The sequence below is a fragment of the Oryctolagus cuniculus genome, chromosome 11, assembly GCF_964237555.1.
Source record: "Oryctolagus cuniculus chromosome 11, mOryCun1.1, whole genome shotgun sequence".
NCBI lineage: Eukaryota > Metazoa > Chordata > Mammalia > Lagomorpha > Leporidae > Oryctolagus > Oryctolagus cuniculus.
The window spans coordinates 82,560,837-82,849,194 of record NC_091442.1 but is presented as its reverse complement, the minus strand read 5'-3'; the positions used below and the strand labels follow the sequence as shown (position 1 = coordinate 82,849,194).

At 38.1% G+C, this 288,358-nt stretch overlaps 1 protein-coding gene and 1 pseudogene across 7 annotated transcripts; both read left to right on the top strand.

Annotated features, from left to right (window-relative positions):
• The first annotated feature begins 56,136 nt into the window (after positions 1-56,136).
• LOC100358601 (large ribosomal subunit protein eL42-like) lies at positions 56,137-56,483 on the top strand (annotated as a pseudogene).
• Positions 56,484-131,640: 75,157 nt separating this feature from the next.
• Positions 131,641-283,156, top strand: PPP1R12A (protein phosphatase 1 regulatory subunit 12A). 7 transcript variants are annotated; one of them, XM_017341997.3, is made up of 26 exons: positions 131,641-132,791; positions 189,215-189,345; positions 210,108-210,226; positions 217,527-217,686; positions 223,039-223,183; positions 228,465-228,539; positions 230,004-230,092; positions 230,227-230,384; positions 235,301-235,425; positions 244,018-244,233; positions 245,802-245,896; positions 246,699-246,803; positions 247,714-247,881; positions 248,277-248,453; positions 254,924-255,014; positions 256,071-256,271; positions 256,537-256,705; positions 258,534-258,655; positions 263,750-263,815; positions 267,268-267,284; positions 268,322-268,457; positions 270,137-270,241; positions 275,386-275,433; positions 277,503-277,533; positions 278,251-278,301; positions 280,992-283,156. In XM_017341997.3, exons 1-25 carry the CDS (start codon positions 132,555-132,557, stop codon positions 278,280-278,282), a joined length of 3,018 nt encoding a protein of 1,005 aa, XP_017197486.1. In that variant the 5' UTR covers positions 131,641-132,554; the 3' UTR covers positions 278,283-278,301; positions 280,992-283,156. The 7 variants fall into 7 exon arrangements, with proteins under 7 accessions (XP_017197486.1, XP_002711406.1, XP_002711407.1 ...); XM_070052661.1 differs by lacking the exon at positions 277,503-277,533 and adding an exon at positions 222,092-222,203 and having other exon boundaries at positions 132,375-132,791; XM_002711360.5 differs by lacking the exon at positions 277,503-277,533.
• Positions 283,157-288,358: the final 5,202 nt, after the last annotated feature.

Below are 288,358 nucleotides of genomic sequence, written 5' to 3'. Positions count from 1 at the left end.
TTTGGTAGTAACTGTTACACAGCTAACTTATCATACTAGAAGGAAGCTTTCAAAATGTTAGCATATCTAAATTAGCTTCCAAGTTCTTAGCTTATTCTGAGTGTAATATACAAACACTAAACACTTCTGTTCTCTATCATTTCTTTTTTTGTACTTCAGATGTACTTCATTTGTACTTCATATCAAAGGTTAAAGAACTGGAATAATTCAGACTCTTAGAGATACAGAAAACCCATTCCATATATATGTGCAAATTAAAGCCACATCAAGAAATTCTAACAGGCACACCCTTTAAATCACAAGACTGTTCTTCTAAATTCTGGCTTTTTCTAGGGTCCACTTTTCTGGATAATTCAAATAATTTCCATACTCAAGCCCTAGGATAAACTACCATTCTTCATTCTAATTTTGGAGTCTAGATAATTAGTTTCCTTCCTGTTTAGGCCTGGTTTTTTAAATGGGAATTCTGTGTGTGTCTCTCTCTCTGTCTCCCTCAGTGTGTAATGCACACACACACACACGCACAAGTACATATGCACAAACAAGAAACCTTGCTGTATTCTAAACTGCTTCTTAGAAACTATGCTCTAGTTCAAAACCATAGTGGATGGACCAGCATTGTGGTGTATGTAGCAGGTGAAGCAGCCGTCTGAAACACTGGCATCTTATATGGGCACCAGTTAGACTCCCGGCTGCTCTGCTTCTGATCTGGCTCCCTACTAATGTGCCTGGGAAGGCAGTGGAGAATGGCTCAAGTACTTGGCCATTGAACCCACATGGAGACTGGAAAGAAGCTCCTGGCTTAGGACCAGCCCAGCTCCAGCTGTTACAGGCATTTGGGGAGTGAACCAGCAGATGGAAGATGGATCTTTCTTTCTGCCCGCCCCCCCTGTGTAGCTCTGCCTTTCACATAAATAAATAAATCACTTATTTTTTTTTTAAATCATCATAGGGGGCCGGTGCTGTGGCGTAGCAGGTGGGGCCTCCGCCTGCAATGCCAGCATCCCATATAGGCACCAGTTCATATCCCAGCTACTCCACTTCTGATCCAGCTCTCTGCTATGGCCTGGGAAAGCAGTAGAAGATGGCCCAAGTCCTTGGGCCCCTGCACCTACGTGGGAGACCTGGAAGATGCTCCTGGCTTCCGATCGGCACAGCTCCGGCCGTAGAGGCCATCTGGGGCGTGAACCAGCAGATGGAAGAGCTCCCTTTCTGCCTCTCCTTCTCTCTGTGTAACTCTGAATTTCAAGTAAATATATAAATCTTTAAAAAAAATCCTCATGGGTGTTTGGCTTATTGCTTGTCATCATCGCCTGTTTGACTCATGTCCTCTTTTCTGAGAGCCGCCTCTTGTAGCTACAGTCCTGGCTGCTTTCATCCCATGATTCATTCCTCCAAGATTAAGAGCAGAGTCGTCAGAGGTGGACATCTGTCTCTTGTACTGGTGGCATCGCATCCTCTCATTAGAAAACTCCAACTGAGAGTTCAAGAACTGAAGTCAGCAAGAAGCAAAAACATACTGTTGTGTCAGAAATAAGGGCGTAATTGTATTGATGAGGAAATAGAGACAATCGGACTTCAGAGAGAAGCAGCGAGTTAACAGATATTTAGAAATAAGCAGAGACATGAAGCCATGTGACAGCACAGTAAGCAACAACATAAAGAGAAGAAATCTTTCTTAATTGCTGACAACTTTCCATTTTTTCATGAAGCAAATTTTCTGACCCTGAATCCTCTAAGATATGTCAGAATCTCATAATGAAATCATTTTGTTTTAAGCTAGTTGGCTGGGATATGTCTTACAATGGAAATTTTTTTATCACGATGATTTCCTTTATTCTGCTATCTTCTTATTTTTTTTCTTGGTTTTCCCTGAACCAAATGTTAATGTCATTTAGATATTGTTCCATAACTGCTGAATCATGTCCAGAAATTTTAGTGCATATAGTGAATAAATGTTGATAGACTTTCATTGCATCAACACACAAACAATAGGATAAATTGCACAGTAAAAAATGTTTCCCTTTTTTAATGTGAAATTTGAGGTATTACACTAGGAGCTTTACAGTCTTTGCTTTTTCATATGGCAACCATTCAAATGAGAGTGGTTGATGCCTTTTATAAATGAGGGAACAGTAGTCACAACTGTATAGAGCAATGTAACTCAAAGGCACCTGGATAATAAGCTGAAGAGTCAGGACTGTAACTCTGGCTTATCTGGTTCTCAGGTAAACACTCTTCTAGACATGTTTCTAATCCTCTCATTGTCATGGATGATTTTACATCATTTTTAATTCATGCTTACTATAAACTTTCTAGGCTCATGGATTTTCAGAGATAAATATATGGATAGATAACAACCTGTCTACTTTTTGGTCATCTTATTCACTCTAGCATCTGGACTTTGGCTAATGGACCTGAGTTAGTTAAGTTTCAATTCTATGTATTTATCTCAATTTTCTGTAATCAGTAAGTTTGTGTGTTATGATTTGGTTTGGTTTTATTTTTCTTTACTTACTAGTTACATGTAACCCATTATCCCACTTGGGCAGAAGGCCAGGCAGTTTAGAAGAAAAAATAGCTCGAAATATTTGACTTCGGGACCAGCACTGGGGTGTAGTGGGTTAAACCACTGCCTACAAAGCTTGCATCCCATATGAGTGCCGGTTCAAATCCCTGCAGCTCCACTTCTGATGTAGTTCCCTGTTAAAGTACCTGGGAAGGCAGTAGAAGATGGCCCAAGTCATGGAACATCTATATCCATGTCACAGACACAGATGACTCTCCTGGCTTCGGCCTGGCCCAGCCCTGGCTATTGCAGCCATTTGAGGAGTGAACCAGCAGATGGAAGATCTGTGTGTGTGTTGCCTTCTCTCTCTCTATAACTCTGACTTTGAATTAAGTAAATAAGTCTTTAAATATATATATATTTTACATATATATATGGCTTTTGTGTACATATATAGACTAGGCAAATTTTTAAAAGCATTCAAATAAACAGCTGAGGCAGGATATCAGTAGAATGGTGGAATAGGAGGTCCCCTGCTCATGTCCCCCAACAGCAATAGTAATTTGGCAGCCATCTATGGATAGAAGTGCTTCTATGATATCTTTGAACTTCAGATTATCAATTGCAGAACACTGACAGTGCCGAAGACCAAGGAAAGTTATTTTGATAATATAGGTGCATGCCCAAAATAGGCTTGCAGACCATGATCCCAGCTACAGAAAAGGAAACAGCCACATCTCCCTATGGACTCAGTTCTAGCCCTACTAGGTCAAGTCCTCCAATCATCCCCATCTTTCCAGGGGTACAGGAATAGCCATGCCTATTCATGACCCCATTAACAGGCTTGTGGACTGTAGACCCAATTGTAGATCCTGAAGTAGCCCTATGATCCAACCCATCTCCTAGCCCTGTTCCACCACAAGTCTACAATCAGTCCTGTACGCATAAGAAACCACAAGAATACATGTCTGTACATGCCTCCAATAAAAACCCTGTGAACCTTGTACCCAATGGGAAATCTTAAAGCAGCTTTGTGACACACCCCCTTCCTGCTCTCAGTACTGTCTGCCCAGGGACCCAGTAATGCCTATCTGTGCCCCTGGTGATGGGTCCACTGAGTTCAGTTCCAGCTGTAGACTCTAAAGCAGCCCTGACACTCAGATCCAGATTCATTTTGCCATAGTCTAGGCAAGGTTCTTCCTACCCAGAGAATCAGGATTAGCCATGCTCATCTGAGCGCCCCTTGACAGGCAAAATGACCAACTACAGCTCTCTGACCTAATTCCATCTTCATACTACTATAGTCCCTGAGGAATTCTGCCTACTTAGATATTCACTTAGGGACCCAGAGGGAGCCAAACATGTTCACAGACAAAATTATAGGCCCACTGTGCACAGACTGAACTGTAGATCCAAAGTGGCCCTCTGACCTGGCTCTAGGCTTGTATTTGGGAGAAATCACATCCACCTGAACCCCTAGTATCAGGCAGGCCAACAATGGACCCAACTGCAGCCCCAGCTATAGCATATGTCCTGACTTCAGCCCTAATCCATTGCGATACTGAGGGTAGTCCTAGTAATCTTAGGACCAGGCAAGATATGGCCCTTCCTTACAAAAACTGATCTTTAAATGAGATTTTCCCTTCTTTAAATGCACAGACTTTAATGCAAGAACACACAGATCATAAAGAATCAGGCAAACAAGATACCAAAGGAAAACCAATAGAGCTCCAATAACTAATAGCCAAGAAATAGAACTCTAAAAATTTCCTAGAAAAGAATGAGATAACTGTCTTAAGGAAGCTCAATAAACTACAAAAGAACACAGGGAGACAATGTCAGGGAACAAAACATGAACAAAATAAAGAATTAAACAAAGGGATAGAAACCATTTTTTAGAAAAAGAACAAAACACCGGCGCCACAGCTCACTAGGCTAATCCTCCGCCTGCAGCACCAGTACCCCAGGTTCTAGTCCCGGTCAGGGCACCAGATTCTGTCCCGGTTGCTCCTCTTCTTGTCCAGCTCTCTGCTGTGGCCCGGGAAGGCAGTGGAGGATGGCCCAAGTGCTTGGGCCCTGTACCCGCATGGGAGACCAGGAGGAAGCACCTGGCTCCTGGCTTTGGATTGGCGCAGTGCACCAGCCTTAATGGATATTTGGGGGGTGAACCAATGGAAGGAAGACCTTTCTCTCTGTCTCTCTCTTTCTCACTGTCTAACTCTGCCTGTCAAAAAAATAAAGAAAGAAAGAACAAAACAGCAGAAATTTAGGAAAGGAGAGATTCAGAAGATACATTCAAAGTGCTGAAAGGAACAAAAAATCCTTTACCCAGAAAAATTGTCCTTCAAAAATGAGAGACGTGGACCCAGTGTTGTAGCACAGTGTGTTAAGCCACTGCCTGTGATGACTGCATCCCATATTGGAGTATCAATTTGCATACAAGCTGCTCTATTTCCAATCCAGCCCTCTGGTAATGCACCCGAGAAGCAGCTTAAGAGGGCCCAAATGCTTAGATCCTGGCCACTTGTGGGAGACCAGAATAGCGTTCCATGCTCCTGGCTTCAACCTGGCCTACCCTTGGCCATTGCAACTATTTGGGGAGTGAATCAGTGGATGAAAGACCTCTTTACCTGTTTCTTCCTTTGTGCCTTTCATGTAAATATAAAGAAATCTTTTAAAACAGAGAGAGAAAGACTTCCTCAGGGGGAAAAAAAAAAACAAAACAGAATCTTGGTGAGTTATTCACCTCTAGAATTGCCTTATAAGAAATGCTAATGAGAGCTCTTCATGCTGAAACAAAAGGACACTAATTAGTAACAGGACAATTAATACAAGTATAAAACATGAAAACTTACTAAACGATAAAACTCACTGGTAATGATAAGTGATAAATTCACAATATAGTAATACTGTGATGTAGCATGTAAATCACTTTTAACTACAGTTTACTGATTAAAAGATCATAGTATAAAAATATACCTATAATTAAAGAACACAGCACAAAATGATGTAAATTATTACATCAAACTCATAAAATGCAGGAAGTGAAAGTAAAAGTGGAATTGTATATGTGGTCAAAATTAAATGGTTAGCTTAAAATACATTGCTATGGAGGCCTCCACATGCAATGCCAGCCTCCCATATGAGCATCAGTTCATGTCCTAGACGCTCCACTTCTGGTACAGTTCCCTGCTAATAGCCAGAGAAAAGCAACAAAAGATGACCCAAGTATTTGGGCCCTGCCACCTGCATGGGTGACCCAGAAAAGCTCCTGGCTCCTCGCTTCAGCCTGGCAAAGTCCTAACCATTGCAGCCATCTGGGGAGTAAACCAGCAGATAAAGGAAATCGTTCTCTCCCTCTCTTGCTTTCTCTCTCTCTCCTTTAAAGATTTATTTATTTATTTATTTATTTATTTATTTATTTATTTGAAAGTCAGAGTTACAAGGCCGGCGCCACGGCTCACTAGGCTAATCCTCCGCCTAGCGGCGCCGGCACACCGGGTTCTAGTCCTGGTCGGGGCGCCGGATTCTGTCCTGGTTGCCCCTCTTCCAGGCCAGCCCTCTGCTGTGGCCAGGGAGTGCAGTGGAGGATGGCCCAGGTGCTTGGGCCCTGCACCCCATGGGAGACCAGGAAAAGCACCTGGCTCCTGGCTCCTGCCATCGGATCAGCGCGGTGTGCTGGCTGCAGCGCGCCGGCCGCGGCAGCCATTGGAGGGTGAACCAATGGCAAAGGAAGACCTTTCTCTCTGTCTCTCTCTCTCACTGTCCACTCTGCCTGTCAAAAAAATAAATAAATAAAAATATTTTAAAAAATAAAAAAAAAAGAAAGTCAGAGTTACAGAGAGAGAGGCAAAGAGAGAGAAGACTTCCATATGCTGGTTCTCCCCTTAAATGGCCAAAGACATGAGCCAGGAGCTTCTTCCAGGTCTCCCATGTGGATGCAGGTGCCTATGGACTTGGGCCATCCTCTATGGCTTTCCCAGGCCATAGCACAGGGCTGGATTGGAAGTGGAGCAGATGAGACTCAAACAAGCACCCATATGAGATGCCAGCACTGTAGGCAGCAGCTTTACCTGCTATGCCAGAGCACCAGCCCCCCTCTCTCTCTTTTAAATAAATGAATAAAGTATTAATAAATATACTATAGTAACTGATTTATGCCAGAATCATACTAACCAGAAAGCAAAATCCTAAAGCATATAAGAAAGAGAGGAAATAATCAAAGTACATCACTACAAAAAAAAATCACCACAAAGAAGAAAAACAAGAGAGAAAGAAATCAACCAGTCAGAAAATAATCATCAAAGCATCAATAATTAGGACCAGCATTGTGGTACAGTGGGTGGAGCTGCCACTTGTGATGTTGGCATCCCATATGGCTGCCAGTTTGAGTCCCGGCTGTGTCACTTCCAATCCAGCTCCCTGTTAATATGCCTAGGAACAGCAGTAGAGGAGGACCCAAGTTTTGGGGTCCCTGCACCAACATGGGAGAACTGGAAGAAGCTCCTAGCTCAAGGCTTCAGTCTGGCCCAGCCCTGGCCATTGCGGCCATTTGGGGAATGCACAGTGGATGGAAGTGCACTCTTTCTGTCTCTGTCTCTTTCTCTCTTCTTTCTCTCTGTTACTCTTTCAAATAAATAAATGAATAATTTTTTTTAAAAAAGTCAGTAGTACCACATTGATTGATTGGCAAACATTAAACCATCCCTGCATACCAGGGATAAATCCCACTTCGTCTGGGTGGATGATCTTTCTGATGTGTTGTTGCATTCTGTTGAGGATTTTTGCATCTATGTTCATCAGGGATATTGGTCTGTAATTTTCTTTAATGCCGCATCTTTTTCTGGCTTGGGGATTAAGGTGATGCTAGGTAGAAAGAATTTGGGAGGATTCCATCTTTTTCGATTGTTCTGAATTGTTTGAGAAGAATTGGAGTGAGTTCTTCTTTAAATGTCTGGTAGAGTTCAGCAGTGAATCCATCTGGTCCTGGGCTTTTCTTTGTTGGGAGGGCCTTTATTACTGTTTCAACTTCTGTCTCAGTTATGGGTCTGTTTAGGTTTTCTATGTCTTCCTGGTTCAATTTAGGTAGGTTGCATGTGTCCAGGAATCTATCCATTTCTGATAGATTTCCCTGTTTGCTGGCATACAAGTCCTTGTAGTAATTTCTGATGCTTCTTTTTGTTTCTGTGGTGTCTGTTGTTACATTTCCTTTTTCATCTCTAATTTTATTGATTTGGGTCTTTTCTCTTCTTTTTTTAGTTAGTTGGGCCAATGGGGTGTCAATTTTGTTGATTTTTTCAAAAAACCAGCTCCTCATTTGGCTGATTTTTTGTAATGTTTTTTTGGATTCAATCCTGTTGATTTCTTCTCTGATTTTAATTAAATCTCTTCTCCTACTTGATTTGGGTCTGGTTTGCTGCAGATTTTCTAGATCCTTGAGATGCATTAAAAGCTCATTTACTTGGTGCCTTTCCAATTTCTTGATGTAGGCACCTATTGCTGTAAACTTTCCTGTTAACACTGCTTTTGTTGTATCCCATAAGTTTTGATATGTTATGCTGTTATCCTCATTTACTTCTAGAAAGTTTTTGATTTCTCTTTTGATTTCTTCTATGACCCATTGTTCATTCAGGAGCATGTTGTTCAATCTCCATGTGTTTGCATATGCTCTAGAATGGCAGATGTCCTAAACAGCACTCTGGCCTCAGAATCAGCCCTTAAGGCATTCAGATCTGGCTGAAGAGCCCATGAAAGTATTTTAGGCATGGAAAGCCAAGATACTCTAGGAAAAAAAAAAAAAAAAAAAACCTAAATGAAAAATCTCTGCAAGTGAGATCCCAGTAGAAAGAAGGAGGTACATTTCTCTGAAGGGAGGAGAAATCTTCCATTCTGACTATGACCTTGTCTAAATAAGATTGAAGTCGGTGAACTCAAAAGGCTTCCATAGCCTTGACAACTCATGACAAGAGTCTAGGGTGATTACTGACGCCATAAACAAGAGTGTCAATTTGTTAAGTCAACAACAGGAGTCACTCCTCATGTAGGATCTCTGTCCTTAATGTGGTGTTCAATGTGAATTAATGCTATAACTAGTACTCAAACAGTATTTTATACTTTATGTTCTGTGTGGGTGAAAACTGTTGAAATCTTTACTTAATATACACTAAATTGATCTTCTGTATATAAAGATAGTTGAAAATGAATCTTGATGTGAATGGAATGGGAGAGGGAGCAGGAGTTGGGAGGATTGTGGGTGGGAAAGAATTTATGGGGTAGGGAGCCATTGTAATCCATAAGCTGTACTTTGGAAATTTATATTTGCTAAATAAAAGTTAAAAAAAAGTCAGTAGTACATGTTTAGGTATCAATAATTGCTTTAAATGGAAATGAATTAAATTCTCCAATTAAAAGACTGACTGGATAAAAAAAAGATTCAACAAATATATAATGCCTGCAGGGGTCTCATTTCAACTTTAAGGACACACATATACTGAAAGGCAAGAGGTGTAATAAAAAATATTATACACAAATGGAAATGAAACAAGAACTGGTACCTATATTATCTCAGATAAAATGGACTTTAAGTTAAAAAGAAAGACAAAGAATGTATTTATATGAAAGTTTCAAGTAATCAAGAGTTTAACAATGATAGATATATAAGCAACAAAGGTCAGAGGCCCTAAATACATAAGTCAAAAATTAACAGATTTGAAGGGAGAAATAGACGGTAATATCCCACAATTACCAAAGGGGCAGACCAGCCAGCCAGAAAATCAAAAAGGAAACATTACACTTTAATAGACAGACATGGAACATTCCATTCAACAGCAGCAAAATATCCTTCTCAACCACACAATGGAATACTCTCTGACAGACAATAATTTAGGTCATAAAACAGGTGTTCACATATTTTAAAAGATTAAAACATGTGAAGTATCTTCTGTGAAATGATGGTATAAAACTAGATACCAATAGAAGGAAGAAAATTGGAAAATGCAGAAATATGTGGAAAATAATACACAAATATATGGAAATTAAACATGCTGCAGACCAACCAATGGGTAAGAGATAAAAAATTATCTTTAGAAAAATGAAAACAGAAGTACAGCATAACAAGTCTTATGGGATGCAGCAAACTCAGCTCTAAGAAAGGAGTTTATAGTAATGAGGCATTGCATTCAGAAAAAAATAAAATCACAACTAAATAATTCAATATTGTTCCTCAGGATATTAACAAAAGAAGAACAAACAAAACCCAAATTTAGAGAAAGAAAGTAAAATACAAAATCCAGGGAAATAAATAAATGAAAAGCAAAACTAGAAAAGTGTGGGGAAAAATTGACAAAACTTAGATATTTTTTAAAAATAAACTCAAACTTTTAGCTACACTATGAAAAAAGAAGACAATAAAATCAGAAATAAAAGAGCTATTACAATTGATACCGCAGAAATACAAACGATTGTAAAAGATGACTGTGAACAAATACATCAACAAACTGGATAACCAGAAGAAATTGGTAAATTCTTAAACATATACAATCTGAATTATGAAGAAATAGGAAATCTTAACAGTCTAATAAGTAGTAAGATTTAATTAGTAATAAAATTTTTTTTGAAACAAACAAAAATTTAAGACCACCAAATACTTAAAGAACAAACATTAATCTTTTTCAAATTCCTTTCAAGAAACTGAAGAAGACAGGATATTTCCTATCTCATTTTATGAGTCCAGCATTACCCTGATACCAAAGTGAGACAAGTATACTAGAAGAAAAGATAATCACGAGGTTAAAATCTGTGAAGTATATAAATACAAAGTCATCAACAAAATGCTAGCACATCAAATTCAACAGCACATTAAAAGGATCATATAACAAAATCAAATGAGAGTACTCTTAGAATGCAAAGATGGTTCACTAATCAATGAGATTAGTGCCATTATCAAAGAGTCCCAAGGCAGACCCTTCACCCTTTCTACCATGTAACAACACACTGAGAACATACCATCTACAAACCAGAAAGTAGACCCTTACTGTAAACCAAATCTGCCAGCGCCTTGATCTTAGACTTTCCAGCCTCAACAACTGTGAGAAATAAATTTACATTATTTACTCAGCTTATGATATTTTATTACAATAGCCCAAGAGTACTGAGGTGATGTGGAAGGAATATTTCAACATAACAAGGGCCATAAAGCACAAGCCACAGCCAACAATATACTCAGTAGGGAAAAGCTAAAGGTTTTCCTTTAAGGTTAGGAACAAGACAATGATGCCTATTCTCATCCTACTCAACACATTGATGGAAGGCTGAGACAAAGCAAGTGGGCAAGAAAAAGAAATAAAAGGCACCCAAATCAGAAAGCAAGATGTAAAGTTGACTGTTTACAGATTGTATTCTCTACCTACTGAATTGAAATGATTGGATTTGCTTAGTTCTCACAGAAAAGCCTAAACTTCTGACAAAAAAAAAGAAACCTGTTAGAATTCAAAAATGGATTTAGTAATACAGGATACCGAACACATAAAAATCAGCATCATCTCTGTACACTGACAATAAACTATCTGAAAAAATTAAGAAACAATATCATATATAATAGCAGAAGAAAATTAAATACTTAGGAATAAATGTAACCAAAGAAATGAAAAAATCTGTATACCAGAAACTAAATGGTATTGAGAAAATAAACATAAAAAATGAAATTGGACCCTAATAAAAAGTCAACTCAGAATGGATTAAGACCTAAATGTAAGACCTGAAGCCATAAAACTATTAGATGAAAACATAAGCAAATGTCCCTGAGATTGGTTTTAGCAATGTTTTTGTGGATGGGATACCAAAAGCACAGGTAACAAAACCAAAAATAACCAAATGGGACTATATCAGACTAGAAAGTTTCTGGGCCAGCACCATGGCTCACTTGGTTAATCCTCCGCCTGTGGCTCACTTGGTTAATCCTCCACCTGTGGCACCGTCATCCCATATGGGTGCTGGATTCTAGTCCTGGTTGTTCCTCTTCCAGTCCAGCTCTCTGCTGTGGCCCAGGAAGGCAGTGGAGGATGGCCCAAGTCCTTGGGCCCTTGCACCCACATGGGAGACCAGGAGGAAGCACCTGGCTCCTGACTTTGGATCAACGCAGCACTGGCTGTAGCTGCCATTTGGCGAGTGAACCAAATGGAAGGAAGACCTTTCTCTCTGCCTCTTTCTCTGTCTATAACTCTACTTGTCAAATAAAAAAAAAAGTAAGTTTCTACATAGTAAAGAAAATAAGCAAAATGAAAATCCAATGAACATAATGGGAGAAAATATTTGAAAATCTTATATTTGATAAGAAATTAGTATCCAAAATATATAAGAAAATCATTTTCCATAGTGAAAAAGCAATAATCAAATTTTAAAATGGGTAAATGACCTAAATGGACATTTTCCAGAGATGATATACAAATGAGGAACAGATATATAAAAAGATGCTCCATATCTCTGTTCTTGAAGGAAATGCAAATCAAAACTGCAATGAGATATCACCTCACACCTATTAAGATGGCTATTATCAAAAAGACAAATGGTAACAAGTGTGGCAGGGATATGGGAAAAAAAGAATCACATATGCTGTTGGTGGCAACATAAATTGGTAGAGTCTTTATTGAAAATAGATAGGGAGTCAGCATTATAGCGTAGCAGGTAAAGCCACTGTATACAATGCAGGCATCCCATACAGGCACCAGTTTGTGTCCCAGATGTTCCATTTCCAATCCAGCTCCTTGCTAATGGCCTGGGGAAAGCAGCAGACAATGGCCCAAGTGTTTGGGCCCCTGTAACGCATGTTGGATATCTGAATGAGCTCTGGACCGGGTCATTGTGGCCATCTGAGGAGTAAATCAGCCAAAGGAAGAATCTCTCTATGGCACTCCCTCTTTCTTCTCTCTCTCTCTCTCTCTCTCTCTCTCTCTAATTATGACTTTCAAATAAGTAAATAAAAGCTTTAAAAAAAGGAAGGAGCTGGCATTGTGGCGTAGCAAGTAAAGCTGTGACACCACCTGTGGCACCAGCATCCCATATGGAGACCAGTTTTAGTCTCAGCTATTCCACTTCCAGTACAGCTCCTTTCTAACGCACCAGAGAAAGGAGCAGAAGATGGCACAAGTGTTTGGGCCCCTGCCACCCACATAGGACATCTGGAAGAAACTCCTGGCTCTTGGCTTCTGTCTGGTACAGCCCCAACCATTGTGGTCACTGTGGAGTGAACCAGCAGATGAAAGACATCTCTCTCTCTCTCTCTCTCTTGCTTTCTCTCCCTCCCTCCTCCCCCTCTTCTACTCCCTCTCTATAACTCTGCCTTAAAATAAATAAATCTTACAAAAAAGAAAAATTAAAAATAGAATTCCATAATATCCAGCAATTCCACTTCTGGTTATGCATCCAAAGGAAATAAAATCACTATGTCTGAGAGATTACCTGTACTCCCATATTAACTGCAGCATTATCCACAATAGCCAAGATAGGGAAACAACCTAATTGTCCATTAACAATGGATGAATAGATAAATATGAATGGATAAATTAAGATTTATTTTATTTATATGAAAGACAGAGTTACAGAGAGAGGTGGAGACAGAGAGAGCAGTCTTCCATCTGCTGGTTCACTCTCCAGATGGCCGCAACAGCCAGAGCTGTGTCAATCCAAAACCAGGAGCCAGGAGCTTCTTCCAGGTATCCCATGTGGGTGCAGGGGCCCAAGGACTTGGGCCATCTTCTACTGCTTTCCCAGGCCATACCAGGGAGCTGGATCTGAAGAGGAGCAGCCAGGACTCCAACCGGTGCCCAAATGGGATGCCAGCACTTCAGCCCAGGGCTTTAACCCGCTGCACCACAGCACCGGCCCCCTTTATTTAATTTATTTTATTTATTCGAAAGAGTTACACAGAGAGATAGAGACAGAGAGTATTCAACTTTTTAAAAGAAGGAATTCTTGTCATTGATAACAGTATGGATAAACCTGGAGGACATTATACAAAATGAAATAAGGCAGACATAATAAGAGAAATATTGCATGATTCAGTTATATGTGGAATCTAAAAGAGCAAAACTTATAGAAAGGAGAAAAAGGGTAGAGGAAATACAGAAATGTTGGTCAAAGGTACAAATCTTCATAAGATGAATTTGTTGTAAAGACCTACTATTCAGCATGATGATAGTCAATAATAATATATTGTATCTTCAAAATATGCTAAGTAGATTGTGAGTGTTCTAAAAAATAACAATTTGAGGTAATGAATATGTTAATTAACTTGATTGTGATAATCATTTTACAATATAAACATACAGTTTTCATCTGACAATCATACATTAAACTGGGAGAAGAACTCAGGCAGAAAGATATGCTATTAATAACATGTTTGTGAGCTCATATTATCAGAGGCAATGTTTATACCTCTCACTAGAACTTTTATCTGAGAATGACAATGTCTAAGACAAAAGAAAAGACTCAGAAAATGCATGAGGGGCTGGCGCTGTGGTGTAGCGGGTAAAACCACTGCCTGCAGTGCCAGCATCCCACATAGGCGCTGGTTCAACTCCTGCCGCTCCACTTCCTGATCCAGCTCTCTGCCATGGCCTGGGAAAGCAGCAGAAGATGACCCAAGTCCTTGGGCCCCTCCACACACATGGGAAACCTGGAGGAAGCTCCTGGCTCCTGGCTTCAAATCGATGCAGCACTGGCCGTTGCAGCCAATTGGAGAGTGAACCAGCGGATGGAAGACATCTCCTCCACCCCCATCCCGCTTCTCCTGATCTCTGTGTAGCTCTAATTTTCAAATAAATAAGTAAATCTCTAAAAAATACATGAAACAGACTTGGACTCTGGGTCTCTAAAGTAGTCTTGTGTCCTGAAATTACCCCAAAACTAATTCAGAGTTGGGGTTAGAAACTAGAAGAGATGGAGAGTGACAGAAGTGGAGCTACCTTTCTCAGAAAAAAATTCAAGAAAACAAGGAGATTCTGAACTTCCAGGGCTCAGTAGCGTGCAGGACCAGTGGTGCAATGTTGGCTGCCAAGAAAGTATAGATAGAGGGCAGGACAGCTCAGTGAGATCCTACTACCCCTTTTGGGGAACACTAGCAACCAAACATTTCTCTTTCTCCCAAGACAAAGAGAACAGTTCACCAGTAACCCTAAAAGACTGATAAACAAGGAACAGTGCTGGCATTTCATATGGGCGCTGGTTCGAGTCCTGGCAGCTCCACTTCCAATCCCGCTCTCCGTAATGGCCTGGGAAAGCAGTAGAAGATGGCCCAAGTCCTTGAGTCCCTGCACGTGCATGGGAGACCCAGAAGAAGCTCCTGGCTCCTGGCTTAGATCTGCCCAGCTCGGGCCATTGCAACCATCTGGGGAGTGAACCAGTGCATGGAAGACCTCTCTCTCTGCTTCTGCTTCTGCCTCTCTGTAACTCTGCCTTTCAAATAAATAAATCTTTAAACAAACAAACAAAAAAGATTGACAAACAAGATCAAATAGATAATGTCCATCTCAGCACATTCTTGGATGAACCAGTGAAACAACCTACACTAGATGTAAAATCTCAGATCCTCTCCACATCATTGCACTAAAATTGTATTAACAATGGTTGAAATTAGCCATGAGCTAACATCCTGAATCGACTAAGATAATATTTCAAGCACTCTGTAACATGGGCTGAAAATGGATATTAATTTCAAATGAAGGAAATTTGTGCAAGTTCACATGCGTTTCTGAACTGATAGTACAAATCTTCTACAAATCAGCTTTTCAATTCATGCCTTTATGAACTATGATGACCTTGGGGTACTGTTTCTTCCATCCAACTTTTGGGTTTAAAAGCTGGGATGATGTGGCAACTTGTCTTATTGTAGGATCACTCCAGTGATCCACAGACTTTTGGGGGTGTGGATTAGAATCATGGATTTTACATTTATGTTTGACTTTAATTCTAACTTTAGACAGTCCTGTGGCTATTGGTAATCAGTCCTCCTTCACAGCTTTGAACAAGACATCCTAACCCACCACGACCTGCTTCAGGTATGGCCCATGTTCTGATTCCACTTCATGGGTGATGAGATGAGATAATCTTTTCCAGAAAATTGCCTTAATCTGGCTTCCTTCAGCTGCACATTTGAAGAACTACATCTTTAAAAAAAAAAAAAACTATATTTTGTTAAAAAAAAACACACACAGTAAACTTTCTTAACCTCTGCATTATCTTCCCTACCTTCTTTCCCTACATTTAAAATGCAAATAAAGGTTTTAACTCCTTGGTGCAAAATTTTCAATGTTTTGTAGTTAAACAAAAGCACATTTCCCCTGTTTTTTTCTTTAAAGTAGATTTTTTATATTAAAATTGACACAGGATGAGTGGACATTTTTGGATAACAGATTATCCGAAAGACTCAAATATTTAAGATTAGAAGTGATTGGTTTCTTTTGAATTTGTGGTAAAGCACTAGAAGCTCTTTCTTTCCTCCAAGACCTTAAAACTCAATTTCCTGATCTCTTCATCCAAACATTTTCAATGAAGACTACACTGGGATTTGTAAACAGGTAAAACTAAGCAAAAAGCCCATTTACTAAATCCTCAATTTCCTCGATGATCAGTTCTCTCCCTTTCCAATAGCGATCTCCCACCATTATAGTGTCATATTAATTTGCTAGGGCTGCCATAACCAAACAGACTGAGTGGCTTAAACAACAAGTCCAACATCTTGGACTTCTTCTGGTTCTACAGGTTACAAGTCTGAGATCAAGGTGTCAGCAGGGTTTATTTCTTCTGAGGCCACTCTCCTTGACTTGCAGGGGGCTTCCTTCTTATTGTGCCCTGACATGGTCTTTCCTCTATGTACACACACATCCAGGTGTCTCTTCTTGCATTTACATGTCCTTTTCTTATATGGACACCAGACAGACTGGATTAGGATCCACCCTAGAAGCCTCATTCTGAGGTATTGGAGGTTAGGTTTTCAGCATATAACTTGGGGGTGGGAGGTGACACACTCAGTCTAACACTTACCTTCTCTAAAATTAGATTAAGGGAAGTTATCAAAACAAAGCAAAAAAAATCATCTTTTAAGAAATAGATACAAGGCCAGCACAGCCAGTTAAGCCTCCTCCTGTGACTTCGCCATTCTAGAGGAACATCCTGGCTGCTCCACTTCTGATCTAGCTTCCTGCCAATGGCCTAGGAAAGAAGCAGAAGATGGCCCTACTGCTTAGGCCCCTGCCACCCATGTGGGAGACTGGGATGGAGTTCCAGGCAGACTTCTGGCTTCTGTCTGGCCCAGACAGGGCCAACTGCAGCTATAAGAGTAGAGAACCAGCAGATGGAAGATCTCTGTTTCTGTCTCTCCCTCCCTCTATAACTCTGCCTTTTAAATAAAAATGTTTTTAAAAATAAATAGTGATGCTTCTAGAGTTGATAAATAATTTTAAGAAGCTCTGCAGAACCTTTTGGATTAATCATATCCTACAGAACACACAGAATTATATTATTTGAAGTGTAAGAATCTATGCCATTTCCTAAAGCTCCTAAAACCACAAAATGCTTTATATCTTGAGAACATCTGTATAATTTAAAATCATGTTTACTTTGAAAATTGTACATTATAGAACCCAATATATGTTTTATATTATAAAGTATCCTTCGCTTTCTTTTGTCCTTCAGGTTGTACTTTCCTGTTATTTCATTAACTTCTGCCCTGAGCTCCAGTTCCCAGGAATGGGGACTACTTTTTCTAAAGTTCATGCATTCTTCCTAGGAATTAATAAAAGTTGATGGCAGAAAATCTGTCTTTTCAGATTCTCTGCTTGCTTGTTAATTTATGATTCCTTGAAGGCCAAATTCTTATTGCTGATCTCATTGCCGTGAAACTCTGCCTCAGGGAGAGAGGTTCCATGTATTCAGCAAGGTCATGACCAGATCATGGCATCCACTTTCACTTATCTACATTACAGACCACTGTATTGGAGCCACAGGGCACCAGTATAACCAACCTTTGTTAGACAACTCATTCATTTCTGTCTAAAACCACCTGCTGGACTAACATTTCACTATTTTTCTTCAAAATTTTTCTCATCGTTTCTGATATAAAAACAGCTAATATTTTTAAATTGTTAGTGCCCTGCTCTACATTTCAAGCTATCAAATGACTGATATTCTATCAGATTATATATACTGCCATTGAACAAAGAAGTCATATACGAAGGCAAAATGGCTTAAAATATAAATAAATTAAAAGGTTACCAGATATCTTAATTTCCACACAGTGAAAAGAAATTTTACTTTGTAATTCACTGAAGTTCCAGCATTATCGATAAGCTACTTAATAGATTTAATTTACTTTTCTCCTTGTTAATCATGTGTCAGCAAAGTAGACTATGAAGGTGCAATATTAATATATTTGGGCATTGTCAACACCACTGCAAAGAAATAATACTGTGCATATTTTTAAGGCCAGTATCCAAATATTCTGGAAAGCTGAACCACATAAATATAGAACAGGCTCACACTTTTCACCAGTCACTACATAGTTGGGAAACTATGCATCAGTTAAACAAAGAAATTAAACACATAGGGCCTGTTACATTTAAATATTTAAGTGCCATATTTTAAACAGATCATATTGTAGCCCAGAGGATTTCCAAGGCAAAAAGTAAAGTCTGAGCCTTTTATAGAATACCTTTTTTTTTTCCCCTTGAGAGTTTGAACTTCACACAATAATGCTTTTCATTTCTGTACTTTCTCCAAATGTTTTGCCTTCTTAGAGGCTACATTGTTCTGTAAGAATAAACTGTAGATTTTCAAAAGAGCCTCTTTCTCCCACTCAGCTGCCCTGAGGGAGTTCGAGCCTCTCCGCACAACTTATTTTCATTTCCCTCACCCAAAAAAATGATCAAATAAGGACTGCTTCCCCACTAACATTTCTAGGGAAAGAAGCTCTGACATGTGCAACTTTTATCACCACAAGCATCTCTTCTCTTTCCTGCTCTGGCATGTCCAAAGAAAAAGATGACTTAACATACACCAGCCGTATTTGAATCTGGGCTTTCGGGATTGCAAAGATGCATGAGGTGAATATGCAGTTATAAGCCACTGGAAAGTGGAGATACTGAATATCTCTGGAATTCTGCCACTAATAATTGGGAAAGCTTAACAAATGCTGCAGAATCAGAACAATCTCTTTTCAGAATCTGCCCCTTCTTGCCACCAAAATAGACATCTGTTGGCTGCATGATTCTCAGCATCCTGGTTCAAATAAGGATACTGCATGTTACATATTCTTTACTATTTTGGAGTTGCCATGGCAGAGAAGAGATATTTTTGTTGATGGAATGTCTTTTAACAGAGCTCCTTATTTTGGCCTTCCTGACTTTCTGACGCAGTTTTCAGATCTACTTTAAAATACTGCCATGACTTTGCTATTTCTTAAAATTATTTGAAACAATCCACATTCCAACATCCAAGAAAGAGTAGAAGATACTTTATTAAATTCGTAAATAAACAGATCATCAAGATTTTAAATTACGGAGTTCAGATGAGGGAAAAATGGATGCTCTGTTGGAATTTTAATGAGCGCTTTGACCTTCAGTTCTAAATCCTCTTGGTCGTTTCTCAGCTTCCCTTTCTCTCTTTCTTTCCACTAATCTCTTCTTCCAGTTATTCACTGCTGTCTTACTTAAAAACAGAATCGGTGTATTTGATTGGTCTAGGATATGCTGTAATTTGGGAAAGAATTTTAGTAGGTTTAAATAACAATTTTTTTTTCACATACTGGATATCCTTTTGGGTCAGCAGGGGCTTTGTTCTGTGTTACTCTCCCAATGGGAATGAAGAAGACTCATCTAAGAAAGGGGCTGATGAACTATGGCCTAAGATCAAATCTGGCTGGCTAACTGATTTTGTATGAGCCAGAAGCTAAGGATGGTTTTCATATTTTTCTTTCTTTAAAAAAAGAAAAAAGAACAAAGAACTTGTTCATTATTTGAGAGACAGAGAGAGAGAGAATCTCATTCACTGGTTCTCTCTCCACAGCCAGCAACAGCAGGGATTGGGCCAGTCCAAAGCTGGTAGACAGGAACTCAATCCACCTCTTCCACATGGGTTGTGGCTGGAATCTAATTACTTGAGTCATCATTCCCACCTCTTAGGAAACTGGAATTGGGAGCCAGAGCACTCAAGGAATCGAGGCTCTCTGATATGGGATAAAAATATGTTAACTAGCATCTAAGCTTAATATCTGATCTTTTACTTGTTTAAAGAGTTGAGATCATTTTTTAAAAAGAATAGTATTCACGACATGTGAAATTTATATGAAATTCAAATTTAAATGTCTATAAAAGAAGTATTATTGGAGCATGGCCTTTCTTACTCATTAATGTATTGTCTATGGCTGTTTTTGTGCTGTGACAAAGCAGAGTTGAGAAGTTGCAACCCTAAAATATCTTATCTGACCCTTTTCAGAGAAATTTGCCAACCTTTCAACTAGAGCATAAGTAGTTACCATGGCAGAGAGTTCAAGAGAACATGATAAAATCAAGCACTGACTCAGAGCTTCCACGAGTAAAACACGTAGACTTCTGCTCACCATCAATTACCCAAAGTGAATCACATATGGCCACACTGAATTTTAGCAAGAGCATAGTGAAGTGTAATTCTACCAAGTGTCCAGAAAAAGCAATAAAACTTTTCTGGTAGCAGCACTGATGTCTATAATGAGTTTTCAATAAAGATTAGAAAATAATTAGTGATATGATAAATAAATTCTATATTTTACAAGTAATGTACTTGTTGTTTTAGGAAAGACAGCAAATATAAAAGGTACATCTCTTGAAACCAAATTCTAAAGATGCCATAGAAATGAGATAGAAGTTGAACTTCGCACCAGAAGTATGAGAAGCTCTTGGGAAAGTCAAGGCAAGGGTCCAGCTTAACCGGACAAAGGGTGTTGAAAGTAAAATCTAATGCAGAGGAAGACTGAGATAGAATGCCGAGGCAAAGCTACCAAAGAACTTTCTTATGTTGCCCATTTATTGCCACAGCATTACCCCAAAATGTCATTGCCCATTTCTTTGCCAAAGAAAGACAGCAACTTAGAACCAGCAGAATGGGGAAGAACAACATCAGGGTAGCCCAGGAGTCCATTGGGGGTTAGGACTATGACCAACAAGCACAGTAGGATGAATGCTCCCTGGACATTCTCATCCCTCATTTCATCCCCTTTTTTCTACCCCCTCTAATGCTTCTCCCATTCCTTATATTTATCATTTCAGCTGATGGGGATAGTTCCTTAGAAAAATATGTGTGCAGGAAAGAACCCCTGGAATGGGACACTTGAGGGGAGATGGGAAGGTAGGGAGGACCATATGAGTAAAAGTAACACAGTCCTGAGGTTCTTCATTCTGGGGACTCTCTGCATCCTCACTGGGAGGAGTATAACCTAGGCCCTTTAAAATCACACAAAACAGAAATAAATACAAACAACTACAAATACAGGAGAGGTTGAAAAAATATTATGAAAAATTGCATATCAATAAATATGAAAAGCTAGAAGAAAATAAGTTTAATTTAAAATTAAAATGTATATAGAAACATGAATAAATTATACCACTAAATAAATTAGTAACTATTAAATAAATTGAAATATTACTCAAAGACCTCCTCAAATAATGTCAAAATAAGCAAACAAAAAACCCCAGATACAAATAATTCTACATGAGTATGTTCCCAAAATTTCATGCAAAAGGTTAGTTCTTCCTTATACAAATCATTTCAAAGAATTAACAGAACTAACTTATTTTGTACTTCAATTCCAAGTAAGAAAGATTACTGAGGCAAAACTGTTATTTCAGTAGATTTTTTAAAAGCATTACATAAATGTGTTACAAATTTGCAGAAAAAGTAAGAACATTAGGAGTAGTATTTCACTAATCTTATAAAGATGTAAAGGCTGTTTACAAAATAACTGATACAAACAGTACAATTCATGATAAGAAATCATATACATTACCTTAGGATCCAGATCATGATGAAAAATAGTGCTGGTACTGTTGGTGTTCAATTTAGTACTGGGAAGTCCTACCAACAAAATTAGTACAGACATTACAATTACAAAAGAATGAAGAAATGTTTAGAATAGTTAAAAGCAGTATCTAACTATATACTGCCTACAAAAGACAACTTGAAATATAAAAATATAGGAAGAAAGTAATCAGATAAAAAGGGCCGGCGCCGCGGCTCACTAGGCTAATCCTCCGCCTTGAAGTGCTGGCACACCGGGTTCTAGTCCAGGTCGGGGCACCAGATTCTGTCCAGGTTGCCCCTCTTCCAAACCAGCTCTCTGCTGTGGCCAGGGAATGCAGTGGAGGATGGCCCAAGTGCTTGGGCCCTGCACCCCATGGGAGACCAGGATAAGTACCCGGCTCCTGCCTTCGGATCAGCGCAGTACGCCGGCTACAGCACGCCGGCCGCGGTGGCCATTGGAGGGTGAACCAATGGCAAAGGAAGACCTTTGTCTCTGTCTCTCTCTCTCACTGTCCACTCTGCCTGTCAAAGAAGAAAAAATAATCAGATAAAAAATATACACCATGTAAATAGTAAACATAGGAAGACTAGAGGATCATATTATCATCTATTCAAATAGACTTCAAGAAAAAGATCATCATGAGAAATAATAATTACTGAAAGTTTAATACATGAACAATACATTATAATCACAAAGGTACATGAACACAGCTTCAAAAATTATGAAAAAAATTGAATAAGTGGAAATGTAAATAAAGTCATAATCAGAGATTGTAATTTTCCCCTATCGACAACTAGATAAATTTACCAAAAACAGAAATAAACAACAGTATCAACATATTTGATCTGAAAATATTTATAGAACACTGTACCCAATCAGAGCAGGAAATTATTTGGCTGAAGTATACATAGAACACTGATAAAATGTATATTTTATGTTTTAAAATATGTCTTAAGAAATAATAAATAGGGGCCAGCATTTTGGCATAGCGGGTAATGCTGCCCTCAGTGGACAGAAGACCTCTCTCTGTGTCTGTATTTCTCTCTCTCTAACTCTTTCAAATAAATAAATAAATCTTTAAAAATAAAACTAAATTTAAAGACCTGAAATCCTAAACAGTGTCTCTCTCTCACCACAATAAAAGTAATATAGAAATAAACAACTAAATAGTTCAAAAAAATAACAAAAATATTTTAAAATTAAGTGGCATATTTTTATTTATTTAATATTTATGTGTTCTCATCTACTTGAAAGGCAGAGGGACAGAGACAGAGAGAGATGTTCAATTCACTGGTTCCCACCCCACAACACCCATAGCAGCCGGGGCTGGACCCAAAAGTCCATCGGATCTCCCACAAGGGTGTCAAGGGTCTAAGCACCTGAACTATCATCTGGTGCCCCTCAGGATCATTATCAGGAAGCTGTATTGGAAGCAGAGGAACTGACACTCTGATATGGAACATGGACGTTGCAAGTGGCAGCTTTATGCCACTGCACTCAACACCAACCTCTAAATAGTATCTTTTTAAACAACTTTATATGTCAATGAAGATACCATGAGTGAAATTAGGAAATATATAAAACATAATGACAATGAAAATTAAGCATTTCAAACTAAAAACAATAACAACAATTTTTACTTGGATTAAAAACTTAAAGCTATAAATGCTTATGTTAGATAAGAAAGAAGGGATAATATCTCCTTGGGACATTATGAAAAGAAGAGAAAACAAAATCCAAAGACACTGCTCTGGGGTAGAACAAAGGAAAGACTATGTTTCCAGAGGCCTGACTGATGGGAATTTTCAGCAAAGAAGTGAAAAAGCAGTGAAGACAACATTGGATAAGAGGATAGAAGACAGAGACACTGCTGCAGCCTAACAGCTGCTGGCTGTGCGCCTCCATCTTAACACACCAAGGTAGGAAGAAATCTCTGTGTACTCTGCCACTTGCTGTGTTAGCTGAGAAGGAATTCCACAGTCACCTGCTGACTTTTTTTAAGAGTTATTTTATTTATTTATAAATATAATATTATAATATTATATAAAGACAGAGTTACAGAGAGAGGTAGAGACAGAGAGAGAAGTCTTCCATCCGATGGTTCACTCCCCAGATGGCCGCAATGGCTGGAGCTGCACCGATCCGAAGCCAGGAGACAGGATCTTCTTCTGGGTCTTCCATGTGGGTGCAGGGGCCCAAGGACTTGGGCCATCTTCTACTGCTTTCCCAGGCCATAGCAGAGAGCTGGATCAGAAGAGAAACAGCTGGGACTAGAACCGGCACCCATATGGGATGCCAGCGCTTCAAGCCAAGGCATTAACCCTCTGCACCACAGCACTAGCCCCCACCTGCCGACTTTTACTTCAACCTGGAGACCTAACTGGAATCTGAGCAACTGCCAGGCTTGGAGCAGGAAAACCATCTTGGTTCCTTCCTCCCCTCTCACTCCTGCAGAGTGCCATGCTCAGCAGCTAAAAGTCACACAGCATGTCTCTGTTCTCCTAGCAGCATCATAGTCAGAATCATGGGAACGTATGGGGAAAAGGACAGATACCCTGCATCCTGCAACTGTGTGAGTTTTGGGGCATTAGCCCCAGAGCAATACTCATGCACTCTAAGCTAAGGGATTTACCTTAGCTTCTGGGGACTAAAACCAGAAGTATCCCATAAAAAATTTGCTCCTACCATGGGAGATTTGGGTAATGACCTCACTATACCCTTTAACACCAGTATTGTAATAGTTCATTCTAAATTTCTCAGTGCCACCAGAATCTACTTGGCGGCTATAGGGAAGAAGCTACCTGAATTCCACCTCTCTGGACTCACACCCCACAGTATAATCCTGTATACATTCCAGCCACCCTGTAGGACTGGAACAGGGTCCAGTTCATTCCCCTGGTCCTAAGACTGGGGCTATTGATATTTTAAGCCACATCACCAGCTGGATTTATCTAGCAGGACCCGAGGAAGAGACCTTCTGTATCTCACAGTCCTAGAGCCACAGCAATTGATACCACAAGCCCTGGCATCATTTAGGCTTGACAGTAGGACTAGGGAAAAACCACCCTTCTCCCCTTCATCTCCAAGAACAAGACCCTGGCTATCATATTTGCCAGGGAGAATGACACTGAACTCTCTTTGGGTCAATGACACACACCCCTTATTCATCTCAAAGCCACTCTTCTATCCCTTTATCTGTAGCAGACTAGTCCACTGTGTCACAGACATAGCTGATATTGATAGAGACAAAAGAAATCTGCCTGGACCAAGGAAAGTCTCTTTAACAAATGGTGCTGGAGAAACTGGATCTCCACATCAGAAGTTTGAAACCAGACCCATACCTAATACCTTACACAAAAATCCACTTGAAATGGATCAAAAACCTAAATCTATCAAATTACTAGAGAAGAACGTTTGGGGAAATTTTGCAAGACACTAGCATAAGCAAAGACTTCTTGGAAAAGACCCCAGAATTATAGGCAATCAAAGCCAAAATTGTCAAATGGGATCACATCAAGATGAGAAGCTTCTGCACTGAAAAAGAAACACCCAGCAAAGTTAAGAGAAAACTGAGAGAGTGGGAGAAAATTTTTACAAACTATGTAACTAATAAAGGGTTAACATCCAGAATTTATAAAGAGCTCAAGAAATTCAACAACAACAAAATAAACAACAAAGTTATGAAATGGGCAAATGATTGAACAAATATTTTTTAAGAGAGGAAATTCGGGGGCGGAGCCAAGATGGTGGAATAGTGAGGGCGTGCACTGATAGTCCGGGAAAAGATAGTTTAATAAAAGTGAAGTTACTGTAGCCTCAGGAAAAGGCTCAGGAAAAAATTGCAGAGGAAACTCTTCTGGATTTAGTGGATGTGACACGGAGGACCTACGGGGAGAGCAAGGTTGCCCACCGTGTGGAAGCCGAGCCACGGGAGCGGGAGCCGAGCCGCAGAATCTGCACGTCAGCACTGCAAGGGGAGGTGAGACAAAAACCTCGGTAACCCGAGACATTGGCAGGGAAAGGCAGAAAGAGCCTACAGAGAACGAGGCCTGAAGCCCCACTGGGGAAAGTTCACCAGGCTGGCTGGAGGAGAGAAAAAAATGAAGAAATAAGGGGAACCGGCACAGACATTAGCCTCTCTCTCCACTCACCTTACAAAGCCGAGCAAAACAAAGAGCAGGCACCATTTTATGTATGTAAAGTGGCGCGCGCCATTTTGTGTATGTATAGCGGCACCTGTCATTAGCCAAGCAGAAAAACCTGACTCTGGTGGGGAGAAATAACAGGAGGTTAAGAACTAGTGAAAGTGTGGAGCTAACGAACTGAGACTGAAAATCTGAGGGGGGGGGGGGTTTGAGAGAACTCACCAAGTACACAAACTCGGTAACCTGGGCAACCTGTTAAGAGACTGTGGAGAAATTTGAGACCACACTGAGGGCCGCACAAACTCTTTGTGTGGTCCCAGGGGTACGCAGATGAATACACACAGGGACCAGATTACATACATCAACTACCCTCAATTCCACTCAGCTGTGTGGAATTACTTCCCAACTGAGTCAAAAAAAAAAAAAGAGAGAGAGAGAGAGAGAGAGAGAGTGAGCGAGTGAGCGAGAGAACAATCTGGGTGACTCACCTTTGGCACACCCTTAACCCTGAAGAACCAAACAGAGCTCTCTGGCCATACCCATAACAGCCTCTAAGGATCCATCAAAAGCAGACAGTCCACTTAATCTAGAGTCACAGTATAATGAGAAAAAACACCACACCGAAGAAACCAAAGAATATCTCCAATATGCCAAACAACAAATGCAGAAACTGAGGTAACAAGAACAAGGAAGACACTATGATGCCTCCAAATGAAATAGACACCCCAGTTCAAGATTATGAAGATGATGAGATAGAAGAAATGCAAGAAGCGGATCTCAAAAAATTGATAAGAACATTAAGAAGTTCTCAAAAACAAATTCTAGAACTACAGAAATCCTTAACTGACAAGATAGAAAATCTCTCTCGTGAAAATGAAATATTAAGGAGGAATCAAAATGAAATGAAACAACTAGTAGAACATGAAACTGTGATAGTGATGAGAAATCATAATGAAACAAAGAATTCAATAGATCAAATGACACATTAGAGAGCCTTAAAAACAGAATGGGTGAAGCAGAAGAGAGAATATCGGACTTAGAAGACAGAGAACAGGAAAATATACAGTCAAACCAAAGAAAAGAAGAGGAAATTAGAAATCTAAAAAATATTGTCAGGAATCTTCAGGATACTATTAAAAAAACCAACATTCAGGTTCTAGGAGTTCCTGAAGGCATGGAGAGGGAGAAAGGATTAGAAGGCCTTTTTAGTGAGATAACTATCAGAAAATTGCCCAGGTTTGGAGGACAGAGACATCCTAGTACAAGAAGCTCATAGAACCCCTAATAAACATGACCAAAAGAGATCCTCACCATGACACATTGTAATTAAACTCACTGCAGTGAAACTTAAAGAAAAGATCCTAAAATGTGCAAGAGAGAAACGTCAGATTACTCTCAGAGGATCTCCAATCAGACTCACAGCTGACTTCTCACCAGAAACCTTACAAGCTAGGAGGGAATGGCGAGATATAGCCCAGGTACTAAGAGAGGAAAACTGCCAGCCCAGAATATTATATCCTGCAAAGCTCTCATTTGTAAATGAAGGTGAAATAAAGACCTTTTACAGCAAACAGAAATTGAAAGAATTTGTTGCCAATCGTCCAGCCCTGCAAAAGATGCTTAAAGATGTGTTACACACAGAAACACAAAAACACGGTCGTCAATATGAAAGAAGTTAAATGAAGGAAACCTCACACCAAAAGATTACAGGAAGTTCAAAACATATATTAGAAAATATCTTTGGCAAATGGCAGGGCAAAGTTACTACTTATCAATAGTCACAATGAACGTTAATGGCCTGAACTGTCCAGCTAAAAGACACCGATTGGCTGATTGTGTTAAGGAAGAAAACCCATCTATTTGCTGCTTACAAGAAACACATCTTTCCAACGAAGATGCATACAGACTGAAAGTGAAAGGCTGGAAAAAGATATACCATGCCAACAAAAATGAAAAAAGAGTGGGTGTAGCCATCTTAATATGGGACAACATAAACTTTACCACAAAAACTGTTAGGAGAGACAAAGAGGGGCACTATATAATGATTAAGGGATCAATTCAACAGGAAGATATAATGATTATCAATGTATATGCACCTAATTACAGGGCACCACTTTATTTAAAAGATTTGTTAAGGGACTTAAAGGGAGACTTAGACCCCAATACAATAGTACTGGGGGACTTCAATACTCCAACCTCAGAAATAGACAGATCAGCAGGACAGAAGATCAACAAGGATACAGTAGATTTAAACAACACTATAGCCCAAATGGATCTAACAGATATCTACAGAACTTTCAATCCTACATTTAAAGATTTTACATTCTTCTCAGCAGTACATGGAACCTTCTCTAGGATTGACCACATACTAGGCCATAAAGCAAGTCTCAGCAAATTTAAAAGAATTAGAATCATACCATGCAGCTTCTCAGACCATAAAGGAGTGAAGTTGGAAATTAGCAACTCAGGAATCCCTAGAGCATATGCAAACATATGGAGATTGAACAACATGCTCCTGAATGAACAATGTGTCATAGAAGAAATTAAAAGAGAAATCAAAAATTTTCTGGAAGTAAATGAGGATAACAGCACAATATACCAAAACGTATGGGATACAGCAAAAGCAGTGTTAAGAGGAAAGTTTACAGCAATAGGTGCCTACATCAAGAAATTGGAAAGGCACCAAATAGATGAGCTTTCAATTCACCTCAAGGATCTAGAAAAACTGCAGCAAACCAGACCCAAATCAAGTAGGAGAAGAAAAATAATTAAAATCAGAGAAGAAATCAACAGGATTGAATCCAAAAAAAACATTGCAAAAAATCAGCCAAATGAGGAGCTGGTTTTTTGAAAAAATAAACAAAATTGACACCCCATTGGCCCAACTAACTAAAAAAAGAAGAGAAAAGACCCAAATCAATAAAATCAGAGATGAAAAAGGAAATGTAACAATAGACACCACAGAAATAAAAAGAATCATCAGAAATTACTACAAGGACTTGTATGCCAGCAAACAGGGAAATCTATCAGAAATGGATAGATTCCTGGACACATGCAACCTATCTAAATTGAACCAGGAAGACATGGAAAACCTAAACAGACCCATAACTGAGACAGAAGTTGAAACAGTAATAAAGGCCCTCCCAACAAAGAAAAGCCCAGGACCAGATGGATTCACTGCTGAATTCTACCAGACATTTAAAGAAGAACTCACTCCAATTCTTCTCAAACAATTCAGAACAATCAAAAAAGAAGGAATCCTCCCAAATTCTTTCTATGAAGCCAGCATCACCTTAATCCCTAAGCTGGAAAAAGATGCAGCATTGAAAGAGAATTACAGACCAATATCCCTGATGAACATAGATGCAAAAATCCTCAATAAAATTCTGGCCAATAGAATGCAACAACATATCAGAAAGATCATCCACTCAGACCAAGTGGGATTTATCCCTGGTATGCAGGGATGGTTCAATGTGCACAAAACAATCAATGTGATACACCACATTAACAGACTGCAAAAGAAAAACCATAGGATTATCTCAATAGACGCCGAGAAAGCATTTGATAAAATACAACACCCTTTCATGATGAAAACTCTAATAAACTGGGTATGGAAGGAACATTCCTCAATACAATCAAAGCAATTTATGAAAAACCCATGGCCAACATCCTATTGAATGGGGAAAAGTTGGAAGCATTTCCAGTGAGATCTGGTACCAGACAGGGATTCCCACTCTCACCACTGCTATTCAATATAGTTCTGGAAGTTACAGCCAGAGCTATTAGGCAAGAAAAAGAAATTAAAGGGATACAAATTGGGAAGGAAGAACTCAAACTATCCCTCTTTGCAGATGATATGATTCTTGATTTAGGGAACCCAAAGAACTCTACTAAGAGACTATTGGAACTCATAGAAGAATTTGGCAAAGTAGCAGGATATAAAATCAATGCACAAAAATCAACAGCCTTTGTATACACAGGCAATGCCACAGCTGAGGAAGAACTTCTAAGATCAATCCCATTCACAATAGCTACAAAAACAATCAAATACCTTGGAATAAACTTAACCAAGGATGTTAAAGATCTCTACGATGAAAATTACAAAACCTTAAAAAAAAAACAGAAGAGGATACCAAAAAATGGAAAAATCTTCCATGCTCATGGATTGGAAGAATCAATATCATCAAAATGTCCATTCTCCCAAAAGCAATTTATACATTCAATGCAATACCAATCAAGATACCGAAGATGAAGATCCACTAAGGGAAGGTTCAAAGAGGGGTGAGAATTTGTAGTTTTTAAGGACCGAGAAATCCTTCCTGAAACTGGGGAGACAAGGTGGACGTGCGAGGAGGACATGGACGCCTGAGACTCAGGACACTAGCAGGAGTGTGTACGCACCAGCGCTGGAAGCTGAAGTGAGACGGGGAGCTCGCCCAGCACCACGGCACAGCCGCCACCCCTCCCCCAACCCACCCTGGGACGGACACTGAGACACACATGACTGAGAGGGAGGAAATAGAAATAGAAAACGGAACAGAGTGAGTGGCGCCTGCGGAAAGAGTGCGTGATTCAGGGATACTAATTGAGAGACTGAGTAAGCCAGTATCTCTTGGCACCTCCTCGGAGCTCCAGCAGGCAGGAAGCAGCCATTTTGTCTGTTTACATTCAGGTTTAAAGGAGAACTGTCTTTGCCTCCACACTAACCTTCGGAGGCGGAGCCCAAAGGTGGAGCGGAGCAACAGGACACTTCTTGCTCAAGGAAGGGCAGCTCAAAGCCCTGACACCCAACTACTCAAGTTACAAGAAAAAAAAAAACAACTGAATAGCGCCTGCCAGTGGGGAAAAAGGGCAGGATCCAGAGCTGCAGTGGGCAGAGAGCAGCCATCCTGTCTGTTTACATGCGGGCTGTGTAGAGCAGCCTGCTTACACTGGATATTGGTAGAAACTCACAGCAGCCAGTAATAGAGGGAAATCAACCTGAAAAATAACCCAGACGGTATGCCAAAAAAACAAAACAAAAACCCAAAAGGATATAGAAGAACATATAAACTTGCCAATGGAGAAGGCTAAACCAACCATAACAGAGGCAGAAGAAGAAGAAGTTGAAAACATGCCAGAAAAAGAATTCAGAAAATTAATAATCAGAATACTTATAAATAATGAGAAACAGTGTCAGGAGCTGAATGAAAAACAAGCCCAAGGATTAGAGATCCTAAAGAGAAGCCAGAATGAGATACTAGAACTGAAAAACTCAATTGACCATATAAAAAACACCGTGGAATCCCTCGGAAATCGAACAGATGAAATAGAAGACCGAATATCAGAATTCAAAGACAAACTTCCAGAAATAATACAGTCAGTTCAAACGCAGGAAGAAGAAATTAAAAAATGAAAAAATATGGTTGGAGACCTACAAGATTCAATCAAACGGTGTAATGTTCGGATAATAGGAGTCCCTGAGGGGGTGGAAAGAGAGAATGGATTAGAAGGTGTCTTCAACGAAATAATATCAGAAAACTTTAAACAAAGGCAGCTGGATAACAACACACAAATACAACAGATAGCCAGGACTCCGAACAGAGTAGACCAGAAGAGAAATTCACCACGACACATTGTGGCAACACTCAGTTCAGTGACACACAAAGAACAAATCCTAAAATGTGCCAGAGAAAAGCAACAAATCACATTCAGGGGTAAGTCAATCAGACTCACCCCAGACTTCTCATCGCAAACACTACAGGCAAGGAGACAATGGCATGATATATTTCAAGTTTTAAAAGACAAACAATGCCAACCTAGAATACTATATCCTGCAAAGCTATCATTTATGAATGAAGGGGAAATAAAGATCTTCCACGACAAACAGAAACTGAAAGAATTTGTATCCACACGTCCAACCCTACAACACTTGCTCAAAGACGTGCTGCACACAGAAATACAAAAACAAGAACTTCACTGCAAAAAAAAGCGAATGTAGAGTAACCCACAAACAAAGTTCAAAATACATAAACAGCTCGTTTCAGGAAACATGAAGGGGAAAAGACAGTACTTAACAGTAATCACTTTGAATGTGAATGGTCTTAATTCCACGACAAAGAGTCATAGACTAGCTAATTGGATCAAAAAAGAGAATCCATCTATATGCTGCCTTCAGGAGACACACCTCATCAGCAAAGATGCACGCAGACTGAAAGTGAAAGGATGGAAAAAGATACTCCAAGCTAATGGAAATCAAAAAAGAGCTGGTGTGGCCATCCTAATATCAGACAAAATAGACTTTAACATGAAAACTATTAAAAGAGACAGAGAAGGGCACTATGTAATGATTAAAGGATCTATCCAACAGGAAGACATTACTATTATAAATGTATACGCACCTAATTACAGGGCGCCTGGCTACCTGAAAGAATTACTAAAGGATTTAAAGGGAGATATAGACTCAAATACAATAGTAACAGGGGACTTCAACACCCCACTCTCACCAATGGACAGAACAACCAGACAGAAATTCAACAAGGAAACAACTGAGCTAATTGACGCCATAGACCAAATAGACTTAATAGATACCTTCAGAACCCTCCACCCCACAGACACAGAGTTCACGTATTTCTCCCCAGTACATGGAACATTCTCTAGGATTGACCATATACTAGGCCATAAAGGGAGCCTCAACAAATTCAAAAAATTTGAAACTATACCATGCAGCTTCTCAGACCATAGCTCAGTGAAACTTGAAATCAACAACCCAAGAATCTCTACACCATATGCAAATATATGGAGAATGGACAACATGATCCTAAATGAACAGTGGGTCATTGAAGAAATTAAAAGAGAAATCAAAAGATTTCTAGAAACAAATGAAAATGATAACACAACCTATCAAAACCTGTGGGACACAGCAAAAGCAGTGCTAAGAGGAAAGTTTATAGCAATTAGTGCCTACATCAAGAAGCTGGAAAGGAACCAAACAAATGAACTCTCCATGCACCTCAAGGATCTAGAAAAACAGCAGCAAATCAAGCCCAAATCCAAAAGGAGGAAAGAAATACTAAAGATCAGAGAAGAAATAAACAGAATTGAAACCAAAAAAACAATACAAAATATCAACAAAACCAGGAGCTTGTTCTTTGAAAAAATAAACAAAATTGACACACCATTGGCCCAACTAACCAAAAAAAGGAGAGAGAAGACCCAAATCTGTAAAATCAAAGATAGTAATGGAAATGTAACAACAGACACAACAGAAATAAAAAGAATCATCAGAAACTACTACAAAGAGATGTATACTAACAAATTGGGGAACCTGGAAGAAATGGATAGATTTCTGGACAAATACAACCTTCCTAAACTGAGCCATGAAGATATAGAAAATCTAAACAGACCCATAACCATGGAAGAAATTGAATCAGTAATAAACGCACTACCGAAAAAGAAGAGCCCAGGACCGGATGGCTTCACTGCCAAATTTTACCAGACATTTAGAGAACAACTAACCCCAGTTCTTCTCAAATTATTCCAAAAGATTGAAAGAGAGGGAATCCTTCCAAATTCCTTCTACGAAGCCAATATCATCTTAATTCCTAAGCCCAGAAAAGACACAACAGAGAAAGAAAACTACCGACCTATCTCCCCGATGAACATAGATGCAAAAATACTCAATAAAATTCTGGCAAACCGAATCCAACTACACATCAGAAAGATTATTCACCCAGACCAAGTGGGATTTATCCCTGGTATGCAGGGATGGTTCAATATTCGAAAGTCAATCAATGTAATACATCACATTAATAAATTGAGAAACAAAAATCATATGGTTATCTCAATAGATGCAGAGAAAGCATTTGACAAAATACAACACCCTTTCATGATGAAAACCCTAAGCAAATTGGGGTTAGAAGGAATATTCCTCAACACAATTAAGGCAGTCTATGATAAACCAAAGGCCAGCATCATATTGAATGGGGAAAAGCTGGAGGCATTTCCATTGAAAACTGGCACCAGACAGGGATGCCCACTCTCACCATTGCTATTCAATATAGTCCTAGAAGTGTTAGCCAGAGCCATCAGGCAAGAAAAAGAAATTAAAGGGATACAAATGGGAAAGGAGGAAGTTAAACTATCCCTGCTTGCAGATGACATGATTCTATATATAGGGGACCCAATACACTCCTATAAGAGACTACTGGAACTCATAGAAGAGTTTGGTAAAGTAGCAGGATACAAAGTCAACGCTCAGAAATCAACAGCCTTTGTATACACAGACAATGCCAGGGCCGAGGAAGAACTACTAAGATCAATCCCATTCACGATAGCCACAAAAACAATTAAGTACCTTGGAATAAATTTAACCAAGGAGGTCAAAGACCTCTATGATGAAAATTACAAAACACTAAAGAAAGAAATAGAAGACAACACAAAAAAATGGAAAAACCTGCCATGCTCATGGATTGGAAGAATCAATATCAACAAAATGTCCATTCTCCCAAAAGCTATTTACAAGTTCAATGCAATACCAATAAAAATACCAAAGTCATTCTTCAAAGACCTAGAAAAAACGATGCTGAAATTCATATGGAGAAACAGGAGACCCAGAATAGCTAAAGCAATCCTTAACAATAAAAACAAGGCCGGAGGCATCACAATTCCAGACTTCAAGGCATACTACAGGGCAGTTATAATCAAAACAGCCTGGTACTGGTACAAAAACAGATGGATAGACCAATGGAACAGAATAGAAACACCGGAGATCAATCCAAACATCTATAACCAACTCATATTCGACAAAGGACCTAAAACCAACCCCTGGAACAAGGACAGCCTCTTCAACAAATGGTGATGGGAAAACTGGATGTCCAGATATTGCAGTATGAAGCAAGACCCCTACCTTACACTTTATACAAAAATCCACTCAACATGGATCAAAGAACTAGAGATGCACCACGACACCATGAAACTAATTGAGAGCATAGGGGAAACCCTTCAAGATATCGGAATAGGTGAAGAATTCCTGGAGAAGACCCCACAGGCACGGGTAATCAAAGATAAAATAAACAAATGGGATTACCTCAAATTGAAGAGTTTCTTAACAGCAAAGGAAACAGTCAGGAAAGCAAAGAGGAAACCAACAGAATGGGAGACGTTATTCGCAAACCACACAACAGATAAAGGATTAACAACTAGAACCTACACAATGATCAAAAAAACACCACAGAATCAAAACAAACAACCCAATAAAAAAATGGGCCAAGGACCTTAACAAACATTTTTCAAAAGAGGAAATCCAAATGGCCAACAGACACATGAAAAAATGCTCAGGATCCCTAGCCATCAGGGAAATGCAGATCAAAACCACAATGAGATACCACCTCACTCCGGTTAGATTGGCTTACATACAGAAATCAACCAACAACAGATGCTGGCGAGGATGTGGAGAAAAAGGGACACTAATCCACTGTTGGTGGGAATGCAAACTGGTAAAGCCACTATGGAAGACAGTCTGGAGAATCCTCAGAAACCTGAATATAGCACTACCACAGGACCCAGCCATCCCACTCGTTGGAATATACCCAAATGGAATTAAAGGGGTGAAAAAAGCCATTTGCACCTCAATATTTGTTGCAGCTCAATTCACAATAGCTAAGACATGGAATCAACCTAAATGTCCATCAACGGATGACTGGGTAAAGAAACTATGGGATATGTACTCTATGGAACACTATACAGCAGTAAAAAAAAAAAAAAAACCATTTACAACAAAATGGAGGAAGCTGGAAAACATCATGCTGAGTGAAATAAGCCAGTCCAAAAGGGACAAATATCACGTGTTCTCCCTGATCGATGGCAACTAAACGAGCACCTAAAATGATACCCATTGAAGTGAAATGGACACTATGAGAGACAATGACATGAGCAGCCCTTGGCTAGACTGTTGAGGAAAAACTTACTATTTTGTTCCTTTAGTATTTTTGTTGTTGTTGTTGTTGCTCGGTTTGCTCTACACAAGACCACTGGTTGAACTTTGCAATCAATGCACAACCATTCTCAAGCGTTTAAAAATTAACAGAAAATTGATCTCTATGAAACATAGGAGTGGGAATAAGAGAGGGTGGAGATATATAGGACGGCACATACTCACTCAGACCTACCTCCAATGGTGGAACTAGAAATGTGCCAGGGGATTTCAACTCAACCTTACCAAGGAGGCAGGTACCAATGCCAGCACACTTGGTAAAGTGACAAATATAAATACACAACTGATCAAAAAGATAGGGTAAGTGTCGAAGAGATTACACAAATAAGACCAGTGTAAGCAAATAATGAAAGATAGAATCAAAAGGGAGAGAATGATCCTGCGGGGGAAGCAGGACACACAGTAGACTCATAGAATGGCAAATGCCCAAAACAGCACTCCTGCCTCAGAATCACCCTTGGGACATTCGGATCTTACTAAAAGGTCCATGAGAGTCTCGCAGGCATGGGAAGCCATGACACGGTGGCAAAAAACAATCTAAATGAAGGATCCTGGTGAACAACACCCCAGCAGAAGGATCAGGCCATCAAAGAGAGAGGCACCTTTCTCTGAAGGGAGGAAGGAACCTCCACTGTGATATGGCCTTGACTAAACAAATTCAGAGTTGGTGAACACAAGGGGCTTCCATAGCCTAGACAGCTCATAGCAAGAGTCTCGGTTGATTGCTGACATCATAAATAAGAGTGCCAATTGTTAAATCAACAACAGAGTCACTGGGTTCATGCTCCCCACGCAGGATCTCTGTCCTTAATATGTTTAACTATGAAACTCAAAAATAACACTACTAATCGAACAATACCCTATACCTGGTTCGGTTGTGTGAGTGCAACCTGTTGAAATCCCTGCTTAGTATATACTAAGTTGATCTTCAGTATATGAAGGTAATTGAAAATGAAATGTGATGAAGAGCAGGATGGGAGAGGGAGTGGGTGAGGGGAGGGCCACGGGAGGGAGGGAGGTCGGGGGGGAAGCCACAACAATACAAAAGACGCATTTTATATTCTACTTAAAACTATTGGTTGAACTCTGTAATTAATACACAATTACTCTTAGGTGTTTAATTAATGCTATAACTAGTACTCAAACAGTATTTTACACTTCGTGTTTCTGTGTGGGAGCAAAATGTGGAAATCTTTACTTAACATACGCTAAATTGATCTTCTGTATATAAAGATAATTGAAAATTAATCATGATGTGAAGGAGAAGGGGAGAGGGAGTGGGAGAGGGGGGCGTTGTGGGAGGGAGGGAAGTTACGGGGGGGGGGGAGGAAGCTATTGTAATCCATAAGCTGTACTTTGGAAATTTATGCTCATTAAATAAAAAAAAAAAAGATACCGAAGACCTTCTTCTCAGATCTGGAAAAAATGATGCTGAAATTCATATGGAGACACAGGAGACCTCGAAGAGCTAAAGCAATCTTGTACAACAAAAACAAAGCTGGAGGCATCACAATACCAGATTTCAGGACATACTGCAGGGCAGTTGTTATCAAAATGGCATGGTACTGGTACAGAAACAGATGGATAGACCAATGGAACAGAATTGAAACACCAGAAATCAACCCAAACATCTACAGCCAACTTATATTTGATCAAGGATCCAAAACCAATCCCTGGAATAAGGACAGTCTATTCAATAAATGGTGCTGGGAAAATTGGATTTCCATGTGCAAAATCATGAAGCAAGACCCCTACCTTTCACCTTAAACAAAAATTCACTCAACATGGATTAAAGACTTAAATCTACGACCCGGCACCATCAAATTCTTAGAAAGCATTGGAAAAACGCTGCAAGATATAGGTACTGGCAAAGACTTCTTGGAAAATACCCCAGAAGCACAGGCAGTCAAAGCCAAAATTAACATTTGGGATTGCATCAAATTGAGAAGTTTCTGTACTTCAAAAGAAACAGTCAGGAAAGTGAAGAGGCAACCTACAGAATGGGAAAAAATATTCGCAAACTATGCAACAGATAAAGGGTTGATAACCAGAATCTACAAAGAAATCAAGAAACTCCACAACATCAAAACAAACAACCCCCTTAAGAGATGGGCCAAGGACCTCAATAGACATTGTTCAAAAGATGAAATCCAAATGGCCAACAGACACATGAAAAAATGTTCAGGAACACTAGCAATCAGGGAAATGCAAATCAAAACCACAATGAGGTTCCACATCACCCAGGTTAGAATGGCTCACATTCAGAAATCTTCCAACAATAGATGCTGGAGAGGATGTGGGGAAAAAGGGACACTAACCCACTGTTGGTGGGAATGCAAACTGGTTAAGCTACTGTGGAAGTCAGTCTGGAGATTACTCAGAAACCTGAATATAACCCTACCATAAAACCCAGCCATCCCACTCCGTGGAATTTACCCAAAGGAAATGAATTTGGCAAACAAAAAAGCTGTCTGCACATTAATGTTTATTGCAGCTCAATTCACAATAGCTAAGACCTGGAACCAACCCAAATGCCCATCAACAGTAGACTGGATAAAGAAATTGTGGGACATGTACTCTATTGAATACTATACAGCAGTCAAAAACAATGAAACCCGGTCATTTGCAACAAGATGGAGGAATCTGGAAAACATCATGTTGAGTGAACTAAGCCAGTCCCAAAGGGACAAATATCATATGTTCTCCCTGATCGGCGACAACTAACTGAGCACCAAAGGGGAAACTTGTTGAAGTGAAATGGACACTATGAGAAACAGTGACTTGATCAGCTCTTGTCCTGACTGTATAGGACTAAGAACCATAGGGATCACATAAACAAGACTAGTGTCTGCTAATACTAGCTGATAGAATAAAAAAGGGAGAGAACGATCCAACATGGGAAGCGGGATACACAGCAGACCCATAGAATGGCAGATGTCCTAAACAGCACTCTGGCCTCAGAATCAGCCCTTAAGGCATGTGGATCTGGCTGAAAAGCCCATGAGAGTATTTCAGGCATGAAAAGCCAAGACACTCTGGGAAAAAAAAAATGACCTAAATGAAAGATCTCCATGAGTGAGATCCCAGTGGAAAGAACAGGTCATCAAAGAAGGAGGTACCTTTCTCTGAAGGGAGGAGAGATCTTCCATTCTGACTATGACCTTGTCTAAATATATGATCAGAGTCGGTGAACTCAAAAGGCTTCCATAGCCTTGGCAACTCATGAACAAGAGCCTAGGGTGATTATTGATGCCATAAACAAGAGTGTCAATTTGTTAAGTCAACAACAGGAGTCACTGTGCACTTACTCCTCATGTAGGATCTCTGTCCTCAATGTGCTGTACATTGTGATTTAATGCTATAACTAGTACTCAAACAGTATTTTTCACTTTGTGTTTCTATGTGGTTGCAAACTGTTGAAATCTTTACTTAATATATGCTAAACTGATCTTCTGTATATAAAGAGAATTGAAAATGAATCTTGGCCAGTGCCACGGCTCACTAGGCTAATCCTCCACCTAGCGGCACCGGCACACCGGGTTCTAGTCCTGGTCGGGGCGCCGGATTCTGTCCCGGTTGCCCCTCTTCCAGGCCAGCTCTCTGCTATGGCCCCGGAGGGCAGTGGAGGATGGCCCAAGTGCTTGGGCCCTGCACCTGCATGGGAGACCAGGAGGAAGCACCTGGCTCCTGGCTTCAGATAGGTGCAGCGCCAGCCATAGCGGCCATTTGCGGGTGAACCAACAGAAGGAAGACCTTTCTCTCTGTCTCTCTCTCTCATTGTCTAACTCTGACTGTCAAAAAAAAAATTGTGAAAGTTAAAGACAAGGAGAGAACCCTAAAGACAGCAAAAGTGTCAAGTTACATATAAAGGAAAATCAATAAGATTAATATCAGACTTCTCAGTGGAAACCCTACAGGCCAGAAGAGAATGGGATGATATATTCAAGGTTTTTTTTAAAAAAAAAAAAAAAACAACTTCCAACCAGGAATATTATTTCCAGTGAAGCTATCCTTTTAAAGTAAAGGAGAAATGAAGTGTTTTCCAGCTAAGCAAAACAGAGAATTCCCAACCACCAGATCAGCCTTACAAGAAATTCTGAAGGGCATCCTGCTTCAGAAGTAAACATCATGACACCAACAAATTCACTAAAAGAGCAGGTAGAATCATTATCCAATCAACAAAATTACAGGTCTTAGTTTTTAATCTATTAGTACTAACCTTGAATGCAAATGGATAAAATTCACTAACCAAAAGACTTAGGTTGGCTAAATAGGTAAAAAACTACAACCCCATGGGGCTGGCCTTGGGGCATAGCAGGTTAAGCTTCTGCTGTAATGCCAACATCCATATGGGTATCAGTTTGTGTCCTGCCTGGCTGCTCCACTTCCAATTCAGCTCCCTGCTTATACATCAGGGAAAGAAGTGGAAGATGGCCCAAGTACTTGGGCCCCTGTACCCACATGGGAGACTGGAAAGAAGGTGGGGGTTCCTGGCATCAGGCTGGTCCAGCCCTGGCCATTGTGGCTATTTGGGGAGTGAACTAGCAAATGGAAGAATGGAAGATCTCTCGATCTCTCTCTCTCTCTCTCTCTCTCTCTCTCTCTCCCCCCTCTCTATCTCTGTCTTTCAATTAAATAAAAAAAAAAATCTTAAAAAAACCCACAACCTCACTATATGCTGCCTACAAAAACTCACTTAACAAACATATACACAGATTGATGGTAGAGAATTAGAAAACCATATAGTAGACAAATGAAAACCAAAAGTGAGCTGGCACAGCTATCCTGATATTACACAAAACACTCTTTAAATCAAAAACTGAAAAAAAAAAAGGTAAAGAAGGACATTATATTTTTAGTAAAAGGTTCAATTGAGCAAAAAGACTTAACAATCCTAAATATATATGTACCCAACACAAGAATTCCCAAATATATACAGAAAATACTATTAGACCTAAAGGGATAGACTCCAATATAATAATAGTAGGTAACTTCAACACTACACTCTCATCAATGGATAGATCATCTATCAAAAATCAATAAAGACACATCAGAGCTAACACATACTATCAAGCAAATAGACCTCACAGACATTTACAGGACATTTCACCCAACAACTGTAGAATACACATTCTCCTCATCAGCACATGGAACATTTTCTTGGATAGACAACATATTAGGCCATAAATCAAGTCTCAGCAAATTTAAAAAGATTGAAATCAACCATCTCTCTTCTCAGACCATAATAGAATAAAACTAGAAATCAACAAGAAGAACAAAAGAACACTTGGAAATTAAACAACATGCTACTTAAAGATCATTAGGTTTTGAAGAAATTAAAAAGGACATCAAAAACTTTCTTTAAATAAATGAAAATAAAAGCACAATATATCAAAACCTGTGGGATATATCAAAAGCCATATTAAGTGCTTGCATTAAAAGAAGATCTAATGATGCATCTTGAAGACTTAGAAAAACAATAACCAAACGCAAAATCAGCAGAAAGCAAGAAATAATAAGAATCACAGCAGAAATAAATGAAACTGAAACTAAAATACAAAAGATCAACAAGCAAAAAGTTGAGTTTTTAAGAAGAGAAACAAACTAGGTAAACCTCTAGCCAGACTAACAAAGAGAAAAAATATTCAAAATTGGAGATGAAAAAGAAGACATTACAACTGACATCACTGAAATACAAGGTAAGGAAACAACAATGAAGAACTATATGTTAATAAACCAAAATCTTTGAAGAAACAGATAAATTCCTAGAATCACATAGCCTTTCAATATTAAGTCAAAAAGATACAGAAAATCTAAACAGATCTATAAGAAGCAATGAGATTGAACCATTATTCAAGTCTTCCATCAAGGAAAAATCCAGGACCTGAATTTTACAAAGCATTCAAAGAGGAAGTAACTCTAATACTCTTCAAACTATTGAAAAACATTGAACAAGATGGAATTCTGCCAAACTCTTTTTATGAGGCCAGCATTACCTTGATATCAAAACCAAAGACATGATAACACAAAAAGAAAATTACAGACCTATACCCTTAATAAACATAGATGCAAAGATTCTCAGTACAAGATGGCCCAAATGCTTGGGCCCCTGAACCTCTGTGGGAGACCGGGAAGAAGCTCCTGGCTCCTGGCTTCGGATTGGCGCAGCTCTGGCCATTGCAGCCAATGGGGGAGTGAACCATCGGATGGAAGACCTCTCTCTCTCTCTCTCTCTGCCTCTCCTCTGTGTAACTCTGATTTTCAAATGAATAAATAAATATTTTAAAAAATAGCCACCAAAACAATCAAAAACTTAGGGATAAATTTAACCAAAAGTAAAAGATCTTTACATGAAAATTATCAAACATGATAAAAGAAAACATCAAAGAAACAAAAAAATGGAAAGATATGCCTTGCTTATGGATTGGAATAATCAATATGATTAAAATGTCTATACTACCTACAGCAATCCACATATTCAATGCAATCCCTACCAAAAAACCAGTGGCATTCTTTACAGAGTTAGAAAAATAAACCTAAAATTCATATGGAATTACAAAAGACCCAGAATAGCCAAAGCAATCCTGAGCAAAAAAAAATCAAGCTAGAGGCATCACAATAACTGATTTCAAAGACACTACAAAGATATAGTAATTAAAATAGCATAGTAAAGGCTTAAAAACTAATACATAGATCAATGGAATAAGATAGAGAGCCCAGAAATTAATCCACAAACGTGACAGCCAACTGATTTTTTATAGTTTTGTTTGATTGTTTTTAGAAAGCTTTTATTTAATAAATATAAATTTAATAGGTACAGCTTTGAGAATATGCAATTCTTCTCTCCATACCCACCTTCCCACCCCCACTCCGATCCCACCTCCTACTCCTTCTCCCATTCCATTCTTTGTTAAGATTCCTTTTTGATTATATATATATATATATTATATATATATACAGAAGACTAACTCTATACTAAGATTTCAACAGTTTGCACCCACACAGACACACAAAGTATAAAGTACTGTTTGAAGACAAGTTTTACCATTAATTCTCATTGTACAGCTCATTAAGGACAGAGGTCTTGCTTGGGGAACAAGTGCACAGGGATGCCTGTTGTTGATTTAACAATTGACACTCTTATTTATGATGTCAGTGATCACCTGACATGATGGAGTACACAAAATTCATCAGTATTTAGGCAGGTCCACAAGCAAAGTGGAAGTTCTCTCCTCCCTTCAGAGAAAGGTACCTCCTTCTTTGATCGACCAACTGATTTTTGACAAAAGTGCTCAGACCATAGAGTGGAGTAATGATAATCTCTTCAACAAATGGTGTTGGCAAAACTGGATGAATATATGCAGAAGAATGAAATTAGATCCATATCTCTCACCATATACAAAAATCATCTCAAGATAGACCTGAGACTATGAAGTTGCTGGAAAAAAAATGTAGGGGAAATGCTCCAAGACATTGGTGCAGGAAACAACTTCTTGAAAAGACCCCCAAAAAAGAACAGGCAACAAAAGCAAAACTAAACAAATGGGAATATATCAACCTCAGAAACTTCTGCACATCAAAGAGAAAAGAGACATCCAACATAATGGGGGAACATATTTTCAAACCACCTATCTGATAAAGGATTAATATTCGAATATATCAGCAACTTAAAAACTCAACAACAACAACAAAAAAAATAAATTCAGTTGAGAAGTGGGCAAAGGACTGCAACAGACAGTACTCAAAAGAAGAAATACAAATAGCCAACAAATATATTTAAAATTCTCAGCATCAATATCCATCAGAAAATGCAAATCAAAACTACAATTAGGGGCCGGTGCTGTGACATAGTAGGCTAAGCCCCTGCCTGTGGCAACTGATTCCCATAGGGGCACAAGTTCATGGTCCTGGCTGCTCCTCTTCCAGTCCAGCTCTCTGCTTATGGGCCTGGGAAAGCAGTAGAAGATGGCCCAAGTACTTGGGAGGTTGCACCCATGTGGGAGACCCGGAAGAAGCTCCAGGCTCTTGGCTTCAGATAGGCTCAGCTCTGGCCATTATGGCCATTTGGGGAGTGAGCCAATGGTTGAGGGCCTTTCTCTCTTACTCTCCTTCTCTCTCTCTATAGCTCTGACTCTCAAATAAATAAACAAAATCTTTTAGGCTAATCCTCCGCGGCGTTGGCACATACCAGGTTCTAGTCCCGGTCGGGGTTCCGGATTCTGTCCCAGTTGCTCCTCTTCCAGTCCAGCTCTCTGCTGTGGCCCGGGAGTGCACTGTCCACTCTGCCTGTCAAAAAAAAAAAAAAAAAAAAAAACACAATGAGATACCATGCCATCACTGTCAGGATGGCTAAAATACAGAGAATAAAAATGTTCTAGAAGATGTGTAGAAAGTGGAACCATTATGCAAATTAGTGCAGTCATTGTGGAAAACAGTGTGGATATTTCTTAAAACTCTACAAATAGACTTGTCACATGATCTAGCAATCTCACCACTGGGTATATACACAAAAAACATGAACACAATATATGAAAAAGATACCTGTACCACCATGTGTATAGCAGGACTGTTCACAAAAGCCAAAATTTGGAACCAACCAAGGTGTCCATCATCTGATGAACAGTTATAGAAAATATGATATATATATACACAATTGAATATTATTCGGCTATTCAAAAAAGAATGAAATTCTACCATTTGTGGCAAAATGGACACAACTGGAGTATACCATATTGAGTTAAATAATCCAGACCCATACAGACAAATACCATGTTATCTCTTATACTTGGAAGGTAAAATTTAAACTCCAGCAAAAAAGAATGTCTGTGTATATCAGTATGCTGCAAACTATACAGCATTAAAGAAACAAATAGATGAAAACAACAAAAAATGGAAAAATTTTCCATGTTCATGGATTGGAAGAATTAATATCATCAAAATGTCCATATTGTCAAATACAATTTACAGATTTAATGTGATACCAATCAAAATACCAAGGGCAGTCTTCTCAGATCCAGTGAAAATGATGTCAAAATTCACATTGAAATACAAGAGAACCAGCATAGCTAAAGCAATTTTATACAACAAAAACAAAGCCAGAGACATCACAATTCCAGATTTCAAGACATACTGCAGTTATAATCAAAACAGCTTGGTATTAGCAAAAAAAAAAAAAATGTAAACCAATGGAAAAGAATAGAAACTCCAGAAATTAATCCATGTATCTCCAGTCAGATAATCTTTGACAAAGGAACTAAAAGCAATCCATGGAGCAAGGACAATCTCTTTAACAAATGGTGCTAAGAAAACTAGATCTCAACATGCAGAAGTATGAAACAAGACCCCTACCTTATACCTAACACAAAAATTCACTCAAAATGGATCAAAGACCTAAATCTATGACCTGATACCATCAAATTACTAGAGGAGAACCTGGAGGAAACTCTGCAACACACTGGCAAAGGCAAAGATGTCTTGAAAAATACCCCAGAAGCACAGGCAATCAAAGCCAAAATTGACATATGGGACTACAGCAAGCTAAGAAGCTTCTACACTGTAAAAGAAACACTCAGCAAAGTGAAGAGTCAGATGGGAGAAAATATTTGCAACCTATGTAACTGATAAGGATTAATATCCAGAACTGACAAAGAGCTCAAGAAATTCAACAACAAAACAAACAACCCAGTTAAGAAATGGCCAAAGACTTGAACAGGCATTTTTGAAAAGAAGGAATCCAAATGGCCAATAGATACATGAAGAAATGCTCTGGATGAGTAGCCATAATGAAAGTGCAAATTAAAACCACAAAGTGGTTTTACCTCACCCCAGTTAGAATGGCTTTAATACAGAAATCAACAAATAAGAAATGCTGGCAAAGATGTGGGGGTTTTGATTGTTGGTAGGAATGCAAACTAGTACGGATTTTGTGGAAGACGATATAGAAATATCTCAGAAACCTGAATATGGATATACCATATGACCCAGCCATCCCACTCCTGGGAATTTTCCCAGGGGAAATGAAATCAATATATGAAATAGTTATCCATATTCCCATGTTCATTGCAGCTCAATTCACAATAGCTAAGATATGGAATCAACACAGATATCCATCAATTGATGACTGGATAAAGAAATTATGGTGTATATATACACTATGGAATGCTACTCAGCCATAAAATAGAATGAAATCCTGTCTTTTGCAACAAAATGGATGCAACTTGGAACCATTATGCTTAGTAAAATAAGCCATTCCCAAAAAGACAAATACTATATGTTTTCCCTGATATGTGGTAACTAAGAGAGTACCTAAACGATACTGTACAGGAGTGAAATTGACATTTGGAACTCCACGATTGTTTATAGCCCTTGTCTCAACAGTTAAGGAACAGTGTTTTTTTCTTCATACTATTTGTTAAACTCTTTACTTAGTATAGGGTTAATCTTATGAGTATAAAGTAAATTGAAAACAGATCTTTGTAAAAATTAAGAATGGGACTAGAAGAGGGAGGAGGAAGAAGGGTATGAGCATGGGCTGGAGGACAGGTGGGGTTGGAGCTATCACTGTGTTCCTGAATCTCCATATAGGAAAAACATGAAATTTGTATATGTGGGGAGCAACCCGGACTGGACTGAGTTACTGGAATTAAGACTTATTCTATGCATCTGCTCTCCCACAATATGGCGCTGGGAGAGGAGAAAACAGCTTCTACGCAGCTGCCTCCAGTTCAACCAATAAACTGTAGGACCTACTCCTGATTGGAGGAGAGCAGCGTACTCGGCGTGTGGGCAGCCAAGTTAGGATTGGCGGAGGAGGACTATAAAGGAGGAGAGGGAGAACATGCACCAGGAACATCTAAGAGGAACATCTAAGGGGAACATCTAAGGGGAACACCTGTGCAGCCCCCGAGAGAGCCCGCCGGCGGAGTGCCGCTCCCCTGCGGAAGTGGGGAATGTGGCAGGGGGAACCGCCCTTCCACGGAGGTGGAAGGGACAGTAGCCAACCCGGGAAGAACCAGCAGCAAACCCGGGGAGGGCCGAGCAGACGAAAGAACAGCGCAGGGTCCTGTGTCGCTCCTCCATGAAGAGGGGGAGCGACATAATGGTGCCATGACTCGGATGTGAAGCCTAGGCAGGGCTTGGTGTCATTCCTCCACGAAGAGGGGGAGCGACATAATGGTGCCGTGACTCGGATAGGAAACCTAGGACGGATAGGAAACCTAAGAGGGAAGAAACAGGAAGAAGTGTAAAATGCCAGAGAGAGAGACTAGCAAACAGCCTAGGGAAAAGCCGGACGAAAAAGGTGCCAGAAGAAGCTATTGAAAGCCTAGGCATAGACTCGGATACGGACTGTGGGAAAGAAGTTAGGATTTAAAGTGAAAGTAAGAAGAAACTTAGACTCAGATACGGACTGCAGGTTGAAAGTGAAAGTGAAACCTATAAGAAACTTAGACTTGGATACTGACTGTGGGGAGAGGCCAGGAGAAATGAGGAATATTGTTGGAAGAAAACTTAGGGAAACATACCGGGTAGAGAAAAATGTTAGGGAGGATGAAGCCGCGAGTGCAGGCCAAGCCATCTTGGAATTCTTCAAGTCAGCCCGGGGAGCAAGAGGCGAAGATCTGGAACCAGAGGCAGAGACGTGGGCCGCCAGGTTGGAATTCGCCAGGTTAGTCCGGGGAACTTGGACTGAATGCCGGTGGTGGCGGAAACATTCGCGGAAGCCGCCGCGTGCAGAGAGAGCACGGGGCGTGAATAGATAGGGAACGCGGGGCTGGCGCGAGGCCGTGGTGCGGGCGCGAAGTGCGTGGAGACCGCGGAGCGTGCGCGCAGAGCCGGGAACCCACCGGCGGGACGAGGCGCCGGGAAGCCGCGCAGAGCCGTGAAGCTGCCACGGGGCGAGGTGCCGAGAAGCAGCCTCGGGGCGGGCGCCGCCGGGAAGCCGCAGGGATAAGAGAAACAGAAGTTTAGAAGTAAAATGAGAGAAATAGGAATGCTGGAAGATAGAAGCAAAATGGGAGAAATAGGAATGCCCGGAGATAGAGAAATAGAGAAATAGAAAGGCCTCCCCACAATACTGCAATGAGAAGGCTTGGATTCGGTCTGCCTGATTAGTGAGGCGATGAGCACCTGCGGGCGGCTAGCAGCTTATGCACCGCAGGTCACCGAAGACAGGCACGAATTAACATCAATAAGGCCTCCCCACAACACAGCAATGAGAGAGCTTGGATTCGGTCTGCCTGATTAGTAAGGCGGTAAGCACCAGCAGGCAGCTCGACCAGAGTATGAGCTGCAGGTCACCGAAGATAGGCACGAACCAACACTATAAGTCTCCCCCACGATACAACAATGTGAAGGCTTGGATTCGGTTTGCCTGATTGTTAGAGCTTGTAAGCCCCTGCGGGCAGAGCAGAGCATGCGCTGCAGGGCACCGAACACAGGCACGCATCAGCGCCTAAAAACCTCCTCACAACATGGCGAAGAGAGGACCCGGATTCGGTTTGCCTGATTGATAGGACTTGTAAGAACCTGTGGCAACTCTAGCAAGTAGAGCAGAGTGTGTGCCGCGGGACACCGAAGACAGGCGCGTATCAATGCCAAAAAATAAAAAGAAAGGGGGATCTGTGGGGAGCAACCCGGACTGGACTGAGTTACTGGAATTAAGACTTATTCTATGCATCTGCTCTCCCACAATATGGCGCTGGGAGAGAAGAAAACAGCTTCTACGCAGCTGCCTCCAGTTCAACCAATAAACTGTAGGACCTACTCCTGATTGGAGGAGAGCAGCGTACTCGGCGTGTGGGCAGGCAAGTTAGGATTGGCGGAGGAGGACTATAAAGGAGGAGAGGGAGAACATGCACCAGGAACATCTAAGAGGAACATCTAAGGGGAACATCTAAGGGGAACACCTGTGCAGCCCCCGAGAGAGCCCGCCGGCGGAGTGCCGCTCCCCTGCGGAAGTGGGGAATGTGGCAGGGGGAACCGCCCTTCCACGGAGGTGGAAGGGACAGTAACCAACCCGGGAAGAACCAGCAGCAAACCCGGGGAGGGCCGAGCAGACGAAAGAACAGCGCAGGGTCCTGTGTCGCTCCTCCATGAAGAGGGGGAGCGACAGTATACCTTAAATAAAATTTTATAAAAAGTATTTTTAAAAGAAGATTAAAAACCTTGACATGGGCAGAATGGGTGTATGAATAAAGAGTGTTTGGGAATCACTGCTTTCTACCTCAACATTGTACATATCCCCAGTAACTTCCAAGAAATCAGTGGAGAAAATAAAGAGGTTAGCTGATGTTTAATGAAATTGCTATCTTCGTGAGTGATCAGCTGCAGTAGACAAAATATATAATGATTGATTGCTTTGTGTAAATCTAGAAATGATTCATTTTGTGGTTTCTGATAAGGATATATTTGTACATTTCTGTTACTGTATGTAAAAGATGTGTACTGGTATTTTACTTTCAATTAAATCAGCTTTGGCATCTTCACTGTTATCTGTTAAAAATGAGTATTTTAATACCTAATACCACTAAATGAGAAATGCCTTGAGTAGAAAGTCAAATTGATTACAGAAAATTATGTGATGACTTTATATAATTTTTAAAATATATATATTTCCTATTTCTATACATCAAAAACACTTAAAAGCAATGACATCCTTGTACTTGATCTCTTTGTACCATTTCCCACCAAAAGAACAGAATTCCTCCAAGAAATGGTTGGTTGCATATTTAAGGCAGACAACACACAACATGAGTCAGGGATATCTTGTTATACCAGAAAGCAAAATAAGTCATCAATGAGTTATCACGTCATGACTAAAATACACAGGGACATGCTTAGAGGGGTTTCTCCTAACCAAATATGGAATAAATTAAGCATCAGGGGGAAAAATATTAATTTAGCAAAACACATGAATATATAAAAATCCATAATGAGTTCATAATGAAACTTTAGAAAGTGAAGGGGATAGAGACTACAAAACAACTCTTACGATGCTATGGAAAGTTACTAAGGCCCCAAACGAACACTGTCAAAATTAGCAGTAATTAGCAGTAATAATGAAACACTTAGCTTCCTTTTCTTGTATGAGCTATATTTTAGAGTGATCAAACATCCTTGATTGATGAAAGCAGGTCATTATATTCACAAAACAAACCAGTTAATAAATGCATATAAAATTATGGAATTACAAAATTGTCATTTTCAAACCCTAATGAACTAACTCACCACTGAAAGCCACAGAGCACTCTTAACAACACTAAAAATAAAATAAGTTGGCATTACACATCTCCTGAGACAATGTCATAGGAAATAGCACTGTGGAGGAATACACACCCTCCTCTATGATATATTCTTGCCAAAATAATTTAAATTGAATCCTAATTATCCACATCTAAATTACAGACTATAGAAGATACTGAAGATAGAGAAATAAGTTAAATGGCACCACAAAAAGAATTCTGCCAAATCCAGAAGTCCTCAGGACTCCAGATCAGTTTCTTCAATCAATGGCTTAAAAACCCAAGTGGAGAGAGGACTGCTATAAATTAAAAGTAACCTAGAAGACATAATCAAATACAATGAGAGTCCCTTTCTCTGGATCCTGATCAAGCCAATTACAGAAAGACAGTTTTGGACAAATGGGGAAATCTGCATATAAACTAGATATTAGATTCTATCACCCCCTCTGAAATATAAATATTTAAAATTTTATAATTATATCATGTGATAATGGCACTATGGTTGTTAAGAAAACATCTCTCCCTTTTTTGTGATGCACACTGATATTTTTAAGGGTCAGAATAATGGGACTTGGAGATTTGCTTTGAAATAGTACAGTGAAAATAATTGGAGGATAGATGAAGCAAGTGTGATGAAATGTTAAGGGTTGTTAATGTTGGGTGTGGGTAATATTTCACAATGAAAACTTAAAATGAAAAAAGAAAGACCTAGTATAATAAAAGTGTCAACTTCTACAAATTGGTTTATAAAGTCAAAGTTACTGTGATCAGAATCTCAAGTGGCTTCATGATGATATTTAACAGGATTACTCTAAAATTTAAATGGAAGCACAAAGTATCACCTAGAGCTAAAATAGATTTTAAAAAATAATATCTACCAAATTTGGAAATTAGAATAATGCTGTAGTAGTGAAGACTTTAGGTTATTGGCACAGGGAGAGACAAGCACACCAGAGTCAAGGGACTAGAATCAATCTCATAAATATGGATTCTTAATATGTCAGAGTAGACTTCACAGAAGGAGTTTAAGAGTAAACTACTCAGTAAATGCCACTAGGAATTTATCCGGTAATCTAGCAATACACAAAATTTAATAAAATGCAAGTAGATTAGAAACTTAAAGCTAAAGGACAAAACTATAAGACATAAGTAGGGGCCTGTTTTGTGGCAAAGCTTGTTAAGCCACTGCTGTGAGGCCAGCATCCCATATGGGTGATGGTGCTTGTCCTGGCTGCTCCTCTTCTTTTTTTTTTTTTTTTTTTCTCTTTGACAGGTAGAGTTAGACAGCAAGGGAGAGAGACAGAGAGCAAGGTCTTCCTTCTGTTGGTTCACCCCCAAAAGGCCGCTACAGTAGGCGCACTGCACCGATCTAAAGCCAGGAGCCAGGCACCTCCTCCTGGTCTCCCATGTGGGTACAGGGCCCAAGCACTTGGGCCATCCTCCACTGCCTTCCCAGGCCACAGCAGAGAGCTGGACTGGAAGAGGAGCAACCGTGACAGAATCTGGCTCCCCAACTGGGACTAGAACCCAGGGTGCCGGCGCCGCAGACAGAGGATTAGCCTAGTGAGCCACTCCTCTTCTGATCCAGTTCTCTGCTGATGGCCTGGAAAAGCACTGAAAGGTGGCCAAGGTGGTTATGTCCCCACCCCTCCATGAGAGACCCAGAGGAAGCTTCTGGCCCAGCCCTGGACTTTGCAGCCTTTTGGGGAGGCAACAAGGGGATGGAAGATTTCTCTCTGTGTAACTGTGCCTTTCAAATACACTAATCAATCTTAAAGACAAAGACATATATAATAATGTAATTATAAATCATAATTATCTGTTTTATTATGAAACTCCAAGTATTTCCTAATTCCTGAACAACTGGTTATTTCTCTTTACAAATGAAACATCTCTTTCTGGGCTTAAGATGTGGGCTTCAACTCTGAGGTCATAATTGTAAGTCTATTTTTATATGTCATGCAGTTATTCCTTCAGTGATCATAGAGTGAATTGCAGTGTGTTCTTATCTCCTACTTAACCCAGTACCATCGTCTTTGGTGATGACCTTGCCTCTGCTGTCCACTTTCTCTGCTCAGGGATTCTTCTTCAGGTTCCATCTTTCTTCCTATCTGGTTCACTGTCAATATATAAAGTTAAAACTTAACAAGAATATTAGGTAGTCTATTAGTGAAATTTTAGAAATGAAATATTATTTTAAAATGGTGGGTTCTGGTTCTAGGATGGCTTCAGACTCTTGTTTAAAATAAAGTATCTATGGGGCCAGCACTGTGGCATAGCAGGTAGAGCCACCACCTACAGTGTCAGCATCCTATATGAGCACTGGTTTGAGTCCTGGCTGCTCCACTTTTCGATCCAGCACCCTGCTATGGCCTGGGAAAGCAGTAGAAGATGGCCCAAGTCCTGGCTCCCAGATTCAGATCGCCACAGCTCCAGCCATTGTGGCTATCTGGGGAGTGAACCAGTGGATGGGAGACCTCTCTCTCTCTCTTTCTCTCTCTCTCCCTCTCTTTCCCTCCCTCCCTCTGCCTCTCTGTAATTCTGCCTTTCAAATAAATAAATAAATATTTTTAAAATATAAAAATAAATAAATAAATAATATAAAGTATCTGGGCTCACTAACAATACCATTCCTCCCAATTGGATAACATGTTGGTTTGTGATTGTTAGGTTTCTAATTTACTTCTTTTTTTTGGGGGGGGGGATATTCTTTATTACAATTTTCATACATTGATATTTGATTTTTTCTTTTTTCTTATTAAGAGCACAACATAAAATGCTTGAAAATTGGCTTTATTTACCGGGCAAGGTTTTTGTTTTCACTTCTTTGAAGGTTGCTGTTGTTAGTTTTCTGCCATGAAATAATTGCTCCATTCTTTTTTAAAAGACATAGCCAATATGTAATTTTTTAAGAAAACTTTTATTTAATAAATATAAATTTCGGAAGTAAACTTTTGCATTATAGCGATTTTTCCCCCATAACCACCCTCCCACCCTCAAACCATCCCATTTCCTACTCCCTCTCCCATCCCATTCTTCATTAAGATTCATTTTTAATTATCTTTATATACAGAAGATCAACTTAGTATATACTAAGCAAAGATTTCAACAGACTGAACACACACAGACACACAAAGTATAGAGTACTGTTTGAGTAGTAGTTTTACTGTTAATTCGAATAGTATAACAGATTAAGGACAGAGGTCCTACATGGGGAGCAGGTGCACAGTGACTCCCATTGTTGATTTAACAATTGACACTCTTATTTATGACATCAGTAATCACCTGAGGCTCTTGTCATGAGCTGCCAAGGCTATGGAAGCCTCGAGTTCACAAACTCCAACCTTATTTAGACAAGGCCATAATCAAAGTGGAAGTTCTCTTTCTAATTTACTTCTGAATTTTCAAGATAGCTTCTAAATTAGTAAAGGTATTATAAAAAGAATATGATAAATTCTGGGTGTTTATGTATATAAATATGCATATTAAATATGTAACATAGACCCTATATTCTCTTCTCCCTGTACCTAACTCATACTTCTCAATACTATAGGATAAGTAATATGTGGAAAATCTTAACATCTACTTGATGGTTCTTCATGTTTATTTCATGGAATAATGATTTGGAACAATTTGATAAAGGTGCAGATTCCCAGTTTTCACTCCTAGAAATAAAGATTCAGTAGATTTCTGGTAGACCCCAAACACTTCATATGAATCTACTGCAAGTAACATTAAAGCATAATATGAGAAATAGATTTAGGTTGTACAGTACAATGGAGAGGAGCAATTCTGGCCCACAGTGACAGTACTGAGGCGAAAGAGGCCCAAATCATCTTTCATCACAACTCAAAATCTTGTTTGGAAGTTTGGGTAAGTTAGTTGAGCTGCCATTTTCACATCTGCAAAATAAGAATCATGATTTTATGACCTGTAGGGATTGTAATATAAATGGGAAATTGCTTTGTATACTAAAAACATTGTAAACATTTCAGCTCATATGACAAAATTTTAGTTGGACTGGCAACTTGGAATCTCCTAGTTGGTTGCCCTGTTTTTCTTAGGAATCATTGATCACAAGTAATACAAGTCACATAAAACTGTGTTAGAGAAATGTATCATAAGAAAGCTATGATGTCTTTAAAAAGGAAAAAGAACAACAACCAACTAGAGTGAGAAAACAGCAGAGCTTTGGAATAAGGCCTTCAGAGTCCCATATGAGGCAAGTAGTCCATAGAGTAAAGAAGATGTGCCCTTTCAGAGTCCACATCATCCCTTATGGAAAGTGGTCTGGCACCTGAGGTCCCAGAATTCTCTGGCCCCAGTGCCTCTGAGCTTGTCTCTAAGGCTGCCCAAGCCTCTTTCCTAGGTCTGCCTTCCTTGGGGCAGGTTGTTTCACAGCTGCGCCTCTGTACTCGGAAAGCCTGGTGATGGAAACTTCAAGTTCCCCTGATTGTGGGTGGTGCTGAGATAGGATCCTGAGGTGTGAATACATGCAACATGTTGGACCTTAGAGATACTTGGTGGAATAGGGAAAAGGTTACATACCACTTCTCCCCCAAAAGTCATGTTTGTAGAATTCTGAGCAGTCCCAAAGTTTTAAACTTTCCTACCTCACCTCCAAGGTTGTTATAAATTATACTTGTCAAGTTAGGAAGACAAAAAATGTTTAGCAGTTTTTTTTAATTTATATCTTTTAAATATTTAAATGTATTGCAAGGTCCACCATTATACTGTTGTATCTGGTCTCATTAGATTAGAATAAGCTAGCTCTTCTTTCTCAAAGACAGGTTGTATACTTCACTCCAAGCTAACAAACAATAGGCCCAATCACAGGTCAAGAACAATTTCCAGTCTCCCAGTGATGAGTCTAAATTACCGGGACAGAGTATGATTGGCTCAGGACATGTCAGAAGGAGCGAAGGGCCCAATCTTAGGACCAATCAACTGAGTGCTTTGGGGGTGGGTCTTTCCACAGAAGTAAGATTGTTAAAGAAGGGCGATACCCTTTTATTGGCAGTTCCCAGAGAATTTTTGTCTAAGTGGATTCCATACTAAATATATAACTTCAATGGAAAAATTCATGTGTGTTTTATTCCTCTTGTTTCAATAGGAAACATTGGTGGGAAAATAGAAAATCAATATATTCCAGTTAGAACAAGTCATACCATGTTTTGTTGGTGCTTTTCGTAGTTGGCTTTAATAGAAACAATCAATTTGAATTCATACTAATTGCGGAGAGGAATTACTTGTTAAGGACAAATTAAAGCTACATTAACATGATACTCACTTCCCATCTTCATATATTTTAATAAGTAAACAGTGTGATGACACACTGATATAATAGTTTTATCCCCATTAGAAAATAAAGCTAAAGAAAGTGTTTTTAAAGCATTCCATTGATCTGTTTTTCCAAGTCTTTTTCTGTTTTAACAAACCTAATAAGGTATACAATGTTTCATTAGAAAACACTTGCCAAGCCTTCTAGCTATAGCAGAATGAATACAGTTCATAACTGAGAACTCTAACAGTACTATTTGAAAAAATACAAAAGGACTGGAAACTAGTATTTGCTTTGGATACAAGAAAAACATGTAGAGTAACATTGTTTCAGCAAGGTTATCTCCATGTGAAAGTATCAACTATGGAAGGAATGAGAAAGTATATTTTCAGCTTTTTTTCTGAAAGAAAAGAAACATCTCTTCAGAAAAAGAAAGGCATACATTGTTCTGTTTCCATGTATGTTTCTTCACCTCAAATAACCTAATGTTACCGTTTACACTTAAACTGAAAGGCCCATCCATTATACCCAAGTGTAAAGCTTAACTGTCCCTACACTTTATGCAGACAAAACTTCTGCTGATTTTGTTTGGCTTCCTAGACAATATACAACTAACCAGGAGTCATCAGCAATTCTAAATAAAAAAGGGCATTCTTTGCCCCGTAGCAAGGGGGTCCATGATATTGCATATATGAAGAGCTTATGGGAAGTAATCTAGCAGTAACGGGGAACAGAGATATGTTGTTAAAACATTTTTGCTTGAATATGCAGCTAAAGAACAATTTTAATACTACAAATTCACCTAAAGATGTTTAAATCTAAATATAAAAGTTTTCTCCTCTTATGTTTAAATAAGAGCAAAAGAAACCATTCCAACATATTGTATATTTTGACATTTAAAAATAAAATTGGCTTTTTCTGTGCCAATATTGCTGCTGCAAACATGGTAGATATGCCTAAAATCCACCAAACTTTCTGTAAGAACTGTAGCAAGTACCAACCCCCTCAAAGTAACACAGTACAAGAAAGGCAAAGATTCTCTGTATGCCCATGAAAAGTGACATAAGAGGAAGCAGAGTGTCTATGGTGGGCAGACTAAGTCAATTTTCTGGAAAAAGGCTAAAACTACAAAGAAGATGGTGCTGAGGTTTGAGTGAGTTGTGCCCAACTGTAGATCTAAAAGAATTTTGGCTATTAAGAAATTCAAACATCTTGAACCGGGGGGCGAGGGGAAGAAGATAATGGGGCCAAGTAATCCACTTCCAAGCTTCATCTTCTGTTTTACTATGAAGACAATAACATCTTAAAGTCACTTTCAAAATAGATAAATAAATAAATAAAATGGTTATGAGGGGGTCTTAAAAAATCAGTGGAAATACACATTCTCTTTTAATTCCATTTTTCTGTGAACATTTGAAGCACCCTCATATATCATTCTAAATATATCAAAAAGAATGTAAATAATATAGTGATTTAACAACATCCCTGTTTTCTTAAAAGATGTGAACAATTAGTTTCTTCAATTGTTCCTTTTGCTCCTCAAATTCATATTTCCTTTTCACTTCCCTTGGATAACAATATGTTAACATGATATATTTTGTGTTTTTGACCTCATATTCATCACCTCCACCATGTTTCTTTACAATGAAAATATGTACATACATGTAAATTAAATGGCTTTTTTCTCATAGCCACAATGATCTAGGTGTTTTATTAAAAGTCATCTGTATATTATCAGACTATTGCAAACATCATCAAGTGTTGCACATTTACAGTATAGTAAGATTGCAGATAGGAGAAAAGTAGTAGACCTTCAGCATTCAAGTGAGAGAACAGCAATTGTGAGAGGAAAGGCAGTCAAGGACAAGTACAATGACTCTTAGCCATGGGGAAATTCTTAGGTAGAACGATTTTTAGAAAGAGTCAACATGAAAGTTTAATATTGATTCCCCCCTCCCTTAAAGTTACATCTGTTCAAATTTCCCCTGGAAAGTATATACTTTGGCTTGAGATATTTGATCTATACAAATTTACTTAAGGCTACACTTCTTTACTAAGAACTTTTTTTACTTAGATTATATCTTTCAATAAAAAAGTTAAGGTTTTCTAAAGATGGTCTTATTGAACACTGAATAAAATTATTTTGAAAACACATTTTTTTTTTGGTTTGGACTTGCTTGAGAGGGATTTGGTAGAGATTAAGTAGGGAAAAAAAAACTGTCTTCTTGCCACCTCTTGTAGCAACCTATCTGCATTGTTTTTGTTGCGCTATCAGAAACAATTGGTCTTATCAACTAAAGTCATGTATTACTAAGTGATAAATAGGAACTAGACTGCTGGCAAGTGATAGAAAAAAACTTCTTAGGAAAGCTGTATTCTCTTTGATCTTTGCAAATAGACTCAATCCAGTGCCTATCTTCCCTGCAAACCTTACTGAAACAATGAAGCAGCCAATATATTTCCAACATCTTGAATTTTTAACCCTTTATTTAAAATCTATGTCCTCCAAGAGCATTTGATCTACTTTCCAAGTTGTCACAGATACCAGGATTTCAAATACTTCTTCACTGTATAGTGATGTAGACTGCTTTCCAGAGGGTAAGGACTGTGTGTTTGTACACACTCCCTGACCACTCAACCAATGCTCACCTTTAAGTACCAAAATCTGTGGGTGCTTTTTAAGGATACAGGCTCAGTAACTATAATAAAAGTCAAAATAATAGTGATTTAAACAAAATAGTCTCTTTTTCTGTAACAGTCCAAGTGTAAGCAGAACTGTCCAGTATAATAGCTCTACAATACTGGGGATCAAGTTTCCTTCTATCTTATTGTTCTGCCATCATAACTAGATACTTTCACCAAAGAAGTTCACATTGTATCCACATCCCATGTAGCTGGAAGGAGAAAAGAGATGTAGGGGAAGAAATACTTTTTCTTTTTAAAAATATGGCCAGAATTTTCAGATGCTATTTATGCTTGTACCTATTGACCAATAGAAGACATAAAGCCACATTTAGCTACAAGAAAGCTGAGAAATGTCATCAAGCACACAAGCTAAGAATTCAGGAAAAGAGGGAGGTTTGATATTAGATGACAGAGGAGACAATTTGCCTACAACATCTGTCAGAAAAGCTGTATACATTACCTACAAAATACCAAAGGAGTTATTTGACCTGCTTTTGTAGAGTTTTTTTTTTTTTCAGTGAACATGTCCGTTTTATTAATGATCAGACACACCTCTTAAAGGGCAGACAGAAGGGGCATAGCTAACTCAGGGCAACACTAATTCTATAAGAGCCAATATTGGCCCTGCTAGGCTCCTCAATAAACTTGAAGCTCACATAGACTAGAGCCTTCCTGTTGTACCTGGGCCACACCTGGGAGTAGTTTCCCTGATGGGCAATTACAGGGCCCTATAACAGGGAGCAGGGGTGGGGGAAAGTTGCTGGCAGCTTCTGCTGCCTGCCAGCAGTCAGGCTAATCTCCTGCATGGGCTGGGCAGGCAATCCTCCAGCTAGGGGCAGAATCACTCACATAACCCAATAACAATAGCTGGTACTTCTTCAGGTCATGTGACATTATCTATTCAAAGAATGTTTTCTGATTAGATTGCCTGAGAATCATCTCTCAAGTAATAAATCAAATTATATATCACATTAAAAAAATGAATATTTTCTAAAAAGATTTATTACTTGTTTAAAAGGGCACAAGAAATACTCATTTTTCTCAAGATTTTTCCTTGAACTAGACTGCTACATCTAGAAATCCATTTTTCTCTCCCTCCTTCTCCTTCCTAAATTCATTTTTAACAAACAGCTATAAAGTACCTTATTTGTGCAGAAACTCTCACATACTATTGTAGTTAAGACATACCACAATCATATGAGCTAGATATTATTGTCTCCAATATGAAAATGAGGAAATACAAACTTAAGGAAGTTTACCAAGTAGTTCAAGGTCATAGTAATAAGTTAGACAACCCCAATCTGATTCCAGTTACAGAACCTCCCCACTACACTATATTAATCACTTGTTTGAAACTGCTAAAAAGGCTTGTATCTCAGCCCTAACCTCAAATAGGTGTTGTGCCTAGTTGCTTAGCTTTCTGCAAGATTGTCGAACATTACAGTCCAATAGATCTGAAAAACTGGTAAGTGTAACCCATTTAAAGAGAAACTGTAGCTCACATGTTTGTTAGGTACTGCTTGCTATCACCCAACACGGATGCATTCCTTGTTCTTTAGAAACAGATTCTCCAGTTTGACTGGGCACAAGCTGACCAACCTCTCTTGCACCTAGGTATGGCTAGTATAAGCAGAATTTTTCTGAATACTACATAGAAAATAACCTCAATGCAAAGAGGCAGGATCTCCTCCTTCTTTTATTATTTTTGCAGATTGGAATGTAAACATTATGTTGGAACTTAGTATGTGTTAAACTGTTACAACCCCCCCCCCTTTAAAAGTTATGTTGAATTCCTAACCCCCCTGCTACATGTAAATATGACCTTGTTTGGAAAAAGAGTCTGTATAGATTCAATCAAGTTACAATGAGGTCATTAGGGTGGGCTTTAATCCAATATGAATGGAAATATAAGGAGAGGAAAATGCAAGCCTTCACACAGGGAGAATATCGTGTGAAGACACAGAGGCAGACATACTGTAGAGTCACACTGGGAGAAGATGATCATGTAATTAGACAGGCATACATCAAAGTATTGCATCTACAAACCAATAAACACAACAGAATGCTAGCAAGTAGCAGAACTGGAAAAATGCAAGAAAGAATTCTTGCTTTACATCCATTAGAGAGAGCATGACCATGCCAAAACCTTGATATTAGAGTTTTAGCCTCCAGAACTGGAAGACAAGGCATTTCTGTTGTAGGATAATTATTTGTATTATCATGTGCTTGATTTTTTTTTCTTATTATTTGACAGAGTTATAGACAGCAAGAGAGAGAGACAGAGAGAAATTCTTCCTTCCGTTGGTTCACTCCCCAAATAGCCATTATGGCCAGCGTTGCACCAATCGAAAGCCAGGAGCAAGATGCTCCTTCCTGGTCTCCCATGCGGGTGCAGGGCCCAAGAACTTGGGCCATCCTCCACTTCCCTCCCGGTCCACAGCAGAGAGCTGGACTGGAAGAGGTGCAACCAGGACTAGAACTCGGAGCCCATGTGGGATGCCGGCACCACAGGCAGAGGATTAACCAAGTGAGCCACGGTGCCGGCCTCAGTGCTTGGTTTTTTTATTTACTTGAGAGTCAGAGTTATAGAGAGAGGGGAAAACAGACAGAGGTCTCCCATCCATCAGTTCACTCCCCAGATGGCCACAATGGCCAGAGCTGGGCCCATCCAAAGCCAGGAGCCAGGAGCTTCTTCCAGGTCTCCCACACAGGTACAGGGGCTCAAGTATTTGGGCCATCTTCTGCTGCTTTTCCAGGCCATCAGCAGAGAGCTGGGTTGGAAGTTGAGCAGCTGGGACTCAAACCAGCACCCATATGAGATGCCAGTGGCATAGGCAGATGCTTAACCTACTACACTACAGCATTAGCCCCCATATGCTTTATTTCTGTATGTACATTATTAAAACAGACCTAGGAAACTAATATAGACCCCAAATAGCCATCTTGGATCATGAGATGACTTTGCTGTTGGTGTAACAACAGAAAATAGAAGGAACCTAGGGCTTTCATGATTTTTCCTAACATATCTGTGGAGATTTATATGAGAGAGAAAATGTTTGAATCTTTAAGTAACTGATATTTGGAATTTCTATTATTCACAGGTAAACCTAATTCTTATAAGCCATATACTTCTCCTTATGCAAAGTACTACAAGTGCTCAACACTAGCCTGCATTTAATATTCTAGTTCTCAACTCATTTTCTTAGTGGAAATGTTGGAAAGGTAAGAAAGATAATGTATTTCCTAGTATTGTGAAGGAAGTCATTGAAATTAAGGTGGTTCTTTAGGATTGCTGAGAACTGGACACGTGTCTCCAGGTTGAAAGCATGGGTTATTGGGATTAAAAATAATGAAAGTATAGCATGCTAGGTAAAAGAACAGACCTGGAAGAATAGTAAAAGAATATTCCTGGAAGCCAATTTCAAAACTACTTCTTAGTAGCTGTGTGATTTTGGATATTATTTTATCTCTCTGTCTCAGGCTTCTCATCTACAAAAAATGATTTTAAAAATAGCATGTTATCAAACTGCTTAAATTAGGATGAGAAGATGAGTTAGAAGATGATAATAACTTAGTGGGATTGTTGAGGGGATTAAAAGAGAAATACACATAAAGTGATCGATACAACTTCAGGCGCATAGAAACTCCTTCCCACTTCAGGGCTTTTGCACATGCAGCACTATCTCCATGCATGCTCTCTTAACTTCATCAGATGCCAACAAAAATGTTCCCTTTGTCTGATTAATTCACAAAGTTCATCTCCACTACAACTAGGCCTCACATGATTTTTTTTTTTTTTTTTTGGACAGGCAGAGTTAGACAGTGAGAGAGAGAGAAAGAGAGGGAGGGAGAGAGAGAGAGAGAGAAAGGTCTTCCTTTTTCCATTGGTTCACCCCTCAAATGGCTGCTACGGCCAGTGCGCTGTGGCCAGCGTGCTGCGGCCAGCGTGCTGCGCTGATCCGAAGCCAGGAGCCAGGTGCTTCCTCCTGGTCTCCCCCATGGGTTCAGGGCCCAAGTACTTGGGCCATCCTCCACTGCCCTCCTGGGCCACAGCAGAGAGCTAGACTGGAAGAGAAGCAACTGGGACTAGAACCTGGTGCCCCAACTGGGACTAGAACTTGGGGTGCCGGCGCCGCAGGCAGAGGATTAGTCAAGTGAGCCACGGCGTCAACCAGGCCTCACATGATTTTGTGACTTTTAATTATAGTTCAGTAAAATTTGATTTAGGATAACTATTGGTGTTATTATATGCTTGATTTCTGTCATCTCTTTTAAATTATCACTACTCAAAAGTAGTCTACTAACCTTTACTGTTATGCAAACTATTACTCATCCTCCAGGAGATAAATACAAAAACTAAGATTAAATAAATACAAACTTTTATATCAATTTGACATAGTAATCTGGGCTTGTATTTAACATGCTTTCTGTTTTTATTTTACTTTCCTAGTAACTCATTTTTATCATAACCTATAAAAATATCTGTCTACAATGGAAATATTTTATTAATTTTTAACTAATTTTTATTACAGATAGTTCAAGCATGGCTCTGGACCAGAATGAAGTAGTAAATATTTGGGGGCTTTTCAAATCACATAATCTCTGTTACAACTATATCACTCTGCCATCATAGCATAAAAACATTTATAGACAATACATAAATGAATCATTGTGGCTCTGTCCCACTAAAACTTAATATTCAAAAACAGATAACAGGACAGAGTTGACCCACAGATTATGGTTTATAATTTGCCTGTTATAGACCATAAACTGCCAGGGAGATGTCTCATTTGTCTAATTCTCCCTTGTTGCCCCAGTGCCCTTACATAACACATACTCCATAAATTTTTGTTAAAAGATGAATAGTCTACTTTCAGATACAAGTACTGATCTTGCATGAGTTGACGTGGAGGTCATCTGTTCAGGAGTACCACAACCATGAATGACTATGAGAAGGGTGTTAGCTGCCTGGTTAGCAAGAAAAAAAAAAGGGGGGGGGGTGTTCCAGGGATCAAATATAATCTGGGAAACAAAGGTTAATTGCCACTTGCTTGAAAGCAGAAAGGAAGAGGGTGTTGGTAATTGGTATGGTTTTAAGAAAGCTGTGATAACTTGGAAGGGAGGATAATAAGAGATAAAAGGGGCATATCATAGGTTGCTTAGCTAAGGTTAGAGACCATGAGTGAGAAGTAGCAATGACCCAGATGGTGACAGTTCCCTCAGTTTAAAAACTTTTGAAGATACTGTGAGAGTGTGAGGAAAACTGTGGATTTCCTTTCAATGCACATCAGAACCTGCTAAGTAAACACCATGAGCAAAGCTCAGTCCTTTGAATAACAAAAAATTCATGGACAAAGTTATCACTGAAATTAAGTGGTGGCAGACATGTCCAAGGAATATTGTGGGATTTTGATCTCCCTATGACTCTTCTGATACTACAACTAGTTGGATCTGTGGAACAATATTTTCATGGTGGTAATTCAAAGAAATAGTAACATGTTAGAAGCCTTGGAAAATATATAAATAATAGCTTTGGCTGACGCTGTGGTTCAGCAGGTTAAAACCCCGGCCTGCAGCGCCGGCATCCTATGTGGGTGCCAGGTGAGTTCTGGTTGCTCCACTTCCAGACTGGCTCTCTGCTACGGCCTTGAGAAAGTGGTGGAAGATGGCCCAAGTCTTTGGGCCCCTGGGAGTCTCCCACATGGGAGACTCAGAGGAGACTCCTGGCTCCTGGCTTCCAATCAGCTCAGCTCTGGCCATTGCGGCCATTTGGGGAGTGGACAAGCAGATGGAAGACCTATTTCTCTCTCTCTGGCTCTAACTCTATCTGTAACTCTGTCTTTCAAATAAATAAAATAAATCTTAAAATAAATAAACAAACAAATAAATAAATAAAGGCTGTGTTTAGCAGGCAAAAATCTCAATGATTCCCACATGTCCACTCCTCAAAGTAATTATTTCACAATGATGTAAAAGTCAGGTCAAGCACAATCTTCACAATAAGCATTTTGAAGAAATTAAAAGCAAAATAAGAAAACCTCTGATGACTCTTAAGACCAGGTCCAAATTCCTTGGCCCTACATATAAAATCTTTTGCCATTTGCTTCCAATCTACCTTTCTAGCAACTTCACTCCAAGAACTCCTTTCCCAAAGGTATTATTTCTAGAGCAACACTGGGCTATTCACTATTCTCCTCAATGTGCCCTGTGCTTTTGAGGCTCAGTGACTTGGCTCTAGCTATTACCTGTGCTACAATGCCTTCCTTCTCTTATGCATCCAGCACATTCTTATCATCCTTTGAAACATTCAGTTCAAATATAACTTGAAAGAAGAAAGCAAGCCTTAATTACTCACTTATCCAAAGAAATAGTTTGTGCCTCATTCCAATGTGTTGTGCCATACATTATATTCCAATTAATTGTTTGCATACTTCCATTGGAGCAGACATAGGAAGATTTCTGTAAACAAGGGACACTCCTTGAAGGCTACTTTTAATATTCTGGGGCCTAAGTCAAATTAGCAAAAATACAAAGGGCACACAATGCTGCATTTAAAGCCTTACAACAGTATTTTGTCCTGCAATCTATCTAGCTATACTAATGTTTTCCTTCTGTATTTATCCTTTCATAGCTAAATTTTCAGGTTTGCTATTCAGTGACCCAGACACAAGAGAAAACATCCAAACCAAGGTTGACAGGCTTTTCTGTAAGAAAAACCCTAATATTGTATATCCCCACCTGCAAAGTACCGTTTCAAGATCTTTTCAATCCCATGAGCATTCTCAGGAAATTATGACCAATAACTTTTTTAGTTAACTCACATTTAACTTACCAACATCATATATTTTCAGTCATCACACTCCAAATCTAATACACTTCCTTAGGAAACAAAACAATTTAAAATTCTCCCCGGGGCTCACTTGGTTGATCCTCCACCTGCAGCACTGGCATCCCATTTGGGCGCCAGTTCTAGTCCTGGTTGCTCCTCTTCCAGTCCAGCTCTCTGCTGTGGCCCAGGAGGGCAGTGGAGGATGGCCAAGAGCTTGGGCCCCTGCTCCCACATGGGAAACCTGGAAGGGACAACTGGCTCCTGGCTTTGGATCAGCATAGCGCCGGCCATAGTGGCCATTTGGGGAGTGAACCAACAGAAGGAGGACTTTCTCTCTCTCTCTCTCTCTCTCTCTCTCTCTCTAAATCTACCTGTCCAAAAAAAAAATCCCTCCATTAGTAGGGTGATTTTGCTAATTGAAACTACATAAAATAAAGTTAGATAAAATCAATTTCTAGTTCCTTTAAATAAAGCTCTCGTGAACACAATAGTGTTCAGTATCTCTGAGTAGAGAATTTATCAGGGAACTAGAATGGAATTTGATTGAACTGTCTTTCTCTCTCTCTCCACCTTCCTTCCTTCTTTTGTTTCCTCCATCTCTACCTCATGATTTCTATGAAAGTTTTATAGCATAATGAAAAATATATTTTTAAAAGATATACATGATTGCATGAAACATACCCAAAGGTTATTGCAGTAAAATGAAACAGTTTCAATGTTTTGGTTAAATAAACATCCTTCCAAACTTGAATTTTGGACACTTCATTTCATAATAAATTTTTCAACTAGGCTCATTCTTCTCAAGTTTTTCTCACTTAAAACAGTTGCCAAGATGAAAGTTTTCATGTTATAATTAAATCTGACCTCTCAAACGAAATGACAACTGCAATAACTGATGCTAATTTTCAAATTGACATGCAAATTAAACAACTATTTCTCAAACAACAAAAATGATAGGCATGGAGAAAGATAACAAAAAGTTAATTTCATGGATATTGATAATCTATCAGATATTTTTCCAATTAACATTGGGGGAAAAGGAGGAGACAGATGAGTCTCTGATGACAAACTCATTAATAGAAATAAGGCAGACATTCAGATTCTACACAGTCAACAGATGTTATTTGGCCATTTGGATATCCTCTTTTGAAAAATGCCTGTTCAAGGCCAGCACTGCAGTTCACTTGGCTAATCCTCCGCCTGTGACACCGGCACCCCGGGTTCTAGTCCCATTTGGGGCATCAGATTCTGTCCCGGTTGCTCTTCTTCCAGTCCAGCTCTATGCTGTGGCCCACATTCTTGGGCCCTGCACCCATATGGGAGAGCAGGGGGAGGTGCCTGGCTCCTGGCTTCAGATCGTTGCAGGGCACCAGCCATAGCAGCCATTTGAGGGGTGAACCAACAAAGGGAAGACCTTTCTCTCTGTCTCTGTCTCTCTCTCTAACTCTGCCTGTCGATAAATAAATAAATAAAAAGAAAAATGCCTGTTCAAGTCCTTTGCCCATTTCTTCACTCAATTGTTTTGTGATTGTCGAATTTCTTGAGCTCTTTGCAGGTTCTGGATGTTAATCCTTTATCAGTTACATAGTTTGCAACTATTTTTTCCCATTCTGTCAATTGCCTCTTCATTTTGCTGAGGGTTTCTTTTGCAATGCAGAAGTTTCTCAGCTTGACATAATCCCATTTGTCAAATTTGATTTTCATTGCCTGTGCTTCTGTGGTCTTCTCGAAAAAGTCTTTGCCTATGCCAATGTCAATGTCTTGCAGAATTTCCCCAAATAAGCTCATCTAATAATTTGAGTATCAGGTCATAGATGCAGATTCTTGATCCATTTTAGTTGATTTCTGCATAATGTGTACGGCAGTGGTTGTTTTTGTTTATGTTTTTGCTTTTGTTTTTACAGGCAGAGTGGACAGTGAGAGAGAGAGACAGAGAGAAAGGTCTTCCTTTGCCATTGGTTCACCCTCCAATGGCCACCCTGGCTGGAGTGCTGCAGCTGGTGCACCGCGCTGATCCGATGTCAGGGGCCAGGTGCTTATCCTGGTCTCCCATGGGGTGCAGGGCCCAAGTATTTGGGCCATCCTCCACTGCCTTCCCGGGCCACAGCAGAGAGCTGGCCTGGAAGAGGGGCAACCGGGACAGAATCTGGCGCCCCGACCGGGACTAGAACCTGGTGTGCCAGCGCCGCAAGGCGGAGGATTAGCCTATTGAGCCGCGGCGTCGGCTAAGGCAGTGGTTTTGTTTCTAACTTCTGCATAAAAAGATCCAATTTTCCCAGTATCATTTTTTGAAGAGACTATCCTTTCTCCACAGGTAGATTTTAGATCCTTTGCCAAAGATTAATTGGTTGGAGATGTGTGAACTGATTTCTGGAGTTTCTCTTTTGTTCCATTGGTCTACACATCTATTTTTGTGCCAGTACCAGGCTGTTTTGATTATAATTGCATGTAGGATGTCTCAAATGTGGTATTGTGATGCCTTCAGCTTTGTTTTCTTGCCTAATGGCTCTGGTTCAAAATTCTAGAATTATATTGAATAGCAATAGTGAGAGTAGTCCTCCTTTTCTGGTTCCAGATCTTAGGGAGAATGCTTCCAACTATTCCTCACTCAATAAGATGCTTATTATGGGTTTGTCATATATTGCCTTGATTGTGTTGAGGAATGTTCTTCTAACCCTAATTTGCTTAAGATATTCATGACAAAAGGATGTGTATTTTATCAATGATTTGCAAATGTTGAACCATCCGTGCATACCAGGGATAAATTCCACTTAGTCTGAGTGTATGATCTTTCAGATGTATTGTTGAATTTGATTAGCTAGTCTGTTGTTGAGGACTTTTACATCTATGTTCATCAGAGATATTGGTCTATAGTTCCTTTTCTATGTTTTATATTTTCTGGTTTAGGAATTCAGGTGATGTTACCCTCATAAAAAGAGTTTTGGAGGATTCCCTCACCTTTCATTTGTTTAGAATTGCTTCAAAAGAATTGGAATTACTTCTTCTTTAAATGTCTGGTAGAAGTCAGTTTGTCTGGTCCTGGACTTCATTTGTTGGGAAGACCTTTATTACTAATTCAATCTCTGCCTTGGTTACTGGTCTGCTTAGGTTTTCTATGTCTTCATGACTCAGTTTTGGTATGTCCAGGAATCTATCCATTTATTTTAGATTTTCCAATTTGTTGGCATACAGCTTTTCATATTAATTTCTGATGATTCTTATTATTTCTGTGGTATATATTGTTTGATTTCCTCTTTCATGTTTGATTTTTATTAATTGGGTCTTTTTTGTGACTAGAGAAACAATATGGTGTATAAATTTTGTTTTCAAAAAAGCAGCTCTTCATTTTACTGATATTTTATATTTTTGCTTGTTTTGTTTATTGCTTCTCTAATTTTAATTATTTCTTTCCTCCTACAAATTTGCAGTTTGGTTTGTTGTTGTTTTCCTAAGTTCTTGAAATGGATTGATAGCTCATTTATTTGTGCCTTTCCAATTTCTTAATGTGAGTACCAATTTTTATGAGCTTCCCTCTTAATATTGCTTTGGTAGTATCCCATAAGTTTTTATATGTTGTATCATCTTCATTCATTTCTAGAAATTTTTTTATTTCCCTTTTGATTTCTTCTATTACCCACTGTTCATTCAGGAACGTGTTGTTCAGTCTCCATGTTTTTACATATATTCTAGAGATTCTTGAGTTCTTAATTTCCAGTTTCACTGCACTGTGGTCAGAGAAGATGCATGCTTGGAAAGCCTAGACATTCTGGCAAAAAAATGACCTAAATGAAAGATCTCTGTGAGTGAGATCCCAGTGGAAAGAACAGGCCATCAAAGAAGGAGGTACCTTTCTCTGAAGGGAGGAGAGAACTTCCACTTTGATTATGACCTTTTCTAAATTAGATCGGAGTTGGCGAACTCAAGGGGCTTCCATAGCCTTGGCAACTCAAGACAAGAGCCTCAGGTGATTAATGATGTCATAAATAAGAGTGTCAGTTGTTAAATCAACAACAGGAGTCACTGTGCACTAAGTCCCCATGTAGGATCTTTGTCCTTAATGTGTTGTACTATGTGAATTAATGGTATAACTATTACTCAATGGTACTTTATACTTTGTGTTTCTGTGTGGGTGCAAACTGTTGAAAGCTTTACTTAGTATAAATAAATTGATCTTCTGTATATAAAGATAATTGAAAATGAATCGATGTGAATGGAATGGGAGAGGGAGTGGGAGATGTGAGGGTTGTGGGTGGGAGGGAGGTTATGGGGGGAAAAAGCCACTATAATCCAAAAGTTGTACTTTGGAAATTTATATTTATTAAATAAAAGTTGATAAAGAAAAAAAAGAGAAGATGCATGCTATGATTTTGATGTTTTTGAATTTGCTGAGACTTGCTTTATGGCCTAGCATATAGTCTATCCTAGAGAAAGTTCCATGCACTGATGAAAAGAATGTGTTTTCTGCAACTGTGGGTTGAAAGTTTCTGTACTTATCAGTTAGGTCCATTTCATCCACAGCACCATTTAGCTCTGTTTATTTGTTGATTTTCTAATCTAGCTAATCTGTCCATTGATGAAAGTGGGGTGTTGAATTCCCCCATTACTATTGTATTGGAGTCTGTGTCTCCCTTTAGATTCATTAATATTTGTTTTAAATAGCCAGGTACGCTGGCACTGGGTGCATATACACTTATTATAGTCACATCTTCCTGTTGAATTGATCCCTTAATCATGAGATAGTGCCCTTCTTTGTGTCTTTTCACTGTTTTTGTGTTAAAGTCTATTTGGTCAGATATTCAGATTGCTACATTTGCTCATTTCTATTTTACATTAGCATAGAATATCTTTTTCCATCCTTTCACTTTCAGTCTGCATGTATCTTGATTACTAAAGTGTGTTTCTTGTAGGCAGCAAAGAGGTGGGTCTTGTTTTTTTTAATCCATTCAGCCATCTTGTATATTTTAATTGGAGAATTAAGGACATTTATGTCGCTCCCCCTCTTCGTGGAGGAACGACACTAAACCCTGCCTAGGCTTCATATCCGAGTCACGGCACCATTATGTCGCTCCCCCTCTTCATGGAGGAACGACACAGGACCCTGCGCTGTACTTTCTGTCTGCTCGGCCCTCCCCGGGTTTGCTGCTGGTTCTTCCCGGGTTGGCTACTATCCCTTCCACCTCCGTGGAAGGGCAGTTCCCCCTGGCCACATTCCCCACTTCCGCAGGGGAGCGGCACACCGCCGGCCGGCTTTCTTGGGGGCTGCACAGGTGTTCCCTTAGATGTTCCCCATAGATGTTCCTCTTAGATGTTCCTGGTGCATGCCGTCTCTCTCCTCCTTTATAGTCCTCCTCTGCCAATCCCAACTCGGCTGCCCACACGCCGAGTACGCTGCTCTCCTCCAATCAGGAGCAAGTCCTACAGTTTATTGGCTGAACTGGAGGCAGCTGCGTAGAAGCTGTTTTCTCCTCTCCCAGCGCCATATTGTGGGAGAGCAGATGCATAGAATAAGTCTTAATTCCAGTAACTCAGTCCAGTCCAGGTTGCTCCCCACAGATCCCCCTTTCTTTTTATTTTTGGCGTTGATACGCGCCTGTCTTCGGTGCCCCGTGGCACACACTCTGCTCTACTTGCTAGAGTTGCCACAGGTTCTTACAAGTCCTATCAATCAGGCAAATCGAATCCGGGTCCTCTCTTCGCCATGTTGTGAGGAGGTTTTTAGGCGCTGATGCGTGCCTGTGTTCGGTGCCCTGCAGCGCATGCTCTGCTCTGCCTGCAGGGGCTTACAAGCCCTAACAATCAGGCAAACCGAATCCAAGCCTTCTCATTGCCGTATTGTGGGGGAGACTTATTAGTGTTGATTCGTGCCTATCTTCGGTGACCTGCAGCTCATACTCTGGTCGAGCTGCTTGCTGGTGCTTACCGCCTTAATCAGGCAGACCGAATCCAAGCCTCCTAATTGCTGTATTGTGGGGAGGCCTTACTGATGTTAATTCGTGCCTGTCTTCGGTGGCCTGCGGCTCATAAGCTGCTAGCCGCCGCAGGTGCTCATCGCCTCACTTAATCAGGCAGACCGAATCCAAGCTTTCTCATTGCCATGTTGAGGGGAGGCCTTTCTATTTCTCTATTTCTCTATCTCCGGGCATTCCTATTTCTCCCATTTTACTTCTATCTTCCAGCATTCCTATTTCTCTCACTTTACTTCTAAACTTCTGTTTCTCTTATCCCCGCGGCTTCCCGGCGCCTCGCCCTGCCGGCAGGCTCCCGGCTCTGCGCCGCTTCAGCCCGCGCCTCTCTCATCTGCGCGGCTAGGCTTTGCGCGCGCACACTCCGCGGTCTCGCACTTAACCCTTTCGCGTCTGAACCACGGCCTCGCGCCAACCCCGCGTTCCCTATGTACTTGAGCCCCGCACGCTCTGTCTGCGCGCGGCAGCCTCCGCGAGTCACACAGCGTAGCTTATGTGTCCGCCACTAGCATTCAATCTAAGTTCCCCGGGCTAGCCTGGCGAATTCAACCCAGCTTACGTCTCCGCCCCACGGTTTGGCTTCCCGTCCTTTGCTCCCCGGGCTAATCAGACGGATCCCAACCAGGCTTATGTTTCAGCTTCTGGTTTCAACTTTTCGCCCCCTATTCCCGGGCTAACTTGAGAATCCCAAAGTGGCTTTCGTTTCAGCCTCGGCCTGCCCCCCGCGGCTTCAATTTCCCTAACACTTTTCTCTACCCGGTATGTTTCCCTAAGTTTTCTTCCAACAATATTCCTCCCTCATTTTTCCTGGCCTCTCCCCACAGTCCACGTCCGAGTCTGTTTGTTGTAGCTTTCACTTTCGCTTTCGACCTTAGAGATTTCTCCCAGCTTCCCCCCGTAGTCCGTATCTGAGTCTATTCCTAGGCTTTCAATAACTTCTTCCGGCACATTTTTCGTCCGGCTTTTCCCTAGGCTGTTTGCTAGTCTCTCTCTCCGATATTTTCCACTTCTTCCCGTTTCTTCCCTCCTAAGTTTCATATCCGTCCTAGGTTTCCTATCCGAGTCACGGCACCATTATGTAGCTCCCCCTCTTCGTGGAGGAACGACACTAAACCCTGCCTAGGCTTCATATCCGAGTCACGGCACCATTATGTCACTCCCCCTCTTCATGGAGGAATGACACAGGACCCTGCGCTGTTCTTTCTGTCTGCTCGGCCCTCCCCGGGTTTGCTGCTGGTTCTTCCCGGGTTGGCTACTATCCCTTCCACCTCCGTGGAAGGGCAGTTCCCCCTGGCCACATTCCCCACTTCCGCAGGGGAGCGGCACACCGCCGGCCGGCTTTCTCGGGGGCTGCACAGGTGTTCCCTTAGATGTTCCCCATAGATGTTCTTCTTAGATGTTCCTGGTGCATGCCGTCTCTCTCCTCCTTTATAGTCCTCCTCTGCCAATCCCAACTCGGCTGCCCACACGCCGAGTACGCTGCTCTCCTCCAATCAGGAGCAAGTCCTACAGTTTATTGGCTGAACTGGAGGCAGCTGCGTAGAAGCTGTTTTCTCCTCTCCCAGCGCCATATTGTGGGAGAGCAGATGCATAGAATAAGTCTTAATTCCAGTAACTCAGTCCAGTCCAGGTTGCTCCCCACAATTTACATTCAAGGTTCCTATTAATAACTAATGACTTGCGCCATGGCTCAATAGGCTAATCCTCCACCTGTGGTGCCAGCACACCAGGTTCTAGTCCTGGTCGGGGCGCCAGATACTGTCCCAGTTGCCCCTCTTCCAGGCCAGCTCTCTGTTGTGGCCCGGGAGGGCAGTGGAGGATGGCCCAAGTGCTTGGGCCCTGCACCCCATGGGAGACCAGGAGAAGCACCTGGCTCCTGCCTTCAGATCAGCGTGGTGCGCTGGCCTCAGTGCACCAGCCACAGCGGCCATTGGAGGGTGAACCAACAGCAAAAGAAAGATCTTTCTCTCTGTCTCTCTCTCTCAGTGTCCACTCTGCCTGTCAAAAAATAAATAAATAATGACTTGGCCCTGCCATTTTTTTTTTTTATTTTTTTGACAGGCAGAGTGGACAGTGAGAGAGAGAGACAGAGAGAAAGGTCTTCCTTTGCCGTTGGTTCACCCTCCAATGGCCGCCGCGGCCGGCGTGCTGCGGCCGGCGCACCGCGCTGATCCGATGGCAGGAGCCAGGAGCCAGGTGCTTTTCCTGGTCTCCCATGGGGTGCAGGGCCCAAGCACCTGGGCCATCCTCCACTGCACTCCCTGGCCACAGCAGAGGGCTGGCCTGGAAGAGGGGCAACCGGGACAGTATCCGGCGCCCCGACCGGGACTAGAACCCGGTGTGCCGGCGCCGCTAGGCGGAGGATTAGCCTAGTGAGCCGCGGCGCCGGCCCGGCCCTGCCATTTTTCCATAAATATTTCTATTGTTTGCTTTGGGTTTCCTTTGTACTTTTACTGGGAGATTCTCTACCTTCACATTGTTTCATAATGATGACTATCTGTGTTTCTGTGTGTTGTATAATCTTAAGCATATTTTGTAAAGCTAGACAAGCGGTGACAAATTCTTTCAATTTATGTTTGTTATTAAAGGTCTTTATTTCACCTTCATTCATAAATGAGAGATTTGCAGGGTACAGTATTCTGGATTGACAGTTTTTTTCTCTTAAGTCTTGGACTATGTCTCTCCATTCTCTCCTAGCCTGTAGGGTTTCTGATGAGAAGTCAGCTGTGAGTCTAATTGGAGATCCTCTGAAAGTAATCTGGTGTTTCTCTTGTGTGCATTTTAGAATCTTTTTTTTATGTTTTACTATTGAAAGTTTGAGTACAATGTGTCATTATGAAGATCTTTTCTGGTCATGTCTATTAGGAGTAATATGGGCCTCGTGTACTTGGAGGTCCCTTTATTTCTCCAAATCAAGGAACTTTTCTGTAATTATTTCACTAAATAGGCCTTCTAATCCATTCTCTGTTTCCATACCCTCAGGAAGGCATAAGATCAATTTGTTAGCTTGTTTGATAGTATCCCATAAATCTCCAACACTATTTTTAAGTTTTCTAATTTCTCCTTTTTATTTTGTTCTGAGAAAATTTCAAAGATTTGTCTTCTAGCTTAGATACTATGCCTCATCAAAGTCTATTATTAATGCTTTCCACTGTATTTTATTTGAGATATTTAATTCTACATTTCTTTCTTTCTTTTTTTCTTGACAGGCAGAGTGGAAAGTGAGAGAGAAACAGAGAGAAAGGTCTTCCTTTGCCATTGGTTCACCCTCCAATGGCCGCTGCGGCCGGCGCGTTGCGGCTGGCGCACCGCGCTGATCTGATGGCAGGAGCCAGGTACTCATCCTGGTTTCCCATGGGGTGCAGGGCCCAAGTACTTGGGCCATCCTCCACTGTACTCCCTGGCCACAGCAGAGAGCTGGCCTGGAAGAGGGGCAACCAGGACAGAATCCGGTGCCCCGACCAGGACTAGAACCCGGCGTGCCAGCGCCACAAGGCGGAGGATTAGCCTAGTGAGCCGCGGCACCGGCCGTAATTCTACATTTCTAATATTTGTTTGATTTCTCTTCAAAATCTCAATTTTATGGCAGAATTTTTCTTTCATGTCTTGTATGGATTTCTTTAATTTGTGCATTTATTTCTCATCACTTCTCAGTAATCCTATGATTAATCTTTTGAATTCCTTTTAAGGCATTTCATCAATATAATTATCATCACATTCTAAAAATGAAGCGAGATACTCAGCAGACTCATAGAATGGCGGATGTCCTAAACAGCACTCTGGCCTCAGAATCAGCCCTAAAGGCATTCCGATCTGGCTGAAAAGCCCATGAGAGTATTTCAGGCATGGAAAGCCAAGACACTCTGGCAAAAAAAAAAAAAAAAAAAAAAAAAAAAAAGAAAGAAAGATCTCTGTGAGTGAGATCCCAGTGGAAAGAACAGGTCTTCAAAGAAGGAGGTACCTTTCTCTGAAGGGAGGAGAGAACCTCCACTTTGACTATGACCTTGTCTAAACAAGATAAGAGTCGGAGAACTCAAGGGGCTTCCATAGCCTTGGAAACTCATGACTGGTGCATAGGGAGATTATTGATGCCATAAACAGGAGTGTCAATTTGTAAAGTCAACAACAGGAGTCACTGTGCACTTACTCCTCATGTAGGATCTCTGTCCTTAATGTGCTGTACATTGAGGCTTAATGCTATAACGAGTACTCAAACAGTATATTTCACTTTGTGTTTCTATGGGGGTGCAAACTGTTGAAATCTTTACTTAATGTATACTAAACTGATCTTCTGTTAAAAAAAAAAAAGAAGAAATTAGCAATTCCCAACTTGACTCTCGCTGGGATTAAACATGACAATAGGTCTGATCTGATTTCATCATCATTCAAAAAATCATCTATTATTTTTCACTTTATGTTTCTGTGTGAGAGCAAACTGTTGAAATCTTTACTTAATGTATGCTAAACTGATCTTCTGTATATAAAGAGAATTGAAAATGAATCCTCATGTGAATGGAAGGGGAGAGGGAATGGGAAAGGGGAGGGTTGCGGGTGGGAGGGATGTTATGGGGGGGGAGCCATTGTAATCTATAAGCCGTACTTTGGAAATTTATATTCATTAAATAAAAGTTTAAAAAAAATGAAGTGTTGTTGTGTTCCTTTGGGGGAATCATGTTGGCTTTCTTATTCTTTTTTCTTGAATTTCTGTATTTTAGGCATTTGTGGAGATATTATTGGTTTGTTCCTGTGATGGTTTTATCTTTTAACTATTTCTCTGTGGCTTAGTGGAGTGTCTGCTCTTTCAGTGAATACCCAGAAGCTTGTTCTGGGTGTAGGTAGGGAACTCTGGTCAGTGCACTAGGGTGGAACAAGGATCTAAGTTTACAACCTAGTTGGGTGTGGTAGATCTCCTCTTGTCAGCAGGAAGGAGGGTATGTTCACCTCTGTTGGCATAATCATACTCTCACCTCCTTTCTTCCAAAGTGTTAAGTTCCCAGGATTATCCCACAGTGGGTGCAACACTCATCCCTGCTGTCACATAAACCACACAAAGGATCTGTGCAGTCCTCAGTGTGAGCCTGGATCCTTCTATAATGATCCATCCCAGGCAATCAAGGAGCTCTGAGCATATGGCACCACACATAGTGATTAACCAGATAACCAGGCACACCCTGTGTACTATCATGCAGGCATAGGTTTCATACAGTCTCAGCACACAAGGCTCCCACAGTCATAAGGTGAAGACGATCCATTCCAGCCTGCTAGCCTGTCCCATCCACAGAGAGGCAGAAATTTTTCCAGAGCCAGCTGCCTGTAGGTGCTCCACCTTGACAGTTTGAGCCTTGGAGCCTATAATACGTTGAGAGGCTGGGGGTACCTTACAGTACAGTCATATGTGGGTGCCTAGTCCCCTGTCAATCCTCCCAGCCAACCTCAAACTCAGTGAGGAACATGGATTCCACCCCCCCGCTTTTTTTTTTTTTTTTTTTTTTTGCTGGGTTATGCAGGTACTATGTCCCCTTAGGGTTCCAAGCTGGATTCAAAAAGTGTAGTTTGTCAGGCTATCTCTCAAGCTGTATCACCAATGGCACAGGCTGCTGCAGTATGCTCTCCCCTTGTTCTCCAAAGCTGGTGGTTCCTCTGGCTCTCAGCTGCAGGTATCATCTATTGTGTCCATGCTCAAAGCTGCACATTCACAGTTTCCTTGCTGATCTACAATGTCCCTCTTTTTTTATTTGACAGGTAAAGTTATAGGCAGTGAGAGAGAGAGACTGAGAGAATGGTCTTCCTTCTGTTGGTTCACTCCCCAAATGGCCGCTATGGCCGGCGCTGTACCTATCCAAAGCCAGGAGCCAGGTGCTTCCTCCTGGTTTCCCATGCGGGTGCAGGGGCCCAAGCACTTGGGCCATCCTCCACTGCCCTCCAGGGCCACAGCAGAGAACTGGACTGGAAGAGGAGCAACCAGGACTAGAACCAGTGGCCATATGGGATGCTGGCACCACAGGTGGAGGATCAACCAATTGAGCCATGGTGCCGGGCCCAGTGTCCCTCTTTCTTCTTTGGAATTACCACTGCAGATTTCTCTGCAATCTCCCCCTGGGAATGTACTTCCTACACTTTTTTGCTACTTTTTTTCTTCTATCCTAAAGCAGTGCATTCTTTCCCTATTCTGCCATCTTGGATCCTCAAAATATGAACACTCTAAACATGAGATACTTAATAACTAGTCAACCCCCCTACCATGAGCTTGCAGAAATCAGAGACTATAAATCAGGTCAGTAGTACCAGCAATATCAGACAATGATGCAGTCATGGACTAAGTCTCCACTACCAGAAAGAGTAAGGCAAAGTACCAGATTTTCAGGGACCAATAGACAAGTTAAAAACCATTTATCAAGCCCAAGTATCAAGATGAAAGGCCCATTATCAAAGCAGAGGGACAAAATAAGAAGCCAATAAAGGAGCAAAATTCGTAAGACTATATCACAGAATTCTTCAGATTACTCTTGCCTCTCCTCAACATTGGTTGTGACAACTAAGGTGAAGCTGAGAATGCTTTAGGGTTCAAGTACACTGAGTAGTGAGAAGTCCTGGAAAATCCAACAAATGATTCTGAGGATTGGTCTCTATCCTTGTGAATTACACTGTAAGATACAGAGGAGAGAAAATGATATGATTTCTCAAGAGGAATGGTACTTATTGTCCTATCAGAGGAAGATTTCGTGGATACTGACTTAGCAAAAATGAAGCTACCCACTGGAGCAAGTTTTGATACATTGCTATTGCCTGATGAATAAAGAATAAGAAAATAATGGTACATATTCTGAGGAATGCTTTAGTTCCATTTGAAATCATTAACTTCTGTGGGACTCATGAACTTTAACATATCGGATGGGATTAAATCCTTCACCATTTGCTGAAATGTCCAAGTGAACTTTATACTGATGATTGAATCTCATGTGTAAATGCCATAATGAACTTTGTACCTACTCTCTCTCCAGTGAAACCTAAATTATAAGCTGTAATCATAAATTTATAGCACAAATTATAGAGCAAGTGCTTCAAGAACTAATGATGATTTTTTTCAGTACCACATGGTCAATTAAGCTAATTAATTAGTAAAACCAAGGATAAAGACATAAAGAGAAAATAAATGCTATTTATGGTCAAACATATGACTATTAGCCATCTAGTCCAAGAGTAGAGAATGGATTCATTCTCTGATACCAACTAGCATAGCCTAGAAACCTGATCTTGAAATTATTCACGGCTTCCCTTCATAGCCATTTTGGATTTTCTTATTGGGAATTAATGACTTGTCTTTATTCAAAGAGATTTATTTATTTGTAGTTTTAAAGGCAGAATGACAGAGAGACAGGGAGAGAGACAGACAGAAATAGAGAGGCAGAGAGATCTTTCATCTGCTGGTTCACTCCCCAAATAATCACAATAGCCAGGGTTTGCATGGCTAACTCCGAGAGTCTTAACTCTGTGTCTCCCAGATGGGTAGAAAGGGCCCAGGTACTTGGGCCATCCTCCACTGCTTTCTTAGGAACATTACCAAGGATCTAGATTGGAATCAGAGCTGCCAGGACTTGGCACTCAATCTAGCACTCCGATATAGGATGCCAATGTAAAAAGCAGTAGCTTAACCTGTTGTACTACTACAACCCAATTCCCAGCCAAAGTTTTAGTTGTCAATCAAGAAAATTTTTTTCAAAATCATGTTTTCCAACTCTGAGTTAAAGTTCATAAATGGGTTATAAGATTACATCAGTGAAGTAAAACTGGAATGTTTAATGAGACAGAATGAAAGGGAACTAAAAAGTAAAGAAGATATGCAAAGAAAAGAAAAAATCTTTTGATCTTTCGTGGTGTGTATGCATGTGTGAGAGAATGTGTGCCGAGCTCAATATTTCTTTCTGTAGATTAAAGTCTAAAAGACTGATAATTCATAAACATAGCCATAGACAAAATAAATGGCTAGCTAAATCTCCTCAAAGTACTATCACCAGGATGACACCCTCAATAGGCATCTAAAAAATGAAGTCATGACAGAAATGACTGCCTTTATAGGGATAACTAAAAGCTACAACACAGAGCAAGTTGCCTAAATTTTCATGCAAAATTTGAAGACAAGTTTCAAACTTAAACTGAATTTCTCCAAGCTTAGTTTTTATGTTAGAAAAAAGGGATCATTTAGGACTCTCAAAGTTCTCAAAATACTTGATTCTGCTCTATTCTATTCCATGCTTTCTTTCTGCTCTGTCAACTCCAAATATGGGATAGTCACTTTCATTCAATCTTAATATCAGATGTTTTCATACAGAATATTCACAGTGTCTTTATCTAAGAATGTTTCATTCCAGCCGGCGCCGTGACTCACTAGGCTAATCCTCCACCTAGCGGCGCCAGCACACCGGGTTCTAGTCCCAGTCAGGGCGCCGGATTCTGTCCTGGTTGCCCCTCTTCCAGGCCAGCTCTCTGCTGTGGCCAGGGAGTGCAGTGGAGGATGGCCCAAGTGCTTGGGCCCTGCACCCCATGGGAGACCAGGAGAAGCACCTGGCTCCTGCCATTGGATCAGCACGGTGCGCTAGCCTCAGCGCACCAGCTGTGGCAGCCATTGGAGGGTGAACCCATGGCAAAGGAAGACCTTTCTCTCTGTCTCTCTCTCTCACTTTCCACTCTGCCTGTCAAAAAGAAAGAAAGAAAGAAAGAAAGAAAGAAAGAAAGAAAGAAAGAAAGAAGGAAGGAAGGAAGGAAGGAAGGAAGGAAGGAAGGAAGGAAGGAAGGAAGGAAGGAAGGAAGGAAGGAAGGAAGGAAGGAAGGAAGAAAGTTTCATTCCATTATATACTCTGCTACAGGATGTGAATATATATATAAAATACATACATATATATATATATATGAAAGAAAAATCATTCTTAGGCCCACCATTTAAAGCAAATAGTGAATATTTTTGTAAGCAGGATAAATTATCCAATACTTTCAGAAAAATTTACTTTAACTCATAAGGACAAGTTTCAAAATACCATTAAGTAGGGTCTTCTGTTTGACATTTTTATATCTTCTGAATTATACAAATGTACATCCTGTCAAAATAAAGGTCCAATCAGTATAACATTGTAGCATCAGTCTTTGTGTTGGCAGAAATATATACTGACATTTTGGAGTTGGGGAGGGGGTAGCAAAAGTTGGAATTCCTTTTAATAGAGTATCAGATGCATAATTCCCTTCTGATCTCACACCTACTTGTGCCAATCTTCCATTTTCTCTGCCCAGGCACAGAGTGGAAAGAGATCAGAGAAGAATTCTGACAGGGAGGCAGTTTGACCCTCCACTCCCATTCTTCTCAAACTCTAGTTTAAAGATAGAAATGAAATCCAAGCAGGGTGTGGTTGCACTGTGGGATGCGAGCTTGGCCAGAACTAGAGCATTGTTATCTCTGTTTTACCCACTCCCTGAGCTCTCAAAGTCCTATCTCTGATTCATTCCTTCCGAACTCTCTGAACCTTGACAGAAAGAGTTGGCATTTTAGAACTAGATCAGACTGACAAGCATGGTGTCTATCTAGAGTCCTTTCTATGGCCCATAGGACCTTCATCATCAAACCTCTGTCTGTTCCTCTGACTTCCTCTCCTGCAAACCTCCCCTTCCTTGCATTGCTTTCCTTGTGGGCAACGTTTAGAAAAAGAAAATATAAAAATAAATTAGAATAAACCAGAAAAACTTGACATTATTGGAATTTTCTGCTGACACCACATGTTTGTGCTTTTATCAGCAGTTTATAGCTGCAATGGCCTCAGGTTCTGTAATATGCATATTATATTTGTGAAGGTGAAAGAAAAAATTCCAAACTTGGGCTGTCTCCCTTAATTACAATTATAGATAGTTCATTTGGTACCATCATTCTGTAGAAGTCCAGTCAGTTTGAAAAATGGCCCCAATAGTCTATCCTCACACAAGTCAAAAATTCCAAGTAGACACAGAGGCATTCTTACCATGAGCAATGAACCACCTTCTGAATTTATGGGTTAATAGGCCTACTTATATGCAATCATTTTGGCTCACCTACTTAAATGTTGCTTTGATTATGTAAGATAATGAAATTTTTAATCATGTTTCTAGGCTACCACTTGTGTTTATCATTGTTTTGATTGTAATATGTGATCTGCTTTAGCTACTCAGACAAGAGACATTACATAATATATTTATAGGTACAGGCTTTATGGTAAAAGTACTTAGATGAATTATGATGGGCTCTAATTTTAATACTATAGTGAGATTTTTTGAATGTGCCACCTTCTTATTCTTCTCTGAAAGAAAGTTAATTTTAACACAAAAACTTTGTCATCTTAAAAGGGCCAAAGTACCAGTATTATATACACATTTTTAGATACCATGACTAACACCCCTTTAAAGTGGTATTTTTGTACTTCTTTTGAAAAAATAAGTGACTTATTAGAGAATGTTTATCACGTTACTGCACTGAATAACTTAGAAGTGAGACTAATGAATTTGCTCAAGACACAACTTGGTGCTGTGTGATGAAAAGACTCTAGGTGACAGACATTTTACAAAAACAAGTGATCTTGAGTTTTATCAAAAGGCAGGAGAAAAATGATAAAAAAACAAAATCATGTTAGAGATAATGTTATTTTCAACAGTATATTTTGCAAACAACCAACTATACAAAAATGCACTCTCAAGTAATTTCAAAAGATTTAAAGCTTTGTTTTTTTGAAAATAGCATAGTATTGTGTTTACTTTGTAAAAATCACTAAGCCATATAATGATGTATGCACTGTTCTGTATGTACCCTATACTTAATTTTTAAAGCTTACTTGAAAAATATATATCCATTAAATAGGTACCTGAGATGATGACAATTCTAAACTATCAATACAGAAAGAAAGAAAGAAAGAAAGAAAGAAAGAAAGAAAGAAAGAAAGAAAGAAAGAAAGAAAGAAAGAAAGAAAGAAAGAAAGAAAAGGGGGGAGGAAGGAAGGAAGGGAGGGAGGGAGGGAGGAAAGAAAAGAAAGAAACTCACCATTCTTTATCTTTTCCTCAACATGCATCCCTTTATTTATTTATTTATTTGACAGATAGTCAGACAGTATGAGAGAGAGAGAGAAAGGTCTTCCTTCCACTGGTTCACCCCCCAAATGGCCACTACAGTTGGAGCTACGCTGATCTGAAGCCAGGAGCCAGGTGCTTCTTCCTGGTCTCCCCCATGGGTTCAGGGGCCCAGGCACTTGGGCCATCCTCCACTGCCCTCCTGGGCCACAGCAGAGAGCTGTACTGGAAGAGGAGCAACTGGGTCTAGAACCTGGTGCCCATATGGATGCCCGTGCTGCAGGCGGAGGATTAACCAAGTGAGCCACAGCGCCAGCCCCAACATGTATCTTGATATTTCATAAAACAAATTCATTCATACACAGTAAGGACGACCAATTTCTATTGGTGACCTAAACTATATCTTTATGCATCTGAAGTTAAATAAAGATTAGAATCATAAAGATAGGGGCTGGCACTGTTGTGTAGCAAGTAAAGCCACCCCCTGCAGTGCTGACATCCCATATGGGTGCTGGTTCAAGTCCCGGCTGCTCCACTTCTGGTCCTGCTCTCTGCTATGGCCTGGGAAAGCAGTGGAAGATGGTCCAAGCCCTTGGGCCCCTGCATCCACGTGGGAGATGTGGAAGAAGCTCCTGGCTCCTGGCTCCAGCCGTTGCAGCCAACTGGGTAGTGAACCACCAGATGGAGGATCTCTCTCTCTCTCTCTCTCGCCTCTCCTCTTTCTGTGTAACTCTGACTTCCAAGTAAATAAATAAATATTAAAAAAAAAAAGAATCATAAAGATCACTGTTACTTCCAAACAGCATGTTCTAGTAAGTCCTGGACACCAAGTATATAGTGGTTACACATACTTTGTTAGACAACATGCAGCACTAGGCTGATGATACATAAGAAATTTAGTCTATTTTTTTCCTCAGCTCCTTCTATCTTTGTTTCAAGGAGGATGGTATTGAAGCTTTAAGAGAAATACAACTCTTTGATATTTATTCTGGAGATTTAAAATTATTTACTCTTGGAGATTTCTGATTTTCTTGTGTATCTTGTCCATATACAGAAAGTATAAATGCTAAACAACTTCAGTTTTTTTGACAAAAAAAAAAAAGGAAAGAACTATAAAGACAGTCAGGCAGTGCCTTTCAGATATGCAATTTTCCAGTGTTGAATACAACATTACACAGTATGCCTGTGTGTGTGTGTGTGAAAGAGAGACAGAGAGAGGTAGAAAGAAAGAGAGACACAAAGAGAAAGACCAGCTTTTTTACCCTAGTGAATCAGTGGTGTTTGGTGTTGAGTCAGTAAAATTAACATTCTTATTTCCTATTTTATTCTGTGCAAACAAGTTCACATACCAATGGGTGTGGGTGCTGATACCTGCAAAGCCTTACCCCAAAAATACAAATTTTATTAGTTTTCTCAATAAATATTCAACAAATATTGAATGATGGTGAGTCTTTTTTCTCTTTTGTGTTTTACAATAACATGTGATTATCTATCTCTAACACTTGGTGTTTTATGTGTCAGAAAAAGATACACTAAAACATTGCAATCTGGGGTTAAAAATGAAGGGTCACAAACTGGTTGTTCAGAAGGTAAATCACATACAGCAGGTTTATTCTATTTGACAAACAGAATGTTAACTGTACTTGAATCTCAGCATTAGATGATCAAAAGGTTTTGTGAAAAAAAATTTGATTTAGAGTTTCCCTTGACAACCAGATGATCTGGAGCTACCCGACTCACGTCCACACATCTACATTGAGTACTGGTGTGAATTTTTAAGTCCAAGAATTGTCTCCATGCCATACACAGTGTGCTTCATCATTTGCATTACCTACCTGGTTCCTTATAAATTTCAGCCTGCAATCACTAGTTTTAATGGTGAGTGTAATTTAATTCTCTGGTAAATTGATTAATAGAAATTTTATTTTCAATGCTTTCTTCCCTGCTAATTGTGGAGGATATTGACACATTAACTAAGGAATGCTGTTTATTGCTTTCAAACAAATTCTTACTATGTGCCTTATGATTTCTTAAACAAAAAGAAAACAAAGTCCTTCTCATTGACTATTTTTAAAATTATAAAATCAAGGTTTTCTATTCAATGCGTTACCAACTTTTAAAAAAATATATTCTTTGTAAATTCAGATTTCCATGTAATTATTTATGCCTATACTATAAAAGCAATCTTGATAATAGATGACAAATATACATACATACAAAGCATGATATATTTCCACAGAGAAAGCCTAATATCAAAGCACTCAGCCATCAAACTACACAAGTATTTATATGTGTATGGATAGCCTACCTTTTATTTCTTCAAAAGTATTTTAAGCAGTCTTTGGGATTCTTCCTTGAAACTTGTAAGAGAAATTCTAGATTTTAAGTTTTGGGGAAATACAAAGAAAACTTTATTTTTGGTCACTGACAGTACCATTTTTACATCCACCATAAGCTTTCCCTGTTTAGTCAAACATTAGATGCAGGTGAAAACCAGGTATATAAATATTCCCCCTAAGGACCCATCTTCATTGGTAATTTGACTTTCAGAAACTTTATATTTAAAAATCTACTGAAAGACAGATACCTTGTTCAATTTTTACTCCAGGCAATTCTCTAAGGCTGGGTAAGGAAAAAGATTTTGCATGGAAACATTGAGGCAAGTTTTGCTAGTGGATGTAGCCTGCTATATTTAAAAGCAAGGCTTTTAATTTTTGTCTCCTTATAAGGATGCAAGAGATTAACCTCCAATCTTTAAAGTATCTTCAAAATCTATTTCATGTGGATAAAAGGAAAACTACATGTTTATATGCTGGTACAAATATTTAAATAAACTTATCTTACCATAGGATATACTTTACTTAGTGTACCACAAAATTATCATATATGTGAACGTTATATTTTACTAACTTCTTCAAAAGATAAATTTGCTTTATTATTAAAAAAAAATCTTCTTGTACCTACCAGTGAATGCTTTGGGAAAGAATTTGAGAAACTTATCTACTAATTCTTACAGAGCTGGTACTAGCACCAACCTTTAGTAGCCTTCAGTCACTCACCCAAGACTGTGAGGTGGGACGTAGACTATAACTAGAGAACAGGAATAGCTTATCCCTTTTCTGTAGGGAACTATATCTGTGATGTAGAACTCTAAACAGGTGAGTCAATAGGCTAGGAACAGATAATGCTGTTTAGACTGTGTATAATTCAAATTTTCCCTGCAAACTAAACCATCCCAATTCTACTATCCCTCCCACCATTTTCAATACTCATTTTATTAGCTATTTATTCTTAATATAAAATGGAATGAGGTCTTCTTTATATACAGAGTCTGAAAACTCATTGTCTTAAGCCACATCAGAACTTGTTCTTTTCTACAAATGGAAGACAAATACATGCAAGTACATATAAATGTCAAATTAGCCTCCTCACCATTGCTTAACATGGTTCACCTGCTCTCTCCTTCAGACCCTCACCTGGAGGGAGACCCACACATAAAGAAACTACCCAGATTATAAGAAACTCCAGTTATAACTTATTCTGTAAACTCTATTCTCCCTGTGTGCTATATTACCTCCCTAAAAATATAAAATTATATATTATTTTCTATGGATCATAGTACATACAGGGTGCTTAAACATGCTTGCTGACTTAAAGGAACTTAAAGAGAATCTTGTGGCTTAGAGTGGTTTCCCAATTTTAGTGAAAGAAATCACCCAGAGTGTATTTTGAACAGATCTGGGTTCTACTTCCTAGTCTCAAATTCAGAAAGTTAATTGCTGCCAAAAAAAATATGCATTTTAACCAGTTCCCAGGAGATTGTGATGCTACAAATCTAGGAACTACACTCTGAGAACTCCTAGTTTTAGACCAAAAGGGTGAATTATTGTAGGACTAAAAAGCCCTCTATTCATGTAAAAAGTAATCATTTTTCTCTACCTTTAACCTATTTGTTATACACATAAAATATAGAAATGCTATCTGAAATATATGCAGCATAGATGCAACAAGACTATAAAATAAATTGGTTGCTTCAAACTATATAAGAAAATGTATTTAATTATTATTTAAAAGTAATGACTGTGCTAACAGTAAATGAAAAAAAGAAACTGATGTAGTCTTAAGAGAAGAAACTGGAGGTTGTTTCTGGGAGTAGCAAGGGTGGAATTTCCAGTGGCAAAAATGGCAGATCTGCTGAGAAGCTACACTGCCTGGCAGCTCCTAAATTATGAGCCTCAACTTTCTCCCCTCTCAAAAACAGGACACAGCTGCTCTGCCATCTCTCCAGTTTTCCTCCAAACCGAAGAAGTCCTCAGTTTAAGTTCTCGCCATTCTGTGGGGGGAAGGAATAAATCCTAAACATCTCTGCCATTTCACCGTAACTTAAATATAATTTAAGAAAGTTGATTTTAATGCCATTTGGGAAGTCCAAAATATCCTAGCAATGTAATGATATCAATAAGAAATGAGTTAGAAGTCTAAAGAAGGGGCCAGCGCCGCAGCTCACTAGGCTAATCCTCCACCTAGAGGCACCGGCACATGGGGTTCTAGTCCCAGTCCGGGCGCCGGATTCTGTCCTGGTTGCCCCTCTTCCAGGCCAGCTCTCTGCTGTGGCCAGGGAGTGCAGTGGAGGATGGCCCAAGTGCTTGGGCCCTGCACCCCATGGGAGACCAGGATAAGCACCTGGCTCCTGCCATCAAATCAGTGCGGTGCGCCGGCTGCGGCGGCCATTGGAGGGTGAACCAACGGCGAAAGGAAGACCTTTCTCTCTGTCTCTCTCTCTCTCTCACTGTCCACTCTGCCTGTCAAAAAAAAAAAAAAAAAAAAAAAAAAAAGTCTAAAGAAGGGCATGTTAAAAATCCATGTGAGAGATTAATCTACTTTCACTGTGAAGAAGGCAAGTGCACATTCATTGCGAATTTAATGTAGCGAGCGGCAAAAGGGATCAGTGGAATCAAGCAATAAAAATGCCCGTATTTAGGCAAGAACTGTTTCCTCTTTAATCTAGAAGGTCTCTAATTCTAGGTAGAGCTCCACATTGCTCAAATTTAAATTGCTTTTCCGTGTTGAAATTGGAGTTCGTCTTCTGTCTAACCTAAGACTATTCCTTAAAAACAAAAAAGCAAAACAAAACAAAAAATACCTCCTGCATTTTGGCAATTTGACCTATCTCTTCCTGGTATCAATTAGCCTATTCTTTTTTTAAAATATTTATTTATTTATTTATTTATTTGAAAGGCAGAGTGACAGAGAGAAGGAGAGAAGGAGAGAGGGAGAGAGAGACTGGGGCAGGTAGAGGGGGAGAGAGAGAGAGAATCCTCCATCCACTGATTCACTTCTCAAAATGGACACAACAGCCGGGACTGGCCAGGCTGAAGCCAGGAGTCTCCAGCTTCCTCTGGGTCTCCAATGTGGGTGAAGGGGTCTAAGCAGTTGGGCTGTGTTCTGCTGCTTTCCCAGAAGAGTTGGTAGGGAGCTGGATCACAAGTGGAGCAGCCAGAACCATATGGGACGCCGGCACTGCATGCCAAGGCTTTAACACACTGAGCCACAGCACCGGCCTTGAATCTGTACTTTCATATTCTCCTTTTTCCTGTGAACTTGGAATTGGGTTTAAGGGCTTGATTAGATTTAGTTTTAAATCTGTGGGCACAAATTTTGACTGTTTTACTTCATTTTAACACCACACTTGAGAAATCATACTAAGAGCCAAATACTTAAAACTTGTCTCCATTGTAAATATAAGGATTTTTTTTCCCTTTTGCAACTAATCACATGTGGGCTGATACTCAGACACACTATGTGAATATTCTCTGCATCAACTTCTCATCTAAAGATTTTGTCTTCTATTGTTTTTGCCTACATCAATTATTTCATTACAGGTTCCAAAATGATGATTTTGCTAACTCTATTCTTTCTTGTATATTAATGAGTTGACATTCCTTTGTAAAAATGAGAGCTTTAACATATTAACTAGTTTCCACAGTTCTTTGCAAAAATGCTGTGAAAAACACTTTCTTACCCACTTCCAGAATAAGATACTAATATAAATGTCACATCTACTGGTAGCAAATGACTCCCCCCCCATACACCTCAGAACTAACACATTTTGTTGATTCAGTAGTTTATGATCATTTAGTTCTTCTTTTGAGATAGTTAATTTGTTTCAATTTTGGTCAATCAGTGGAAGCTGCTTCAAGCTGGTCCCTGTGCTTGAGGACTTTCTTGCTTTCTGGCAAAGATATTACAGGTCGTATTTTTACCTAACTGCCTCAGACTTTGAATCAGTCATTTTTATAAGGAAACATGGCTCCTTTAGAGAACAATGTAATCAAAATCTGGGCACTAAAGGAGTGTCCCTATTTCTGTACTTGTTCAATAGAGTCAGATATTTATGTATATCATGAGTTCATATAGGTATTTTCTATTCAAATTTAATATTACATAGATTTTTTTTCTTGAATTCTTCAATTTACTATTCATTCAGCCTTTTTTCTTAAGCTGAAAGATTTGTCTCCTAAAACATTTACTTATTTTTCCCAAAAAATGTAATAGTAGTTTAAAATTAGAATACCAATATTACTATTAATAATAAAAATCACTGAGTGTTGGTTTTCTTTGTAGTTTTTTTTGAAATTTACTGTTGGGGCAGTGGTTGGCCTAGCAGTTTTGACAGTGCTTAGGACACCCACATTCCTTATCAGAGTGCCTAGGTGTGAGTCCCTGCTCTGCTTGTGGTTCCACCTTTCTGTTCATGTCCACCCCGGAAAGCTGCAGGTGATGGCTCAATAGTTGCCATCCATTTGGAAGATCCAGACTGAGTTCCCAATTCCCAGCTTTGGGGGCATTTGGGGAGTGAACCAGTGAATGAAAGATCTCTCTCTCTCTCTAGTAAAATGTTAACAATTTTTTTTAATTCTCTGCCAATAAGCTTTTTCTCTGTGTGATTATGTTTGTAATTTCATAAACAGTAAGGCTCTTTGTTACTTTTTTCAATTTTAGTTTACGTTTCTTCAATTTTAGTTCCTTCTTTTTAACTAGTTTGTGTTGTTGCATATGTGAAATAATTACATGAATCAAAACTAAAACTATAAAATGCATACTTAGATCTTTAAGTCTCACATCACTCCCTTTCCCTTCCACCCCCTTCCAAAATCATTCCATGGATAACAGTTTTTTATGATTTCTTGTTTATCCTTCCAGCGTTTCTTTTTCAAAAACAGAATATATGCACTTCGGCTTCTTTTTCATGTAGCCCATATATCACAATCTTCCTCATTCTTTTTACAACTGTGAGCCAATATCACACAATTTATCCAATCAGTACCCAAATCCGACTCCCAGAAAGGACAAATACATTTTTCCTAAATGAGGTTTTGTATTTTTTTAATTTTCCCAGAAAATTGAATTCTAATAATCAGCAAGGTTTGACAACAATGCGCCTACATTTCAATAGCCATAGTATACTGTTTTAAGCAAAGCAACAAGTTTTCATTAAACCAGTAGGTTGAGCTAGGAATTACAAGAGAATACAAAAAGGTTGTATTCTCTTTCTGTCCTCAATGTGTTACAAAAAGTTCTCCTGCCTTAATCTTCTTAGGGGGACAAGAGTAACCTGCAAAGAAAGCAGATCACACTTAAGTGTAGACATTTCTCTTACTAGCAAAGTTTTCATAATAGGCATTGGACATGCAGTACTTGATTGTTTTTATAGTTTATATAAACAGAAGTACTAAGAGTTGCAATGCACTTATGATCCTGAAATCACCCTGTCCTTATGGAGGAAAAAGGATCTTCTACAACAAGTTTTCAATGTGAACATGACCATTAATAGGTGGTATAATCAGTTTGGTGTGTAGTAAACAAAAGGAAATCAATTAAATAAAAAGTATCAGGTTGAATAAAAAGTATCACAGATAGTAACTTATTTCTTGGAAATACTTTTATATATAAACACACGCATTTCTGAGAACGGTTAAATTTGATATACGATTATTTTCTTAAGACAAATTAATGAAAAAGTTTGAGAGACACTAGGGAAGGAATAGCTGTTTTCTCTGAGTACCACTATTTGATTTTCATGTTAGCCATATATCATTATAGATGACTACGATTTAGTCTTAAGTTCTAAAATTGTGTTTATTTGGATCTGGTATTACATAATGGGATTTTCTCAGTGTTTTTTGGTTTCAATTTTAAAATTTCCTCTTTTTAGCTTGTAATAATGACATAGACTTAAAGCAAAAATGACAAACTGAGCAAAAAAATTTTTTTTCTTTATTTTATTTAGCCAGTAGGGTACTTTAAATACAGTTTTCAACACTCAAGAATGAATAAATTCTGCTTAAAGTTTTGGATTTCTAGCTCCTCTTGAAAAAAAAAAAACACAACAACAAAGGATTATCTGGCAATTCTGAACCATCCAGAAAGTGCCAAAGACAGGTCATAGGCTTCCCAGTTTGTCACAGTCACCTTTTCTTCCCAAGTTGAAGGATGTTACCCACATGTATTGTCTTGCTCTTGATCTGTTTCCCTCATTTATATTACCTATGTGACATGATAGGAATTTGGGTTTACCACTCCTGATTTGCCACAGCTATAAAATGGAAACAATGGCTATACTCATCTTGTAGAATTGTTGTAAGACATAAATAATTTAATGCATGTATGGGATTTAAAATATTGCCTCCATAACTGTTATCCCTTCTTACTGGAGTTTGGTTGCAAAACCATATTGAATCTCCAAAATTGATAATTTAGGCAGAGGTTCTTAGACTGACATAATGAGACTCTTAAGTTAGAATACAGAGTCAAACAAGCTGTGTAATTACCTGGGAGGGTCTTTTTCACATGTAATCCTGAAAACTACCCATAAAACAGCCTAGAGATCTTATGTAGAAAATTATTAATATCTGCTGCTACATATTTAAAAAGTGGTATGCCGACCTGTTTACATGTTTTACATCATTTTTAAAAAAGTTATTTATTTATTTGAATGATACAGTGACAGAGAAAGAAATGAGGGGCAAATGGAGGGAGAGAGAGAGAGGTCGTCCATCATTAGTTCACTCACAAATGACTGCAACCACTATGACTACACCTGGCAAAAACCAGGAGCCAGGGGCTGGTGCTATGGAATAGTAGGCTAAGACTCTGCCTGTGGTGCCGGCATCCCATACGGGTAGCGCTTCATGTCTCAGCTACTCCTCTTTTGATCCAGCTCTCTGCTTATGGCCTGGAAAAACAGTGGAGGATGACTCGAGTGCCTGGGCCCCTGCACTCATATGTAAGAATCGGAAGAAGCTCCTGGCACCTGGCTTCAAATTGGCCCAACTCCAGCTGTGGCAGTCATTTGGGGAGTGAACCAGCAGATGGAAGACCTTTCTTTCTATCTCTTCCTCTCTCTGTAAACTTTCAAATAAACCAATACAAATGTTTTTTAAAAAATTAAAAATAAAAAAACAGGAGCCAGAAATTATATCCGGGTCTCCCATATGGATATTAAGAGCATAGTTATTTTGGCCATCTTCTGCTGCCTTCCCAGGTGTATTAGCAGGAAGCCGAATCATAAGCAGAGCAACTAGGATTCAAACTGGCACTCCAATATGGGATGCCAGTGTTGCACGAGACTGAACCTGCTGCACCATAATACCAGCCCCATTGTTTCTTACATCATTTTGTCTACCCAGCTCTTCCCTCATAGTCACATTTGCTTAAATCTCCACTTGTTCAATGAGCACATTTACGCTTTCTATTTGTCACATGAAATTTCTCCTCCAATAGACCTGAAACCTTCTTCATTTCAGTTCTAAGAATCTTGAGAAGCATTGTTCATCTCTATATCTAGCATCAAGGTCTCTGGACTTAGGAAGTACTTTATAAATGCAGCACAAATTAAATTGGTTTATAGGAAATTAACTTAGCTAACTGGAATTTGGTAGCAAATTCTTTCCAATCTCAGCTTCCACAAATATAGAACTTCTGACCATTTTCCTTGTCTCCCTGTGAGAATTTAAGTTACCATACAATCATAGCTGAGTTCCCAGATATAGCAAATAAAAACACAGGACATTCAGTTAAATTAGAATTTCAGATAAATAACAAATATTTTTAGTATAACCATGCCCCATAAAATACTTTGGAAATATTTACACTAAAAATGTTATTTATTTTTGTCTGAAATTCAGTTTTATGGAGCATCCTGTATTACATCTGGCAACCCTCCACAAGAGGTGCTTTGTCTCTGCTTACACTTATTGTTTACCAATTTATGTCATCTGTACATGTTCACTATTTTTTTAAGTGTCTGTCTACAGAAAGTTTCAATAAATGTCTTTTCTAGTGATAATCACCAGGCTTTCTTCTTTGACTTACATACTATCTAAGCAGAATTAACTATATCTATAAAAATGGAGTTAATAAATCCTTATAGTCTAGTCTTTTGTATTTATAGGAAGTTTACAAGCACTTTAGCAATTTGTTTTGCCTCAGCATTTCTAATAAAGATTGTTCATTGACTGTGAAAGTTATTGTTCTCAGACAGTATCCTGTATTTTTTAATGTAGGATTTCAATTCCTATTTATATAGAGAGACAATTCTACTCTGTGACACAATACTATATTAACAGCGTCAAATAAGATCAATCAGATCAAGAGCCTCAAACCTTCAGTAGAACAAGAAAGGGCAGATGACAGTGGTAACATGCTCCTGTCCTAATCCAGAAACACAATCCCATCTTTTTCATCCAAATGACTTGGTCCCTATCTGCTTCATAAAGTAGCACTGTATAAATGGGTACTCAGCCTTTTGAGAAAGGAATGTATTTGTTTAAAAAAGAGAGAGAGAGAGAGAGAGAGAGAGAGATTTGTAATCATAATAGAGAATTCACAGAATTAGACATTTTCACATATTTCCTAGAAATTGAATAAAATTTAATATGCTCTCTATTAAATGTAAAATACTACTTCACTCTTTATGATGAATTCCATACTTGGCATAGTAAATGTGAATCACTTGATGTCATTCTGATAATTTGGAAAACAGCAAATTTAAAACTCAGTATCATCCTGAGTACAGGTTAGGCTTCCATCAAACTATACATATAGGCTTTGTTTACATTATATAATGAACATCCTAGTTTTGTCCCCACAGTCTTTTGTGTTTTAGTAATGGTGCTTTAACTATCCTTAGGAAATCACTTTTCCTGCTTTCAGTCCATATAGCTCTGTGCAGCTATCAGTTTCAGGGACAGAAAAATGACCTAGAATTGGCCAGAACATGGCATCCTCCAATTCCATGATCTATTTAGCAGTGAGCACATGCCCTGACTCAGACCAGTGAGACTGAAAATATTCATTAAGTACTCAGTTTAATGAATGAAAATAGATGGGGCCCAGCACTGTGGCGTAGCAGGTAAAGCCACCACCTGAAGTGCCAACATCCCACATGGTGCCAGTTCGAGACCTGGCTGCTCCACTTCCAATCAAGCTCTCTGCTATGGCCTGGGAAAGCAATGGATGATGGCCCAGGCATTTAGGCCCCTGTACCCTCGTGGGAGACCCAGAAGAAGCTCCTGGATCCTGGCTTTGGATCAGTCCAGCTCCGGCCAGTGCAGCCATTGTGCAGTGAGCCAGCAGATGGAAGACCTCTCTCTCTCTGCCTCTCCTCTCTCTGTGTAACTCTTTCAAGTAAATAATTAAATCTTTTTAAAAAAAAAAATGAATAAAAATAGACACTCATCAAGGCACAACACCATCAAATTCCAGAACAGTAGAAAAATGAAAAGTTTCTAAAGAGAAAAGTATCTCATCAGAAACAAATTATCAGCAAACACAAAGCATTGGACTTCACCACAGCAAACTGGTATCAAGAAGTTGAAAATAGGGCTGGTGTGGCATAGCAGGTTAGGCCACCTCCTGCATTGCCAGCAACTCATTAGGGCACTGGTTTGAATCCCAGCTGCTCCACTTCTGATCCAGCTCCATGCTAAAGTGTCTGAGAAAGCAGTGGAAGATGACCCCAGCCCTGAGGGCCCTGTACCCACAAGGGAGACCTAGATCAAGCTCCTGGCTCCTGGCTTTGGCTTTGGCTTTGCCCAGCCCTGGCCATTGTGGCCATTTGGGGAGTGAACCAGCTGATGGAAGACATCTCTTTCTGTCTCTCTCTTTCTCCTTCTCTCTCTGTAACTCTGCCTTTCAAATAAATAAATACATTAAAAAAAAAAAAAAAAAAGCAATCCACCACCTGCAGCACCGGCACCCCGGGTTCTAGTCCCGGTCGGATTCTGTCCTGGTTGCTTCTCTTCCAGTCCAGCTCTCTGCTGTGGCCTGGGAAGGCAGTGGAGGATGGCCCAAGTGCTTGGGCCCTGCACCCACATGAGAGACCAGGAGGAAGCACCTGGCTCCTGGCTTTGGATCAGTGCTGTGCGCCAGCCGTAGCAGCCATTGGGGGGTGAACCAATGGAAAAGGAAGACCTTTCTCTCTCTCTGTCTCTCTCACTGTCCACTCTGCCTATCAAAAAAAAAAAAAAAAAGCAGTTGAAAATGATAGAACATTCATTCATTCAAAAGTACTGAGATACGAGCCGGCGCCGTGGCTCAATAGGCTAATCCTCCACCTTGCGGCGCCGGCACACCGGGTTCTAGTCCCGGTCGGGGCTCCGGATTCTGTCCCGGTTGCCCCTCTTCCAGGCCAGCTCTCTGCTATGGCCAGGGAGTGCAGTGGAGGATGGCCCAGGTGCTTGGGCCCTGCACCCCATGGGAGACCAGGAAAAGCACCTGGATCCTGGCTCCTGCCATCGGATCAGCGCGGTGCGCCGGCTGCAGCGGCGGCCATTGGAGGGTGAACCAACGGCAAAGGAAGACCTTTCTCTCTCTCTCTCTCTCTCTCTCTCACTGTCCACTCTGCCTGTCAAAAAAAAAAAAAAAAAAAAGTACTGAGATACTTAGGTAACTAGGAAATAGTGTTTTGAATTAGTAAATAAAAAATGCAAGTTTGTATCACATAATGCCAATATTCAATAATTCTGTCCTACAAAAGTATCTATTTTCTATTTTCTAATATATTAATCAAATAATAGAAAAAAATCATAAAAATTCATCTTCACAGGAAAAAAAAACTGTGCACAAAAGGAATTATAATAATAGATACTATGCATGGCTCAGTTGTGATTCATATTTTGTCATAAAAAGTAAAACCTGAATATCTAATCAGAATGAATGATAGAGATGTTGCCAGACTGATAATTCAGAAGGGATCCCTATGTATATTAAATGTAGGCAAGATTTAAAAACTAGCCAAATTTTCATCTTTAAAAGTGACCTTGATGCTTCTTCAACTCTGCCAACCACTGGCTTCATTTCCCTGAAAAACCAGGGAGTAGCAACATAAGTTGCTACTTTGAAGCTCTGAAGCCCAAGAAATTAGCTGAAAGAATTTTAAATAGTTGCCTTCATGTTGGTAACTGCGATAATTTAAGCAAATGACAATGAAAACTGTCCTAAAACACTAGCAAAGGGAGGAGGAGAAAAGAGAATAAGATACATTAAGAAAATTTCTGATAGGTGTTGCTGACTAATTAGAATTCCAGATTTATGGCTTAGGTCATTAGATAAATGATGCTGTTACTTTTCCAAGTCAGGTAAAATAAGAGAAAGAACAAATGTGAGAATAAGTTGATACAATATTGAACATATGACACAAGTATGGGGACGACAAAAAGATTAAAATATCAAAGAAGCAGAAGAACGTGCAGGTTTAGAGCTCATGAATTTGAAGCAACAAGTGTTGCTCCACTTCACAGTGACTAGCATGAAGATAGGAGGAATAAATCTTATTAGCTTATGTATTTCCAGCATCTACCATAAACAGTGCTTGGCATACTCATGCATACATGCACTTACCTAAATAAAAACATGTATCAAGCACCAATATATTCCAGATATAGCTCCAGGCACTAGTAAATGATAGATGATCAACAAATGTTTGCCACATAAATGATAAAAGTTACAGGCCTAGATTAAATTGCCTAGCCTAGGATTGTAGTGAAGAAAAGAGCTGGCACTGTGGCATAGCAGGTTAAGTCTCCACCTGCAGTGCCAACATCCCACATGGGTGCCAGTTTGAGTCTCAGCTGCTGCACTTTAGACCCAGTTTCCTACTAAAGTGCCTGGGAAAGCAGTGGAGGATAGCCCAAGTACTTGGGCCCCTGCAACCATGTGGGAGATATGGCTCCTGGTTTTAGCCTGGCTCAACCTGACCATTGTGGCCATTTTGGGGATGAACCAGCAGAGGGATGATCTCTCTCTCTCTCTCCCCTTCAAATAAATAAATATTAAAAAAAAAACCTAAGATCACAACTCTGTTATCTTTGATAATATTGCTTTCCTACCTGGTCAGTGTGGTTAGGTGGGTATAAAAAGACAACCCATATATCTGTCTTCATTACTTGAGTTTATGATCACTCATAAAAATCTGTGAAGAAGAAAAAGGAAACAACAAAGGAGATAAAACAAAAAAAGGAAAAGAAAAATCTAGACAGAAAGAAGTCTTGGAAGTTAAAGGAAAACATATTTCAAGAAAAAAAGCGGTATTCGGTAATAAAAAGGTATAGGGAGGATAAGTGGGAGCAATACTGAAAGAGAATATTGAATGAGAGAATGAGCATTTTAGAGAGTAGGAAATCACTGATGAACTTGGTCAAAGAAGTTTCAGTGGAGGATGAAAGTAGTATCCAAATAATAGTCACAATGGAAATAAATAGTAGTACAGATTCTTCTGTCATAGGAGAAAACAGGGTGACTGAAAAAAAATGGGTGAGTTATTTTGGTTCTTCTTTAAGACAAGAGACAAATAAGGATAACTGAGTGCAGATGCCAAAGGCACAGATTGGAATTACAGCACAGCAAAAAGAGAAAATTCGTTTCCTTCAGCACTATATTTATATTGTTCTTATAGTGTTTGTTTAATATTTTATTAGATAGTCTAGCTATACTTACACACTGGGAATTTCTGGAGAGTAGTACACGTGACTTCTACTTATATTCCCAATCCCTGGCATATGGCATATAGTAGGAACAAAAATAGTGTATTTTGAATTGAACTGAGTACCTAAATTCAGTGATGAAAATTCTTGTAGGTCATAATCTGAAAACAAGTGAATTAATTGTATACTTTCATAGGAGAATGAATATATAGGGTGTTTTAGAAGCATTGAGATTTGACATGCCAACACTGATGATCTCAATGTCATTAAAAGTGACAAGTTTAAGAAAGCAAACACTTTGCCTTGTATTATGTATTTCTTAGATCATATTTATGAAAGACAAGATTAAAAGCAATCTTTTAAGAATGCAGTTACCATGTCATCAAATTCTGTCACACTGTCCATTTCCTGTTTAATACCAATATAAACTGGGCAAATGCATTTTTTATTTTATTTATTTTTTAAATATTTATTTATGTATTTATTTGAAAGGCAGAGTTACAGAGAAGCAGAGGCAGAGAGAGAAAGAGAGAGGTCTTCCATGCACTGGTTCACTCCCCAGATAGCCATAATGGCTGGAGCTTCACTGATCTGAAGCCAGGAACTAGGAGCTTCTTCTGGGTCTCCTACATAGGTGCAGGAGCCTAAGCACTTGGGCCATCTTCTACTGCTTTGCCAGGCCATAGTAGAGAGCTGGATCTGAAGTGGAGCAGCCTGGTCTTGAGATGACACCCATATGGGATGCTGGCACTACAGGTGGCAGCTTCACCTGCTAAGGCACAGCATCAGCCCCACAAGTGTATTTTTAAAATAAAATTTTAGAATTGTAGCATTATAATCATTCAAAATGTTCATTTCACTTTTCATGCCCATCTAAAAGTACTTAAATCTCTATGTGGAAGGTCAGCTCCTTTATTAAAATTTTCAGAAAATTAAAAATAGACATTGTGGAGCCAGTGCTCTGGAGTAGTAGGTAAAGTCACCACCTGCAGCACTGGCATCCCATATGGGCATTGATTCGAGTTCCAGCTGCTCTACTTTCAATCAAGCTCCAATGTGCCTGGGAAGGCAGTGGAGGATGGCCCAGTGCTTGAGCCCCTGCACCTACATAAGAGACCCACAGGAAGCTCCTGGCTTCTCAATTCAGACAGGCCCAGCTCTGGCTATAGAAGCCATTTGGGGAGTGAACCAGCATTTGGAAGATCTATCTCTTCCTCTCTGTGTGTGTGTAACTCTGTCTTTCAAATAAATAAAGCAATCTTTAAAAAAAAAAAGAATTGACTTTTTAAAATTAATTTATGTATTTGAAAAGCAAAGTGACAGAGAGGCAGAGAGAGAGAAATCTTCCATCCTCGGGTTCACCCCACAAACAGCTGCAACAGCCAGAGATGGGCCTGTCCAAAGTGAGGAGTCGGGAGCTTCTATTGGCCTTCCATGTAGGTGCAGAGACCCAAGCACTTGGGCCATCCTCCACTGCTTTACAAGGCCATAGCAGAGAGTTGGATTGGAAGTGGAGCAGCCAGAGGTCAAACTGGTGCCATACAGGATGCTGGCACTGCAGGCAGAGGCTTTAACCACTAAGCTATAGTGCCAGCCCCAACATTGTTTTTAACTGTACCTCACAGGTTGCTCACTAATGCTTAGGCTGTGTATAAAGATGACAGAATTTATGTATAAATTAATAATTTATATCATTATTGAAAAGAATTGGTCCAAATCTGCTAACATTTAAAAAGAAATACTTTCATAAACAAAGCTTACGTAGGGTTTTCAAAGACATTATCTGACACTATGAAAGAAAAAAATATCCCTCTAGGGAGGAAATTAAATCATATGCAAGGGCACCAAACTGTAGGAGGGGACGATTAGACTTAAATTCATTGATTAGGTCATCTTCCATAGTGTGTCAGATTACTAAGTTTTAAAGAGCAGAGTTAGGTATTCTCTCTGATTTCCTTCTAGCCTATGAGAACATTATGAATGGAGTTAGCCCAGAATGGCAGAAGCCAAATCAGCTAGCTCACCCTCTCATTTACTCTTATATTAGTTTTATGTGACCAGATGCAAAGATCTAAAGCATAGACTTGAGTGTTAATTAGATGGTGCTTTGGTCTAGAGTCATCTGAATCCAACTAGATTGGAGAAACGGCTGCTTCTCTAAAACTACAGTTCCGTCTCACTTATACCTCTGCACTGAGATCTGCAAAGTGCTAAAGTTCATTTGCTTTGTGATTGTCTCTTCTGCATAGTCCAACCACAGGAACTTCTTTTATGGGTGTTGAAGTAAGATAAGTGGGTATTTGTACTCTGGCCAAAGCACTCATAATGTAAAAAAAAAAAATTTTCAACATTCAACAAGTAATGATGAAAAAAAGAACACAAAATTGGAATTCATTTTTCTAAGTATCTGTTTGCTCCAAGCAATCTTACTGAAATTATCTTTTTACAAGTTTATTTCCTCGATTAGACTATTAGTTTCTTAAGGAAAGAGACTGTTTTGGGTCTACTTTATATTCCTGGGGTATAACACACAGCCAGGCACACAGTAAGCACTCAAGTGTTTGTTGAGAGGGACTATTTGTCCAGTGCCAGTTGTATAATTAGAATTTCTTTTATTCTTCTAGAGTTAGGAACAAAGCTCCAGTGAACGGCTGCTATTTTGAGATGCTGACTATCAACGGAAATTTTCCCGACCTGCTTTGTTGGTATAGGCCAGCCACAAGAGCTCTAGCCAATGTAAAAACTGTATCTTTTGTAAAACCTTGGAGCAGTGAGTGTGAAGCTATGAAAGGAATATCAAATTGGAAGTGTTCTGACTCTACTACTTATCCACTAACTGTGGGAAAGCCACTTCCTTTCTCAGGAGTTTTAATTTCCTTCTCTGTTCATTCAGGGGTTTAAATTATCCCTAAATTCCCTCTCAGCATGAACATCCACATGAAATTCATTTTGGTATTCTCAACACAATACTGGACTCATAATAAGTGCTTAATATTTATCAGCTAAAGTAGATTGAAGTTGTCCTGAAATCTCTAAAATATTGTCTTATAGTGTTTTAATTCAAGCCTAATGTTGCATTCAGTGTTAAGTTTAAAATTAAAATTTAAGTGATCTCAGGGAAAAGATATTTTTACGTTTTCCCTTTATCCAGCTTATATAAAAACATTTACACAGCGAGAAGAAAAGCGTAAGTCAAATTCTTCTCCAAAAAATCTGTTTTGACAAACTTTGCCTTTAATTGTGAGTAAACTGTTTAAGAAAATGTGGGAAAATGTTTTAAATTGCTTTTGCAAGTTGTATAGGGATCTCAATAAGCTTTTGGTATGTACAAGAACATAGAAGTGATTACAAGGTGAAAAAACATCATTGCTACTTAAATAACAAAACTTATTCCCTCGAAGAACTTACTGAAAATTCTCTTTTCAGTTCACTTATGGTGATTAAATTGATTGTTAAAAGATACAACTATATATTCTATTAAAAACCCTATAATTCATATTTTTCAATAATTCAGTCTTTCTCCCAACAACCAGTAAAATCAGCATGGTTTTAAATATTTATATAATTACATGTAAAAATAACACTGTAGTCAATTAAGGAATCAAGTTTAATGGTCAGTGTTGACATGTTTAGTTTGAACACTCTAGTATTTTTATATTAATGAGTACCTACTAAAAGCAGAGCACTATTATGATTACTAGGAAGTACTAATATTTTTGACTGCTTATCATTGACATACACCTTTCATTGACTTGTTTGACCTTCTTAATAATGCTGAGATTATTATCATCTACATTATTTAAAAAAAAAAGTATTTATTTACTTATTTGAAAGTCAGAGTACAGAGAGAGGGAGAGACAGAGAAAGAAATCATCCAGCCATTGGTTCACTCCCCAGATGGCCATAATGGCCACGGCTGAGCCAGGAGCTTCATCCAGTTCTCAAATGCGGGTGGCAGGGGCCCAAGTATATGAGCCATCTTCTGTTGTTTTTCTCAGGCCATTAGCAAGGAGCTGGATCAGAAGAGGAGCAGCTGGGATACAAACCAACACCCATAAGTGATGTCACAGGTGGTAGCCTAACTTGCTATACCACGACACCAACCCCCTTATCATCTCTGTAGCAAAAACAAACAAACAAACAAAGAGAGGAAGGAAGGAAGGAGGGAAGGAAGGAAGGAAGGGAGGGAGGGGAGGGGGAGGGGGAGGAGAGGGGAGAAAGGAAAAAGAAAAGAAAAAAAAAGTTATTACTTAACCCCAGAGAAAACATTGGAATCCCACTCCAACACGTTAATTATAAAGACCATATATTCCAAACCACTATAGTGTACTTGTTACATTAACTGCCTCACATAATAATTCCTAGAATTCATGAATTTGACCATAATTTTATCAAACTGTTTTCTCTGAAACTCAGCAAACTAGACAGCCCTTAAGGGCAAATGGTCAATATCTGCCTAAGATCCTTCAGTTCCAAAAAAAGTTTTCATGTCTCTAGTATGAATTTACCACTTCTCCTGGTTTATTATAACCAAACTATGGTTATAGATTTTCATCCTATCATTGGTAAGAAATATTACTAATGTTTAACGTTGCTGTTCATATCAACTGCAAAAATCATGTGAGTTGGTATTTCCTTATGGCAGATATTGAGAGCAAGACTTTGATAGTTAACAGTGTATTTGAGTTTATCTAGAACTTTATACCACAAAGATTCTCAGAAATTTCTTCACTGAATAACCACTTCTAAATACTCATCAGTGAGAAGACTTCAGAGATTGCTCTATACTTGCATATGACTAAAATATTGGTCATTGCAAATTAGCTAAACAATAATTGTATCCCTATTATCAGTCACATCAGATATTCAATGAATATTAACTGATTTCATGCTTACATCTTGAACTTCCATTATATAATTCCATTTTTAAGCATTTTTATCAAACCAATGTGATTCAAAGACATTCAACTATGCATCAATTATTTAACAAAATTTGAAAAAGTCTTTGAAAACAAAAAAAGAGAGTTCATTAAGTAAAATAAAATACATGGAATGATACTCATGTACTATCAGCTTACACAGAGGGCTTTCAAAAAGTTTACAGAAATGTGTATTGTGAAGATACTATACATAGATTTCAATTTTTTTCCACTTTTCCATGAACATTTTAAAGTACCCTCACACTCTGGTATGGAAAAATGTCCAGGATCCAAGACCAAATGAAAAAGGCATTATGAAACTCTAAGTATAAAGTGATCCCCTTTTTTGTCATTCAAAAAAGTAAACCTACAGCAAGATGACAGAAAAAGAAGACTCACAGCTAGTCACGCTGCTACAGAAACAATTATTTGGAAGGCATCTAGGAGAAAACTGCCTTTTTAGAAATTTCAGGACCCAAGTAGGACACAGCAAAATTTCTAGTGGCGCCCAAGACCAAGGAGGGCTGCTTTGAGAAGGCTGACCCACACCCCAGTGGCAGACTTGCTTACCATGCTCTAAACTTCAAACCAGAAGGATCCTTGATCCTGTGGATTTGGTTCCAGCCCACCTTGGCTACTATAGTCCTGCCACCATCCCCATCTGCTAAATGGAGGAGAATGCCTGTTTAGGCTCACAGTAACAAGCCAGAAAACCTCAGACCCAATGGAAAAATATGAAGCAGCTCTGTGACCCAGCACCAATTCTACTGTATTGCATTCCTAGAAGCAGTCCTGCCCACTCAGGGACCTATCCAGGGACCTGGAAGGAGCCTCCCCTAGAATCTGGCAGGAACCATACCAATCCATGCCCCTGATGTAACCTCTGCATAATTGGCCCAACTAGGACCCCAGAAGTAGCCCCTTGACTTGGATCCAGCTCTTCGTAATCACAGTCACAGAGGCAGTCCCATCACTGCAGGGACCCAGCCCAAATTGTCCTCTACCTTCCAAACCAGCCTGTAAAGTCTATAAGAGTAAATACCTCCAACTATAGATTCCAACCCAAGTCTCACAGATTCCAATCCAAAGCATTCAGATTATGAATAATCAAGCAAACAAGACACTAACAAATGAAACTTGCATAAAACTGACTCCTAAAGAAATGGAAATTTGTGAACTGCTAGATAATGAATTCAATATAATTGTCTTCAAGAAGCTCAATGGGGCTACAAGCAAATACAGACAAAGAAATCAGGATAACAATGTATGAACAAATTGAGAGGCCTAATGAAAAAAATAGAAAACATAAAAGAAGAACAAAATAGAAATGCAGAAGATGAAAAATACAATGACCAGGCCAGCGCCATGCCTCACTAGGCTAATCCACTGCCTGCGGCACCAGCAACCTGGGTTCTAGTCCTGGTTGGGGCGCTGGTTCTGTCCTGGTTGCTCCTCTTCCAGTCCAGTTCTCTGCTGTGGCCCGGGAAGGCAGTGGAGGATGGCCCAAGTGCTTGGGCCCTGCACCCTCATGGGAGACTAGGAGGAAGCACCTGGCTCCTGACTTCGAATCAGCACAGTGCGCCGGCCATAACAGTCACTTGGAGGGTGAACCAGCGGAAAAAGGAAGACCTTTCTGTCTCTCTCTCTCTCGCTCTCGCGCGCTCTCTCTCTCTCTCTCTCACTGTCTAACTCTGCCTGTCAAAGAAAAAGAAAGAAAAATACAATTACAAAACTAAAACCTTCAATAAAGCTTCAAAAACAGATAAGCATATAGAAAGAATCCACAAATCCACAGATACCTTTTTTTAAAAAAGATTTATTTATTTGTTTGATAATCAGAGTTACACAGAGAGAAGGGGGGGGGGGCGAGAGAGAGAGAGGTCTTCCATCTGATGGTTCACTCCCCAATTGGCCGCAAAGGCCAGGTCTGTGCCAATCTGAAGCCAGGAGCCAGGAGCTTCTTCCAGGTCTCCCACACAGGCTATAGCAGAGAGCATATTTGGAAGTGGAACAGCCAGGACTTGAACCAGCGCCCATATAGGATGCTGGCGCTGCAGGTGGCGGCTTTACCCGCTGCACCACAGTACTGGCCCCCAATCCCTTATTTCAAATTAACCAGTTATAGAACTGGCACCATGGCACAGCAGATAAAGCCCTTGCCTGCATGCCAGCATTCCATATGGGCACTGGTTCCACTGGTGCTGGTTCAATTCCTGACTGCTCCACTTCTGATTCAGCTCCCTGCTAATACACCTGGGAAAGCAGTGGAAGACGGCCCAAGTACTTGGGACCCTGCACTCATGTGGGAGACCCAGAAGAAGCTGCTGGATCCTGGCTTGAGACCAGCCCAACTCCGCTATTGCAGCCATTTAGGGAGTGAACCAGCCAATGGAAGAGCTCTCTCCCTGTCTCTTCCTCTCTCTCTCTCTGTAACTCTGCCTTTCACATAAATAAATAAATCTTAAAAAGAAAAGAAATTAACCAGTTAGAAAAACAAAGGGAAAAAAGAATTTTTAAAAAAGCATATGGAATGTATGGGACACCATCAAGAAAATCATTATACATGTTAAGGAAGTATTAGAAGGAGCGGTAAAGCAGAAACCATAAAGAAATACTTGCTGAAAGCTTATCAAATCTAAGGAATGAAAAGGATCTCTTGATTCATGAAGCCCAAATGTCCTCAGATAGACTGAAGCCAAACAGGTCTGCAGTGAGACAACATTATAATTAAATCAAAGTCAAACAGTGATGGGTGGTGTGGGGCAACAAGTTAAGCTGCCACTTGGGATGCTTGTATCCCTAATGAAAGCCTGAGATCAAGTTCTGGTAACTTTATTTTCAATCCAGCTTCCTGCTAATGTGCACGTGGAAGGCAACAGATGATGGCCCAAGTACTTGTATCCTAGCTACCCATGTGGGAGACACAGATGGAGATCCTTGCTTCTGGCTTCAACCTGGCCCAGCCCTAGCTTTTGTGGGCATTTGGGAAGTAAATCAGCAGGTGGAATATTTCTCCCTTTCTCTGTTACTCTGCCTTTGAAATACATAAAAATAAAAGTTTTTGTTAAAATGCAAAGAAAAAGAGTTTTTAAAATAGCAAAAGAAAAGTGATTTGTCAAATACAAGAGTCTCTTTAAGACTATCACAAGAATTTTCTTCAGAAATCTTTCAGGCCAAGACATACTGGTATTATATAGTAAACTAAAAACCACTACCAACAAAGAATAATTTACTTTACAAAACTGTCCTTCATAATGAAAGAATGAAGGAGTTTGGACGATTCTCTCACCTTTAAATTGTTTTGAATAGCTTCACAAGAATTGGAATTAGTTCTTTAAATGTCTGGTAGAATTCAGCAGTGAAGCCATCCAGTCCTGGGCTTTTCTTTGTTGGGAGGGTTTTTATTACTGATTCAATCTCCATCATGGTAATGGGTCTGTTTAGGTTTTCTGTGTCTTCATGACTCAATTTAGGTAGGTTGTATGTGTCCAGGAATCTATTTCTTCTAGGTTTCACAATTTGTTAACATACAGCTCTTTGTATTAATTCCTGATGATTCTTTTTATTTCTGTGGTATCTGTTTAACATTTCCTTTTTCACCCCTGATTTTATTGAGTCTTCTCCCTCTTTTTTTGTTAGTTTGGCCAATAGTGTATCAATTTTGCTTACTTTTTTAAAAAAAACAGCTCTTCATTTCACTGATACTTTGTATTATTATTTGTTTCGGTTTTGTTCATTTCTTCTCTAATTTTAATTATTTCTTTCCTCCTGCTAATTTTGGGTTTGGTTTGTTATTGTTTCTCTAGGTCCTTCAGATGCAATGATAGCTCATTTATTTCGTACATTTCCAATTTCTTGATGTAGACACCAACTGCTATAAACTTCCTCTTAACACTGCTTTGATTGTATAAGCTTTTATGTGTTATTTTGTCATCTTCATTTGTTTCCAAATTTTCTTAATTTCTCTTTTGATTTCTTCTATGACTCACTGTTCATTCAGTCTCCATGTATTTCATATGTTCTAGAGATTCTTTTCTTTAAGACTTATTTATTTATTTGAGAGGCTGAGTTACAAATAAAGGGAGAGAGAGAGACAGAGGCCCTCCATCTGCTGGTTCACTCTACAAATGACCACAATGGCCAGAGCCAGGAACCAGGAGCTTCCTCTGGGTCCCCCTTTTGGGTGCAGAGGTTCAAGCACTTGGACTATCTTCCACTGCTTTCTCAGGCCATAGCAAAAAACTGGGTAAGAAGTGGAGCAGTAGGACCCAAAACAGCACCCATACAGGATGCCAGTGCCACAAGCAGAGACTTGGCCCACTATGCCACAGCATCGGCCCCTCTAGAGATTCTTGAGTTGTTAATTTCCAGATTCATTCCATTGTGGTTGGAGAAGATGTATGGTATGATTTCAGTTTCTTTTAAATTTGCTGAGACTTGCTTTATGGCCTAGCATATGGTCTATCCTAGAGAAGGTTCCATGCAGTGATGAAAAGAATTTGTATTCTGCTACTGTGGGATGAAAAATTCTGTAAATATCAATATAGGTCCATTTGGTCCATACAATCAATTACTTCTGTTGTTTGTTTTCTATCTAGTTAATCTTCACTGATGAAAGTGGTATATAGGTCCCCAGTACTATTGTATTGGCATCTACATCTCCCTTTAGATTCCTCAATGTTTCTTTTAAGTCAGGCACCCTGGCATTGGGTGCATATACATTTATTGTCGTCACATCTTCCTGTTGAATTGATCCATTAATCCTTACATAGTACCCTTCTTTGTGTCTTTTAACTGTTTTTGTGTTAAAATCTGTTTTGTCTGATATTAGGATGGCTACCTCTGCTTATTTCTGTTTTCTGTTAGCATGATATATCTTTTTCCATCCCTTAACTTTCAGTCTGCATGTATCTTTGTTGGTGATATGTGTTTCTTGTAGGCAGAAAATAGTGGGGTCTTGTTTTTTAATCCACTCAGCCAGTCTGCATATTTTAATTGGAGAATTTAGGACATTTACATTCAATGTTATGATTGATAAGTAACAACTTGGCCCTGCCATTTTTCCATAAATATTCCTCTTGTTTACTTTGGATTTCTTTGTACTTTGCCTTTACATTCTTTCACAGTAATGACTATCTTTCTGTTTCTGCGTATAGTACATCCTTAAGCTTCATTTGTAAGGCTGAACAAATGGTGACAAATTCTTTCAATTTCTGTTATGGAAAGTTTTTATTTCACCTTCATCATGAATGAGAGCTTTTCAGGGTATTCTAGGTTGACAGTTGTTTTCTTTTAAGACTTGGAATATGTCTCTCCTTTTTCTCCTAGACTGTAGAGTTTCTGATGGAAAGTTAGCTGTGAGTCTAATTGAAGATCCTCCAAAAGTAATCTGGTGTTTCTCTTGCGTGCATTTTAGAATCTTTTCTTTATGTTTTACTATTGAAAGTTTGAGTACAATGTGTCATGATGAAGATCTTTTCTGGTCATGTCTATTAGGAGTTCTATGTGCTTCCTGTATTTGAATGTCCCTTTCTTTCTCCAAGTTAGGGAAGTTTTCTGTGATTATTTCACTAAATAGGCCTTCTAATCCATTCTCTCTTTCCATACCTTCAGGAACTCCTACAACCTGTATGTTGGGTCATTTGATAGTATGCTATAAATCTCCAACATTGTTTTTAAATTTTCTAATTTCTTATTCTTTTTTTATTTTTTTGCTCTGACTGAAAAATTTCCAAAGATTTGTCTTCTAGCTTGGGTATATTCTTTATTCTGCTCACCAAGTCTGTTGTTATGGCTTTATACCATATTTTAAATTTTCATTTCTAATATTTCATTTTAATTTCTCTTCAAACATTTCAGTTTCATTGGGGAATTTTTCATTCATGTCATGCATGGATTTCTTTAATTTGTGAATTTGTTTCTCATTGCTTCTGAGTAATCCTATGATTAACCTTTTGAATTCCATTTTAGGCATTTCAACAATCTCTTCATTTCCACATTCTAATATTGAAGTGTTGTTTTGTTCTTTTTTTTGGGGGGGGGAGGGTCATGTTGTCCTCTTTATTCTTGTTTCTTGAATTTCTGTGTTTATTTTTAGGCATTTGTAGAGATACTTGTTGATTTACTTCTGATGGCTTTTATCTTTGAACTATACCTCTGTAGATTAGTGGAGTGCTCTAGGGTGGAGCGAGTACCCAGGGTGGCACTCAGGTGTGATCGATCTCCTCTTATTAACAGAAAGGGGGTGTATGGACACCTCTGTTGGCATAATCACCCCCTCACCTACTTTCTTCCTAAGTGATAAATCACCAGGTGTTAATCCTCAGTGGGTGCAATACTCATCCCTGCTTCCACATGAACTGCACAAAGGATCTGTGCAGTCCACAGTGTGAGCACAGATCCCTCTGCGATGACCCACTCCAGCTGAAAGATAATGACTCTCAGACAAGTAAAAATGAAGGAGATTTCACAACTAGACTTGCCTTACAAGAAGTGCTAAAATATGTTCCTAAGGACTAACTTTTTTTTTAGATTTTATTTATTTATATGAGAGACAGTGAGAGGGAGAGACAGAGAGAAAGGTCTTTCTTACATTGGTTCACTCCCCAAATTGCCCCAACAGCCAGAGCTGCACCGATCCAAAGCCAGGAGCCAGGAACTTCTTCCAGTCTCCCACATAGGTGCAGGGGCCCAAGGACTTGGGCCATCTTCTACTGCTTTCCCAGACCATAGCAAAGAGCTGGATGGGAAGAGGAGCAGCCAGGACTAGAACCAGTGCCCATATGGGATGCCGACACTGCAGGCAGAGGATTAATCTACTGTGCCACTGTGCCAGTCCCAGGACTAACTTATAAGGGTACAGTTGAAAAACTTTCCATGGGACCCTAAATTCCATTAAGCTGGGTGATAAAAAAAAGTCATCCTAAGTGTTAAGGTGATCATATTAAGTGTTAAAGTGAACATATAGATAGGACCAAGTGTTAAAATGACCATACAAATAGGATCAAGTGTGAGGTAATTATAGTAGATTGAATTAAAAAGGAGAGAATGTTCCAACATGGGAAGGAGTCCACACAGCAAACTCATAGAATGACAATTCATTTAAGTAATACTCTGACCTCACAATGAGCCTTTAAGGCTTCCTAGTCTGGCTGAAAAGCACATGAGAGCATTTCAGGCATGGAAAGCCAGAACACTATGGTAAAAAAATATTCTACATGAAGGATCTCTGTGAGTGAGATCCCAATGGAAACAAGTGGCCATCAAAGAAGGATGTACTTTTCTCTAAAGGGATGAGAGAACTTCCACTTTGCTTATGGCCTTGTCTAAATACTAATGGAGTTTGTGGATTCAAAATGCTTCCATAGCCTAGGCAGCTCATGTCAAGAGCCTCGGGTGGTCACTGACATCATACATATGAGTGTCAACTGTTAAATAACAATAGGAGTCACTGTCCACTAACTCTCCAAGCAGGATCTCTGTCCTCAATGAGTTGTATTATGAGAGTCAATTGTGATACTTGTTTTCAAACAGTTTTGTGTGTGTGTGTATGTGCATGTGTGTGCCAACTGCTGAAATCTTTACTTATAGAGTTGGTATAGATTTGGTCTTCTGCATACAAAGTTAATTGAAAATGAATCTTAATGGAGAATGGGACTGGGAAGGGGGGAGGGAGGAGGAGGTGGAGTGGGAGTGGGAGTGGGAGAGCAAGTATGGTGGAAAGAATAACTATATTCCTAAAGTTGTACATATGAAATTTGTATTCCCTAAAAATTAATTAATTCATTTATTTTTTTAAAAAAGTACTAAAGAAGGTCATTCAAGCTCAAATTTTAAAACAATTAACTTCACTGATAAACATAAACATATATACATAAAGACCAACAAATTCTCATAAAAACATAGTAAAGACCATAATTACCAATATAGACCAAATAAATTTAGAATATACATAAATATTCTACGCAATAGCAGAAAAATACACATTCTTCTCAATTATACAAAAAATTTTCTACAATATATCAAATGTTAGACTGCAAAATCATTCTTAACAAATTTAGGAAGACTGAAATCATTTCAAGTATGTTTTCCAGCCACAATGGAATAAAACTAGAAATCAATAACAGAACAAAAACAGAAAAATTCATGAAGATAGAAACTAAACAACACACTCTAGAACAACCATAGGTTCAAAGAAGTAATGAAAAGGGAATTTAAGAATTATCTTAGCTGGCGCTACAGCTCACTAGGCTAATCCTCTGCCTGCGGCACTGGCACCTTGGGTTCTAGTCCCGGATGGGGTGCTGGATTCTGTCCTGGTTGCTCCTCTTCCAGTCCAGTTCTCTGCTGTGGCCCAGGAGGGCAGTGGAGGATGGCCCAAGTGCTTGGGTCCTGCACCCGCATGGGAGACCAGGAGGAAGTACCTGGCTCTTGGCTTCAGATTGGCACAGCACGCTGGCTGTAGTGGCCATTTGTGGAGTAAACCAACGGAAAAGGAAGACCTTTCTCTCTGTCTCTCCCTCTCTCTCACTGTCTAACTCTGCCTGTCAAAAAAAAAAAAAAGAAAAGAAAAAAAAAGCTCCAGGTTGTGTTGCATCAACCTTTGAGTTTAAAAAAAAAAAAAAAAGAATTATCTTGATAGGAAAAAAAAAAAGAGAGAGAGAAAAAGAAAGGAAAGCAGAGGGAGGGAAAAAAGAGAAGGAAGGAAGGGAGTATCATTATATTCTTAAAACTGTATCTGTGGCCGGTGCTGTGGCTTATTAGGTAAAGCTGCTGCCTGCGTTGCTGGCATCCCATGTGGGTGCCGATTCGGGTCCCCTTCCAATACAGCTCTCTGCTATGGCCTGGGAGAGCAGTGGAAGATGGCCCAAGTGCTTGTGTCCCTGCACCAGCATGGGAGACTCAGAAGAAGCTCCTGGTTCCTGGCTTTGAATTAGTGGCGCTCCAGCTGTTGCAGCCATTTGGGGAGTGAACCAGCAGATGGAAGACCTCTCTCTCTCTCTCTCTCTCTCTCTCTCTCTCTCCCCTTCTCTCTCTGTGTAACTCTGATTTTCAAATAAATAAATAAATCTTAAAAAAAAGAACTGTATCTATAAGCTACATGAAATCTGTTCTCTTTATATCAATAATAAAAACGTGGAGAAAAAGAAGTATCTTGAGACAAATGAAAACAAAAACACAACATACCAAAACTTGAGGGATACAGCAAAAGTACATAGAGGTAATTTTATAGCATTAAAGCCTACATTTTAAAAGAAAAAGATCTCAAAGAAACAAAATAAAAGCAAACTAAGTCCAAAGTTAGCGTAAAGAAAAATCTTTAGTTAGATTAATCAAGAAAAAGAGAGAAAGACTCAAGTAAATACAACAAATGAAGCAAGAGACATTGTAACAGATAGCTCAGGAATAAAAAGGATCACAAAGTATCAGAATGAAAAATTACATGCAAACAAGTTGGCTAATCTAGAAATTAATAAATTCCTAGAAGCATACAATCTATGAGGCCAGCTTCATCTTTATATTAAAACCAAAAGCTCCACAGGAAAATTACAGGCTGATGTCCCTGATGAACACAGATTAAAAAATTCTCAACAAAATATTACCAGACTCAACTGAAGAGCTATTAAATGGATTATAATTTAATTCATGATAAAGAAGAATTTATCCTTTGATGCAAGGATGGTTTAACACATGGAAGATAACCAATGTGAATCACCACATTAACAGAATGAAGGATAAAAAATATTATCATCTCAACAGATGCAGAAAAAGCTTTTGACAAAGTTCAACACAGATTTATGATAAAATCTCTAAATAAAATAGGTAAAGAAGGGAGTTGGCATTGTGGATTTTCAGGTTTCTGACTTCAGCACATGAACCCAATTGCGGCTATAGCAGCCATTTATTGAGCAACCCAGCAAATGAAAGTGTGCACTTGCTCACTCTCTCTCTCTCTTTAAAAACTTTTTAAAATTTTGGGATAGATCGAATTTACCTCTACATAAAAATGATTGTATATGAAAACTTCAGAGGTAATACCATAATGAATAAGGAAAACTGAAAACTTTCCCTCTAAGATCCAAGGTTAGTATGCCCACTCTCACCATTTCCATTCAACATAATAGAAGTCCCAGAGGCCGGCGCCGTGGCTCACTAGGCTAATCCTCCACCTTGCGGTGCCGGCACACCGGGTTCTAGTCCCGGTCGGGGCGCCGGATTCTGTCCCGGTTGCCCCTCTTCCAGGTCTGCTGTGGCTAGGGAGTGCAGTGGAGGATGGCCCAAGTCCTTGGGCCCTGCACCCCATGGGAGACCAGGAGAAGTACCTGGCTCCTGCCATCGGATCAGCGCGGTGCCCCGGCCGTGGCGGCCATTGGAGGGTGAACCAACGGCAAAGGAAGACCTTTCTCTCTGTCTCTCTCTCTCACTGTCCACTCTGCCCGTCGAAAAAAAAAAAATAGAAGTCCCAGACAGAGCAATTAGGAAAGACAAATAAAAGGCACTCAAATCAGAAAGGAAGAATAAAAATTATTTCTGTTTGCATGTGATATGATTACATAAACAGAAAATCCTAAAGACTTGAAAATATTTTAGAGTAAACAACTACAATGAAGTCACAGGATATACAATTAAAATGCAAAAATCAGTGGCATTTCTATACAAAATAATTAACTATCGAAAAGTAAATTAAGAAAATAATATCTTTATAATGGCAACAAAAATAATAAAATATCTTCAAAGCAAATATGTGATAAGGAATTAATACCTAAAATATATACTATCCAAAATATATAAGAAACTCAAATAACTCAACAGAAAAAAAATTACCCCATTAAAACAAGGAGTAAGTATTCAGACAGACATTCCTCAAAAGAGGACATACCAATGGCCAACAGATATAGGGAAGGGTGCTCAGCATCACTACTTATCAAAGAAATGGAAATCAAAACCACAGTGAGGTACCATGAGGATGACTAGTATCAGAAAGACAAAAGATAATATGTTGGCAAGGATAGGGAGAAATAAAGAACCCTTGTACATTATTGGTGGGAAGATAAATTGGTACAACCATTATGAAAAATAGCATGAAGTTTCCCCCAAAAATTAAAAATGGAACTACCATTTACCTAAAAATCCCACTTCTGAGAATATATACAAAGTAAATGAAATCATTATCTCAAGAGATAACTGCAGGGGCCAGCAAAGGCATAGTGGGTAAAGCTGCCACCTGAAGTGCCAGCATCCCATATGGGCACCAGTTTGAGTTCCAGGTGCTTCACTTCTGTTCCAGCTCTCTGCTAAGGCCTGAGAAAGCAGTAGAAGATGGCCCAAGTGCTTGGGCCCCTGCGCCCATGTGGGAGACCCAGAAGAAGCTCCTGGCTCCAGGCTTTGGATCGTCACACCTCCAGCCCTTCTGGCCATTTGGGGAGTAAACCAGCAGGAGGAAGACTTCTCTTTCTCTGCCTCTGCATCTGCCTCTCTGTAACTCTGCCTTTCAAATGAACAAACAAATCTTTAAAAAAAAGAAAAGAAAAGAAAAGAAAAAGTAATGTATATAGAATGGAATATTAGTCAGCTTTAAAAAGAACAAAATCCTGACACGGAAGTTGGAATAAGTGTGTTAAGTGAAATAAGCTGGCTGGTGCCACAGCTCAATAGGCTAATCCTCTGCCTGCGGCGCCAGCACCCCGGGTTCTAGTGCCAGTCGGGGCACCGGATTCTGTCCTGGTTGCTCCTCTTCCAGTCCAGCTCTCTGCTGTGGTCTGGGATTGCAGTGGAGGATGGCCCAATTCCTTGGGCCCTGCACCCGCATGGGAGACCAGGAGCCAGACTTGGCTCCTGGCTTCGGATCAGCACAGTGCGTTGCAGGTTGAACCAACGGAAGGAAGACCTTTCTCTCTGTCTCTCTCTCTCACTGTCCACTCTGCCAGTCAAAAAAAAAAAAAAAAAAAAAGTGAAATAAGCTAACACAGAAGGAAAAATACTGCATGATATCACTTATGTTTAATCTAAAATAGTCGAACTTATAGAAGCACAGAATAGAATGGTGTTTTGGGTGGGCCATTATGGGAGAAGGGAGGGTTGGGCAAAAGGATTAAAGCTTCAGTTATGTGAGATGAGTAGTTTCTGGAGATCTAATGTGTTGCATGATGACTACAGCTGGTGATACTGCACTGTGTTCTTTTTTTATGATTTTTTATTTTATGATCACTTTTCTTTCTTTCTTTTTTTTTTTTTTAGTAAATATAAATTTCCAAAGTACAGTTTATGGATTGCACTGTGTTCTTGAAATTTACTAAGAGGTTAGTGTTCACACCACAAAAAGAAGACAAATGATAGCTATGTGAAGTGATGGATATGTTAAACTAATTTGATTTCATCAAACGTATCTCTTAAAATGTTTACACAAAATGAAATTTAAATATGTTTTCTTTGATGTAAAAAAAATTGAAAATCATGCAGTTTTTATATAATGTGCATTTTTACAAGTTTCCTGAAGTACACTCATGTATCAAAACAAGTTGTACACCTTAAATATAATTAATTTTAAATTTATTTATTTATTTGAGACACAGAGATTTCCCAAATGCCCAAAACAGTTAGTGATGGGCCAGACCAAAGCCAGAAGCCAGGAACTCAATCCAGGCCTGACACATGGATGACAAGGTCCCAACTAGTTGGATCATCACTTGCTGCCTCCAGGGGTGAAGAATATCAGGAAGCTGGAATTGGAGTAGAGCCAGAATTTGAATTCAGGTACGCGATATGAGATACAGGTATCCCAAGTAGTGCCTTAACTCCTAGGCCAAATGTTTGCTCCTATATACAATTTTTAGTTGTCAATTATATTTCAGTAAATATGAAAGAAATAAAAATAACAGGGACAGAGCTGTGGTGTGGTAGGCTAAGCCTCTGCCTGTGATGCGGGCATCCCATATGGGCGCCATTTCATGTCTTGGCTGCTCCTCTTCCAAACCAGCTCTCTTCTAATGTCCTAGGGAAGCAGTGGAAGATGGCCCAAGTGTTTGGGCTCCTGCATCCATGTGGGAGAGCCAGAGGAAGCTCCTGGCTCCTGGCTCCTGTCATTGGATCTGCCTAGCTCTGGCCATTCCAGCCATCTAGGGAGTGAACCAGCAGATGGAAGACCTTTCTCTCTGTCTCTTTCTCTTTCTGTCTGTAACTCTACCTCTCAAATAAATAAATAAAATCTTCAAATATATATATATATATATATATATATAGTGTACAGAGTGGTAGCAAATCTCTGGGCAATGCTAGTTTTCTTTCTGTTTTTATTATTTCAAGAAAACCTTGCAATTATAGTAAACTAGCTTTATAACCAGAAAGCAAAAAAATTTTAAAGGTGCCTATGGCAGGCATTTGGGGGTATCTTAATTGATAGTCCCTTCTCTAAGAAATGATTGCACTGGACTTATACATGGCATACTTGAAAATAATCTGCTGTGTTTGATAGTGTCCCAGTAGCATATCACAGAATCAGTCAGTTAGTTAAGTCACAAGCATTTTTCAAGCATGCGTGAGGAATACAATGTTTCACAATACTTAAGTAGGAGAGCAGAAGTTGATCTGCTTTAAATGATCTTAAGTTTAACTGGAGAATGAAAACACACTCACGTTATCTATTTTTACTTTTAACTAGTAAGGAATGTAAAAATGTGCTAACTTTATGTACAGGGACAGAAGGAAGCCTATCTTTTAGCTACTTATTAAACCAGCTTCATGCTTGTGCATAGGATGATGTTGATGCAGATCTTAAATGATTTTTGTACAATTTAAAAATAATTTTAAGGTCATGAGAGTCATAAGATCTACTGTACTCTATTATACCAAAAGCTAAAAAATTTCATATTTACAAAATTGTCTTCTAAAATAATGAAAAAAGCTAAGATTTCTACCTTATTTGATATAATTAACATTTTATAAAAATCATCTGAAATGTGATATTCCTCATATCCAAATTTTTTGAATGTCCAGAGCTGATATTTCAAGTATTTGTTTTTTATAGATTTCACCAAAATACTTAAAAAACTACTGTACTGTTTTGATAAGTATGTAATACTTTATATTTTGTTAATAAATTAACAGTGAATATCCACTATGAGACTAATCTATTATATACAAAGATACATTCCAAATTACCAAAGAGTAAAAGAATATTTTACTTGAGCCAATCTATGCTCATTTATGGTGTTTTTTAAAGATTTATTTATTTACTTTGAAAAAGTTACAGAGACACAGAAAGAGAGAGAGAGAGAAATCTTCCATTGTTGGTTCACTCCTTAGATACCTGCAATGGCCAGGGCTGGGCAAGCCAAAGCCAGAAGCCAGTAGCTTCATCTGGGTCTCCCCAAGTGGGTTGCAAGGGCCCAAACCCTTGGGCTATTCTTCATTGCTTTTTTTAGGCCATTAGTAGGGAGCTAGATTGGAAATGGAGCAGCTGGGACATAAACCATCATCCGCTAGGGATGCTGGTGTCACAAGCAGTAGTTTTACATGCTACACCACAACACCAGTCCCTTGTATATGTTTCAAATTTATGACTAACAATTAAAGTTCAGAGAAGAGATTGGGTCCAAAAAAACCACACATTTGTAAGTAAAATTCAGCTACAGATAGCCAATTTTGCAATCTCTATTATAATCAAAAATAGTAATTCTGAAACTGTGAGGTCACTTAGAAGTACGCCAGAGCTAATACCAAACCAAGAATGAAAGTAGGGAGAGGAGCAGACAGCCTTTAAGAAAGAAGGTAAAGAAAACAGAAATAATAAGTGACAATAAATGTTGGAGAAATAGAAAAAGGAAAGAGAAACAGGGAGAGATAAAGGGAAAGAGGGAAAGGCAAAAGTGCGGGAAGGAGAGATGAGGGGATGAGGGACACAAGAGAAGAAGCATAAATAAATGTAGAAGGGGAGGGAGGGATCAAGGGAAAGAGTGATGGAGAGAGGAGTGGGCAAAAATTAAAGTGGGTAAGGGGAGATATGGAGAGAACAAGAGAGACAGAAAGATATAGCAAAAAGGAGATAGAGGAAGAGAAGTGTATCCTGCTAAAGTGCCTGGTAGAGCAGTGGAAGATGGTCCAAGCCCTGTCAACCATTTGGGAGACCAGGTTGGAGTTTCTGGCTTCCATCTTTAGCCTGACCAAGACCTGGCTACGTGGCTGTTGAGACTATATGGGAAAGAACCAGTAGATGGAAGATGTTTCTCTCTCTCTCTCTCTCTCTCTCTCTCATCTCTCATCTTGTCCTCTCTCTATGTGTAACTCTGCCTTGCAAATAAATAAGTATTTTTAAAAATAAAACAAAAAGCTTGGTGAGAGAAGGTAATAGAGAAAAGAAAGAGGCAGGTAGACACCATTTTACATTTTAATTACCAAGAACCCAGCTATTCCGCTTGAATATAATTTGTATGAGACTTTATCTTTTCAATATATCATGTTTTTACAGTTGCTTTGATTAGCTTTTTGTTCCTTGCAAATAAATACACTTCTATTTGTAAAAATTTTTCCTACCCATCAATTATTGACCTCTTCTTTATACTAGAAATCAGACTTTATTCATTTACATCATTAAGTTTAAACTTTCTGTAGATGGTATTATACAAAAATGAAGTCTGGTATACAATGTCAAGTTTGAATCTAGATCAGAACAATAGGACATTAGTACATTCATTCTCTGTTGTTACATAATAAATTAACCTCCCAAAATTTAACTTGAAACAATAATAATGAGTTATCTCACCTATGTCTTTGGGTCAAATATTTAGGAATAGCTAGATGATTCTGGCTCTCATGAAATTATATGCAAAACAAAGTCATATGAAGGTTTCACTTTGGCTGGAGAATCCCCTAGCAGGATGGCCTCTCACATGAAACAATTCCTTGCTATGTAGGTGTCTCCACAGACAGGGTAGAACTGTGATATAAATTTGAGATAAGGCAAAGCAGAGGAAATGCCAAATAAAAATACAACAATGGCTATAAAAGTACAAAAAACAATGCTACAGCTTTCATTTCATTATCTGAATTAATTGATGTCTTATCAACATTTTGCACTCCTAAGAGATTAGAACATGGCAGTGTTTTAGGTGGAAAGGGGATGAGGAAAAAAATGATCTTGCCTTTGTTACTTTTCCAGATTGAAATATCTTGGTGTTTATTTGGATGTAATGTTTTTAAAAGATGTATTTATTTATTTGAAAGGCAGAGAGAGAGAGAGAGGCAGGGAGAGAGAGATGGAGAGACAAAGAGATCTTTATCTACTGATTCACTCCCCAGATGGCTGCAATGGCCAGAGCTGGGTTGATCCAAAGCCAGGAGCCAGGAGCTTTTTACAGTCCTCCCATGTGGGTGCACGGGCCCAAGGACTTGGGTCATCTTCCACTGTTTCTCAGGCACATTAGCAAGGAGCTGGATTAGAAGTGGAGAAGCTGGGACTCGAACCAACACCCATGTGGATGCTGTTGTTTACCTGTTATGCCACAGTGCTGATGCCTTGGATGTAACTTAAAAGAAATCAATCTAGTCATAATTTCAGTTTACTTTTGTCTTACATATCTCTGTGTATATGGAAAATATAAACCTCATCTTTTTCAATGAGTCTTTCATATCTTCTTTTGCCAACATAAATGTAAATGAAGCATATACAGGCTTCTTTATCCTTATTACTCCAGGATCTACTTAATGGGTAGAAAAAAGATCATAGTTATAAAATTTTATTTTTAATAATGAGTATAAGTAAAAATAAAATTGGAAAGAATGAGTCTGGAAGTAATGAAAAATCAAAGAAAGAAAAAATCAAAGAAGTTACATACAGTATACATATAGAAGACAAATAAATATATATATTCTGTGTGTGTACATATATCAGAAGTGAGAGGGATTATGAGTCAGAGAGATAAAGATATATACAATGGATGTAACAATATTGGTGACTTAAGTAAAAGTTACATAATTTGGGAAACTAGAAGTATGCAATTTTCAATAAGCAAAAGAAGAAAACATTAAGTCATCTACTGATCACCAAACCCAATTCACACTATTAAAGACACAGAATCAACCTATATATCCATCAATGGATGAATGGATAAAGAACATGATGTGACAACATCATTCAGTTATAAAAATATGTAATCCTTATATGTGTAATGAAATTGATGGAACTGGACATCATTATGTTAAGTGAAGTAAGTAGACACAAAAAAGATAAATTTCCTATTTTCTCTGATATGTCAAAGTCAATATTATATGTATAGTATAAAATGTGTGGGTTCCACATTATTTGGTATACAGATATATATAAATGTGTCTTTAATGAATTAGACTCCTTATGTTAAAAAATACCCTTCTGTCCTCACTTGGTTTTTGTTATTAATTTCATGTTTTGTGATATTACCATTACCACCTATGCTTTCAAAAATGGTATCTATGTGTATATATGTTTACATATGAAGTGTGTATGCAAAAATGTTAAAAATTATTTATGTGTGTTCATTTAACTCTTCATTATACTTTGTTATATTATTTGAAATAATTTAAAATAAATTGAGAGTGGAGAAAGCAAACTAGATATTAGGGAGGCTTAAAAAAATAGAAAGCTAATACAGTTTGAGAAATAATGTGTTCAGGATAAGAAACCCTATCATGTATTTATCGAGATAAGCCAACTTAGACAAATTTTATGAATTATGCCTACTCTGAGTGTAGCTCTCCATAATCTTGACTTAGCCCAGCATTCCTACAAAACCAATAAGCAAGAAACCAATTAGGGAGTATGGGTCATTTTTCAAGAATTTTTAATAGTTCCTAGTGATCATCAAGTTCATTGTAAAACTTCCTTTCTCTTTAATTCTTTCCTAGAGCTTAACTCATGAATGATATATAATTCACTGATTTATAGTTATTATGGATATGTGAAAGTATATCCATTTGAACTGATCACCATGAAAAGCAAACTGCTCAATTAATGCAAACTTATTTTTAATAGGCAATGTGGTAAATGAGGGTTTCAACAAAATTAGACCCTGTCATCCACTAGATTTATACCTGGATATACCACATTTACACCCTACATACACTCAGTCTTAAGCTTTCTTGATTTCTGGCCTGCTCTCTTTAACAGTCATGCTGTATATCAATCTTCAATTGTTATTTCTCTACTGTCACTGGCTTGCCTCCTCTGCTCTATCTGGTGGTTTAAGAGGGTAAATGGTGTATGGATTAATAAGATATGTTTGTTCTCTCTTCCCTAAACACTATTGCCCCAGATTTTTCAGTTCATTCTTTTTGGTACCCTTTGCCCTATACCTCTATTTTTCTTCCAAAATCCAAATATCTGACAATAATATTCCCCTGTTAACAGTTCTTCAATGACTCGCTGTCATCTGAAGTGGAAGCAGCAATTTCCCAAAGCTCACAATGGGTGGGTAGTTCACATCAGTCACAGTTGAATAAAGCAGATCAGATGGATAACTATTACAGAGAGGTGACGAGACAGCCTGTTCAATGTGGAAAAATGTGACCAGAACTGACAATTCTTCAGAAGATGCTGGAAATTCAGATTTTGATATGAAATTTTGAAATTTTGACAACATATTTGACAGATTTTTAAAGCCCACATGAGCCAAACAAACCACTTCTGTTGCCTGTGGGCAATCAGTCTGTAAACTCTGACCTGATAGGATAAGATCCAAACTTCTTAGCATGGTATAAAAGGTTCTTCATGACATATTTCCTGCCTACCTTTCCAACTATATATTTTGCCAGTTCCTTCTGCCAAAAACCCATGTATGCTTTGAATCTGAATTAGTTTTGCTTTTAGTAGCATGGTTTTTGTTTGCCTTTGGGCTTTGGTTTTCCAACCTCTGTTTCTCTGCATTATGTCCTCCCTAATTCACACTGCATCACTCTCAAACATCTCACCCAATTCCTCCTAGCTAACTTATCTAGGTTAAGTGTCACCTCCTCCAGGAAGGCATTGCTTTCTTTGCTCTTCCTTTCCCCTGCCACCTGGAATAAGTTTCTCTTCAATAGATTCCCAAAGTATTAAGTACATCAAGGTCACTGGCCAAAATGAAGACTACAGAAGAAGCAAGTATATGTGGGAAGATATCAAGTTCCATTTCATGTGTATTAGGCTTGAATAGTGTATAAATGAGTCTGAAGTTTAAATGAAATACTTAGCTTTGAGGTGAGGGTCTGAGAAAAACTAGGTAGAGAGAGTGAAAAAAATGAGCAAAAAAGAATCCTGTGAAATAAGATGAAGGCAGACAAAGGGGACGGGCAGCTATAAAAGAGTTTTGAAAAGTAATTAGAGATTTATAAGGAAAAACAAGGAGTTCATAGTTTGGGCCTTGTGGAATAATGAGTTAAGCCTACATCCTAGATCAGAAAGCTTTTGAGTCCCAGCTACTCTGCTTTTGATACAGTTCCCTGCTAATGTGCCTAGGAAACAGGTTATGGCCCAAGTATTTGAGTCTCTGCCACTCATATGAAAGATCAGGATGGAGTTTCTGACTCCTGGCTTCAGCCTAGCCTAGCCCAGACCCTGCTGTTGCAGCCATTTGGGGAATGAACCAATGGATAAAAGATCTCTCTCTTTCTCTCTCTCTCACTACCATCCCCCCCCCCATATGTGTTACTCTGCCTTTTAAATAAGTATTTTCAAAAAGGAGGACATATTTAATATGATACAAATAGTTTCAATTTGACAAAAATATGAGTGCCCATCTTGATGATACCAGTTTCTAGGAAATGATGGCTGTGGAGAAAAATTATTAGATTCAGGAATAACTAGAAAATGGGAAATATGAATATATAGTAATCTATCAATATTATTTTGTGGACTGAAGAGCAGACATTAGAATTAAGTGTGGCATCAAGATCAATTTTTGGTATGAGCTATTTGTCATTTTATTTTCAGTATTTCTCAACAGTAGAGCAATTTTGAGAAGGACATTTCATTTTTGTTTTATCATTCCGGTGCATTGCAACTTATTTAGCATTCCTGCTACCCTCCCCAAATTGTTCCAAGATAGTTTTAGAAATAAAATGTTATTATCAAGCTTGACATCCTTTCTGATGATCTCTGCAAAACAGCAATAACATTGTTGCCAGGGAAAACTTCTTTGTTACCAGCATAGAAACTAACTGACTTTAAGCACAATTGAATGTGTTGAAAGAATATGGGGCTGCTCTCAAAACTGAAAGAAAAGGGAGAAATCAAGCAGCACAGGAACCAAAGTAGATGATGACTAGAATACTAAACAGTCTCTGTAGAACACTATTATCTGGACAAATTGACTTTGTCTGTTAATACTAAGAACTAATTTGATTGGTTTCAACAGAGTTATGTCAGATTTTGTTACTGGCATCTGAACACTCTATTTTGGAGAAAATTCTCATTTTTCAGTCCTGGTGGGAGGAAACACCATGCTGCCTTTCATAATCCTTCAACAGGATGTACACCTAGTCTTGATCAACTGTGCATTTACACCAAGGACTTTGAATTGGAGAAAATGTTGAAAAGCTGTGGGAAAAGTTCATGACTGTTCTCCGTAGTAGCAGTGGAAAGGTCAGCAAACTTCATCTGTAAATTAGTAAATAGTTTAGATACTGCATGCCATATCTGGCCTCTGTTTCATAGTCATCTTTGTTTTTCTAAAAAATCATTAGCGATATAAAAAAAAATAAACATTCTCAGCTACTACCAGCCAGATCTGTGGTCATTTATCTGAAGGCTTGATTGGAGTTGGAGGATCTGCTTCCAAGAAGGTCACTCACTTCGCTGGAGGCTTCAGTTACTCTTGGGATGGGCCTCTCCATAAAGTTGCCTAAGTGTCTTCAGGCTTGGCTGTTTGATTCCTCAGGGCAAGTGATTCAAGAGAGTGATACAGCAACCAACCTTAAAGCTGTGGGGAGCAACTCAGATTAGACTGTTACTGGAATTAAGACTTATTCTATGCATCTGCTCTCCCACAATATGGCGCTGAGAAGGGAGAAGCAGCTTCTACACAGCTGCCTCCAGTTCAACCAATAAACTGTAGGACCTGCTCCTGATTGGAGGAGAGCAGCGTACTCAGCTTGTGGGTAGCAGAGTTGGGATTGGTGGAAGAGGACTATAAAGGAGGAGAGAGACAATATGCACCAGGAACATCTAAGGGGAACATCTATCTGAAGGAACACCTGTGCAGCCCCCGAGAGAGCCGGCCGGCGGTGTGCTGCTCCCCCGCGGAAGTGGGGAAAAGTGGCCAGGGGGAACCGCCCTTCCACGGAGGTGGAAGGGACCGCAGCCAACCCGGGAAGAACCAGCAGCAAACCCGGGAAGGGCCGAGCAGACGAAAGAACAGCGCAGGGTCCTGTGTCGTTCCTCCACGAAGAGGGGGAGCGACAAAAGCCACAGTGTCTTTTATTCCCTAATCTTGAGAGTGACAGATTATTACTTGTGCTTACTTGTGGTCCACAGAGCAAAATAATAACAATACACAAAGCTGTGAATATCAGGAGGTTGGGATCACTGGAGGCCCTCTTGGAGGCTAGCTATCATACCTTCCATTTTTGCCCTGCTCATTGTTAAGGGTCATTCTTCAGCCTTCTCACTGATTCTGAAAGCAATGTCATCATTTTCAATAAATGTCTTTTCTGTTTATGAAAGTGTGGTATGTGCAACACTAAGCTGGCCCCCAAGATTGTTGTCCCTGCAGTACACAGAATATACTTGCCAATCCTCTCCTTCTCAGTGTTGGAACAATTCTGAATATGATAAATTTCACCTCCATGATTATATTACATGCCAAAGATGAAGGAATTTTGCAGATATAATTAATGTCCCAAACCAGTTGGCTTGAGTTAATCAAAAGCAGATTTTTTTTTTCTGATGGTGAGACTGTCAAATAACACTGATTCTGTAGAAAATGGCATAGTGGTTCCCTAAGAAATTAAAACATGAAGAATTTACATATGATCTGGAAATCCCACTCTTGGGTATGTAACCAAAAGAGGTAAAAGCAGGGATTCAAATAGATATGTGTATTTGTATACACATATTTATAGCAACACTATTTGCAATGGCTTAAAGGTGGAAGAAATTCTCCACTTACGGATGAAAAGGATAAACAAAATATGGTGCATACCCACATATAAAGTTCTTCAAAACATTTATGAGAATGTGAAATTAAAAGATAAAGTATAAGCAAATATTTGGCCTAGTGGCTAAGATGTCATTTGAGGCCGGTGCCATGGCTCACTTGGCTTATCCTCCGCCTGTGGTGCCGGCACCCCAGGTTCTAGTCCTGGTTGGAGCGCCAGGTACTAGTCCCAGTTGTTCCTCTTCCAGTCCAGCTCTCTACTATGGCCCGGGAAGGCAGTGGAGGATGGCCCAAGTGCTTGGGCCCTGCACCCGCATGAGAGACCAGGAGGAAGCACTTGGCTCCTGGCTTCAGATCGGTGCAGCGCAACGGCCGCAGCGCACCAACTGTAGCAGCCATTTGGGGGGTGAACTAATGGAAGGAAGACCTTTCTCTCTCTCTCTCTCTCTCACTGTCTAACTCTGTAAAAAAAAAAAAAAAAAAAAAAAAAAAGAAAGAAAAGAAAATATAATGGTGGTTGTCTAACTAGAGTGGACCGAAATAGAGAGTGACTATCTAAGTGGTTACAGTTTCAGAAGATGAAAAAACTCTGTGGATGGATATTAGCAACGGTAGTGGAAAAAATGAATGTACCTAATGCCACTGAACTATACAGTTACAAATAGTTAGAATGATAAATCTTATTCCATGTATATCTTACCATGATTTTAAAAACAAATGATTTAAAGAAAGAAAGCAGATTATCCTTGGTAGACTTCAGTTAGGTACAGCTCCTATAAAAAGGACCAGCCTCTTCCTAAAGGCAGAGACTCCTGATGGCCTAGAAAAATGAGCACCATGGAGCAGGCATTTGGTGCAGAATCTCTGGGTTCAAGTACCACCTCCCCTTCCAATCTAGCCTCCAGCTAATGCACATTCTAGGAGATGGCAAACCATGGCCCAGTTACTTGGGTCTGTGCCACCCATGAAGGAGATCCAGGCTGAGCTCCCTGCTTTGACCTGACCCGGCCTTGGCTTTTGCCAGCATTTGGGAGAGTGAACCAGTGGATGAAAGATATCTTTTTCAAAGAAAATAAACAGACTTTAAAAAGAACACACACCATATTGTGAACTCCCCATAAGGGACCAAATGACAAGGATCTGACAGCAGCTTCTAGGAGCCAAGAGCAATTACTGGCTACCTCCAGTCAGAAAATCGGACGTCAGTTCTTTAACTATAAAAAACTTAGAGCTGCTTTGTAAATTTTAAACCTAAAGGACAATCTCTTATTTGTTGTTAAAAATCCATTCTTGTATTATATAGGTGATTAAAGAATGATGAAATTAAAATAGAAACCATTAGTTACTGAAAAATTACTTATGGAGTCCAATGTCATGCAAGATTTCTAAAACAGTCCTTCAAAGATGACCTGATTTAATCCCTAAACCTATAAATATGATGAAATATCCTTCCTGTGATCTTCTGTTATACATCCAGTTGAATTTTAGATAGGAAGATGATCAACATTCTTTAGCTTTTTGTTGTTGTTGTTGTTGTTGTAGTGTTGAATTTAGGACAGTTTTGATCTTTTAAAGTAATTTAGGAAGTGTTGCTGCCTCTTTTTCTTTTTTTTCTTTCAGAGTTTATTTATTTATTTGAGAGATAGAATTACAGACAGTGAGAGGGAGAGACAGAGAGGTCTTCCTTCTGTTGGTTCACTCCTCAAATGGTCGCAACAGCTGGAGCTGTGCCGATCTGAAGCCAGGAGCCAGGTGCTTCTTCCCGGTCTCCCATGCGGGTACAGGGACCCAAGCACTTGAGCCATCCTCTACTATGTCCCAGGCCACAGCAGAGAGCTGGATTGGAAGAGGAACAGCCAGGTTTAGAACCAGTGCTCATATGGAATGCTGGCGCAGCAGGCGGAGGATTAACCTATTGTGCCACTGCACCACGGCACTGGCCCCAACATTCTTTATCTTTTAAAAGCAAACACCTTTCTCAAATTGGTGAAAGAGAGAAAGTAAGACAGACTGGAAACAAAGCAGGAGAAAGATTTAACGTATCTGACTTTAAGGATGGAGAGAGCTATGTAAGAAACAGCCAGATGCTTTTAGTTTGAGAGTGATGATCAGCTGACAACCAGCAAGAAAACAAAGACTTGAACCTTGCCAGGACAAGGAACTGAATTTTGTCAATAACCAGAATGGGACCAGAAGTACATTCTTCTTCAGATCCTCCAGATAAGAGCCCAGCCAACCTGACACCTTGCATTTGGCCTTGTGAGATCCTGAGCTAAGAACTCATGGTTCAAGAGACCTAGAAACTTCTCTGTTATCCAGTAAAGCCTAAGCATCCCATTTTATGCTCCATGAAATCCTTCTTTACACAGCAGCACCCAAGGTTGAACCACTCAGTTATATTCCCCTTCTCCACTCTACGATATTATAAAAAAGTGACAATTGCCGGCACTGTGTAGCCGGTAAAGCTGCCGCCTGCAGTGCCGGCACCTGATATGGGCGCCAGATCAAGTCCTGGCTACTCCACTTCTGATCCAGCTCTTTGCTGTGGCCTGAGAAAGCAATAGATGATGGTCCAAGTCCCTGGGCCCCTGCACCTGCATGGGAGACCCGGAAGAAGCTCCTGGCTCCTGGTTTTGGATTGGCGCAGCTCCGACTACTGGAACCAATTGGTGAGTGAACCTGTGGATGGAAGACCTCTCTTTCTGTCTTTCCTTCTCTATTTGTGTAACTCTTTTAAATAAATAAATAAATCTTTTAAAAAAGTGACAATAAAACCAATTTTTAAAAGAGTTATATTTATTGATCAAGAATACTATGCAAATATATCTTTGTTATGTTCCCAGCCACCTCATACACTAGTTATAACCAGATTACTAGCCCTAACTCTTATTAAATAGAAATTTGGGGCATTTCAAGCTAGGAAGGAAAGTATTTTGAAAGCAACTTCTGCTTTCTTCTCTGCCACAAACATGCTCCAAGGCAAGGAAGTAGAATTGCTATCAGCTTAAAAGAGCAAAGAGGTAAATACAAATATAAAAAAGAAAATCTAAAAATTTTCTCACATGCATTATCATTTAATGCTTAAGACAACATCCAAAGCTGATATTCCCTCTAGCCAAAGCTGAGCACAGTCGGTACCATTATAGGGATGATATGTCTGTTATCACTGCACATTTTGTTCTGATTATTATCTTACTCTGCCCATGTTTGCACTCTGGTCTATAGAGGGATTTAGAAGCATGACTCTTAGTTCCCAAGCTTCTTTTAGGTTTTATCCCAGAATATATAGACACCATCATATAAATTGGCCTTCCAATGGCTTGCCTTGATACCTTGAGATGGATGTGCTACTCAGGCCTTTCTGTAACTTTTACTAAATAAATCATAACAATTTATTATACATGGTAATTAAAATCAGCTGGTTTCCCAAAGTATGGAAACATGTATACTAGTCAGAAATGAGGTAATTTTAGGCAGATAGAACAATAACAGTGAAGCACTTAGCAAAAAAAGTTATTCTGTTTTCAATATCCTTTAATCTTTCTGATTATAGTAAACAGAAAACTCTTGGGTTCATGATAGTATGTCCAACTCTTGCCAATCTTCCTTTTTAATAAATTGAGAGCAGGTTTTGGGCTTAGATCTTTGATAGGCAACTAGAATAATATTGTTTTCATAGTCTTCTTTATGTGTTTATTGGATGTATTTCCTTTAAAATAAATGTATTTACAATGTTTTTAAAAGGTTATGTAAAACATTAATAATGGCATTTGTGGTCATGTATCTGGTAACAAATATAGTGATAATATCTGGGAAACACTAAAGTAGATCATATGAATGACCATGTGATATTCTGACACTGAACATGATGGTGGGTGGGGGGAATCAAGTGCAAAGGAGGCACATTATCATCTCTTCAGCACTGTGCTGTACTTTGGATTGTTGGCCGATACTCATCTGATTCCCACTTTGAGACACCAGAAATGCTTTTTGGGAAAATCAGATACTATTTGTACTGTGCTAGGCTTAGCTTCTTGAGATGAAGCCAGATGTAGCAAACAATTTATCCTGAATTTACAAGCAAGCTAACTACCAGAGTAGTGGAAGAAACCCTATGGTCAGGGAGTAACCAGAGCCAAGGCAAAGGGTTAGAAGCTATGGTCCAGAAATCAGGATTGATCCAGAAATGGAGTCTGATGCAAGTGAGAGTTATTCAGTGTTGGTATGGGTCAATTCTTGGGTGGGACTACACATTTTACAATGCTAGCAAACTATAAACTTTTCTTCAGGTTCTTAAATAAAACATTGGAAAGAAATTATTATACAATAGAAGAGTTTAATCCAGGTGCAGAGTACAGGAGGAAAGACCAAAGTGTTTTGTTGACCATTCCATTCTCAAATACATAAATGTAAATGAGAATCTCAGGTCTGAATTAGGTATGAGGAAAATATAGGACTGAAAATACTCATATTTATCAATATCTTACATACATACATTTTTGTAATGAAATAGTTCTGATTGAATAATAAAAGTTAATGAGTAAAAGACTGAACAGAAAGTTAGTTTATAGAAAATTTTAGTATGTTACATTGTAGCAAAGACTGGCAAAGCAGTGACCTATAAATTAAACAAGCAAAGAAACAACTTAGATCCCAAGGGTTCTCAAGTATTTTCTTTATAACCAAGACTAACCCTTTTTACATGTAAAGAAGTTTCTTATTAAATGGTAATTAAATAATCTTTTACTGAAGAAAAGACAACTTCTGAGATTTTAAGTTTTTAGTTTGAGTTGATTTATAATCCAAACACAATTTACTTTCCCTGTGTTCATGTATTGCATAGAGATTCTAAACTCTATTTAAAAATACTTATTTATGTGAAAGGCAGAGAGAAAGAACTCTGCCATCCACTGGTTCACTTCCCAAATGCCTGTACCAGCCAGGGTTTGGGAGCTTGGAACTCAATCCAGTTCTCTCATGTGGGTGGCAGGGACTCAAGTAAGTAAATAATTACCTGCTGCCTCCTAGGGGATGTATTAGCAGGAATGCTAGAATCCAGAGCAGAGGTGGAACTCAAACCCAGGCATTCTGATAAGGCAGGAGGGCATACTTTTTTTTTTTTTTTTTTTAAGATTTATTTATTTGAAATGCAGAGTGACAGAGAGAAAGGGAATGGCAAAGAGATCTTCCATTTGCTAGTTCACTCCCCAGATGGCTCTTAACCAGGGCTAGGCCAGGCCAAAGCCTGAAGCCTGGTCTCCCATGTGGGTAGCAGGGGGCCAAGGACATGGGCAATTTTCTGCTGCTTTTCCATTCACATTATCATGGTTGGAAGTAGAGCAGCTGGGATTCCAATTGATATTCCAATACAGGGTGCTGGCACTGCAAGCAGCAACTTAACCTGCAGCACCACAACACAGGCCCCAGATGTGGGCATCTTAACTACCTTGCCAAACTGTTGGCCCCTAAGTTCCACTTGATAGTAGTAAGTCTCCATTCTGTATAACTTGATACTAAGCTAAAGTCCTGCACTCACACATGTCTACACACACACAGTTTTCTGCATATGTTATTGCATGCTCCTGTTTTGCTAATAATAACATGACTGCAGTGAATACTATAAATGTAATCTCTTATTACAGTAGACTCAGGTGATACTACATCAGAGAGAGAGCATGCACAGGAGGAAAATCTAAGTGGTATGTGAAAGCATTTAAAATAAATTTATGTTCTGATTAAAATTTTCTATATTTATCCTAATTTACAAGTAAATTCATGGTTAGTAAGGTATATCTGTAGTGTGAACATTGAAAAAGGTATGTATAGACCCTATCATGATAACCTCACACACACAGTAAAGTCCTCCAAAAGAAAATAAATAGTAAAATGAATAATTTAGTTGCATTTGCACTTCCATCTTTAAGGCCTAATATGTCTTGAAGGAGAGGAAATTTACCTATAGAATATTAGGAAATGAAAATGTTTGCATTTCTTCAACTTCTTCTGCTTAGACAAATCTTAAGAGTTTGTTCAGTGAAAAATATCAAGTGATTGCCATGTGTGTTTTAATAAAAAGTTTTGCCTGTTCTGAAATTAACTGTATGTCATCATAATTAATGCAATAATATTGAAAAAAAAAATTCTTCCTAGAAAGACAAAGCAGTTGGCAATTGAAGAGTACTTCCAATTAAACAACACTAGTAGTGCTTCCTGACCATTAGAACTGTAGAAGCAAATCTCAATGAAATATGAACACATTAACAGCTCAGGTGGATGGGTTTTTGCTTGATTTTAAATGGTAGTCCTTGGAACTGAACTGTTTTATAAACAAACTATCGTCTATTTTACTTACTAATTTTACATCCTGAAATAAGTACTTGTATCAGAAATAGCATGCTTTCCATCAAACTTCTCTTGCCCAAATGAAAACTTGAGATATTGATCTGTATTTCAAGAGCACTTTTAAGAAGTATCAAATAGACCATAATGTTACTGGAAAATAGTAAGGATATGTTGTCTACTTTTCTATGTAGACACAGGAGCTGACAAAACAATTCTCAAGTGCTTTTGAGAGTTGCATTCTGTGGATAGGGATTTTGTATTTAGGTACCAACAAAGTTCTTCAGTATCTAACACCATTATTATGCTAAGGTCTGGTGTTATCTTTGGTGTACTTTATGAACATACAACAGTGCATTTTAACATATTAGACTCATTTTGTAGTTCTACAATATTTTTAGAAGTTTTATCCTAACCTGGGTTCTATGAATATCATTATTCTAGTAATGACGGTTCAGAAAATTCAGTCTTACATGGAGGTGGTTTTCTAATCTTATTTTACTCAAAATCTCTGATTTTATTTCGTATTATGATAAGCTGCAGTGTATTCTACAGGAAAAAAGCATCATGTTGAAAACTTAATTGGTCACTGCTGTTTCCCCAATGTATGACTCAGAACAGGTGCATAATATTTGCTGAGTGAATCCTAATCCTGGTAAAATTAGATAAATCACCTAGTTCTTTGGACACACAGTCTAAATATGGTAACTAAATTCCCATTCAGGGGTAAGATTTCATGACTTTTATTTTGGCTCCAAAAACAAATGGGGGCAGGCATTTGGCACAGCAGTGCCTACATCAGAGTACCTGGTTGGAGTCCCTGCTACTCTGCTTCTGATCCAGCTTCCCGCAAATGCACACTGGGCAAGCAGCTGAAGTCTCAAGTACTTGGGTCTTGGGCATTTGGGGAGTGAAGCAGTGGATGGAAGATCTCCCCATGTCTCTTGATCTGTTTCTCTGCCTTCCAAATAAAACAAAAATAAATGCATTGTTTAAAAATAGGGGATTACAATAGGGTGTTTAGGGCTATCAATTGGCAAGAAGGTAGATACACGAGTACCTCAAAATGTTTGTAGAAAACTGAATAGGTAATTTTGGTGCTAAAAACCTTTATCTATACCGTTTTTTCATAATGTACATTTTCTATGAACTTTTGGAAGACCTCCCATACATGATTCGCAAGACATTCGAAAGACATCTGCATTACAAAGTGTGTGGCCAGACAAGGCAAAGTTACAAAGCCTTTTCTTTAATGAAAAGAAATTATAATCTGTTTTGACCATGTAACCTAAAGAGGTGGTTGAAATAAATATGGGACCTTTAAAACTGTACACTTCAGTACCCAGTATGTCACGGGCTCACAGTAGGTATTCAATAAATACCGGTGGAAGTAATTGCCTTAACATTCCTTTTGGATTCTAGACTCGCCTGGGTCTTTGCACTGCTCCTTTGGAAAGCGCTGGAGCTGGGACCAGAAATCCCATAAAAGGTCAGGACCAGTAGCGGGGCTGAGCTAAGCTCATGGGTAGTACCAGACGGGCTTAAAGTACTGAAGGAAGGGGAAGAGGTTCCAAAATAAGCGTGAGAGAAAACCAAACTGTACCAAGCAAGAGTAAGAAGGAAGACGTTTCTACACCGGGGACTGGCAGGAAGCCGCAGCAATTACCGCAGGTCTACCCTCGTCAATAGGTGGTCACCTCGGCAAACACTACCGACGCCCTCGGCGACAGACACCCCGTTTAAAAAGGCCGTTATCAACACTGATACGTTCAAGTTCATCTGAGCGCCTCAGAGAGCAACCACAAGCGCCTAATTCGAGACCTGTCCTCCATTCCATTCAAATAACGCAGCCAATGGGGAAACCCTCCGCCCGGAGGAAACGACTCGGCCGGGCCGAGACGGCCCGGAAGGCAGGTCGGCCCTGAAAAGCTTTGCAGCCCGGCTGTGGGCCTCCGGAACCTCAGGAGCCCTCAGCTGCCCGCAACAACCTTCCCTCCCTGCCTCCTCGCTTCCAGGTTGGCCCCAACCCCCGCAGCCCAGGAGGCCCGGGCCACACCCGCTTCCCTCCGGTGACCGGGCCGCCCCCGCCACAGTTCGCGGGAGCGCTCTTCCTGGGGGCGGGCGCGCTCTTCCTGGGGCGGGCGCAGTCCCAGAGCGCATGCGCACTGGCCGAAGGGCGCCTCCCTGCCCGGATCTCGCGAAGTTACGTTAGATTGGCCGCCGGTGACGGGTGGCCGCGCCGGGGGCGGGAGGGCTTCTGTGGTAGGAAGGGAGGTCCGCTCGGCCGGGCGCGCCGCCCCAGTGCTCTGTGGGATACTGGAAGTCTCGAGCGTCTCCTCCCGGTTCCCAGCCCTCCTCTGGCCCGCACTCACAGAAACAGTCACACACCCCCTGCCTCCCCTCTCTTCCCTCTCCGCCTCCCCCTTCCCCCCCTCGCGATAAGAAGACCCGGCGGCAGGAGAGGGGATGAAGATGGCGGACGCGAAGCAGAAGCGGAACGAGCAGCTGAAGCGCTGGATGGGCTCCGAGACGGACCTCGAGCCTCCCGTGGTGAAGCGCCAGAAGACCAAGGTGAAGTTCGACGATGGCGCCGTCTTCCTGGCTGCTTGCTCCAGCGGCGACACGGACGAGGTCCTCAAGCTGCTGCACCGCGGCGCCGACATCAATTACGCCAATGTGGACGGACTCACTGCCCTGCACCAGGTCTGTGTCCCCGGCCGCCGGCTCTCTTGACCCTGAGGGTCCTCGCCGGCCTCTCACGGGGACCTTCCCACCCTCCTCGTCCTCGGGAGGCCGGGGGCGGCGGGAGACTCCCTGCCGCGGGGGTGAGGGGGCGGCTTCCCGACGGGGACGGAGGGAGACGACTGGTGGAGGGAGGGCCCCGGGCTTGAGGCCCCCTTCAGACCAGTTGCTGTTGTAGCTGGGAACCGGATGATTTCCGGGGTATCGGAGGGAAGGGGCTGTGGGCGTCTTGTAGCCCTAGGGTCATCTGTGGACGTGTGTCTGGTATTTGGGTTCCAGACAGGGAGGGGTGCAGTGAGGTTGTGCCCTGGCCCCGGTGCCAGGGATCTGTTGGAGAGGGGGTGGGGATGCTGAAGGAAACGGCTCTCAGGGGTATTGGGGACGCTTGGGCAGATGGACGTCTTTGGCTTATAGGTGGACGTTGGATTTGTTGTACTTTTTAGAACTTGATTGCAAATGATGATGATAATAACAGTAATCAGGAGCCCTAAACCGAGTGCCCAGAGCGAACGATTTCCTGTTTTCTCCTTTATTACTCTTGGTCACCGGGGAGGGGAAACCGGGGTGTAATTAGCGATGTGCACCGGCTGGAAGAGAGGGGGTGAAGTGTGTAGGGTGAGGGAGCGTTCCAAAGGGCTTGCCCACCTCCGGACCGGAACGCAGTGAGTCCGGTCCTCGGAGGCGCTGCCGCAGTGTCCCAAGTCCTGGGGTGTGCGCTGGGGTTGGAAAGAGAAGAATAAACACGGGACACTCCTTTCAAAGCCTGTTACCAAGCTCTGGTCATTCTTCTGGGGGTGGGAAAAAAAAAGAAAGCTGGTCCCAAACTTTTCTCAAAATGGATTCTTTGTGCATGTTAAAGTTTTATAGTAGTCTGATTGGGATCTCTCGATGTTAGCCAAATAAGGAGAAACTATTGGCAATCCAGAGATAATGTTGCTTTGCCTTTAACAGGCCAAAAGCAACACAACCACGTAGAGTTCTGCATGAAAAGCAATTTTAGAGTAATGGTAGTAGGTAACATGGCATAGACTCTTTGCATTTTCCTCTTGGGCTACTTGGAATTACTAGAAAAATGACTTTACAGCAATAGCTTCCCCTTATAACATAAAAACTTGTAAGCTGTCTTGAAGTTGCCCTGGTTCTGTGTGGAGGGTAGCAGCTTTATTTTGAATAATAGCAGTAAAAACTTGATTTGGAGGTTTAAACTTAAGGCTTTATGTTTTATGAAAGTTGATGCCTTTTTAAAAGAGAGGTGTGTGGTGACATTTTTCCTTTTACTGCTTCCTGTTTAATGATGATCATTTTAAATTTTATTTGATCAGATGCTCCTGTCAAACTTGGTGTATAATCTTTGTTTACAAACTGGATGGATTGAAATGACTGACAATTGCAGGGCAAATGTGGATTTCAGAATGTGGCATCCAGTAAAAATAAAGCATGGCCTTTAGCTCTCTCTATTCCAATAATTTAGACTCTCCAATGTATATCAAAGTTTTTGTCTGAAGTTTATAGCAAGGCATTAACTGTGGATTCCTAAAGTACGGTGTTGAATGAAAAATACTTTTGACATTAAAAATGATCTTGTCATTATATAAGGTGAAAAATATTCAAATTTCTGTCAAATGTAATTTACATATTTTGCACAAAGTTGATTCTGAAAGTTACTTTACAAGGGTACTTCAGATAATTCATGTAAATTGGAATTAAAAATAAATTTGTTTTGATGCAAAAGTTTTGAAATTATGCATACCCATTTTCCTTGCACTTTTTAAAGATTTCTTGTGTGCATGGATATTAAAAATTTTTTGCACCTAGTATAAACTTTATCTTTACAATGGACAGCTCATTGGACTTCTAAACTTTCTTTTAATTCCATCTTCCACAATCTTTTGGAAATACCCTCTTATGTCTGAGGTCAGGGATATTTGGCTATTGGTTCACATCAATATATTTTATTAAAACTGTCAAATGGAAATTTAAAATTGCCACCATTATGTAGGAACCCAATTGTATTGGCTTAGAGGAAAAGGAAATTTTCTAATACTTACCTTAATGTAGTACTGGTTTTGGTAATGAAAGAAAATACATGGAATAGGCTTTTTAAGGTCTTTTTTTCTATTGTCAATTTATACATGTTGCAGAAATAACCAGACTTGCCTTCTTGGTTAACTGTCTTCTTGGCTAAGTGAATTCAATGGTTAGTTTGACATTATGCAAATGTAATCTGTATTGGGTATTTTATTTCAGTTGAAAAACACATAAGCAGATGTTTTTATGTTTATTATATTTAGTACTTTTTTGTAATTTATGTGTTCATTCCATAAGTCACTGAAACCAAAGTCTTTTTTTGTTATGTTTCCTCCATTCATTTCTTTCTTTATATCAACTTGCACTTTTTTCCTATTGTGACTGTGAGAACAGCAAGCCAGCTTACTTTGGGCATATTGAGAACAAATTCTGAAGGATTATTAGAAAAAGTTTTTAAACAAAGAAACTAAAAGATTAAAAACTTTTAAGAAATCTTTAATTGCTCTTGTTTTAAATACTTGAATTATAAAATCTAAAATGACTCACTGATGTGTTGAATAGTCCTTAAATAGTTTTTTAAAATTTCATTTTCTCAAAAGAGCATAAATGCTTAAGATGTTTTTACCAGGTTAATTATTAGTTAAACATTATGAATATTAATTTTTTGGTTTGATCAAATGTTCTAAATTACATTGTTGGAGAAAAAGTCTTAAGAACTTCATAACCCATAAATGTACTTTTTTTTGCCTTCCGTTCCCAAAGAGGTCCCTCTTTCTTTTTTTTTTTTTTTAAGATTTATTTATTTGTATTTGAAAGTCAAAGAAAGAGGAAGAGAGGGAGAAAGAGAGAGCACTCAAGCACGAGCTCCCCCCAACCTGCTGCTCACTCCCCTGATGGCCACAAAGGCCAAGGCGGGGCCAGGAGCATCCTCTTAAATCTCCCATGTGGCAGGCAGGAGCCCAGACATTTTTGGCCATTCTCCATAACTCTCCCAGGCCATCAGCTGGGAGCGGATCAGAAGCAGAGCAGCTAGGACATGAACTGTCACTCACATGAAATGCTAGTGTCAGGCGGAGACCTTACCTGCCATGCCACTACGTTGGCCTCCACAAATGTACTTCTTAATTTAATGTTTTGCTTCCAGTTTAAATATAAACAGCTTATTTTAAAAAGTTTTCTAAGTATTTGAGTGAGTTCTGTCATTAGAGGTTAAAAGATATTCAGTCTTCAACTATTCTGTTTATATAGAAAAATGTCACCTACATCTGAGAAAAAAGTTTGCTTATCCATTTCCATAATTTTGTCTCTAGAATAGTGTCGCCCCTCTTCAGCCAGAAAACAGTACAAAGTTAAGTATATGATACAGATTTTTGATTTTTTTTCCAGAACTGAGGTCTAGAGAAGAATTTCATTTTTTCAATGCCAGTAATCAGCTTCTGAATTTATAGCTCCCTAGTAGAATTTTAGAGGCTATGATTATATCTGTCATCCTGCATTATAAAGATTTTAGCAAATTAATAGAGTTCTGTATAGAATGCTTTATTTATGATTCTTACTGATACTGGTATCCATAAAATGCAGCACTGAGATTTCTTCCAACACTTTTGAATTTAGCCTTTTGATTTAACCTTAAAATCCTATGCTGTTCCTGTGTACCAGTGACTTCCAAGTCAATTTCCAGGCCCCATGGTTCTGCAGAGTTCCAGTACCTCATTTCCACTTTTCTCCTGATGATGTATTGATGTAAAATGAAATATTAAGTATATTGTGGTTTTATGTTGTAAAATGTCTTTAGTAATATGGTAAATGCAAGTGTATACTATGTCTAGTAGAATGTCAGTTTACTGTATTTATATCAACATTTGTACTTTCTTAATAGGATTCTTATTTGTTTAAACATAAATTTTCATAATTACAATTCACTTTTAAAATATAATTTTGTCATTTAACATTACTGAAGAGAAATATGTATTATATTTAGATTTTATCACCATCTTTTTAAAAAAATATTTATTTATTTGAAACTCAGAGTTACACAGAGAGAGAAGGAGAGGCAGAGAGAGAGAGGTCTTCTATCCTCTGGTTCATTCTCCAGTTGGCTGCAATGGCTGGAGCTGCGCAGATCCAAAGCCAGGAGCCAGGAGCTTCTTCTGGGACTCCCAAGTGGGTGCAGGGGCCAAAGCACTTGGCCAGCTTTCCCAGGCCATAGCAGAGTGCTGAATCAGAAGTGGAGCATCCAGGACTTGAACCAGCACTCAATATGGGATGCTGGCTCTGCAGGTGGCGGCTTTACACATTTAAACCACCGCGCAGGCCCACCATCTTTTTTCAGTATGAGTATTAATTCAGTTGTTAGGTTTACATCATTGTCACAGGTTTCTTTAAAATTAATGCCCCTATTTCTGTTAAAGATGCTATTAATCTTTAGGTCAAGTTAAGCATTTTGTTGTTTATTCAATCCCCTTATCTACATATATCCAATTAGTATTTTTTTTTTAAGATTTATTTTTTATTTGAAAGAGTGACAGGAAGAGATGGAGAGACAGAGTGAGACATCTTCCGTCTTCAGGTTCACTCCCCAAATGTGCCTAACAGCCAGGGCTGGACCAGTTTGAAGCCCGTAGTCCAGAACTCCAGCTGGGTCTCACATGTGGATAGCAGGAACCCAAACACTTGGGCCATCATCTGCTGTCTACCCTGGCATGTTAGCAGGAAGCAGGATCTGAAGTAGAACAGCTGGGACTTGAACTGTCACTCTGATATGGGTTGTGAGTATTCCAAGCTGCAGTTAATCCAGTGTACCACGATGCTCACCTCTCAGTTAATCATTCTATTAACTCATTTCTTTGCCATTCTTATTATCAATCTAGTTCATTATTATTTTTGTCCTTAGAATGTAGTAATAGTTTTACCTGTCTTCTCTGGTTCAAGCTAGCACTCATATTGCTGTCAAATTAATTTTGTAACAGTATCACGTCGTATCACTCCTCTTGCTTAGAACTGGTTTTAAAATATTTCATTGTTTGGTTTATGTTTGATACATCCCTATTGTGTTGTATCCTTTACAAAAGTTGGTACAGAAGTTGCTTGCATTTGAATCATCTTTGTTTATTTCCATGCCCTTTGTCATGCTTTTTCTACCACCAGAATATCCTCCCTTCTTTGCCTAACAAAATCCTAGCCCTTCAGGGATTGTCAAACTGCCTACTGGAAGGAATCTGCCCTTTGAACTTGTATAATACAACAGTGAAGAGACATTGTCTCTGCTGGGATACTTATTGTACTATATACTTTGTGCCTGTCTTTTGTTATAAAACACTTCTTACTGAATAGCATTTGTAAATTTATATTCCCAAAGTTCCAATCTTAACACATTTTTTTTTATCTCCATAGCCTGATACTTAGTAGATGTTCACTGAAGTTTGTTGAATTGTGTCTTTTACCTTATACCATACACAGAAAGTTTTTTAGTTATTTGCATACTGTCAGATACATCTTTGAAACCTTCATATCCAGATACCTGGGTATTGTCATGTACAAAATAGAACTTGTATGCTTATGAAATAAATGAAAAGCTTTTTGTAGATCTTTGAAACATTTCTAAAAAAAATATTTTGAGGGGCCATCTCATGAAACAGTGTGATTAAGCCTCTACATGCAACCTGGCCTCATGTATTGGAGTGCTAGTTCAGGTCTCATCTGCTCTGCTTCTGAATCAGCTCCCTAATGATACACCTGGGAAGGCAGCAGAAGATGGCCCAAGTGCTTGGGCCTCTACACTCTAGTGGGAGCCAAGGATGGAATTCCTGACTCTTGCTTTCAGCCTGGCCCAGACCTACCTGTTGCTGCCATTAGAGTAAACCAACAGATGAGAAATGTCTGTTGCTTTCTCTTCCTGGCTTTCTTAAAAAAAAAAAAAAAATCTTAAGCTTCTAAAAAAAAACTTAATATCAACCTATTAAAAATACTAAGGCACTTTAAATTTTGGTTGTGATTTAAAAAAAATTAAGAAAAACTCCTACTTCATAGGAGTCTGAGCTAGGACTCCTAGAGGAATACAAAATAGAATTAGACCCATATTTGATGGTATTACAAACTTAAAATAAAATTTTACTTTTTTTTTTTAATTTGACATGTAGAGTTACAGACAGTGAAAGAGAGAGACAGAGAGAAAGGTCTTCCTTCCGTTGGTTCACCCCCCAAATGGCCGCCATGGCTGGTGCTGCGCCAATCCGAAGCCAGGAACCAGGTGCTTCCTCCTGGTCTCCCACGTGGATGCAGGGGCCCAAACACTTGGGCCATCCTCCACTGCCCTCTGGGGCCACAGCAGAGAGCTGGACTGGAAGAGGAGCAACCGGGACTAGAACCCAGTGCCCATATGGGATGCTAGTGCTACAAGCAGAGGATCAAGCAAGTGAGCCATGGCGCCGGCCCCAACTTCTACTTTTCAGTTTAGACAGATTTGCAGATAAACAGTACTAAATGCTTTTTTATTTAAAATGCAAATTCTGTCAGATTTCAAGGTAGCCATTTGAAGTTTTCTTAAATATGACATTATTCTTAGCTAAAGAAGAAATACTTTAGTCTTTTTTTTAGGTTATAAAGTGTTAAATAATCTGGAAGCAGTTTATTTTGAACTGCTTGTTAAAGAGTAGGTCAATTGCTGTATATGCAAAAAATTTTAAAAACAGTATAGAGAGGGGCTGGCACTGTGGCATAGCGGGTAAAGCATCCCATATGGGTGCCGGTTTGGGTCCTGGCTATTCCACTCCCCATCCAGCTCTCTGCTAGGGCTTGGGAAAGCAGTAAAAGATGGCCCAAGTGCTTGGGCCCCTGCATCCATGTGGGAGACCTGGAGGAAGCTCCTGGCTCCTGGCTTCTGATAGGCACAGCTCCGACCATTGTGGCCAGTTGGGGAGTGAATCAGTGGATGGAAGATCTCTCTCTCTCTGCCTCTCGTTCTCTGTGTAACTCTTTCAAATAAATAAATAAAAATCTTTTTTTTTTTTTTTACAGGCAGAGTGGACAGTGAGAGAGAGAGACAGAGAGAAAGGTCTTCCTTTGCCGTTGGTTCACCCTCCAATGGCCGCCGCGGCTGGCGCGCTGCGGCCGGCGCACCGCGCTGATCCGATGGCAGGAGCCAGGAGCCAGGTGCTTTTCCTGGTCTCCCATGGGGTGCAGGGCCCAAGCACCTGGGCCATCCTCCACTGCACTCCCTGGCCACAGCAGAGGGCTGGCCTGGAAGAGGGGCAACCGGGACAGAATCCGGTGCCCCGACCGGGACTAGAACCCGGTGTGCCGGCGCCGCAAGGCGGAGGATTAGCCTAGTGAGCCGCGGCGCCGGCCAAATAAATAAAAATCTTTAAAAAAGATTATAACTTTCACCTTTTTTGGTGAGGAATGTTAAGATCTTTGAAGAACCTATTAGATCACTTATAAATAACATTAAAAATTGTGTTTAAAAGAAGGTACAGTATTTATTTCTCTACATAATTTTCTTCTTAGAAAAGCTGTAAAACTGTATACTAATAGCTCTCAGGATTTTTATTAAAGTCATCCTAAACTCATTTTCCGAAACCTATGTAAACAAGTAACTCCCAACTCCAAACAGACCCCTCACTTCCTACAAATAAATGGACAAACCCCAACCATGTGTGAGGTGTGCTGATAGAGTGCCAGTGCCCACACTGCTACTGTTAATTGCTTTCTTTTCAGTTGCTGCCTTGCTGCTTCCTGGCAACAGTTTGTGGTCTGACTCTGTAGTGTCATAACTAAGACCATCTTTCATATACTTCAGCCATGTAGAATGTGATTGCAAGCTGTGACTGAGCATTTTCTTGTAGAGCAAGATAGAAGCATTGGATGGAAGAGGAAGCATTTTTTTAATCATTCATCTGTTACCACATTTTACAAATACTCTTCCTGTAAGAAAAGTGCTTGTAGATTTTTAAAAATCTGGTTGCATGATTTTAACAAGGGAATCATTTAGAAACCTTTTATTAAGAGGAAGGTAAAACATTGTTTTGTCACTACTGTAACATGTTACTTCTTGACACTTTGCAAAGTTGCTGTTTTCATTGCCTCCCTACCTACAAAAAATGCCTTCTTTTACTTTACCTTTCTTTTAAGTTTGTGAGGTTCCCCAGTCATCTTGAAAAGACGGGATGTTGGCAGTTTGGTATACCTCTTAGGAAAGTTTAAGCAGTTATTTTCAGTTTATTCTACGTTGAGATTGAATATGACATAGTACCTTGTTTTATTGAGGAGAGGTGCTTTTAAAAGCAGTTTAATTTTCACATTGTCCTTTTTCTCTTACTCATGGTTGCTGTGAACATAAATGGCAAAACAAGTGTCTGATTACAAAGCCCAAAGTTAACACTATGCTAGGTGTCTTTTAAATTTGAAGAAGTCAATATTACTGAGTTTTTCATTGTTATGCTGGTATTTAGTCAGTAATTGGGAGGCTCACTATAAATCAGCAGAGAAGCAAATGAAAAATACACACAGATGTAATTCTTCATATACTTTTGTTTTTAGCTAGTCAACACTTTTAAGACATTTCTGTGGTAATTGAAATATAGTAGTGCTATATCTAAGTTAATCTCAGAATTCCAAAGTGTGCTAAATTTTAGGAACTGCCAAAATTGTTTTTGACTAGCCATTATGTGCAAAGTGTTTGATCAAGTGCTTTAGGAAGTTGCAAAGGAAATTACACCAACAGCAACAAAAACACAACTTTTTCAGGACATATAAGTTAGTCTAACAACTTTTTTAGAAGTAACATATCACTGCTTTAAGCATTTTGGCCTATACTAAGTTTTTTTATACACATAGTTAACTTCAGAGATAAATTGTAGCCAAGTTCATATCAAGGTTATAAAAAAAAGTCTCCAATCTGTCAGTGCCATTCAGCTTAATCTCTTGCCATTTACTTTCTTTTTTCTTTTCCTAAATATTTGTTTTATTTATTTGAAAGATACAGTAACAGAAGGAGAGACAGAGAGAGAGAGAATTCTTCCATCCACTGGTTCACTTCCCAAATTGCCACAATGGCCAGGGCTGGGCCAGGCACAAGCCAGTCAGGAGCCTGGAATTCCCATCTGGGTATTCCCCATGAGTGACAGGGCCTCAAGTACTTGAGCTATCTTGTGCTATTTTCCCAGGTGCACTCGCAGGGAGCTGAATCAGAGGTGGAGCAGCTGGGACTTGAACTACTGCTCTGATACGGGATGCCACATTGCAGGTGGCAACTTAATCCACTGTGTCACAGTGCTAGCCTTGTAATTTACTTTCTATGTGATGATTATTATTTATAATTAGGACTCAGAACATTGCATGACATACTAATAAAGTCATCTAAAATGACTTCTAAATTATTCAAATACACGTTTTAATGTTAATCATGTTAGATTTTAAATGAGAGCCTTTTATTGGTAAGAATATCAAGTTAAAAGAATATCCTATTGCTAAAGTAATTTTACAGAAGTTAATCAAATTATATTTTAGCTCTTAATTTGGAAAATTCATTGCATGTGTTTTCCTTATTGCCAGAAATGTGAAATGTAATTTACTTATCACTACCAATTCATTGTTTCCCTGGATTTTACATTAGTGGTCCAGTAAAACATGTTAAAAGTTTAATCATTGAAAGAGCAAAGCCTTTTTTTTATTTTTTCTATTTTTTTTTTTTTTTTGTACCATGCAAAGGAATTAAAAATGGATCACTGGCTACTATTATTGTCATTTCATAAAGAAAAGGGCATTTTAATAGTAGCAAAAGGATATAGTATCCAAATAAAGGGTAGTTGGGACTCTTACATTAATCTGTAAAATTATTGCTAGATTGACAACAGATGATCTTGATGATCTGTCATGCAAGTAGAGTAGCCAAGGGTGCACAGATACAATAACTATTTCCTGTGTCCTTTCATTATGATCTGCTAGAGTATAGGTGGTGGCAGGCCAAGTCATCGTAGAAGTAGTGGGGTCCCTGGTCACACCCAGTAAGGAGCAAAAAGAATTTATCTGAAGGGATTCAAGAGACTGGTGAAAGCTTTCTTTAGGAACCACTGGTTCTGTATTTATACTTACATAAGTCTTTGCACATGTTATCTTTCACTGGAATGTATTTTCCTGTTTATTTATATTACGACACAGCTCAAAGCACTAAATGTGAACTTGCTTGGCCAGGGGAACATGCAGTGATTCTCTTACTGTTTAAATCCCAAGTTTGGCATTACATGCTGCCAGCCCTCTTTAGTATACCTTATTTCCAGACAAAATAGTGAATTCCTTAAGATAGGACTTTGATTCATTTTTCTTTATGTCCCCTTTATCATCTGCACTTTATTATAGCAGGTGATCTAAGAAACTGAATACAGTGTAAGCTAATCTTTTGAATAGGAGAGTTCATAGAAAAAATAATGACAGTTTGGGTAATTATAGTAGCATTAATAAACATTAAAAATGTTACAATAAAAAAAGCAAATTACTTTTATGTAGCTGTTATTGCAGGTAAGATTTATCAAGATTTTAGATTTATTTTTGAAATGTAATGTCTTACTAGTTATCAATACCAGTAGAATTTTGGTTCATTTATATAATTTCAATTAAAATGAGTTTTTTTAAAACAAATCTTTGGCTGTTTATTTAGAAAAGGAATCCTGGCATACTAACATTAAGAGCAATATATATTTTTAGCTTTTTTTTCTAAATGACATTTTCAAAGTGGATCTTTATATGCCAATTATTTCTAACCTTATTAGTATTTTGGTGTTTTTGTTTATATTGTTTTGGCTAACAACTTAAGTTCCATGTCACTGCCCTAAGTGTGCTTCCCTGACTCAAATGCTGTTTCATGGGTGGAGACATTCCATGTTGTCATGTGTTGCATAGGCATTTCTGAAATGACATTCAGTGGAAACCATGGAAGGAAATGAAAGCATTCCTCAGCTGTCACCTTTTTAGTAATCTATTTAAATGCATTATGTGTATTGAGTGAGATATTCTGCAGGGAGAGCTTCACTTAATAAAATACTTGATCTTGAATTCATGTTTGAGCTAAAATTCATTTTTTGTTGGTTTAAAATATGGTCTCTAAAAAAAATCAGAAAGTTGGTAGCAAGTTCGTGTCCCTTTCTTGAATAATGCACAGTGCAAAGGAGATTTACTTTTGTGAGTTGTATATGGAAGTGCTCTTAAAGGTTGGTAACCCTGTAGGGTAGTATATTTGTATGGAATGACTGTAAAGAAACAAATATACACAAGCTAATTTTTTTTTACTTAGTAATTAGTATATGAATGTATACAAAGATATTTCAAGGCCGGCTCCGCGGCTCAATAGGCTAGTCCTCCACCTAGCGGAGCCGGCACACAAGGTTCTAGTCCTGGTCGGGGCACCGGATTCTGTCCCGGTTGCCCCTCTTCCAGGCCAGCTCTCTGCTGTGGCCAGGGAATGCAGTGGAGGATGGCCCAAGTGCTTGGGCCCTGCACCCCATGGGAGACCAGGAGAAGCACCTGGCTCCTGGCTTCGGATCAGCACGATGCACTGGCCATTGGAGGGTGAACCAACGGCAAAAGGAAGACCTTTCTCTCTGTCTTTCTCCCTCTCTCACTGTCCACTCTGCCTGTCAAAAATTTTAAAAAAAAATTTTTTTCAAAAAGTGCTTGCAAAATTGAATTTTAAAGTTTCATTGTGCTATAAAAGTTTTTTTGAAAATTTTTTCATGTGTAGTTTTTTATGGATGCATTTCATGAACTTTTTGAAGTATCTTTGTATATATTTTATTAGCCTGGAAAAATACTTTATATGGTTATAGATTTATTTGGGTATTTACACACTTGTTTGGAACATTTCTAAAACTCTTCTGTTGGAGCTTCAGCTGTGGAACTATTCTTTTAAATATCCTCAGTGTTGAGTTGCTTTTTTCTTTCAGTAGAATTGTTAAAATTTTGAAAATGGTAGTCATTTAGAGAGATGTCTGTGAATAGTGTAGATCATGATAGTAATTTTGGTTAATAAATACTCTGTGATTAAATACTTTCTGAAAGGAATATTCTTTCTTGAAATAGAATCATAAGGAGGTCATCTTGACTTTTAATTTACTTGTTTTACGTTGTCTAGAAGTGGGTGTGCTACAAAGTTTCTTTATAATTGAGTGTATTCCTCATTTGTGATTTAGATTTTACACCAAACAAATCAGTGTTATAGCTTGTGATTTGAATTTGTTTTTTTTTTCCGGGGGGGGGATTCATGTTTTTTTTTTTTTATAAAAATACTTTATTCTGTTTTTCCCTCGTTGTGATACTGTATTTCCGTCAAGAGCTATTGTTTTTCTCAAATATATGTTAATTTTATCACTTTTTTCTTTAAAGATTTGAAAAGGATACATTTTCAGTCATGATACTGTATTTTGTCAAGAACTATTATTTTTCTCAAATACTTGTTAATTTTTTCACTTTTTTCTTTAAAGATTTGAAAAGGTGATATGTTCAGCAATTTTTGTATACTTTCCAAGTACATGGAACAGTTCGCTATTTAAATCTTTCAGCCATGATTTTTACAGTAAAATGTCTTTAAATTTCTGATCTTTTCATTGTTTTTATTTATCTTGCAATATATGTGAAATAGCAGAAGTAATTAATCAGTATTCATTGTTCTCCACTCTTGGTTTTATATCAGTATGATCATCCCCATTTCTTTTTTATTATTTAAAATTTTTTTTTTCATTTTTAAGATTTTTAAATTTTTTTAATTTATTTGAAAGGCAGAGTCAGATAAAGAAAATCTTCCATCCATTGGCTCACTCCCTAAATGGCTGCAATGGCCTCGTAGGCACCAGGCCAAAGCCAGGAGCCTCCTTCAGTTTTTTCACATGAGTATAAGGGTCCAAGCACTTTGGCTGTCTTCCAATGCTTCCCAGGTGCATCATCAGCAGGGAGCCAGATTGGAAGCTAAGCAGCCAGTACTCTAACCAGTGCTCATATGGGATGCTAGCACCTCAGGCTGCGGCTTCACCTACTACAACACAGCACTGGTCCCTCGTTTGTTTTTATTTATTTATTTATTTATTTTATTTTATTTTATTGACAGGCAGAGTGGACAGTGAGAGAGAGACAGAGAGAAAGGTCTTCCTTTGCCGTTGGTTCACCCTCCAATGGCCACTGCTGTCTGGCGCATCATGCTGATCCGAAGCCAGGATCCAGGTGCTTCTCCTGGTCTCCCATGCAGGTGCAGGACCCAAGGACCTGGGCCATCCTCCACTGCACTCCTGGGCCACAGCAGAGAACTGGACTGGAAGAGGAGCAACCAGGACAGAATCCAGCGCCCCGACCGGAACTAGAACCCAGTGTGCAGGCGGAGGATTAGCCTATTGAGCTGTGGCGCTGGCCCTTGTTTTTATTTTTAAACAAGGCTTTCAAGATTTATTGTTGTGTATGCATTTTATCCCAAATGAAAATTGCTTTAAAAATTTAGAAAGAGGGTCCTGTGCTGTGGCGTTGTGAGTTAACCCTCTGCCTGCAGCACTGGCATCCCATATGGGTGCCAGTTCATTTCCCGGCTACTCCTCTTCCAATCCAGCTCTCTGCTGGTAGCCTGAGAAAACAGTGGAAGATGGACTAAGTGCTTGGACCCTTGCATGTGCATAGGAGGCCTGGAAAAAGCTCCTGGCTCCTGGCTTTGAACTGGCCCAATTCAGGCTGTTGCAGCCATTTGGGTAATGGCCCCACAACTGGAAGACCTCTCTCTGTAACTCTGCCTCTCAAATAAATAAATAAGTCTTTAAAAAAAGTTCAGGAATGGGGCTGGCGCTGTTGTGTAGTGAGTAAAGCCAGCGCCTGCAGTGCCGGCATCCCATATGGGTGCCAGTTCAAGTCCTGGCTGCTCCACTTCCAATCCAGCTCTCTGCTATGGCCTGAGAAAACAGTAGAAGATGGCCCAAGTCCTTGGGCCCGTCTACCTACTTGGGAGACCTGGAGGAAGCTCTTGGCTCCTGGCTTTGGACTGGCACAGCTCCAGCCATTGGGGCCAATTGGGGAGTGAACCAGCGGATGGAAGACCTTTCTCTCTCTCTCTCTCTCTCTCTCTGTGCTACTCTGACTCTCAAATAAATAAATAAATCTTTTTTAAAAATTGAGGAAGAAAAGTTATTTAAATAATGAAAGTATTAAAGAAAAATATAAAAGAAATTCATTGCCGTCCAAACTTTGAGGACTAGGAGTAGCCCCATTGAAAACTTTGGATAACAGCTAGCACCATGGCTCACTAGGCTAAGCCTCAGCCTGTGGCGCTGGCACCCCGGGTTCTAGTCCTGGTCGGGGTGCCGGATTCTTTCCCGGTTGCTTCTCTTCCAGTCCAGCTCTCTGCTGTGGCCCGGGAAGGCAGTGGAGGATGGCCCAAGTGCTTGGGCCCTGTACCCACATGGGAGACTAGGAGGAAGCACCTGGCTCCTGGCTTTGGATCGGCACAGTGTGCTGGCCATGGTGGCCATTTTGGGGGTGAACCAACGGAAGGAAGACCTTTCTCTCTGTCTGTCTCTCACTGTCTTAACTCTGCCTGTCAAAAAAACAAACAAACAAACAAAAAAAAACAAAAAAAAAAACAAAAACAAAAAAAAACTTTGGTTAACTGCCTTTTATACATCTCTATGGCTGTTACATACTTTGTCTATACAAGGAATCATACTTGATTTCCTGGTTTATAATCTGAAAAAAAATTTTATTTAATTTTTATTCAGGAGACTTGCAGAGAGATCTTCCATCTGGAGATCGCTTCCAAATGCCTGCCATAGACATGGATATATCAGACCAAAGCCAGGAGCCTGGAACTCAATCTGAGTCTCCCTCATAAGTAGTAGGGACCCAACTACAGAACCGTCACCTATTGTAAGCTAGGGTGCACAATGACAGGAAGCTGTAATTGGAAGCCAAATGGGGACTTGAATCTGGGTACTCTGATCAGGATGTGGCATATTAATTGTTGCACCAAAAACATGCCCCATTATCTCTTTTTTAAATTATATATCTTCCAAAAAATTTCTGTGTTAATGAATATTAATAGGTATTTTCATAATGATGGCTATATAATATCTCTTTCTGTATATGTGTACAAATAGTACCTCTCAGAATTTATTTTTCTGATCTTTTAATGATGAATATTTAGTATGTTTCCCATTTTCCTATAATGTAGTGAGTGTTACATATCATGTACATCTTTACTCCTCACATTGCCTTGTTAGCATTGTCTCTTTAAAAATTCCACCTGAAGTTTGAAATGTTTCTCAAAATAACATGCAATTTTAATTTTTTTTAACAATATACATTTTCAGTAAAATTTCCAATATATCCAGTTTGGAAGACTAGCCCTGAAATTCCTCCTACTGACATCCTTCTATTAATTTTGTGCAGTTGGGGCTAGTGCTGTGATGTAGTATGGCTACCCTCTGCCTACAGTGCTGGCATCCCGTTTGGGCAGTGGTTTGAGTCCTGGCTGCTCCTTTTCTAATCCAGCTCTCTGCTGTTGCCTTGGAGATCAGTGGAAGATGGCCCAAGTGCTTTGGCCCCTAAACCTTAGTCAGAGACCCAGAAGAAGCTTCTGACTCCTGGCTTCACATCGGCACAGCTCCAGCCATTGCCACCATTTGGGGAGTAAACCTATATAGAGACATTTCTCTCTGTCTCTGTAACTCTACCTCTCAAATAAATAAAATCTTTAACAAAAATTTTTGTGTAATTATGTCATCTCGTGTGAGTCACCCACAGGTAAATTATTTTATTGCATTATTCCTCTGGGTGTGTTATGAATAAAATTCATGCAACAAATGTGTAGATTATCATGTATTACATGCTCAGCATTATTTTATAAATGCAATGATCCCTGCCTGCATGTAGTACACCATTTAGTAGGAGTATCAGTTTTGATAGTTTTGATAAGTGCTAGAGTAGAAATGCATCATGAGATAAAAAATTTTTATTAGGAGGACTTCATTCAGAACATCAAGAAAGGCATCCCTGAGAAAGCTGTGTAATTTACTGGTATCTTCTCAACAGATGTCTTGAGCTTTTTAGAAACTGTTCCCTCCTGGTTTGCCTTTGAGTACCCTGTTCAGTTTTCCTTTCTGATTTATTTCATCTTAAAGATGAATGTTTCTAAGGATCTCATATGTCTGTTTTTTTTCCTGTCATCCTTATAGTTTCAATTGCTTTATATATATATGTGTGATTTCTTTTCATATTTTGTCTTTTTATATGTTGCTTTTGATTATTAATGTTTTTAAACGTTATTGTAAACAGAATATCAACCTCTTTTCTCCTTCACTTTTTTTTTAAAGATTTATTTACTTGAAAGAATTATAGAAAGAAAGAGAAACAGAGAGAAAGAGAGGTCTTCATCTGCTGGGCCACTCCCCAAGTGGCCTCAACGGCCGGGGCTGAGCTGGGCTGAAGCCATTATTAGCCAGGAGCTTCATCCAGTTCTCCCCTGTGGTTGCGGAGAGGCTCAGGCACCCAGGCCATCTTCCACTGCTTTTCACAGGAACATTAGCAGGAAGCTGAGTATTGGAATTGGACTAGGTGGTACATGAACCAGTGCCCAGCTGAGATGCTGGCATTGAGGTGGCGACTTGATCCACTGTGCCACAGTGGCCCCTCTCCTTCACTTCTTAAATAGTCATTTGTCCCTACCACACCTCATACATGAAAAAGAACTATTCCTAAATTTGTTACAGCTTTTATATGCTTTTAACAAATAGTAAGAGCCTTTTTTGTGCTAGACAGTATTAATGCTGGAGGGATATATTTTTGTGCAAAATGTATTCCAACTTTATCCTCATGGGGTCTGTAGTAAAGAATTACTTAGCCATCAGGAAAGTGCAAATCTAAACCATAATGGGATACCAGTTCATATCCAATAGGATAGCTGTAATAAATAAAAAAAGACAGATAATAGTAAGTACTGAGAAGAATTGGGGAAAATTGGAGCACTCATATACTGTTTCTGGTTAAGACAAAATTGTATAGCCACTTTCAAAACAATATGGCATTTCTTTAAAAGACTATACATAGATAACCGTATGACCTAGCACTTCTGCTTCTAGCCATATGTCCAAGAGAATTGAAAATATATACACACAGAAATTTGTATGTTAGTGTTCATAGCAGCATTATTCATAATAGCCAGAAAGTAGGAAGAGATGGCCAGCGCCACGGCTCACTAGGCTAATCCTCTGCCTGCGGCACCGGCACCCTGGGTTCTAGTCCCGGTCGGGGCACCGGATTCTGTCCTGGTTGCTCCTCTTCCAGTCCAGCTCTCTGCTGTAGCCTGGGAGTGCAGTGGAGGATGGCCCAAGTGCTTGGGCCCTGCTCCCGTATGGGAGACCAGGAGGAAGCACCTGGCTTCTGGCTTCAGATCAGCGCAGCATGCCGGCCGTAGCAGCCACTTGGAGGGGGTGAACCAATGGAAAAAGGAAGACCTTTCTCTCTCTCTCTCTCCCTCTCACTGTCTAACTCTGCCTGTCCAAAAAAAAAAAAAAAGAAGTGGGAAGAGGTTAATGTCTATTTTTGAATATATGAATAGTGTAGTTTGTTGCTGGATTCCATGATATGTTAATCAACAATAAAAGGAGTGACATGCCAGGTTGTGCAAGCATGGGTATTAAGAACATTGTGCATACCTATTTAAGGTGAATGATAAGCCCGTGTGCAGCTCCTTCTACTTGCAGTCCAAGCTGATCCCTGCAACTTGGAATCCAGATCCAGGAGAACTGAGAGAGCAAGTGTCCAAAATGTGATGGCTCAGTTCCCCTATCCCACGCCACAATATCTAATTTGTAGTTCAGTAATATCTGTTAGGTGTTAAGTTTTAGAATGATAAGATGTTCAAAATCGTGGTGATGGTGCTCACCTATGAATATACTAAAACCCATTTAATTATACACTTTACTTTGTTTTTCTATGGTGTATAAATTCTGTCTCAGTAAGCTGTTAAATTTTTTGTTGGTGAGAGAGAGAGAAAGAGATGCAAACAGTGAGCTCCTGTCCATTAGTTCACTGCCCAAATGCCCACAGTGTCATGACTTGCTGGGTTGAAGTTATGACGTATGACTCAATCCAGGTCTCCCAAATAGGTGGCAGGGACTCAACCATTTGGGTCATCACCTGCCTTCATCCAAGTGTGAATTGGCAGGAAGCTGGAATCCAAAACTAGAGTCAGAAATCAAAGGCAGGCACTCTGATATAGGATGTGGACATCCCAACTGCTTTCTAACCACTAGGCTAAATATTTGTCCATTGTATTTTTAAAAAGTAGAATTATTTAATTTTTTTATTTATTTTTAGAAATCTTTTATTTAATGAGTATAAATTTCATGAGTGTATCTTTAGGAGTACAGTGCCTATATATTTATTAGTTTTCACCATTAACATTTGGGGCATTATGAGAGGCAGGGTGGTCATCTTCTACCAGCCCTCCATCCTCAGTCTAGGATTGGTGTTTGTCATTGTAGTTATGATGGTGAACAAGATAGCTATTGTTTCTTGCCTAACAAAGCTTGCAGTCCTCTTAGAGTATATAGATAAATGTATAAGCAATTAAAAATTAATCAGTTATGTGTAGTGAAATGTAATGACAGCAGTACAGAGTGCTGTGGAAGCTCCTGAAGGCATATATTACCTAGATTGGGGGAAAGGGAAGGAAGGCCTTCTGAATAAAGTTGATGATTGAGCTACTAAAGGAAGGGATGAGTTGAAATTAGCAAAGGTTGTAAGGAAGGGAAGGGCACAGGAATCTTTCAGGATGGACTAATGTGCAAAGACCTGAAGGTGAACAGAAATACTGAAAATTATAATCAAGTTGAATGAGACAGTTAGATTTTCAGAAAAATCATCTTCACTGCAGAGTGGACAGTACACTGAAAAGACAGAGCTGGAGACAGGGAGACAGCTTAGGAAGTTGAATACTCCAAAAGAGATAACCATGATGTACACTAGCTTAGTGGCAGTCAGATTGGAAAATAATAGACTCAAGATATATTTAGGAAATAAAATTGGTAGGAATTGGAGTAGAAATCAAAGATGTGTGTGTAACTAGCTTCTGTTTTTGTATAACTAGGTAAATGTAGCTGCTTTTATAGCATGCTATAAATTTTGTGTACTTACAGGTAGATCAGGAGCAAAATTTATGAGTGATATTAGGGGAGACAGATAAGTAAGAAAGAAGTTACAATCAAATGTGAAATGTATTTCTAAAGGAAGCACAGGATGTTTTGCCAGCATTGAGGCATCATGCCCTAATTATGTAATGCGTTGAAATCTTGCTTAGAGTTTGTTTTCAGTTTTGTACATTTATTCTCTTAGGTCCCTCTTAGCTCTGAAAATGGGACCACTAAAGAAAACAATTCATGAAACTATAGAGAAACCACAGAATAAAGATTTAGGGTTACAGTTGGTTTGTTTGAGGATTCAATGAATTACCAAAAACTGTGGACAATTTTATATTATCTTTTCTCTACCTTTCAATTCAAAAGGATTAGTTAAGAACTTCTAATTGGGGCTGGTACCATCGCGCATTATGTTAATCCTCTGCCTGTGGTGCTGGCATGCCATATGGGCACTGGTTCTAGTCCCAGCTGCCCCTCTTTTTTTTTTCTTTAAGATTTATTTTTATTTATTTGAAGGAGGGAGAGACAGAGAGAGAGGTCTTCCATCTGTTGGTTCATTCCCCAGAAGGCCGCAACAGCCAGAGCTGCGCCGATCCAAAACCAGGAGCCAGGAGCTTCTTCCAGGTCTCCCCCATGGGTGCAGGGGCCCAAAGACTTGGGCCATCCTCCACTGCTATCCCAGGCCATAGCAGAGAGCTGGATCGGAAGAGGAACAGCCAGGACTAGAACCGGCGCCCCTATGAGATGCTGGCGCTTCAGGCCAGGGCGTTAACCTGCTGTGCCACAGTGCCAGCCTCTGCCCCTCTTCTAATCCAGCTCTCTGCTATGGCCTGAGAAAGCAGTAGAAGATGGTCCAAGTGCTTGGGCCCCTGCACCACATGGGAGACCAGCAAGAAGCCTGGCTGCTGGCTTTGGATTGGCGCAGCTCCAGCTGTTGCGGCCATCTGGGGAGTGAACCAATGGATAGAAGACCTTTCTCTGTCTCTCCTTCTCACTGTCTGTAACTCTGCCTCTCAAATAAATAAATAAAAATCTTAAAAAAAAAAAAAAACCCAAACTTCTAAGTAAAGCCAAATGCACTGTTAAAATATTGGTTGATGGCAGATTTAGGAGTATGTGTTTTTGGAAGTAGAGAGGAGTGGATTGCAGTATTAATGGAGAGAAATTAAGGAATGATAGTGCTAATAATCTGTAAGTCCTTTATTGCATGAAATAATACACTGTGAAAGTAAAGTCAGAGGCTAAAATGGAAGGTGAAAGTACTTTTTCCCAGGGCATTTTGGATTTTTCTGAGAATTGTGCAGTTAAGAATTCACTTAGCAATTTGTAACCTTCCTCAGTTTCTAAATATACTAACTGGTGTTTTCAGGGGAAGAGAAGATACAATATTGGTTAAAACTAGGAAATGTATACCTTGATACACTTATACATTGATTTTTGTTGTAATTCGAAAGGCAGATAAGGAGTGGGAGGCTGGGAGAGAGAGAGAGCTCTCCCATATGCTGGTTCCCTCCTAAATTCCTGTGATAGCTAGGACAAAGCAGGGAGCTAGGAAATCAGTTCAGGTCTGCAACATGGTAGCAGAGACCCAAGTACTTGAGCCATCAGCTACTGCCTCATGCATTACTGAGAGGCTGGAATTGGGAGCAGAGCCAGGGCTTGAAATCAGGTGCTCTGATATGGAATATGAGTATCCCAAGAGATGTCTTAACTTCTACTCCAAATGCCCACCCTCCAGTACATTTTAATATTTTTTCTTTTTTTGTTCAAAATCTTACTAACAATGACTATTTGGGAGGGTTTTTTTTTTGCATAATCTAATTTTTTTTAAAGTTGCACAGTTAATGAGGAAGCTAGCATTTGTACAAAACGGTAGTATGGATTATTCTGACCTTGAACAAGCATCAATAGACTTGGTTCAGCTTAAAATATAACAGGAAATGGTTACTATGTCTTAAAACATAAATAACATGGCATCTTTTTCCCTTTGCAACCTACCCATGACACTAAGAGCCAGTCTTTTGTGTGGAAGTATTTGTGTGTTTTATGTCAAACTGATAGTATGTAAGTTGTCATCTTTCCATGAACACTTACATTTAAAAAATTATTATAAGATAGAATATATGGTAGGATCCCATTTGGGGGGAAGTGGTCTTTGCATAAAACAAAAAATTTGTGAAATCAGCCCAACTGTTAACTGTGACAAGTTCTCTCTGAGAGTGAAATACAAATTTTGAATTATGTCATCACTGAATCTTTGACAACAAACAGAACAAAAACATGAATCTGAATGGCAGGAAAATACTTAAACGGTTACTTCAGTAATGGATAAGAATTAACCATAGAAGCACTGACATAATTAATGAATTTAAGTTTCCTAGTCTTTGGCCATTCCAGGGCAGTGGTCTTTGTATTATGCTTTTCTTTTTTTGGAACTTCTTTGTTCATAAGGAATGACTGATTGGCAATGTGATGGATACCTTGGGAAAGTTGTTTAAGATTTATTTATTTATTTGAAAGACAGAATTATAGTCAGAGAGAGAGAGGGACATATCTTCTGTCTGCTGGTTCAGTTCCTCCCTCCCTCCCCCCTTCCCTCCCTCTCTCCTTCCCTCCTTCCTCAGGCAGAGTTAGACAGTGAGAGACAGAGAGAAAGGTCTTCCTTTTTCCGTTGGTTCACCCCCCAATGGCCGCTGCGGCCGGCGCACCACGCTGATCCGAAGCCAGGAGCCAGGTGCTTCCTCCTGGTCTCCCATGGGGTGCAGGGCCCAAGCACTTGGGCCATCCTCCACTGCCCTCCCGGGCCACAGCAGAGAGCTGGACAAGAAGAGGAGCAACCGGGACAGAATCCAGTGTCCCTACCGGGACTAGAACCCAGTGTGCCGGCTCCGCAGGCGGAGGATTAGCCTATTGAGCCACTGCGCCGGCCTGCTGGTTCAGGTTCTACATGACCCAGACAATCATAGGTGGACCAGACAAAAGTCACTAGCCAGGAACTTTATACTGGTCTCCCAATGTGGGTGTCAGGGCCTATGTATTTAGACCATCTTTCACTGTCTTTAGCATTAACAGGAAGCAGGATTGGATGCCCAGTAGCTGGGACTTGAACTGGCACTCTCATATGGGATCCTGATATCACACAATGCCAGCCCCACGGAAAGTTTTTAAGACAAATAATTAAAGTAATTCTGAGTGTAAGTAGATGACTTTTTTTTTTTTTTTTAGTTTTTGGCAAGTAGACTATAGAAAATTAATAGGAAAGATAATTACCAAAAAGGCAAATTGTTTCTAATGGATAAGAGTTTTAAAAGATAAAATTGGATTTCAGAATTGAAATAGTTTCAGTGAAAGAGATGTAGTGAAAAGATCTTCAAAAACAGTTTTTTTTTTTTTTTTAAAGATTTATGTGTTTGAAAGGCAGAGTTATGGAGAGAAGGGGAAAGAGAGATCTTCTATCCTCAATTGGCTGCAGCAGCTGGAGATGGGCCCTTCAGGGATTCGGAGCTTCTTCCAGGTTTCCTACATCCGGGCAGGGGCCCAAGTACTTGGGCCATCCTTCTCTGCTCTTCTAGGCACATTACTAGGGAGTTGCATCAGAAGTGGAGCAGCCAGGACTTGAACTGGCATCCATATGGGATGTTGGCATCACAGGCGGCGGCTTTACCCACTATGCCATGACGCCTGCCCAGAAAAGCAATGTATATTCAGTGAGCTCTTTAGGTGTGTTTTACATGAATATGAAAGTATCTGACAATGAATATTCATCTGAAGAATGAATTGAATAGACAGCTATAAACCTTTTAGAATGAGGTTTGTTGAAGACCAGTTACATGAAATCTGAAAATATTTTTGAAGACAGTGAAAAGAGGACTTTTAAAAGTTATAAACTGAATCAAATGAGAGGAAGAATGATGATAGGATGGCATTTAATTTATGTGTATATTTGTCTAAAACGTGCTGCTATACTAGACTAGCAAAATTGTAATATCCGTTATTTAGCAGGTAATGTTGGAAGAGACTGTGTTGATTGCCAGATGCCAGTTTGAGTTTTCTGAAAACAAGTTATGTTGATATTTGTTTACTTCCTTTTTTGAAAACGTTTGTAAATTTAAGTTATAGAAATGTCATAAACGAAGTGGAGCTTTATTCTCAGTGAAGCACTTGGAAAGCTCTTATTTTCTTTCTGATTAACATGACAAAAATCTGGCATGAATGTTAGAAGGATTAGTCAGTCTAGCAGCTAGATCAGCCACTATATACTTGTTGATCTGCTGATTGATCATTTGTTGTTAAACCAGGGGCTAAATGATCATTTTTGTGTTTTTATTATTGACTCCATCCTATTTAAAATTTTAGTAGATGAAGCCAAAGAAGTTGACAGGGAACTTCTAAAAGTGTAAAATACTTTGGTTTAAATATTAAAGTGATAGTTTAATGGGGATTAGCTTAAATTCTGCATTACATAATTGGTGAGTGTAGATTGGTACAACTTCCAGTGAAAGTTTAAGAACCATACAGTTTTCTGACAACAGTGTAATAATAATTCTGAAACATACTAATTCATTATAAAGCAAAGTTAGTGTTTAGACTTAAACAAATCTATTCACATCAATAGAATATACCCCCCCCCATTTTTTAAAAATAAATTTGTCTACTATTCCAGTAGATCTTAGCAGTTACCTACCAAGGGAATGGGTTTGTATAACAAAGTTAGTTTTACAGAGAAAAGCAAATCTGTATTTCACATCCTCTTTCTAGAATTGTTAACAAATTTAAATGTAAATTTGAATGTCTCACAACATGCAAACACTTATGTTTTTCAAAAGCTCTAGTACTTCCAGAACCATCAAGTCAACATTTTTCTGCAGGAGAGGGGGGCTTGAAAAACAAAAAATTACCACCAGTTTTCAAAACCACATACTTATAGCACTAAGCTAACCACAGGAAAATGTAGGACATTGAATACATGTATTGGACACTGTATACATTTTTGTTTTAACTGGGACAAGCCCGTTGGAACTATCCTAAATGGAATAATTTATTATCAGATTGTCAAGGTATCTACCTCATAGAACCTGAGCCTCTGGAATGAATTAGAACCAGAAACTATATGAACACAGAAGTTCTCTAAATGTCTCATTGTTTTTTTCTAGCAAATCCACATTAATCTTTTTTAAAACAGGCTAGATTTTTTTGTTTTACCAATTAAGAAGGCAAAAAATAATGTCACCAACAGTTCTCAGAATTTATATTCTGCTCTAGATATTTAGAGAGGTTGATCTCCTAAATTCTAATTCCATGTTCCCAAGAAAGGGACCAATTGATCCATCTTAGGTTTGCCATCTTAGATAGTGGCTCCTGGTGCTGAATTCCTCTGAACAGACATACCTGTTTCAGTTGATATCATGTATTTGGGGCAATGAGGGAGACATAAAGCTGGAAATAATAAGTCTAGAAAAATGCAAATATCAGTTATATAAAAACACCATTTATAAAAATCAAAATGCACAAACAGGGACAGGTGTTGTGGTATAGCAGCAGCATGTTAAGTTACTCCTTGGGACACCCACATTCCATATCAGAGCATCTGGCTCAATGCTCAGCTACTTGGTGCTTCTGATTTTCTTTCAGCTAATCTTATCTTGGAGACAGCAGATAATAGCCCAAGTATTTGGGTTCCTGGTACGATCATGCGAGAACCATATGGAGCTCCAGGTTCTTGGCTTTGGCCTCACCAACCCCGACTGTTGAAACCATTTAGGGAATGACCTCAATTTCTCTGTCTCTTCCTCTTTCTGTGTTACTCAGTGTTTCAAATCAATAAGTAAATCTTTTTTTTTTTTTTTTTTTTTGGACAGGCAGAGTGGACAGTGAGAGAGAGAGACAGAGAGAAAGGTCTTCCTTTGCCATTGGTTCACCCTTCAATGGCTGCTGCGGCCGGCGCACAGCGCTGATCCGATGGCAGGAGCCAGGTGCTTCTCCTGGTCTCCCATGGGGTGCAGGGCCCAAGTACTTGGGCCATCCTTCACTGCACTCCCTGGCCACAGCAGAGAGCTGGCCTGGAAGAGGGGCAACCAGGACAGAATCTGGCGCCCCGACTGGGACTAGAACCCGGTGTGCTGGCGCCACAAGGCGGAGGATTAGCCTAGTGAGCCGCAGTGCCGGCCCAGTAGGTAAATCTTTTTTTAAGTACAAACAAATGTGAAAGAAATCTTAAATCTGTAGATAATTAGACTGGTTTTAAGACCATATATATTTATATATATATATCTTTATATATATATATATATATATATATAAATGTTCCTAAAAATGGAGAACATTATATATACACTATATATTATATACACTATATGTAATGAGTACAAGTAACATTGGGGAATTTCAAATACGATTAAGTGGATTGTGTCAATGATATCCTGATTGTCATATAAAACTATAATGTTAAACCTTTAGGAAAAATGAGCACAGGAATATCAGTATTAACTTTTACAAGTGCATGTGAATCTACAATTATCTCAGCAAAATATTAATTTTTTTAGTTTTTGTCTATTATTTTAATCTTAAAAAATTAAGAACCTAAAGTTTTTGGGCATATTTACCAAATTAGTAAATAAAGCCTAATCACTACATTCCAATATAAAAAACGTTTATAAAAAATAAGTATATTTTGCAAAACAAAAAATGTCAAAGAAAAAGTTACATTTCATACTATGCAAGTTTCTTTAATGTTTGGATTTCATATCTACGTCTGTATCTTGACTGTTAAGATGTCACATATAAAGACCCTGGAAAACTATACTACACATTTGTAAGAGACTGTTAATCTTTTTTTTTTTTTTTTGACAGGCAGAATGGACAATGAGAGAGGGAGAGAGACAGAGAGAAAGGTCTTCCTTTGCCATTGGTTCACCCTCCAATGGCCGGCGCATCGCGCTGATCCGATGGCAGGAGCCAGGTGCTTCTCCTGGTCTCCCATGGGGTGCAGGGCCCAAGCACTTGGGCCATCCTCCACTGCACTCCCTGGCCACAGCAGAGAGCTGGCCTGGAAGAGGGCAACCAGGACAGAATCCGACGCCCCGACCGGGACTAGAACCCGGTGTGCTGGCTCCGCAAGGCGGAGGATTAGCCTAGGGAGCCGCGGCACTGGCCGAGACTGTTAATATTGCAGACTTCCTGTAAGGGTTTGATTCAACCTTTGAGTTAAATTAATGTAGAGGGATATACTATGTACATGTCTTGGGAGTCTGAATATTGTAAATATTTTAGTTCTCCCCAAACTAATCACTGAGTCAATGCAAATCCAACCAAAATCTCAGTCATGTACTTATTGTGTGTGTGTGTGTGTGTGTCTGTGTCTGTGAAAAATGACAAACTGATATATAAATAAAAAGGCCAGGCATGGTCAAATCTAACTTTAAGAACCAGAAGGTGAAAAGGTTAGACTGGTCGTAAAACCACACTGATTAAGACAAGGTGATATTGGTGCAAGAAAAGATAGTGAGCTAATGGATCAGCATACTGTCTATAAAAAGATAAGAGATGTGAATGCTTGATTTATGATAATAGGAGAAAAAGTTTTTTTTTTTTTTTTTTTGACAGGCAGAGTGGACAGTGAGAGAGAGAGACAGAAAGGTCTTCCTTTGCTGTTGGTTCACCCTCCAATGGCCGCCGTGGCCGGCGCGCTGCGGCCGGCGCACCGCGCTGATCCGATGACAGGAGCCAGGAGCCAGGTGCTTTTCCTGGTCTCCCATGGGGTGCAGGGCCCAAGCACCTGGGCCATCCTCCACTGCACTCCCTGGCCACAGCAGAGAGCTGGCCTGGAAGAGGGGCAACCAGGACAGAATCTGGCGCCCCGACCGGGACTAGAACCCGGTGTGCTGGCTCCGCTAGGCGGAGGATTAGCCTAGTGAGCCGCGGCGCCGGCGAGAAAAAGTTTTTTTAATAAATGCAATCCATCCAACCTCGTCCATACCCCAAAATCAATTCCAAATGGTTTGTAAATCAAAATGTAACACATAAAATAATAAGTATTCAAGAATGTAACATATAAGATTTATAGAACTTTGGGAGAGGGAAAAAAATGAAACAGGACACAAATTCATTAACCATAAAGGAAAAGAGGTTGTGTGTGTGTGCACACATTGTACTATCAGTGATTATCAATTTAAAACATGGTCAGGCACTTAAAAGAAAATGTTCAACTGTTAATATACAAAAAATTTAGTATCATTCATCAGGGAAATACAAATTAAGACTACAGCGAGGTGTCAGTAAGACTACAGCGAGGTGTCAGTACCCATCCATTGGAATGACTTGAAATTACAGAGTCTGATGATACCAAATGCAGGGAAGGATGTGGAAAAACTAGAATTCTAATATACTGCTGATAAAAAAGTATATGAAATTCAAATGTATTCAAGTATACTTTTTTTTTTAAAGATTTATTTATTTATTTGAGAGATAGAGTTATAGACAGTGAGAGGGAGAAACAGAGAAAGGTATTCCATTCATTGTTTCACTCCCCAGTTGGCCTCAATGGCCGGAGCTGCACTGATCCGAAGCCAGGAGCCAGGTGCTTCTTCCCGGTCTCCCATGCGGGTGCAGGGGCCCAAGCACTTGGGCCATCTTCTACTGCTTTCCCAGGCCATAGCAGAGAGCTGGATTGGAAGAGGAACAGCTGAGACTAGAACCAGCATCCATATGGGATGCCGGCACCACAGGCAGAAGATTAACCTACTGTGCCACAGCACCGGCCCCTCAAGTATATTTCAAATTTGTCTTTTTTCTGTTGGATAGACATTTGTAATAGCAATGGAACATTTATGGATTAATATACACTTTAAAGCTGAAATTTCACAAGAAACTGCTGAGGTTCCTTTTAAACTGATTTATTATTAAAATGTTCAAATTTATATTTGATGGCGATAGAGATTCTCTTATTTTCATTGTACTATCAGTGATTATCAATTTAGCACATATTTATTGAGCACATTATATGTGCCAGAGCTGATGCTAGGAGTTAGGTAATACAGAGATTGGTAAAAATATAATACTCTGCTCTCATTACCTGAATATGTCAATGTAAATAGTGTTAAATATTTTGACGGAAAAGCATAAAACCTTATAAAAAGGTTGAGAGTTTAGATAACTTCTTTGTGGAAGTGATGATTGGGGCAAATACTGAAAAACATTCGAGCAGGTATATGACTTGTAAAGAGTTGGTAGTAGAGGGTGGAAGGATAAATTTGTTGGGAGATGGTAAAGAAATAGGTTGCAGCCAGAGGAAAGGATCTATAGAATCCCATTAGAGGAAGGAGGGAGGGGGAGCAAGGCTCATTGGAAAAACTAGAAAGGTCAGTGTAGCTGGAGCATTGTGAGTGAGGGAAGAGATAGAGAGTTGGGTTGCAGTTAGATCTAGTCACACCTAGAAGTCCCTAGTAAGTCCATTTTTATACCAAGAGCTCTGGAAATGCATTCAGGTGTTCTCATGCCTTTATGTAATTAGAATTGCGATTTTTTGAAGACACCTGTTCTATACAAGTAGCACAGATTTAGGGTATGGGGAAGGTAGGAGTGGTTTCTACCAGGAGGCCAGTTCTAGAGGTTAGTGCACTAGTTTATTTATTTATTTTTTTTAAGATTTATTTATTTGAAAGGCAGAGTTACAGAGAGGCCGAGGCAGTGAGAGAGAGAGAGAGAAAGAGAGAGGTCTTCCATCTGCTGGTTCACTCTCCAGATAGCTGCAACGGCTGGATCTGGGCCAATCCGAAGCCAGGAGCCAGGAGCTTCTTCCGGTTCTGCCATGCAGGTACAAGGGCCCAAGGACTTGGGCCATCTTATATTGCTTTCCCAGGCTGTTGCAGAGAGCTGGATGGGAAGTGGATCAGGCAGGACTTGAACTAGTGCCCATATGGGATACCAGCACTGCAGCGGCAGTTTTACTCAATATGCCACTGTGCTGGCCCCATTTTACTCAATATGCCACTGTGCCGGCCCCAGTGCAGTAGTTCAGACAAGAGATCTTCTCCACAGGTATCTTTTCAGTGAAGTGCTGGTGTTTTACAAGATTCTTTTTTTTTTTTTCTATTTTTATTTTTTTGACAGGCAGAGTGGACAGTGAGAGAGAGAGACAGAGAGAAAGGTCTTCCTTTGCCATTGGTTCACCCTCCAATGGCCGCTGTGGCCGGCGCGCTGCGGCCGGTGCACCGCGCTGATCTGATGGCAGGAGCCAGGAGCCAGGTGCTTTTTCCTGGTCTCCCATGGGGTGCAGGGCCCAAGCACCTGGGCCATCCTCTACTGCACTCCCTGGCCACAGCAGAGAGCTGGCCTGGAAGAGGGGCAACCGGGACAGAATCCGGCGCCCCGACCGGGACTAGAACCCGGTGTGCCGGCTCTGCTAGGCGGAGGATTAGCCTAGTGAGCCGCGGCGCCAGCCAAGAAATTCTTTGTTAAACAAGATTAAGCAGATTTTGCTAGAATCTTAATTTTAAAAATATTCAACTGAAGAGGTGTGAGACTGAGGAAGGAGCTGAAACCAGCTGATCCAAATGCAGTCAGGATGTTGGGCCTGGAAATGGTTTGGTTTTAGTAAATGGAATATAATACATGATAAAAGATTGGGAGGATCAATTATAGCAAGTCTCAAAGTATAAACCTAATTTATAAGTTGATGATTTTTAATTGATGATTTATAGATTGATGATTGAATGAAGTAAAGTCTGATGCAAGAGGATTAATTTGGTAGTAGTGAAATGAGGTTAGGATGCAGTTACAGGGAAGCCATCTAATTAGTTTACCTCAGCAATGAAAATATCCCTCCATTCTTTGATTGTATTTCATGCTCAAGTTTACTATTCATTGAAAAAGTTGTTCTTTGGTTTAATATTTTATAATTTTATTCTTCAGAATTCTGTGCTTAAGTTACAAAGAATTTGTTTAGAAACTGTAAAAAGTTAGAAATTAATTATTTTTTATTTTTTCTATTTTCTCTTTCCAAATCAGCAATACAGAATTTTTCAGCTACTAACTACATGTTTCTTTTAATAGTTGCACATGGTTAACACCAAACCAATAATTTGTAAAATAACTTGAACTGTTAGCATTCATCTTTGTATTATCAATAGTCTTTGAAATTGGAGGGGTGTGTGTGTGTGTGTGTACGTATACGTATGTATATATACCTTTACATACATGTTCCAGTGCATTCACTTTTTGTAAGAGTAAAGTTCCTAAAATAAACTGGAATTAAAACTTATTGATTTTATATAGCTCTTACTAAGATCAGAAAAAATTTTCAAGCAACAAAGTAATTCATGGAAATTATATTTTGAAATATGCATTTTAAGGTTCATTTTTAATATATATCATAGCGATCTGATTGCCTTCTGTTTTAGTGGTTCTCTTAGACTAACTCTTTTAGGCACTTTTCTCATCCTATGAAGTCCTTTTTTTTTTAAATTTTTTTATTTTTTGACAGGCATGGTGGACAGTGAGAGAGACAGACAGAGAGAAAGGTCTTCCTTTGCCGTTGGTTCACCCTCCAGTGGCTGCCGCGGCCGGCGCACCACGCTGATCCAATGGCAGGAGCCAGGTACCTATCCTGGTCTCCCGTGGGGTGCAGGGCCCAAGGACTTGGGCCATCTTCCACTGCACTCCCTGGAAGAGGGGCAACCAGGACAGAATCCGGCGCCCCGACCGGGACTAGAACCCGGTGTGCTGGTGCCCCAAGGTGGAGGATTAGTCTAGTGAGCCGTGGCGCCCGCCCCTATGAAGTCCTTTTTAATCAAGTCAAATGATAAATAATGGTTTGTTGTCAGTTTACAAAATGATTCTTCCCTTTTTTAATGCGAAAATAATATGACAGTAAAGAGAAGTTGTGGTTGGGCTGTGGAACTTGTACTTTATAACAAGTTATTTATAAAATACAAGGGAATTAACTGATTCAGCATCTTCAGAAGGGCTATTTTGATAATAAATAGTAAACACATAGTATCGTATTTAAGTAAGTAACAGACACTGTTTTAGGCAGTCCCATTACCTCACGTAAATCACAAGAGATATGTAGTAGTATTATTACATTATACCAGTGAAAAAAATAGGGGCAGTTGTGACTGCAAGATCACAATAAAGCTTAGAAATTGCAGACCTGAGAGTTGAACCAGGGTAGTTTAATTGGACCTGTTCTCTTAACAATATTTTTTTGTGCCTCCAGACTATTTGAATCACTAGATTCTACACTAATTATATCTTTAGGGATCCTTGGGGCTTAGTTATAGGCTGATCGATAGATTAAGTCAGATCTGGTTAGGTCAGTTTTCTCCTAAAATTGCACTGGTGGGATGTTGTAAGAAATGTCCTGTATGTAGTCAGGAAGCCACCAAGGTTTAGTTTATGCCAGTTAACATGTTCAGCTGCCTCACAACTCACTGTTAATGATCATAGGTGATACTGGACAAAAAATTGAGGATGCTATTTGTATATGGTTAATTTTCTGTTGTCAACCATTCTGAACATTTACCTGAAAAATGTTATCTGAACATACAGTGACCAAATTATAACAGAACCAGCAAGTCACAGATCTTATGTTGTATTTTATGTTTCAGTTAAGTTCTTCAAAATGTTCTTTTTATGAGATCACATTGTGTAGAAGTCTATTAAGTGCTCTGTTTCATTTTCAATTTAAGGATATGAGATCTTATACCTACTTTTCTTCTAGCTTCTGTTCTTACATTAAGTCACTTTTTCCATTACTAAACGCTTGTTTGTTTTTATTGGATAATCTGACTCCAAGTTTAGACTTTCTACGTTTTACAGGCTGTAGATGACAGGGAGATAAAAAACGAAAAGACTACAAGAAAAGCAGTTCAGAGTTTCAGTAAAATATCCAAAGGCATTTGGGTTTTTTTCTATTATTAACTACTCTTCCTAATTTGGAATAAAATTAAAACTGGAGTCTAGTTTACATATCGTAGTTATCTTAGATACTTACTCACAATACGACAAACAGTATGCTCTTTGAAGACCTGAAATATTTAAATACAATTTTTTGACCATCATCCTGTTTTAATTAGAAGTGTGTTTTCAGGAAAGATCCTGCTCTTTAATTACTCTGAAAGATGCTATCAGATTTAACATTGTTTAAAGAAAACTTTAATAGGAAAAATCAATTATGAATTAGTATCTAACTAAACATTTTCAATCCTATACAGAGATCCGTTTTTATGAAGAAAGCTTCTGTTCTTTCATAAGTTTATTATAGCAAGCAATCTTTTTGCTCTTTAAGGCTAATAATGGAGCTGACTCCATTGAGAATTGTATGAACTGTTACCAACTCATATACCAGACAGTGTTTAAGTAAAGATAGGTTTACTTATATGTACAGTAATGAGTTTAGATTAAGCCTACTTTTAGTGAAAGTGGACAGTAGTAGAATGAACTTTCATCTGCCTTTGTAGCTATTTACGCTGATTGCCAGTTTCTTATTTTTATCTATTCCCAAGAAAATATGCCACATTATTTTAAAATTTGTTTTATTTTGTTTAACTTTCGGGAATTGAAAGGAGTCAGAGGGTTACCATAATCTATTTTCATGTATTAATGAAATTTAAAATTTAAACATGGATATAAAGAAACTTACTGGAACTGGTGCTGTGGCGCAGTGGGTTAAAGCCCTGGCCTGAAGTGCCAGCATCCCATATGTAAATCTATTAAAAAAAAAACTTACTGAAATAATTTATGAAATACATTCTATATATGATAAGCAATGAAAAGCAAGCTGATTTTTTCCTAATGCTATTTGCTAAAGATTCAAGTTTTTTAAGTTTTAAAAATATTTAATGGTTATATATCCGGCTACCTAGAGAAAATGTGGAAAGAATGAGAGAGATTTTCATTAGCCCTTTACCCTCTGCTACTCTATTGGTATATATATTTCCATGCAGCTTACTCTGCTTTCCATCCACTGATTCAGTGCTCAGATGGCTGCAAGCATCCAGGTCTGAGCTAGGCAGAAGCCAGGAGCCAAGAATCCTGACCTGGTTCTCACATGGAGGGCAGAGGTACAAGCATTTGGGGCCTTTTCTGCTGCTTTCCCAAGTGCATTGGCAGGAATCAAAATCAGAAGCAGAGCAGGGGCTGGCGCTATGACGCAGTGGGTAAAGCCGCTGCCTGCAGTGTCGGCATCCCATATGGGTGCTGGTTCAAGTGCTGACTACTGCACTTCCTATCCAGCTCTCTTCTATGGCCTGGGAAAGCAGTGGAGGATGGCCCAAGTCCTTGGGCCCCTGCACCCATGTGGGAAGACCCAGAGGAAGTCCTGGCTCCTGGCTTCAGTTCTGCATGCCTCTGGCCATTGCCACCAATTTGAAAGTGAACCAACAGATGGAAGACTTCTTTCTCTGCCTCTCCTAATCTCTCTGTGTAACTCTGACTTTCAAATAAATAAATAAATCTTTAGGAAGCGGAGCAGCCAGATTTCAAATAAGCACTTCTTAATGGGATGTTGGTGCTGCATACTTGCAAGCTTAACTTGCTGTTCCACAACACTGGCCTCTGTGTGTTTGTATTTTTATATGTTTATAGTTGTACTATAGATAAAGTTTTTTAGCCCACTTACCATATAGCTGATTTTTAACGTTTAACACACAATAATACTTAGATATTTATAATTTTCTTAACCATTCTGTTTCCAGCTTTTTGTTATTTCTAACTCATCCATTCATTTATTCAGCCAGCAAGTATTTATTGCATGTTTCCTCTAGCACTAATATTTTGGTGAATATTTCAATGTGTAGTGTTTTTGTTTTTGTTTCTGTTTTTGTTTTAGTGAAAGTAGGACAATTTTTGTAACTCAGATTCTTAGTACTGATTTCTGTGGGTCAAAGTGAAAGAATGTTTCAGATGACTTAAAATCATTTTTTTTGTGTCTGAAAACTTTAATAACTTATGTATGAGGTAAATGGATAGTTGTTGGATTGTTTAATATAACTTATTTCAACTTAGGATCAAAAATTTCAAATTTCATAAATTTGGTGTTAGATACAATACTGAATATATAGAAAAAGATAAAAAAGACATACTAATAAAAAGGCTTAAGAGGAAATGTCAAATTTTCATATTGAGCATTGGTACTGATATTATTGGTCACAATTGAAACTCCAAGAGAATAGTGTCCCTTGCTAGAAAGCACTCACTTACAGGCTTGATAATGAAATCTGCCTTGAATTTCTATATCTCAAAAGATTTGTGAGATGTATAGTTTGTTTTGTCCAAGTTAAACAAAATTTTTAGGAAATAAAATCCCAAATTCTTAACCAGGCCGATCAGGCTCTGCTGACTTTTATAGTCTGTTTCTGTTGTTCATTTGTATTCTGACTATGCTTTCTACAGACATTGAAATATGCGAAGCTCTTTCATACATCCAGTTCTTGTGTGTTTTCCCTTTGCCTGGAACTCTCTCCGCCCCTTACCCTCATCTTCACTTAACTAACTCCTACCATTCATTCTTTTACATTTTGTAACTCCTTTAAAGAATCTTTCCCTGCCTCTTACCTCCCCAAACCTGTCTTTCCCTGTTAGCACCCTGTTCTGTCATGCCTCTTCTCTTAGGGTATAATTATGTATTTATTTGTTTATTTCTCCAGTAAAGTCCAAGCTATTGATTGTAGTGACTCGCTCAAATGAATTCTCAGTAAACAATTGTCAAGTTATTAAATTTAAAAGTTCATTAGATTCTCTTTGGATTATAGTCCAACTTTGCTTTGGTTTTGCTTCCTTTCCTTGTTATTTTCCTCCTTCCCTCCCTTCCTCTCTCCCTGCCTTCCTTCCCAGATTCAGATAGTAAATAACTGTTATTAGCTGCATGGTAATATTTACCTTTCAGGAAGGTATGCAGTCATCCTATGTATTTTTTTTTTTTTTGTAATGACATCACTCAAAAAGTAAGGAACAACTTAAGGCAAGCTTATTTTTTTACCTCCTCATGGGAAATGAAAGCATATGCTCATACAAAACCCTATATGTAAATTGTTATAGTTTCTTTATTTATAATTGCCAAGAACTAAAATCAAGTCATATGCCCCTCAGCTGTCACTTCAGCAGCCCAGAGATCCTTCAATAATCATAGAAGTCTTCCTGAACATTGGCTCCTAACATGATTATTACTAAAGTTTTCCTTCATATATGCCACCTGTTTTTCTGGCTCATGTGATCAGATTCCTCCTGCAGACACATATGCCACAAACCTTATTCTTCCCTGATCTATAGCCTTAAATTGCATCTAAGATTGCAGTTTCTTTAGTTGGCTGTCTGTTCCACTAACATGTAAATTCTTTGATTCTGCCTCTTTATCCTTACCACCTTGCACAGTGCCTAGCATACTGATTGCCAGTTGTTCAGGAAGTGTTTAATAGTATTAGAGAGTGTCTTCATAATGACCCACCTGAAGACTTCATCTTAGTAAGACTTGGAATAAAATTGAACATTTGGAAATTGTTCTCTCTGATTTATTTGGTGCAAAAATACCAAGAGAAATAATTAAACTAAGATTTAAAATACATATATATGTGTGTGTGTATACATATTTATATATATATGTGTGTGTGTGTGTGTGTGTGTGTGTGTGTATATATATTTGAAAGGCATAGTGACATGGAGAGAGACAGAGATCTTCCTTTTGCTGGTTTACTCCCCAAGTGGTCACAGTGGCTGGGGCTGGGCTAGGCTGAAGTCTGGAGTCAGAAACTCCATCCAAGTCTACCACCTGGGTGGTTAGGCGCCCCAATTTTTGGATCATCTGCTGCCTTCCCAAGGCAGCCTTATAATTCAGAGTATATGTGTCCTAAAGTGAGCTCCTTGAGTTATGTAGAATTACTCTTTCATGTTGCAGGAAGATACCTTGGAAAATATTAGAAAATGCTGCACTTAAACTTAAATCTGTGTGTAGAAGAATAGGTTCATGATTATTAGGTATAAGACTTTAAAACTATGGCTATAAGATGCTTTGTTGTTCGTTATGTCAGTTCACTGCCATTAACACAATTTTTTTTTCTAATTTTTAAAATTTGAGAGGCAGAACTTCTGCTTTCTGGTTCACTTTCCAAATGCCGAAAACAACTGGTGCTAGTCCAGGTTGAAGCTGGAAGCCAGGAACTTGGTCCAGGCACATATGGTGGAGGCAGGGACTTGAGTTGTCACCCACTGCCTCCCAGGTATGTATTAGCAAGAAGCTGGAATAGGAGTCTAACCCAGGCACTCCAGTATGGAATGTAGGAGCCTAACTGCTAGACCAAATGCCCACTCCTGCCATTCATGAAAAATGCACAATTATGGAAAGATGCATATTCAACAGATATTTATATGTCTTTTATGTGGTAGGCACCATGATCCATTGATGAACATAGCAGACAAAAAATTCCTGGAATTTACATGGAGTTTCTACTCTATTTCTGTATTTTTTTAAGATTTATTTATTTATTTATTTGAAAAGCACAGTTACAGAGAGACAGAACGAGAAAGAGAGAGAGGGAGGGAGGGAGGGAGGGGTGTCTTCCATCCATTCATTCATTCCCCAAATGGCCACAAAAGCTGGAGCTGGATCATTCCAAAGCCAGGAGCCAGGAGCTTCTTCCAGGTCTCCCACGTGGGTGCAGTGACCCAAGCATTTGGGCCATCTTTTACTGTTTTCCCAGGCCATAGTGGAGCAGGCAGGACTCGAACCAGTGTCCATATGGGATGTCAGCACTACATGTGATGGCTTTACTTGCTACACCACAGTGCCGGCCCCCATATTTCTGCATGTTTTTGTATGTATTTTGTTCACTTACAGCACCATTATAGGACAGATAGCATGATAAATGCTGTTAATGATGTTTTATATTTAAACAGCTGCCAGAATTGCTATTCCTTGATTATCTGTAGTGTTGCTTCCACAGATCTGCCTTTGGACCTATTTTCCCTGGCTTTTCTAGTACAGGAAAGGCAAAGAAGTTTTATTAAACAACTCAGTTAAACTGATCTTTATCATTCCAGTCTGTACAAAGTTGTCTGCTTTAAATATTGTAGGTGGAAAAAAATATGGCAAAAAACAGAGTTCATAGTTTCAAGAACTATATCATTTAATAGAAGAATGCAAATACACAAGTATTATATGCAGTACAAAATGAAGGATGCTATACAATACCATTTGTGTTATAAGCAGAGGAGGTTATAGCCTACTCAGAAAGCCACAGTGACAAAAGAAGAAAAGCTCCTCACATCAAAGATGAGGAGCAGCTAGAACTCTCATTGTTGGTGGGAATCTAAGCTAGTACAGTTACTTTGGGAAGATGATTGGGGATTTCTTATAAAAGCACACACCTACCTAGAAATCCCATTTCATATGCTTACCCAAAACAAAAAAGAAAACATATTTTGGGGCAGGTGTTTGGCCTAGTGATTAAGACATCACTTCAAAAACTCATATCCCATATCAGAGTGCTTTGGTTAAATCCTGGCTCTGCCTCCTGTTCCAACTCATAGATAACATGCACCCTGGGAGGCAGCAGTTGATGATTCAAGTAAGTGGGTCCTTGCCACCCACGTAAGAAGCCTGGTTTGAGTTCCTGGTTCTCAGCTTAAGTCTGACCCTGCCCTAGTTGTTGTTGATTTTTGGGGAGTGAACTAGCATATGCGGGAGCATTCTCTCTTCATTCCTCCCTCTATTCCTCCATCCCTCCTTCCCTACCTCTCAAATTAATAAAGTAAATAAATGAAGAGTAAAAAAGTATGTTCACAAAACGATTGTACTCCAAAATAGCTGTTTTAATGAATGTGTAAAGAAATGTCAGATTAGATGGATGCTAAAACACGTAGTAACATGTTCATAGTGGAATCTGGATGTAGATATATAGGTGTTCACTGTAAAATTCTTTCAACTTTGTTACATGTTTGAACATTTTCATAAAAATGTGAAGGAATGGGCCGGCACTGTGGCATAGCGGGTAAATCACCACCTGCAGTGCCAGCATCCCAAATGGGCACCAGTTTGAGTCTGGGCTGCTCTTCTGATCCAGCTCTGTTCTCTGTCTTGGGACGGCCTAAGTGCTCGCACCCGTGTGGGAGACCTGGAAGAGGCTCCTGGCTCCTGGCTCCTGGCTCCCTGGCGTCAAATCAGCCCAGCTTTGGCCGTTGAGGCCATTAGGGAGTGAACCAGCAGATAAGACTTCTCTCTCTCTCTCTCTCTCTCTCTGCATCTACCTCTCTGTAATTCTGCCTTTCAAATAAAAAAATTAACATTTTTAAAAATGTGAGGGAAAAGATATATGGAAAGCAGAATAAAGATACATTTTTGTGTTTTTATTTAGGTAGCTTTGAGGATATAGAAAGACATTTTGTGTAGGTATTAGCAGATGTGTAGGAAAGCAGTAGGGACAAACATTAGAAGAAAGATGAAGAATTGGACTGGCAAGGAGTTCAGTTTTTCATAATCATAGGGTAAAACAATGGAACATGAAGATGGAAAAGTAGAAGGAATCTGTCTACGAAGTCACTAGGAGTTTAGTGTATTAATGGTCTTCCTCTAAACCAAAGCAAAGGAAGAAGGGGGATATGAAGGTGTAAGAAATTGTAGTATGGATGGAATGAGATCCATAGAGCATGCCATTGACCTTTTTCCATTTCTTGATAGTGTAACGTGCATAGCTATTAGGTATTTATCATAAGTGGAATTGTGGGGCAGTGGGACTTAAAATTATAAGGAGACTGGACATTTGGAGTGATAAGTAGAATTTGATAGGAATTCAGACAAATGATATGTAAAGAAAAAACTAGTGGTAGAATATTAGAGTGAGGTTGTATTCAATTTGTAGTGGACCAAATCAATGTTGTTTCTTAATTTTCTTAGCATTGCCTTACAATATCTGTGTATACGTACAGAAAGCAGATAGATGGTGTTATTTAGTCCTGGAGATTGGCAAGCATTATAAGGAATTCTGAGGTAATCAATGTGTAGTTGAAACAGGCATTTAAGCCAGTGAGTAATGAACTAAGAAGAATTGGAACTGGCCAAGAATCGGGAACTCACAGTAAGGACAGAAAAATGAGATTCAGTTAAGAAAATGTGAAAAGGATGACAAATGGAGTACCCTGTTCTTCAGAGTTCTAAGATCTTTGAGGTAAAACATTTGAAAGTGGTGGCTTCATACTCCACCTCATCATATAAACTTGCAATCTCATTTTCTCTTACTGTTCAACGTTTTACTACTTGGGTTTTCATTTTGAAGATAATCTGAAATACATGAACATGATTAGCTAGACAGAAGGAAAGATCAAAGACTGCCTTACAATGAATACTACTTATTAATTTTGGTTGCATATGTTTGCATTTTTATTGAAATTGGTGCCAGATAGAACAGATTGACTGTCAAACATAAATGAGAAAAGACCAAGGTGAATTTAATGAAAACATCATAAATGACTAGAGGCCAATTTCCAGTGAAAAGGCATCACTGAACCCTTTACAAACTAAAGAAAAAAAATTGCAAAAAAAATAATGTATTTTGATTTGTACATGCACTAAAGCATAAAGGCCTAGGTTTATGATAGTAGCCGTTTAAGTAGCATAATAATTTCAGTCAATCTTAGGGAAGTCTACGGGATTTTCTTTTTAATTTTTAAAGGATTCCCTTATATTATTCATATCTGAAAAATTTTGTTGTAGAGAGTCAATTCAGGCTCCGTAGCATGATTTTATAAGGCCAACCATAACCTACATTTTCATCTTCACCTTTGATTACTAATATTGCAGGGCGCTTCAAAAGTTCATGGAAAATGGAAATAAAAGGTAAGTATTTTAGCGGAAAAAAAAATTGAAATTCATGCGTAGTTTTTCCCTAGTCAGGATTTTCATATACTTTTTGAAGATCCCTCATAGGCATGAATTTCCATTTTCTTCCATCAAAATAAACACATTTAATTCCAGTATTCATGAACTTTTAAAAGTATCCTCACATATTCTGGATATTCTAAGTAGGAAAACAACTAGGGTAGAGTCCTTGCATTTGAGAGCTCAAAGTGCTGGGGAGGCAGAAATGGGAGAAAAAACAATTCAGAAATAGTACATGTAAGTAGTGGATAATTACAATGGAGTGTTTTATGTGTATCAGGATATGTATATTCGTAATGTTGCAGAAAAATAAAGAGAAAATTTTTTGATCCTAGTCACATTAACATAGGCTAGGGAAGATTTTAGAAATAAAGACTAGGGGGGCCAGCGCTGTGGCATACAGGGTAAAGCCACCACTTGTAGTGCCAGCATCCCAGATGGGCACTGGTTCAAGTCCTGGCTGCTCCACCTCCAATCCAGCTTTCTGCTATGGCCTGGGACAGCAATGGAAGATGGCCCAAATACTTGGGCGTAGGAGACTCAGAAGAAGCTTCTAGCTAATTCCTGGCTTTGTATTTGCACAACTCCAGCCATTGTAATCATCTGAGGAATGACCCAGTGGATGGAAGACCTCTCTTTGTCTCTCTGCCTCTTCTTCTCTGTAACTCTGCCTTTCAAATAAATAAATAAATCTTTAAAAAAAAAATTAAAAGACTAGGGAGACTGGTATTGTGGCATAGCGAGTAAAACCGCAGCCTTCAATGACAACATCCCATATGGTTGCTGGTTCATGTCTTGGCTACTCTGCTTCAGATCCAGCTCACTGCTGATAGCCTGGGAAAAGCAATGGAAGATTTCCCAAGAACTTGGACCCCTGCCACCCACAAGAGAAACCCTGAAGAAGCTCCTGACTTTAGACTGGTCTAGCCCCAGTCATTATGACCATTTGAGAAGTAAACCAGGGGCTGGAAGATCTCTGTCTCTTCCTCTCCCTCTCTGTAACTTTTTCAAATATATAAATAAATCTTTTTAAAAAGAAAAGAAGACTAAGATGTAAAAGAAAACGGCATTTAGTATGAATCTGTAGGGTCTTAAAGTACCCTAGTCATTACTCAGGAGTACCCTTTGTTTTCCTCTAAAGAAATTAAATCCTGTGGCACAGCAGGTTAATGCCCTGGCCTGAAGTGCCGGCATCCCATATGTGTGCTGATTCTAGTCCCAGCTGCTCCTCTTCCGATCCAGCTCTCTGCTATGGCCTGGGAAAGCAGTACAAGATGGTCCAAATGCTTGGGCCCCCTGCACCCGTATGGGAGACTTGGAAGAAGCTCCTGGCTCCTAGCTTCGGATCAGCGCAGCTCCAGTGGTTGTAGCCATATGGGGAGTGAACCATCAATGGAAGACCTCTCTCTCTCTCTGCCTCTCTCTCTCTGTGTAACTCTGACTTTCAAATAAATAAATAAATCTTTAAAAAAAAAGAAATTAAATCATAACTACCTGAGTTAAAACTTTGATAAAAAAAATTGAAATTTTATAATCAGGTAACTTTTTCTTGGCTACTGAACTCAATCACTTCTTCCCTCAAACCTGCTTTTTTAAAAAACTTATTTGAGAGGCAGAATGAGAGAGAGAATGATTGAGAATTACTGTTCCTCCATTGAAAGGGCTGCAACTGGCCATGGCTGAAGCCAGGACTAACAGCTGCATGGCAGGAACTCAACTAATTGAACCATCACCCACTATCTCCCAAGGTGTGCTTTAGCAGGCAGCTCAAAATGGTAGTGGAGCTGGAGCTATAACCCAGGCACTCTGTGGGCATCCTTAACCGCTATTCTGAATGCCTGCCTCTCTGCTTTTTTGAGATGGCACCTAGGAATGGAAATTTTCCAAAGTAGTTTTTTCCTATCTAAGAACTCTTTGTCTCAAAGTTTTGTGGCCTCTGTCTTTGTGGCAGAAAAACCTATGTCTGTCAAAATGTTTGATAGTTGGAAAACCCTCCTAAAAGATGAAAAGCTCATATGTGTATTGACTCAGCCATGTTAACCACTGACTGTCTAGAATAGATTAACGATAAAAAGACTTTTTGACTTTATTTATTTATATCTCTGAGAGACCCAGAGAAAGAGATCTTCAACCTGTTGGTGGTTCACTCCCCAAATCCCCGCAACAGCCTAAAATGAGCCAAGCTGAAGTCAGGAGCCCAGAACCCAATCTGGATCTCCCACATGGGTGGCAATGACAAAATACTTGACCTGTCACTGGCTCCCTCCCAGGTGCACAATAGCAGGAAATCTTAGATTTCTCAAACTCCAGAATTGTGAAATACATGTATTTGTTGTATATAAGTCCCCTAGTTTGTTACATTTTTTTCATAGAAGCCCAAATGGACTGAAACATATACTTTTTTTTTAACTTTTATTTAATGAATATAAATTTCCAAAGTACAGCTTATGGATTACAATGCCCCCCCCCATAACTTCCTTCTTACCTACAACCCTCCCATCTCCCGCTCCCTCTCCCATTTCATTCACATCAAGATTCATTTTCAATTATGTTTATATACAGAAGATCAATTTAGCCTATATTAGGTAAAGCTTTCAACAGTTTGCATCACACAAAAACACAAAGTGAAAAATACTGTTTCAGTACTAGTTATAGCATTAAATCACGATGTACAGCATATTAAGGACAGAGATCCTACATGAGAAGTAAGTGCACAGTGACTCCTGTTGTTGACTTAACAAATTGACACTCTTGTTTATGGCATCAGAAATCACCCTAGGCTCTTGGCATGAGTTGGCAAGGCTATGGAGGCCTTTTGAGTTCACCGACTCTGATCACATTTAGACAAAGTCATAGTCAAAGTGGAAGTTCTCTCCTCCCTTCAGAGAAAGGTGCCTCCTTCTTTGATGACCTGTTCTTTCCACTGGGATCTCACTTGCAGAGATCTTTCATTTAGATCATTTCTTTTTTTTTCTTTCTTTTCTTTTCTTTTTTTTTTTTTTTTTTTCCCAGAGTGTCTTGGCTTTTCATGCCTGAAATACTCTCATGGGCTTTTCAGCCGGATCCGAATGCCTTAAGGGCTGATTCTGAGGCCAGAGTGAAACACATACTTTTAAAATTTTTTTAATTTATTTTTGTTTTAGTTTTTCTTTCTGTAATTTGTATTAATAATTGCTGAGTTGGGCCAAACTACAAAGGGTGATTCATGTTCAAGGACTAGAAAAAAAAACTTAGATTCAGTATAGAATTGTACCAGAATTTAAAATAGTAGAGTATTAAAGTAGATAAAGATAAAGGGATGTGAATGGATGTAATTTTTTAGTGTCCCCTGGTTCTTCATGTGTTGGTGGTCTTTGTGGCCCACTTATAGAGAAGAATCCAGTAGCATAAAGAAAGTCAGAGCCTGGTCGTGGCTTTATATCAGGAGGGTGGTAGGGAAAGAAGAAACAGCAAGAGACTCCTGTTAGTTTCCTCTTCTACCTGTTACCCATATAGGCTGTGACATTCATTTATTCAGGCTTTCTTTTCTAGTTTATTGGGCCTACAGTTATGTTGGACATGTCCTGTCATAATTGCATACTATTTATTATATACCTTTTCAGAGATATTCTGTGATATATGGACAAATATGTAAATATATAAACAAATTATTTTTGTTTCATTTTTTAAAAAAATTAGTTATTTGAGAGGTAGAGTTAAAGGGAGAAAAGGAGAGATAGGAAGGGTCTTCCATCTGCTGGTTCACTCCCCAAATGACTGCAACAGCCAGAGCTGAGCTGATCCGAAGCCAGGAGCCAGGAGTTTCTTCTGGGTCTCCCTCGTGGGTGCAGGGGCCCAAGCGTTTGGGCCATCTTCTACTGCTTTCCCAAGGACAACAGTAGAGAGCTAGATAGGAAAAGGAGCCGCTGGAATGCCAGTGCTGCAGGCAGAGACTTTAGCCTACTATACCACAGCACCAACCCCTCCTGCCTATCTCTTTAAGTTGCTACTTCTCTGGCCCTTTTGTTGGTTCCTCTTAAATATCGTGGTCTTCTGGGTTCTGAAATAGACTTTTCTTGTGTATATGCTTGCTTGTCCATTGGCATTTACTCCTCTAGTTTGTTTACTGTGGATAGCAATGGTTTTTGCAGATTAGATGGGGAACTTCTTGAAAATGGAAATTCCTGGGCTATACCCTCAGATACTTTGATTTCCCTCTCTTTCTCCCAAGTCTAGATTTAGTTCTTTGGTAAGTCTGTAGCATTTATTATAGCTCTTTTTTTTATTGTGTGTTTAGTTGCATGTCGTACTTGTTGAATGCTAAGCTGTGTGAGTACAGAAATAGGTTCTATAACTTTCACTGTTGTATTCCTAGCAGCCAGTATAGTTTGTGGTTATAGTGGGTATTCAATAAATATCTGTTGAAATAGTGAAGAGTCTGTGCTTTTATTTTGAGAGACAGAGGAAAACAGACAGACAAAGACAGACTAGAGAGCTCCCAGCTGCCTACAATGGCCAGAGCTGGAGTTGGGAGCCAGGAACTAAATCCAGGTGTCACACAAGGATGGCAGGTACCCAGTTATTTGAGTCATAACCTGCCATCTCCCAGATACTCTGTATTGGCAGGAAGCTGGAATCAAGAGCCAGAGGCTGATATTGTATCCAGGCAATCAGATATGAGATGTCAGCACCTAAACTCATCTTAACTGCTAGGCAAAATACTCGCTTTTTATTGGCCACGTGTTTTGCTTAACACTGAAGAAATTCATCAGGAAACAGATAGTTAACAACTATGTGAATTTTATATTTCATTTTGAAAGGCTATAAAAATTGTGCTGACTAGATTTTTGAAACCTACACATTTTTTCATAATATGCATGTTCCATATACTTTTTTATTTTTTAGATTTTTCCTTGGTCAGATCAAATGTTAATAACTATCATGCATACTTTTTGTGACTTCTGCTCTCATTTAATTGAATCAAATAGTAACTAAAGGCTTTTATTCTGCTGAAACTCAAACTCTTTTTAGTATATCCATTAGAAGGCTGGAAACACATGAAACAATAATAAAGATAGCATATATCACCAAAGTACTTAGGAGTTTTGTGTGTACACAAGGGGTTACAAATGCCTATTCATTAAGAAGAAGTTAATATTTGATTTTGATTTACTCCATATGCTTTTTTTTTGACAGGTAGAGTTATAGAAAGAACGGTCTTCCTTCCGTTGATTCACTCCCCAAATGGCCGCCACGGCTGGCACTGCGCCAATCCGAAGCCAGGAGCCAGGTGCCTCTTCCTGGTCTTCCATGCAGGTGCAGGGCCCAAGCACTTGGGCCATCCTCCACGGCCTTCCTGGGCCACAGCAGAGAGCTGGACTGGAAGAGGAGCAACCGGTAATAGAACCCGGTGCCCATGTGGGATGCCGGCGCCTCAGGCAGAGGATTAACCAAGTTAGCCATGGTGCCGGCCCCATATGCTTTTATTATGCATTTGCTGTATGCTAGGCACTGTATATAAAGTAAACAAAAATATGCTCTCTAATGCTGATTTTTTTTTTAAGATTTATTTACTTATTTGAAAGGCAGTGTTAACAGAGAGAGAAAATGAGATCTTCATCTGCTAGTTCACTCCCCAAATGGCTGCAACAGCCAGAGCTGGGCCGATCTGAAGCCAGGAGTCAGGAGCTTCTTCTGGATCTACCATGTAGGTATAGAGGCCTAAGTACTTGGGCCATCTTCTGCTGCTTTCCCAGGCGCATTAGCAGGGAGCTGGATCAGAAGTGGAGCAGCTGGTACTCAAACTGGTGCCATTATGGGATGCTGGAACCCCAGCAGGTGGCTTTACCTGATATACCACAATGCCGGCCCCTAGTGCAAATCTTTGTACCAGAATGGATAGCTCGATGCATTGTACATAGTGGGCATTCAGCAAAAATTATGAAAGAATGATCCTGAGATTCAATTTGTTTTATATCTCTAAGGATTCTAAACTCTAGAAGAAAAGCTGTTCTCTTACTAAGTTCCCAAATGAAAGTGTTGGCTTCTTAAAACTTTGACGTAGTACCTCATACATTTTTAATCGATAAAGACAATAACAGAGCTGTTTAACAAGACCAGATAAGGGACAATTTTTAAAGATTTATTTCAAAAGCAGAGTGAGAGAAAGAGTGAATGAATATATATATTTGTTTTTCTATCCACTACTGCACTTTCCAAATGCTGCAAAAGCCAGGACTGCACCAAGCTGAAACCAGGAACCCAGAACTCCATCCAGGTTTCTCATGAGGGTGGCAGGGATGCAAGTATTTCTATCGTCATCTACTGTTTTCACAGGCACCGAAACAAGCAGCAAAGGAGACAGAACTCAAACTGGCTGTCCCAGATGTGGGGTGTTGGAAGTGGCCACTTAACCTGCTGCTCCATTGTGCCAGCTTCAGAAGCATGCTTTAGTTTCTGAGTGTTTAGACTTTCAAATGTTTGCTGTTCTCATTCAAATACTTAATGTATGTTTATTGAATGAACGTTTAAGCAGTACATAATTACTTTTTCTTGCAAATTTTTGTTACTCTTTTTTAAGTCTCAAGTTTTTTTTTTTTTAATAGCCTATATTTGCCATATCAAGTTCATTCAGTCAACAAATAAATACTGTATCTTAGGTTTGTTGTTTTCTGTAATCTCTGTAGGCAACATAAGCCTGAACTTCCCTTTGTCCAAGTAAAAAGTTTTCCATGATTTAAACATGGGATTTAATCTGTATTTGGTACTTACTGTTCTAAACATTTTATCATTTGAAAGTATGACTTAACAAGGACATGTTTTTTATTTTTACATCTAGATGTTTCCACCTGCTTGATAATAGAATAGAAAGGTGGGGAAACAATTTTAAATGTAGTGCTGAATTCTTCCTTGTTTTCACAGCTAAAATGTAGTAGATAGCCTCCTAAAATTACACACTTGTTTGCTAGTCTTTTAGTGTAATGCCAGTGTGGTTTTTTGTTTTGTTTTTCATATAGTGTAGAAGTGCTGCTTGAAGTTCTTCATTGTCTGTCTTATATAAACCATACCCATAATTCCTCCTTTGAAATGTTCATCATCATTAAGATAGAGCAAAAACGTTGTGTGGACATTATGCAGTTTAGTTCCTCTTTAAGCATACTGACATCTTTGTCACACTAAATATTTGGGGCATGGACTATTTTCTCAGATATTTCCACAAATTTCTACTCCTGCCATTTGAACTTTTCCTTCTTGAGTTGTTGAGAGTTATTTCTACCAAGTGGAAATTGACTTAAGAGAGCTTATTCATTCAAATTAATTTGTCACTTACGTATCAATAGCTAGCCGTGTTACTAATGACTAGGCATAAATTATAAGAATTTTTAACAACTGATTTTAATTCCATTTTCCCCTATTGCTGTTATTCTGAATATTTATTTACAACCAAGTCTTTTCTTTTGCTTTGTTTCTGTTCCATATATCATTTGTATGACCAACTTTATAGAAAAGTTTGTTTAAAGGAGATTTGTGATCCCTAAGGTTTTTTTCTTTATGTGTCTTTTAAAACTTAATCATCTTAGAAATCATTGATGGGTGAGACTTAAAAGGAATATTTGATCATTTTGTACCATTTAACTGGTAGTTCATTAAGGGATGAAAATATATGCATAAAAATATTAAAAAAACAAAAAATGGGAATATTCAGCACATGGACTGTGTAATTATATACATATAGCATGTAACTATTTGATAGTACTACTCTGTGATGTATGTATTACTTTATATACTTCTCATAGTAAGTTTTTAAGGTAGTGGGTACTATTATTTTCATTTTCCAGAAGACATAGTGGCACACAAGATGAAGACATCCAAGGACATCCAGCCACTAAGTGACAGAACTGAACTTATCCCAGACAATTCTAGCTTTGGAGTCTGTACTTTTAACAAAAAACATTTTTATGAAAAGGATTATAATAGTTTTAGAATTTATTCCATATGCTACCAATTTTGTGATTATGATTTTACTCAGTTTGATAGTTGCTAGACACATTGTTTTTATTTATTTTAGAAATGAACCAGTGATTTTTCAAGCTACATATGATTCACCCAAAAATCTATCGTTAAGTCATGGACTAGAGCATTGTGTGGCCCCCTTATTCTACTTTTTGTGTCAGGCTTCTCAACTTTTTTTTATAAAGGTGTGCAGAACAATAACAGCAGAAAGCTTATATACTTGAGCTAGTTTGTTGAATTAGTTTATATGTCAGATTTTCAAAGCTTGTCTATACCTAGAATTACATGGCAAAGATATTTTCTTATAACCAAGGATTCAAGAAAATCTCAACATAAACCACGTCAGATAAGATTTGGAAGTATATTTGAGCTGTTCTGTTTCTTTTTCATATGGCTCAATAAACTGACCAAATTTAGTCAAATATTTTAAGTCAGCAAGTCATGTGTCTTTTAATGGGCTGCATGTGTTAGCTTTTGATTCTCTTAGCAACAATATTTTTATGGACATGCCTTGCCAGTTTCTTTTGTATGCTTTATGAAGATGCTTAGAAGAACAGTTTGAAAAATTTTCTCCATAAATTTTAGGTTCATATTTAATGTATATTTTGTGACAGTGCTTTTCATGTTTAATTTGTATTAAATCATTTCCAGCATTTAGAAACAAAACTTAAGAAAAAACAAGCAGATTTAGCATTAACTACTTAAATATTTTTGCTGGTGTTTTTTATTGACTTAAAAATATAAACATTTAAAGTCAAAATTAGTATTTATTTATTGAAGAATAGCTGTTACTATATATGAATATTTTTAATCAGCTAGGTTAAATACCTTTTTCAAATGGAGAAACTTAGAAGTTAACCATTTGTCCCCAAAATCTTATGTTCAGTGTCAAAGGACTGCCTAAGATTGTAAATAAAACTAAGCTGGTTACTGTTTTTCTTTAATCTCACTATATTTGGCTTTGCATCTTTACACAGCAGGAACTATTTTTCACTTGCTCCTATGTTAAAGTCATGTGAATAGCCCCCTTCAAGAAATATGCTGTAACTATCACCATTCCTCCTTAGTTCTCCTTTTCTAAACTCCATAATAACCAGTGCACATCCGTATAATTGTACTTATCCAGTTGCTTTTTTTATGTCTGTGTATTTATTTTCTACTCTACATGGTGTTTTGAACTATTTCTAGCTTTTTACTAACTGAATAAAATACCACATATACTGATCATAATTTATTCTTATCTCTTTTTTATTTTTTCACATTCTCTTTCCCTGAGTGGTTTTGGAACCCATTGTTGTAATTATTACCTCAATATAGGTAATTCCCAAATTGATATTTTCATCCCACATTTTTTTAAAGCTCCAGGATTGCCTGATTAGAAAAATATACAGATACCTGTAAATTAAGCATATCCAAAATTAATCCAACCTGTTTTATGTTTCATATTGATAATAAACATCAGGATACTGTTTTAGAACATTTTGGAATTAACAGTTTGAGAGTAAAGGATAATAAAATGGATGATTATGCTTTTAAATAGGTCTAATATTGTTTAAGTCACTATGAGTCAGTAGCTTATCTCAAGTAACAAACTAATTTCTGATGTAACAGAATTTTGATATTTCTTTTTGTCTTTATTAGATAGCTATGTTTATCAGATCTCTTCTACTTGTTGCTTTAACCACTGTGAAAAACACAAAGCTAGGGCCAACATTGTGATATAGCAGGGAAAGCTGCCACCTGCAACTCCATCATCCCATATGGGTGCCAGTTTGGGACTTGGCTGTTCCACTTCTGATCCAGCTCCCTACTGATGTACCTAGGAAAGCAGTGGAAGATGGCCCAAGTGTTTGAGCCCCTGCACCCACATGGGACACCCAGAAGCTCTTGGCTTCTGCCTTGGGCCTGTCACAGCCCTGGCCGTTATGGCCATCTGGGGAGTGAGTCAGCTGATGGAAGATCTCTTTTTCTGTCTCTCCATAACTCTGCCTTTCCAATAAATTTTTTTAAAAAAGAAAAACACAAATCTTTTTTTCCCCAAACAGTAAAACTAAAGTGCATATGAATATGAACTAAATCATCTCATATATATATATGTTCAGAAGGCCGGCGCTGTGGCGTAGTGGGCTGAGCCTCCACCTGCGGCGCCAGCATCCCATATGGGCACCAGTTCGTGTCCCTGCTGCTCCACTTCTGATCCTGCTCTCTGCTATGACTTGGGAGAGCAGTGGAGATGGTCCAAGTGCTTGGGCCCCTGCACCCCTGGGTGACCCACAGGGAGCTCCTGGCTCTTGGCTTTGGATAGGCTCAGCTCCAACTGCTGTAGCCATTTGGGGAGGGAACCAGCAGATGGAAGACCTCTCTGTCTTCCTCTCCCTGTAACTCTGCTTCTCAAATAAATAAATATTTAAAAAGAGAGAGAGAGAGAGAGAGATATGTTTGAGCGTGTTGGGAACCTGCCATCAAGTTATGTAAACTTGTAGCAGAAGGAAGAATCATGTTGAAAGTGATAAGGAATTTTAGTGATATAATCCCCCTGATTAGCCCCAAAAAGATTAAATTACTTGTCTGTAGTCACAAATTTGTGGCAGAACTAGAACTAGCCGAAAGCTGTGATTTCCTCTCAGTGCTTTTTGAGACATAAACATTTCTTAGGGAACTGCTTCTTAAAAACATTTATGCTTTTGTGATAGGTAAAGGAAAATTGTTTTCATTTGTAAAACACTTACTAAGTCCCTAGAACATGTTATATCCTATTGCAAAGAATTCAAATAGGTGAAAAGTATGTTGATGAACTAGGAAAGCGGTGTGTTAAGTGTGGAAAAAGCTTAATTTTGGGAATCTGAGACATCTATATTAGGAACTCAGCTCTATTTCTGCCTGTGTGACTCATTCAAGCTATTTAATCTCTTTGAGTCTTAGCTTTTTCATTCATTCATTTATTGAGCCTCTACTGTTTGCAAAAAAACCTGCAAGTTACTGAGATTCAGCAAATTCTCTAAATCCTTATACCTGGAATGGGGCAAACAGATGGTGAGCAAATAAAAACATAAAGTACGTGTAGTATGTTGTGGTGAAAAATGGTTTGGGGAAAAATAAAGCAGATAGGATAGAGAATTGTGGGGCAGCGGTTTGGTTGTTTTTTTTTTTTTTTTTTTTTTTTTTTTTTTTTTTTTTTGACAGGCAGAGTGGACAGAGAGAGAGAGAGAGAGAGAGACAGAGAGAAAGGTCTTCCTTTACCTTCTAATGGCTGCTGCGGCCGACATGCTGTGGCTGGCGCACCATGCTGATCTGAAGCCAGGAGCCAGGTGCTTCCTCCTGGTCTCCCATGTGGGTGCAGGGCCCAAGCACTTGGGCCATCCTCCACTGCACTCCCGGGCCACAGCAGCAGAGAGCTGGACTGGAAGAGGGGCAACCGGGACAGAATCCAGCACCCCGACTGGGACTAGAACCCAGTGTGCTGGCGCCGCAGGCAGAGGATTAACCTAGTGAGCCGCGGTGCCGGCCAAGGGGTTTGTAATTTTAATATGTTGGTCAGGAAAAACTTTTTCAAAAAGTGTCATTTAAGCAAAAACTTCATTTGTAAAATGGGGATACAGCATTATCTCATTCATACATTGCTCGCATAAAATACTAATTTATTATATCTGAACAGCCAGCTCCAAACTTTCTTGAAGATTGAAATGGCACTTAACACTATTGTAGTGTTTTCTCTATCAGTTATGCTCTATGTTTCTGTCATTAATATGCTATATTTTTTTATAATGGGCTTCCACTCCTGTAAAATACTTTCTTTTCCCAAATATAAACAGAATGGGACATAACTTTGGTGGTTCAGTACTGGTTAGGTGTTAAATGGCAAGTTTTAGGCCTCTTTTACTGGGATGAGTAGATGAAGATAATGCTGTCTATGTGCGGTATAATCTATTTGAACCATTTTTCTAATTTAAAGATTAATTTATTGGGGCTAGCGCGGTGGCACAGTAGGTTAATTCTCCGCCTGCAATGCTGGCATCCCAGGTGGATGCCAGTTCTAGTCCCGGCTGCTCCACCTCTGATCCAGCTCTCTGCTATGGCCTGGGAAAGCAGTAGAAGATGGCCCAATCCTTTGGGCTCCTGCACCCACACGGGAGACCTGGAAGAAGCTCCTGGTTCTTGGCTTCGGATCAGCGCAGCTCCAGCCGTTGCAGCCGTTTGAGGAGTGAACCAGCGGGTGGAAGACCTTTCTCTCTGTCTCTCTTTCTCGCTGTGTGTAACTCTGCCTCTCAATTAAATAAATAAAATTTTTTAAAAAAAAGATTAATTTATTTGAAAGAGAGAGAGAGAAACAGAGAGAGATCACTCCCCAAAAGGCCACAACCACCAGGACTGATTCAGGCCAAACCTAGGAGCCTAGATCTCTGTCTTGGTCTCCCATCTAGGTGGCAGGGATCCAAGCACTTGGGCCATCTTTTGCTGCATTCACAGGTGCATTAGCAGGGAGCTGGACTGGAAGTGGAACAGCCAGGGCTTGCATCCAGCACATATGGGATGCCAGCATCCTAGGCAGCTGCCACAGTGCTGGCCCCTGTTAGAACCATTTTAAATCTGAAACATTTTAGATTTTTAGAATTTTTATTTATCTGAGAAACAAGAAGAGAGAACTTCCATCTGCTGGTTCACTCCTTAAATGCATACAATGGCTGGAACTCAGCCTGGCCAAAGCTGGGAGCACAAAACTCAATCCAGTTCTCTCATGTAGGTGGCAGAGTCCCAGGGTCTACATTAACAGGAAGATAGAGTCAGGAACTGGAGCTGAGTGTTTAGTCCAGACACTCTAATGTGGGCTGCAAGTATTTTAACTGCTAGGCTAAATGCCTGCCAACCATAATTTTTAATAACATAGTCTTTATTATAGTCTTGCACCACATAATAAAATTTCTGTTAAGGACAGACTGTGTATATGATGATGGTCTCACAAGGTAAAAAATGGAATTGAAAAACTCCCATCTCCTAGTGACATAGCCCTTATAAAGTTGTAGTACAATACAGTGCTCATATATTTGTGGTGATGCTGGTGTAAACAAACCTACTGTACTGCCAGCTATATAAAAGAATAGCACAGATAGTTATGTATAGTACCTAATACTTGCTAATGATCATAAATGTCTATTTGCTGGTTTATGTATTTACCATACTATTTATTATTTTTGAGTACACTCCTACTTCCATATATATATATATGTGTGAATTATATGTAGTATGCTGTGTTTTGCTGTCAGCAGCCTCTTATATCTTTCATGTTTACCTCATCTCTTGATTATATCAAGAGGCTACATCAAGTGATTGACCTATACCACCTAAGTTTGTGTAAGTACACACTACAATGTTCTCACAACAAAATTACCTAAGTATGCATTTCTCAGAGCATGTCTTTGTTGTTACATGATATATGACTCTACTTTCTGTAGCCGCTTATAATGTCTTTTCAGATTCTTATTAAATTTTATTTTTAAAGTAAACTGAAATGGTTAGCACATTAATTTTCCAGTGGAGAGAAGAGTGTAAACTAATGTGCCTGCTAATTAATTGTGTTAGAACTGCTTTTAAAGAATGCAGAAAGGGTGGTCATCATTACATAAGCTTCTAGTTCTGTGTTGTTCATGTTTGTTACAGATAAGAAATCTGGACTGGTGAACCTATTTAGTCCATTTTACCCAAATTAGGAAATATCCACTTGCCCCCCAATCGGGGCATATAGTAATAACTTCACATAAATTAGGAGGGGAAAGGGGCCAGCGCTGTGGCGCAACAGGTTAACGCCCTGGCCTGAAACACTGGTATCCCAAAAGACTGCTCCTCTTCCAATCTAGCTCTCTGTTATGGCCTGGGAAAGCAGAAGATGGCTCAAGTCCTTGGGCCTCTGCACACACACGTGAGAGACCCGGAAGAAGCTCCTGGCTCCTGGCTTCGGATCGGCACAGATCTGGCCGTTGAGGCCAGTTGGGGAGTGAACCACTGGATGGAAAACTTCTCTCCATTTCTCTGCCTCTCCTCTCTCTGTGTAACTCTGACTTTCAAATAAATAAATAAATCTTTAAAAAAAAATTAGGAGAGGAAAAAAAACCCACAATGGATGGGAGCGCGCTCGCTTTCTCTCTCTCTCCCCCCCTCTCAAATAATTAAATAAAAAATTTTTAAAAATCTTTCACCAAAGTCAAGGCTTCTTGAGTGGATTTGATCTCACAATTCCAACCCCCCCATGTCAGTTACCTTTGTACGTGACGAAGACTTTATCATCTTAGCAGTGTTCCTGGTATATATGGGGATTGTATCTCATTAGAGACTACATTATAATGATTCCAGAAAGCCTTCCTCAAGTAAACAGATATCTATGAATAAAACCTATCTCATAGGACATGTATAAAGTGCTTATGTTGTATTATCATAAAATAAATTTTAAGTAAATGATTCTTTTTACATAATTGTATTTTAATTTTGAAAGGTTACAATTTTATGAATAAATAAAAATAATTATAAATTTATATGTAATATTTATAATGAGGAAAATATTGACTGTCATGAGGGTTCCAAAGATTAGCATTGGAGAAATTAGTTCTAGCTGGCAGGACAACTTCCTGCATAATGTGACATTTGTGCTAGGCCTTAAAGGATGAGAAGAATTTCTGTATGCTCTGTCTTTGGAGTTAGATATTTCATGAGTAAAAATGAGTAAAGGCACCAAAACTAAAAAACATGTAATATGGTGAACAGCGAGATCATTGACTGAATGAAGATTAAATAATACATATTTGTAGATAACTTTCTGCATATGAGGCCCTATTCTCGGTGTTTTATCTCTAGTCTTAAGTAAGATAAAAGTTATTTTTCCCCAAAGCCTTCATGCTCATAGAGATATAAAAATAAATAGAAACAAGGGGCTAGTGTTGTGGCACAGCCTATTAAGCTGTGTCTTTGGACATATGCATCCCATATCAAAGTGCCAGTTTGAGTCCTAGCTACTCTGCTTCCAGTATATCTCCCTTCTAATAAGCCTGGGAATCTTTTTTTTTTATTTATTTTATTTTATTTCCATGGAGAAAGTGGCTAGTTCAGCTTGCAACTCAATTGCACAAATACTTTTCTTAAAAACAACCATCAAACTTGGTAGAATGCATTAATGTACACTTCCCATCTTGTTCTACAAGAATATTAATTAGACATGCTAGGATTGGGTGTTTGGTGTAGGTAGCAATTAAGATGCTGCTTGGGATGCCCACATCCCAACTCAACCTTGGCTCAGAGTACAGGCTCTGATTCCAGCTTCCTGTTAAGGCTTACCTGGAAGGCAGCAGGTAAGGGCTCAAATTGTTGGATACTTGTCACACAAGTAGAAGACCCAGATTGATTTCAGGCTTCAGTCTGACTCAGCTGTGGGCATTTAGGGAATAAACTAGTGAATGGGAGATCTGTGTCTCTCTCTTGGTGCCTTTCATGTAAAATAATTTTTTGAAAGATTTATTTATTTGAAAGGCAGAGTTACAGAGACAGGGGGGCATCTTTAACCCACTGGTTTGCTCCCCAGGGGCCACAACCCCTGGCCAAAGCCAGGACCCTGGAACCAGGTCACCCGTGTAGGTGGCAGAGTCCCAAGTACTTTCCCAGGCACATTAGCAGGAAACTGGACTGCAGGTGGAGCATCTGAGACTCTACCAGCACTTAATACAAGCAGCTGTTTAACCTGCTACACCATGATGCTGGTCCCCAGTATTTTAAAAGAAATGTAGTCAAAGATCAAGATTTAATGAAATTTATCATTTTTGCTTCTTTATCAAGGATGTAAAGAGAAATGGCTTCTTTAAAAAAAAAAAAAGGTCAGTGCATAGCTGTCAATACAGTGACTTAATAGACGGTTGCTTTTTGCTTTCCTTTTTTTGGTTTGCTTATTTTTGTCACTGCCTTGATTTGTGCTAACACCCATGCGGTTTTACCACTAATGTTTTTGTGCCCTCAAGTATACATGTCAACAAAATGAAAAAGGGAAATGACATCTTAGTGTTATTTTGCAAGTAATTTTTTTATTATTATTGGTATTTAATTGTACTGTTTCAATTGTTTTCATTTTAATATTTTCCCAGTTGGGTTGCCTTAAGGAGTGTAGTCACAAATAGTACTGTTGTGTGTATCTCTATGCAAGAACTGTTAGTATTTGCTTGTTGATGGCCACACAGTCAAGATAACAGCAGATAAGTTTGTAGAGAGTTTTGTAGTATAAAAGCTACAAAGTAGGAATTTTACTCTATTGATAAATTATTTGGAGTGTTGATTCAGATTTTTTCTAGTCATGCTTTCTATTTTGTTTCTAGGCTTGCATTGATGACAATGTTGATATGGTGAAATTTTTGGTAGAAAATGGAGCAAATATTAATCAACCTGATAATGAAGGCTGGATACCACTACATGCAGCTGCTTCCTGTGGATATCTCGATATTGCAGAGTAAGCCAGTTCTTTGTTTCTGCTAATGTTGAGACCTGACATTTTCATAGAAATTATTGTTTAAAATAAATGAATGACTATTTCTATCATTTTGAAAATTATTCTTCCCAGGAAAGAGAACAAGTGGTTCTTGGGAATCCAGGTACAACTCTGTCAGTGACAGAGCTTCTTCCTGTCGCCCCTGCTTCTTTTGCCTTTGGTACTTTATCTGTACACATTCTCTATCCCTATATCCTTTTTTTTTTTCAAATAAAAGTGCTTTGTCCCCTTCCTGTACTTTCCACAGTCAACAGAGGACCTAACCCTCTTCTCTCTCTCTCTCTGTCTCACACACACACAAACACACGCACGCACACACATACACAGAGGCATGCACAACTAGATGATTGCATTTATCTGCGGCTATACATAAATATTAGATGCTTATGTGGAATTTAGTAATGTAAATTATGACACTATCAGAGGACCTGATCTTAGCAAATTGTTTACCTTTTCTGAGCTTTTATTTTCTGCTCTATAAAATGAGAGTGGTATTTTCTAGATTTGTTGTGAGGCTTAACTGAGATAATCTGTCAAGCATAGTATCTGGCAAATAGGAAATACTCAGTATGCATTAACTTTTGATGATTATCTTTTTATTTTCTCTGAGAAAATAAAAACAACTTCATTTTTCAGATAATTGATTCATGTTTCTGTGTTTGAAAAGGCAATAATTGTTCTGAGTAATTTTCTTGCAAGAACTTGATTGGATTGGGAACGCATTGTGTCACTGGAGATGCTTTTAGCTGCAGGTAAAAGAATATCCAGTTTAAAGTGATATAAAGGATACGGACGCTTATTATATGAAGGTACTTCAAATAGAAAATAGAATTGAAAGGTGATTGTGGTGCAAAAATATTTGAAATCTGCATATTAAAATTCTTAAAGAAATTCATATTATGAAAATACTGTGCATGGGTTTTAAACGTTTTAGCAGCACAATAAACTTAGCTTTCAACTCCATTTTTCTGTGAACTTTATGAAATTCCTTCATACATGATAATGTGAAGTTTAAAGGACGAGCATTCAGGTTTATTAAATTGCTAAGTGATGCCAGCAAAGGGTTGGGTCTTTAAGTTTTTTCTTTTTCTGAATGTCTCAAATGTGGACTTTATTCTTAACCTGTACTCTCATGGTCACAGGATGATTGCTGCAACTCCAGAATTACTTTTACCTATCTGTGCCTAGAAGCAAAATAAAAACTGGGAGGGGATTAGAAAATACCTTCTCCAGGCCGGCGCCATGGCTCAATAGGCTAATCCTCCGCCTGCGGTGCCAGCACACCAGGTTCTAGTTCTCGTCAGGGCGCTGGATTCTGTCCCAGTTGCCTCTCTTCCAGGCCAGCTCTCTGCTATGGCCCGGGAAGGCAGTGGAGGATGGCCCAAGTGCTTGGGCCCTGCACCCACATGGGAGACCAGGAGGAAGCACCTGGCTCCTGGCTTCAGATCAGTGCGGTGCGCCGGCCGCAATGTGCTGGCCATTGGAGGGTGAACCAACGGCAAAGGAAGACTTTTCTCTCTGTCTCTCTCACTGTCCACTCTGCCTGTCAAAAAAAAAAAAAAAAAAAGAAGAGGAAAATACCTTCTCCATATTCTGTGTACATCAGGTAGGAAAACTTTTCCCCCAAATCTTTCTGATGCCGCATACCTTAGGGATTTCTCTTACCCTGAATTTGTCCATATCCTAGGTGGGAAAAGCAAATATCTGACATGTTTAGCTTTTTAAATACCAGTAAATTAGTTGAGGAAGGGTAGGCAGTTTGTTACATTGTTGATATTATCAGTAGGTTGACTATTATTTAAACTCATTTTTCTGGAGGATATGATATAGAATATATTATTCACAGTACTTGTACAAACACAAATGATGTTTGTGCTTAAGGCTGACTAGATAACTACTTTTCTATAGGCAGTTTGAATTTATGGCTGTGATGTAACTTATTTATTTATTTATTTATTTTTTGACAGGCAGAGTGGACAGTGAGAGAGAGAGAGACAGAGAGAAAGGTCTTCCTTTGCCGTTGGTTCACCCTCCAATGGCTGCCATGGCCAGCGCACCGCGCTGATCCGATGGCAGGAGCCAGGTACTTGTCCTGGTCTCCCATGGGGTGCAGGGCCCAAGTACTTGGGCCATCCTCCACTGCACTCCCTGGCCATAGCAGAGAGCTGGCCTGGAAGGGGGGCAACCAGGACAGAATCCGGCGCCCCGACCGGGACTAGAACCTGGTGTGCTGGCACCGCTAGGTGGAAGATTAGCCTATTGAGCCTTGGCGCCGGCTTATTTATTTTCTTTTAACTTTTATTTAGTAAATATAAATTTCCAAAGTACAGTTTAGGGATTACAATGGCTCCCCCCACCCCCATAACTTCCCTCCCACTCGCACCCCTCCCATCTCCCGCTCCCTTTCCCATTCCATTCACATCAAGATTCAGTTTCAATTATCTTTATATACAGAAGATCGATTTAGTATATATTAAGTAAAGATTTCATCGGTTTTTCACCCACACAGAAACACAAAGTGTAAAATACTGTTTAAGTACTAGTTATAGCATTACTTCACATCAGACAGCACATTAAGGACAGATCCCACATGAGAAGTAAGTACACAGTGACTCCTGTTGTTGACTTAACAATTTGACACTCTTGTTTATGGCGTCAGTAATCACCCTAGGCTCTTGTCATGAGTTGCCAAGGCTGTGGAAGCCTTTTGAGTTCGCTGACTTTGATCTTATTCCGACAGGGTCTTAGTCAAAGTGGAAGTTCTCTCCTCCCTTCAGAGAAAGGTACCTCCTTCTTTGATGACGCTGTTCTCTCCACTGGGATCTCACTCGTAGAGATCTTTCATTTAGGTCTTCTTTTTATTTTTGCCAGAGTGTCTTGGCTTTCCATGCCTAAAATGCTCTCATGGGCTCTTCAGCCAGATCCGAATGCCTTAAGGGCTGATTCTGAGGCCAGAGTGCTGTTTAGGACATCTGCCATTCTATGGGTCTGCTGTGTATCCCACTTCCCATGTTGGATGGTTCTCTCCCTTTTTGATTCTATCAGTTAGTATTAGCAGACACTAGTCTTGTTTGTGTGATCCCTTTGACTCTTAGACCTATCAGTGTGATCAATTATGAACTGAAATTGATCACTTGGACTAGTGAGATGGTATTGGTACATGCCACCTTGATGGGATTGTATTGGAATCCCCTGGCACATTTCTAACTCCACCATTTGGGGCAGATCCGATTGAGCATGTCCCAAGTTGTACATCTCCTCCCTCTCTTATTCCCACTCTTATATTTAACAGGGATCACTTTTCAGTTAAAATTTAAACACCTAAGTATAATTGTGTGTTAATTACAGAGTTCAACCAATAGTACGTTTAAGATTTATTTATTTATTTGAAAGTTAGAGTTACACGGAGAGAGGAGAGGCACAGAGAGAGAGGTCTTCCATCCAGTGGTTCACTCCCCAGTTGGTGGCAATGGCCAGAGCTGTGCCGAGCTGAAGCCAGGAGCCAAGAGCTTCCTCCAGGTCTCCCATGGGGGTGCATGGGCCCAAGGACTTGGGCCATCCTCCACTGCTTTCACAGGCCACAGCAGAGAGCTGGATTGAAAGTGGAGCAGGCGTTATTTGAACTGGTGCCCGAATGTGATGCTGCCACTGCAGGCAGCAGCTTTACCCGCTATGCCATAGTGCTGGCCCTGTTACTGTTTTTATGTCAATAGTTTCTTTGAATCCGATTCAAATTAGAAGAACAGTGGGGGCCAGCATTGTGTTGCAGCAGGTTAAGCAGCTGCCTGAAAAACTTGTATCCCATGTGCATGTCAGTTTGTGTCCTGGCTGCTCCATTTCCAGTGGTAGCTCTCTGCGAATGCAATTGGGAAAACAAGTACTTGGGTCTCTGCCACCCAAGTGAAAGACACAGAAGTTGTTCCTGGCTTCCATCTGGCCTAGCCCTAGCCATTGCAACCATCTGGGGAGTGAACCATTAAATAGAAGATATCTATCTCTCCCCACCCCTCCCCCTATAACTCTTCCTTTCAAATAAATAAATCTTTTTAAAACAATTAGAACAACAATGAGCTTTCATTTTTTCTCTATCTGCCATCTGAGGTTCTTTTTTTAAAGTAATGAAGGTGTAGTTTTAAAAGACAATTTAACTCTATAATTTACTGGGTTATTTGCTTCCAGATGCTCAATCTTTATAATTAATTAATTAATCTAGAGGCTGGTGCTGTGGCGCAGCGGGTTAATGCCCTGGCCTCAAGTGCTGGCATCCCATATGGGCGCCGTTTCTAGTCCCGGCTGTTCCTCTTTCAATCCAGCTCTCTGCTATGGCCTGGGATAGCAGTAGAAGATGGCCCAAGTCCTTGGGCCCCTGAACTTGCTTGAGAGACCCGGAAGAAGCTCCTGGCTCCTGGCTTCAGATCACCGCAGCTCCAGCTGTTGCAGTCATCTGGGGAGTGAACCAGCAGATAGAAGACCTCTTTGTCTCTTCCTCTCTCTGTAACTCTTTCAAATAAATAAATCTTTTTAAAAATTAATTAATTTAAAAGGTTACAGAGAGACAGACAGAGACAGAGATAGAGATCTTATATCCACTGGTTCATTCCTCAGAATGAACCACAACAGCCAGGGTTGGACCAGGCCAAAGCCAGGAGCTTTCATCAAAGCTCTGTGAGTGGCTGGGGACCGAACATTTGAGCCAACAGGAGACCCAGATGAAATGTCTGACTCCTTGCTCCAGCCTGGCCCCAGCTGTTGTAGCTATTGGAGGACTGAACCCATGAATGCAAGATTTCTGTCTCTCATCTCTGTAACTCTCCCTTTCAAATAAACAAGCAAACATAAAAAAAAAAAATCTTTGAAAAAAAAAAATCAAAATGGAATGCAATGCAAGAAATAAAGACCTAAGACGAAACTGTAGCATTCCCACTTTTTAAAGAATTTTAAATCACAGAGACTAAGTAGTTTAGCCAGATACACAAAGGTAGTGAACAGCAAACTAGGATTTGTAACAAAGTGAATTCCAAAATATTTCATTCAGCGGACTGGCCATATAATTCAATTTTCTCTTGTGGTTTACAACTATTGCATCAGCATCTTTATTTACAGGGAGTTTTATAACTGCTATTAAAAAATGCTCTGATCTAGGGAACATCTTTGGCATATCACTTAAGCACTATGCTATACTTCTCTATACCCAAGGTATTAGAGCTTCATTAATTTCTCTCACTCATTAATGAAATTAATTGTTGTAAGATGATGCTGATAAAAATAACTGAGTAGGGTCATCATTGTGGTCTAAGAGGGTAAAGCGGCCATTTGTAGTGCCAGCATCCTGAATGGGCACCAATTTGAGTTCCAGCTGCTTCACTTCCAACCCAGCTCCTTGTTAATAGCCTGGGAAAAGCAGCAAATGTTGGCTCAAATGTTCGGTCCCCAGCCACTCACAGAGCTTTGATGATGTTTAATAATGTTTTTCTTCCCAGATGGAATGAAGGACAAATGAAATGAAATTGTAGAATTGATTTCATCCTCAGCATATGTATTGTCATAATAAATATTGATTACTTGTTCTTAGGAATACTAATTATTACCTTGCTTAACATATTTTGAAAACATTCCAATTAATAAATATTTAAGCAACTATCCTAGATCAGGTCAGATTCTAAAATGTATTCATTAGCATCATTTTTTTCCCTTTGATCTGAAGTGTTATGGGCTGGATAGTGTCCCCCTAAGATTCATGTTGAAACTAACCCCTGTACCTTGAAATGTGACTGAGAGTTTGGTCTTTGTAGAGATGGTTAAGTTAAAACATTAGACTAGTCTCTAACTGATCAGACTATTGTCTTTATAAGACTCTTGGAGATACCAAGGTCCCTCAGAGAAGAGGGAGGCCATGTGTGGAAACAAGGGAAAGTAGTAATCTACCAGTGTAGCCACAGCTCGGCCCCTAGGTTCATTGTTTAATTTTATTTTTTTAGTGTTTGCCTTTTCAAATTTAATTTTATATTATAATTTATATACAATACCACATTCTAATCTCAGTAACTGTCTTAATTCTCTGTTTCCACTCTACTCAGTAAGAATCCATTTTTGAACTTGTGTATTGGATCGGGTGTTGTGGCTCAGTGAGTTAAGCTGCCACTTGGAACACTTACTATTAGAGTGCCTGGTTCACATCCTGGCTAATTCACTTCTGATCCCGCTTCCTTCATTTGCACATCTTGGGAGGCAGCAAAGGATGGTTCCAGAGTTTGAGTCCCTTCTGCTCACATTGGAGACCCACTTGAAGTTTTTGGCTCTTGGCTTTGGTTTGGCCCAGCCTGGCTACTGTGGATATTTGAGAAGTGAACCATTAGATGGAAGGGTCTCCCTCTCCCACTCTGCCTTTCAAATAAATAAATGTTTTTTAAAAATGTTATAGTCTATCCCAATTTGCTTTTCCAGTATATGTGTTGTTATTTTTTTAAAGATTTATTTTATTTATCCTAAAGTCAGAGCCACAGAAAGGTAGAGACCAAAGGGGTTGTGGGGAGAGACCCTCCATCTGTCATTTCACTCCCCAGATGACCACAATGGCCAGGGCTAAGCCAGGCCAAAGCCAGGAGCCAGGACCTTCATCCAAGTCTCCCATGTGGACACAGAAGCCCAAACACTTGGGCTATCCTGCACTGCTTTTCCCAGGTGATAGAGAGCTAGGTCAGAAGTAGAACAGCCATACCTAACCTAGTACTCCACAATACCTGTGTTATTTTAAATTAGTATTGTCTCTTCCCAACTTATAGACAAATGGTAGGATGTACACTCATATTTCCCACTTTGCTTTTTCTCTTAGTCTATTCTGGAGATCATCATGTAGTAGAATATAAAGATAATCCTCCTTATTCTTCTTAGGTGTAGCACTACATTCTGTAATGTATCATAATTCAACCTGTTCTTCTTAGTTGACTAACACATTTTTTTTAATTGAATGTGTTGTGTTTTGGTCTTGGAGTTGTCTTTTTTCCATTCTTCAAAATTGTGGGAGTTGTAAAATATTTTATAGTTGAATAAAAATATAAATGATTTGTTTAACATTTGTTATTGATGTAATTATTCTTACATATTTTGTGTATTTTAGTTTTGTCATTTTTTTTTTTAGTCATCCGTTACAAATGTTTAAGGAATGGCTTTTAATCTTGAATAGCTTTTGTGGTGTCATAAAATTTTCCAATGTACGAGGCAAATTAGTCCTGTAATTAGGCTAGCATTTTATGGTTTCCTAGAACATAGACTATTGATTAATTTATTCAAATAATATTTTTCTTCTTCTTTGGATAATTTTAAAGACTGCTGTTAAAGATATCATATCATACTTTGTTATAAAATGTTAAAAAATTGCATTCAGTTACATTTTCATAGTCTTATTTTCAGTGTATGAAAAACTTATTAGCTTTGTCATTTATCTAATATCCAACTATCTTTCATCACCTCTTTCATTTCTCTGCTCCTGGACCCTGTTATTTTTCACAGGAATTTTACAGTTGCCTCCTTCTAAGCCTAACTGTCTAATTTCCCCTCACCTGTTTTCCTCACAACAGCTAGAACGGTCCTTTTAAAATATTTTGTCAGATAACATCACATTTTTATTAAAGATCCCTCCAATGGATTTATGCTGTGTATGGGTAAATGCCATAGTTCTAAGTGGTTTCTAAGGCTATGATTTGCCCTGTGTCATCTCTTTGACTCCCTGACTCCATCTTCCACTCTTTCTCAGGCTTTCTCCTTTTAACAAATGAGCCATCTTGTTCCATGGTCCCTGCACCTGCTGATTCCTCTGTCTGGAGTTAAATAATTCCACATATTTTTATTGCTTTCAAAATAGAAAATTGAAATTTCAGAAATTCCTAACAAATTTAAAGAAAACAAACGTCACTACCACTCCCATGAAAAACTGTACCAGGCACTGCACAACTCTATTTAAATCTTAATTCTGTCAAATACCTTTGGAGAAATTCTTCAGAGAAACTTATCTGAATGTGTGATTATTTGTCCTTATTTTATAAGATTATTATGAAAATTAAATAAGATAAAGTGAACAAGACACTTGACAAAATATGTGCCACATGTTTATACTCAATATATGTCGGCTGAATTAGTTACCATTCAAAATACAATTTTAGGTCACCATTAGTGAAAAATAGGTCAACACTTGGATTCCCTGGTTTATTACCAAAGGAGAAACTATCTTAACTTTTGTTTTTAAAGTAAACCTATTTAGATGAGAGGATCAAAGAAGAATGAAGTTGTCATTTGTCTTATTTACATTGATATGTGTTTTTTTTTGAGTTGTAAGAAAGTTGGCAAATGCATGAATTTGGGGTTTATTTACATATTATGAAAGATGGTATTTTCTTATTGTTTAGAAGGCTCAGAAGACTAAATATAAGATCTTAATGAAACTTAAAATTTTATTTGAAATACTTACGTCTTACTGTAGTAACAGATGTATTTGCCTACAGCTATAAAGATAATATTCTAATATATATCTTTATTCAGTTTTTAAAGGAAACTTGGGAATGTTCACTATAATTTTACAATCAGAATTGGATCCTCATTGTTGAAACTAAAATTTTTATTCTTCCCATCTATCACAACTGTCTCATACAGTAGTATTAAGATACTGTGTAAGGTATAAAATTTATTATAACAGGGTTCTTCATCTTGAAGCTTACAGATACATGTGAAGTCAGTCTACTCTAATACTTGAATAAATTGAATAATAATAAATACTTGAATAAATAAAGAATAAATGGACCAGCAGATATTTAAGGAGCATTGGGAAAGAAGTGACTGATATTGTTTAGGCCAGTTACAGAAAGATTCTAGAACAGGTAACATTAACTCTTGTGTTAAATAATGAGTAGAGCTTTTGCCTCTAGAAGGTAAGAGTTGCCTCAGAAAAGTCATGTTATTCATGAATAAGAAATTCAAGGAGCATCAAGGAGTCCATGGGAAACTGGAATTAAAAGATAAAAGTAGGAAATATAAATTTTATTTCTGAATATAGGTTCCATCAAGGTCAAGACACTTTTGTAAGTGATGATATCATCTATTTAATACTTCCCAAAATTAGTGAGCATCCTAGGAATTTGACTTGTCAACATAGTCTTTTTTACCTTTTAACTGAAGAAAATAGATATCCCTTAAAGTTTTTCTTTTTTTTTTTTTTTTAAGATTTATTTATTTGAAAGGCAAAGTTACAGAGAGAGAGAATGGGGGGAGGGGGAAAGAGAGAAGGAAAGACATAGACAGATCTATCTGCTGGTTATCTCCCCAAGTGCCTACAATGGATGGGTTTGGGCCAGACAGAAGACAGGAACCTGAAATTCCATCCATATCTCCCATGTGGGTTTAGGGCCCCAAGCACTTGAGCCATCCTCTGCTGCTTTTCCAAGCTCATTAACAGTGCCCATATGGGATGCTAGTGTCAGTTTAAAACTCTATGCCACAATGCCTTTGCTTTGATTGGACTGCTTCTACCTCTCTGAAGCTATTGCTTTGACTGTGCTTTGTTTTTGGGATCGTACTGGGTAAGCCATGTTTCATCTCCTGATAAAGTTCTTGAGAAAAAAATGCTTCAAGATCTTGATCCCACTTGTTTAAAATTTCTGTTGAAAGCTCTATTCTTGTCTGTGGTTGACCTGAGTAGTTTATTACCCATTAAACAAATGTTGCTCCACTTTTATTTTTTAGTCTGAATTGTATAAGCTGGGCCAAGTGGGATGTCTGTGACATTGATTATGATTTCTGCTGCTATTGACAGGTTCTCTTCAATTAAGATATGAACAAGATTTATTTTTTTTCTCACAAAATGATGTGGGTGGTCTGTTGCGGTAGGCTTAATCTTGAACATCATCTCATCTCTTCTCTTATCCACTTATTAACTGCTGATTTCTTTGATATATTATTCCCATAATGTCGCTCCCCCTCTTCGTGGAGGAACGACACAGGACCCTGCGCTGTTCTTTTGTCTGCTCGGCCCTCCCCGGGTTTGCTGCTGGTTCTTCCCGGGTTGGCTACCATCCCTTCCACCTCCGTGGAAGGGCGGTTCCCCCTAGCCACTTTCCCCACTTCCGCAGGGGAGCAGCACACCGCCGGCGGGCTCTCTCGGGGGCTGCACAGGTGTTCCTTCAGATGTTCCCCCGTGCATGTTGTCTCTCTCCTCCTTTATAGTCCTCTTCCACCAATCCCAACTCTGCTACCCACACGCCGAGTACGCTGCTCTCCTCCAATCAGGAGTAAGTCCTACAGTTTATTGGTTGAACTGGAGGCAGCTGTGTAGAAGCTGTTTCTCCCTTTTCAGCGCCATATTGTGGGAGAGCAGATGCATAGAATAAGTCTTAATTCCAGTAACTTAGTCTAGTCCGGGTTGCTCCCCACACCATAAACTTTCCGTAAAGCATCAGTAGTTTTACCATCCTTTACCTTAAGTTTCATCATAAATTTGGTGTTTGTTTCTGTTTCAACTTTACCAGAATTCATGTACTTAAAATAGGGACTCTTTGCGAAATGTTATCTCATCCTTGTGTGCCTCTTTCTAGATCCTGTTCATACATATTGTAGCAAGTGAATATGGTTTATTTTTATGCAAAAAAATTTGAAATCCATTCATAGTTTTATATTAATTTACATTTACCAATTCATTATTAAAACATACAGATATCCATATACCTGCACATAACAATTCATAAGCTAGTAATGCTAAACTCAGTTTTGTTTCCATCAGTTCAATTTCTTGCCTAACAAAACTTAGTTGTATGTGTTGTTGGCTTATTAATGCCTGCTGGAGTTGTTAGTGATCATATAGTTTTAGTGGATAGCTCCAAAACTGATGAAGTTTGTACAAAAAGGCAAATTGTTGCTATGGTAACAAAATTGAATATTTTGAAAAGACTCGAGTGAGAGGGGCCGGCGCTGTGGCTCATTTGGTTAATCCTCCGCCTGCGCGCCGGCATCCCATATGGATGCCCGGTTCTAGTCCTGGTTGCTCCTCTTCCAGTCCAGCTCTCTGCTGTGGCCCTGGAGGGCAATGGAGGATGGCCCAAATGCTTAGGCCCTGCACCCGCATGGGAGACCAGGAAGAAGCACCTGGCTCCTGGCTTCAGATCGGCATGGTGCCGGCCGTAGCAGCCATTTGGGGAGTGAACCAATGGAAGGAAGACCTTTCTCTCTGTCTCTCACTGTCTATAACTCTACCTATTAAAAAAAAAAAAAAAAAAAAAAGACTCGATTGAGGCCCCCAAAGTATAATTGCTGATTAATTGTAATGAGACAAGTTAAAAGCTGAAAGAAAAAATAAGAGTTTGTACTGAGGTTTGCTTAATTGGTGAATTCAAGTTTTGCTTTACTTTAAAGACATTTTGAAGTCTTAGTTAAAGTATTTAGGGTATGGTTTATCAAGAAAGGCAGTTTGGATTTAAAGTCAATGGAGACATTACCCAAAGACATTATCCCTTCACTAAAGGATGGGTAAATGAATATACATGTATATCCTTTATACTGAAATAAGTGAATTATGTTTTCATATTTTGATATTTGTTAGTTAACCCAGAAAATCCTGATACTATCGGAATTGAATAAAGAGCTTTTTTGGAACATGGTATTTTGGGGTTAGGTCATGAGTAGAGTTTGGAGAGAGTAGCAGATATCTAGGAAACTGAGCTGGGACAGCAGCATTCACGGATTTATATGTCATATTTAATTGTCCTTCAGTGATGATGCATTTTCAGTGTAGTGTGACGACCTTCAGTCCTGTTTTCTAGGAGGACTGTTCTTGATAGAGTAAGAATATTAGACAAGAGAACTAGGGCAGTGATAATAAGATTAGAAGTAGAGCAGATCTGTGATGAAAGAAGTTGAAGAGGACACCAAACAACTGAACAGCTCTACATGTTCATGTGTTAGAAGAATCAATGTTGTTAAAGCCATCTACACCACCCAGATCAATATACATATTCACTGCAGTCTATCAAAAACACCAATGGCATTCTTGAAGAAACTAGAAAAAAACAATCCCAAAATTTGTGTAGAATGAAAAAAATCCAAAATAACCATAGAAGAAAAGATCAAAGCAGGAAGCATTATACTACCTGACTACAAAATATACTGCAAAGCTCTAATAACCAAAACATCATGATATTGACATAAAAGGATATATAGACTAATGGAACAGAATGGAGAGCCCATAATTAAAGTCATACATGTACAATCTATTGGTTTCTTTTTTCTTTTTTTTTAAGATTTATTTTTTTATTCATCTGAAAGGCAGAATTACAGAGAGATAGAATCTTCCATCTGCTGGTTCACTCCCCAAATGGCCACAACAGCCGGAGCTGGACTAATCCAAAGCCAGGAGCTTCTTCAGGGTCTCCCATGTGAATACAGGTGCCCAAAGACTTGGGCCATCTTCTGCTGCATTCCCAGTTGCATCATCAGGGAGCTGGATTTGAAGTGGAGCAGTTAGGTCTTGAACTGGCCCCCATATGGCCCAACGTACTGGTTTTCAACAAAAGTGCTAAAAGTACACATTAATAAAAGATAGTCTCTTCAGTAATTGGTGCTGGAAAATTGGATATCCACAGCAGTGAATGAAACTAGACCACCACCATCCCCGTCTCTAGCTATATATAAATACTAACTGAAGAGGGATTAAAGACCTGAAGCTATGAGGAAAACAGGGTAACTGTTTCTTGATGTTGGAATGAGCAAGAATTGTTCAGATAAGACCCTAAAAGCACAAGAAACAAAAGCAAAACCACACATATGCTGTTACATCAAAATAAAAAGTTTGTGCATAGCAAAGGAAGCGTTCAACAGAGATAACCTGCAGAATTGCAAACTGTACATTTAATATGGAGTTAATAAGTGAGATGTATAAGGAACTGTGGCAACTCAATAGCAAAATAAAAGATTTAAAAATGGGAAGAAGTTCTAGATAGATATTTATCAGAGGAAGGCAAACAAATGTCCAATAACTATATAGAAAGAAAATGTTCAGCTTCATTAGTGATGAGACAAATGCAAATCAAAACCACAATGAGCTATAACCTCATGCCAGTTAGAATAGTTCTTATCAAAAAGACAAAAGATAAAATGTGATGGTGAGGCTGCAGGGAAAACTCTGTCCTGCATACATTGTTAGTGGGACTGGAAATTAGTACAGGCATTATAGAAAACAGTATGGGGATGTCTCAAAAAATTAAAGATAGAACTACCACATGATTCAGCAGTCCTCACTACAGAAAAGATATGCAAAGGAAATGAAATTGATCTGTTTGTTGTAGCACTATTGATGATAGCCAAGATACAGAATCAACAGAAGTGTCCATTAACTGATGAATGGATAAGCAAAATGTGGTACATGTAAGCACTGGAATAGTATTCAATCATAAAAAGAATAAATTCTGTCGTTTTCTACAACAAGGATAGAACTGTAGGTTGTTAGGTGAAATAAACTAGGTATAAAACGACAAGTAATTCATGATTTCCTTTATGGAATCTAAAAAAAATTGATCTCATACAAATTGAGAGCAGATTAATGGTTACTAGAAATTGAGGAGAGTAGCAGCATGGGAGGGATGGGCAAAGGATCACCACTATATAATAAGCTATAGTTAATGTAGGAGAAATAAATTCTGGTGTTCCGTTGCACAATAGTTGACTATAAAATTTTCTCCCAAATTCAGTTAACATAGTTAGAATCCTGCCTGTTTATGTGATATACTATATCCAAGTGGCAGCCAATAGCTTTTTTAAAAAATTATTTATTTATTTATTTATTTATTTATTTATTTGAAAGTCAGGAGTTACTTAGAGAGAGGAGAGGCAGAAAGACAGAGGTCTTTCATTCACTGGTTCACTCCCCAGATGGCCGCAACGGCCAGAGCTGGGGCTATCTGAAGCCAGGAGCCAGGCGTTTTCTCCAGGTCTCCCACTTTGGTGCAGGGGCCCAAGCACCTGGACCATTTTCTACTGCTTTCCCAGGCCATAGCAGAGAGCTGGGTGGGAAGTGGAGCAATCAGGACTCCAACCAGAGCCCATATGTGTCGCTGGCATTGCAGGTGGCGGCCTACTTACTACGCCACAGCACCTGCCCCAACCAATAGCTTTGTTAACAAAGCTTTTTACACCTTTTGTTAGATTTTTCCATTAGCACACAAATAGTTTTTTAATCATTCATTTAAATCATGTCTTAATTTTGAGGCTTGTTAATTGTATCCAAAATTATTCAAATCAGAGTTGCTAGATTATTGTCTGTATTAAACCCATCCATGTGAGAAACAACCCAGTCTTCTTTTTCTTTTGCAGCTCCTATGAAAAATCTTTTGGTGTTTTTCTTTCCAATAAATCTTAAGTATAACATATTTTTCCTAATTAGCTGTCTCATGTCTTGCTGCTACTACCATAGGTTTTGTTGTTCTGAAGGAAATCTAACTGTGCATATTCGTTATCTTCAGTTCACCACAAACTAAACCCAGCGTTTTAGTAGCCTGACGTTTGACTTGCATTTTCGTAAATATAGTGACTTTGCATGATGTGATAAAAGGTTTTATATTAATTTTATTTTTAAGTCCTTTGAACTTCACAAAGCTTTGTAGGTTATTTTTATAAATTGGCTTTAAGTTAATGAGTGTTAAATAGGTGTTAAGAGGCAGAGATGGGAGTCTGGCACTGTGGCACAGCGGGTTAACGCCCTATCCTGAAGCGCCGGCATCCCATATGGGCGCCAGTTTGAGTCCCGGCTGCCCCACTTCCAGTCCAGCTCTCTGCCTTGCACCCATGTAGGAGACCTGGGAGAAGCTCCTGGTTTCTGGCTTAGGATCGACGCAGCTCCGGCTGTTGCAGCCAATTGGGGAGTGAACCATTGGATGAAAGACCTCTCTCTCTCTTTCTGCCTCTCCTCTCTCTGTGTAACTCTGACTTTCAAATAAATAAATAAAAATCTTAAAAGCAAAAAAAGTCGGGCCGGCGCCGCGGCTCACTAGGCTAATCCTCCGCCTTGCGGCGCCGGCACACCGGGTTCTAGTCCCGGTCAGGGCACCGGATTCTGTCCCGGTTGCCCCTCTTCCAGGCCAGCTCTCTGCTGTGGCCAGGGAGTGCAGTGGAGGATGGCCCAGGTGCTTGGGCCCTGCACCCCATGGGAGACCAGGAAAAGCACCTGGCTCCTGGCTCCTGCCATCGGATCGGCGCGGTGCGCCGGCCGCAGCGCGCTGACCGCGGCGGCCACTGGAGGGTGAACCAACTGCAAAGGAAGACCTTTCTCTCTGTCTCTGTCTCTCACTGTCCACTCTGCCTGTCAAAAAAATAAAAATAAAAATAAATTAAAAAAAAAAAAAAGTCAGCTGAAAATTTAAAAAAAAAGAGGCAGAGGTGGGAGCTGAACCCAAAGACTGCAAAACATAACTGTGTGTGCTTTTCTTCACCCAACTAACATTTGAATGACTTTTGGAGATTATTCATGGTATATGAAAATTAATGCCATGAAATTTTGTCTTTTCCCAGTTTGTTTGTTTTTTTGTTTTGTTTTTTTTTTTTTTTTTATTTGCAAATGATAGTTCTGTAGTACATAAGAGTTCTGTGAATTGTATACATGTGTGGATACCTGCATACCTAAACTTCTGGCTCTGGGATTGCTCCAGGCCTAGCTTCTTGCCAGCAGTTTTGGAACTTTACTTCTACTAGTTATCTTAACATCCTTCCTGTTTATATAAATTTTGAATTGTCTGCATTTGCTCTTGGTATTTCCTTGAAACTGTACTTCCCATATAACTCCCTGTGCTTCAAGCAATGCAGCTACTCTGAGGTATTCCTTTTATTCTGTTTTGTATCTTTTGAATGATTCTTTTTTACTATTTTTTAAAAGATTTATTTATTTGAAAGGCACAGTTACACAGTGAGAAGAGACAGAGACAGAGATCTTCCATCCTTTGGTTCACTCCCCAGATGCCCAAAACAATCAGGGCTGGGCCTGGCTGAAGGAGCTAGGAATTTCATGTAAGTTATCCACGTAGGTACAGGGGTCCAAGTACTTGGGCCATCTTTCGCTGCCTTCCCAGGCTCATCAGCAGGGAGCAAGATCAGAAGTGCAGCATCCCAACCTGAACTGCCATGCACATGGGATGGCAGCCTCTCAGGCAGTGGCTAAACTTGCTCTGCTGTAACATGGCAGTCCCCTGCCGCCGCCTCCCCTCCCCCCCACGTTTTTTTTGTTGTTGTAATTACTTGAGAGACAGTTACCATCTGCTGGTTCACTTCCCAGATGATCATAATGGCTTGTTCTGGGCCAGGACCAAAGCTAGGAGCCAGGAATGCTATCCAGATGTTGAACCAAAGCAGCAACCCAATTACTTGAGACATCACTGCCACCTTGCAGGGCCTCCATTAATAGGAAGCTGACATTAGGTGCCATAAACCAAACCCAGGCACTCCAATGTGGGGGAGTCTTAGCTGCTAGGCTAATACAGAAATCATTCTGTAAATCATTAGAATGTAAATTATAATGTAAGTCATTAGAAGCAGAACAGAAATAGTCTCATGTAACTAGCTCTAATTGTTGGAGATTTTGCCTAACAGAATAATTATATACTCCCTTGGAGCATAGCAGTTTCCTATTGCACTTATATCTTTGTAACTCCTGTTTGTAGAAATCCCACGAAGATCATAAAAATGTTCTTAAAATACAACATTCTTAAGTGTAAAAATAACAGACTATAAAATGAGGTGGTAACCACTTTTGCAGTCTGATATACTTACATAAAATAATTGCAGAAAAATTAGATCACAAAATATAGTCCTCTGTTCCCAATACTTTTAGAGATAACCATTGGTTATCTTAGAGGTAACTTAGAGTGTTTATTCTTTGATTCTTCTCTTTCTTTGGTGTTGGCAGGTGTGAGTGGGTGTGAATATGTGTGTTGGGGGGGAGAGTAATGTAAAGATAAATCACCTTCAGATATTGAGGAAAATAAACTCTGTTTCCATCTAGCTTCCTGTCACAGGGATGTGAGCATACTGTCCCTCTTTTATTGTTGTTGTTAGTACCTACATATTGAGCAGAGAATCCTTTTCTGACCTCACTAAATCAGTTTTCCCTATTATAGGTTGAGCATCCTTATTCTGAATATGAAATCCAAAATACTGTAAAATCTGAAACTTTCTGAGCCTGTATCACGATGCCACAATGGAAAATTCTGTACTTGACCTCATGTGATGAGTCATACTCAAAGCACAGGCACACTAGAAATGTTGTATACAGTTACCTTCAGGCAATTTATATAAGGTATATATGAAACAAATTAATTTCTTATTTAGATTTGCATCTCATCCCCAGTATACCTCATTATGTGTTTGCAAGTGTTCTAAAATATGAAATCCAAACGCTTAGGGTTTCAAGCATTTTCAAGCATTTTCAATGAAGGATACTCAACTACATAATTCTCTGTCAGGACTTACATGGCTTTAGTTTAGTTTTGACATATAATTAATTTTTTATTAAACTATAAGTTCTTTTAGGGGAGATTCTCTTTTTTTTGTGTTTGTGTGCTTACAGTTATAGTCTTGGCATGTAACATAGTACTAGGTATATACCAGATATTCCATATTTGTTTGCTGTGTTAATGAGCACATTAGAAATACAGGGAAAGGATGAAAACAGTTCACAAAAGGAGAAATACAAAAGATAGTAACTATTTTCTAATATTTTCAGCACTATATGTAATTGGGAAATACAAATTAAAGCAAAGCAATGAAAAGATATTTTATCTCCAATCATGCTTGGAAACTTTGCATGTCCATTAAGAGGAGAGTATTAAATGAAAGTATGGGGACCCGTGCTGTGGCATAGTAGTCTAAACCTGTGGCATTGGCATCCCATATGGGCACTGGGTCATGTCCCGGTTGCCCCTTTTCTGATCTAGCTCTCTGTTTATGCCCTAGTAAGGCACTGGAAAATGATGCAAGGGCTTTGGCCCTTGTACTCATGTGGGACACCCAGAAGAAGCTCCTGGCTCCTAATTTCAAATCAGCCCAGCTCTGGCCCTTTTGGCCATCTAGGGAGTCAACCAGTGGATGGAAGATCTTTCTGTCTCTGCCTCTTTCTATTGTAACTCTGCCTCTCAAATAAATAAATAAATCTTAAAAAAAAGAGAGAGAAAGTATGATCCAGCCATCTGATGAGATATTTTTGAGCTGTTAGGAGTTGCATACCAGTCTATCAGAGTAATCTCATTAATTTTTGTTTTACAAAGAGAATCCCAGATGTGACAATGTATCTATGTTTATATATACACGCATGAATTCATAATAAAGGTACCGGAAAGATTTTTGCCATCCTCTTGATGGTCCATCCTCTTGATGGTGGTTATCTCTAGGGAGGGAAGGAGAGGCAAAAAGTTCTTTTTACTTCTCTTTCTGTGGACTGGTAGTACATATATTTTCATACTTTGTCTTATTTTCATGTAATCTGCAGAAAATGTGAGTGTTTTAGGGGTGGATGTTTGGCACCATGCTTAAGATGTTGCTGGGGGGGGGAGGGTGCTGTGGTGCAGCGGGTTAATGCTCTGGCCTGAAGCACCAGCATCCCATATGGGCACCGGTTCTAGTCCCGGCTGCTCCTCTTCCGATCCAGCTCTCTGCTATGGCCTGGGACAGCAGTAGAAGATGGCCCAAGTCCTTGGGCCCCTGCTCCTGCGTGGAAGACCTTCAGATCGGCACAGCTCCGGCTGTTGCGGCCATCTGGGGAGTGAACCAGCAGACAGACGACCTTTCTCTCTGTCTCTACCTCTCTCCATAACTCTATTTCAAATAAATAAAATAAATCTTAAAAAAAAAAAAAAAAAGATGTTGCTTGGACACCCTCATTCCATGCTGAGGCGTCTAGTTCAAGTCATGCCTCTGCTTCTGGCTCAGCTTTCTGCTTAATGCACATGCTGGGAAGCAGCAGGTGATCCCAGTATGTAAGTCCCTACCACTCTTGCAGGAAACACAGGCTGAGTTCCGTGGTCCTGTCTTCAGTTGGCCTTGCTCCAGCTGTTGCAGGCATTTGGGGAGTGGCTCACTGGCTGGAGCATCTCTCCGTGTCTGTCTTCCACTCTCTCTCCCTCTCTTTCTACCTTTCAAGTATAAAGTGCCGATAAATAAATAAGACTATGAATGAGTTAAATTAATTACAAATGTAAGGAAGACACATTCCTTATATATGGACAAGTAAAGTCAGACATAACCAATATAGCATGTGTTAACCTAGGACTGTAAATAGTTTCATATTTCTAGAATCTAAAGTGTGATACAGGAAGGAAGAAAAAGATTGGAAGAGAAAGCAAGGCCAAATCCTTGAGGGCTATATGTGTTTTCTCCTAACATGATAGAGCCATTCAGAGATTTTTTTAAGTTGAGAATTGAAATGAGTAATGTTAAGTAGGTGACCCTGGGAGAATCTCAGTTGATACAGTGAAAGCATTCAATAAACTTTTGCATTTGGATCCCTTCAGCAGGTTTGGTGAAGCCTATGGATAATTCCTTAGAGTTGTGTTTTAGATGCATAAAATCAAATGTAAATTAAAATAGAAGTCAATTATATTGGAATTTATTTACTAAAATGTTAGAAAAATACATTTATGGTATCTTCTTAAGTCACATAATAAACAAAATGAACTATTGTAGTAGGTCTAATAACTACTCCAACTTTAAAATGATGATTATTATTAACAGTATTTAAATTTCTGCATCAATTGAACTTTCTGTAAACTTTCTGAATTTTATGGACCCAGTTAAGGATTTTTGCTTATAGGATGAAACTAGGATTATAAAGATCAGTGAAGAAATTATTACATGCGGGGATAATGAAAGGTCTCAGTGGGGGCGATATGAAATGATCTTATGAGATTTTCTAGAAAGTATTTTTAAAAAGTTATTGATTTATTTTGAAAATCAGACTTAAAGGGAAAGAGGGAAAGAGAGAGATCAATCTTCCATCTGCTAGTTCACTCCCGAAATGACCACAACAATCAGTCTGGGCCAGGCTGAAGCCAAGAGGCAGTAGCATTACCAGAGCCTCTCACATGGGTGGCAGAGACACAAGCACTTGGGCCACCTTTCACTGCTTTTCGCAGGCCATAACAGGGACCTGCATTGAAAACAGAACAGCTGGGACTTGATCCAACATGGGATGCTGGTGCTGCAAAGTGGCAGCTTAACCCATTGCATGTGGCTCCACTAAATGTTAAAAATTAACATTTCTGTATCTGTAAAGCAGTGTGTATACATTATGGAAAGATGAAGAAATGTAAATTTAGTAAAGAAAGAATATGATAGGTTTTAATAAATAATAAATATGCATTCTCTGGTTTCCTTTTTTTTTTTTTTTTTTTTTTTTTTGAATGTATTTATTACACACAGAGAGGGAGAGACAGAGATAGAGGTCTTCCACCCGCTGGTTCACTCCCCAAACAGCCACAATGACCAGAGCTGGGCTAATCTGAAGCCAAGAACCAGGAGCTTCTTCCAGGTCTCCCACATGGGTGCAGGGCCACAGGCAGAGGCTTAGCCTACTGTGCCACAGCACCAGCTCCACATTCTCTGGTTTCTATTGCCACTGTTAAATTGGAACTTTCCTCATTGGTTACTTGTTTAGTATATTTCAGTGATGCTACTACCATTGCTTAACTGTCTTCCCTTTGACTTTGCAGATTTTTGATTGGTCAGGGAGCACATGTAGGAGCTGTCAACAGTGAAGGAGATACACCTTTAGATATTGCTGAGGAGGAGGCAATGGAAGAGTTACTTCAAAATGAAGTTAATCGGCAAGGTAATATAAAAGTTACCAAAATGGAGATGTTTAAAAATATTTTAGAAAGACTTTGATACTTGGCTTTTCCAGTAAGCATATCTGTTGACATTAAAGGCTGATCATAATTTGAATTAAAAATTTTATCAAATTGGCTTACTAAACATGTACAATGTGATTCTATTTGGAAAAATATGATTTTCAACTTTTTACCATTTTTAAAGGTGAAAGAAGTACTTTAAGTGTGTATATATAAAATTATTATGTGTGATTTCCTCTGTATTCCATTATGTTTTGACAGTGATCAAACAGGCATTTTCAGAACTGAGTTTTAGTAAGATTAAATGATACAGGAAAGGAAGGAATGGGATATTGATTTAGAGGGTTGACTCCTACTGAAGTGTGAGTCATCAGATAATAGGAGCTACTGATTGTAAGGAATAGAAACTAAGTCCCTTGGAAGAAAGTTTTATTCCTTGAGGTTAGGTAAATTCATAATGATTACTGATTTGTTAAAAAAAAAAAAGTCTTAAGTACCAACATGAGAAAATATTTTTTAAGATTTATTTATGTATTTTAAATGAATAGCGGGAGCCTAAGCATTTGAGCCATCTTCTGCTGCTTTCCAGGCACATTAGCAGTGAGCTGGATAGGAAGTGGAGCAAACAGGACTCGAACTGGTGCTCATGTGGGATGCTGGTGTCACAGGCTACAGTTTAACCTGCTGCACCACAGTGCTGGCACTCTGAGAAAATATTTAAATACCTAAAGTAGAATTAGAGCATTTTAAAAAAAACAAATCATTATATATGCTATTTATTTGCTTAATATTAGTTAGTACTTGTGAACTAAAAAAGGTAGGGAGTTGTACTGTCTTGCCCTTGGTTTCCTTGGATGTAAAGGAAGCTCTTAGCATTACTGTAAGCAGGGCCAATTTTAATTCTAATGATTCAGTCAATATTAATTTATATTCCAGCAAAAGAGTGCTGTGTATTAATAGCAACAACAATACAGAATAAGATAGTCTTTCTTCTTAAGGATTTCATAATCTGGCAGAAATGGCAAATTTAAGAGCTTCACAATATAGTGTGGTTAGGAACAGAATATTATGGGAGAACAGAAAAACCATGACTGACTGTTGGCAGTGATTGGAAAGGTTTCATGATGATGGCATTTGGAGGAAGTTTCCTTGGGTAAAAAAGAGAGGTGATGGGTAGAAAATGCGTGCCAAGCAGAGGTATCAACATGTACGAAGACAAGGAATTAGAGACTCAGCATTATGTGAAAAATTCATTAAGTCTGGAACAAAGATAGAAAGTCAGGGTTGGATTAGTACGAGGTGAGTCTTGAAAACATGAGCTAGTGCCAGATGGTGAAGGCTAGCAATTTTGTAAGCATTAAATAGATGCAGTGAAGAGGTTCCAGCAGGAAATCTGTTTGGGTTTGGTTTTCAGTAATAAATCTGATGACATTTTGGAGGATGAAATCGAGTGAGGCATACATAATGGCAAGCATTCCTTGAAGAAGTCTCTTAATTTAGTCCAGGTGAAAGATCAGAACTTAAACCTATGACATTTGAAATGGAGGAGAGCAAGGCTGTTCTGAGGAAATGTTGAGATAAAATTAGAACAGTTTGGTGAAGAATGGAATGTGGCAATGAAGGAATAAATAAGGCCACTCACTGAAGTTTCTAATTGAAGCAGCAAGAATGGTATGAGTTCTTTGGGAAAATACTGGGGCATGTTGAATTTATGATGTCTAAAAGATGTCTAAATAATGGTGTTTTGGACATACTGAAACCTAGAGAGATGTTAAAGCAGGAAGTGTGAATGCTGGAAAACAGCAAATAAGGGAGAATTGTTAGGACTAGCAGATGACCCTCTGAGTGGAGAATGAAAAACTAATAGTAATGATTGTAGTCATGTTATTAGCTACTAAATGCAGGCATTCAGCAAAGGCTTTGCATTTATTATGTGTTTCTATTATTAAAGCAATTCTGTGGGATTTATACCACTGTTACCCCCATATACCTGTAAGAAAATTAAAAAGCACTGACCTGCCAAAGTTTATACACATAGAAGTGTGCTTATAGTTATGTCCTGAGTATTGTGACACATATCTTTTTACAGAATTTGTTATTAATAATTGCACATACTTATGGGATAAAGTGTGACATTTCAGTATATGTGTACAATATGCAGTGATCAAAACAGGATAATCAACATTTCCTATTTGACATTATTTTATGATTAGCATCTTGAGGCTTCTTTCTCCAGCTTGTTCATATATAGAGAGAAAGAATGTGTGTGTGTTTGTGTGTGTGTGTATGTACTACGTTATTGTGAACTTCAGCTCACACTTTGTATCACTGTAACTTAGATTTTATTAAGAATGTGTCCTTGGGGCATACTTAATGCTGTTCATGTTACACATAAAATAGAATGTGTAAACTTATGTAGCATAGTGTAATTCCAAAGAAACAAAAGTATAGAGGCATCTCTAGTAGAGTTTAATAATTGTGAAAAGAGTACCCAAAACATATCTCAAGTAATAGTAAAATATCTCCAATTTCTTGGTATAAAAGTTTTTTTTTAATACCCTTAAGTTCCTTTTTTTAAAGATTGATTGATTGATTTGAAAGAATTAAAGAGAAAGAGAGATCTTCCATCTGCTGGTTCACTCTCCAGATGGCCTCAACCACCAGGACTGTGCCAGGGCCAAGCCAGGAGCCTAGAAATTCATTGGAGTGGGACTTGAGCCATCATACACTACCTTCTAGCAGGGAGCTAGGTCAGAAGTGGGGCAACCAAGCACACAAACTAGCAACCATGTGGATGCCAGCATCGCAGGCAGCAGCTTAGCCTGCTACACCGCAATGCAGGCCCCAATTTTTGGTTTGGCTTATTATTCTAGTATATTTGACTATTAAGTAGTTGTGCATAAGTAATTTGTCTTTGAAAGTAATAATATTGAATAGTAGCTAGAAGCTTTTCTGTTTATTTTTTAATACGATTTTCTTTATTTACCTAGGGATACAAATCAGTTTTTTAAATTGTTAGCTGACCAAATTCTTTCTTTTTGTTGGAAAAAAAAACTTTATTTTTTAAAGCAGTTTAGGTTCACAGCAAAACTGAGTGGTAATCAGTGAACCTAATTAACAAATCACCATTGCCCATAGTCCATAGTTTACATCTTTTGCTTTTTCATTTTCTATTTTTTTTAAGGTTTTCATTTCATGAATACAAATTTCATGTGTACAGGCCAGCACCGCGGCTCACTAGGTTAATCCTCCACCTAGGGCGCTGGCACCCTGGGTTCTAGTCCCGGTTGGGGTGCTGGATTCTGTCCCGGTTGCTCCTCTTCCAGTCCAGCTCTCTGCTGTGGCCCGGGAAGGCAGTGGAGGATGGCCCAAGTGCTTGGGCCCTGCACCCACATGGGAGACCAGGAGGAAGCACCTGGCTCTCGGCTTCAGATCGGCGCAGCGCGCCAGCCGCAGCAGCCATTTGGAGGGTGGCCCAACGGAAAAAGGAAGACCTTTCTCTCTGTCTCTCTCTCTATCTCACTGTCTAACTCTGCCTGTCAAAAAAATTTCATATGTACAGCTTTTAGGAATATAGTGTTTCTTCCCCCCATTTCTGCTCTCCTACCCCTACTCCCATCCCACCTCCTACTCCCTCTCCCATTCCATTTTTCATTAAGATTTGTTTTTAATTCACTTTATATACAGAAGACCAACTCTATGCTAAGTAGAGATTGTCTGTTTGTACTCACACAGACACACAAAGTATAAAGTACTGTTTGAAGACAGGTTTTACCGTTAATTCTCATATACATAATTCTCATAGTATACCTCATTAAGGACGGAGGTCCAACATGGCGAGTAAGTACACAGTGACTCCTATTGTTGATTTATCAATTAATGCTCTTATTTTTGACGTCAGTGACCACCCAAGGCTCTTGACATGAGCTGCCAGGGCTATGGAAGCCTTTTGAGTCCACAAACTGTCGGTATTTAGACAGGGCCATAATCAAAGTGGAAGTTCTCTCATCCCTTCAGAGAAAAGTACATCCTTCTTTGATGGCCCCTTCTTTTCCACTGGGGTCTCACTCACAGAGATCCTTTATATAAGTTATTTTTTGCCACAGTGTCTTGGCTTTCCATGCCTGAACTGCTCTCATGGGCTTTTCAGCCAGATCCGAATGCCTTAAGGGCTGATTCTGAGGTCAGAGAAGCTGACCAAATTCTAATTCAGTTTTTTCTTACCTAAGATATCTAGCTATTTCAGTCTAGTATTCATTGCTTTTAGAAATTAGACTAATCACTTTATAGCATAGTCAGTTTAGTTTTGTAATCTATGATTTTCATCATTTAAAAACCTTACAGTTACAGAAGATGAGTTAAGGAATAGTTAAAGGCAATTTAAATTTTTCTTTCTTCTAGACTGTAGAGTAAGAAAAATTACCAAAATCATAGACATTTGGAACTGGTAATGATAGTTAATACCTTAGTGCTTACTCCTGATATAAACACTTTACATATGTGACAGTACTTCAGAAAGTTTGTAGAAAATGAAATTCAAAGATAGGTTTATTGGTGGGCACTGTGGCGTAGTGGGCAAGGCTGTTGTCTGCAGTGCCTGCATCCCATGTGGGCACTGGTTCGAGATCCAGTTGCTCCACTTCCAATTCAGCTCTCTGCTATGGCCTGGGACAACAGTAGAAGATGGCCAAAGTCCTTGGGGCCCACATGGTACCCACATGGGAGACCCAGAAGAAGCTCCTGGCTCCTGGCTTCAGGTCAGCCCACTCCAGCCATTGTAACTAATTGGGGAGTTAACCAGCAGATAGAAGACCTCTTTCTCTGCCTCTCCTTCTCTCACTGTGTAACTCTGACTTTGAAATAAATAAATAATTTTTTTTTAAAAAAGTTTATTTTGGTACAAAATATTTTGAAATCTATGCATACATTTTTCATAATACACATTTTTCATTAACCTTTTGAAGACTGCTTGTATTCATAGATTTTGAAATTTCAAAACCTAGGGTAGTAGAAGCAGCTTATTTGTTAATTAGGAAAAATAGACTATACTTAAGATTTCTTGGAAAGAACCAAACAGATTTTCCATAAGAGCCCCAAATGAGTAAGTCAGAAAGTTGGGCTGCTTCTCATTCACATGGCTAGTTTTAATTGAGGTTCAAGTACTCAGAACTTTGACACCCACATGAGAAACCCAGATTAAATTCTGGTCTCCTGACTTTGGCTTATTCCAGCCCCAGCTGTTATGGGCATTTAGGGAGTGAACCAGCAGATGTGAGATATCTGGGTGATGGTTAAGAAAAGGTCTAGAGATGACATTATAAAAATGTCTTGAGACCAAGTCAATGAAATGCTTTGCTTGCTGTGCTAAATAACTTAAAGCTTTGTCTATTGGAAGGTGAACAGCCATTTACATTTTATGTTAAGAAGTACAGTGATCATATTTTGATTTTTCCTGTCTGATATGAGGGTGGGGAATGAATTGGAAGGGACTAAGAGTGAATGAGTTAAGTGGCAATAATAGTAGTCAAAGTGTGAGATATAAGATGTGAAGTAAGAGTGATAGGAATCGTCTAGAAGGCAGTCTAGGAGGTGGCAACTCAAAATCTGCTAAAATTGTTGAGGAATAAGAGTAAAGGATTGGGGTGGGGAGTGGGATTCAAGTGATTCCTCAGTTGTTGGGTAAGTGGTAAGAGCAAATATAGGAAATAAACATAGCCAACAAGCAGATTGGTTAGGGAAATTTGAGTTGAGATTTTAGCATTGAGTGAGATGCCCATGGCATGTTATTTTTTTTTAATTTCCCTGGACTTTTCTGCTCCCCATGCTCAGATAGCTGGCCTACTTGATATATCTAACTAGGTATGTATTAGGTAGGTATCTCAAAGCTTCACATTTCTGAAATTGAAGTTTTAATTTTTTTCATTCCTCAGTCTAAAAAATATAAATGATCCTTCTCTTTGTCTTCTTTTCTGTACTAATATCTACATACAAACTTAACAGTGAATTTGATTGGTGTGACTTGAAGAATCCAGAACCCAACCACTTTATCTTCTCTGCCACAACCCTAATTCAAGTTGCTGTCATTTCTTGACTGAATCATTGGGATAACCTCCTGACTGAATAATTGAGATACCTCAGTTTCAATTCAAGTGACCCTCTTAGATTGTCAGGTGGTATGACCCTGCTCATTGTCCTCACTACACTATAAATACCATGGCCTTCTTCTAAACAGCATTACCCTTTTTTCCTTTATCTTGCTTTATCTTTCCTTCACAGATACCTCATCTTTTGCCATATAATAATAATTTCACTGTTATTTTCATATTACCTAATAAAGTACCTAACACATTGGACAGGTCTTGTGGTGCCACAGATTAAGCCATCCACTGTGGTGCCGGCATCCCATGTAAGTGCTGGCTGCTCCACTCCTATCCTGCTCCCTGCTCATGTACTGGGGAAAGCAGCAGAAACTGGCCCAAGTACTTGGACCCTTGCTACCCAGATGGAGTTCCAGCTCTTGACTTTGGCCTAGCCTTCCCATACCTGGCGTGGCCATTTGTAGAGTAAACTAACAGATGGACGATCTCTCTCTTTGTCTCTCCATTTTTCTCTGTATCCCTGACTAACAAATAAATGAGTAAATCTTTTTTTTAAGTACCTGACACATAGTTGTCACTCAATACATTTTAAATGAATGAGTGAATGGATGGCTAAATTAAAACATTCTGACCAAATTTTTAGTTTGAGAGAGATGGTATTCAAAGAGATGAGAGTGAATGTGTGTGTATACTTTTTTTATTCATTATAATAATAATAATTTATTATTGACTTAGAAAACACTTATTGATCTGTTTACTTTGTATTAAGTATTCTGCCATACAGTGGAGTTGCAAGATAGTCATTGTCCTTACCTGAAATAAGAAGGTTTGTAAATGCATTTATTAAATAGCTAGCAATTGAAGCCATAAGAAAATGTGAGGTTGTTGGGGAAATTTCAGACCTTGGAAAATGTTCAGTTTTTAAAAAACAAAAGACAACCAGAAAAGTTAAAAAGAAAATAAAAATAATATTGTAGGCCAAAAACTAAATAATCGATAGAGAAAACTTATAAAATATCTATTCTCACATTTCTTTATTTAACTAGTATAAGAAGCCTATTTTTAAAAAATATTGTTTTACTTTAAATTTTAATTTAAACTTAAAATGTTTTGAATGTTTGTAGTTATCAACGTAGAACATTTTCTGTTGAGAAACAATAAAAGTTATTTTTATTTTTATCAGGAGTTGATATAGAAGCAGCTCGAAAGGAAGAAGAACGGATAATGCTTAGAGATGCGAGGCAGTGGTTAAACAGTGGTCATATAAATGATGTCCGGCATGCAAAATCGGGAGGTACAGCACTTCATGTTGCAGCTGCTAAAGGCTATACAGAAGTTTTAAAGTAAGCATTATTTTTTAAAAAGTCAATTTTCTACTTTGGTTCATTTACTGTATTTCATTGTCAATTTTCTTAAAATACCTGCAAATATTATTTTTAAACAGCTTATAAAAGAATTACTTAATATCTATTTTCAGGAAGAAAGAGAACACTAATTTTGTTTTCAAAGTTCATTCCTTCACTGTTAAACTTTGACCTTTTCTTCTTGTTACAGTTTTCCAATAAATTGAGTTCAAGTATCAATCAGTTATGTGTTTTGAGGTTCCCAGACTGACTAATTGCTTCTTGAGACTAGTAATACTGTTATTTAAACACATGATCAAAATCTTTGAACCTCATTCCTGTTGAATATTTATTTAGTTATAATTTATCTGAATGAGTTTTGTTTGTAGCACTGGAATGCCTGAAGTTGGAGTGTTGATAGCATAACATTAAATACGAAACCAAAGAGGCCGGCACTGTGGTGCAGAGGGTTAAAGCCGCAGCCTGCAGAGCAGGCATCCCATACGCGCGCTGGTTTGAGTCCTGACTGTTCCTCTTCTGATCCAGCTCTCTACTGTGGCCTGAGAAAGCAATAGAAGATGGCCCAACTCCTTGGACCCCTTCCCCCACGTAGGAGACCGGGAAAAAGCTCCTGGCTCCTGGCTTCAGATCAGCTTAGCTTTGGCCGTTGCGGTCGTTTGGGGAGTGAACCAGCGGAATGGAAGAGCACTCTCACTCTCACTCTCACTCTCACTCTCACTCTCACTCCCACTCCCTCTCTCACTCTCTCTCTCTCTCTCTCTCTCTCTCTCTCTGCCTGTTCTTCTCTCTGTGTGTAACTCGGACTTTCAAATAAAATAATTTTTAAAAAATATGAAATCGCAAGCAACTTTGATTCTTTGGGTATAAAGATGTTTATAGTGATCACTGAATTTCCTTGGAATAAAGCCACTTTATGTCATAATAATTTTTTTAACATATGCAATGCAGAAATACTGGCAACTATATTGTAATTTAATTTATTTTTATTTATATAAAGGCAGGGACAGGGTGAGAGTGAAGAGAGAGATCTTCCATCTGCTGGTTCATTCCCCAGATACTGTCAGTTGCTGGGACTCGGCCATGCTGAAGCCAGGAGCCTAGAACTCAATCCAGATCTTCCATGTGGGTATCAGGAACCCTCCCTACTGCTTGTCAGGATGTGAATTATTAGGAACCTGGAATTGGAATTGAAGCTGTGCTTCAAAACCAGGCACTCCCAAAAGGGATGTGGATGTCCCAAGCAGCATCCAAACTACTGTGCCAAATACTCAGGCTGGCAACTATATATTTTAAATGATTGAGTGCATGATTTGCATTATGTATGTGTGAAAGGAATTTAAAAGCAGCCTCAGCAAAATACACTGCACCCTTTATGTTGCTCCCAACCTATTTGGGTTTATAAAATCAATCTGTCTTCCTTATTCCCTCTTAATGTGCAAAAAGAGTGAAGATTTTTAAATGGGTCGCTTATTTTCAGGTTTCTGCATCTTTCCAATCTCTATTGAACTTCAATAACATGGGCCTTCTCCTTTGATAGTAGTATTACCTTTTAGTTAGTATCTTTGACCATGTTTTGTTTCCCTGTATTCCAAAATTTTTCAGTCTCCATTGGCTAGTCATGAAATGAACTTAGTGAGCTACCAGTAGCATTTAAAAAAAAAAAAAGTAAAATAGGTATCAAAAAGTTTTATTTATAATAAATTGTTTCTTAAGTGTCTTGTTTCTATAAATTTGTATGAATACTGAATTGTACTGTACAGTAAGTTTAAAGTGATATTTGTAATTAAATTATCTAGACTTAAAATCCATCATTAAGGCTTTATTTATTTGAAAGGCAGAGTGACAGACAGGGAGAGATCAAGAAAGAGACAGAGAAAGAGATCTGCCACCCACTTATTGACTTTCCAAATGGCCTAACAGCCTGGTATGCGTTAAGCCAAAGCTAGGAGCGAGGAACTCCATCCTGATTTCCCATGTAGGTGGCAGGGGCCCAAATACTTGAGCAGTCTTCTGCCTTCCCAGGCATATTAGCAGGAAGCTGGATCAGAAGCAGAACTCTGGGACTCCAGCCAACACTCTAATTTGGAATGCCAATGTGCAAGTGGTAGCTTAACCCCTGGCACACACTACCAGCCTCGAGGGTAGTTTTAAACTCTTCATTTAAGCATATAAGACCTTTTGCCATCTGCTACTATTCTATTCTTTAAAGCTAAGCTGATACCCTCACTCCCTAAGTTTTCATTATACCTTTCATGAATGATCTACCTGCAGTTCTAACAGATATTCTATGGTTATAATAGCAGCCTTATTTATAGTAGGAGTAGGTGAATGGTTTCATAAATTATGGTGCATCCTTTCATTGGAGTTCTCTTCACCAAGAATAAGAAATCCCCTTAAATATTATTATAAAAAGAGCTCTAAGAAGAATTGTGAAATGTCATAATCAAGGAGGGTGTATCATTTGTTTCTTTAAAGGTTTTTAAAAATTGTATTTGGCTATATAGGCTTGAATTCTTTCTATAAAAATTCAAAGTTAATAATATAGCTATTTGTGAGGAAGGGAAACTAGTTAACTAACAGTCAGCAATGTGAGAATGACTTCCCTGTATTGTTATGCTTGGATTTCAAGATCATTTACTGTAAACTTTATAAAGTATCATGGCCTTTTGTTTTTTTATTTTTAAACTTTGAGAATATATTGCTTATGAAATAAAAATAAATGTGAAATGAAAATAAATGTCTTAAGTATAATCTCACTTAACCTTTCTCTGCAGGCATACACAACATTCTTTTCAGTTCTGTACTCTTCACTGCGTCATTATCACATAACCTGTACATTGAAATTGACTTTTGTCCTCCATTAGAAGCTGCTTGATTATAGGAATTTTTTGTTTCTCTTTTAAGTGTCCTTATATGGCCTGGTATAGGGTCTCAAGTTTGTTGAAAAATATATTTCTTTTTTTTTATTTTTTTATTTTTTATTTTTTTTTGACAGGCAGAGTGGACAGTGAGAGAGAGAGACAGAGAGAAAGGTCTTCCTTTGCCGTTGGTTCACCCTCCAATGGCCGCCGTGGCCGTGTGCTGCGGCCAGCACACCACACTGATCCGATGGCAGGAGCCAGGTACTTTCCTGGTCTCCCATGGGGTGCAGGGCCCAAGGACTTGGGCCATCCTCCACTGCACTCCCTGGCCACAGCAGAGAGCTGGCCTGGAAGAGGGGCAACCGGGACAGAATCCAGCGCCCCAACCGGGAGTAGAACCTGGTGTGCCAATGCCGCAAGGCGGAGGATTAGCCTAGTGAGCCACTGCACCAGCTTCTTCTTAATATTCTTGTTTCTCTCTACAGACTGTCAAGTACCTATAATTCTTTGTTGCTCAAGACACGTAGTATTATCTTAGTTAATATTTCCTAATGAGGGTATATTTTTATTAGTTGTGATATTATTTTTGCCTCTATTAATAAAATTACTGATAATGCATGTTAGTGGAGATTGTTTTTTAGCTGAAATCTCTGGACTTAACATCTGTTAGCCTTCTGTTTTAGATCAGGCTCTTAATGTTGGTCTGCACAGAGATGATACTGATAATGAGAATCATATAGGAAACTTGCTAAACATACAGATTGATGGGGCCCATTTTCAAAAATGTTGGTTAATTTAATAGTACAGAGGTAGAGCTGGCCATCTTTTTTTAAAAAAGATTTATTTTATTTATTTGAAAGACAGAGTTATAGAGAGAGGTAGAGAGAGAGGTCTTCCATCACTGGTTCACTCCCCAGATGGCCGCAGCAGCCGGTGCCGCACCGATCCAAAGCCAGGAGCTTCTTCTGGGTCTCCAACATAGTTGCAGAGGCCCAAGGACTTGGGCCATCTTCTACTGCTATCCCAAGCCACAGTAGAGAGCTGGATAGGAGGAAGAGCAGCTGGGACTAGAATTGGCGCACCTATGGGATGCCAGCGCCTAAAGCCAGGGCTTTAACCCGTTGCACCACAACACCGGCCCTAAGCTGGCAATCTTTTTTTAGTAGGCTCTTTTACATAGTTTTGTTTGGAGCCAGGATTGGAAATAACGGCTTTAGAGACTGCTAGGGAATCAGATCTTAATAATAAATGAAGGGAGAGATTATATATTAGCTAACACTGCCACCACTCATAGGTTAAAAAGTAGTACTTCTCAAGCTCAACATCTTGTAAAATAAGGTAAATGTCAACTGGAGTTAGTGCTCAGCCTGTAGCAGAGGAAGGGTAAGAGGTGCTATATGTAATTTGTAGGCACGTTCTTTGTTCTCTGTGAGCTTAATTTCTAAATAAAATAAGGTTAATGTCCATAAGCCCTTAATAAAGGTATACTAACAATTTATGCAACTCTTTGCATTTTATTACAGTGTATTCCTGTTTTCTATTGATAGTTTACATATCTTGGTTTCTACTGCTGCAGAAAAATGGACTCCACCCTTTGGAAAATGTGTTTTACTTTGTTTCATCCTTAACAGTCAGGTTATGCTTTTCTACTTGTTTATTTATTTATTTAAGATTTATTTATTTGAAAGGCAGGGTTACAGAGAGGCAGAGACAGAGGCAGAGATCTTCCATCCATTGGTTCACTCCCCAAATGGCCTCAACGGCTGGAGCTCGGCCTGTCTGAAGCCTGGAGCCAGGAGCTACTTTCAGGTCTCCCATCTGGGTGGCAGGGGCCCAGGCACTTGGGCCATCTTCTGCTGCTTTCCCAGGCGTATTAGCAGGGAGCCGGATCGGAAGTGGAGCAGTCAGTCCTTGAACTAGTGCCTGTGACTCCGGCACTGCAGGTGGTGCCTTTACTCGCTGTGCCATAGCCATGACCCCGGGTTACACCTTCGATGAAAGCTTTCACAAACCAGTTCCTCAAGCTAGGAAACAAAATATTATAAAATTAGGTTGTTTGATACAACATATTGTTAGGCCTGAGATAACGTATATGGACACAGAGGTAGGCCTTGCAGTAGATAAGTTTTATAAATAAATTGACCTGTCAGTTTTGCTCTTACATTGAAAAATTGTGGGCTTTTTTGAAAATTACATTTACAACTCATGTTAGGAATTATCAGTGTCACATCAAACCATAAGATTTATTAGAAATTAATTAGAACTATATTATGACACTGTCTAAAGCTCCTTTTTTTCTGTTTTGTGAGGATTGATTTCTCTTTGCCTCAGTTAACTCATTAAGGAGAGGGAGAATTTGAACTCTGAAAAGAAACATTTACTAATTTTAGTTAAATTACATTGTGTAAAGCTGTTTGTCATGTTTGTTCATTTCTAGATTTTAATGATTAATTCTGTATGATTTCTTTAGACTTTTAATACAGGCAGGCTATGATGTTAACATTAAAGATTATGATGGCTGGACACCTCTTCATGCTGCAGCTCATTGGGGTAAAGAAGAAGCATGTCGAATTTTAGTGGACAATCTGTGTGATATGGAGATGGTCAACAAAGTGGTAAGCCTTTTAAATATAATTTGAATATTTTAACTCTAGAAATACAGATTTTATCTTAATGTTATTACAGTATAAATTATATTTATTACCACATAAAATGATTTTTTTGTTGATCATGGATCAGTAATTAATAGTGGTAGCTGAAAATGCTGTATGAAGTACTAGCTGAAAATAATAGAAAAAATACCTTTTCATTAATCATATCATACACATAGAGTACATTTGGTTACTTGTATTAATATTGTGTCTTAGGAACTCATAAATTATGTAAGTTCTGCATTTTTCTCAGTGTTTTCTGCCATCACTGTGAGTTGGAACAAAATAAAGTGTTTCTGATTCCGATTCTCTTTAATAATCTTTTTTACTTATAATCTTATTTATTTATTTAAATGACATGGATAATGAAGTGAGGATAGTAATAATGATGAAGTTTTATGCCAAATAAATGGTCACTAAAATATAGCATCTATTCTATTTTCATAGTTCAGAAAACATTTTAGTCAGATAAATGATTTACTTAATATCACGAAATTAGGTAAAAGGACAAAGGAAGTAAAGTTCATACAAGTATTTTTTCAGGTTTCTTGTTAGATTAGATTTTCTCTCTGACCTTTAATTAATAACATGAGTCAGTTACCCTGTCATCAGTATTGTTAGTCCCTTCCAACTTCATGTTGTTAGATAAGTTTGATTTACCAACAGATGGAGCACTCAAAGTGTGTTTCCTATAGTGAACTTTTTTAATTTTTGTTTTTTTTTTTTTTTTTCTTTTGAAACCCTTGTGTGGAGAGCTGACCTGTAGTGAACTTAATTACCTTAAACTTCTTTATAATGTTCCTTTTGTATTTTATTTCATGATAATGTAACAGATTACTTATCAGAGATTCATTTTATGATCTTTATTCAAAAAGGGCCATCTAATTTTGTTATATACATGTTAATTGCTGGTATTGGTTGTTCTGGTACCTGATTTCTAATGGGGAGCTACAAAAGGAAGAGAATAAATATGATATACCACATACACAGGATTTGCTCGTGAGTAAATGATTGAAGGTTGAGGGTGATGTTACAGTTTCATGTTCTTGTTAGCAAAGATAAAGAAACTCTTTGAACTCCTTTATTTTTGGAGTATATTCCTAGACATATGTTTTATTAACTGACTTAAACTGTTTTATCTAAGAAATGTGTAGTGTGGCAAGAGTCATAGGAAATGCTGAAATGCTTCAAGGACATTAAGATAAAAAATGTTAATGATCAGTCTATGTTTGGCTTGCACTTAAAGAAATACAAAAATCTGAGCTTTGAATTTTAGTCAAAACTGCTAATAATTTGCTTTCTCTTTTTTTATCACCTGTTGCCTGTTCTGTAATCAGTATTAAAGACAAATAAATTGTGATACTATTAATTTTAAGTAAAAGATCAGCTAAGTTTGGCTTTACAGTTTGTTTTTCCTCTCCTTCCTTGTAGAAATTGCCCTTGCAGCTGGGATTTTCCTGAAGAAATTAGTGGGTGCCTTTACCCTCTGACCTCTGATCTGTATTCCTGTCTCTCTGCCAAACAGTTGAACTTACAGGCCACTTGTCCACTCATAAGGGCAGTGTTAATAATTAGTTTATTTAGTAAGAGTAGCCTACAGATAAGAACCAAAAGAGAGAAGCTCATTAATTGAGATGATTTTCTGAAACAATTATCACTTACTAGTCTAAGCATGTTATATTTCCCCTGCCAAATCTGTATTCTGGTTATGCACAATAAATTGTATATAAAAGGCAACATATCTAATTCCTCTGCCATACAATTTATCATATTTGTACTCTAGGTAAAAGAGTACATATGAAATTGTGTTGATTGATACCCTTCTGTTTCTGTATTACTATAATAACAACTTCTAACATCTTAAATTTTAGTATTTATCCTTTCATTCCATCATTTTAGTGGATGAACATGTTAATTATGCCTCCTGTTTCCTTAGAATTTTATAGTTTTCAACTTTCCCTGACAAATTATTTTATGGTAGCCTTTTAACAGCCCTATGTTGTTAAGAGCTTTGAAGACTCAAACATGATCAGAGAAGTCATTTTCCTAAAGCCTTGATAATTGCTTTTTCTTATATTTCTGAATTACTTGGCAGCTTTTCCTTAGTTTTAATTTTCTAGCGTTTTTATTTTTCTGTATATTGTTTATTAAGTTTTAAATGTATAATTTTGAATGTTTATAAAAAATTTTTTAAAAAAGAAAGATGTTATAGATTTCTTCTAGTAGTGAAGAGTTACACAATGTATATTATGAATTTTCATTTTTCAAATTTTAATAGTTTTATGGCTTTGTCTGTGTGAGTTAGACTGCCATCTCTTTTTGTTGGCTATGTTTTAAAATTACATATCGGGCTGGCGCCATGGCTCAATAGGCTAATCCTCCGCCTGCAGCGCCGGCACCCCGGGTTCTAGTCCCCATCAGGGTGCCAGATTCTGTCCTGGTTGCTCCTCTTCCAGTCCATCTCTCAGCTGTGGCCCAGGAGTACAGTGGAGGATGGCCCAAGTGCTTGGGCCCTGCACCTGCATGGGAGACCAGGAGAAGCACCTGGCTCCTGGCTTCGGATCAGCGAGGTGCACCTGCCACAGCGCACCGGCTGCAGCGGCCATTGTGGGGTGAACCAATGGAAAACGAAGACCTTTTTCTCTGTCTCTCTCTCTCACTGTCCACTCTGCCTGTCAAAAAAAAATTACATATCATAATTTAAGTTTAATAAAGCAGATAACTTTGTCTTTTGTAAGCCTGCCAATATGAATTAATATTTCATTTGATAGCTTCATAAATACTTGGTAGATTGGAGTTTTTTACTGCTTCTCTTTTAAATGATATCAAGACATGCACTTAAGGTACTATCAGAGTTTAGATGATTTCTTTAGTAATAGGAAACCTAATTTAGGGAAGTAACCTTTAGAAAATACAACATACCATACAGAGCATCTGGAAGTCTTTATACATGAAAGTAAGGAAGTGTCCTAAACATAAATATTTAAGGACTTTTGGTCTTACTTTCAAGCTGTAAGATGAATTTATCGTTTTGATTCATTATTATAAATTATGTAATATGGATATTAAATATATTTGATTTTGTTTCCTTAATTGACCAAAAGAATTATTTTACAACAGTGTACCTAAATATCATCCCTATCTAAATATTAACTAGGGTCCTCTTCTGCTTGAAGTTTTTCTTAATGCATTAATATAATGACTAGCCAATAAGTTTTTGGCTTGATACCTGTTATTACAATGACTTAAATGAATAATGAAGCTGTCTTTACTATTAATGGGAACAAAAATATATCTCACACTCTGTCTGAGCTTATTTTCTGTAAAGACAGACATACCAGAGCAGTAGCGATGTAGGTTTTATTCTCTATCCCTTCTTTACTTGTTTATGACTGTGGGTAAATAGAGTGCACTCAGAGCCTGGATTTCCTCCTCTTGACAATGAGAACAATGATAACATTTATCTCAGCTAAACTGATTGCTGTGAAGATGAAGAGAGATGCATATATGCAAAAGCAATTCAGTTAGAATAAATAAATAAGGAAAAATTGCATTTAAATAATAGCACTAGTAATTGAACTGATTTTTTGTGCAGCTCAGAAATTTTTTTTCTTATTTTATTGATCAGTAGAGGTCTTTTTTCAGTCCTCAGTGTTGTATCCTCCTTAACTGTTTCCAGGTTGGTTGGAGTTAATGTGCATATATGCCATATTACATTTGTACTTTATTAGTGTAGCATAATACTAGCCTTATGATAAAAGTCAAATAATGTTTATAATTTCACAGTTGTAAGCTTCCTGACATAAATATATTGTTTAAAGAACATGGAAGATTATTGGATAAAGTTGATGAGTGCTCTTTTGAAATTAGAAAATTTTCTGTGTATAGCCCACACTTAAATTTTTATTCTCTGTCAGCTGCTATGTGCAAATTAGACTCATTCATCAAGGAAAAAAGTGAAAAGAAAGGTTAGTAAGGTGATCTGATGATTTCTTTTTCTGAAAAATGAGACTTCCTTATTTATTAAAATAACCCCTTTGTATTTACCACTGCAGAAATTTAAACTTTTTTTTTTCTGTTGTCAAGGTGAGAGTATTTCATTCAGAAGGGTTGGTAAATGCTTAAAGTAATACTTAGAAAGAAGTCACTGAGTTATTTCCACAAACTAACATGATCAGGTGTACAATTGCTTTAAAAGAGTAGCACTTTTTTACATTTTAGAACTAATTATTCAAATATGTTATAGCAAAAGTGAAATTAACACATTGCTAATGTAAATCCACTTTGAAATTGTGAGTCAGTTATTTCACAAGAATTTAGCATAAATTGATAGGTGTTTATTTGGACTAATTTTTTAAACTAAATCATACCTGTAGCTGGCTGAAGGTTATGTAGTTTAAAAGTTAATGTTTTTATTTTGTTTCTCTGGAAATCTACTTAAGTTTTAGGGAAATATCAAAGAGAAATAAGACCTCAAAAGGTTAAGCATAGAATTACCACATGACCTAGAAATTCTATTCCTAGCAGTGTAGCACAGAAAATAAAAATATGTCCACACAAAAATTTGTGCACAGATGTTCATAGCAGCATTATTCAGTATAAGCAAGAAGCAAGAGTAAATATCCAGCTGATGACTAGATGCACAAAATATTTATAGCGTGCAGTGGAATCTTATTATATAAAAGGAGTGAAGTAGGAGTACAGCCACAGTGTGGATGAACCTTGAAAACATGCAGACTGAAAGAAGCTAGTTACAAATGATCACATGTTACTTGATTTCATGCATCCAAAATGCCCAGATTAGGCAAATTTGTATAGAGAGTACATTAGTGGTTGCTTCTGGCTGGGTGAAATGGAGAAAATGGGATGAAGGATAACTGCAAAAGGATGCTTTTTTCTTTGGAATAGTTGAAAATGTTTTTAAATTGATTATGGTGATAGCTGTATAACTTTGTGAATATACTTAAAACCATTGAGTTGCATATTTTAAATGGATTTTGTATGTTATGTGAATTCTATCTCGGTAAAGCTATTTCCCGAAAAATTATATAAGGGAAGGTATTCTCAACTCCTTCTCTATCACATGGATTTCTCTTAAACTCCTAGGATTTCTGTCTATTATGTTATTTATAGCTACCTTAAAAATGTTCTAACTTCTTGCTATATAGTTATACAGAATTACCAAAGGCATTTTATGATTTAATGATTTTATTCCACTCTTTCTCCCCCCATGTTTCCTTCCTAGGGCCAAACAGCCTTTGATGTAGCAGATGAAGACATTTTAGGATATTTAGAAGAGTTGCAAAAAAAACAAAACCTGGTATGTTTGATAATTGCCTAAATATTGCCTAAATGGATGAATTCTCTTGGTAGCTTTGATTTTCAATTTTTAAAAAATTTTTGAGATGTTTAGAACTTTATGATCTAAAATTATTCCATATAATCAAACTAAATTACTGAAAGATAAGCAGTAGTCATCTGTTTAGCCTTTTGTTTTGCTTATCGCTGTATTTTTTTAAGTAATGTACTTTATTATTATTATATTTATTTCAAAAGCAGAAAGACATAAACATCAATTCACTCCCCAGATGCCTGAAATAGCTGGAGCTGCATCAGGTCATGGCCAGGAGCCCAGAATTCAAATCAAGTCTCACACATGGTTGGCAGGGAACCAAGCTCCCTCATAAGGTGTGCATTAGCAGGAAGCTAGAATGGAAAGCAGAGTCCAGACTCAGACCATTACTGTGCTATACGATGCAGAAATCCCAAGTGGCATCCTAACCACTACACCAAATGCCCACCCTATAATCCCATTTCTATTGTCTCCCCCTCAAAAATTGAATACTTACACAATGTGTGTGTTCTCAAGTAACGTGTTTATAATGTCATGATAAAGTTTGCTTAAAAGGTAGAGATTATAAAACCGTAGTAGCAGACTCTAGATAAACAACTCAATCTTGATCTTCAGTGCATGTGTCAGAAACCCAATCACTTGAGTCCTTACTGCTGGCTCCCAGGGACTGCATTAGCAGGAAGCTGAAATTAGGAGCTGCAGCTGACAGACTAAGCTACTCTGAGGTGAGATGCAGGCTTTTTAAACTCCAGTCCAAATTCCTGCCCTGGAAATAGACTTATAAGTAAAATACTTTTAGCCATCCAAAGTAGTTTGTGGATCTTGACTTTTTCAATGAACTGGAGCTGGATTTATCTGAAAAATACACTTGGGGCTAGCGCTATGGCATAATGGCTAAAGCTGCTGCCTACTGTGCTGGCATCCCATATGGGCGCTGGTTCAAGTCCCGGCTGCTCCACTTTCAGTCCAGCTCTCTGCTCTGGCCTGGGAAACCAGTAGAAGATGGCCCAAGTCTTTGGGCCCCTGTACCTATATGAGAGACCTGGAAGAAGTTCCTGACTTCCTGGCTTCGGATTGGTCCAGCTACAGCCATTGTGACCATTTGGGGAGTGAACCAACAGATGGAAGACTCTGACTCTCTATCTCTTTCTCTCTCTCTGCCTCTGTAACTCCACCTTTCAAATAAATCTTTAAAAAAAAAAATCCAACTTAGTCCTGTGTGGATGGAGCTTTTTAATTGTGTAGTTAGTTTCATTCCTTACCCAGGCCCTTTCCTGTCCGGGTAAAACTTAAATTGTTTATTTATTTGTTTTATTTTTATTTTTGTTCAGTTTTTGAAAACTAGCTTGTTGTAATTTCAAACTCTATATCTCAGTAATTCTTACTATTTTAATAGTATTCTTATTTTCCTTTGCATAACTTTATATAAAGCTCCATAGTGAAAAGCGGGACAAGAAGTCACCACTAATTGAGTCAACAGCAAATATGGACAATAATCAGTCACAGAAGTCCTTTAAAAAGTAAGTAAAATATTGAAGCAAGTTTTGTTGTTATTATGAAACAGTTGGCATAATATCTACAGAATGACTAACATGAATCAGCAAAAAGATGAAATTGTGCTTATCATTATTTGAAGGTTATTTTCTTTTCACAGCAAAGAAACATTGATTATTGAGCCAGAGAAAAATGCGTCCCGTATTGAATCTCTGGAACAAGAAAAGGCTGATGAAGAAGAAGAAGGAAAGAAAGATGAATCTAGCTGCTCTAGTGAAGAAGATGAAGAAGATGACTCAGAATCAGAAGCTGAAACAGGTAAAATATAAAGGATAAAAAAATTTTCTTGCAGTATAAAATAGTACAGGTCAAATTTCTTTAATGTGTTGTACTGATTTGTTACTTATTCAGATATCTGCCAAACTCAGAAGTCATGTGTTTTAGATTTGTCCATAAACTCTAATATTCAGTGAATACTAGAAACTTACATAGGGTTGTGAACTTAATGTTCTCCAGTTATCTGGAGGTTTTTATACACCTCTGCATTTCACTGACCTGTATTTTTTTTAAAAGATTTATTTATTTGAAAGTCAGAGTTACACAGAGAGAGGAGAGTCAGAGAGAGAGAGAGAGAGATCCTCCATCTACTGGTTCACTCCCCAGTTGGCCGCAATGGCTGGAGCTGTGCCGACCAGAAGCCAGGAGCCTGGAGCTTCTTGCAGGTCTCCCATGTGGGTGCAGGGGCCCAAGGACTTGGGCCATCTTCTACTGCTTTCCCAGGCCATAGCAGAGAGCTGGATTGGAAGTGGTGCAGCCAGGACTCGAACCAGCGCCCATTATGGGATGCTGGCACTGCAGGCAGCAGCCGACGAAGTTGCAAAAGCTTTAAGACCCCCTTAAGATGATACAGATAAGGTGTGATTGGGCTCTCAGCAGTTTAAGAATGCTCCCAAAGCTTTCTGAGGCCCAAAAGCATAGGAGACCAATCCCAACTGCATCATAAATTTTTCCCAAGAAATAGTAGAATTAATCAAGATACTTTCCTGTGAAGATATGGGATAGTTGGCTTTGTTTTGAGAAATTTTAAATATAACATTATAATACACATTCATTTACAACTAAAAAAACTTAAGACTGAATGCTTATTAATACTTAAGTCACATTTACTTCAAATTTTTCATGTAATAAGATACTACAGTTGTCTTGATTAGTCACTCACCTACATCTGCATCCTTTCCTTCCTCCCCAAAGGCGATTACTATCATAAGTTTTTCTGTAATCTTCTAGTCCATTTTTATGCTCTTTTATGTTGTATGTACATTCAAAAGCAATATATAGCAGTTATAATATTTTGTTTTTTATTTTCATATTCTAGGAGTTATTTGGCATCTTGATATTTTCACTCTAAAGTGATTTTTTTTGGATTTTTTCCATTAGTTTTTTCTATGACTTTATCTACATAATTATCACTTTAGCTATTTTATAATGTTCCATTAAATGCATCCATTTTCCTTCTGATTAATATTTTCCTTATTTCTAATTTTTTGTTATTTCAAATACTGCCCCAGTGATCATGTTTCCTGTGTGCAATCATTTGCAAGAGATCTGTAATGGATTTAGAAATCGAACTCTTTTGAGTCATAAGGTAAACACATTCTCAGTTTTTATAGATGGTGCCAGATTGCTTTACAAAGCCACCATAACAATTTATTTTCCCTTTTTGCTGTAAAGGATGTGAGTTCTGTTTTTCTCCTGTAGCATGCATGTATGTACAGACAGCTTACCAAATTGCTGTTATTAAGTAACATTTATTTTTTTAATGCGTATCAGTTAATTACTCAAAATTTTTAATTGGCATAACATATACCAGAAGATGCCATTTTTGAACTGTGTAATCTGACATTTTAACATTTCAGTCTATCAGAGGAAAATATTTTGCTTCCAGTGAGATTTTTGACCACTGGAAAAACTCATTATCAGGACTAATTTTAGTGGTCATTAGGGAAGCACAAATGGAGCCCCAGAATTTCTTGGAATCCTTACGTTGATTCTAACTACAACAAAAACACTTTTGAGTCATTTTTTTTTTTTTTTACTCATTCAACAAAATATTTTCTCTACCAAAATGTGGAAAATTAAACTTTGTTAAATAAACACATGTCTAGAAACATACTGATAATTCTTGTTCATTAAAAACCAAGATATTATTTATAAACAGGTGTAGATGAGATTGGTTGCCCAGGTGGTGTGTTATGGATTCTTTTATCTTCTGGAAGCTTAGTAATCTCACAAGTAAATAATTTTTCTGTAGCACACAGAGTTTCTGAAATACATAAATGGCTTGAGTCTCTCCCTTATAGATTGAAATTCTTTTTCATTGTTGTCATAATGTTGGTTACGTGACTCAGCATATCCTTTGCTGTAGTGAAGTAATCATATGGGCAAAATTAGAAGCTAGAGCAATAGGTAGTCATTGAATGTTATACTGTGTAACATGCTAATTAAAATATTTCTAAATTTAAAAATACTCATGTTTTGTGATTAAGAACATAGACTGGCCGGCGCCGCGGCTCACTAGGCTAATCCTCCGCCTAGCGGCGCCGGCACACCGGGTTCTAGTCCCGGTCGGGGCGCCGGATTCTGTCCCGGTTGCCCCTCTTCCAGGCCAGCCCTCTGCTGTAGCCAGGGAGTGCAGTGGAGGATGGCCCAGGTGCTTGGGCCCTGCACCCCATGGGAGACCAGGAAAAGCACCTGGCTCCTGGCTCCTGCCATCGGATCAGCGCGGTGCGCCGGCCGCAGCGCGCCGGCCGCGGCGGCCATTGGAGGGTGAACCAACGGCAAAGAAGACCTTTCTCTCTGTCTCTCTCTCTCACTGTCCACTCTGCCTGTCAAAAAAAAAAAAAAGAACATAGACTGGTTGTGTAATATTAGGAGTATGTGTAGGCAGTTGACTTAATCTGAGATTTCTCATTTGTAATGTCACAATAAAAACTGCTTTCTATGGACATTATATGAAAATTGCTTTGTGGAGCCAGCGCCGTGGCTCACTTGGTTAATTCTCCGCCTATGGCGCTGGCATCCCATATGGGCGCCAGGTTCTAGTCCCAGTTACTCCTCTTCCAGTCCAGCTCTCTGTTGTGGCCCTGGAGGGCAGTGGAGGATGACCCAAGTGCTCCCTGCACCCACATGGGAGACCAGGAGGAAGCACCTGGCTCCTGGCTTTGGATGGGCGCAGTGCTGGCCGTGGCGGCCATTTGGGGAATGAACCAACAGAGGGAAGACCTTTCTCTCTGTCTCTCACGGTCTACAACTCTGTCAAATAAAAAAAATTGCTTTGTAATAAATGTTAGCTTTCATAAAATTATTGTATAAAATTAAATTCTATAAATCTAAATATGATCAATACCTAATAACACTTCAGTTAAATTTGTGTTGTTTCCCTTGTGTATTTTACAAAAACTGAAAGATAAAAATATATCATTAATATATAAATGGACTCATCTACTTTTAAAGTATTTAAAGTTATTTTTATGTAGCTAATGTTCTTCCTGTATGACATACTTTGGCCTCTAGTCTTTCAGTGCAATAAAATACATCATTACAAATCAAACCATGTGGACATGTGCACCAGAAAGCTAGGACTGGCACCCAGATTTCCTAACTCATGTATCAAGTTTTCTACTAGTTATGTAATAGAATTCAAGAACTAGAAGTTCAGGTGACTCAAAGATTCCTAAGATTTTGTTATCTGAATTATTCTTCATAGAAACGTATATAATTTGCTGTTCAGTGTTCACACAGAGTACTTATTTAAAACAAACAATTCTAATTGTAGGCTACTTTTTGCCAACAACTGGTAAGTCTTTCTGTGATTGAAATTTTCTTGATTGTAAAATGAGAAGAGCTGTACTATTTGATGTGGATAGATTTTTAAATTTTTCACTTCTCTAAACTACTTAGCATCAAAGCACATTGTATTTTTTGACTATTTGGAATTTAAGTATAACAATCACCTTATGCTCAGTTTTTCACCGAGCTAACTTTAAATGTTTATTTGAAGCATTGTACTATGATAATTTTGTTCTTCCTGTTGCCGGTGGTTGGCTGTGCCAGAAAAATTTGACTCTATATCAAGAACTAATCCATGTAAATGGTATTTGATTCCTTCTCTCTCTACTCTTTTAATATCAACCAGGTTTTATCATACTTTATTTGGCAAGCTTGAGATAACAGCCTTTTCCATGTAGAACTACAACTAGATTTGACAATTTCTAAACTTTGTTTTTTCTACATTTTTGTAAGATTATTTGGGAAATTATGTAATGTAAAATATCTGTTAAATTTTCTTTCATACATTCTTTCCAAACCTGTCTTGTTTTATGATCTTTCTCTTCTCATAAACCAGATGAAAATAGGAATGCAATCAAAAATTTTAATTGCCTTCCAAACAATTTATACATTTTAGAGGTAATTGAAGGAAAGAGTAAAGGGGACAAAGGTATATTTTGGCTTTTTGAGTTTTTTTTCCTTCTAGGATATGAAATTTTCATTCTTCACTAATATCAAATAGAAGGACTTCAACAGTATTGATATCTTAATAAATTAAAAGTAGTAACATGTTTTGTTTATCTTGTTTAGCATTTATTTCTCCCTCTAGACTTTGCGTTCTGTGCAGCCAAGATATTTTGTGTTTTCATGGGCTGATATAGCCTCAGTACCTAGTACTGTACTGGAGGTATGAAGACACTTAATAAATATTCATTGAATGATTCCCTCTCTACAAGGAGGTAGATTATTTTCCAGGAAGATGGAGTTGGGCCCGCTTATTTTAGAATTTTAAGTGTGAGAGGGCTTGCTCTTTGGGATGTTTAACTATACCACTAGACAGGAATATAAGCTGGTTACTGACAAAAGTACTTTTAGATTTCTTAGGAGCAAAAGGAGCAATAAATTTTAGATCAGCAGTAATAGTTGTTGAAATTTTTTAGTTGTATTACATTCATGTTTTCACATTTTAAATCTTATTTGAAAGTTTTTTTTTAAATTTTCTTTGTGTTTTTCTCACTTTAAAAATGCAGAAGTTAGGTTCTGTTTTTGCTAGAGGTCATAGTGGGCAAAAACTTTGAATTAACAAAACATTAAACAAAAGTAGAATATAAAATGTTTTCCCAGCTTTTCAAACCAAATTCCTGTAGAATCTTGAATCTTAATGTTTTTTTGCTTATTTTTAATAGATAAAACAAAACCCATGACTTCCGTAACGAATGCCAACACTTCCAGTACACAAGCAGCTCCTGTAGCTGTTACAACACCTACTGTGTCATCAGGTCAGGCAACACCTACGTCACCTATCAAAAAGGTAAGGCAAAATTGTATTTGCCAGAAATATACGTATTCTGTTTAAGTATAATTTGGACTAACTTGTTAAAATTTTATAGTTTTTTTCTAAAGATATTTACAGTTTTAGAATAAAAATATTCATTTCTGTTTTTAAAGTTACTGAGCTTTCTTCTGAACCGTGTTATATAGTCTCTTTTCTTGTTTTTTTCTTTTTTTTTTGCAATTGACATTATGGATAGTAGTTAGCAAATAACTGGAGTTTTAAAATGAATGATAGAATGAGGACAGGTGTTTGGCCTAGCAGTGAAGACACTGTGATTGGGAAACCCACGTTCCATAATGGAATACCTGGGTTCAAGTCCTGACACCACTCCCAATCTCAGCTTCTTGCTACTACACAACCGGGGAGACAACAGATGATGGCTCAAGTGGTTGGGTCTCTGCCACCCACAAAGGAGACCTGGATTGAGTTCCTGGCTGCTGGTGGCCATTGCAAGCATTTGAGTGAATCAACTCATAAACTAGGAACTCTTTTTTTTTCTCTCTGTTTCTCTTCCTTCCCAAATAAACTAAGTAAATAAAATAAATAAATAAATGAGGGAATGGGTGTTGTGGCACAGTAGGTTAAGCCATGGTTGGAACACCTACATCCCATATTTGAGTGCCTGATTCAAGTCCTGGCTCTTCTATTTCTGATCCAGCTTCCTGCTAGATAATTGCTCAACCTGCTAGATGATCCCTACAACCCACATGGAAACCCAGATGGAATTTCAGGCTCCTGGTTGCAGCCTGGCCAATAGCCCTGGCTATTGCAGGATTTAGGAAGTGAACCAAAGGATGGAAAGATATCTCTCCCCCCACCTCTCTCTGTTGCTCTGCCTTTCAAGTAAATAAAAATATAAATATTTTTAAACAATAGATGGCAATGATAATTTTTTCATAGTATTAAAAACAGTGATATTGGTAGTTTCTATTTCTCATGAAAATTTTTTAAAGATTGGTTTGCTGGGACCCACAGCAGAGCAGGTAAAATCGCCACCTGTGACACCAGCATCCCATGTGGGCGTCTAGTGGTGTCCCATCTGCTCCACTTCAGATCCAGTTCCCTGCTGATGGCATGGAAAGTAGCAGAAGATGGCTCGAGTGTTTGAACACCTGCCACCTACATGGGAGACCTGGATGAAGCTCCTGGCTCCTGGCTTCATCATTTATTTATTTGAAAGTCAGTTACAAAGAGAGAGAGAGACAGATCTTCCATGTGCTGGTTCACACCCCAGATGGCCACAATGGTCAGTCCTGGGCAGGCTGAAGCCAGGAGCCAGGAACTTCATCTAGGTTTTACATATGGGTGACAGGGCCCAAATACCTGGGATGACTTCCGTCGTTTTCTCAGACTCATTAGCAGGGACATGGATTGGAAGTGGAGCAGCCAGGACACCAACCAGCATCCATACTGATGTCACAGGCAGCTTTACCCATTTACCCACATTACAATTCTGGCTCCTCAAACCAGTCGTTTTCTTTTTTAGAAACATGGGTTTTATATCTTTTATCTGAATTAAGTAGAAATGGATGTTGATAATTTCACAAATGAGGTAGGGACAAAATGTACAACCCCAAATCAATGAAACAACTAGAATCTAGGTTTTTAAACAATACAAAACACTAGGCATACACCTGTGGTATGCCAATAAGAGCATGATCTCTGAGGTTAGATAAACTGGAGATCAACTCATGACCTCACTTCTTGTTAGTTGTCACCTTAAACAAATGTCTTTCTTATCTGTCATAAAACAAAACAAAATTAACAAAGAGTAATAAAGTTAGAATCATCGGATTGATATCTGATTGACAGAGAGGGCCTATTTAGTAATTAAGTGTGCTCCAAAACAGTTTCATTTCTTACTCTTCTCTTTCTCTTATCCATCTGTTCTCCATCCTTCTCACCTGTTTTATCCAGGAGAGCATATATTCTTCAGCTGGTATGTTGATCTTTACAAAGGCTTTCTTTTCCACTGTCAATCTAGCACCTCTCCTTTTAACCCAAATTAAAGATTACGGATTTTTTTTTTAACCTACTGCTGTCTTTTTAAGGGTTTCTCCTGAACAACCCTTACCTATCTGCTTTTTTAAATTTGTTATACATTTATTTGAGAGGCCCCCACCACCTTTGGTTTAGACACCCTGTGCTCACAGCCACTGAGCACTGAGAGCCAGGAATTAAATCCAGGCCTCTCACTTGGATGGCAGGAGCCACTATTTGAGCCATCACCTGCTTTCTCCCAGCCTGCACATCAAGAAGAAGTTGGTATCAGAGAGGACTGGCACTAGAACCTTGAAAACGGGAGGCAGGTGGCACAACTGTTGTCTTAAATACGAGGCCAAATGCCTGCCCTATACCTATCTTTAACGAATTTACTAATTTCTTTCTCTGTTTACACATACTTTTCCCTAGAAATCATTGAAAAATTGATTACATTCATAACACATCATCCCTGTATGTCAGTTTGTGTCTCCTGAGTACAGAGGCATTGTCTTTCATTCTCCCAATAAAATAATCACACTTTGGAAATCTAACTTTGGTACAATACTGTTATCTATGTTAACTGACATGTATGTTCAGATTTTCCCAATTATCCTTCTAGTAATATCTTTTCTACCTGTTTTTGTTTTTTTTGTTTTTTTTGTTTTTTTCCAAAGCAAAGTTCCACTCAAGAAATGCACATTGTGTTTAGTTGTCATGTCTCTGAGTTTGGAGTTCTTATTTATTGCTTGTCTGACATTATTTGTTTTGCATGTGTTTGAAGACTGGTTTTTAAGTCCCCAATGTGTCTCTATTATATTGAAAGTCTTGCTAATCTTTGAATTTGGCCACAGTGTTCAAAACATCAAGTTTTCTTTAAAAAGATCATAAACTTGAGAATTTTTTTAAGAATCTGTACTGTTAGTAATAATCCTGCAAAACTCTTAACAAGGAAAGCAATAAATTATTTGTGATAAAAATGTATGGATTTTGCTGGTACATAGTTTATCAAGAAACTGTTTGAAGGAGTTATTTTACTTGCTGTTTTTCAGAAATGAGGGCTTCTTGAATTCATTAGGAATTTGTGTTCATATGATCATAATTATATGTGTTTTGATATGGAATTCCTTAAAAGCACTTAGTAGAATTTTGAACATTTGTTCGCTCTAACTCGTGTCACCATGTAGTGCCTTAACCAAAACTTCATTTACTTGTAAAACTCCCCTATGTACTTCCTTAGTGAATACTAAATTTGTACCTGTGTGTTTAGCAGTAAAGTCATGATGTACTAAAAGTTTTAAATATTTTTAATGGGTAGAAGAGTTTTCTTACCATTATTGCATGAGTTAAAACCTATTATATTCAATGATATTTATCTTCCTTATCTACTTTAATCTAGCATTTAAATTTTTTAAAATGTTTCCAAGATTTTACCTGTAATATCAGATCTTACTGATATAAATTATCTTAAATGAATTGTTAATTTATAAATGTATCTTAAAAGATCTGGCAGAGTTCTATGTAATTTTAGGTTCCATGATGCTACTCTGCTCCTACTATTTATACAAAGTTATTTTAAGTTCTCTAGCTTCCTACTCCAGCACATAAACTATTTGTATTTGTGTGTATTAGTGCCTCATGGCACTGAATAGGAATAGATCACTGAAAGAGAAGCAGATTGCTAAAAGAAAACCTAAAATATATTCACCTTAATGATTTTTCCTTAAGTTCTTACCTCTTCACCCAAAATTAAAGAATTATTTCTGTAGCAATAAGAACAGCCTCATAATTTATGGAGATTTTACATATAAAAATTGTCAGTTTGAATTTGTGTTTTAAATTGTTAACTGACAAGTTTATGTAACTTTTGGTAGTCCAAGTAAATGTTCTGGGAATCTCTAAAACCTTCCTCCTACTCTACTATATGCATATATATTCCAATAAAATTTAAACTATAGGTTCTTTACTGGATGTATGGTAAAAATTCAGAATTTTTTAAAAGTATTCTGGTTAACTCCTCCAATCGTTAACTATAATAATATATATTACAAAAAATGATAAATGCTTTGGACATATGATGAAATATGTGCCAATAAAAGTGAACAGATGTAGCTTGATGTTTTAAAAGTGGGAAGAATTACATTTGGTTTGAACTAATGGGATCAGAAAAGTTGATACAGATCTTGAAGCATGAGTTGGTAATATTTCAACTGAGAAACAAGAGGGTTTATGCAATCTGCTGAAAGGTAGATAAGAGAAATGATGTGAGCAAGTAGGGATGGTATGTGGTAGGAAGATGAATTACTTGTTCGGTTTGATTTACAGGATACATACAGATAAAAACACAGGAAAAGTAGATTGAAATTATAGAATATATTTATTTCTAGGATAATACTTTTGTATTTGATAGGTAATAGAAAATCATGGAAGATGTTTGAACTATGCCATGAGAGAATTATACTTTATGGAATATCATTCTGGCAACAGTGTACAGATATATTTGAAGATGAGAGATTGATTGAGAAAAGGTTTCTTGAAAAGTTTTAAAAACTGAAGTTGCCCTTGGTGATAAGAATACAAACTAAGGAAGGGGCCATGGGTTTATAACACAGAGGAGGATATTTAGAGACTTGACACCTAATTTGTATATGGAGGAAGATGACAGAAAATGTGTGTATTATGATTGTAAAACTTCAAGCAAAGGGCATTGAAAAGATAACGTTAGTGTTATTTACAGAAATAGAGAACTGAGGGAGCCCTGGTTTGGAACTGTTTTATCTCAGAGCTATTGAATGTCAAATTCTGATTATAGTTCTAGGTAGTTCATTCTTTAGTGAAATATTCAGGACTTGGAATTTAGGAGTCAGACTGGACTAGAGAATAGCAGATTTGAGAGTTAGTGGAATACAGTTAGTGTGTGACCTGAGGAAGCAGAGAAGAGCCTACTTCCTACCTTTCAGAGAATGAAGTGGGAAGAGAAGATGGAAGAAAGGAGAGCTTACTTGGAATACATGCTACAAGGATAGGAAAAAGGAGATTGTTTACTTAAAAAAAAAAAAACTTGCCAAGAAAAGAAATGATCAGGAGTCACAAAGTCGAGCAGTTTCATTGAGAAGGTGTAGTGAAGTATCTCAGAAAGGTTTACATACTAGGTAAAACTGAAAGATGCTTTTGGGGCCAGCACCATGGCTCACTTGGTTAATCCTCCACCTGCGACACCTGCATCCCATATGGCCGCCGGGTTCTAGTCCCGGTTGCCCCTCTTCCAGTCCAGCTCTCTGCTGTGGCCATTTGGGGAGTGAACCAACGGAAGGAAGACCTTTCTCTCTGTCTCTCTCTCTCTCACTGTCTGTAACTCTACCTGTCAAAAAAAAAAAGAAAGATGCTTTTAAAAACAAGAAGTCAGTACTTAAATCCAAACTCATGTTAAGGAGAATGGAAATATATCAGCATTTACAGACTATAAATGCACATTTATTTTTTTTAGGCTTATCTTTGAATTTATTTTTTTTAACTTTTTTTAATAAATATAAATTTCCAAAGTACAACTTTTGGATTATAGTGGCTTCCCCCCCCCCATAACTTCCCTCTCACCTGCAACCCTCCCATCTTCCGCTCCCTCTCCCATTCCATTCACATCAAGATTCATTTTCAATTATCTTTATATGCAGAAGATCAATTTAGTATATATTAAGTAAAGATTTCAATAGTTTGCAGCCGCACAGAAACACAAAGTATAAAGTACTGTTTGAGTACTAGTTATAGCATTAATTCACGTTGTACAACACATTAAGGACAGAGATCCTACATGGGGAGTAAGTGCACAGTGACTCCTGTTGTTGATTTAACAATTGAAACTCTTGTTTGTGGCGTCAGTAATCACCCAAGGCTATTGTCATGAGTTTCCAAGGCTATGGAAGCCTTTTGAGTTCTCTAGCTTCGGTCTTATTTAAGATAAGATCATAGTCAAAGTGGAAGTTCTCTCCTCCCTTCAGAGAAAAGTACCTCCTTCTTTGATGGCCTGTTCTTTCTGCTGGGATCTCACTCCCAGAGATCTTTCATTTAGGCCTTTTTTTTTTTTTTCCCCTGGTAGAGTGTCTTGGCTTTCCATGCCTGAAATACTCTCATGGGCTTTTTAGCCAGATCTGAATGCCTTAAGGGCTGATTCTGAGGCCAGAATATAAATGCACATTTCAAGAGTGAAATGATTGCCTTCATTTTCTCAACTCTAAAATTACAGAAATAATATTATTTCTTTTTTTTTAAAATGTGGATTATCTCTTAATTCCATTTACCATAAACTTTTTTTTCAAGATTTATTTATTTATTAGAGAGGTAGAGGCGGCTGGGTGGGGGATTGGAGGGTGGGGATAGGTTGGGGTTGTCTTCTTCCATACAATGGTTCACTCCCCAGGTGGCTGCAACAGCTGGAACTGTGCTGATCCAGAGCCAGGAGTCAGGAGCCTGGAGCTTCTTCCAGGTCTCCCACGTGGGTGCAGGGGCCCAAGGACTTGGACCATCTTGTACTGCTTTCCCTGGCCACAGCAGAGAGCGGGATCAGAAGTGGAACAGCCAGGACTTGAACCAGCACCCATACGGGATGCTGACACTGCAGGCGGCAGCTTTACCCACTATGCTACAGCGCTGGCCCCAATATTATTGCTTTCAGTGGTTTAAGGTTTAAATGAAATAACCCCATGTGAAGCACTTAGACTTAGCTTGGTGCAGGGCCCTAGTAAGCATTTGTTAAATGTTAGCCTCTATTATAATACTAGTAAATATTACCTGCTTTCTATCATGGAGGAAAAACATTTCCAGGGTTTTAAGGGTTGCTGTGAAGGAGGTGGCCTGGAGCAGGGGTTGGAAAACTATAGCTAGTGAGCCAAACTTGGCCTACTACCTAATTTTGTAACAGAAATTTGAATTTTATTGTTCCTATATAATGTTTTATTAGAACATGGCCACACACTCATTCATTCTGTATAATCTGTGGTCTACTAAGCCTAAAATATATTATCTAGTATATTACGCTCAGAAATCAATAAGCAGTTGTCTCAGTGCCTATCATATTGCATAGAATATATTACAGATGTCTCAAACTTTCTTGGTCAGCATAAGCCTAGTGTTTAGTAGTCATTTTCACAGTGTCACATGGCAGGGGAAAATGACTGTTTGTTTCATTTTTTAAGAGGGTGAAATAAGTTAATAATGATGTCACTGTGCTTGTCTCAAAGCTTTAAAACATCCTACAGAGCTCTTCTGATTTTGTTGTCGCACCTTGGAGTACTTCAGTTCACTTTTCGAGAACTCTACTGGTAGAAATTAGTTATCGGAAGAATTAGATATTTTATAAAAGTTTTGCCTTTGAAATTATCCTCTAGCTTCATGGGAGCTATAATAGTTTCTGTCAACCTACTAATTATAGCAGATGTGGGCAATAAGTATGAAGGAAAAAGTTTTTTAGAAATCATCCATACCGTGTGGTTGTAGCAACTGATTAGTTGCTGTATTCACCAATCTATATCTAACTGGTTAAACATTTAAATTCTGGAAGTAAAAGTAATGATAATAGATGTCATATTTTTTTATTACTGTTGTAAAACCCTAATGATAGAAAAGAATATTTGTACTTAAAAAGAATTTTTAGTCAAAGCATTTAAATTAGTGTTTAGTGGGAAAATCATGTAGTAAATTTAAAGCTTTGATAGTCAAAATATTGAATTAAATAGTATAATTATAAAATGCCAGTTATTAGTTTCTGATTAATTGTTGAATTTAAAATTATTTTACCAGAGTATATAAATGAATAAAAACAAAATTCAAGTGTAGTAGTTTGTTCACTCACATACTATATAATACGTGTACCTTTAACTGCTTTAAGATTTTCGTTATTCTTCAGATTATCTCATGCTAAAATTAAACATTGTTCCCAGTGACTTGTAAAGATTGGGTCATGTGTCATTACCCAATTACTGGGCTTTAATTTATTGTAATTTTTTGTAAGAAAAGTATTTTTTGCTCTTCCCTTTTCTGTTTTCACGCTTTCTATCTTTATCTCTTTACCTGTCTTATTTTAATTGGCTTTAGTATGATTTCATTGCTCCTATCATGCCTGTGGTGGAATCAGTAGATCCTGCATCATGGAGGCAGGGCTTGCGCAAAACTGGCATTGTGCTTGTGCCCAATAAGGGTGAAAAATCTATGGTGAGGCATTTCTATGTGCAAAAATTTATATTAGGCTACAACATAACAAGTTTAATATGAATATTGGTTCCAAAGATGCATGGTTCTAAGTCCTTATGGTGTGCTTGTTTTTGTTTCTGTATCTGCATTATCATTTTTGTGTGATATAAATAGTGTGTAGTGCATTTTCTTAAATCTAACCTCTGGAAAGGTAGTCCTTTCATTTTTCAATTTTAGATCTTTACATTTTTTACTAAGTCATTAACCTTGTTAGTAAAAGTGTTTTCTCCTGAAACTATTAACTACAGTTTTAAACATAATTTGTAAATTTAGTATTTCCAAATTAGGAATTAAACAGATTAGTAATTCTTTTTTCTCTTCCTTAAAAAATAAAATAAAAAACAGTTTCCAGCTTCAGCTACAAAAATTTCTCCCAAAGAAGAAGAGAGAAAAGACGAGTCTCCTGCATCTTGGAGGTTAGGACTTAGAAAGACTGGCAGTTACGGAGCACTTGCTGAAATCACAGCATCTAAAGAGGCTCAGAAAGAAAAAGACACTGCAGGTGTTATGCGTTCAGCTTCCAGTCCCAGACTTTCTTCTTCTTTGGATAATAAAGAAAAGGTAAACTATTTTGCAATCTGGTTTCTATAAAAACTTTAATAATTACTTTTCCAGGAACATCAAATCTGCTAGATTCTCTACTGGATATCTTTAGGTCTAGGTGTCAACTTAATCCACCTGATTCAATGAATTTCATAACGCAGACTACCTATTTTAAACACATATCTTTGTGGCAATATAAGTACTGGGGAGGGATCAGGCGCATTTACCCAAAACGTAAATTATAGTACTTCACAGAAGAAAATTCTGTATCTTGCTTGAGAATTTATAATAGAAAGTTGTAGAGAAGACTTATTTTATTTATTATGATTCAATGAATTTTCTGAAGTTTAGAATAACGTTTATTCTAGAATGAAGTATATTCATACATTACATTACATTTATCCATTATCTGCAATTTCTTGTGTGTGTGTATTTTCTTTTCTTTTCTTTTCTTTTTTTTTTTTTTTTTTTTAAGCCTAGAATCACAGAGAGAGAGAGAGAGAGAGATCTTGTATTCACTGGTTCATTCCCCAAATGGCCGCAACGGCTAGGGCTAGGCCAGGCTGAATCTAGGAGACAAGCTTCTTCCTGGTCTACCACTTCAGTGCAGGGTCCCAAGTACTTGGGCTGTCTTCCACTGCTTTCCCTTAGCAGGGAGCTGAATTGGTAGTAGAGCAGCCGGGTCTCAAGCTGGCATCAAGCAGAAGCTTAACCTGCTATGCCACAACTCCAGCCCCTACCAACCTTTTCATGATACTTTATAAGCAACTTTGTCTTAATGAGTAGTTGTAACAACTATGTTTTGAGAGGCAGTATTGATACTGCATCGAATAGTATGTGCCACAGTACATTCAGTGGTATTTTATATGGTTAGATTATTTCTTTTCTCCAGCATTTTCGGTAGTTGAGTGTGTATAAATATATACATATATAATTTATATATATGCTTCCTCCATTTAGGAATGTTTCTTTATATCAGAAATCCAAAGATGTAATTACTTGTCAAGTAATGTTACTTTATTTTTCCTTTTTTCACAAATGTATAGTTTAACTATTTTCCAAGTATTTTATGCCAATATATCAAAAATGTATCAGTCTCCCTGTCTCTGCATACTCAACAATATTTAGATAAATGTAATTTAAACAGTTTTTGTTTTGAATATTTTAATGTATTTTAATGCGTAGATTGTCAGGACTTTAAATAGCTTCTCAGCTGTATGTGAGACCTATTTCTCTGGAAGAAATAAGGATATTTCAGATTATTACATTACATTAATCTGTTAGAGAGGTTTCAGAAAAAGTAAGATTGGAGGAATTTTTCCTTGTATCTTATGCTAAAATATTAACTAATTCCAGACTTAAGGTGAAAGAAAAAATTTAATTTGGAAAGGCTAATCTTTAATGCATATAGTTATTGATAGACATCAGTACTAGACTTTGGACTTCAGCTTAGGAACTAATAAAGTAACATAAAGTAAACTGTAGTGGCTATGTAATTATACATTGTTGGATATCCCTTAATATTTTTAGCATTGCCTGTAATGAGCACACAAATTTATTTTTACTCATTTCCCCCTCCTGTGTAGGAGAAAGATGCTAAAGGAACCAGGCTTGCATATGTTGCACCTACAATACCAAGACGACTAGCCAGTACATCTGACATTGAAGAGAAGGAAAATAGGTGAATTTAATATGATTCACTTTATGCATCTACTGTAAAATCTTTATATCTTTTTACTATCTAGCATCAGAGTTAATACATGAACATTGTTGTAATTATGTGCGATATGGATTGCAGGAAGAGATGAAGACTATTCCTGATAGAACACCAAGTACATGGTCCTGAGGAGGTACAGGCTTAGTATGTTCATAAAATAGCATATATGGCATTATGGCTAGAACAAAGGGGGAAATGGCACAGAGATGAGGTTACAAACCAATTGAAAGTTTTCTAAATATTTGAAACATTTAGAAAAGGGGACAGAAGTAGAGAAGAATAATTCTTACTTAATTGATGCCAATCTTCTCATTTGTTTCTTCCTATTTCTCAGGACATAGAGTTTGAGAATTTTTTATTTATAACTGTGCTTATGTTATAATACCCAATTTTATATCTTGATTTTTGTCTCCTAACATCAATATTTTCCATAATCATTGCTTTTCACCAATACATAGTATGCCGTAGAGTAGAACTGCTAAAATCAAAGTAAATCTCACCTCGTCATGCTGTGGACATTTAAATTGTCTTATATTTTGTGTTTACAAATTATATTTCTGGGAATATGTTAATTTTTTCCTGTGTTTGGAATTGTCCCTTAGGGATGGAGTCTTAGAACTGGAATTACTTTAACTTCTTGTTAAATATAACAATGTGTTTTCTCAAGAGATTTTACTAGTTTTTACTTCTACTGATATTTTGCAGTGTAGGACTTTATTATAACCCTATATTATCTGCCAGAATCTGAAGGGTGTTCTTTTCGCAGAGATTCCTCAAGTTTGCGAACAAGTAGTTCTTATACAAGAAGAAAATGGGACGATGATCTTAAAAAAAATAGTTCAATTAATGAAGGATCAACTTATCATAAAAGGTAATAATATATTTCTTAAGTGGCTTTAATGTGTTCTTTAAAAAAATATGAGTCAATTTGTTTGTAGCTCTTAATTCAAAATCATAAATATGTACTTTTATTAAATATATATTTTGTTTAAATAAAATGACTGACAGACAGTATATTATTTAAAGGTGGCGACAATTTACCCTTCCTTATGGCTTTGTTTTATATATTTAATTTATCATATGTTTTATCACTTCTTGGCCTTTTGACAAAGATCAAGTATCATATGTTTTAAATATCTTTTAGATTATAGCATATTTTTAAAAGAAACTTTTAATTGACTAGAGCAACTGAAATAGGCTAAGGTCTTAGTTGATTTATTCATCGTTGTGATCTGGAAAGTTTCTGCTTCTCCTAGAGTTGAGAGCTATGACAATGCCTTCGATTGAAATGTTTGTATTATCATATTGAAGAGAGAGTAAACACTATAAAATATTTCTCTATTAAAAGCAACCCAAAATAAGAGTAAGATGAACATGCTTTATGTCATGAGTCATTCATAGGGATGTGATGCACTGCTGAAACAATCTTCTTCAAAAATATCAAACATTTTATCTTCCTTGGATAAAACTAAACCAAAGTTTTTCTCAAGCATGACCATAGTCTGAAATATTCCAAAAATATGAAATTTTAAATTGGCTCATTTTGTGTCATTTTGTTGGGTGGTTGGGAGGAGATAGTAATTGTGTACACTACCAACTAGGTGAAATCATCTAAACTCTAGCAAGTTGTAGATGCAACTCTTGGTGCTGGAGCTGGTGGTGTATTTAGGAACACAATTTTTTAGGTTTTCGTTAGCCTTGTGAATTTATATAATGTACTGACATTAACTATGGAATATACATACAAACACATCCTATATAGATATGACTCTTTCCTTTAGTTGCTCCTTTGGTAGAAGACAAGATGATTTGATTAGTTCTAGTGTTCCAAGCACCACATCAACACCAACAGTTACCTCTGCAGCTGGGCTTCAGAAAAGCCTGCTTTCCAGCACAAGCACTACTACAAAGATTACAACGGGTTCTTCCTCAGCAGGCACACAAAGCAGGTAAGTCACAGATACATTTTGTGCTCAGGTCTATTGTGTGCTTATGTATGTGCATGCATTTTTGTTTAGACTATTGTGGGGCTCTGGATTTTTTCATTTACCTTGTTAAAATTATTTCCAAACAAAAATTATTTCCAAAAAGAGGAAATTATGCATGTTTGGGGAAAAATTAAGTTTTTGAATCATGAGCTTTCTTGAATTAGACTGTTTAAATTGTAAATTTTTCTCTCTGACAGCTTTAGGTGAGCTTTTTGGTTCATAGTTGAAAGATGTCTCACCTTACATTTAAAAAAAAAAATCCATCCCTGTAGTCACGTTTTAAGCTGCTACAAAGTGCTTTCATTGTTTAGCTGTTTTCCTTTTCTCTTTTTGTGTTGCTGCTTGTGATGCTATAGTACCTCAAATCGTTTGTGGGCTGAGGATAGTACTGAAAAAGAAAAGGACAGTGTTCCCACGGCAGTGACCATTCCTGTTGCTCCAACTGTTGTAAATGCTGCAGCTTCTACCACAACCCTGACTACAACTACTGCTGGCACTGTCTCCTCCACATCAGAGGTCAGGGAGAGACGCAGGTGTGTAAAGGTCCTAACAGTACTGCTGATCTGTCTTGCCCAGTGTTGAAGTTTTTGTTTTTAATCTTGAGAAGTCGATTACCAGATCTCAAGGCTAATAATAAATGAAGTATGATGTGTCAACTCAAAATCATGTATATGTATATAATTAGCAATTATTAGTGCTTAAGATTGGTAAATTATCTCTTATAAAATTGATATTTCTGTGTAAAGATAATGAGCCAGAAAGTTCTCTTCTTCTCTTGCCATTTTGGGTTTTTTGTAGTGGTCTTATTTCCAAACCTTTTTTTTTTTTTTTTTTTTTTAAATGAAGACCCAAGCACACACAGTCACACTCATAGAAATTAAATGCAACAAGTTAAATCATTCTTTCTCACTACTTCCTCCCATGATTAAGAAATTTGACAGTTTTAAACTACTTTGTTGTTATTTTTGAGAATTGCATCTGAAGACTTTTGGTGAAGAGAGACTTCTGTACATATATGCATGCCAAATAATTTTAATTATGTTGGATACATAAACTTAGTTTTAGTTCTGGTACATAGAAAGCACTCTATAATTAAATCATTAAAGGCTGTATGGATTTATTTTGTGTATTTGAAAGCATTACTCACTTTTTCCTGCTACTGCCTATTGGTATGGAATCAGAGATGTGGAAAAGAGCATGCTTATTATCTTTTATGATAACCTTCTTTCACTGAAGTAAACAGACAGAGATATGGCATGTGTGAAATTACAGGGGAATCAGTTCAGTTCTTTCTGCTGTACCATGCACAGTGCCTGGCTTTGAATTTTCTTTTTTCCTGTTGAGAAAAAAAAATTGTAATAAGCTAAATGAAAGCTCTATTTGTACTTGGAAAATTAAATTAGCTATATGACTACATTTTCCTCACTTAATATACCAACCAAGTTAACTTTATTCCTGTCACATAGCATTGATTTAATGCCTGGCAAAATGCCTTGTCTATGATAGAAATGGTCTTACAGTAATATTTGTGCCTGAATCTATGAAAAGTAACAAATTTCATTTGTTTTTTTTCTATCATTGTATCTTAATTTTTTGTCAGTATATTTAAGATTTGTTGTATTTCTATTCTATTCATTTTTCTATTTGTTCATTTCTATTGTATGGTGAAATTTAATGTTACTTCTGTAACAGCACTACAAGTGTTTAGCATTTTATGATCTGATACCACTGTGGGCAATATTATATTTTACTTATTCTTCCTTCATTTTTCTATAAACTATGCCCTGTGTTTCTTAGAAGTTTAGTTTTTCTGTGATGCTTTCAATAACATCATACAGCTTATATAAATTAGTAGAGCTAATGCATTCATAGTCTGATCAACCTTATCAAAAGAAGTTTGAGATCTTTGCTAATTTTTATGATGAGGTTAGTTGAGAGAAAAAGCTGTCAGAAGTTCTTTGGTTTTTTTACTCCTTGCTCTGTCTTCATCCTTAAAATTGTAATTCTCTCTGGGTGAAAATTTCTTTCGTAAAATGAGAGTTTTGGTTTATATAGTTTTTAGTTTCTGAAATCTTTTTCCATCTCTGGATTCCATGCTCTTATAAATTTCTCCAATGGCAGTTAGAACTTCCCCCACATTCATCAGTTGTCAGAAACAAGTGATGATTATTAATCTCAAGTTTATTTTTATATGCTGTTGCAAAGAGTTGAATTTCAACCCTTAGAATTGGTCCTAATTAATTTTAATATAAGACATTAAAGATTAGAAATTAAATATTTGAGTATTTTACTAGGACAAACCAGTTTCTAGTAGCATAAAGAAACAAAATGTCTGTTGACCTTTTTCCAGTCTATATTATGGAGATTTTGTTTGTCTTACCTTGTTTCAATGATGTTTGCAATAATCTTATGTTTGTGTTTTGTTCCATGTAAAATAATTGTGTGTAATTTTGAGTATATTTTTGACCTCTTTTGTTTGTCTTTTAATTAAATTTTATCAATAGCTCTGAAATATATATATAGTTAAAAATTTTCCTATGAAATTTATATATAATGCTTTGAGAATATATTGTGGCTAAAAAAAGATAAGTCAACACATACCATTAGAAACCCTTAAATATGTACTTTCAAGGATTATATGAAGTTACCATGCATGCTATTCCTGTTAAATTCCAAAGTGCTCTTGAATTTTCTTTGTGTTTATCAGAACTGTTTTTGTTAGTTAAGATTTATAATGGATTAGGTTTTCTGGAAATATAAAGTGGCCAGCACCGTGGCTCACTTGGCTAATCCTCCGCCTGCAGCGCCGGCATCCCGGGTTCTAATCTCAGTTGGGGTGCCGGATTCTGTACCGATTGCTCCTCTTCCAGTCCAGCTCTCTGCTGTGGCCCTGGAAGGCAGTGGAGGATGGCCCAGGTCATTGGGCCCTGCACCCACCCACATGGGAGACCAGGAGGAACACCTGGCTCCTGGCTTCAGATCAGCACAGCGCGCAGGCCGCAATGCACCGGCCTTAGCAGCCACTTGTGGGGTGAACCAACAGAAAAAGGAAGACCTTTCTCTCTGTCTCTCTCTTTCACTGCCCACTCTGCCAGTCAAAAAAATAAATAAAAGATTTATTTATAAAAAAAAAAAAAAAGAGGCAATTAACTTTTAATAAGTGGAGAAACAAAAACCAAATTGTTTCACTATTTAGAAACTTTTAATTCTCCATTTTCTTTTCAGAATACTAAACAAAACCTTACAAATAACTTCATATTTACTTGGACCTGTTGCCTTAGTGGAACTATTCTGTTCCACCATTTTTCCTTTTTTTTTTTTTTTTTTTTTTTTTTTTTTTGACAGGCAGAGTGGACAGTGAGAGAGAGAGACAGAGAGAAAGGTCTTCCTTCTGCCATTGGTTCACCCTCCAATGGCCGCCGCGGCCGGCGCGCTGCAGCCGGCGCACCACGCTGATCCGATGGCAGGAGCCAGGTACTTACCCTGGTCTCCCATGGGGTGCAGGGCCCAAGGACTTGGGCCATCCTCCACTGCACTCCCGGGTCACAGCAGAGAGCTGGCCTGGAAGAGGAGCAACCGGGACAGAACTCGGTGTGCCAGCGCCGCAAGACGGAGGATTAGCCTAGTGAGCCGTGACACTGGCCCATTTTTCCTTGACTCAGGCTCCCTATTTGCCTATTTGTCTTTCTTGAAAGAAAAAAACCTGAATATGAAATAAGAAGGATTGGTATTCAGTTTTTTAAAGATGTGATTTCTTTGACTAACGCTTAACTATTATAAATAAATACAATTATTACAGACAGTAAATAATAGTGATGTAAAAATTACAAAATCATTTCATTTATTAGTAAAAAATCTTTTATTTAAAAGTAACAATCCTTGGGTTAATAAGAAAACAGTAACCAATCTAAGAATAAGGAATAAAACTATATATGCTTTGTAGATGTAAGACGATAATGGAGCTTGGTATATTTTACCATCTTTTTTGATAATCAACTTTTTGGAATTAAAAAAACATAAAATATATAGAGTATTTTCTTCTCTGCATCTTGTTTTTAGAGGCCTACACTAGGTACCCAAAGGGAAGAGAAAATAATAGATTATCAGATGATAACTGTCAAGTAAATGTGTTGTATATTACAAATTGATAAGCTAGATTTTATGTTAGAAACAAGTTAAAATGAACAGATTTTACAAGTCTTCCACTAGTCATTTTATCTTCTGAACTAGAATATGTTCAACCTGATATGATAAATAGATTTATTAACATTCATGGCAATTTCAACCTATACTGAAAAGGAATCCAGACTCATGATAGGAAATATGGTTGATTGGTACTACTTGCCAAAGGGGTATAAAATATGAAGTAGAAGCACAAGTTTCTCTATTTTAAGGTAAATAAATATAAAAAGTTTGACCAAAGTAGGTCGTACTTACTTGCAGCATAACTCAGAAATGCTGAAGCGATACATATATCCGTCTGGACTATTTAACAAGATTATCTATTACGTGGAGATTTCATCTGGTAGGAATCTAAAAGGCTATAAATTAGATAGGGCTTGGGCCAGGACTGTGGCATAGGCTGAGCCTCTACCTGCAACACCAGCGTCCCATATGTATGGGTACTAGTTCATGTCCCTTCTGCACCTCTTTGTATCCAGCTCTCTGTTATGACCTGGGAAGGCAGTAGAAGATGGTCCAGTGCTTGGGCCCTTACACCCGCATGGGAGACCCAGAGGAAGCTCCTGGCTCCTGGTTCCTGGCTTCAGATCATCACAGCTCCAGCCATTGTGGCAATTAGGGGAGTGAACCAGTAGACCTTTCTCTTTAACTCTCCCTCTCTCTGTGGTTCTACCTCTCAAATAAATAAATAAAATCTTCTAAAAAAAAATGGATAGGGCTAGTAAGTACATAAGTAGGAGATGAATGAATGAATACAAAAAGTAGGCACAGACATTTTACAGGCTAATGTTCCTAGAAGCACTTTTCCACATTTAATAGGCATACCACCAAAAAAAAAAAAAAAAAAAAAAGAGAGAGAGGAAGGAAGGAAAGAAGGAAGAAGAGACAGAAGGATGGAAGGAAGGAAGAATCCTATTTAAATATTGGGAAATACTAGTTTAAAAAAAGTTAAAGAAGTTACTTCCTCCAGTAAATCTTAGACCATTTTATATGTCATTATAATTTCCTAGAGAAAGTTGGAATGTATAGCATTCCCCAAATTTATGTAGTTTTCCTTTAGAAAACAAAAAGGTCTTCTTATTCCAGAATTAATATTTCTTAGACTTTAACAGGATTGCTAGTTATTTTCTTCCTTTTAAATTTGTCTCAGAAAACTTAAAACAATCATTATAAAAATAATAAATTTTATATATAAATAAAATAATTCTTACAACTCAAGAGGCTTGATATATAGATAGAATTAAAATTGTAAAACAGTAAGAGAAAGAGCTATCAAGCTTAATGTAGCATTGTGGAGGAATGGGGAAACACTTTCTCTATTCTAACTTGGATCTGTGCATTGATACAGATGAAAACATATGTACTAGAATCTAAAGGAAGGCTGACAACTAAAATATTTATTTATATTTTTCCCTACTCTTCATTTTTAGGAGAACAGTTAAAGAATCTGAAAACAAATAACTCAGTATTTAATTATAAAAAGATGTTTTAAGTGATAAGCTTAGATTAGTACAGTATTAGAACCAATATTTTAGTAGAAACCCAATTTGATAAGATAGTATTCTAGAATAAAATACTTCTATTAAAAAAGATTTCTTGTTGATGAGATAAATGTTGTGTTTCTTTGATAGCAAAAAGATAAAATCTTTCGATCTTCTATCCACAATGAGGTAAAAACATGATAAAGAACATATGGTCAAAGAGAAAAAATGGAGTTATTTCATTATGAGATGTACCGTAAGTTATTCAGCCAGATAGAGGAAACAGGTAATATTTCTTCAAACCAGTGCATACATTCTGAGAAATTCATCATTGGGTAATCATCATAGAGCATCTTTCTACAAACTAAGACAGCTGTGAAGGCTCTAGACCTTATAATCTTATGGGACTACTGTCCTATATGTGATCTGCTATTGACCAAAATATCATTATGTGGCACATGGCTATACTTCCAAACTGAAAAGAAATTATTAGGTTGCATTATTAAATTTCAGAGTAAATAAGATCATTTTCTTTTCCTTTTTTTCCCTTTAAGACTTATTGATTTATTTGAAAGGTAGAGTGACAAAGGAAGAGACAGAGTAATACAGCCACTGTTCTTTGTTTTTTGTTTTTTTTTAAAGAAGTTTATGTTTGCTTTTTCTTTTAGGATTTATTTATTTATTTGAAAAGCAGAGTTACAGAGAGGTGGAGGCAGACAGAGGTCTTCCATCCAATGGTTCACTCCCCAAATGGCTGCAATGGCCTGAGCTAGACCCATCCAAAGCCAGGAGCCGTGAATTTCTTCCGGGTCTCCCACAAGGGTGCAGGGGCCCAAACACTTGGACCCTCTTCTACTGCTTTCCCAGGCCATATCAGAGAGCTGGATTGAGCAGCTGGAACTCAACCCAGTGCTCATATGGGATACCAGCGCTGCAGGTGGAGGTTTTACCAGCTACACCAGTGCCAGCTCTGAGCCACTGGTTCTACTTTCCATGCTGAAGGCCGGAGCTGGAGCTGGGCCACACTGAAGCCAGAAGCTCAAAAATCTATCCAGGTGTCTCACATGGGGACAGTGACCCATCATCCACTGCCTTCCGAGGCCCATTAGCAGAAACCTGGATAGGAAGTAGAAAAGCAGTTGCCCAAGACGATATGGGATGTAGGCATCTCAAGTGGCAGCTTAACCCACGCCAGTCCCCATGATCATTCTCTGAAGACCCCTTATTTTTTTTCAAACTCATTAAAATACTTAAGCTTGTATATTTTATTCATATGCATTGACATATTTCAATCTATAGGTGTTTTATCTGGAACTAACAATTTGCATCTCTTATTGTAGATCATACCTCACTCCTGTTAGGGATGAAGAGTCTGAATCCCAAAGAAAAGCAAGATCTAGACAAGCAAGACAGTCTAGAAGATCAACACAGGTATATTTAATGTAAATAATATATAAAACCTATACACAAAAATTATATTTGTATTTAAGATATATATAATTAAAATATGAAAATACTTTTTTCACTGTGTAGTAAGAGGGAATCCTAAAAGGTGAAGGTTACTCTTGTAATCCTCCCTTGGCCTTTTGTATGATTCATTATTATTACTACTATATGTTACAACTAATTAGCTATTGCCTTTGTGTATCTTCAAATACTCTTTTTTATCCCTCATTCCTAATGTGGTTTCTCGCCCAGACTAAGTGTAAGAACAAATTAATCATTTATGATGACCAGTAATTTATTAGAGTTCTGTAAATATTTAAAGTGTCTGGGAATAAGAAGTAGGTCTCTTATATCAAACATCTAATGTTCAAGTATGAGAAAAATGTCACTTGAGCTACTTATCATGTTACCTCTTCCTTGCTATTTCAATTATGATATATATGATACATCCTTTTATGTCTCTCTTTTCCTTTTCTACAATTAAGGAGCTCCAAGTTCAGATACAACTATTTTATCTTTATATTTTATTTAGTTTTTTAACTGAACTATTTGTTAGAATCACTAACCACTTTTTCCATCTTTGTACCTTTTATCTAAACTTGAAGTGTAAACTTGAAAAATGTTTTATTCGCTGAGATCTATTAAACCTTAGTGATTGTGATCCATACATATAAACATAAATACATAGTGTGTATTGTGTAAATAATATATATTGATTAATCCTCCCTCTTCCGTATTTGAGGACATTTATATTCATATGGCATTTTTGTTATCTCCCTTACTATTTTGTTAATTTCTGAATATAGAGATAATTTCTTAATATGTTATATATTTTCCAATAGTTGTAACTGTGCTTCCTCATGGTGAATTTTTTGTAGAATGAATGTAACTTGCTAGATAAAAATGCTGTTTGAGTTTGTAGAACAGTTCAAAACATCCACATTGGACTTTTAGCACATTCATTTTTAGCATATCTATTTCTAAAATACTCTTGAAACAACCTTTGTATAGTTTATTAAACTTACCATTTTTTATATATAGGGGGTGACATTAACTGATCTCCAGGAAGCTGAAAAAACAATAGGAAGAAGTCGTTCCACCCGAACCAGGGAACAAGAAAATGAAGAAAAAGAGAAAGAAGAAAAAGAAAAACAGGATAAAGAGAAGCAAGAAGAGAAGAAGGAGTCGGAAACATCTAGAGAAGATGAATGTAAACAGAAGTACTCCAGACCATATGATGAGGTAATAGTCTGTCAACACTGCTGGTTAGATGCTATGATAGTTCTGAAAAAAAAGATGTTATAGTTCTTAGGATTCACAGTAGATAGGAGATTTTCCAGATTACCACATCATATACAAAATACTAAAAAGAATTTTAGCTAGAAATATGAATTAGAACATTAAGAGTTAAAATATTACTTTTCCTTTGGAATGAAATTTTAAGTGTTCTGTATGTTTTTAATTGTATTTAATATTCCAAATGGCTTTAAATTTTAATGATTCACAGACTTATCAGCGTTACAGACCAGTATCAACTCCAAGTTCAACCACTCCATCCTCTTCACTTTCTACTGTGAGCAGTTCACTCTATGCTTCAAGTCAACTCAATAGGCCAAATAGCCTTGTAGGTATTACTTCTGCTTACTCCAGAGGATTAACAAAAGAAAATGAAAGAGGTAAGAAGGCTAAATTTGGAAAACATTTTGTTTTCTTCAAATAATCATTTGAACTTTTTTAATACAAATATTTTTTAACCTAATGTTTCAAAAATATCCTCATGTTCACGTCCAAAGGAAAGTCAGTTTAGAAGAACTTCTGAGTGACTATTTTTAGGAGAACTTTACTAAGGTAATCCTTTTCAGGTGTTTTTAAGCTGTTTCTTGTTCTCTGTATTAATCATATATTTTTGAAATTGTTTTATTTTTTTAAGGGGGTGAAAGGATTTATTTATTTATTTATTCAAAAGTCAGAGTTACACAGAGAGGCGAGGCAGAGAGAAAGAGAGAGAGAGGTCTTCCATCCGATGATTTACTCCCCATTGACCGCAATGACCGGAGCTGTGCCCATCCGAAGCCAGGAGCCAAGAGCTTCTTCCAGGTCTCCTATGTGGGTGCAGGGGCCCAAGGACTTGGCCATCTTCTACTGCTTTCCCAGGCCATATCAGAGAGCTGGATCGGAAGAGGAGCAGCTGGGTCTAGAACCAGCGCCCATATGGGATGCCGGCGCTTCAGGCCAGGGTGTTAACCTGCTGCGTCACGGTGCCAGCTCCATGAAATTGTTTTAAACTAAATCACTTTATATATATATATAATATCCTTCTTAGAACAAAATATAATCATTCTCAAAAAAATATTTCTTTCTCATTTATATATTAATGTTTTCTATTATTTCATTTAAACATCCTATTTAAATTCTAGTCAGTTACTACTTCAGAGATGAATCCTAAATAAAAATATTTCTAATTATAGGCTCTTCATCCTTTAAAAGATAAATCTTATAGTATTAGTTATGATAATGTTACTAATCATGTTGGTAAACATTAGAAAATTAAGTGTTTTCCAGTTTTCAGATAGATTTTCTCCTGTTGGTCTTTGAGATATTTCAGTTCTATTTAAGAGGTATACATAGAGTTTTGGGAAATTTTGAGCCAACATTTAAAATTAGTATTATTCACAAAAATGTTTAGATTTCTGCATTCTCTTATGTCTGCAGTTGGCTGGAACTAAGCAGTAGCAGTCCTGTACTCCCTTGATTAGTTTCCTCTTGACCCATTAAATTCATTTGTATTACTTGGATGGCCACTGTAGCATGGAAGTTTGAGTTCTTTTCTCTAAACTGATCCTTAGCAAAAACTACTCAATAATATACTGTTTTTCTGAGACTCTCTGCTAATGACAAAGTCTTTTTTAAAAAATCACTTTTGTTCCACATATGTTTACCATTTTTTAAGCACATTCAGAGGCCCTATTATTGTTCTGTTTAGTTGGCCCAAGGAAGAAACAAAAGTCTTCAGACTAATATTTTATGTGATTTATTTTTGATAAAAAGATGTATATTTTCCAGATTAAAGGGTTTGTTCTTAGATACTAATAGAAATAAAATTAATACTATATTACTGCTAAGTGAAGACTGGCAATAGTGTAAGCAGAAACTGATAAGCTTGTACAGTTTCAAATAGCTGTTCCATCATTGAGAATTCTTGCTGTTTTTCTATTAGAATGTTAGCTTTAAGAATAGCTATCTCTCTATCGGACATTAGTAACATTAGTAACTGAAACTTTGTTCTTTTCATTGGATTCATTATTTTCTGTTAAGCAAATACTGAGCCAGATTTTTATAGTGTAGGAATTAGGAAAATGAATAGGAGCGTTGAGAGGGACAAAAAATAATTTTAATTAGAGAAATTTATTAGGCTTTGCAAAGGAGATGGATTTAAAATTGTTTTGACATTTGCCTTTTAAAGTACTAACAAGATAACATATGGTTCATTGTCTTTCTTAACAGAAGGAGAAAAAAGAGAAGAGGAAAAAGAAGCAGAAGATAAGTCACAACCAAAATCAATCAGAGAACGACGGCGGCCAAGAGAGAAAAGAAGATCTACAGGAGTTTCATTTTGGACACAAGATGTAAGAATCTGTTAAAATACAACTATACAACTGCTTGATAGTATGCTTTATGTTTTCAAAAATACACATTAATAATTTCTAGTGTGACAGATTATATATTCTTAAATCATCACTGTTTTCTGAGTTTGGTTGTTAAATGAAAGTTCTTCTAAAGTTACTTGGATTTTTGGTACTACTTAAAAAACGTGAGTTCTGGGGCCAGCTGTGATACAGCGGGTTTGAGTCCTGGCTGCTCCACTTCTGACCCAACTCATGCTAATGTGCCTGGGAACGCAGCAGAGGATGGCTCAAGTCCTTGGGCCCCTGTATCCACATAGGAGACTGGAAGAAGCTCGTGATTCCTGGCTTCACATCAGCACATTTCCAGTCGTTGCAGCCATTTGGGGAGTGAACCAGCGGATGAGAGACCTTTCTCTCTCTCTCTCTCTCTTTCTCCCTCTCGTTCTACCTCTCTCTGAAACTCTTTCAAATAAATCTTTAAAAAAAAAAAAAAAGTGTGAGTTCTGTCCCTGTTGAGTTCTTTCTCAGTTTTGGAATATTAATGGCTGCAATTCAAACCACATATATTTTTTATTATATCCTGGCTAAATTGGTCCTTTACCTTAAAGGTTCTTGTAAGAAACATGCATTGTGGGCCAGCGCCACGGCTCACTAGGCTAATCCTCCACCTTGTGGCGCCGGCACACCGGGTTCTAGTCCCAGTCGGGGCGCCGGATTCTGTCCCGGTTGCCCCTCTTCCAGGCCAGCTCTCTGCTGTTGCCAGGGAGTGCAGTGGAGGATGGCCCAAGTCCTTGGGCCCTGCACCTGCATGGGAGACCAGGAGGAGCACCTGGCTCCTGCCATCGGATCGGGGCGGTGCACTGGCCGCAGCGTGCCAGCCACGGCGGCCATTGGAGGGTGAACCAACGGCAAAAGGAAGACCTTTCTCTCTGTCTCTCTCTCTCACTGTCTACTCTGCCTGACAAAAAATTAATTAATTAATTAAATTAAATTAAATTAAATTTAAAAAACATGCATTGTATTTAATCCAATTTTTACAAATATCCTTAAAAGACCTACATAACTGAATTATTTCTATCTCAAGGGATGCTGGATAGAAGCAGTACTTTACTTAGAAAATTTTAACAATCCTATAAAATTAATTTTTTTCCTGATCCTTCATTGTATGCTTGACATTGCTTTTCAGATGTAAGAGACAGAACTGTAGGGTAGCACTGCTAATATGAAATTTGTATTCTTTCAATATAACATATAACTACAGAAGAGCAATAATTTGGCTTTTTAGCCCATTTTTTCAAAGAAAAACTTTTATTGAATTATGATATGTAAGGAAACATAGTTCAAACTGTATAGCTTTATTAATTAACACAATGCAAATGTACCTACGGAGTCACCACTCAAAATGAGAAATAAAAACAACAATGCAGATGCCCCTATCTTCTCCCTTTCATTTCCTATGTTCATTTTCAAAGTCAACCAGTATTCTGACTTCCAATACCATAATTAACTGTTGTTTTTGAGGAGCATATGAGTGATTTTTTTAAAGATTTATTTTATTTATTTGAAAGAGTTACAGAGAGAGGTAGAGACAGAGAGAGAGGTCTTCCATCCACTGGTTCACTCCCCAGATGACCGCAGTGACTGGAGCTGCGCTGATCCGAAGCCAGGAGCTTCTTCCGGGTCTACCACCTGGGTGCAGGAGCCCAAGGACTTGGGCCATCTTCCACTGCCATCCCAGGCCATAACAGAGCTGGATCAGAAGAGGAGCACCCAAGACTAGGACTAGCGTCCATATGGAATGCTGGCGCTTCAGGCCAGGGCTTTAACCCACTGCGCCACAGCACTGGTCCCCATATGAGTGATTTTTAACTCAAAATTATGAGTTGCATTCAGGCCATTGGATGTAGCAATGCATGTACTTTTATTTCTTAAAAGTTTTTGTGTTTTTAATCTCTAACTCTCTTCTTCCATGGAAAGAACATGGGATCACCTGACTTCCTGCTGAACTGATTTTTTTTTTTTTTTTAAGATTTTTTAAATTTATTTGAAAGAGTTACAGAGAGGCGGAGAGAGAGAGAGAGATCTTCCATCCACTGGTTCACTCCCCGAATGGCCACAATGGCCAGGGCTGGGCCAATCCAAAACCAAGAGCCAGGAGCTTCTTCTGGGTCTCCCTTGTGGGTACAGGGGCCCCAGGACTTGGACCATCTTCTACTACTCTCCCTGGCTGTAGCAGAGAGCTCGATCAGAAGTGGAGCAGCTGGAACTCAAACCAGCAGTGCCTGTATGGGATGCTGGCACTGCAGGTGGCAGCTTTACCTGCTATGCCACAGAGCCAGCCCCATGAACTGATTTTTGTATGTTCTACTTTATCTCTAATATAAGTAATTTTACTTTAAGGTCTACTTTTTTGGAAAGCTTACTCTTGAATAATCTTTGCATAATATAAACAATGTATTTATGTTTTTTCAGTGTATATATGTTCAACTTTTTTCTAGTTGTTTTGTCTGTAATTGTAGTGTTTTAGTTCATTTTCATTTTATTTAGATACTAATATAATCAGGTATACTGCAAATAACATATCTGCAGTTTTAAATATATAAAGCATTAGCACAAAATACAGGAATATATACCTGTCTTTGCATTATCAGTGATGTGGATGAAATACTTACATATCAGACTTGATGAATCAAGGGTACATGTGGCTATAGAAAAGGTAGTTTAAAAAGAAAGGGAATATAAAATAATACATAAATGATAAAGAAATAAAGGAAGAACAGAGTAGGAAAATAGAATCAGTTTCCATTTTTCTTTTTTTACTGTAAAAAAATTTAGACTTATGCAGAAGTAACAGAATAATGCAATAACCCCACCGAGAAAGGTCTTCCTTTTTTCCGTTGGTTCACCCCCCCAAATGGCCACTATGGCCAGCATGCTGCGCCAATCTGAACCAGGAGCCAGGTGCTTCCTCCTGGTCTCCCATGCGGGTGCAGGCCCAGGCACCTGGGCCATCCTCCACTGCCTTCCCGGGCCACAGCAGAGAGCTGGACTGGAACAGGAGCACTGGGACTAGAACCTGGAGTGCCGGCGCCGCAGGCATAGGATTAGCCAAGTGAGCCACGGCGCCCGCCCAACTCTCATATAATTTAAAAGATAATCCTAAACATTGTTTTATCTAAAAATGTTTCACTATGTATTTTTGTTGTTGATTTTTCAGTACATATTCTAAGAAATAAGGACAACCTCTTAAAAACAGTTACACTTTTAAAAAATAAAAGTAACCATAAGATGTCAAAACATAGAAAAATTATCACAATATCATCACACTTATTAAGTAAGTTAATAAATCTTGACTTTCAAATATCCAGTCAGTTCTAATTTCCATTTGACATACTTTGCCAGAAGTAGTTTATGGTTGTAGCTTTATAATTTGCTAATTTTGTTAGGAAATAAATAACGATTATACATTATGATTAGTTTTCCTTTAAAGTCTTTTTAAGATCAACAAGTTTCTCCTTCCCCTTCATTTTTTTTTCTTAAAATTACTTTTGAAAAACTGGGCTACCACATAGCTGTATTGTATTTGAACACATTTGTCTGTTTTTTATATTTCTGTAAATGCCAGTTGGACATAGGGATTAATCAGATTCTGGATCAGTGCTCTTAGCAAGGAATTTTGTTGCCCTATTAGAGAGTATATAATGTCTGCTTGATTATAACTGATGCCCAGTAACATTTGGGTGATAGTAAAATAAAATGTCTCACACTTGGCATCTTTACATGCTGTAATTCTTATTGCTGAAAATTATCTCATCTCTTTAATAACTCATGTATTAGGTAAATCTGTATTATTATTTAATATTTCTTTCTTTCCCAATTTTATTCAGACCACTTCTTCCCTCAAAAACTCACTTTCTAAAGTGATGCCATTGGCCAGCATCAGAAAGATCCTTCCTCAGATCCACATTGACAATGCTCGTGTCTTTTTTTCAAGCCAGCATTGAGTTGAGTTCAAATCAGCTGTCAAAGCACAGATCTCATTTCCCTTTTTTAGCTGTTTAAACCTATACAGACAACAGACAATAAGAACCAAGGACTCTGTCAAATAAAGGTGGTGTGTAGTTAGGTAGCTCTTTAGTCACTGCTTTCTAGGAACTCTGAGCCTCTGCATTTTTTGTATCCTAGTTCTTAGGTTCTCTAATGAAGTTGTATTGCATAAAAACACAGAATTAATAAAAACAATAACAGTAGCAATAGCATCAATTTCTCCTGTTAATTCACATATCATTTTTGCTAGGTTCCAAAATATAAGTGGTAGGTTATTTACAAAGATTCTAATTGTTGGAACAATTCTGTGAAGTTTGTATCCTTGCTAGAAAATAACTATACTAATAGAAAACTAGGTCTGTCTAGTTGAAAGCCTGTGGTATTTTTATAGTGAACCTAAGTCAAATACTTTGAATGCAAATTTCCCTTATCTTTTGCTTTAACCCTTTAAGGCTTGTTGAGATTTTTCAAGGCTATCTTATATAAACTATTTCCATAATCTTGGACTCTAGACTTTCCACATACTTAAGTCCTTGATTTTCTACTTGATATCTCTAAACTCCCAAGAAATATCCATAGGTACAACCTAAGCATAGTAGCACTGTTGCAGAAATCTTGTCAAGTTCATGGAATCTAGCTTCTCTTAATTAAAATAAAGAACTTGTGCTGCTTTGTTATTGCAGAATAGCTAAATAGTACTTACATTGACTATTATAATATGTGCCATATCATTATAAAGTGACATATTTTCTCTATTTGTCACATTAAGCTTATATATATATAGTATATTTATATTTATATTAGGATAGTATATATATACTATAATACATACTATATATAATATATACTATATATACAGTGTGTGTGTATATATATATATACTATCCTAATATAAATAGGGTAGAAAAACTCCCCCTTATAAATTTTTTATCTAGTTCATGGTTATTTTTCTTAAGAATCATTTTAAATTAGAAAAGTCCTAAAGTTTTTCAATATTAACTGTTTGAAATCTTTACTTTCCTAAAATAAATTGAAAATCTGTTTTAGAGTGACGAAAATGAACAAGAGCAGCAATCAGATACAGAAGAAGGATCTAATAAGAAAGAAACTCAGGTAAATAGCATTACTTTTTATAATGGGAAACATTGGTACTTTTTAAGGATTACTTCTTAATTGTGTTTAATTATGTTTATTCATGCAAAGCAATAATTGTATATAAAGGGGATCAGGGCAGGGGAAGAATTTTTTAGAGGCAATGGAAAAGTTCTTGATCTTTATTGTAATGATGGATTATGGATATATATAACAATTAAATTTTCTCAAATTGCACACTCTAAGTGATAGAGTTTATTTTATACACTTAAACCTTCAGGGTTGAAAGGAAAAAGCAAAAAAGAAAATGGAACCCTTGACCAAAGGAAAATATCCAAAGGATACTCATAAGTAGCTGGAATCCAGAAGGAGTATGCTCAGATTTTATTGGAGGCAGTTATACTAGGTGAAAGATAAACCTCTAACTTTCTTTAAAATTTTGAGAAACTTAGAGTCTCCAAAATACTTTTATTCGTAATCTGCTGCAAAGACATTTTTCCCCTCTATACTGTTGAAGGTATCAGGGCAAGTGTGAATGACTTAATGTTGCATAGCTGGCAAGCAGTGAAAATTCCTTCCCCTTGCCTTTTTTTTTTTTTTTTTTTTAACCTCTTGTATTCTCCAGTTGGGTATACTTTTTTCTTGAAAGAAAAATAAATTTTAAGATACTGAAAAATTATTTTAAAAAGATAATTAAGATAAAATTTTATCACAAATAACTAACTTTATCATAATAGCTTTATTTATTATTTCCAAAAATGAAACTACTGTTGCTTTTATGATTTGCTTTCCTCAAGCTTCTAGATGGTAAAATTTTTAGCAGGTAAAGAATATTAGTAATTAGAATTTAAACTAAGTATAACACCAAAACAAGAAACCATAAAAAAACAATTAACAGATTTGATTATTTAAGTATGTAAACTTGAAATATGGTGGGAAAGACACCCTTACTTAAGTTAGGAGACACATATCTGCTCAGTTTAAAAGTAAATAATCTTAGCCATCTTTTCATTTTTATTTATTTTTTTTGCAAAAATGTATTTATTTGAAAGAGTTACACTGAGAAAGGAGAGGCGGAGAGAGAGAGAGATCCTCCATCCGATGGTTCACTCCCCAATTGGCAGCAATAGCCAGAGCTGTGCCCATCCGAAGCCAGGAGCCAGGAGCTTCTTGAAGTTCTCCCGTGTGGGAACAGGGGCCCAAGGACTTGGGCCATCCTCTTCTGCTTTCCCAGGCCATAGCAGAGAGCTGGATCGGAAGTGGAGCAACCAGGTCTTTAAGAGGCACTTCAGGCCAGGGTGTTAACCCACTGCGTCATAGCGCCGGCCCCTTAACCATCCTTTTAATATTTAAAAGATTAATACTTCAAATTCAGGAAATACATGATTTGGAGCCAGAATAAATAAATTTTACAGATTTTAATAAAAAAATACAGGTAGGCTTTAAGTTTCAGAATGCATTCAATCTTATTAACCAGAGAAATTACTGCTAATACAAAAAATGAAATTGATAAGTTATGTCCATAGAAAAAAATTCCTATATACAGTTTTGGTCTGTAATAAGTTCAGCCAATATTGGAGATAACTTAACAATGCAGTTCAGAAGCCTTAATAAAATGTTCATGATTTTTAGCTTCTACTTCTAGAAGTTTGTACTCAAGCATATAAATGAAGCATGTAAAGGTAAAACTGTTGAAATTTTCATAGCAGCATTGTTTATAAAGCAAAACATTGAAAGCACCCTAAATAGTCACTGGTAGAGTACTAGTTAAATTAAATGTATGTGCAAAAATTAGTATTCTGTATATTCAAATAGATTTGTATATGCAAAAAATGTTAGTTAGCAGTGATGGTTTAGGTGATGGAGGGATGGGGATTTATAGAGGATCTTTTCATACTATAACTTTTATCTGAACTAAACTACGGTTTTCAGAGAAATTTTACAGATATTTTTACTTTGGTTAAAGAATTTTAAAACTTATTGAATGAGGACATTATGATAAGTCTAATAAGCGAGTCACAAAAAAGCAAATCCTGTATTCTGCTTATTCAGTTATCTAAAGTATAGGCAAATTCACAGAAACAGAAAGTAGAATTGTGGTTGCCTGTGTTAGGAGGCGTTGGGGGAGAATTGTTTAATGAGTATAGAGTTTTTCAATTTTGCAAGATAAATGAATTCTAGAGATCTGTTGCACAAAAATATAAATACATTTAACACTACTGAACTGTATGTACAATTAATTATTTAGATACTAAATTTTATGTCTAATATTCTTTAATCACAGTTTTTAAAATTCTTTAAATCAATGATAGCATGATTTTTAAAGACAGAGAATTTCATTGATTTCTGTGACTTGGAGTTTTTATTTTATAAATTTGTCAGTGACTGAAACACAAACTATGAGGTGAAATATGGTATTTTTATTTAATATGTACATATTTTAGTATGTGCATGGATACTTTACTGAATTTAAATAATATATTGAAATTTTAAATTGATTTAATTTTTGTAACCCTAAAGGACAAATCAATAAAATGAAACATTACATTATAAAAAAACAATGCTGCATGCAAGGCCAAAATTTGTTTTGCAAAGGAAATTTACACAGATATTTTAGTTTGAAATAGACTTTAAACAGTCCCATAGAAACTCAGTAATTTTATACTGTGTTCCAAGATAAATATATTAAAACAAAATATCTAAATTTAGGAATTTAACAAACTATTTTTGAATATTTACCTTACAGAAAATTACAGATAAAATTAGTATTTCAGTAAGAAGAGAAAAAGCTAATGACCACTCAAAAAAAACTACTTTGGCTCCCAATGAGACTATTTTATACTATTTATTATTTTACCACTTGGATAAAAAGAGTTACTCTAACGTCAGTGTAGCAGACCACTTGATTGAGGAAGTTAGTCATAATTTCCTTATGCTAATTGCTAACCCTTGAAGGAATATATAACTGGATTTCCAGAGAATAAATTTTAAATGAAAGGTATACATAATTACGCATTAAATATCTTATGTATTATGAGTAAAATAATTACTTTGAAAAAATTCAAAAATAAAAAATTGCTTTGAAATGTCACATAGTAAAATTGACATTTCTTAATGTAAGTATGTATTACTTTCTTCTGCTAAATACTTGTAAGTAATGAATGTGACTCAGTCTGTCTTTTTTTCCCCATTATTAAAAAATATGTGGTAAATTTTAATGGGACAACACAAAAGATACCATAAATTGCCAAAGATACCTTTGTGATAGTATGTATGTCGAAATATATAGTGACTCTATTCTAGAATCTCTTTGTAAATGCAACCACATTAAAGTTTAAGCATGCGTAAGTAAGTTAGTATAATAGGATGAAAACACTATTGCTGTTATTAAATTTATTTGATTGATTAAGTTAATAAGGAATGCTTAAAGATTTAATATGCCTGTGTTTGTTTTTCTCTTCCTTGCTTTATAGACGGATTCCATTTCTAGGTATGTTTAGCCTTTTTTATATTACTGACCCTTTTCTCATTTTTATCTTTGCTAAAATTACATTACTCGGTATTAATGGATGTTTATTGAATTATTTGAGTAATAAGAATCTATAGAAAGTTAGATGGCCTATTTAATATTATTAACTTTCTTTGTTAAAGACTTTACTTTTAGTTCACTAGTCATAGTAAGTCTATAAAAGAAGAAAAATCTTTCCCAAATTTCTACAATGGTAACTTTTCTTAAATTTTCCAGTTACTTCAGTACTGTTTCATTATTAACATCAAGGACTGATGAAACCCACCTTGGGCCAGAATCTTAATTAGGTGTTCAAACTCTTTAGATAAAAGAAAGGGATGAAGATACTTTAAAAAGTGGCATCTAGCTCACTAGCTCATTGTTCATCTTTTCAGATATGTGTTTGAATCTTATCTGCTTACCATTTCTTTTGCCCATGACTGTTAGCCATAGCCTTTTAAGGTCCTAAATAAGTGTTTATATACTGATAACTCTGCTGAATTGAAATGCAGAGACAGCAGAATTTCAGAAAAGGTAACTTGAATTCAGAATCACATTAAGAGAATTCTGATTTACAAACAAGAAGTGTTCTTCCTGTTTAGGACAAATTGCTTATCACTTTGGATATACTATATTTTATTAAATATAAAATGTCACCAATTTTAAGCACCATTATATTAGAAGCCTCTAAAAATTACCAATTAAAGTGTAATGCATTGTCAACTTTAAGTCATGTTCTGATTTCAGAGATGTTAGAAATGAAAAAAAGTATAATTTAAAATTTTCAAAATTATTCATTATTTTGTGAAGCCAGTTTTGACTTTTACCTATGCAAATTAATCACTTTATTAAATATTTGAAGTTAAGTAGTAATAAAATAACTTCACTTATGTATCACAAAAATTGATTAGCTTATAGGTGAGGAAGACTTATATCAAGCTAATACATTTTAGGATGTATGTTAATGTAAGTTGTGAAAGCTTATAATAAAAATTTTGATTTAAACTCATCTTTTGAAGATATGAAACCAGTTCCACATCAGCTAGTGATCGGTATGATTCCTTGCTGGGTCGTTCTGGATCATACAGTTACTTAGAAGAAAGAAAACCTTACAGTAGCAGGCTAGAAAAGGACGACTCGACTGACTTTAAAAAGGTACTTGTGTTATTTAGTTAGATTACATTAAAAGTAAGTTATCTTTTGTGTCATGATATTTATATTTGTATATTATTTTGAAAAACTCATAGCAGAATAAGTATCTTTAGATTATATTACTTTCATTTTCAGTTTTTGGCAAGTAATGGTAAGTAGAATATAAATAACTTTTTTATATGGGGATGGAAAAGTATCAGTGACTTATTCAGAATTAAGTGTCTCAGGCTATTACTGTAGTTGAGCTGGAAAGGGGCATTTCGGTAGGTTGTGTGTGTGTGTGTGTGTGTGTGTGTGTGTTCGCACACATGCACGTTCACTTTTTTTTTTTTTAGGAGACTATAACTGTTTTAGATAACTGAAAAATTTATAGTTCAAGTACTGTTAAAATGGAAGTAATTAAAAGGTAAATCCCACAAGCTCAAACCACCTAGGAATCTGTCATTCTTTCTAATATGAGTTTGAAACAAATGTGATGATGTTTGTTAAAGAAGGAGACAGCTTGAGGTATTTATGCATGTCTCTGGGGTCCTGATGATGATTGAAATTATGTATTTTCTTACAAGTCAGGTAAACAGGAGAAGAAAATGAAGGAGCTATTTTGTATTATGAATAAGATTCTGTTATTTATTTGGTTATAACAAAAGAAAGTGTTGGGACCTGTGGATGGATTTCCTAAGAAAACAAGGCTTTAGCCAAGAACAGAGAGGGTGATTAGTAGTTAACTGGCAAAAATGAGAGAGGGAGAAATGTTCCAGATAGAGTGAACTGAAAGCACATAGACCTGATGGTAAAAATGGTACATGATGCTTTGGAATAAAACTAAATTTTCAGCATGATCAGTAGCATGATTCTGAGACTGCAGTTGATTGTGCACTAGTACCAGAGCATGCAGTTCCTTACAGGCCATTTAAAGGATCTGTATGATAAGACCATTGGGAAGTCATTAAGTGCTTTAGTTTGTTGGGGGTGATGGAATGGTTGGCATATGAAAATCAAGATTTTCATTTTGAAAAGTTAATGGTCATTCCTGTGTATAAAACAGATTAGATGATGGGCAAAATAATTGTGATATTTGAAAATTCTAGAAAAGAGGTTATGGTTACCAGAATTATAATGGAGGTAGTAGAGGTGGATGGGAAAGAAGCAGTAGATTCAAGCAAGTGTTAAGAAAGAAGAAGAAAAAAAAAAAGAAGAAGAAAAAATCCTCAGGACACATCAGTGGAGTGTCTTAGATTTTATCCTGGGATTCGAAATATTTTGAGAAAGCTTTCACTTGCCTTTTAGCTCAGAAGCAACAGAAGTGTAATACTTCATCTCATTTTTGGAAATTCAAGAGGGAGTGATGGTCAAAAAAGTTCAGAGACTCCAAATAAAGATCACAGTGACTGCTCAGTTCCAGTTGTAGTCCCTCTTTATCAGAGAAATGAATCTTTTTACAGGGTACATGAAAAGCCAGGTTTTTCTGTAAAGTCCAAAATTGTAAATGCTGGAACTAATTAAGAATTTATGGAGGACAAAATCACATATACAACAACCTCTACATTGGAACCACAAAACATTAAATATATTATTGTATCCCTTACAGCTCATATATTATATGATCTTTCTGTTTTAATAAATTTTCATAAAGTATTAGAAGAGCAGAAAAATAACTTGTTCCTTCCCTCTAATTTTTATAGCTTTATGAACAAATTCTAGCTGAAAATGAAAAACTGAAGGCACAGCTACATGATACAAATATGGAATTAACAGATCTTAAATTACAATTGGAAAAAGCCACCCAGGTTTGTAGCTTTATTCTTTCTGTTACTCTCAAGGTAATAACTGTTTTATTATATAAAGCGTTCAGTGAAATTTTCTCTAATGTCAGTTGTAAATAGAAGTTTGGTTGCTGATAAAAGTTTATTAGTAAAAAAGAATCATGATAATGCAGTTACTGATAACTTTACTTTTTTCTAGAGTAAATTAAGAATACAAAAAAAATATGGGGGTTAGCGCTGTGGTATAGTGGGTAAAGCTGCCGCCTTAAGTGCCAGAATCCCATATGGGCACCAGTTCAAGTCCCGGCTGCTCCACTTCTGATCCAGCTCTCTGCAATGGCCTGGGAAAGCAGTAGAAGATGGCCTAAGTCCTTGGGCCCCCGCACCCATTTGGGAGACCTGGAAGAAGCTCCTGGCTTCAGATCAGCACAGCTCCAGCCATTGCAGCCATCTGAGGAGTGAACCAGTGGATGAAAGTCCTCTCTCTCTCTGCCACTGCCTCTCTATAACTCTGCCTTTGAAATAAATAAAAATCTTTAAAAAAAATACAAAATATGTAAAAGTTAAGAATATAGAAGTCAAAACTTTTTAAACTTTTTATACCTATTTTACAGTACATGAAGGATTTTTTTTAAGATTTTATTTATTTATTTGAAAGGCAGAGTTACATAGAGAGAGGGAGAGAAAGAGAGAGGTCTTCTTTTTACTGGTTCACTCCCCAAATGTCCACAACAGCTGGAGCTGGACCATTCCAAAGCCAACAACGAGGAGCTTCATTCCCATCTGCCATGTGGGTGCAGGAACGCAAGCACTTGGGCCATCCTACGCCACTTTCCCAGGCACATTAGTAGGGAGCTTGATTGGAAGTGGAGCAGCCAGGATGTGAACTGGTGACACAGGCAGTGGCTTTACCCACTATAACAGCCCCACATGAAGGATTTAAATGCATATTTCCAGCATATCAAATGTGCTAAAGCATTGAAAGCATTATGATCTTTTAAAACCATAAACATTTCTTGCAATAATGTTTACGTATGATTATCTCCTGTTTGTTCAAGTAAAGGTGATTTGATTATAATAGTGTTAAAAGAAGATAATTTTAATCTTAACTCCATTTATAACTTCCTTCTATGTAGCAAACTAGAGAGCACAATTTTTTTTAAATATTGTATTTATTTATTTGAGAGGTAGAGTTATAGAGAGAGAGGGAAAAGACAGAGAGAAAGGTCTTTCATCCACTGGTTCACTCTCCAAATGGCGGCAACAGCTGGAGCTGAGCCAATCCGAAGGCAGGATCCAGGAGCTTCTTCAGGTTCTCTCACGCAGGTACAGGGACCTAAGTACTTGGGCCATCTTCCATTGCTTTCCTAGGCCAAAAGCAGAGAGCTGGATTGAAAGAGAAGCAACCAGGACATGAACCGGCGTCCACATGGGATACCAACAGCATAGGCAAAGGCTTAGCCTGCTATGCCACAGCACCGGCCAGAGAGCACAATTTTAAACAACAAAATTGGAATAGCCAAACAAAACTCAAAACTTTATACATATGATCTATAGTTTGTGTGATCTCAGAACTGTTTTCCAACCTCATTTTCTGTTTAACACCAATTCTGGGCGACATTAATAGGCATATCTTGTCCTCTTTCTTCTTCAAAAAGATTTGTGACCAGTGAAATGTACACATCTTAAAGATTATACATGTCTAAATATGTAAAAGCTCTAAAGATACTGTAATTTTTAAGAGAACAAGGTTAACATGGGACTTGCTAGCATTTTACAGCACAATTTCTATTCAGCTTGAAAGCATTGATCCAAAATGACGTATCCAGTTCTATAAATGGGACTATACACTTTTTTTGGTCAGTCTTCTACACTCACCTTTTTCTTTTTAAAAATTCACTCTCTATTTTGAGCTTGTTACCAGATCATTTTTTCTTTTATTAACCACTGTTGTGTTGTAAAGTATTTATCTTGCACAGTAGATGCTGTGTTAAAAGTTCAAAGAATCAGGATAACCTTATGAGGTTGAAAAGACTTAGATTCCTTTAGCTGGTGAGAGTTTGCTCTAAATATACACAGAAGAGTAAAATTTAGCAGAACAAGAACATGTTGCACCGTGTCATAAAAACTTCATATGTTGTAAAAACTACTGACTTCCACTCAGGCTTCATGATAAACTGGAACATTATCATCCTTGAGGTTCCACAGGTAACTTAAAATGAGATTCCATACATGGAAGTTTCATAACATGATCACTGAACATAATTGCAGCTCTCAAAATTTGGTCATGTTTTCTAAGTGTGATGTCCAGTTCTGTGATAGTGTTCTGTCATGATGACTCAGCTAGTCTCTGTCTCCACTACTTACTGCCTTTGTGTTTCCTTTGCCAACCTTATTGTTGTCTAATTCATCCTTTATGTCTCTCATTCAAACCCTGCAAAGAGAGGGGAGTTGAAGATTCAGCCATTTACTAGCCAGGATAGAGCCCCTTGTTTGTGCTCACGATCCTGTTACCTGAATGTGGTCCTGCTTGTATGTCACTTGATAACCTACAGAAAGCTTTCTGTGGGTCAAGTACCAATTTTTGAGAAACAAGTAAGACAGCCTCTGCTTTGTCAGTCACTCTGAATATCATATCCATAATGCTGAATTTATAATGAGAAGGATATTTCATAAAAATAAAACTGGTGAATATTAAACTTTTGAAATCTAGTTTGAAGAGCATTTATCCTGAGCAGTTAAATCTGTGAATTCTCCCACCTGATTTTTTACTTTTTTAGCATTAATTGCTTCCATAATTATTCATAAATATATATAACAGTAGCAGTTTTGATAGTTGCATAGGATTTTTTTCAAGGAAAAATTCATCCTGTTAAGAATTAGTCTTGAAGTTTGAATCTGTTTGATAGTATTTAACTGCAAGAGCCTGTAATTCTTGAAACCTGCTTTAGCCCAGCTACCATCCTTACTGTATAGTATCCAAGAGAAGAAAATACACCAAGTTCACCAGACTTACTAATTATGATTTTCATAACCTTGAGTAGAATGTATAACAAAAATATTAAACTAAATAAAATTATTGACTAGTCTGAAATTGATTTTTTTACCTGTGAAATTAGCAAACAAATCATAAAATTGCTAAAATACTCTTATTTTAGAAAACTCTCCAGGAGAATACTCTTTTTCCCATCTAACATTTGTTGACTTATATGTGATGGCATTGCTCTAGCTGCTTCTATTCCTAATCCAGTTTCCTGCTGATGCACCTGGTGGGAGATGGGGGAGGAGGGGGGAGCAGCAGATGATAGCCCAAATACTTTGGTTCCTGCCACCCACTTGGGAAACCTAAATGGAATTCCTGGCTCTTGGCTTCAACCTGGCCTCCCATTATTTCTCCCCCTCCTCCTTTCCCTGTCCTTCTCACTTTGCCTTTCAAATAGGTAAAAAAAATGAATCTCTTAAAAAAAAAAACTTTAGGTAACTTGTTTACAACTGCTAATGATACTAAAATGTGAATGCTGAAAGGGTTGGCAAAAAAAAATTATGTAAAGAAATATTTCTAGATTAAACAGTGAAATTTTGCTTAGTAGATGAAGAAACATATTTCATAGTGAGTAGCCACAAAATAGTTCTCTTGCTAAAGATGTCAAAAGCTATTGTTAATAAATTAGTAAAACTGGATATTCAGCAAATTGGTTTTTGAGGAAGAGTCATTTAATGGGTTCATTTCAGCAAATTAACCAGAAATCCCAAGGGAGGTGTTTGTACAAAGGTCAGTATAAATAAGATTCAAGATACCACATGTTTTTAACTGGACCTCAGCTGAATATCTAGATACTGAACTCTCAAATATAGGATCTAACATGTAACTTAAAACCCCAGGGGCTTTCCCACCCTCCTAAGCCAGACTTAGATCTCAGGATTTTATCAACTTTGAATTAATACAGAAAGCAGATAAAATGAGAGAACCGAGCGTACACAGGGAAGAAAGCTGTAAAGCTAGAATTTCATAGAAGTGAACCTTCTTGCTGATTCTGGATCACAGATGATTGGAACAGAAAACTCCAAGAGTGAGCCAAGATTAAGATAGCTTTAGGAGACAACAAAAAAGCCAATGTACTGCTCTTGGCTACATAGATTCAAAATCACTCAACTTGGTAACAAATACATTTCTTATTAGCCATTCCCAGTGCTGCAAGAAAGGGGAGAACTTGAGCATCTGATGGAAAACTCAGATGTTTTTGTTCCACAGTACTCACCTATCTTCACCACCAACTAAACTGAAAAATACCTGGGGAAAAGTGAGACCATAAAATGAGAGCTGTGAGACCATTCTATTTATTTAATTATTTATTTATTTATTTATTTATTTGACAGGCAGAGTTAGACAGTGAGAGAGAGAAAGGTCTTCCTTCCGTTGGTTCACCCCACAAATGGCCACTACGGCCAGAGCTGTGCCAATCCGAAGCCAGGAGCCAGATGCTTCCTCCTGGTCTCCCATGCGGGTGCAGGGCCCAAGCACTTGGGCCATCCTCCACTGCCTTCCAGGGCCACAGCAGAGAGCTGGACTGGAAGAGGAGCAACCAGGACAGAATCCAGCGTCCCAACTGGGACTAGAACCAGGGTGCCGGTGCCACAGGCGGAGGATTAGCCAAGTGAGCCGCAGCGCCAGTTGAGATCATTCTATTTCTAAACATTCCTTATACTTTTTATTTCAATGTAAATCCTGTTTTCTCTTTTCTGTCCTCATACTTGTGTATTGCTCTTTATGAATGTTATGATTTGTTTTAATACCCTTAAGAGTTTCCACAGAGACTGGCCTTGTGGTACATTTGGTTAAGGTGCTGTTTGAGACACTCACATCCCGTATAGGAGTGCTTGGAATCTACCTGGGATCTAGTCCCACCTCAGCTTCTTACTAATGCAGCAGATGATGGCTCAGATACTTGAGCCTCTGCCACCCATGTGGGAGATCTGGGTGCAGTCAGGTTCCTAGCTTCAGCTTAACCTCAGTCCTGGCTGTTGTGGTCATTTGGGGAAATGAACCGGCAATGTCACTCCACCTTTCAAATAAATAAAAATGAATTTTTTAGAAGTTACTATGGTTCCTCCCACCCCCAATCTTTATTGCACTTAAATCCCTTTTATACTTTGATGCTTTGTTGCAGAGACAAGAAAGGTTTGCAGATAGGTCACTATTGGAAATGGAAAAAAGGGTAAGTATCCATCTTACTGAATAAGTTATTGTTTTTCCCCTTTAGTGTTTTTTTAGAAGCAGTGGTAGGTTTTTTTGTTTTCTGTTTTCTTGTTCTTATGATTATAGTTTCAATTGTTTTAAATCATTACTTATTTAATGAATTTGTTACATAATTTCACTTCTTTATAAAGTTCTATGGAATATCTCCAGATATCAAATGGCCTTAAATAAAATTTATTATTCTTGTAAGGAGTTTTTAAAAATACTATCTTGCTTTGATTCTTAAATGTACACATTGTGTTAGTAAATCTGATACTTTTGGAATGCCATTTATCTCACTTTGACTTTCAGTAGTTATATACCAAAAACATTTTAATCATATATACATTTATTTCTTGAAATAAAAATTTTAAATCTGAAGTCATCAAATTTTCAAACTTCTTTAAAATTTAGATTAATATTTTAATATTGAGTATTGAATAGGGTTTTTTAATTGATTACAAGAAATTTTTTATGTCAGTTTAAGTTCTTCTGCAATTTTGTATTGGCCGTGATAATGTTCACTTGTATTTCTCTCCACTTACTATTATTGCTCAGGGACCTGGAAGTTGCCACAGGAGTAACTCAACAAGTTTAGGCTGAGCAGTTGAAAATGTTTAACTGCTCTAACAGCACAGGAGAAGTACTTTAAGAGTATCTGTAATGCAGCTAAGTGGCTAGACTTGTGAGGTTTCGACCAGAGAAGAAATTACATTGGGTAGCTATGATCTAGGTTAAAGAATAATTAATCAGGAGTAGTTAATCTAAAAACATTTTTCTTCCATTCTGTTCTTAAAATAATCAGTTTGCCTTTTTCACCCAAAAAAAGAAGTGGTAAAAAATACAGAATGATACAGAATGGAAAAATACTGTCTTTTAATGTCCTATGTATTCTACTATCCCATGCAATAGATACCATTATGATTTCAGCAAGTGTTAAAAATTAGTATTCCAAGCCATTTTTTAAAAATGTATGTAACTAATAATTACTAAAAATATAGAACCATTTATTAAATTTAATGCTAATTATTATATGCTATTATGTAATTGTTACTGACATCTCCAAGATATACAAAAATAGTAAAAATCTCTGGTATCATAAATGAAAGAAAATAAAATATATTCAATCACATTTATTTTTGAGACACAATCACATTTTTAAATTTTTATATTTTTCTTATGAAAGTATGTTTATTGCAAAAATTTTAGCAAGTGAAGCGAATATAAAATCATCTGTATCTGTCACATAGAGATAACTGATATTTTGCTACATTTCCTTTTTTCCGAGGCTTAATACACCACACACAATACACATAGATTTGTATTCTGACGTTCTCAGCTGACCTTTTTCTGCTTGTCAAATGCAGAAAAATCACAAAGTAGCTGAACTACTCTCAATTTCCTAGTCATTGATAACTAGTATTAATAATAACTGCTAACAGCATTCTCTGTATATCAGGCATACACTTGGCCTGTGCATTTTCTCTTACCTGTTCTTTTTAATGTTAATAAGTTTATTTGTCCAACACAAGAAATTAGCTACAGTTTTACAGTTCTCAGTTTCATTGAGCCAATAGGATGAGGCAATTGAGTATAGTGTTCTTGTATTGCCTTACCACGAAGTTAAAATCTTGAATGCTCCCAAAACAGTTGAGGCTCATAGGGGAAAGAAGAAATGTTTTGTTTCTGCTCTTTCACAAAGTTGTGATAATCAAATATGACACTCTGTGTGGTATCATTTTGAGAAGTACAGTGGCTTTGTATGAATTTGTCACGACTATGTTTTTAACTAAAAGTTTTTTTTATAGAAAATAACATTTTGTCTATATAATAATGTTTAAGCATGCTAATATTAGAGTAACATGGTACTTATAAGACTATCAGTTGGATTCCATCTATTTTATAAAATCATATACCCTGAAAACATTGACTTTTACAGTAAATGTACTGCTTTACTAAATATCTACATTAATTATTAATCTGGGAAAGAATGTCTTGGAAATAGTTTCAGTGTGATTAAACTAAATGTAAATGGTTTGTATCTGAAAGGTGACCGGCAAGAGTCAGTATCTTCTGGGCGGTATGACCTAACCAGTTTTACAGCTGATCATTTACTGCTGCTTGCTTTTTTGCATAACACTCTAGGATGCTTATCATTTAAGAGAAAATAAAACAGTACACTGCAGTAATGTATTGTATGTTGGCTTTGCCTGTCACTCTTTGAAATGAGTTTAAAATAAATGCCACAGTTGCTTCTCCATTAGATTCACCGCATTAATGCTACACACAGTGTCAAACTAAGTACAAAGCTGTAAAGTCAATTAGAAAAATAATGGCTAGTAAACAGTGTGGGTGGAGGAATTGAGCTTCTCTTAGAATCTTTTCAAATTGTAAAGTACACATTTTAGGCATGTTCGCTTCATGCTTTTCTGCTTCTATCACTGTAGTATAATTGCATCTTTGTGTGAGTTGTTTTTTTTTTCTTTTCTATACAATCTTTAGTCTTGAGACTTGGTTTACTCTATCCTGAGTATTATGTGATCAAAAAGAAATACTTTGAACTCATTATGTAGCCTCTTACCAGAAAGTCAAGCTTTAATTTAAAAGCTTATAAAAATAAAAATAAAGGTATTCACATTTATTATGCTCAAATTTTGGAAAGCTCTTTACACATCACTGACATCACATCTTTCTCTACACTGCTCCTGATTTGATCTTTAATTTTATTTCACAATATAGAGAATACTTAAGAATTTAATAATTATATAACTAATATTGGAACCTTAAATTGATCTAGGAACGAAGAGCTCTAGAAAGAAGAATATCTGAAATGGAAGAAGAGCTTAAAGTAAGTAAGCAGTGCATTTTATGAACTTAAATTTCAAAATAACTACTATAAATATTGTTTACATTAATTGTTGTCAAAGCGGGTTACCCAAATTATTAGCTGTCTATATCTTGTACTTCTCTTTCTTCCTAAATCCAGGTGTTAGTGAACTAGAAGAGGATTTAAAACCTAAATCATTTTGATAATCAATATGAGTAGTACTTTTGATGTTCAAGTATAGAAAAATTAGATGGTAATGATTATAAGATATAGAATTTATATTTATTCCCATTTCTATCTACTCTTATATTTAAATGGTAGAGGGGGCATAATATGTTCTACTTTGAAAGTAAAAGATGTTAGAAGAGTAGATAGGCAGAACTGTATTTTATCTAATTCTGCATTCCTGTGGAAATAATTACTTGTTCTGAATGCTGAACACTATTTGCAGTAAAAAAAAAAAAAAAAGTAATTACCTCTCATCACATTTTTTGCCTGAATTACCTTTATTGCATTTTATGAATTAACTAATGCATAGAAAATTATGCCCATGAACTTAGAAGTTCAAGATTTTTATGTATTATTGCTGAGTTGTTTATTAGTAAAGCATTCTGATTCAATAGCTTTCAAGATTGGAGACAAAACTGTTGGATTTTGCTTGTATTGTTTACTTTGAAATGAAATTTTAAGAATATATTACTTACAGTTCTGAATCTTTTGGGTTATTTTTTAAAGATTTAATTTTTTCCTTCTTATATTCATTACTATATTCTTACTGTACTCTTATCCATTTTCTTATTTTTTGTTCCTGTTTCTTTATGTTCTGATTCCTGCAGAACCTGCAACAAATAAAGCAAATTCAAACTCTGAGAAAGTTAAATGAGCAACTGCTGACTGAGAATAGGGCCTTGACAAGAGTGGTAGCCAAGCACTCAGGGTTCTGTAGGCAACTGCAGTCTGTGAACCTATAATTTATAGTTCATCATTCCTTCTTGCTAGAGCCAGGCAGGTGTTTTTATATTAGTAAGTGTGTTTTTTATGAGTAAGAGCTTACTTTTACAAATTAATGCCATTGTGTCTGAAACTTATCATGTAACTCCCATTGTGCATGGCTTCTCAGAATGTTAGAAAGTTTCACTAATTATATATTGCAGCTAATAAAATACAATAAAGTTAGGAAATGACTTAAGAAATTTAAGACTTACCTGCATTCGTGTAAAGCTTGTGCACATTTTTAGCTCTACAAATACTGTAGATATCAAAATATAGCTAATTTGTACAGTTCTTTACTAAGAAGAAAATGGAACATAAACAGTGTAGCATTTTATATTATTTTTGAAACTGAAGATTAAGCACACTTTATCTCTTTTTCAAAATAATGCCCTTTTCAGTCAGAAAAATTTTAGTTTATATTCATTTAGTTCTATATTAGAGATACCCTAACAGGCAAATTTCAGGTTATTTTATCCAAACATTCTGAAAAAGGTTGATTGTATCCAGATAAAATTAAACGCTAAAAGATCTTGCTTATGATAATTCTGCAAGTAAGAATTTTTACTTTTATCTAATTAGGTCATCTAGTACATTTCTGAAAACTGAGGAGGAAGGACCAAATATTTTGGAAGCAATAGTTTAAAGTCCAAAATAATCTATTCCATTTTTTAGTGAAGCTGGTAGAACACTTGAAATTTTAATCATTCTTGGTAGAAAATTCAGTTAACTTGTAAATTTCTACCCTATCCTTTAAATTATCTGTAAAACCACAGGAAATTGAGTTGATTTGTTTATAAAATATGAGAGTACGCTTTTCTGTTTGTTTTAAATATTAGTTATTTTCTGTGTTAGGATATTTTTGTAGATAAAGACTTAATATTTAAGGTTAAAAATTATCTTTTTTTATTTGAAAGTCTGTATTTACAGAGATAGGAGGGACAGAGAGAGAGAGAGAGGTCTTCCATCTGATGGTTCACTCCCCAGATGGCCGCAACGGCTGGAGCTGCGCCAATCCAAAGCCAGGAACCAAGAGCCTCTTCGAGGTCTCCCAAGTGGGTGCAGGGGCCCAACGAGTTAGGCCATCCTCTATTGCTTTCCCAGGCCATAGCAGAAAGCTGGATCAGAAGTGGAGCAGCTGGGTCTTGAACCAGTGCCCATATGGGATGTCAGCGCTTTAGGCCAGGGCATTAACCTGCTGTGCCACAGCACTGGCACCAGCAGTAGTTGCTTATTGGCACCTATCTTGGAACACACATGGTATATACTAGGTACTTAAATTTAGGTCTTATAGGTGAATATCTAACAATTTGGACAAGTAACAAAAGTATGATGGTTTATATAAAGCAAAATGCTTTTTAGGAACAATAAAGGAACTCCTTTTTAAGAGTCTATCTTAACAAAACAGCTTTGTTTCTTGGCCACTAATATGGTGTGCTTCTAAGTCAAATTCAACTGATTTTTGTAAATTTTAATGGATGGCTTTGAAAGAATAAATCTTCCATTCTATCACTTATTAAACCAATCAGCCTTCACAAATAAGGTTGAGTTTTTTTTTCTTCCTGATACATGATTTTACACTTTAGAAATATTTATGGATATATATATGACTTATACAAAGCTTGACCATGTGTTTTGTGATGAAAATATAACATTTATTAACAATAATGCTTTATATTTTTGTTGAAGTAAAACTTTTTTTCTATTTTCCTCCCTCATAGATGTTACCAGACCTAAAAGCAGACAACCAGAGGTTAAAGGATGAAAATGGGGCCTTGATCAGAGTAATAAGCAAACTTTCCAAATAAAAAAAAAAGGCAGCAGGAATTGCACATATTGGTAACCCAGTGGACCATAATTGGCAGTCACTGGAAGCCTTGGAAGACTCCTTGGAGACTGTCATTTTCGGATATCCTGCCAAATACCCTCTTATCTAGGATTTTTCTTTTTTTTTTTTCTTTTTTTAATTTTTTGGGGGGTTGGTGGTTATTTTTTCTTTTTTTTTTATCAAGACCATTGTTTCATCTTAATGCAGCTGCTGAGATTTTTTTTTAATGACTGAGAAAACTTGTTTACAGCTCCAGCATATAAGGAAAGTGTTCAAGGCCAGATATGCCTCAGATATTTAACCAGTAAGCCTTAGTTGTACATAAATACTTTGTGTCAACAAAAACTTCCAGCTCTCACAGAAGACAGTTATTCAGCATTTTTTGATGTGCCACAGTTTCCAGTTTTCTGATATTTAATTTTTTTTTTTTTGCTTTACATCTAAGTTTGGGTTTGTATTTTTTCCTTTTAACTCTTCATGTGGCAGTCTTCTATGTTTTCATAGCTTTTTCATTTACAAAGAACACTTATTCTTCTGAGATTTTTGTCATGTATTAGACTTTTGCTGTGTTGTCTACCACCTGGAACTGAACTGCTTGGTGGAACATTTGCTTTCACTGTTTGTGCAATATGCATTTATTTCTTATATGAATGCTTTAAAGTCAATTGAGATTAGATCTTTAAGTCCTATTTTCTGCCTTCATTGGTCACTTTTTGTTTGTTTTTTATTATTGTAGTATAAGATGTTAGATTCTGTAATCGTCACATTCATTTTAGCAGGTACTGAGTGATGCTGTATATATAAATAAGTGTATTTTGATTTTTAGAACACCACATGGCATGCTTGACTATTTTCTTATTTCAAATGTCTGTTGATGCAAAGTAGGCTACTCCATCATAGTGTTAAAAAACAAACTTTGATTACAATGTGATATAAAGACTTTAAAAGTTACACATTATGTGGAGTCCTATCTTTACAAAACTTTTCTACTGTAAAGTGCTTTTAGTTTTATTGTTTTTATTTGATAATATTCAACCATAATTAAAGTTGCATAAGATAAATGCTTCACATTTCACATGACTATATTTATCTGAGTGCTGTCTAAAACTGTTGTGCTAGCCAAAGTAATGCTATGAAATTATTTGCAGATTTAACCCGTGAGTTAATGTTAAATGCACTGTTATTGCCATGTGAAGAGGCATCGACTTTGATACCACCATCATGTTCAGACCATTTTATACATTTCAGTGGCCTTTTTTTAAGGGAAAAAAAGTACATAGTGAAGATGGCTTTTATTTGGACAAATAGCTTTTATATTTTCATTAAACCATGCAAAAAGTATCACATCTTTCTGGCACATAACTGTCTCCTTAACCACTGAACAGTTCAGCCATTTGAATAAATTGTACATTGTAAAGCTTATAGTAGCTGATTGTATTATTGATTGTATTGTATACTATATTAAATGTGAATTTGTACCCCTTCATTTTAAAAGGTCATTGTGTTCTACTGCCTATTTTAGATTACTTTGGGATTGGGGGAAGGGTGTTTTGGTAAGCAGGATTTTAAGTCCTCTCTTTGTTGATTGGTTTTATGAAGATATAAGGTTATGCTCTTACTACCAAGCTCAGGATTCTTGATTTTAAAGGTACAAGGATAGTTGTGGGAATTTTATTTTTGGTTATATTTGAACTGTATGAATGGTGGGTCTGAATATGGAGAATTTCCATGCTCTTATGTGGAGGTAAAATATACAGATAATTGATCAGTTTGAGTGACTGCAACATGTTCTGGTTGCACAACAGTTAGGCATGCTATGGTTTATATTTGTGAAGTTTGGATGCCTGTGAAGAATGATTAAATACATGTTTCTAATATTTTAGTGTTTTGTATTTAGGTTATTTATTCTTTGTATCTAAAACTGAACAGCTACTGTGCTATATTGAATTTATTGGTAGTATTGAGCAGACCTTGTTTCTGCATGAAACTAGTTGCAAAACCCACTATTTTGGAAATAAAAATGTATTTTGACATATACAAATAAAATGAATAAAACTATTTTAAATGTGTGAACTTTTAATGAAGATGTTCTAAATTTTGTTCTGCATGGGTATTTTTTCACTAATTGCTTTACTTGGATACCAGTTTGAATAATTTTTGCAATTGTAATACTGTGATAATTTGCACAGCATTGTATATGCACATCTGTAAATCTTAATTGCCATATTTATGCAATATGTGTACCAATTTGGACAAATGTTTATATATTTTACATAAAGCTCTCTGTATGCAGAATCTGAGAACTAGTTTTTTATGATCACAAGTGGGTTAAAATAGTGATAACATTGAATTTCAGGTTAGTTGCTTTGTAGCACAAAATTTTGTTTTCATAAACATCTAGTGGTTTTTTAAAAATAAAGTTTTTATTTTTAGTAGCTGCATACATATGTTTAGTGATACCCTGGAATGTAAAATTTACTTATAGATCTTTCTCCAACTTAGATTTTTCCAAGTGTCAATCAACTAATACAACTGTAATTAGTTAAGAGGCACTTTTGATTTTAAAATTTTGGTAGATGACTTGTAGTTAGCATATTTTTAGCTAAATTGATCCAACAAGGATTGAATTCTGTCATTTCTTTCTATTTGCAATACTTCTGTTCCTGCTCACAGAATGTATGTCCTACATTTTTACGCTTGATGTTAGTCAAAAGGCTGAGAAGGGATTGTCCTCCATTTTTAAAAAAGCATTTCATATGCAAATTACTGAAAGGCAAATGAAAAGCAGCTATGGAACTATCTAGGAGAGTATACATATGAAAAAGTAAATCGGATACTCACTATCCCATTAGGTTACTTTATTCTTAAAGAGTTTATTACCAATTAATGTTTCCTGCTTTCTGTGAGACTGTCATGACACCCAGTGTCAGCACTCACTGAGTCTGTTGAAGGAAGAAAATATCTAAAGGGCCAATTCTTTTCTCCAAACCAGGAATTTGTATTTCTTATAGGACATAATAACTTTGTAGATTTGTACATTGTCCTTCACATTGTTGTTATAAGCAGTCTACAGAGCAAACTCCATTAACAATTATTAACTATCCATTAGCCTTCTCTTGTTAATTAAAGCCTTTGTTGCAGAGTTGAAAGCTGGCTGATAGGCTGTTTTTTTCTGTGATGTTTTATGTTTTATACTGTATGACTGTGTGATCTCTCTATGTGTCTGAGTATGTTTATTGAAGAGGCGTCATTTACATGCTGCCATCCAAAAAGCATTGGATTTAGGATTAAATATTAGTTTCTTATTTTTTGTCTCAATAACTTTGAATTTGGGAAGATTATTTGGGATTATTGATATGTAAATATATAGTGTTCTTTCTCTTAGGTGAGTAACACAGAGTATCTGTGCTGACCCATGCCTAAAAAAATGACTGTTACAAAGTACTCAATCTTTTATGAAAACATAGGAGCCAGAGGTTTAAGAATCTATTTATGTAATAAGATAACATAATGAATTGTATCTTAGTACTGTAATTTCAAAGTATTATTAAAAGCTTTCTGACATTTATTAGAAGTAAGCTTTTTTGAGCAGGCTATCAACATGTTATTGCTTAAATTCCAGGAAGTGTTGGCATCACAGTAACTAAGCTTATATTTTTGAAAAGCTAAAGATATGTTTGAAGAAATGAACAATATTAGCAGATTTTGTTATTGATAATATATAGCTAATAGGGCAGGTACTTGGTATTTGTATACCAAGTCTGAGAGATTAGTAATGAAAGAAATGGAATTGACTTTTTGTCCCCTTCCTCTTGCTCAGTTTTTCTTATGAATAAGAATCTGTTTCAGTAGCATATCTCATTTATTCTTAAGACAATCTAGATAAATAGACTATATCTCCACTTTACCACCGAGAATGTTAACTTTTACAAGTTATTAATTACTTAATCATCAAAAGCCTAGTATAATGCAGAAGTCAGTAAAACTGAGTGGCTGTTTTCATTGTTGGTTTTCTTTTTTTTTTTTTTTTTTTCTTTTTTTTTCTTTCAGTTCTCAAAAGCCAGGGCTATTTCTCTATACCACTTTGTGAAAGTATGTAAGTTACCTATGAGTTATTTTGTATGTTTATGCTTAAAATATTTGATAATCTTTGATGATAGTGTTTCTTCTTTCTTATGCTTATTTGAGTTTCAGGTTAGTTGCTTTGTAGCACAAAATTTCATTTTCATAAACATCTAGCATTCTCTAACCCCAAATCCTCACCTTCAAACCTCCTAAATTTTTTTTAAAATATTTATTTATTATTTGTAAGGAAGAGTGACATAGAGAAAGAGATCTTCATCCACTGGTTCAGTCCCCAAATGGCCATAACTACTGGGAATGACCAGAAGCCCAGAACTCCCTGCAGGTCCCCCATATGGATGACAAGGGCTCCTTTCCCAGGCACATTAACAGGGATCTGGGTCAGAAGTTGAGCCAACAGGGCTCAAATCAACGCTCCAACATGGGGTGGCATTGATGCAATTCCTGATTTAATCCACTGTATCACAGTGCCAGCCCCCGCACCTCCTCAATTCTTATTTCTCTCCTTAGGATTAGTATTGCTAAACTACCACTTTTCTCTCTAATTGTTTGAAATATTTTTCTTTTTTGATATTGATGAATGTCCTAATACTCAAGCAGCTAGCTGATTGGTGCAAATTTTTTAACTATGGCCAGTAGTCCATCATAAGTTTGTAAAAGATTTCATGTACTTGCATGAAAAAGAAATTCCCATTACATTCTTCAAAACATGGTTATTTCAGAGGTGCACCACAAATAACAGTGCCTGGGTTCATACCCTCCTCCAGCCCCTGATTCTAGCATTCTATTGCAGACCCTGGGAAGCAACCATGATGGCTTGAGTAATTGGGTTCCTGCCACTCAGGTGGAAGACTTGCACTCTGTTCCTTTCTTCTGGCTTCCACTGGGAGTGAGCCAGCAAATGGGAGCTTGCTCACTCACTGTCTGCATCTCAAATTTTTAAAAAAAATTTTTTTAATCAGAGCTCAATTCCTAAGAACCTTTTTTATTCCCTAGTAAAACAGACAGTATCGATAGTGCTATGATTTTAATGGCAGGCTTTAGTCTCACAATATGTTTGGAATACCAAATACATAAAATAGCTAAAAATGTTATTAATGTGAGCTCAGATATCAGCCATTCCCCCAGAAAAAGTAGTCAAAACTTCTAATAGGCCTTTATAAGACAGAATGATGACAGTACCATGACTTCCTCACTTGTTACTGTAAGTCTTAGCTTGTGACCAGAGCATTATTGAGTAGGTATAGCTGACTTCACTTTTTAAATGTCTAATACATACAGTGAATCAGAGATCCATGAAGACACCTTTGCAAAACCTACACCATGCTTATTTATAAATCTTTGACACAGTGGACTTTTAGGATGTGTCAGATCTGGATATAAATCTCAGTTTCATTTGCTAAGTGTCAGTAGTGTCAAGCATCTTGTCGTAATTAAAGATTCAGTAGTATTCTTAGAAAGTATTGAAGCAAAATTTTGGAATAATTTACTTGTTTACCATAAATATATTTTCACTCTGAGACCAATAAGGGTGAAAGGTATTTAAAGACAAATTTCGGAAGACTACTTTGAACCATTGCAAAGATGAATAAAGTGCATTTCTGTAACCATGCTGCCAGTATCCTAAAGAATTACGGGGACATTGACCTGTGAGTCTAATCCATTCATGAACACAAGTAGCTGTTCTTGGAGAGGGAAATACAGGGGAGTTATAGCCGTCACACAATGTATTTGCTACAGAAAGGGGAGAAGGTATAGGCTAATGTTTTAATTAATACTCAATAATTGTGAAGAATTGCTAGTCAACATTTCTGATTTTTATTTAAATTCATAGTTGTCGGAATGTCAGGGTTGTCAGTATTTTTGTATGCTGTGAAAGTTTGCATCGTGCTTCTCAGAATATGCTACAGTCATCTGTGCTATGTGTCAGTCTTCAGGTCAGACTAACATTGTTACTCTGCATAAGAGTTCTGTAATCTGTGACCTGTTGTTTTGTCTGAAGTGCAAGTCTTTGGCCTGTCTCATTTTTACCCACATTATATTGCAACTCTAGCATATAGTATTTGCTTTACTGAACCAGTAGCAGGAAAGTCAGAGGGGAAGGGACCTAAGTTTGATTATTTTTGACATACTCCAAACGGTACATGTATCTTGTATTTATAGTGTTTAAGAAAGTTAAGGGTTTGTTTTTTTTGTTTTTTTATTTTTTTGTTTTTTTGTTTTTTTGTTTTTTTTTATTGACAGGCAGAGGGGACAGTGAGAGAGAGAGAAGAGAGAAAGGTCTTCCTTTACCGTTGGTTTACCCTCCAATGGCCGCCACGGCCGGTGCACTGCAGCCAGCGCACCGCGCTGATCCAAAGGCAGGAGCCAGGTGCTTCTCCTGGTCTCCCATGCGGGTGCAGGGCCCAAGCACCTGGGCCATCCTCCACTGCACTCCCGGGCCACAGCAGAGAGCTGGACTGGAAGAGGAGCAGCCTAGACTAGAACCCAGGGTGCTGGCGCCACAGGCGGAGGATTAGCCTAGTGAGCTGCGGCGCTGCCAAAAGTTAAGGGTTTTTATTATTTTTGCTATGCACTCCTGGAAAGGACAGTGTCATTCATTTTTATTCTCAACATTTAGTTCTTAGCACTTAGCACATTTACTCTATGTTTTAAAGAGGAAAGGGCAAATCTGAATAGTTAAATTATTTAATGCAAGTTTTGTGGAAGAAAAATATCTTGGCTGGTGCCTAGATTTTTTTAAAAGTTTTTAAAGATATTAGATATAAGCACTGATTTTTGTAGATCGTGTCTCAGTCTTCAGCAAGTTCCTGTCAGCGCTTACATGCCAAACATTTAGCTACATGGTAGACAAAACAGGCAAAAATAAAATCTGCCTTGTGGAAGCTATACTCAAATTTAACAGAAAGGTGGAAAATAAACAATTGTAATTACTTGTTACTTTAAAAGGTGACAGGTTACTTTGGAAAAACTGGAGCAGAATAAGAGATTTCAGAGTAAGGGGAAAGTTCATCTGAGAAGGTAACATTGGAGCCAAAACTATAAGAAAAGTTGGGCAAATGCTATGTAAATACTTAGGAGAAAAACATTTCCAGACAGAAGAAGCAACAAAAACAGGTTTTTAAGCACAAATGTTCTCAACTATTTGATAAGTAGTAAACTTAATGTGGTTATAGT

Bases quoted from the DNA above. Each gene is read 5' to 3' on its own strand.
- PPP1R12A (XM_002711360.5), top strand. From the start codon at position 132,555: ATGAAGATGGCGGACGCGAAGCAGAAGCGGAACGAGCAGCTGAAGCGC. The intron at 217,687-223,038 runs GTAAGCATTATT...TGATTTCTTTAG, and splicing joins GGCTATACAGAAGTTTTAAA to ACTTTTAATACAGGCAGGCT. The intron at 255,015-256,070 runs GTATATTTAATG...TTTTATATATAG, and splicing joins AGTCTAGAAGATCAACACAG to GGGGTGACATTAACTGATCT.